At 38.6% G+C, this 288,358-nt stretch overlaps 3 protein-coding genes and 2 long non-coding RNA genes across 13 annotated transcripts; 1 reads left to right on the forward strand and 4 right to left on the reverse strand.

Annotated features, from left to right (window-relative positions):
- Positions 1-17,380: 17,380 nt before the first annotated feature.
- On the reverse strand, positions 17,381-44,444 carry VGLL3 (vestigial like family member 3). Of its 3 annotated transcripts, none has more exons than XM_065862757.2 (4): positions 44,216-44,444; positions 34,739-34,991; positions 28,789-29,289; positions 17,381-23,320 (listed from the first exon to the last, which is right to left on the reverse strand). In XM_065862757.2, exons 1-4 carry the CDS (start codon positions 44,318-44,320, stop codon positions 23,277-23,279), a joined length of 903 nt encoding a protein of 300 aa, XP_065718829.1. In that variant the 5' UTR covers positions 44,321-44,444; the 3' UTR covers positions 17,381-23,276. The 3 variants fall into 3 exon arrangements, with proteins under 3 accessions (XP_065718829.1, XP_065718828.1, XP_065718832.2); XM_065862756.2 differs by having other exon boundaries at positions 34,739-34,994; XM_065862760.2 differs by lacking the exon at positions 44,216-44,444 and adding an exon at positions 43,980-44,052 and having other exon boundaries at positions 34,739-34,994.
- Positions 44,445-44,504: 60 nt separating this feature from the next.
- LOC139828214 (uncharacterized) lies at positions 44,505-54,669 on the reverse strand. Its single transcript, XR_011739589.1, has 3 exons — positions 54,559-54,669; positions 46,068-46,237; positions 44,505-44,993 (listed from the first exon to the last, which is right to left on the reverse strand). It is a non-coding gene; the product is annotated as an uncharacterized lncRNA (long non-coding RNA).
- A 28,142-nt stretch (positions 54,670-82,811) lies between these two features.
- LOC139828228 (uncharacterized) lies at positions 82,812-115,100 on the reverse strand. Of its 4 annotated transcripts, XR_011739609.1 has the most exons (5): positions 114,667-115,100; positions 111,335-111,396; positions 101,048-101,183; positions 91,228-91,477; positions 82,812-88,108 (listed from the first exon to the last, which is right to left on the reverse strand). It is a non-coding gene; the product is annotated as an uncharacterized lncRNA (long non-coding RNA). The 4 variants fall into 4 exon arrangements; XR_011739612.1 differs by lacking the exon at positions 111,335-111,396 and having other exon boundaries at positions 114,667-115,098; XR_011739614.1 differs by lacking the exons at positions 111,335-111,396; positions 114,667-115,100 and adding an exon at positions 114,155-114,451.
- CHMP2B (charged multivesicular body protein 2B) lies at positions 113,744-126,869 on the forward strand. Its single transcript, XM_065862755.2, has 6 exons — positions 113,744-113,917; positions 117,155-117,246; positions 120,225-120,419; positions 122,956-123,058; positions 124,752-124,858; positions 125,008-126,869. Exons 1-6 carry the CDS (start codon positions 113,884-113,886, stop codon positions 125,119-125,121), a joined length of 645 nt encoding a protein of 214 aa, XP_065718827.1. The 5' UTR covers positions 113,744-113,883; the 3' UTR covers positions 125,122-126,869.
- Positions 126,870-131,159: 4,290 nt separating this feature from the next.
- POU1F1 (POU class 1 homeobox 1) lies at positions 131,160-142,956 on the reverse strand. Of its 4 annotated transcripts, none has more exons than XM_065855300.1 (7): positions 142,815-142,956; positions 139,919-139,984; positions 138,890-139,007; positions 137,638-137,879; positions 135,637-135,801; positions 134,165-134,225; positions 131,160-131,373 (listed from the first exon to the last, which is right to left on the reverse strand). In XM_065855300.1, the coding sequence occupies exons 1-7, from the start codon at positions 142,954-142,956 to the stop codon at positions 131,160-131,162; spliced, it is 1,008 nt and encodes a 335-aa protein (XP_065711372.1). The 4 variants fall into 4 exon arrangements, with proteins under 4 accessions (XP_065711372.1, XP_065711364.1, XP_065711388.1 ...); XM_065855292.1 differs by having other exon boundaries at positions 139,919-140,068; XM_065855316.1 differs by lacking the exon at positions 138,890-139,007 and adding an exon at positions 140,789-140,794 and having other exon boundaries at positions 137,638-137,883.
- Between the last annotated feature and the right edge of the window lie 145,402 nt (positions 142,957-288,358).

A 288,358-nucleotide genomic window follows, 5' to 3' on the forward strand; every position in this document is an offset into this window, starting at 1 on the left:
CACTTTATCTTTTATGAAGCTGAGTATACATTCATAATGGTCTGTGGAAAGAACTAAGACACGATAATTTTTTTTCCAAAAAATTTAATCAGAATATTTTTCTGCTATAATAAATTTCTCTTTCCTTTCATCTTTGTTACTGCTATTTATAATGCATGTGTTGATACATTCATCCTTATTAGAATTTACAGGAAGTAATCCCCGTCATACAATCTGATTTCAAGTACCTCTGAGAACAAGCTGCTACTGCTTTTTGCAGTTGCCTAAGGAAGCAGAAGTTTTTATGCTTATTTTAATTCCATATTTAAAAGGAGACTAACCACAGCCTCACAATCCTTTAAAAGACAGCAAAAACTGAAGAGCTCACTCGATGGGATTTTAATCTTCAGTTCAGGCAAGACCATGAACTGTTTCAGTGACCCCACGGGATGCCCGGCTGACAGGGAGCAGCTGCACCTGCTGCACATTCCCAGGGCAGGCAGCCCTGCCAAGCTGAGCCACCAGCAGCCCTGCGCCACCACCCAAGCCAGGGAGGGAGGCTGCTTTCCGGGCGGCCCAGCCAAACCTGCACCACAAATCCCCCGCTGACAACCCCAGGCATTTGGTTCAAGGCGCAGAGACATTTTGCTGGCTTGCAAATGTGTGTACATGAACATACACAGTATTCAAAGAGAACACATCACCAAGATTCACAGTCTACTTACACAGCAGAAAATGTTTTGCCATGGATGATGGGAATAGTAGGACTCTTACCCGACAGGCGCTAAGTTGTTACGCTACCACAAGACACCGAGATGCTCCAGTGATGGGCACAGCATAGGAACTTAATTATATACTTCAATGCCAAGTCTGCTATTATTTTTGGCTTCACTCTTCTTCAAGCCTCCTGCTGCACATTCCTCTCACCCATCATAAACACAGAAAGCAAAGCCCAGGGATTTCATTGAACAGAGCTCTGAGCGGAGGGGATAAAGCTATAGGACCTGATTCTCGTTTACATGAAAGCAAAAGATGCCAAAGTCTTAAAGTACTTTGGCAGAAAGCTAGCTCAGTATAACCAAGAATGCAAGCTCTGTGGTTAGTTTAATCCCTGGAATAGCTCTGCAGATTTCTGAGTAATATTGCACAGGGCAAGTTTGGCTGTAATATTTTGATATCCTTAAATTACTTACTGCTGTATTTTCCTTTCTTGTCTTTTCGGTCTTTTATATAAGCTTTCCTTTTTAAACATGCAGGACAAGTGAGAAAAATAAGTATCTATCTGAAAACAGACAGCAGCTCCCACTGTAGAAAATTTGAATCCTGGGAGAGAAATTAGTTCTAGTAGCCGTCCAAGCAGTGATGTACCCCATCTAGAAAGTATACATCTGCTGCTTCAAGGATTTTTTCAAGGAAAAGAGCATTCAAAAAATCTTTATTACTGTTATTACTCTTTTTATTGTCATTAATTGAGTATTGGGCTGCTAAAGCTGCACCAGCCTGTTTCTGTATTATTGTCCCTCCTCTGTGCCCAGAGAAATAATGTCAGTAAAGAGATGGAGCAGAAAGGGGAATTGGAGCTGCATGAATGAGACAGATGACTTGGAGTTTTTAAAGGCTATTTCAGAAATATTATTTCTTTTCCCCTTTTCTTCAAACACAGGCTCAGCATCTGAATACAAAAGTCTAGCTTACTGGATATAGGAGACAGAGAAAGGGCTTATGATTCCCATATGTTTCAGTACCTTTAAAATAAAGGCATGGTAATGCTTAAATAGTATTAAGCTTCAAACAGCTGGTACTGTGTTTGTTTCTATAATCATCTGTCTAATTATATTGGAATGCGACAAAAAAGTGAAAAAAAAAGGGGTTGCTTTGACAGCTCTGCACTCAGGGCTCCCAACAGGCCACCAATTAGAACCTGGAAAAAAGGAAGGAACTTGTAAAAACTAATGACTGCTCAGCAATGGGATATAGACTTATTTTTGCCATGAAAGTATCTTTTTTCTACAAGAAATCTAGCCTACTTTAGCTAAAGCAACCTTCTTTAGGTCACAGTTATGACATGTAAACAAAGTTAAGGATATTTTTGTCAGTCAGCACTTCTGGTTTTTTCTCCAATTATATCCCTTGGTTTCTATATACATGCAAAATCTGTTGTGAATCTTAACCTGAATTCCTGATGATGAATGAAAATATCTTGATTTCCAGAAGTTTGTGAACCATCTGAAGGATTTAAGTCAGTGGTTCTATGTAAATTTGCACAAAAAGATCTAACTCCCATGGCATTTAGATAACAGGTTTTCAATGCACTGATCCAAGCTCTATGCACTGGTGACAGATTTCTTCTTTCTCAGAATCTGTGCCATCTCCCATGCTTAAGACAAAATATAAAATTGACAAACTGTTGAGCACTAGCAATGTTATTTAAAGCAGCATGCAGCTGAAAAAGCTCAACAACATACAGGATGAGATGTAGAATACGATCCACTAAGGAAGTCAGTTATACCAGTCTAAGGCTTAATCCAGTTGCACAGAGGTTAATGGGGATCTTTTCTTTCACTCCAGTGCCATTGGATTTGCTCTAAACTATTTCATCTGTAGTGAAAAGAAATTATCTCTTTGCCTCTGCTACTTTTCTTTTACCACTGCACTCTAGAATCCATGTATTGTCTTTTCCACTATTCTCTTCTGCACAATTTAAAACAGAATTACATTTCCGTTGTATAAGCATAATAGTATGTGAATTCAAATTTCTTTTAGGTGGAGGTAAATAAAGCTTTTCGAACGTTTTTTGTCTTGGTTTTGATACTTGTTCGAGTCTATTCCATAATACTCAACAATTCAATTTTCTGGTTTGAAATTGCATGAAATGTTTTTCCACAGATGAGACTTGCATAGGCAGTTCAGTTCAAAGCCAATGAAAGCCAAGTTTGCACAGGTACTTTTTATTTTTAAATCCCTGCATTGAGGTTATTTGTACCCAGAAGTTCTGCTCGATGACAGTTGCACATTCAAAGCCTCAGCTGGAGAAAGGGTTTGCTTGGCATTACAAGTCTGTCATTTCAAAACGAGATGATTCAAGCAAGAACCACTTAATCTGTGTTCACACGTGGCATACAAGTAATTTTTGCTCCATATCCAAAGGACTCCTTTTAATTTAGCATTTGCAAACATGAATGTTGACAGTGGAGGTTCCTTGTTTTGGCTGGATGTTATTTGTTCAGTAGTTTAAGCCTACCTTAGTTAAGAGCAAAGATCCTGATTCAGCCAAGGGCTTGTGCCTAAATACAACTACTTATATTAGCTCTACACTTCCCCCAAGTTTAGATGATGGGCTGAAAAAAGGTGAACTGGAAAAACAGGGATATCTGTATAGTTTATACTCAAATACTTTTTGAAAAATATGGCTTATAGGAGTAGCTGGACTGATCTTTCAATGAGAATTTTTCTACTAACATTTTCTGCCCATCGATTCCTTAGTGCTCTCACTTCCCATGGAATTTCCTTCTCCATTCTGGCTAGATATGATAACAACCACAAATCTTTGAATGCCTTGTAATGAAAACTGAAAGTAATGTCCTTTTAAAGGCATACAAAGTTGTCAATACTTTCAATACATGAGTTAAAAGAGAGAACATATAAAAGAGAGGAGAATGTCATCTTAAATACCTGCTACAATTATAATATGCTATAAAAGTTACACCACTTGTATCATCAGTTAGATTGCCTCATTGGCCCATCTGTTATTAGCGTGAGATAGATGTTTGGTTTCTCCATCTCTTCATCGCATTCCTTTGGTCACCAAAGTTAGCGTATTTCTTTCCACTACTATAGTGATGGAAGATGTTTACTGAGACAAGCCAAAGAAATTTAAAACAAGTATATGATATTCATTTTTAATGATTCAAAATATTTTCTTGCCACCCTAGTAATAGGCATTTTGAGGATGCATCTTTGAAATTGCTCTAATAGATATTTCCTATTGTTTCCAATTTTGTAACAGAGATTCCAAAGTCTTTTCAAGAAGTTTATCAAGATGAGTTCCTATACTATAATATTCTTTTCAGTTTATGATGTGAAATCTCAGCCTATCTTGTTTTGCAAGCCTAGTTTGTGAAAGTAGTTAATTAGTTATTGTAGTTTTTCCATTAACTATTCCACTAGAACAGACTAAAATTGCTCTCAGAAACTAACATTGTATTCTTCTGTACTCTTCAGCTTCTTTTCTGCTCTGTGTGGCACTGCAGCAGTGATTCACATGATGTGGTTTGCAGGGCACAAGTGCAAATTCCTTTACTGAAAGATATCTTGGTTTTATTAGGGCCTTGACTGCAAAAGAAGATACACTGGGTAGGCTTCTGAAGTTGATATTCTCAATACATGTAATTTCAATTTAAAAGTGACAGAATATAAACAGAAAAAGATAAACCCACACCATGTACAATGTGAACTGATATAAAACCATTGGGAGCCTCAGGTTGGAACCCCATGGCCACCCAGATCCTCAGCTTAACAAACTGCCGCTTGCCACAGCCTGCCTGGCTGTCAGCAAAGAGGTGCTGTGCACCTCAGCTCGGAGTACCCATAGAGCCATGCACGTCAGTTTAACTGTGCTTATTTACTAACAAATATTAATCCAGAGCAATGCACCTTTCTAATCACATATAACCTTTTTTAAGCTTCAGATTCAACCTTTTTGTAAGAGGTTACTCTCTAACATGAACAAAATACAAGGGACAAAAAGAGAGAAATGTGCACAAGGTACTTTTTCGTCTTTTCATACACATATGTAGGATTGTATCTTTCCACTACACCACTGCATCAGAGATTTCCGTGCAACTGATTAAATCATATTTTCTAACTGTTTCATACAGATGGAGCAACACCAAAATAAACAAACAAACAAACAAACAAAACCCCACAAGCAAAAAAAAACCCAACAAACAGAAAAACACAACAGTGATGAACAACACTGCTCACAGAAATGACAGAATGTTTGAATGCATTCAATGAAACCATCACCAGAAAAGGCTAACACCTCAGTGAACGCTAGCAGGAGAAGATGGGGTCTGTGATCCACAGCCCCAAAAAGATGGTACTGATAGTGACAGCAGTCTGTGTTTTAGCCTTTGTCCTCAGCCCTGCCTCTGCTGGGAGCCTTTCCCCAACAGGAGGGCAGTGAGGTTTTTGTGGACAGCTGTGGATGGGCTGCTTACAGACATGAGCCTTCCTGGTGGTATGGGTCTAGCTTAGAGATGCTCTCCCATATACTAAGCTCTTTTCTCACTTCAAAAGCATACCACTTCCATTGTTTTTCCTGTTTCATTCCCCTTCCCGCACACACACTCAATTTTTAAACAATGTAAAAGCTTTACTTTTTAAGGCCACATCTAAGACTATGCTGTGTTCTTCCACTGGCATGTCAAGGTGGTTATAATAGCACAGATTTATTCTACAGTGGTAAAATGATCATGTTAAAAAATAAAAATAAAAAGCAAACCAAACAGTACTGTAAAAGCAGGTACAGGTGAAGTACACAGCTTTCTTGAATGACTAATTTCATAATAGGTTATATCATTACCCATTTCACTTCCTGCTCAACAGCTTTTTCCCCCCCTTGTTTCCCAGCTTGACTTATTTAGATGAGGTCAGCTGTTCACATCCAGTCCATAAACAGCTGGAGAAACTTATCCTGCTGTGAATGAGACTTCGTTTGTATAGTGAGGAAAATTAGCTCAATCTTAATTTCGCTGTTAAGGACAGAAAGGCAGCCTGCTGTAATAGCACACCATGAAAGCTAAATACATAAACAGGTGTCTTCAAAGTAGTGAATAAATATGAGAGCCTGGACATAATCTTTAAAGGTAGATTTATGTTTGAATCTCTGTCTCTTAAAAAAATGAAGACAAAGGCTCTATAGGTATATATACAACTTATAATACCTCTATAAGTATATAGATGATACATAGGTATATATATATTAATGCAAAACCATTTGCTTTCAATGTGGTTCATACAGCTACTTTTTATGTTAACAGTTCAGTGCCACTGAAATTGCTGCTTCCAGTAATGATTTTCTAATTAAAGCTGATTTAACTTTTATATGTTAATTAGTCTCAGTTAATATCAATTAAATAAAAGAATAATGGGGTAATTTCACACTTAAAATCACAGAAGCTTCAAGCGTAAGAAGCCTTAGAGGAAATTAGCTTGCAATTAAACAGTGTTATTAATAATTGCTTGTGAATGGTAACAGCCAAGCTGTTGCGCCTAGTGGTTACAGTTATAAGCGTCCACACAAAAACTGACAGAGTTAAAATCTGAATGATCCTTTCTCAGAATTTCAATCTGTTTGTATTGTTTAAATCTCCTGCCTTTATAATGGGTGTTATCAATCATTGTCTTTCTATAAGACATTTGTTTTACAGGGTACTATAATGTGTTATTCCACAATACCATCTTTGTCTGCATTGACCTGCCTCCTGACAGCAGGGGAATCTCCTGTTCTCTGAGGTCCTCTCAGCTACACTTACAGGCAGAAGGCAATTTTTCCAACATAAAGAACTATATTTACATACAGCAGTTAACAAAGAATGGGCCTCTGGTTGGACTAGAGCCCTTAATGTAAAACTACGATGTGAGAACTAATATTAATAATATTGCCCACTGACATATTTAAGCCTCCTTTTGCCTGCACAATCTTTGTATTAATAGTCTAAATCTATGCCTACATGTATACACTCCTAAAATTACATTTGGCCATTTGAATATAACCGTGAGGCTGATGTGTCCCCCGGTGAAAATGAGTTTGAGACCCCTGGTCTAAATACACAACTAAGCAACCAATACATTCTGTCCTCAGAAAATAGATATTTATATTCATAACAAGATTAAAGCTTTAAGATATGTTTGGGTTTGGTTTGGGTTTTTTTGTGGGGTGTTTTTGTTTGTTTTGGTTCTTTGTATTTATGAAGGGGTGAAGAGAATGTCCATGCTTCTCTCAATTAGATATGAGCAGTTTGGGAAAATAGATAAAGGAAAAAAAGGGACCATATCAAAGTCAGCATCAAAACACCATCTACCTTCAATTTGACTCAAAGTCTCTGACAGCAGGAGATTTTGTGCTGTCACACCCATTCCCAGAAAGCACACCTATTATTCTGCATCCAGCACAATAAAAGACTGCACCCCTTAAAGAGTTCAATTCACATGCAAACTTCTCTAAAACTTCCACAGGGAAAGAAAAAAAAAAAAAAGTCAGGCAGAGAGAGAACTTCAAATCTAGAAGACTGCATGGTTTCTTCACTAGGGAAACTAAATGCATAAGTAATAACCACACCTCAAAACAGAGCATGCACCAGTAGTAGCATCATACTAAGCCTCTAAGCTTCCTTCTACTTCAGAATCTCAGCCAGCTTTTTAAAGTTTTACTAAATGAACAGTTGTAGGATAGTTACTGAGAAAACAAGTTACTTCCTGGACTCAAGGAACATAATCACAAGTAATATAAGATTCACTCAGACATTATATCACTTGCTTAGCTGATTTCAGTGCTCTAGATCAGTCCCTACAAAAAACAGAGAAGACAATTTTACTGGTGAAATATAGATGATAGCCCACCTGAGGTTCCATCTTTGTCAGCAATTGTTTGGTGGAGTACACCACCACCTCTTACCTTTTCCTTCAGCTTGGTCAGCAATGTGCTTAGCTGAGCTGCGAATTTCTATGCTATTATCCTGACCTTTGAATAGTTAATCAAGATGCTTCGCTTTATATTGGAATATACTGATCACAAAGTATAATGTTCATCACCATTCTGGAAGGGAACTCTCCTTTAATGATGTCCATTCAGCAAACAAACACCTATAAAAAGGAGCAGCATCCATCATACTGTGTTTTCTAATTATAGTTGCCCCCCTCCAGACATTATATCACTAGTGTTAAGAAGTCAGACTACACTCAGATGTGTACTGATTGAGGTAACACCTGTTAGAGGACTCTAACATGTGCATGAAACAGCCAGAATCAATGGCAATACTACTTTTGGATAACCTCTTGGTATTAAAACACTTCCATAATAGGACAGAAAGAACAATGTGGAGGACTTGTTTTGCTGAACATTTGGGAAATTATCATAGACTGCTTCCGCTTTCTAAGTCAGCTTGTAGGCAGAGGAGAAAAAACATAATCTGAAAACTGTTTTGTTATTCCCATTTGAACTTTTGAAGACCATGTCTAGGACAGTAATGTGGAGATAAACAGAGAATCACAGAATCATTTTGGATGAAAGAAACCATCAGGATTGTTGAGTCCAACCATAACCTAACTATAGCACTAACCACGTCCCTCATCTATACACCTTCTAAACACCTCCAGGGATGATGACTCCACCACTTCCCTGAGCAGCCTGCTCCAATGCCTGACATCCTTTCCCACGAATAATGTTTTCTTAATATGCAATCTAAACCTCCCCTGGTGCAACTTGAAGCCATTTCCTCTTGTCCTACCTCTTGCTACTCGGGAGAAGATACCAACACCCTCCATGCTACAACCTCCTTTCAGGTAGTTGTAGACAGCAATAAGGTCTCCCCTCAGCCTCCTTTTCTCCAGGCCGAACAGCCCCAGTTCCCTCAGCTGCTCCTCATCAGACTTGTGCTCCAGACCCCTCACCAGCCTCATCACCTTCCTCTGCACTCTCTCCAGAACCTCAGTGTCTTTCTTATGATGAGGGGCCCAAAACAGAACACAGGATTTAAGGTGCGGCCTCACCAGTACCAAATACAGTGATCACTTCTCTAGTCCTGCTGGCTACACTGTTCTTGATACAAGCCAGGATGCTGTTGGCCTTTTTGGCCACCTGTGCACACTGCTGGCTCATGTTCAACCGGCTCTCAATCAACACCCCCAGGTCCTTTTCCACCAGGCAGCTTTCCAGCCACTCTTCCCCGAGCCTGTAGTGCTGCCTGGGGTTGTTGTGACCCAAAAGCAGGACTCACCACTTGGCCTTGTTAAACATCATACAATTGCCCTCAGCCCGTCGATCCAGACGGTCCAGATCCCTCTGTATGGCCTTCTTAGCCTCCAGCAGTTCCACACTCCCACCCAATTTGGTGACATCTGCACTCAATCCTCTCATCCATATCATTGATAAAGAGATTAAACAGAACTGGCCCCAGTACTGAGCCCTGGGGAAGACCACTCGTGACCAGCTGCCAGCTGAATTTGGCTCCGTTCACCGCAACTCTTTGGGCCCAGCCATCCAGGCAGCTCTTTATCCCTTGAAGGGTACACCCATCCAGGCCATGAGCTGCCAGTTTCTCCAGAAGAATGCTGTGGGCTATGGTATCAGAGGATTTAGTGGAGTCTAGGCACACAACAACCAGTGCTGAAGGGGAACATTTCACACCTACTTTGTGCAGCTGTAAATAACATGCAAACTGCATGGTTGGGAACATGGTCCCTCACATATTTGTGCTAAGGTTGTAAATAGTACATGTTGAAGCACAGAGGTAGGAGAAAATATTTCCTTTGTGAAGGTCAGTTTTGATGCTCTTAATACTAAATTCAATTACTCTTTCCAATAGGTTTATACTCTTCCTGTCTTACCTTGATCCAAGATCGATGTGAAGTTGGGTCTTCTGACATATTTCAGAAGACCAGCTACCTGATTAATTATTTCTAAAATTGCTTTCAGTTTGAGCTGTTGTACAACACATTCAGTAACCAGAAAATAATGAGTGCAACTGAAAACGAGTGCACTGCAAAGGTTCAGATGACTTAATGATAGATAATAACTCTCAGTTCTCTTAATTTTAGCTTAGCTCAAGCACACTCTGTCTACAGATATATATGGAAAAAAAATCTTTGGGGAAAAACCACAACATGAATAAATACCAACATGACAGTGTCAGCTCTGGGAGATGGAAATGATACAGGGTTGTCACTTCAGAGCAGAAAAATACACCTCCCAGTGATTCAAAGGATTATCACTTTTAAAACTCATGATGAAAAGGACAAAAAATTTATTAACGGTCTTAGCCCACATTGTTGATGTTAATACTACATGAAGTAGTTACCGAAATAAATAAATAAATAAATAAATAAATAAATAAATAAATAAATAAATAAACAAACAAACACCAAGACACAGAAAATCACAACAGAAGTCTGCCATTAAATGGAAAAAAAATATATCAGGATGGCCTTGCAGTTATAAACCTCACATTGACAATGAAAAAACACCTACAAGGGCATTAGAAGGTTTGAATTTTAGTCCATTTTGGAAATTCATTCATGTTTCTTAAAGTTACCTAGCTTGGTGCAAGCAGAAAGAACAGTTACTTTTAGGAACCCTAACAACAAGAACATCAGCGGTAAGATATACAAACTCCCAGTGCTGGATCTGGTTTTCACACAGACTAAGCTCCTGCAGAAAACCTTTGAAAAGAAGTAGTGTTGGTATCACCAAGGAGGCACTAGCATTCAGACACGAAGTGCTGAAGCAATCTTCTAGGGTCTGAGTCATAGCTCCTGATGTCCCTCCTCAGAAGCTCTGCTTTAAGCCCTTTTTCATTGGCTGCAGTTGTTAATGATGGGGCTATAAATTAAACTGAATTATAAAAGCAATACGTCATGACAGGTACTGGAAGCTATGGCTGCAGCCTCTGCCATGTGGTAGGTCAGTCACAAAGCAGAGTTCTATACGACATATTAAGACTATCACTTAGAGAGTCACCCCCCTCATCCCAAAACCAACAGGGTCTCAGTGAGGCGCAGGAAAAGCAGTACACAATTCAGTGAAGAATTCTCTCTGATAAGCACTTGAGTATGGCAAAGTAATAATCTTGTTTACCTCATTTAGCCCCAAGTTGTCCAAGTAAAAGCTAGCCATGAAGAGTTCTTATGCACTCTGATATCCAGCCGGGACAATGTGTCCTGTCTTTGTTTTCAGCCATCAGGCTTGTGTCAAACACACCCTGACAGCTGCAAAATTTTTTGGTGAAAACAATAATTCCACTTTTCCTTTCCATCTGCCTGCAGATGGTTTAAATCTGACCCATCAAAAGGAGAAGGAAAAAAAAAAAAAAAAGGAAAAATAATATTCCAACTGAGATGAAATTATAATGATTGCTGATTTCATATACAGAAAATAACAGGTTTGAGATTTGCAGAAGAGTCCTTGCGATGACAAATTAAACTGCGTGTGGGAGAACTAGAGGTTTTACCAATTAGTGTGGTTTATCCATACTTCCTCTCAGAGCTCTTCAAATCAGCAAACAGCCACATCAATAATAATCAGCAATGTCTGTCAAGGATGACAGCTATTTTTTCTCCTTTACTAAGGAGAACCTTTGTTAAGAATCACTGAAATACAGTCCAAAATATTAGAAGGGAATAATTTCTGAAGCAGCAGATTTGAAGCTTGAAGATCCTACTTAGTTTCAGTGTTCCTCTAAACTACTCTATGTCTCAAATCCCAATTAAAAAAAAAAAGTTCTAATTCCCTGCTTGTTACCAACTGCCTGCATTGCAAGTCCTGTTTTGCATGTGCACATTGTGGATGATGAGTTTGTTCATAAAGAACATCAGCTCTTGCAGGTAAGTCACTAGCCAACTGTTTTTAGTCCTTGCTGTCCATATGTTTGATGAGACTAGCACATAGTATCACATGATGAGACTAGCAAAGTATCATAAATACAAGGCAATAAAAATATATTACTTTTTGCCTCAGGATATGGGAGTGAAAAATGAGATGGCAACTCTTGTTGTGCTGATCTCTTCAGGACAACACATAACATTGCAGTGAGGGTGAAAGGGAGAAGTTTGGTGCCCTGTTCTTAAGATCTTTCTGCTGCTGAGCCTCCACTTGGCTCACTCATGTCTAGAACTCTCTGCACAATTATGGTGTTTTGGTCTTTTGGTATGTCCTTTCATACAAAAAAACCCAAATAAAAAAACAAACAAACAAACAAAAAAAAAAAAAAAACAAAAACAAACCACCCAGAAAACTAACCAGACTACATATGACATGCAAAACATTGAATTTTTTTCAAGCCGTGGGCTTTAACAGTGGCCTCAAACACTATACTGTGTCATCCAGGCTGGTAGAAATTTCCAGTCACTGCAAGTGGTAACTGGTGGTAGGATATATGCCATGACTGGAAGACGTCATGTGGGACAAGAGCTGAGGAAACAAGAGTTAGGGAACCTGTCACTTTTTAAACCAGGATAATATAGCAGTAAGGCATTTTAAAATTCTATAGACTGTCAGAGTGTTCAGTCCATATGGTGTTGGGGTTATTTTGCATTAGGACACAGATAAGGGGCCATGAGGTTCCTAGCAGTAGTAGATCTCATAAAGATGCCCACAAGTCTATTCACATAGAAGTGTCACTGACAGCATGGCAAAAAGGCCAGCTAGGCTGAGACTGAGGAGAATAAGCAGCAGCAGGTCTCTGTAGGATGCATTCAAGCTATTTCCCTTGCCAGAGTAAATCTGACTTTTTCTGAGGGAACCAGAATGTCTCCTGGGATCCTGCTGAATGATGCTCAACTTCCTCTTTGCCCTTTACCCAGGGCTGTTCTTCCTGCCAAGCACTTGCATTTGTTGTGACTGAAACCACCAAACAAAAAAATGGAACTTCTATTTGTATTGCACCTTCTGACATCCATGAGTCCAAGCATCATGGCTTGCGGACAGGTCAAACTCGCCATGCACACAGACGCTACTTGTGTGAGAGAGTCACTGTGCCATGTCCCTGGACATCCACATTGCCAGACAGCCAGGAGTTTGGAGTGTTGCTCTTAAAGCAGTGGAATTGGAAAACAAGAACAAGGATAAAGGTTGAAAAAAAAATCATTAAAAACAACAGGTGGCTAAGTCACACAAAATATCCTATAGAATTCAGAAGTATGTGTAGAGCACGAATTACTCTCTGTGAAAGGATATCTAAAAAGCAGCATATTGTTTAATTTAAAAAAAACCAACCAAACAAAAAAAAAAAAAAAACAAACCCCAAACCATAATGTGAAGAGCCTAATAGTGCTACAGACTGAGCTTGTTCTGGGTGACTTTCTTTTCTTCTGACTGCAGGTATCCCAAAGTCTTCAGTACAATCACATGCATCCATAGGCTTTGGCTGTCCCTGGCTAAATAAAGGGTTTGAGGCTGTAAAACTGTTATTCTTTCCTAAGCAACAGATTCAATTCAGGAAATTAAGACTCATACACCAGTGACTAATGCTTTTGTCAGGCTAGTTATGAAGCATCTGAGGATGGCTGCGAATGCTGTGTGCTACATGTGGTGTTGCGCATTGCTGTTCTTGACAGGCCAAGTTCAATAGGACCCAGGTGCCATCCCACCTCTAATGAAAAGAATTGTTCTGTGCTGCTCTCTGGCCATGTGCTCCTGTGCTCTGTGGAAAGTGGGTTTCGCCGTACAGTAGAAGGTTCTTCACAGAAGTTCAGGCAGACTCTAGGGCAACACATAGGCCCATTCTGCCTCCTCCCTCTTTGTCCAGTGGGAATCACAGAGAAGTCATTATCTTGGAACAGACACAGACGCTTAAAAACAAGAGTGGTTGATGGAAAAAACCCATTACACAAAGCCTTCTCACGTGAGCAATGAGTACACCCCACAGCTGTTAGCTTTGTTTTGCATATTTTACATATTTACATACACAAAATATTTCCAAACATCCCTGTGTTTATTTAAAACTTCTTCTGTAACATGTCTGGGAGAACAGATCCAGTGCAAATATATTCACTGGATGACACTTCTCTGCATTGCTTTAAAATGCATCAGGGGTCCAAGGCTGCTCCTACTGAAGTCAACAAAAAAAATCCCAGGTTTCCAAATGAGGAAGAGCTGACTCTATAATCGTGAAGTTTTGCCTTACAGCAAAGGCCTTCAGCCAGATAGTCTGAAAATGAATAAGGCAACACTCCTGAAACAAGGACAGCTGGGATTTTTTTGCTCAGATGTCACAGATGCCAGTTGCTTATGGGTGGGTGGTGGGGGTGGGTTGGAATGGAAATAAATCCTTCAAAGGAAGGACTGAATAGCTTTCCTCGGACGATGTAGAGAAGGCAAAGAAACTGCTCAAGATCAGGAAGAAGTGGAGGGGTGGGAGGTGTTGCCTCCTCCAAGAAGGATATTCCAGCTTAAAATCAGGAGAGTGACACCCATGTACATGTTTATCTTCAAGTGGCATTAGCTCTGATTCGGAAAAGGTCAAATGATTACTTGAGGAACCATTTGGCCATGAACATTTCTGGTTTTTATTTGTAAGACATCCTTTCTATTCCAGCCCAACCAGCCAGGCAGGGAACTGGACAGCCCCATTATCCCTGGTCACCCTCTCTGGGCACCACATATCTTGAAAGTCTGGCCATGGGAAAGCACATAGTGCTGGCTTCTCACATACTCCCCCGATGCAAAAAACAAGGAGGAAGGGACTGTGGGGTGAGGCTGCTGCTCCACACTGCCTTGTCAAGCTTACTTGCTGGGCAGAGCAGGGTATGTCCCTCAGAGCCAATGAATTAACTTCTCCACAAATGCAAAACAGAAGGAAAAGGGTGAAGAAAAAGCAGGGGTAGTTGTGCAACTCGTGGAGCTCCCATTCAGCATTGGCTCTGTTGCTTAGAATACAGAAAAAGCAGGGCAGAAAAAGCATACCAGTGAGTAAAGATTTATCCAGACTGATACCTCAAAAGTGCTTTGCTGATGGGGCTCTACAGAAGTCTCCCCATTGGCTTCCACCCAGACACCAAAAAATAAGGTCATACCTTTTACATTGGGCATTCAAGAGAGACTAGGGAGTTTCCCGCAGAGAAACTGCCTTCCTTAAAGTTGAATTTTTTCTTTATCCATCTCCATCAGAAAAGAATAGAGTGTTACTCTTAAAAGGGAACAGATTTTTCGGTTTTGGCCAGCTATAGAAATCTTTGTTGCTATATTTGGCTTCCAATGTAGGACACTGCTTGCTGGTGGGAGGAGGAAATTAGAGCTGGTGTTATTCATAACTAAATGGGCATGATAAACAAACCACCTCCCTTTGAACCTTGATGCTACTATGGGCATTGATTTAACAAATAATTTTCAAAGACTGTGATGCATCTGTACATACAACAGCCAACATCAAAACTTTATTACCCACACATTTTCCCATTGCAGATGTACATTTATTGCCAAGGCAAAGACATTGGTCTAGTTCCTGGTGTTGGTTTGTTGTTTCGGTGTTGCATTTTGGTTTTGTTTGTTTGTTTTTCTAATGTAATTTCTCACTTGCCTTCAAAGAAAGAAAAAGTGATACTCTGAAGGAGCGACAATTACTGGAAGGTTGTGGCATCCAGCCTCCCCTCCTCCTCCCAACAACCCCAGAAAAGAAATCATCTAAATTAATCGGCATCCCAGCCCAACACACAGCTCAGCTGTGAGGAATTCTCACCAGATGTCTCAGTCCCCACCCAGCCTCCCACGTCATGCAGGGAGCATAACCCCTCAGAGTCTGAGATCCTGCTGGGATGACCATGGCTGGGGTCTCCATGAAGAGTTAGTAGCACCCTTGTCCCACCAGGGCCAGCCAGCCCCAGCAGCTGGCCATGGGCCACGCTTACCTCCCCCACCAGCACGGAGGATGCCAACCCCACTCCTCACTTTTTCCGTGGCATTTTCCCTGTGCTAGGCGAGCTGAGCACCACTGATGTCACTCATCTGGATCCTGGCTCTGAGGGAAGCACCTCCCCCAGGCACCAGTCTGGGATCCAGTTTCCAGCTGATAACACCCAAAACAAGATTTATCCAGATGTAACTGATGAGATTCTCAGTGGGCATTAAGGTTACTAAAGCCAAGTGGGTGACGCTGATTTGCATTAACAGAGGATGTGGATTGTCACAAACAAAATCAGTCATAAAGTAATGCTTACTCTTCAGTGTCACTTCCTCTGCTTTCATTTCTTGATGCGACGAGAGCATGTAGAAATAACCCCCATAACCATCTGGAAGCCCAAGTGTAGGGCAATACAGCTGGAGCCCCACTCTGGTGAGAGCAGTAGAAGTTACAGGAATGAGAAAAAGCATTTCAGCTAGTTCATCCCCTTGCTTAACATGCTCTTCCTTCCTAAAATGCATTTGCTTTGCTGGGGATAATTGTGATCATCTTAAAGCAACAGGGCTTTCATGTCTTTTCTCACAGACTAAAAAGCAGTGTACACAGCTCACTTCAAAGAAAGAAATATCCTGCAATGATTACCTTACGTTTTCCTTGGCACTTAGTTTATACCAAATTTCTAAGTCCTCACATTATTCTGGTATTTTTTGATGGCTGTCACATCCCCCTCTACATCTTTCATGTATTAGCCAAGCGATCGTTAGGCATTATTTTCTTTTATTTTTCAGCGGTTCACATCCCATCTTCATCCCCACTGTCCACACAGACTGCTTCTCTCCTGGTAGCTCCCAAACCCCATTCTCTCCTACAGGAAGGAAGCTTTTGAACCCAGTCTTCTCCTTTCCTGGCCTTCCTCTCCTTGAGTTTCTACCTAGCAGCTCTTTCCATCTCTTCCTCACGGCCTAAGAACGAAGGACACGGTGATTTTGCACGGAGAAAAAGCACCCTGCTTGCTCTCTTGTCCTGGAAACAAAGCCTGGAGCAAGACGTATGGGGAAAATCCTGCTCATCTCCTGATGCTCTGAAACAGAGTACATCCCATATGGTCAGGATCTTCACAGGATTTTGCAACTAAAATCGTAACAGCTCCCTGCTGATTGCGTGCAAGTGGCAATTTTTCAAAAGCTCAGTGCTTGGCCAAACTTTGGTTTTCTTTTTCCCCTCTGCTGGAACAGTAAATGATGTATCTGTGACCAAAACACCAAACCTTAAGCCCTCAAGCCAGAACACAGACATGCAAATATTTCTTAATAAAACAGTTGTAAAATAATTTTAGCAATGGCAAAGTTATCTCCTTATCCAGAATCACTGAACTTTGCCAAAACAAAATAATTTGAGATAAATTACTTGTATGGTAAATCTCTACTTGATGACTGTCAAAACTGCCAGAAAACAATAGCATTAAAAAGGGTCTTACACTAAGAAATGTCAGGTAGTGATCCTATTAGGTCTCATTGTAAAATAACCTCTAGTGTTAATGCAACTTAAATATATATGTATATGTAAAAAGACAACGTGGTAGCAGAAGCAATTGACAGTATCTGAAACAGAAAGCTAGTGCTTTCATGAGAACCCTGTTCGAAATCTCTTTGATGCTAGGCTTTCACTCCATCCAATTTTAGTAGAGAAGCAGTTTAGAACACTTGTTTTACCACATTTTCAACAGAAGACAAACCCTTGGCTCTAAAAATTAATCTCATGAAAAAAAATAGAAACTCGGGATGCTGTAATTTACAAAGAGATTTATGAGTTCTTCAGTCGCATAAGAATAAAAAGAAAGCATTAGCTAATTGTTGAGAAATACAGACCAAACTGAAAATGCTACATAAAAATATAACAATAAAATTCACATTAAATTATTTATTCAGTAATTAAAACAGTGACACTTTTCTTTATACAAAGCCTCCCTATCAGTTTTGATAAGAGGAGCAAAAAAGTTTAATGGAGTTTTGAGGGAAGCAGGGTTGGAGAACAGTAGAGGGGAGGAGGGGGACCCTGATTTGACTGATAGTTTTAAACAACATCTACAAACAGCTAGCAGGGAAAGTGCAGCATAGTTCTGCAGATACTTTAGTAGATTACTGTAAACCTCAACTGCTATAAATATCGGTTGACTATAGGTACTAGTTACCTGAAGCCAAGCTCACCAGAATCAATGCTGATTCCAATTGGTATCCACCAATGCTGGACCAGATCCCAGGTCACCATGCTATGCCAGTCAACACTGGACTGCAATTTGGGCATTTGAGGCTGGTCCAAATGATCTCAATGCCACTGAAGACTGCTAAAGACAATGAGGGAAGGAAGCAGTATTTGGGCTCCTGTATGCAAACTGCCATCATTTATGATGCAAAGTTGATCCATCTTGAAGACTTGAGCCTTTGAGCAGCTGCACAACATAGCTGTAATGTTTTAATTACCCCCATCCCTAAACTATCTTTATTGTGAGCTAAAACCATGCTGCATTTTGCAGGGGACTCCAGCCCAGCTTTCACAGGTCTCATCATGGTTGGTGTCGCAGAGCAAGAACAAGGAGAGCACTGTACAGACCAAAGGGCAGCTAAAACACAGGTTTCCAGACACGTTTCTAATTTCCCTTGGCAATCAGTTCACCCCATAAAACAGGGCAAGTATAAACCTGCCAACACAGCCTATTTTTAATATGTTGAGCAGCGATTGCCCGGCCATCTACATACAATGCTGGAGATGACCATCTCTGCTCACAGATCTACAAGCTCAGCCTTTGCAAGATAACTGCTCCTGCCTCTTCTGTCACAGGGACTGGATTGTGATCTTGCTCAGGCAAGAGGTTCTTAGCCTTTAGAGGGACAACATCCTGCATCACAACTGTCAGATTGTGCCCATAGGGCTAATATGTAAAAGCAGTATTTATTTTTAAATACCTTCCTGCTTTACATGAGATTTCAGTTCCAAATAACATGCATCAACTTGTTTAAAAAATTCACACACAAACAATATTTGTCACCCAAATACCCTTTAAAAGCTCAAAGGCTGACATATTAAAGTCAACTTTAAAAATATACATATTTCTAAATCATTTATAAGAAATATATGTTGCTGGTCCATTGATATGGAGAGAAAGCTTGTACCTGAAATTAATTAAAATAATCATTTTCAAAAAGATATGCTTGTCTGCTGAAAGGCAATATATTGCACCACTCTACATAACTCTGCTAACTCCATGGTCATCTTTATAGATACAACAAATCAGGAATTTTGAAAATATTGGTTTTTGTTGGGTTTCTGTTGTTGTTTGGTTTTGTTTTTTACAAATATGGAAAAAATCTGTTCACTCCTGAGGTTACAGAGAACGCAATAAAATGGCTACATTTTCTCACTCTTAGATGAGATTACTGATGTTATTCACTCAGTTTCCAAAGGATATGCATTTGAAGCATAAGAGTGGAATGAAGGGAACCCAGTATAGCTACACGTGTGTTTGTATATATATATATATGTATGTATAAATATACACATAAACATAAAGAATTGTGGGAGGAGAGAAAGACATACACACTAGACTAGAAGCAGAAAGGCTGAGTACAGGCCAGCTGATCCTAAGTGGAGGTGGGGGTAAACTTGACACTCCCCTCCTGCAACGCCTGCTCTCTCTGAAAGCTGTGATGAGAACTTCATCCTCAAAAGCATGTTTTAAGGCAGAAGCAGACAATTGAGAGAAAACTGCCATTCACTGAAGATCTTCACACTATGAAAGAGGTATCAGATAAATTGATCGCTGAATTTGTGTGTCTGGTGAGGAGAGGAATTGGAACATAGTTCATTATACTGTTGTCAAGTGTAGTTCATTCAGCTCTCCAAAAATCAAATCTTCCTGGTTGTCAGTAGCTGCACTATTCCATTATATTGTTGGGGTAGAAATACCAAATTGAAACAAACTGGCATCTGCTTTTCAAAAATTGGTGGACAGCTTGAACCCTCCCAGTCTTCAGATGAAGACACAAAAATTGAAAGCAGATTTCTAAACATTAATAAGAATAAAATAAAATCTTTGACAACTTTAAGGAGTTTAGTATGTAGATTTTTCTTGAAAAAATACAGTAATTTCCCTATGTTCTCCCAGAAATAGTGACAGAGTACATCATGTTTTATAAGTCCTCGCAAAATGAATCATCCACTTTCTTGGGACAGCATCAGAATTCACCACACAGAAAAAGAATGAAACAACTCCTTTAGTAATGCATTAAGACACATAATTTGACTGTGACCTGATTTTAAGGGCCTTTTTTCCTATTTGTGGAAACATGAGGAGTCTTAACATTTCTGTTTCTTTCTCACTGCCATCAGTTCTCCATGCAGTGCTGTGAGCAAGCACTCCCCTCCTTTTTCAAGAACAAAACCATCACAGCATCTGCTTCTCATAAGCACATTTGTGCGTGTGTATAAATGTGCGTGTATGAGAGAGAGAAAGAAATAAATCTATTGAATTTAACTTAAAAAATTGTCAGGGGAAGGACTTTTTCTTTCCTATCCTTCAAATTGTAGAACATAGAAGTAAGGCTGCTGCTGTGCACCACTTAAGCTTTCACTTCCAACTCGGTTGTTAGTACAGGGGATGGTTAGTGACTGAGGTGAGGAAAAAAATAAAAAAAATTATTGGACTTTCAAAGTCGATTGACTGGTACATAAATGGCTACGGAAGATAGCAGGTTTTTGTTGGCACTTGTCTCCCAGAGCCTGTAGAGCAACAGAAGTTCCTTCAACACACTCAAAGGTTCAGCAGTGGAAACTGGGCATGTAACAGTAGTCCTTGAGGTGGAAGAGGCAACAGCTTCACCACATATTCATCCCCACTAACCATTAACTTAATAAAACAATCCAGAAAGGGATTCCAGTGCAAACTATGGGCCTGATTTTTCCTGTCCCATTCTGCTTTGTCATCTATAGGGCACAGGAGGAGGTCCCTCATCATCTGAACTTGCAAAGAGGAAGGCAATAAACTGACCACTCTTGCTAGATTTTAAACTATTTCAGGAAGCCAAACACACTACACCTCAAAAAGAAATGTCAGCTTTTCTTTTGCTTCCCCAAAATTCTCCAGCCCTGAAGTTCAAAGAGGATACATTGCCTCTTTGCCTTCCAGCTTTGCCAAGTCCAGAAAAAATAAAAAGATAAAGGCTTTAAAGGTTGGATTTTTTTTTCCTTCCCAATATTTCTCACACTCTCAGAACTATTATTCTTGAGATATTTCCTGAACTGTACTGTCCTGGTAAGAAAGTGAACCATGGCTGCTCTTACTGTGTTCCCCCTGTACAGTTTTCCAATTGCATTATGAATTCATTGACAAATTGAGGAGCTAGCTCCAGCAGAGCAGCAATAACACATAGAAGTGTCATGAGAGTTAATTCTGTTAAGAAATGCTGATGGACTATAAAGATGAGCAGAAAAATCCCACCACATTTAATTCAGCATCCCAACACAGAAACTGCAACCCTACTATTTTAAAGTAATGTTTAAGCATAATTCATTCAGCACTTTTACATTGTCTCAAACTTCAAATCAGCAAGACCACTTAACAGCCTTGCCAAATTGTGACATAATTCTGATGCCTCCAGTGCCAGCATGTCAAGCCCTCTCACGTGGCAAGGAAGAACGCTCAACACCTCGTAGGATCAAGTTCAAAAAGCCTGGAGAGAAGCAGCAGGACAGGGAAGGAGGCATGAACCTCAGAATGGCATGTACATCCCAGCGCTCCCGCTTGCCTTTCACACATTGATCCATGTGGTCTCCACCTGACAAACTTACATTTACAATACTCATTGCCTTAAAATTAAACTCTTCTTATTTCAGCCATGTGTTTATGTCTTGGTTTCCATTTAGCAGATTTGTCTTTCAGACAGGGATGTCTGAAAACAGTGGTAAGAGAAATATAACAGGTTATAAGAGCCTTAGGAAATATTACGGGGGGACCCTGGGTGCACAGAGAAGAAAGGCAACATCTCCAAGCAATAGCTAGGACCTGGCAACCCAGGCTCTGATCCTGCACTCAGCCCCACCTAAGCACATGCTGGCACTCACACTGGAGTCCTAGGGTTGGGCATGGGGGCTGACCCAGCTCCAGCCCATCACAGGACTGGAGTTGTCTAGGCTAATTTTGCAGCCCTTATTCAGAATTGGATCGTGTTCACCTTGGCTTTAACTAAAGTCCTTATTACACACATCAGACCTAGGCCAGAAATGGGGTTTCCCAAACACCTTGCAGAGCACTGTGGCTAGACATGGCTGCATCATTTCCAAGTTCAGATTCTTACCCAGACAGCAGCCAGGCCGGAATTTGTGCATGCGGAGTACATGCAACTTCTCACAAAATTCAAGACCTGCAGCTGGGGTCTCATAAGACCCAGAGCAAATCTTAGGTTAGAGAAAAAGATTTTGAAGTCAACAGGAGCTGAACATTTCAGTGCTTTCCTTGAGGTGCTCAGCAGACAGATCAGTTGAAAAAATTTTGTTTCCACAAATCACGCATTTTTATAAAAGTGACATTTTTTCCTGAAAATTGATGTTATAAGTTACCATCATTGAAATGCCTTATCTGAAAGTCCTTCCTCCTTAGTTGAAATAAGAGTATACTGACATTTATGAGCACTATGACAGTCTGAAATATAACCCATAGAAACTATGTTCAACAGCTTCAACGGATCATGAATGAGGCCTAAATTCATGTCTGATTTAAATCCATATGAGTATTTGGTCCATTTTGAAAGAATGGGTGGGTTGAAAATGCAGTTTCTGCAGCCCCAGGCTTTGCTCCATGCTAAAGGTGTTTGCAGGCTTCTGACAATAAGCACAGCACAAAGCCACCTTTAGAAGCAAGAAAACAAAAACACCCTTATTACAATCTAACACCAGTAGGAAAAACATTTGGCTGAAAATTTAGGTGTGAATTACACTTGCTTAAGCTAGAACAAAAGGACAAAACCATCAAAATCTAGTAATGTGGAGACAAGAAAGGTTTAGCTCTTTAAAAAAGAAAGATAGACATTTGAGGTAACAAACAAACAAAAAAAACAATGCACAAACACATCAGACATCTAAAAATAACATTTTATACATTTTTTTTTGCCAGTGCTTCTCTGAGAGCAAGTTCTTTAAACAGAACTTAACAATTTTACAACTTTTTTTAAAAAAATATGTCATCCTAAAATAGCCCATCAATTCTTACCCAAACTTTCTGTATTTCTACAAAAATAGATGCACAAAGAGCTACAAAATACTGTATTCCTGAAAGGAGGCGCACTGTAGTCAAGGGAGAGTCTTTCTCCTGACAATTGAGACTGTTCATAAAAATATCAAGCTGAACAGAACAAAACAAAACACTGTTAAAGGAGCAGAAAGGAGTTAGGTTGCCCAGCTGCAGCAGGCTCAGATGAGGAAAGAAAGAAAAGCTAGTTTTTTGGTTTTTTTTCCAACACTATGGGACCCATAAACAGCCTTACAAACAAAAGGCTCAATAGCAAAACCAGAATGCTTGGCTCTTCATCTTCACGTGTGTCCTTTGCCCCATGCAGAAGGAGTCAATGACTGTTATATCGTGCGACCAGCTGCACCAACTCCAGCTCTAGCTGGTCTTAATTTATCCGAACTTCAGAACCAAGAAGCTTCCTTGCTCTTGTCCTGATGCTGTAGACCTGCATTTCAGAAAAGGAAAAAAAAACATAATAAAATTTGATACAGTTTTTTCCACCCCCTACCCAAGCAAGTTAAGTAAGGCTAAACAAAACAAAACAAAAACACCCACAACTTACCAGCCTAGTGGACTTGTTAGTGACATTACTATTGCTCCCAATTTTATTAGCGTAGGATAAGCTTAAACCACATGTAAGTTTTAGACTGGCTCAAGTGGTTCAGTAATGCTGATAAAATCTTGTGTGTGCTTCCTTGTTTTGGCCTCATTTGGGGCATGGCATAGTGTGATATGACCTCCAGCAAGGTCTGTACATATAATTCAGTAAGCAACAGAATAATTTTTCCTGATAGAGGCCAGCCACAGACTCTATTTCTTTTAAAAAATACCTGTGACGCTTTAGGATCTCACAGTTTCTGTGGTATTTCACCTTACAAAGGAGAGAAGGAAAATGTTCCCACAGCATGAAAAAACCCGAATAATTTCACCTACAGTGTGTCAGATTTTTAGCCAAGAATGGCTAGTGCTTGCACATGGGAAAAATTAATGATTTTCAGCTTGCCTTTGTTCTGAGTTACTCTAACATTTTCCTCCATAAAAAGTGAGGACTATCTAATAAATGTGGTGCGATGTTGTGGCTTCAGCATTATAGGCTTGGAACCTGTGTTATAATCTGAGATTTCTCTGCTCCAGAGGGATTCAATTTTTGCTAGATTTACACCCAACAGGGCATATACCTGAAGTCCAGACAATAGAGGGGGAGGTGCACATGAAACTTCCCAAGGAAGATACATTCTTGCTGATTTATAGGGAAAGTAGAAAGGAGAGAGGTGCAGGCACATATTTTAAGACATAGTAACGCATTTAGGATTCACTGATTTAAAACCTACCTCTTGACATTTTGAGCGAATGGGATCACATTTTGTAAAATAAAGATGCACTTCCCACTATAAATCATCATTGCTATATAGACAGAAAAGCTCTGCTCTCTGTCATTCTAATATTACATATTGCCCTGATACATAGTATACCAAGACCAATGCAACAGCTACCTGATCTGCTAAGAATTTAGGGCAAATTTCACCACTAATGTGAAGTATGTGCAACTCCAGACCTTGATGATTTTGCAAACATTGAAGCTCCATGTTCATTTGTTCATTAACCTGTGAAAATTGACAATTGACCTGTGGAAATTCCTCATTTCCATATCTGATCACATAGTGAGATATAAAGGAAGACCCATATGTTTTCAGAAAGCCTAAGAGACATGATAGATTCCGATTTGACCACCACCTCCTTGTTTTAGGAGCACAGTTAAATTTCTAATGATGATCAACAACACTTCAGAGTTGAGCTACAAAACGATTAACAGTCACATAAAAGGTGACAGCATATTTCTCTGTCTGTGTAAGGATCCCCAAGCAGCACCCAAACACTTGTGTGTCCAAGCAGTAACAGACAGGGAATGCAGAACACACAGGTATAGCATGCCAAACCCAGTTAATCATCTTTCTGCTCCATCTCACATGCATTTGCACCTATTTATTTAGAGTGGAAAAAATGGGATCTCTGTTGACTAAAGCATGCCTATAAAAACATGTTCAGAGGCTCTTTACTCAATAAGTATGTCTCCTTGTTGCTTCAGAGTTACTCGATTTCCTGGCAGCACTATTCACAGGCAGAGTCATAATAAAATGCTGTTAGTTTCCTTCACAGCTCCCTCAAAGTTAGCGATGATAATTTTCTGTTATTTTTCCCCTGCTGTTTACAAGGAAAAAAAAAATCTGACAGCAGAAACCTTTCAGAGTGGAAGGGAGTCATTTAAGTTCAACAGTAGAGCACTAAAGGCCACTAAAGACAATGAAAGCTGATGAGAAACTGCTTATACAGCTCCTGGAAGCTTAAAAGAAAAATAACACCACTGTTTAAGAGGATGTCCACCTGATAGTGGCAACTGGTAGAAGGGGAATAACCAGCTGAAGAGACACCTTCCTAGTTGGCTGTCTTCAGAACAAACACAAATAACCGTTACAAGGCAGTTTAAGGCATAGCTATTAAGTCTAAACAGTCATGGAAAACAAAAACAACAATAACAACAACAACAAAGTTGCCTTAGTTACAGAACTGAATGTAGAACCCTTTCCATGCCTTTCCCCCATTATGTTCCCATCTCCTTCTTGGCAAGGCTATCTGCAGTCCTAACATGTCATCCAAGTGCAGCCCTGCTACTAAGCAAGAGCTTTCACTTGCAGCCTGTTGAAAGAACATTTTCCTCTTAGTGAAGACATGCTCCCTTGCATTGCATGAGGCAGCATTGCCAGAGCAGTACAACTCCCCATCTCTGGGATACCAGCATTATAGATAGTTGCCACACAAGTAGAATGCTCGTTCTGTGGGAATATCTAAACAAATTTAATGAGTTGTGACAAACTCATGGGGTATGTGTGAACAGAGATAACTACAAAAGGCAGCAGATTGACCACTCAAATTCCATATTCAATATGACACACTGACTTCCAGGTATTTCCTAAAGTCAATTCCCTATAGTTAGTCAGGACTAGAAGATGTTAGATTAATTGACCTAAACGTAAAGTTACACACCTCAGTGTGCATAACTTTGCACAATAAAGGATGTTCACTTCAATTTTAAGATAGACTTATGGCTCTCAGATATGCCAAAATCCTGCTCTGCTTTCGCTGTGCTGGGGCTACAGGAAACCTCCTCCAGCACATCTGTCCACCAGCAGGACAGGATATCCTCCTAGGCTCCATAGTAGCAGGGCAAGTTGCTCTGCTCTCCTCCCACAGGGCTGGCAGCAGACCTGGCAGCTTCCAGCACAGTCAGATCTGATGGACCACCTGAAGTGCCCAGTGTGCAGGGTAGCCTCCCACCCTGCCCCTGAGAGAAGCACTGGTGGCTGTAACCACAGCAACTCCTGCCCCACCCTGGTTTTAAGTGTTCAACTCAGCTTGTGCACCCTTACTGTAAACACGAGGATTTAGCCCCGACACTATGGGATTGCAGCTGCAGCAATGCTCTCTGTACAAATGCCATGAACTGCAGTCTATGCTGTTAGAGGCTGACCTTGCTTTGCTTGACATCAGTGGGACAGGGAATTGAGGCCTAAAGCACAAACATGCTGTGCTCATATCTATAGGTTTATATCAATGCTTGATAGAAATCATACTTTTATATTGAGCACTATAGCTTGGGCACCTCAGCTTTAGAAAGACACTGCTTATCAGTAGCCAGAAAGATAACAATTTTTAATATATTCTCATGTAGACTAGCATATTCGTTAATCCCACTTGTAACAATAAAGAAGCTTCTAAAAGGGTTAATTTGCAGCAGACAATGTGAGGATTAAGCCACATTTAATGGGAATCAGGTAGCTAAATCCCTCTTCATCCTCTAAAACAGGACCATGTAAATTCAAACAGATGTGCAAGACAGATCAGTACTTTGTTAGCTCTACGAACAGTGATACACTGATGTCCCACACAATGTGTTCTGAAACATAAATTCCCAAACTATACTGTGCCTGCAATGGGAAAGCCCTCTTATTCTTTGAAGTGATTCAGCATCATCCATTCATGAGATCTAATATTTGGCTTAGTATGGCAGAGATGCAACAATGTAGCTGGAAGAGGGTAACATTTCATCCAGCCTGCCCTGAACCCAACACTGTCATTTCATATAATTCAGCGTGAGGAATTTTGCAAATGTTTCTATAATTGCATGTGACAGTAGCACAAGAAGGGCTCTGAAAAGCAATGTCTAGGTATGTACCAAATGAACTTTATGATATAAATCATCTGAAGCTCATGGAATCTGATATATTGACAGCTCCACAGGTTGATGTCTTTTATTCTACAGGGAGATATGAGTGAAGACTTCCAGAACCGAAATTTTCTTGCCACTATGACCTTACCCTACTCAGGACCAACCACTTCTATGCCACAGAAAGCCAGTACATTCTTCAAGCTCTTCAGTTTTTAGCCTGTCTGCTGAGATTGCTCTCTGATGTCAAAGTCAAACATAATGAAATTCTGCATGATGTGGAGACTTATCCAGTATAATCCTCCCCTGGAGTGGACAAGAAGCAAGAAAAACTTCACCTGTGCTGGTGAGTGCTGGGTGTGACTCAGAGTGGTGCTTCAGCAGCCCCCTCCTCTCCCTAGCAGAGCAACTCACCTTCCCTGGGGTGACACCGTTTGAGATGCATGTAAAACCCTGGGGCAACTAAGCTCCCTCTTTTCACCGTGATTAGGACTCAGATGCCTGTCACCAAAGCATTTGTCTCAAATCTACCAGCTGTAGGCAAGGCTGGAAAGGCAGCTTAGAGCTTTCCTGCCCTTCCCAGTAAACCTCTGCTTGGAGAGCACAGGAGAGATGACTGTACAGGGTAAAAGAGCAAGTCATTGTAATGTCACAGGCTACCACTACATGCTGCATTTTGTTGCTTGCTTCCTTGTTTCCAAAGCCTTATGTGCCAAACTGGTTCTCTCTGATAAGGTTTTGCTGTGGTGTCTTGGTGCTTGGCCATTTTGAACAGTCACAAACAAGTGAGACATTTCTTTGCTGAGTTTGTCTGTTCCTGCAAACCAGTCACACATCATTTCTCCTCTTTCTTTTCCCCCACAGGAACTCGTGGACTAAAACCCATACATCAGGCATGGGGCAGAAATTAACAGTTCAGGCCTTCTCCGCTGCCTTCCATGAGGAGTAGACAACAACAAAACATGCCACTGTTAAACACTGTCAAAACAGAATCCTGATATGATAAAATTGCATCCAAGTGTACCCCTCCATAGCAATTTTCACAAGGAGCAGGCAGCACCGTGCAAAGGTACTGTGCTCTTATAGAAAAAACCACCTGGTTTATTAGAGGAAACTGTCCTATGGCTATAGACTGTGCTGTGAAATGAATCTATTTTACAGACTTCTGCCTAGAACCTACAGAAAGAAGTTTAGTTTGATGGTGAGCACAGCTCAATCAGCATCTCTACTCTTTGTGACACCTGGGTACTACACAGGAAGGAAATACTGATCTGTTCCAAGTTAGATGAGCAAGATGCAGTCCCAACATACTGACGAGTTATTAGTTCATTCCTCATTGGAGCTATATTTTGGTGAATGCACACATGAACTAGCTGAACAAGCTGTAGGCTTCCACGTGGAAGTTTAATTAATCATTTCCCACAAGATTTAAAGCAAATAATGTGTATCATATCACAACTCATTCAGCTTGAATGGGACCAAAGCAGACAAAGGTCTCTAAGCAAAAGGTAGTGAGAGCTGGATGTTTCACAGCTCATCTGCCCTGGTTGCAATTTCAGGAGGGATTCCCACCTGGAAACGTATTTGGAGAAGGCTCTGAGAACCAGCCTTACTTCAGCTGCAGGGATTCCACTACTTTGCTCAAATTCTTCCTGTTAAAACAAGTCACAGACACAAATGAACCATCTTACCTGTGTCAAACCCAAAACTTGGCACAATGTCCACCGTTCCGTGAAAGGCTCCAGCCCATGCTGAGGTAGCGCTGGTGACAGCAGCGGGATCTGTCTTTGTCACATCGCACTGGGGAGCAGGAATCCTGGCTGCGCGAACTGAAGGCATCAGCAGGGACCCATATCGGGGGTCACGGTGCGAGCTGGGATGGTGATGGTGCATGTGTGGATGAGGGTGATGACGATGCATGTACACATCATGCATGTGTGCATACGAAGGGCTCACCTGAGATGCTAAAGGATAATGCCAGGATTCAGATGTGGCAGGGGGAGGAGGCTGGGCAGTCTGATGAAGGCCGTGTCCTGGCCAGCTGCTGGGATCTGGTGTTGGGAAGGTGCCTGGTGCAGTAACAGGGAAATCAGGGTGTACTCCGCTTAAGCATGGTGGAGGGGGAGGCTGGTAAGAGCTGGTCCAAAATGAAGTTGGGAAACTGCTCCTTTGGCTTGAAATTGATGAGCTTTCTGGCAGAAAGGAGAGAAACAAAGTATGACCAAAGCTGAACAACAAATTTAATGACAAAACCCCACAATGATTTTCTACTCTTTTAAATTTGTAACACTGAACTCAAGCTTCAGCAGCAACTACAGAATCACAGGACAGGTGAAATAGGAGGGCATCCTCTTGTGATTATCTGGTCCAACTGTTCTGCTCAAGTAGGGTCACCTAGAGAAGGCTGTGTAGTATGGTCTCCAGTGATATTTTAACTGAGATCCAAACCCCACACCACCTCTGGGCAACCTGTTCCAGTGTTTGGACACTCTCAATGTCAACAAAATTAAAAAAAAAAAAAAAAAAAAAAAAAAAACAAAACAAAAGTAGCATTGTGTTCAGATGAAGTTTCCTATTTTTAATTCATGCCTATTGCCTCTCATCTTGCAAGCAAGTATTGCTGGGGAGAGTCTGGCTCCCTCATCTCATTCTCTCCCATTAGGTATTTGCACATAAGATAACCCTTGAGAAGACTTCTCCAAGCTGAAGAGTCACAGGTCTCTCAGGATCTTGGCACAGGAATTATGAGGAGAGGTTAACTCCTGACTGAACCAGAACACATCATTTAAAAAGGCAGCTGTTGCGGCTGTAAATGCTTCTGAGGACAGAGAACCAGGTCACACTGCAGAATATGAGACATTTGGCTAAAGGAAGAATACCAGATCTTCTCAAACTAATTGCGTGTTCTAATGGGATAAATATTGTATCCAACACATGTTATGATAGTCACTTATAGAAGAGATCATGTTGCCCTGTACCCAATAGGATCAGACAAACAGAATCATCTGTATAACTGAAATAAGTTTTTGTCAGAAATAAAAGGCTCACTGTTTCTTCCAGCTAGGTTTCAACTTATATTTAAATGGATTTCAATACCTCTACATTATGAAATCACATTCTAAAAATTCCTCTTTTAAAGGAGCGGTTAGTCTTTTTGATGTGTAGGAAAGTACTGGCATCTCCATTCTCACGATCCTCTTGCCAGCTCATGTTCAAAAGTACTGCTTCATGCAATATGTCTCAGCTCAAATAGGCTTTTCTTTGGTCAAAGATGGAAACATAAAAATACGGGACTTTACCTCTGATGAAAGAATAACTCATAAAAATAGCCTACGGAGAAAAAAAGCCAGGGAAATTTTATATTTGACGAGGCAAGGAATCCTCTGTTCTTCATACAACATTTACAAAAATATTTATATTATTTTTTTAAATGACCTTTTGTTTTGCTTTGTTTAACAAACAACTGGCATGAGACTTGGGTGAAGACACGATTGAGAATGAACAGATTCTTCAGACACTCCTGCCTCTGAACTTTGCTTACACAAAAATGTTTTGGAAACAAAACCTGTAAAAGTGTTTTCTGACTGCATCACTAGGATACTCATGTATCTGGTTTAAAATCCATTAAAATCATAGAAAGTTTTTCCACACATCAGTTGGCTTTGATTTATGCAGTTTATTGAGCCTGATTAACTTCCGATATGGGAAATAAACTTTGCAAACCCACTCTGGACAAACATAGAGAGCTTCTTACAGTACTGAACTGCTTCAGAGGCTGCAAGCTTATCTATCAAACTACACTCCAACATGACATTCTTCAAAAGGTTACTTCTTTTTTTAGCGACATACTCCTATTGTAATTCATTGTAGAAGACTGGAGTGAGCTTCAAGCATATAATAGAAGCCTCAGCACCCCTCCAAAACTGGTATTGTTTCTTGTTTGTAAATTGTTCCTTCTTACAAGGGATTAGGCTAAGACAGAGAGTGCACATTGATCAAAGTGTTGGCATCAGGGTTGAAAAAAAAAGCAAAAACAAGCTTCTTCATGTCCAGTCTCTCGTTTTCCTCACTGCTTAACAGAGAAGCACAGCCTGACAATACCTTGCTAGTATTCTGGAAAACTAATCTCCATAATCAAGAGGTTTTGGAAGCTATCTGGCTGTTATCTGCACAGAAAAGCCCTAAATCCAAACCATCTCACTTCAAAAAAGCACAGAAAACCACAAAGTATCTGAAGGACAACTTTAATAACAGGAGAGAGCGCTTTAAACCACTGGATATGCCAATATGAATTCAACCCAGATTGCATACCAGCTTGGCTTTACCAATCATGCAGAAGTTCTAGGCCACAGAAAACATGTTTGGTCATCTTCATTTTTCAAACCGATGCACATTTCACAAAGCCATTACCACTGTCAGAAACTGTCATGGACCAGCTACACCAAGATACCATTGAGTGAAACAGCAGAGACCAACCCCACTGGCCAAAGTCAAGTCATGTCACTGGAAATACTGGGTCCATCCAGGTTATAAGGTCATGCAAGAAAACTTAATTGACCCTGAGGCCTCACAGAGGATGCTACTAAATATTAAGTGTGCAGCAACCCCATCAACAAGAACCATCTCTGTGTTGAACCACAAACCTCAGCTACCACACATTTCCACAGTATTTGAAGGGTCTCCTTTCCTTCTCACCTTTAAAATGGCAAGCACAACCAATTATCTTTACAGATACCATCATGTCTGATACCTTGCCTCTATGGGACATGGCAATGGAGAAATAGCCATTTCAGCTCTGTCCTTGGGGGGGGGAAAAAATCTCAGTAGCTTCCATGAGCTTTCGGAAGGTTGGAGGAGGCACTTAACAAAAATTGTCTGCCAAGAAAGATACTAGTTACCACAATTTCCTATTCAAATACAAGGAGGCAGGGACATGGCAACATCTCAGATACCACAAAGTGGTGACTAATGCTAAAGTTCATGGTGGCTGGCCAACATGTACTGAAAACATGACAAAGCACACATGCAATAAAGAAGACAATATATGGAATTTTCTGTAATATAACATAGCTTCTTAGTTACGCAGGAGGAAAAAAAAAAAAATCCAAGAAAGAAAAAACCTAACACTTTCAGCTGGGAAAAATTTGTTGATACAAATTCCGTTAAGGTAGCATCAGTTTCAAGGTATCATTAGTTTCATTACCCCTGAAAAAGGCTTCAGGTAGCTATGCCTACAATTGATCATTTAAAGTCCATGTTACTGGAGTTTGTTGTAGGGAACTACAGTTCTTAAAAAGACAGTTTTGAAGTTAATTTTAGCCTGAACCAATCAGTATTTTCAACATACAAAAGATGAAAACTTGCTCTTTTCAGGACAGCAGGTTCTATCTTCTATACACAAGCAAAATCCCTCCTCAAAACAAAAAACTCACAGTATCACCTTCATGATGAAATTACAGTTTGCTCTTCCATCAGGATACTAAAAAAACCCCACGTTCATAAGACTTTAAAAAATAAAAAAAAAAAAAAAAAAAAGCAAGGCAGAAAATGTTCTTAATCCCTCTTTTCAGCCAAAGGAGAAATAATGCAGTGAGCCAAGTAGTCAGTTTGTGCCCACACTCTTTCCATTTAAATCTGTACCTTCCAAAACAGCTATTGTAAAAGCTTTTTTTTTTTTTTCAATTATCTGTGAGTAATTTATTGACAAAAATTCTGATTACCCATGAAGGTTATTTATAAAAGATCTTCAAGCTAATGATATTTTAACTTCTTTAAGTAATGGGATACAAATTCACATCCATTTGCTGCAACTGAACATCTTTAACAACTGTACACGAACCAGAAGACCAAGGTGTTAGCATCACTCCTTCCCCACTTTTTTCAAGCCAGCATGTTTCAGAAAACTCACTTGGGCCTGAAAAAACTCTTGTCAGAGTCTCTTTTTTGGAGAAACAGATACCCTCAGCTTTCTCTGTGTTCACAGTACAGAAGCAAGCAGCCCTGCCCAACAGCCTCCCTGGGGATTTTCATACCGCTTCAGCAGGTGCAGCAACAGCAGAGGGCATATCCTCTTACTTTATTCCTGGAAGACTTTCAGGACACGAAGACCTCCATTCCCCGCCGACGGCACAGGGCACGCCGGGTCAGGAGGCTTAAGAACCCTTATGCCAGGCTACCCTCCCCCTTCAGAGCTTTGTGGGGAGGGGTTGTGCAACCTCAGGGGGAGCCACGGAATAGCAGCAGGGTATGTCTGAGGCCAAAGAGAAGACACACAACCCCACCCATAGTATGTCTCCAAGCTTGTGAAGAGGGCTTACTGTAGGCCTGAGGTGTCTGGGGACTGCCTTGATCCCATTTCTAAAACATTCATAGCCTGTCTGGGCCATGTACATATGCTTCAGTCTCCTTTTTAGTAAGAATAGGTTCAATCCTGCTCTCAGTTGAGTCGACGGAAAATTTCCCATTAACATTAATGGTCCCAGCTCAAGCCATAAATTCCTCTAGCTCCCTAGCCACTTCTGCTGACCTTTGCTTAAACTTCCTCGGATTTGTCATCATCTTTCTGGAAAGCAAGTCGTTCTGTGCTATTTTTCTAGTCACAGTGGTTTCAAAAAATCCTGTCTCTCTTTATTATCTATGACTTTCATCAACACACTCTCACCTCCAGATTGCTGATTATGAACACCACCACTCCTACAAGGATCCTGACAGTACCTCTCTCACTTAACCCAACGCAAGGCCATTACTCACTCAGTTCATGTCCCTTTGCCAGTCCACATAAGGACATGATCAGAAATAATGCAGCTGGGGATCTGAAAAACTACTCAGACTGCCACATCCAACGAAGTGGAAAAAGTGTCTTACCAGCATGCTTTCTCCAGTCACCAGTTTTGAAATCTTCTCTGTAAGGTCTACCTAGTTTATCTGGCAAGATGTGCTCTTTGTTACGTTGATCGTGCTTATATGTATAACAGTACATATGCATAAGTGTGGTATGCAAATGCCTCACAGTCCCTACCATGTTTCTACATCCTGCTCAGAAGCAGAGGAACATCATCCCCAGTTACGCACAGGAAGCCAGTAGTGATGGCCTGTGAGCCCTGTCCGTGGGCAGACTGCAAAGCATCACACCACACGGCTGCAGCCACGTGGGCCAGGGCTTGCACCCGAGCTTGTTCCAGCCCGTGCTGACTCCTCCCTACCTGGAAAGCAGCCACAGACAAATTGTAATCACCTGGCAAATTCACCCGAGAAGGCTGCATGGGTCTCCTCACGTCCAAGGCCAGCATCCCAAACAGCTTTGGCTCCTGCCTCACAGGCCAAGTTTCACACTTGGAGCTTAAAAATAAGCCTCTAACCTTGCAGCAGACGTCTGTGAAGCCACGTGAGCTGTGCTGCATTCCTTCCAGGCCTTGGTGGAGCTGCGGGTTATGTCAAGAGAGGGACATGTCTGCTTCTTTCACGCCTTTGACACCTCTTTCCCACTTTAACACTTCAGATCACTCAACCCCAAGAAGCACCTTGGTTCTTTCAAATCTGTGGGGATTTTTTCCACCTCCATAGAGGAGCAAAATTTCAGCTGCAATGCAGTATGTATTACCATGACATAGACACAGCCACACCACAGAATGCTCCTCTTACCTCTCCACAGAGGATTTAGCCCTGCCTTGCTCTTCGTAAGGGCAGTTTCTGGACTGAAGCTACTGACTTGGCTCAAAGCTCTTGAGAAGTGTTCATCCACTACTGAACCAATGTCTCCCTGGAAGTAAGTGAAAAGGACGCAGCGAGAGTTAAGATACTCCATCTCGGCAGGCTGGTCTTTCTCATCCTCCTCTTGCTTGCTGGGAAGGGTCACTTCCAGAGATTCCTGCATCTTGTTGTATACAGCTAACTTCTTCTGGGATTAAAAACAAAACAAACAAGAAACGTATCACTGATGGCATTCAGTGCATGCTCAACATCTGGTTTCCTTAAAGAAAAATAACTGAATACATTGAATCTCCATTCCATAATTACAGTCAGAATACAGGGATATTTTGCAGCGACATTGCACAAAGAAGAGATTACCAGCGCCACTTAGAGTTTTTATTATTCACACACAGATGGACCTGCTTCTCAGGCACATTTCACAACCACAATTTATCAGCAACAGCTTTCATTCAGTACCTTAAAAAACAGACTCCAACAATGCAATCCTGACTTCCACCTGGAAAGGATATTCCCATCAGTAAAGGCTACAGAGGTCGAGTCCAGCTCTGCAGAGGGGTGGCCAGATACACAGCGTCTGTATTTCACCCATCTAGCTGAAAATGCACCAGGTTTTGCCAGCCGCACTGCCCTAGTTGAGAGCACATGGCCCACTGGACTCCTCTCATCTACTCCTTGTTGAAGATGTAAAGATGGGAGAATTTGATGCTTCCTAAAAGATTTTCCACCATGTTATCAGAGTCCACAAAGAACATACGCTGTCACTCACTGCCAAGAAAATGTGTATCATAGGAAGCTATACCTTAGGGTGCTGTGTAGGGTTTGGATGGGGGTGGGGCTTGAGGGAAGTTTTTTGTTTTGTTCGTTGGGGGTGGTTTTTTGTTGTTGTTTTGGGGTGGGGGGTGGGAAGTTTTTGTGCCTACTCCTTTTTTCTTTTTATTTTTTAAGTATCATCTTCTGGAAAAAAAAGGACAAAAATTCAAGTCATAGAAAACCTAAACATGTCATCTGGGGGAAGAGGGGGATTGACAAGTCTGCAAACACATGCAAAAAAATCTACCCTAAACCAAAAACACAGAGAAGCATATAAAAAAATAAAACCCCACACATGCCATCTGTGAACGCCTATTTCAGAATCTTCTCTCTCTCTCAAACCAAACCTAAATGTCAAAATAAATGTGTGTGAAGATCCATTTTGCATGGAACATATTTTTCAGATGTTCCACTTTACAACTGTTTTCACAGGCAAAAAAAAAAAAATCTCCCCCAACAGTCAAGCTGCAGGAATCATAGCTTTTAGCTAGCTAGCCATTTCCACAGCTGACTTTACACACAAGCAGCTTCAGGAACCCAAAAACAACTACAGCACACATGTAGAAGTATTTCATAGCTCTTCTCTAGTTTGACTTTTATGGTTTGCTTGGCAACACCTTAGCACCACCAGAATCTCTTTCAAGTTTACAGCTTTCTTCCCTTTTCCCAAAGTTGTTCTATAGGAAAACGTAAGAAACTACACAGTCTGTAAAGTTCCATTTATACAATAAATACACTGGTCTGATTTAGAAGTAATCAAAAGTCATTTTCCAACCTTGTATACGGTCAATATATTTACAATTGATACTTTCCAAAATTGTCTATGTCAATACAAATTCTCACATTGTAATACAAAATAGATACTCTGAGGCTAATTCTTGGTTATGAATGGTTATTAAAAATTAACTGTAAGAACAAGAAATTAAAACCTACAATGTTAAATTCTCATAGCAATTAAGTGATGCATCTGTTATTACAGTAGGTTAACAGATAAACATAAACCAGCTCAGTAATACTTTTAATTCCAGTGCTGTTATGTAAACTGCAATGAAGGATATAAGTAATTTTATTTTACAGTTTGCGATATCTAGACAATGGTCTGGAATTCAAGTAATTCTGTGCTTCACAAAGCAAGTTATACCATGGCTCTGGTTAGCACATTATTACTTACATACAGGTTTCAGGTTTATCCCCCTGGGGAAAAAAAAAAAAAAAAAATAGAAAGAGCAAATCAAAACAGTTTTACTAAAAACTATTAATAAATGCTAAAAGGAAACACAATCTGAGGCTCTGCAACAAATTTTTCAAAACGCAGAATTTGTACCTTTTTGTTAATCCTTTGTTCCTTCTGCAAACAAAGAAAAAATATCTCTTAATATCTGTTTCTGAAATGCTCACTAAGATATCACTCACAGTAAGCTTTATGGTTTTGTGTGAGTAATCATGGAGCGATGAGACCTTAGTAAGACAGAAACGGTTATAACAATATTGCATGTACAGGAGGTCTATGTATTAGAAATCTGTAACAGATCTATGTCAGTGACTTGATCATTCTTAAAGGCGTGCCATAACCCAGATCCTCTTAAAAATGCAAGACAAGTGGTTGGGGAGAGTGCTTCTTTCATTTTTGTTTTTGGTTGGGTTTTGGCTTTTGTGTAGAGACAAAGTAAAAAAGAGATCCTTTATGGAAGTTTAAACAGTTATTGATGTATTACAACATCTCAGGCAGAGTGTATATGCCAGACCTTGAATACATGCAACACAGTTTAAAAGTTGACTTCTATCATTATAGGTGCATCATTTGTATTTATACTGTAGGTATGCAAATACATTTACAAGAATGCAATTATATAGAGAAACACATAATTTAATATAGCCCCTGGCCTGACTTGGTTATCAGGAAGGAAGTCTTTCAATGTTCCTATATAAAGACTGGAGCTCAGGAAATTAAAACTTATCTCCAGAGTCGCTTCTCTGTGCAGGAATGTTTCCCCTTCCACAGCTTAAGAATCTAATTCATTTTCCATTTCAACTCTCTTCTCTCCCCTCTAGTCCATGGGCAGTCATTACAAGATATTCCGAGCACTTGCTGTTTTTGAAAACAGCAAATCTGTTCGTGGTTGGTTTGGTTGGGGTTTTTTTTAACATCGAAAAAGATAGTAGTACTGATGGACAAGTACAAGGCTTTGTATACAGACTGAAGTTATTTACAGTGAAAAGTGTTTCATGGTGAGTTTTTTGTGAAGGATGAGAGTTCAAAAAAGATTTTTCAAAACTGTTGCGAGCCTATGATCAGATACTGATCTACTGAAATTGAACTTCAGGAAGAAATTAACAGCCTGTAATTACAACACTCTTTAAATAAGAGACTACAGTGAGATAAAGCAATTCAGGCTTTCCTTGTATGCAGCACGTATATACCCCTTCCATTGTATGCATCCTTTATTAAAGTTTTTTCTTTCCCTAACCCCCTTAAATGTTCTGCTTGTACACAAATTCTGTGTTACTTGTTCAGACCTTAACAGTAAACTTCTTATAACATTTCTAACTGCAGTTGTGTGAATAGAAAAGTATGCAAGATCATCAACTGCTAGATGAATTTGTCCCATCATCATGGCGGTTTGGGGAGGGCAGTGCAGGATACAAATCAAAAACCAGGTTAGGTTTCTGATAACTAATCTGGGCTCATCCAGTTTCACTTGTACTTTTTCATACAAACAGTTCTCACATTTAAGCTGCCAACAGGATTGGTAATATCTTTACAAAGAGTATTTTCTGAGCAAACGCAACATATTTCTTGCCTAAGTTCAGATCTCTAATACTTTCATATATTCATGAATTCCACCTCTCTTCCTTACCAACTAGAGACTGAGATTAAGCAACCTTTGAAAAACAAAACAAAACAAACACACAAAATCTCATCTTGGCCAAGACCCAGAATACAGAACTAAAAGTCAATTTACCATACTAGGAAATACGGAAATTCAGTGTCTATAGTACCTGATGCTGGCTTATATAATAGACTCGAGTTCATGGCTGAAGGATGAAGGTACAACCTCTGGGTAAATAACGCCATACAGCATAGGTTGAATTCGGCTTAAAGCTTTTTTTCTTTTTTTCTTTTTTTCTTTTTTTTGTTTTTTCTTATAATCACAGTCTCTTCTAAATATAATTTCAACTATTCAAGTCGTCTAAGAAAAGGAAACTAAAGGTCAACAGCAAATCATCATGTATACGGCAACAGTAAAGAGAACATTTATGCTGGATAAGCATCATCCTCTCTTCTGGAGTAAAACTGACCACTTTTAGATCAAGAAAGCACATGGTCCAAAATCTCACACACAACCTCTGTCTTGAAAAGTCCTGTTATTTTCCAACATACTCCACCCAGAACCAAGCAAAATGGTTCTCCTGCAGTGAAATTTTGATCACATTAAAGCCAATGGCACAAGTCCAACTGACTGCAAGGGTCCCAGATCTCACCTGGGGGGTCTGGTAAAAATGTCAGAACATTCCTCCTAACAAATTGAAAAATATTCCCTTCCAGCTGAAACCAGCTACTAGGCACCAAAACAAAAAATGAACCAAGTGCAGTTGAGAACAGAGAAAGTTTTAGTTTAGTCAGATTTGAATCAAAAATTCAGGTCAGCTCTTATTTTACATATAAGCTAGTTTTGTATTGCTACAACTTATTATCTCCATACATGCCATCATACAGCATATGGCCCTTTATGCTCCCAAGCATGAAAGTCTGGTGTGCCTGGGGCCACCTGTTACAGATTTTCCATTATGAGGGAAAGAACAGGAACCAAAAATAAAGAATAAGTACACTGAAGAAACACTATATGACCCTGTCCTGAGAAAAAGGCTGTCATTTGACATAAGCTTCTGAGAAGGAATTTCAGCAACAAACTCCAGGCAAATCACGGACAGTCCTCCACTTGTGGAGCTGTCTGCCAAGCAGGCTCCTATTGATAACACAGAAAGTATTCAAGGAAGAAGACAATTTCGAGCAATCAGGGCATGGAATGCTGCGCCTGAAAGCAGTATTTACTGCATGCCATGAAAACATGAAACGCTAACTTCTACCCTCACAAAGGAGCAAGCCAATAGCATAGCCCCACGCTTTCAGGTGAGCCACTGAATTTGCAGCAGTAGAGCCTGGAACTCCGGCTGTGCTCTGCTAAAGAACGGAATGGTGGAAAAATTACTTCATACATTTTTTGCTGTACATCTAAACAGAGATGTATCATTAAAGTCTAAAGTCATATTTCTATGTTGATATAGGAAGGTCAAATAGAGTTTGGTCCCAATCAGGACAACAAAATAAAGCAGGCAATTTTATTTATTTATTTATTTTAATCTGAAGTGTCTCATGGGATTAAACAAAACAACACAACAAAAACCCACACAGAGGATAAGTCTTAACCCAGGTTTTAAGTCCTGTAATTCTGAGAGTAGCCTTTAAAGGTGAGTTATATAGGTCTGATTCAGTTTTCAGTGAAGTCAGTAGCAGAGTGATCACCAGGCTTCAGAACAAGCCTTGAGAAAACATCCTAACTAGAAAAACGGGATGTGAGGCTACCTTCTGCTGTGTTAAATACTGCAGACTGCCACACACGCACACACCATTTGTAATGTAAGCCCATCCTCAAAATTGAGAATGTACAATACAAAGAAGTCTACTGAAAAACTAAGTTACAGTATATCAATTAGGTTTTAGCTACAGCCAGCTGACAGAACATTAAATGTAACTCATCCTTGTCTGCAATGCTGTTAGTTTGGAAGGAAGAGTTGAGTTAGTGACCTAATTTGCTAATGGAGACAAGCCCTTTTCTGGAAAAAGTCTGTCTGCAGCACTGCCAGCAGTAAGTCTGACTTGAGCATATCACAACTCTTTATGCAAGACTTGATTTACCAAGGATGGTGTTGGCTTAGCTCTCTACATCTACATACCATGGAGAAATTCCAAAACTACCATTTACTGCAACTTCCCATTTCAAAGGTCTAAAACTCAGTTGTTAGGGAGCCAGGGTGAATCCTACCTTAGGCTCAGCTCTGCAGCTTGCTATACCTAGACTGACAGAGCATGGCGAGCCACCACGGCATTTCTCATGCGCCAAGAATACAACAGGATTCTTCACGGATTATGTGTTTCCAGAGTCTCTTTGAATGAGCAGCTCTGTTACACCCATTCCTCACCCAACCCATAGAAAAGCCAAAACTCATGACTACAGCTGCACAGCCCCTCCGGAAAGTGCGCAATGAAGAGTTCACCATTCTGCAGGGTTGACCTTCATGCAGGCACAGCTTCTTGCCACACAGAGGAACACATCTGTGTTGTTACACTGGCAGATGCTCGCCCTGCCTTTTGGCAAAGGAATGTGGAAACCCCAATTTATCTATAGAATTAGGGCCACACCTCATTTTCATCAGCTCCTTCTGGTATCTTTTGAGCATGTATATATCTGTATTCTGCTTACTTCTCTCCAGCAAACACCCTAGACTTCAGCAATCTCAAAGTCCTAAGGTGCTAAGCCTCCACTCCCATTAACATTCAGTAGGAATTCAAGTTTCAGTCCACTAAGTGCTTAAAAAAAAAATCCCTTCTAAATTCATTTGCCAGCTAGTCCTTTCTTGGCTACAAATTGGTGAAAGTTAAGCTTCCAGAAATTCTGCATTTCTGCTCAAGGAAAAAATCATTTCTGCACTGATTTTAAGGGAGTGAAAACTACAAACACAGAAATACGGAAATAAATTTAAAGTGGAGGAACTTTGAAAAGGCACGATAGACCATCCCCTAAAAAAATATGTCACTTCTGCAAAACTCAGGTGCACACTAGTCCATCATTTAAAAACAATTCAATATCAGTCATTTAAAGAAAAAAAAGAAAAGAGAGAGAGAGAGAAATGGCCATTCAACTCTCACTGCAGAACAGTGACACAATACCAGCTGCTTGCTGGAGACACTTCTCCTGACCAACATATGCAGCATGCAACCTATAGAAACACAATGAAGTTACCTTTCCAGAGAGACACTATGGCCCAGAACTTGAACCTATACATCTGCAACAGCAGCTCCACAGCTAAGGAGCTTGCTTTGCTCTTAAAAGGATACAAAACTGATACTGAAAACTGGCATAACCAGTTACATGTTTGTGACAGATTTAATACCTATAAAGATGCACAAACTTTAGTTAGAATAACACTCCTACGTCTCCTTGCACTGAGAAGGAAAGGAAAGCCAACAGGAGCACAGCATGGAAGAGCTTTCTCTTTCAGAACACATAACATTTTACTGTGTACCGAAAACCAACAGAGTAGTACAATGACACTGAAAAATGCTTCAACGGAGTCCTCAGATATTTTAAGGGTGAGATCCACTTTATCAGCTTCAATGCATAGCTTTATTTTTAAGATATCCCACTAGTTCGTCTTCCCTCACTGTTATTTTTAAACCACAGTTTTAATTCCGGCAAAGAAGAACATTCTTTAAAACGGTCATCATCCTCACAAAGACCACAGAAGTGTTTTACATGTTGAACACATGTGTAAGAAGAAACAAAAACCTGGCAAGAGATTCCTCATCCTTTCTTACGCTCTTTATTGGTTGATTAAACGTCCCTGACAGGACAATTCTGAAGAAAAATAGACTTGCAAAATGTCATACATTACCCAAACAGTCAGTCTTTCCACCACAACTACAGATGCATGAGGAGTTCATTCTATGTCTATTTTTTTTTTTAAGTGTATTACATTCAGATAAGATATATGAAATGCTCTAAAGTTCACAGCTGATAGAATTAGTGCAACATTCTTAGTTTAGCGACAACAGCTTGGTTTTCCAGTCTGACATTTGATGAGTTTATGAAGACCCTCCAGATCCAAATATTTCAGGGATAATTGGTGCAAGCAGGATTAACTAAAACAAATTGTCAATAACATGCAGGACAGCAAGCTTTAGAATGTTTTTTGGCGGTAATAGGATATATTGTGCTGTACGCAACTCTTGAATTGTATTGGCTCAACAAAATTACCTATGTTTCTTGCCTTGCATATCTGCCTTCACTGTTATTAAATAGCATAAATAGCATAACCCACAAGAACTCAGTTTATTTAAAATGAAATTTCAAGAATTTTTGGTGTTCATTAAGGTGCGTCCAGGATATTTCATATATGGTGCTGCTTACAGCTGATAGAGAAACTTCATGGTTCTGTTTAAAAATAATTGCACTTCAGTGTGAAACAGCTGCTAATGATCGTTTCATAGATTTTCATGTACTATGCGTTCTACATTCCAGATCCAGAAAAGATATACAGCCAATCACCTACAGAGTTAAATGCCAAAACATCCACCAAAGTTTCAATTGCAGTTTTCTACTTCCAGATCTCTTAGTCAAAGGGTCAGTCTGTTCAAGATTCTTTATTTATTTTTCCCCCAAATTATGCAGGCTAACAACTAGAGCTCCAACTCTTTAGATAGAGAGTTTGTAAGCAAAATTACTGTGTAGATGGAAGGTTCTGCAAGCTGTGACCTAAATTAGAGAAGAAATAATAACAAAGGCACACTATGACAGACAAATCTCCCAAGTTTTCCAGAGCCCATGTTTACAGTGAACAATGTGAGCAACTTGGAAAAGTTCACTGAGGTATCACTTCTGCGAATGGGTTCTCTGTCCCAACGATGAAGAAAAAAAAAAAAAAAAAAACAATAACAGGCAATAGGAATTTTAATGGTTTAGCCCATATTCGTGTCTCCCAGGCAAGTTGATATTAGGGGTCACTTCCCATGTACGGAGAAAACAATCTTCATGGATAATAATGATAAAACCTTATGGAATGCAGCAACAACCAAAAAATGTATTCTCAGATGACTACATTAGGGCCAAGTCAATATTAGTCCCACTTCACCCACGCACTGCATAGTCTAAAAATGCTGTCAGCCTGATAAGAATTTCCTGACTTTTTTTTTTTTTTTCAATACATCTGATCACCCTATTCAGCTGGAAACTTGCCCGAGCAAGTCTTCCAAGACAGCCGGGGTGAGTGGTGCAGCGCGTCCCGTCCACGGGGAGCAGTGCGGCTCCCCTCCCGCCGGCGGGCGGAGGTTACGCCCGTGTGCGCGCCCGTGGACCGCTCCGCAGCAGCGAACAGCAAAGGCGCAGCTCTGCGCCGGCAAAGCGGACGAGCTGTGAGGCTCGTCGAGTAAAGAGCGACGGCAGAGAGGAGGCGGGTGTAGAAGGCAAGGAATAACTTTCTCTCCTTTTCCCGCTCCGGCCGAGCAAGTCAACACTTACCCTCTAAATATAAAAATTTGGGAAAAAAAATATTTTTAAAAATAAAAAAAAAAAAAAGGTCTTACCAGTCTCCGCTGCTCTGGGGCACCCTGATCAGCTCCCCGCATCTCCAAATCAAGTCGGGGGCTGCATGGCGCATCGCTGGCTGGCCAGAGTGGAGGTCTCCGCCCCGGCCAGCCAGCGATGCGCCATGCAGTCCGCTAAGGGGGGGACACCCGAAAAAGTCCTCCCACCTCTCAGTCCGCCCCACCGAGACGACTTGCGCGCTAACCCGCGCAACCCTTCCCTCCCCGCGGCTCACCTGCGGACAGCCCGCCGCGGGTGCGGCCGCGGCGCCGGCCAGATAGCGGGGCGCCCCGCACGCCGCCGGGGCGGGCTGCTGCATGGCCACGTCCGAGCAGCTCATTGCCGCGGCCGCCCCGCGCCACCGCCGCCTCCCGCTTCTTCTTCTTCCTTCTTCTTCTCTTCCTCCTCCTCCGCGCAGGGCGGCCGCGGCGGGGCGCCGCGCAGCCCCGGCTGCCAGCGCATCTTCGGCGGCCGCCGCGCCTCGCTCCCGCACTTATAGCGCGGCGGCAGCAGCGCGGGGCGCCCCGGCGGCGACAGCGGCAGCAGCAGCAGAGCGGCCGCGGGGGCGGGGACCGCGCCCCGCCCGCCCCCGTCGCAGCGGTTCCGCGGGCGCGCAGCACCTGCGCCTCCCCCGCGTCCGTCCCTCGGAGGGTCCCACGGAGGGCCCCACGGAGGGTCCCGCGGCTGCCCTTTGCTTTGAGGCAGGTTTGGCCCTCAGTAATATTTATTTATTCGCTCTTGGTGCGAATCTCCCGTCTCTCCTGGACGGGAGAGGGAAGCGCCTCCGTGCCAGGTTTCAGTCTATGAGAAGCTCAGCCAAGCTTAAGCAGCGGGGACTCTCCCTAATCAAGTGTCACTTGCACCAGCCACACTTGACCTCCTCAGGGTTTCATCCTGGAAGTTCATCTGGGAGGTAGAAGGAACCCACTTGTCCCATGGGAAGTGGGAGATTGGATACATTTTTAAGTAGCTTGTAAAGTCTGTCTTCTCTCCCTACATTTGGTCCACAATGTCTGCAGGAAAAAGAAAAAAAGAAGAAAAAAAATCAATGAAGTGTACTGGTCTAGTTCAAAAATATGCAGAAAACCAGGGTCTGGTTGTAATGGCTCCAGTCCTACTCAAATATATTAACGGTCTACCTCTGTATACACATTTTTGCCTGCAAGCTGCCCTACTGCAGTCCCGCACTTGAAGGCTTTCAATGCCATTCCTCACATGGAAAAGACTACGCAGATGGCTTGTCAGCATTATTCCAGTTTATGAGCCTGGGAATGACTGCACTTGTTTGCTCTTGATTTCTTCTCATTTTGGCCTAAGATGAATTATATCAAGTTTAAAGTTTTAAAAAACAAACAAAAAAATTGTTTTGAAGTTTACCTACATTTAATAGTGGCCAAAAATGTAAGCCTTCAATCAAAAGTTCTAAATTTATACTCTCTCTTCTCTCTGTATATGTATACACACATGCACACAAACACACACACACACACACATTTTCTTGGCCAGAACAGTTAGATGAATACACAAGGTTAAAATAGCTCTGTCTGCCCCCAGTAGGATTCCCTGTTTATAGAAAGAATTTCTCTGAAACCTTCAATGGCAATACTTTGAAAAAAGATCCAATTTCCTGCAGGCAGGTTTTGTTTCGTTTTTTTTTTTAGTTTCAGGTGTACAGATTTTAAAGTAGCTATATACTTATTTAATGTCTCTGTGGTGATTTGTTCCTGTTGCATTTTGTATATTTACCTAAATGGATTCAATCTTAAGTATTAACCTTTGCAGACACTTGGAAGATTTTGCAAGGGTACAATACACATACAGCATACACTTTGCTATACCAAATATGCAGGCTTCTGAATGATTTCTTCAGGGAAACAGAAAATCCAAATTCTGATTGCAATCTACAGATCTCTGGTCAATCTGGGCCCTATTAATTTTAGAAATCTCTTTTGCCTTGTTTCCTACTGCAACAACAAGCCTAGGGCAGAACATTATCCCGACAGCAATGTTTGCAGGAGCTGTTGATCAGCAATAGCAGGTACCACCTTCGGAAATTCTCTGTTCCTGGACATGTGCCTGATTCTGACCTGGAGGTTTTCACCGTGCGTGTACGGCCGGGCTGCCTTCAGGCATTCCTCCGGCTGCTCCGACTCCTGGCACCCGGCCTCCTCACATTTGGATAACTGGCTGCTATCCACCCTCGCAGATCCTCTCAGGGAAGCTGTGCTGCTTGCTGCAGAGGATTGTGAAACGTTTCCTGTTTTAGGGAAGATGTTGTTTAGCACTATTCTGAGGTAAAACGCTTTCAGATGCAATGGCAATAAGACCCAATGATAGTTTATAAAAAGAAAACCCAAACCAAAACAAACAACAACAACGAAAACCAGCCCCTCCTATGCTAAATAACAGTAACAAAATGAGATATAAAATCACAAACAGGAACAAGTTCTTTCAATACCAATTGATGGTTTTTAGGAGAAAATCCACTGTGAGTCCTTAAAGCAGAACCAGACCAAAATAGGAAAATACTATGCTAGTGCGATACATTGAGGTGGGAGTACATTAGTGATCATTTTACACCGAAGTACATGAAGCACTTGCGAGAAGTTTATAGATGCGCTAACATAGATATCACTGTTTTCCACAGGATGTCAAAGTACTCGGATACTCAATTAGCACACATTCCTTACTATCAGATCCTGCTGCAAATCCTATTGAATGCCTTCACGCACAATACAGTGGCATGATACATCATGTCAAAAAGCAGAACAGAACCATTATCAGGCATATGTCTGACATGATGCATCATGCCAGTCAGCCAGTCGTACTCAGCCATTTCTGAAAAGGATTTTGATATGATACAGTGTGCCAACACTGTAGCACAGAACTAGTATGTTCCAAAAATAGGGACAAATTCACCTCTGGCATAAGTAGAAGTAACTGCAGTGACTTCATTAGATTTGCATCTGCTTATGTCAACAGTGAGTTTGGCCCATAATCTGGAATTTATTTAAAAGTGGTAAGTGGCTGCATTTTCAGATATTGTATTGCTTTCTACTCCTAGCATACAAGTATCATGAGACAGTTGGGATAAAAACACCACCTTTCTCAGCTCTTTTGCTTCCACTCCACAAGAAGCAGCACCAAATTTCCATTTTTAGCAGTGTAACAATACCATGAAGTATATAGAGGGCTACTCTCTTCAGAAGCACAGGAAGTTATGAATTTGGAGATTTCACAAGAAATCGGAATTTACAAAAAAGGAGGAGAGACGATCTCTGCTTTCTGCCTCCACACTATTTTAGAGCAGTAGTTTCAAGGACTAGAAGAGAAGCAAACTGTAAATTCTCAGTGGCAATTAGAGTAATATTAGTAGTAAAAGAATGGCATGGAAGAACATTGGGATGAAATGTGAGATCTGATAACACTTGGAGATTTCTTAAAAGGTATTGTAATTTATTGTTGTCCCCTGTCACCACTCTGGAATGAAAAGCACAGCTTGCTAATGCAGATGCATCACACAAACAAAAGGAGAGGAACAGGCTAAGGTATGACTGGTTCCAGACCTTTACAGAAGAGAAACATCCCAGCTTTTTGACACAGCCTCTCTAATGAGGAAAAGAATCAACTGGTTGTACTTCATTTAAAGTTCATTCATCTCTGCTGTCTATTCTAGCTCTTAAATCGATCAGACTGTGTTGATTCTTGGACTAGCTGAACTTCAGTGATGCTAAAGGCAACCATAGGAAATAAAGACCAAAAAATCCTCACAGAGCAGGTAAGGTAAGAACGACAGCTGAATGTGACTTGGTACAGCCTTCTGAGCAATAACAAGAAGTCAGGGTCCCCCCCTCCCTTCTCCACACTATGCAATTATTCCCAAATATTTCTTTGAAGAGACAACTCTGTACAGTTAGCAGTTCCACAGAGATGAAAACAAACAAGTCTTTTCCTTTATTCTCCTCTCTCCCCCTTGTTTCATCCTCTGCTGGCATTCTATAAGTATTTAAATCATTGGAAACCACACCCTAGCTAGCTGTGCCTAGTATTTACAGGCAAAGCCCCTTGGCTTTGTTGTTATGGTCTGCTCAACAGCCAAAAATGTAACACGTTAGTTTTTCCTAAACGAGAAGAACCAAATCTGAAGAGACACACTGCATCCTAAGGAAATAAACACCAGGCATTATCTACACCTTACATATGAAGGAAAAAGAAGGGTAAAAATAACGTTTGTTTGCAACTGTCTGGGAATCCTCTGATAAGATAGACAAAAAAAAAAAAAAAAACCAAAAAAAAAAAAAAACAAAACACACTCAGTTTTGATGAAAAAGCATTTTTGTGGGGATGACTCAATTTTGACAAACACCCTCTAAAGCAAGTTAAGTTTCTGGTGGAATTTACCACAAAGATTTCTTAATGTTTCACACCAACACTTACATGATGTCCAGCTCGGGAGTTTAGCTTGACCTAGGCACTCAAGGGCTGTTAGATATGTTCCTGTAAAGCTGAGGTGCTATCACGGCTGTGATCTACACTTCCAGCTGATACAGTATAAGTCCCAAAGTGCAGGAGGCAACAGAGAGCTCCAAAACCCCCGGGTCAGGCTCAAGTTCTCTCCATTCCCCAGGGAAGATGCACAAGATAGGGGCAAGCAGGCAGGCACTCCTCATTCCTGAAGAAATGGTGTGAAAGCACACTGTCACAAACATTTGGGGAGGGAGAGAAGGGTGAGAGTCATTTCCTTTCCCGAGGATAAAGTTTCTCTCTATACATAGTCACATTGCTCCAATTTGAAACAATATGGAAATTGGAAAGGTTGGGCAGGAACAACCCCAGGTTCCAGTATAAGTTGGGGAATGACCTGTTAGAGAGCAGTGTAAGGGAAAGGGACCTGGGGGTCCTGGTGGACAGCAGGATGACCATGAGCCAGCACTGTGCCCTTGCGGCGAAGAAGACCAATGGCATCCTGGGGTGTATTAGAACGGGGGTGGTTAGTAGATCGAGAGGGGTTCTCCTTCCCCTCTACTCTGCCCTGATGAGACCACATCTGGAATATTGTGTCCAGTTCTGGGCCCCTCAGTTCAAGAAGGACAGGGAACTGCTGGAGAGAGTCCACCACAGGGCAACAAAGATGATTAAGGAAGTGGAGCATCTCCCTTATGAGGAAAGGCTGAAGGAGCTGGGTGTCTAGCCTGAAGAAGAGGAGATTGAGGGGTGACCTTATTAATGTTTATAAATATATAAAGGGTGAGTGTCACGAGGATGGAGCCAGGCTTTTCTCAATGACAACCAATGACAGGACAAGGGGTAATGGGTTCAAACTGGAACACAAGAGGTTCCACTTAAACATGAGTGGAAGCTTCTTCACAGTGAGGGTGACAGAGCACTGGAACAGGCTGCCCAGGAGGGTTGTGTAGTTTCCTTCCCTGGAGACATTCAAAACCTGCCTGGACACCTTCCTGTGTAACCTCATCTAGGTGTTCCTGCTCTGGCAGGAGGATTGGACTAGATGATCTTTCAAGGTCCCTTCCAATCCCTAACATTCTGTGATTCTGTGATTCTGTGTTCCATTCATTCAATACCATTTTCATTCATACAGCACCTTGGGAGTACAGAAAACAGGTTTAACATTTCCTTCATACATATAGTAATTACACACTCACCACCAAGGTTTTGACCCCTCTGGAATGGGAGACAGCAGTTCATGTGTGGCAAGTATGTTACCCTGAAATTTTAGGATTGTTTGATTCAAAAGGCAAAGAAATACAGTAAATCATTGGCCCAAGCTATGATCACAAGATGCATAGCAACCTCTCCATGCAATGTGAGAATCTGGACACCTCTCTAGTCATCTCCTTCATATTTTGTAATATAAGCAAAGCTGCAGTGCCAATCATAGCAAATATCTTCCTTCAAGCCACTAACAGCTTTTACATCTTATGCCTGTAATCTTCAGCAAATAGATCAAGGACTGTTACTCATTTTATTGCCTCAATGCATTATATTTATTCTCGTTATAATATTTTCTGTTACCACAGAAAATGTTTGGCTCTCAAAGAAAAAGAGAGAAATGTGACAAAGATCCAAATTCTTCCTTGAAATGCAAATATTTTTAAAGGCTTTAATGGAAGATATGCATTGGAATCCCAAGGCACAATCTGGCATTAGAATCTTCCATCTATACTGGAATTTTTTACCATGTCTTTTTCATAATACACTAGTAAACATGTTTCCAGCTCAGCAGCTGAATTTTGGGGCCCTGTCGCATCTAGGAGGGAAGTGCAAAGCAGCTGGGGAGTAACTGTAAAGGAGAAGTAGAAAACTGATCAAAACCTTCAGATGCTGGATGATGCCTTTCTTTTCCATCCTCCTCCCCATTGGAAAAAAAAACACATTGGGGTGCTCCTTCAAGCTTGCAGCTGGTGCAGTAGCTGGCCTAACTCAGAGTAGCTTTGATGCTGTTCCTAGTTATCCTTAAAGCTGCTTTGGTCCCAAACTGGCCATGGGTTGACCATAGACTGCTTCCCCTGCTGGCCAGACTCTGACGCTATAGCAAAAATGGTGAAAACAGAGCAATCAAAGATGAAGCCTAGCAGATCCTGGCAGAATATGGCTTTATTTTTCTGCAGACTGAGGACCAGTGACTGGTTCATGAACACTGACTGACATTTTGCTCTGAAATTACTCCTGTTGACGTTAGCATAGCTGCTCAAAGAATATTGGTCCTCCAGTCTGATACACCACCTGTAACTGCAGAATGGCAGACACATGGACATTTTTTTTTATGAATTAGCCAGAGTATGATATAGAGTGTCTGCCAGTTCTATGCAGCTGGGGGCAAGCTGACAATGCCTGGTCTGGCACAAAGCCCACAGCAAAATATTAGCCCAGCAGTACATTTAGAACAAAGCTGAACCAGCAAAGGAGTTTATAGCGGAGCATGTTTGCACCAGCTAACTGCAAAGGTTTTGATCCAGTCCAACAAGCCCTAAGGTAGGGCTAAGGCTTTTGATTACACTGAAGCCATAATTGCTGTTAACAAAATAATGCCATCTCCTTACCTTTACTTCCCCTCATGTCAGCACAGACACGTGTGTCTATAAGGACTAACTCAGTAAAATTATGATCAGTTTTGTCTTGGATTAATTCTTAGTTTGAAAATAGTCTAACAATCTGACTTCATCACACTGAAATGATGCCTAGATTTTCTACAATCATCCCTGCTGAAGCTAGCATTCTTTCACCCTCCACTCCACTTTGCAGATATTGCAATCTGCAGGAGAACAGGACTGATTTTACACCACTGCTTCGCCCTCAAACCTCTATTGCAGCTGTACAGTTTTGTCACCAAACATGGCAAATCCATCTTTCCCAGGTAGCCTACTTCAGATAACTCCTCATGAAACAAAATAATGACAGTACTGCATCCAGCTGAGCTGCACTCATTTTACTTCCTTCTCCTTTCCCTGTGCTTGAAAGAAGTGGTTTCTACAATAATTCAGCTACTAACACTCCTTATGTTTTATTGGGTGTGACTGCTGACTATAGGAGTGTTTGATGGACACTCTTGTTTGCAAAAATGGGGCAATGCAAATCCTTTCTTTGGCTTAAATGACACAAGAATTGCCACCATGTGTTTAATACCACACAGTATTTCCAAATTCTAGATACATATGTTAAATGCAAGTGAAACATTGTTTTGCTGCTGCAACACACAATGCCATAAATGCCTTTAGCAATTTAACAATTGCTTGGGTCTTTTTTTGTTTTTTTATTCCTTTCGCCAAGAGCCTTTATTAGAATAATAACGTAATTTGCTCCTATACTAGATTATTGTAATAATCAAGACTGCCAGCATTGCCCAGTTTCTTTTCATATTGTTCGTGATCTCATTATCATAGGCTTTTCATTAGCTTTTCTTTACTCATCCAGAGAACCTGTGTGTATGGTGAAGGAAACAGCTAAAAAAATGCTTCTAGAATATTACCAGTCTCTTGATAAATAAATTGCAGCTATCAATAATACTCAACCATCTCTTCTCAGTTGTCTATGTTATCATTCCTTACCCATCACATAACCAGAACACTCTGTATAAGTGGGAAAGCAAGTATTTAATTCTTTGTGAATTAATACGTTGTCTAGAAAAATGTGTAAAATATTTATATATAAATGCACTGATTTCCACAAAGATTGTGTGAGCTATCACCACTATTCTTTTTACAGAAGCTGTGGGATTAATCAGTTCAAGATCATGGTCAGAATTTTTGCCATCCAGGTATGGGCTGAAGTCACACAGCCTGTTTAGTCTCCTGTAGGAAGCAAGATTCATTGACATAATTATTCCCTGCTCCATGGGCATCTTTATGCTATAGGGTGGGATTGCCTTAATGAAAAAGTAGGCCTTTAGGCGGGCAAAACAAGCATGCTGAAACTGTCTGGAAAAAGCAACTGAAAGAGGAAGTATATTGCTCATAGTAATGATTCTTCACTTCCCAGAAAGCCAGAGGATGGGGGAAATACAGTAGAATGGCTTTTGCTTGCACCAAAGCTAAAACAAACTACTGAAAAGAGATAATATTCTCAAAGTCAGGGGTAAGAGAGCTGAAGATTAAGCTCCATTTTTTCCTCCATCAATGGAATTTTATCACCTGTTAAACAGTCCTTACCCATATACACACATGCATTATCCTTAGTGTCTAGAAGAAATACTGTGCTACTGTCTTAAAAACACACAACAGATAATGCCTTTCAGTTTTTTGGAAGAGGTGGGTCCAACACAACAGTATTCAGCATTTTATTTCATTAATATTAGCTTTTCTAAAAAAAAAATCATATTTCATATTTCAAAGTGAGAGAGAAAATTGTCACCTCTGGCAAGGTACTATAGCTCAGTATGAATAAACAACTTAATTCTCCAAGTGTATCAATACCACAGTTCCCATGAGCACCATCAGCTTGAGGTTTTGGGGTTGTGGTTTTTTTTAAGCTTGCAGCAATAAATCAGAGAGACGGGAAGTAGTTAACAACACTAATACTAAGCCAGGGCACTTGAATGGCACACTACAGTTTAATTCAGAGATATCTTTACAATTTCAGTAGAGCATACTGGGGAGTCTCTTTGGAGAAATGCAGTATTAAAGCCTTTAATTTTGTGAAAAAGTACTAATTGCCTTCCAAATAAGAGAAGGCTGCACCACTGGAGAATGAGCCACACTCTTTTACTGTAAGCAGCTTATTCTTTCCAGGCCTCTCTCAGAGGTATTAAACACCAAGAGTTTTGATTGCTATTGCCCTCACATCCCAACCCAAACAAGCAAGCATCAAAGAGAAGTTGTTCACCTGTTCTTGAAATCCTTACAGAGAAATCCCAAGAAGCAACATTGAGCAGGATACATGGGCAGTGACAGAGAAACATTTCCTCTCCTGGGGCAGGGAGCACAGCAACACCCCTCGCTGACAGCATTTTCCTTGCAAGGAGAATAGAAGTCTGTTTGTTTCCCTGTCCTTACACCTAACCCCTGAGGTCTGTGTCTGCTGCTATAACTCCAAGTTAGAGGTGGCAAAGGCCTTTCACTCTGACTAAAGGCAACTATTTCTTCCACCAACAGCATCTGCATATTCCCAGTCAGGGAATGCTATAATAAGCAGCAGCATCTGAGAAAGGTGGGCTGCAGAGTCCTAATTAAACAGCAACTGACATATCACTTTTCAAACTAAACATTCAACTGGGATGCTCAATCTACGTGCACGTGGTTTGTAAACAAGGAAACAGAGTGCTCTATAGAGCAGTCCCACACACTTCCACAATGAAATGCTGCAGAGGCTCCCTTTGCCCTTGTAACAAATGATCTAACAATTCTCAGGAGAAGGAAATGGGGCTGATTTGTAGCTCTCTTCAAGAGACTAACCCAGTTAAGTAAGACTTCTTAATTGCCTGCTCTTTGTCATTTAATGCATAAGAAAGTTAAAAAAAAATCCTCAGAGCCAGATCCCAAAAAGGTATTTAGGGTATCTAAGCAGGCAGCTAGGCAGAATTTAGCTGCAATTATAAACAGTGATACTAAAAACCTCTGCTCAGCTGCTGCCCAACTCTGAAGGCTCTTAAAGCTAAGTAGGCACCTATTTCAATTTTAAAGTTCTCCAGGTGCCTAGCATTCAGCTCCTGCACATGCCAAGAAACACTTCATTCCTGACAGTGCCGAGGAAGCTCGCGCCAGCCCAGTGCTAAGCCACTCAAGAGCTAGGAGAAACCTGAGAGTTTTCAGCTGTGATGAACATTTGCCTGGTGGACAGAAGCATTTGAAAGCCTACCTATATCCCTTGAATGGGTTATAAATAAAAGCAGCTTAATCATAAATTATCATGTGGCAAGCAAACAGACCTGCTCAAAGACATGTCACAGCAATTACACCATGGGAAAGTAATACAGCAGAGAGGCAGGCCTAATGTCCTCGCAAACGCTCAGAGCTGCAAATTATGAAGGACAAATGAGCCAGGTACTTCACCTATAGCAAAGCAAGAAATACACATTTTAAATCCCTGCATCTTCTACCTTCAGATAAAAGTGTGAAAATTAACCTTTTGAACTAGTTGGACCCAGGTCAGACTGGTGTTTGAAGCTCATCAGCTGCAGCATCTCAAAGCAGGGAGGCAGCCTCAGTAGCCTTGCTCCACGTAGTCCTGCCAAGAACAAGGAAAAGAGAAACAAGAATAAGAGTGGGAGCACTTTATCCATTCTGCTTGCACATCCCATCAGTGGTTTTATATATAGATCATTTAAAAAATCTTGCTCCCTCAAAGAATGGCATTTGCGCCATGCAATTAAGATATCACCATTTTGAAAAACTTAGTTGTTTTCTTCTGCTGCATATTGTCTTATTGATATCTATTTGAGAGGAATGGGGCTCTCTCAGGAGAGTATTTGGGACTGAGCTATGTTCCACACACAAAATCTAATAAGATTTACTGCTATATTTAATTAGTTTGCTGTGAATTCAGGTAGCGCACTAATGGAACAAGATAGACCCTTGACTTGGTAAATAATGGAATCAGAAGGAAAAAGCCTTATGTAAGAGCCTATATAAACAAGATAGTTCAGTAATCAGGCAACTACTCTATTCTTGATTCCCTCCATTGTGTGTCAGGATGGACAGACAACAGGCTGTCAGATCTCTTACATGCATTATTGCATTTTGTAATGTTCAGGCACAATGGAGAAAATTGGCAAAGATGAAATGACAGTGTTAACTTTTCTGTTCGTCTTCTGACACTTTCAATCACTTCATGTGACATTGTACTCCTGGGAGATTTGATTACTTCTAAAATTAATGCTGTATAAGAAAAAAATATCCCTTAGGCAATTGTTCTTTTTTCAGAATATTTAACCTTGGCAGCGATATTCCCCTTGTTCTGAATAGCATCTATATAGCAAACCAATATAAAAACAGGATTTAAGGGCCAGGAGTAGTTCTGATCTATGTATCACTTGCTGTAATGGTCAATGCCTGGAGATCACTCCAGGACATTGGAAAAACTGCTTAATGCTCTATACTGAAAACTAGTTGGAAACAAAACCTGTTTGGCATGAGGTTTCTGCCTCTCCGGAGTAAGGGTAGAGCTCTCAGAGCTCTAGACCAAAGGTGATCCAAATCTCTACAGAAGACAGAACTTTCTGCAGATGAAAAGCGAATAACCTCCCCCATAGTCTTTTCAAACTTCAGCATTGCTTCCATCAGATATAAGGAATTGCTTTCTCTAAAACATACATGATTACACATACAGCTATTTTCACACCTGCACCTCTCTGAAGAAAATGTAAACATTACTGTGCACAGCTGGGAGGTGCTTAGATATTATAGCAGTTTTTTCTATTTCTATATGCAAGTAATACAATCTGTGTTCTATGAATATTACTGTTAACAGCAATAATTAACATTTTTGATGTGCAAAAAAGAATAAAGTTGTTATATCCATTCATGGGTTTCCCTCTCAAACAAACAAAAAAAAAAAGCTGAGTGAATTTTAAGTTAGTCAAACCAGAGAGTTAAGTTGTTGCATACAGTTAAGCACCAACACACACCAATGCGTCACTTACCAATTGTCTCACTATTTATTATGGTTTTGAATTGTCCAAACAACAGCTTGAGTAGGGTTTCATTTATTTTCTCTGTTTAGAGGAGCCTTAAAAGGCAGTTAGAATTAAAACTTTTTTCAGAATGTGTGTTTTTCGTATAGAATTACTGAGTTGGTAACCCTGAAGCTTCTTGCTAGAGATATTCCATTTCAGTAGAACTTCTTTGCTGTAGCAAGTGTACAAAACACATCACAAAAAGAAAATGTCTTGTCAAATTGCAAACATTAATTTTTAAGAGAAGTGGTTGGGAATGCTGCTCTATTCATTCTGCAAAGCATCAGGGGCAACACGGCTCACTGAGTAATTAATTAGCCTGACACAGATACATGAAGGAGAAAAAGAGCATGCACAGCAGGACCTTAGGTGCTCAGAGGCCACCAAATCAAGACTTGCAACCGCTTTCCAGTCACACTGTGGTCACAGCCCTTCTGTCAAACAACTGAAGTTAATGATAACTGTGTTGGCTGGGATTCAGAGACATGGGTTTACCAGTTATGCACTTCACTCAGGCATCACGGGTTAAGAGAGGCTCCAGGGAGAGTAGATGACCGTAGCATATGGGGAGCAACAATGATACCCTTACATGTTGACATGAGGGAAGCATGTGAAATGCAGCAGAATCTCCATTTCTGGCAGTCCAACACTTTGGTTTGGTGCTGCAAAACTCTTTACTTAGAATAATTTTGATTAGATGGTCTCAAAATCACATGACACTTTCAAAAAGGTTTTGTGATTTTTTTTCTTGTTCTCTGACCTACGATTACTTCTATGGGTTGCAGTAGTCAAGAAGATGAGGGAATTGGGATACTTTCAATTATTCTTTGTAAATAAAATTGATAAGAAAACCTGTTTCTTAATCATTCTAATTCAATATTTTACCTTTCTGTTTCACAGGGTTCCTATTTTTAAACACAGTTCAGGTACATTGTGCCATTATAATACATATGACAGTTGTACATCTCCTAGGAAGCAAGATCTAGTGCACACAAGTAAGAGGATTCATTTAAGTCTCTCAGGAGTCTTTCTGGTGTAATGTCTGCTGAAGCAAATGGAGATGGATTGCAGAATTACACCTTTAATTCGTTTATATGATTTAGATCTCTCATACAGTGATCAATCATTCTTCTCCAAAATTTCCACTTGTTCTCTGGTGGTAAATTTGTCAGCAGAGAACCCATCAAACCCCAGATTTTGAACCTGAAAAAAAATGCCAGCAGCCTCATCAGGATGTAGGTAAAAATCTGAAGAAAAGGTAAGACTAGACCTCCATCAAGAACAATAGGCTTATTGAGAAAAGCAGTCCATCAAAGAAACTCTCTTGCAAATTTGCAAATAAACCTATGTCCTAAAAAACAAACAAACAAAAAAAACCCAGCCCAAACCAAACGAAATCATACAGATTTTATACACAGAAAAATGTTGACATATCATTTTAGAATCTGGTGGGTTTTGCAGCTGTAATACTGATTTGTGTCCACTAGATGGATGTCATTTTCAAGAAGTCAGAAGTCTCGGGTCTGCACCAGGCGCCTGGGCTCGATTTAACAACCCCATACAGTGCTCTTGCTTGTCTGTTTAACGCTTTACAGAGACTTGAGTAGAGATAGCTCAATATAATAACCGCCAGAGATGATCTGATATGCCCATTCCCGCATTACTGTTGTCTTGGCAAACACAAGCATTGACTGTGACCCTGTCGCTGGTTCTGGAAGGTTCCCCACAAGGTAAGTACTGTTGGTTGTTTTCTCGATATTTACTAACCCAATTATAATAAGGTACAATTTTTGGTTTATTGCAATCAAAACTCACAAGTCGGTGTGCCCCTAAAGTCATAACTTAAAGTCAACTTAAAAAAAAAATTGACTTTGAGATTTAAGAATGAGCCCACTTAGATTTCTTGTTAGACTTTGGGTTAATTTCTTTTGGGTTCATTCTCATATTACCCTGCCTTTGTTTTTATTTGGTTTGAATTGTGTGGAAAACATCATTTTGATGTTTTCTTTTTTTCTCAGTAATTGTGAGAATTTTTATTATTTTTTTCACTTTGAATCAAAGTTAAGGAATGTAAAAAATAATAATCACATTACTCGAATAACAGATATGTAAACACAGAAAATATTCCGTAGTTTACAACAAGAATAACAAGTTTTGGCAAAACTAGAAGAAACAAATTTCCTTTTCTTATTGTTTAAGGCTCGTATTTGGTATTATACATTGAGGCACTTTAGTAAACACATGGCTCTGGCCCTTTTGAACAACCTGCAAAATAAGCCTACCTCTTCTGGATCTGAATGCCACCTGGCTTCAGAAACAGAACTAACCTCATCAATGGATTTCTCCAACAAATCCTGGAACATACTGAATGTCTGAAAGAGGCATTTTGCGACAGCATGGAAATGCAGTGTAGGCTTGAAGTAAGAATAAATTAGCACAGTAAACTGTAGAAAACTGCAGAACCAGAGACATGATAAATTCAGTTCATAAAATCACCCATCAGTTTCTTACATGGCTACTACTTACTACTTCCACTTTAAGAACTAGTTTGGGGTTTATATCAACAAAGTGCTTGGTTTAGCCAGAGTCACACAAGATTTTGTCAGTCAAAGATTTCTCTCACAGTATGAGCCATTAGTGTGTATGAATTAGAAGAATACCCTGTTAATTAACGCTACAAAGAGCTAATTACTTGAGAAGTTACTGTTTCTAGCAAGGCAGTCTGGTGCTAGCCAGCTGGACAACCTGTGGGTATTTCTGCCTCTGGTTCAGCCAGCAAGCCAGAGAAAGATGATAAGGCCCATCCAGAGACCTGTTGGTTTTGAGGGATGAGAGAGAAGCAAGAGCACGGGGGGTGTGAGTGATCTGGGGGTGTTACATAGGAGGGAACGGGAAAGCTCCTGTTAGGAAAGGTAAAGGACACAGGGCACAGACCTGTATAAACAAACTCCATTATCCTAAGGATATGGAACAATTCATTGGTGGACCAATCTGCATTTAGCATACTTTTCCAAAAATAAAGTAACCAAATGAAAGAAGGTTTGATAAAAAGCCATTTGTGTAGCTTGCAGATGAAGTATAGATATAGTGCATGTAAATTAATATTTCTAGACCACTGTCATACAAAAAAATGTTTAAATCTATAAGCTTCTGAAAGATAAACATACATTAAAAAATGAATTAACCTCCAGGCTGCCAAATTTTAATAAAAATAGATCTTAAATAGATGAAGGGCAATGCTTCCAAAACCCGTGAAATTAAATTGCTTTTATATATCCTTGTTCTTCTTATAGCCTTAGCTCTGAATAATATTTTAATTTTAATTGCATCAGCAGTTTTTTATTGTTCTTCAAAGGAAATCTTTCATAACTCAGGCTAGCCATGAATAATTTTGTTTCTCAAATGAAAAATCAAAACCTGGACTATTTTAACTGGGTAATGTGACCACTATTCCCCAAGGGAAATAAAAATACTGTTCCTGACTGTAGTCCAGAGTCATATGGAATAATGCCTTTCCATACTTAGTGAGAGACAGTTACTTATCATGGGAGAAGAAATTCAGATGGTGACCCTAATCCATGGAGTTCAGTAGAGTTGTGGACTAATTGATACGGACTCCTCAGGCACGACAACAGCAGCCTCCAAAGTCAAACCTGCATTTTCTGAGAGCACAGTAACTACAAGCATCACAGAAAGGAAAGCTAGTAAAATATCCCTCTCTGAACAACTACAGAAAACACAGGAAAATTGTCTGATTTCAGTCTTGACAGGATAGTCCGAATTGCAGGAGGAGACAAACTTCAAAAATGAGGTTGTGGCTTCTTGGATGTAGGTAGGCAAAGGCACTTCAAGTGAAATAGGTTTAACTTCCTGATAAAACCCCTCAAATGTGATCATAAAACAGCTCCTTCAAGTATCAAAACTGTAAATACATTGGAAGAAAATGACCGTTTATTTATGTATGTATTTTTTAATGGGGATATCTTTATTACCACACTGGGCTTACGTCAGTGCTTAGTAACATTCATCTAAGTTTGAAGAAAGCCTACCGAGGATGAGAGCAGGTGCTGCAGAATATATTTTATCTGATTAAAAGTGAGTAATATGGATGTGCCAGATTGCTGGGGAGTAGTTGCCACAGGATAGTCAGTGATATGATATCAATCAGGGGTACAGCAGAGAAATCCACAGTGATGTCTTACTGATGGAAAGCCAGGGGAAAATACCAAGTCTCTGCTAGGCATCTATAATATGGATTTATAAGTAGAAAATTAATTGCAAACTACTCAAATTAGCTGAATTTTATTCCATCATGCCTCTGCCTATTTCTCTACTTTTCTTTTAAGCATATTAATCTATCATTTCCATATTTATTCTGTAACTTGAAGCAAGGTTTCCTTTGAATGATGATTTCATTAGGATTTGTTCTGCCAGATAGCGATGCCTCCAGAGTTATGTACTACATTAATTCTGTCACATCTCTTACCTTACTTCAATTTTTATTTCACGTGAATGGAAGAAAAACCTTCTACATGCTGATAAGTAGAGGATGCCATTTTCATGTATGTCTTATAATTTAGGTGAAAGCTCAGCCTTCAAAATAAAAAACAGCTCACAAAATAGGACTGCTTACCATGCTAACTGAATGAGACTGTATCTTCCTAGAAAATTATTACAAATGACAAGAATTACATTATTTGGAGTCAAAAGGAGACTATATTTTGAATTCAAAGTTCACTGAATAAACCCCAGATTGGAGGGATAGTTAGTGATAATAATATTTCATGTTATTTTCTTGGATGGTCAGCTACTTTGGAAAAATAGCCATACCTTATAGACCTTTCTTCCCATTGGAGTGTCAGCTTTAATCTGCCTGGGGGATGAGCTTAAACACTGAAATTAAACTGTTGCTGTTGCTGGTATTTGTGACATTGTCTTATGAAGTCTCCAAGTCTGAAAACAATTAGAATAAATCACACTAGCTACCACACTTAAGACATGCAACTGCAATCCAAAGGTGTTAATGACAGCTTGTGTGAACAAACTCGAATTGCTTTTTTATTAGTTACACCAGGCACCATCATCAGCATCACTGCAACAAGGTCATGTTCACTGGGAGCCACTAAACTCGCTTTTCCATCCCCATTTCTCTCGCAACACCTTAACCTCATGTAAATATTCAGACAGCAGATTTTGCTGAGTTCTGTGCTGTCACACTACCAGATGGTTTTAAGCTGTATGTTCAGGTACAACTGAAGACAATCTTGTCAGCTAGAGAGCAGGAAGATATATGTAAGACCAATTTCTGTGATAACTTAGACCAGACTCCCAGCCCAACTTTTAAATCATCAAGTAAGTCCCCACTAGCTTTAGGAGCTCTCGGAAAAGTCAACACTTTCAAAATACTCTTTGGAGCAAACTCTACATTCTCCTTACCACAATCCAGTCATTCTCGCAGTTATATTAAGCTGCTCTCTCCACAAGAGAAAAACTATGAGACAAAGGTCATAATAAATTACTTTATCACCAGAAAGCTAAGTAATAGTGACAAACTCAGTTTACCTGTCCCAGTGTAGGGTCCTCCCATTTGAAAGGGAGATGGAAGGGGATACACTCAGTATAAGGACTATGCATTCAAAACAATTGGAAACATTTGAATTAACCCAGCATGAAGAGGCAATTTCTGTCCAAAATAACAGTGAACTAGACCCTACAGGCATATCTACTCCAGCAAAGAAATTCTGCCAGTTCAGTTAGAGCAAGAATATCTTTTCGTATAGGGACCCTCTGGACCTTGCCAACAAAAGCTGTTGAAAAAGGTGTGATAAATTAGCTTATTCCTTCTATACTACAGCCTTTCCCCTACCAAAAGAGTATGAGAAAAAAAGGCATAATATGGGAGAGAGCAGAATGGACAATTAATCATATTTCTCAATCCTTTCAGGCTTTCACGAGCATCATCTGCTGTCATCAGTCTCCTCCAAAGAAGAAGGTCCTGGCTACCTGACTAAAGCAGCAGCCATCAGTATACTATAGTGCTAAGCTGAACCCATATGTTTATAAATAAACATTTCATGCTCCTGCATCAGGGACACTGAAGAGAACTCCACACAGAGGAATGGGGGAGGGGGAGAAGCAGGAAAAAAAAAAATATATATATATATATTGCTTTTAAATTATTAGCTCCAATTTGAAGTAGGAAACAGAGATGATAGAATGCCTAAAAGTTTGTTGAAAACAGAGTTTGTGGTTTGCCTGTTAGCCGCCAGCATAGCTTAGGTACCTCTCACCCAGGCTCAAATATTGGGCTGTGCTAAATACTGATTCACAACTTTTCATCTCCACTAATACAAACATTGATTTTGTTTGAAGCACAAAACATATTGAGACAATAGAGACATGGAAGTGCATCACCGGCCCTGCAATTCACTGTTCCCAACCTCTGCATCATCCCCAGATGACTGATAGATTCAATTCAATCCCAAACTCCATCCCCAAATGAGTGAAAAATTCAATTCAATTGATATGACTGTGTAGATGCTACTTTAAAGATGCAGTAGAAGATTTTGATGTTGTAATACATGGAAGCTCTTCCATATACTAAAAATGTGAACTTCAGTGGGCCACAGAGGCTCATTCTGATTTTTCCCTGTGAAATCTATGGAGCAGATTTCACCCTGGTACATTGATTCTTCTGATGCATGGGCATGGAGTAGGACTCAGTAATCCCTGAAGAACCACAAATGTTGTCTCACACCAACACACACCAGCAAAGTGGTTAAAGACCCTGCATGCAGAAAACCTCTGAAGGAATTACTGCAAGCACCTTTTTTGCTTGTATACTGCAGAATCTGACCCTAGCTAGTTGGTGTTCTCATGTTCTGTCATGTCAACATTTGTTGCTAGCTAGAGACAGCTGTATGATTCTTCTGCTCTTTTCCAAGTACAGGGTGTTTAAGGGACAGCAGTGTGTTGTACAGCTGAACAAACACAGAAGGTGAAAAAGTCACCCAGAAAATTGTCATTTAATTGTTTCCTCACACTTGCAGAAACATAACTTGTATTCCTCCTATATTCTCATGTTCTCTGTTAAAATAAGGTAAGACAATATGGCTAGTGATTGCAATTTATAATAAATTCAAATCAGCATCTGATGTGTCCTCTAATTTTTTTTTTTGAATTTTACACTATTCAGTGAGTACAATATGAAAAACAAACAGTCCATGGAACAATCAGATGCTTCATTAACAAAAGTATTGTGTCAAGCCTTAGTAACCAAGCATTGATAGGAAAAAAGAAAAAAAAAATTTAAATCCTCTTAGAATACTCCAGTGGAGACCAATTGACAGTTACAGACCTTCTCAGCAGAAGTTTTTTACGGGTAGATAGTTTTTTTAAAGGTTGACATTATTATCTATTTTAGGGTGGCAGCAGTAAGGAAAGGAAAAAAAATGAGGTGCAAGGAGCGCTTTCACACCCTGACTAACTTTCATCTTTTCACTACAGTTACATGAAAACACTGGGTAAAGCCATTAGCACACATGGGCACAGATCAGCATACTGATGATAAATGACAGAAAGAGTCAAAGAGGTGGAGGGCAAAGCTAGTGAGAAATACGAAACAAAAGAGGTCAGACAGTACTTGGCTAAGTCCTGACTGCCAAAACCTTGCAGGCAGTCTGAAGGTGGTCTAAGTGTACAGGAAGCATCAAAACCGAAGGGTCTTGTACATGATAATGAGAGAATTCATGATGCAGCAGAGGCAAATTGAGCCTTGCAAGGAATATCAGATGAAGATCTTTGTTCTACAGTATTCAGAACCAGAAGTACTCTACTTTTAAGTAGGCCCAGCACCATGAGATCTGAGGACATGGCAGCTTGGATTCAAAGGGATGGCAGAGCTGCAGCTTTCTTTCTGCCTTGTATGAAAAGGTTGTACTAAAGTAAAGCTAGTCAACTAAACTGGTGACAGAGACTATGTGAATCCATGTCAACAATAGTTCACTGTGATATAGATTTTTAAACAAACCAAAGCAGTAGTCTTAACCAAAATAAGAACAAACAGATCAGTGTTGCTCCTTTTAAATTATTCCTCAGGATCAAACTAACTTTCTTTTTAAAAAGACAGGAGATTTTAAATTCATTCATTGCAAGACAGTAAAACAAGTAGCAGTACTGTTATAACCTCATAACATGGTAGAAAAGAATACCCTGCCAAGTACAAGTGCCATGCAGAAGAATCCTGACCTCACAGTCCACTAGAAACACTAAATTTGCAGAACTTCACAGGAAAACTTTAGAAATGTTGAAAATGTAAAACCAGATTACCTGGCATGAGCTTCTTTAAACAGCTCCAATAGAAGAGTTGATGTTTGAACTCAGAGTCTTGACTCCCTTCAGAGGAGGGGAGAAGTGGGTGCAGGTTTCCACATACCATGATAGGTGGCTGAAACAGATCAGATGCAATTGAACACTGCTGGGATATGAAGCTACAGTTACTAATAGAAAATACTAAACTCCTGTTAGGTTCAAAATAAACCCTCTTTTCATTCAAAGTCCTCAACCTTCATCCAGGTGGAAAAAAGCCTCAAACTTTGCACTCAGTATAAAATTTCTTTAAGAGCAAAAAAAAGGCACTAAATTGATGCAGGACTAAAAATTGCTGCATTAAGTCTGCTATGCACAACCCACGCACAATAACATAAGGGTAGTGTAAAAACATGCATTAGGCATGAAGAAGAATTCTAGATCCATCTCTCCCGCTATGAAAGGATGAGCTGAGAGCTGATGGTGGGTGAGTAGTGCTAGCAAAGCAAACACTTAACTATCTGTGGGTGAACATTCTGTCCATGCTATTTATTATAAAGGCCACTGAAAACTTATATCTGCTTTTCTGAAGGAGCTGTTGTGTAATTCTGACATCTGGGGTCTTCAGTCATTGCCCTGTTTGAACTGGTTATGGAACACGTAAGACCCAGAAGGTTCCACTTCAGCTGTTTACAAACCTTCTCCACACTCCCTCACCATCCCAGTTTCATTGACAGGCCCCAGTTCAGCACTGGGGCCAAAGGCTCAAGGCTGGATTTCTGGGATAAACACTACCAGGGGCTGCAGCAGAAAAGAACCCTCGTTTAAAGTGCAGCATATTCTCCAGGGTCTGGCAGAATTAGGACTGTTGTTTTCAGAGTTTTAATGCACTAGTCTGCCTTTGCATCCAATCAAACAAGCTGCTGTGCCTATAAAAATGACCTTTAATTACACATAAATGTAAGAGTAAAGCTACGTATGCCTATAGCTATATGACTGATATAACTTGCATATATGCTTGGAACAATACATCATACTTTCTTCTGATTGTGTTTCATTATTATTATTATAGTCAGAATTCAGACAGTGAGCGCATGCATGTCATGTCAATAGTATTACTAAAAAAATCAAATTAATAAATTAAAAGAAAAATTTCCTCTTTCTGTTCACAGCTCATAAACATGCTTTGAATTTGCTATTCAAAATAATGATGGGTTTGTCTATACAATACCCCAAAAACTGGAAGGAGTTCATAACAACTCAATGCAAATATTCAAGCTTCAGAATTCCTATGGGGGGAACATGCTGCTACAAGGTATCATGGATGCCCAGACTGTAAGGATTCAGAAAGCAATTGGATAATTTCATGAAAGAAAAATCCAGAAGCTGCTACTAAACCCAAAGACAACCACTTTTGGATCAGGATGTCTTCGAGTTGCAAATCATTGAAAGCTTGCTTACAATCTACCTTGAGCATCAAGGCCAGGGGAAGGGGGAGACTGGATCAAACCCAGGATTAGTTGTACCTTTGATCTGACCCACAACTGCCTTTCTTGTTTTTCAGTGTCTTATGACAGGTGAAAGTATTACTCTGCTTTGCTAATTTCATGGTTTGTGCACCTATCTGCTACAGTAAAATGTCAAAATATTGACAGATTATATCTATGGTAGAAATTACCATTCCTAAAAATCTCAAAAGCTTCTTTATCTTTATGTGACTCTGGTATTTTAAAGTGCTTTTTCCCTTACAGACTCACCATGGTAGTTTTTGGAAGCAGAGAGTATCAATAGGTTCAAAAAGCAGCTACACAGCTGCGGATGTCAGATCCATAAATGGATACCAAGAGGAATAGACATGAGTGTTCTCTTGATATCACTAATCCAAAAATTTTGACTCTAGGGTAGTAGGAAGGGAATAGACAGCAGGATGTGGACAGTCTCGTGTTCTCCCCAAACAGCCATGCTGATTGTCCCGTACAAGGCATAACTAGTCTGAGCTAGCAGGCAATCTCTTAAATTCTTATCACCACATCAATTACAAGATGGGGACCTGGCTACCTAAGCTATTCCTGATTCCTCTAATGTGCCTTGAATGCTGAGTAAAGCAAACTCAAACCAAGAAATGAACATGAGAACAGGGGAGCAATCTCAGTCACACACCTTGTGCTGCAGGAACTGCTGTGCTGGTTCAACCAAAGGCTGTTACTGCTCGCAGGGGCAGAGAAGGGAGATTCTCCAATGCTTCACAACCCTCACAGCTGCATTATTTGTTCATTCAGTAGAGAACAGAGCCAGGAGCACTGGAGATGCAAGGAGGAGGGTAGGTTGGTTGGCCAACATAGCCAGCAGGAAGCTCATTAAATTGGCAGTGTTTTCAATTAAGGATAATCATGGAAGTCATTATCAGGCCATCCAGTGCGGAAAGTGCCATTGAAATACAGCACAGCACAAATACAGTACCACAGTCCCATGATATGGGCCTGCAAAGATTCGTAACTGTAGCGACAACAAAAAAGATCCAACACTAGGTGTACAGAGTAGTTACAGGGAAATACTTTCAGATTCATCTTCTTTATTCTAACTTTCTGAGAATTATTTATATATTGTAATTTCAAGTGGCTATAAGACTTCATAAAGCATTAAACAGGCACCCATTTGGTCTTAGCTACCACAGAGGAGTAACAGTATCTAAAAATGGATTACATCAGACTCCACAAATCTTTGCGCAATAAAAATTTGTTTAGGTAAGCAAACTTTTATATTTCTAAAAAATTAATAACTGTGAACAGTTGCCAATATATAATCATTTCATTAACTCAGACTTACACTAGTGGTAATATAGACAGGAAATGATGCAAATAATTACATAGAAATGTATGAACAGATTGATAATGTGCTTTGCATGGCAACAAAAAATCTCTTGGACCTGAGAGTTCCTCTGCCCTTAACAAAAAGTATTGACTGCAGCTTGAATAACTCATTTCAAAGTGGCTTTAATTTAAGCAGGTCAGGTGCTGACAGTTGTGTAGCTACAGCAACATGGATCTCAGCACAGACTGATGGTCTGGATAAGTACCAAGCCTCTCTGGCAGCTCTACTGTATTCTGTGAAGTTGCAGCTATTTTCTTAGGGGGATCCAAACAGCTAGTTTAAAGCTAATTTGGGAAAAGGTATGTGAGCAGCAGTAATATCATAAAAGCAGCAAAGTCCCACTGCAAGTGATGCTTCATACTGTTCTGCTCATTACTCTCCTGGTGCTGGAGAGTAGGACACTTGGAAACATACATGGAATCAAATAACACTGCCAGATAAAAGACTTGGGAGCTTCAAACATCAAAACTGCAATACATTTATTGACAGGGCCAGGAAGATAAATTAAAATTTACCTGCAGAATTAAGAATGTTTATACTTTCCAACAAAGTCCAAAAGGTTCTGCTTAGACCACCAGCTCATCTGTGCAACTCCACTGGACCCAACTCTGGATTTCACTTCTGTCTATTTGAAACAATGGAGTTATACCAGTACAAAGAGCAAAGTCAGAATCAGTTGCTTTTTACTTCAGTATCTACATGCTGAAAGAATGTTATGAAACCGCAATACCATTCCAAATGTTATACAGTACAATTCCTGGTACATAAAATACATTCTACAATAGGATAATCTTTGATAAAAGCCTCTAAGGTGTAGCTGGCTTTACCTGTACAAAAGCTACTAAGGATAAGAACCTTGACAGCTAGATTCTTGAGTGATGTGATGTACATGTTGCTATGCTTTTATTACCTAAGTACTAATGGCAATTTCAGGAGAAGAACTCAGGCAAAGTGCACATAATAAGACATCAGTTATATGAGTAGCAAGTCATGTTAAAAGTCAAGCAAGTAACTAACATTCACAGGAATATAACCAGTCAGCTGGCTGTGGTTTTAAAGAAATTAGCTAATACATTTACTGCATGAAAACAAAGATGTCAAAGGATTTGGGGGAACAAATCACATTTAAATCCTCGAGATTAAAGTCTACGACATGTTACCACTCTTAGATTTACTGAATCCAAGAAATGTGAAGAAGCTTCTCAAAAAGTCAACCAGGACAACAATTGCAGATTAAAAATTAACTCGGGAATATTGCCTCACTGTGGTGTGCGTGCGCCTTATTTACCTGATGACAATGACACATTGCGCCTGTTTGTGAGAGAGAGCAAGAATCTGTACCTTGCTGACTCATGCTAAATGGCAAGCTGTATTTGGATACAGCTAATCATAACCTAATCAATTTTAGCCTAATCGTAAGAAAACATTCCTTTAAGAAAAGGAAGGGTTCCCCACAATGTGTTGTTGAAGTCAGACAACAGACTTCCCAGTCAAAATGCAACTCTGCTGATAGTTGTTTACAGCAGAAAGTTCTTAATTCAGTCTCTCATTACTATGTAAGCATGCTTGTATTTTTCGCTTTGGAAATGACACTTAATTTTTCTTAGTCATTTCACAGCTGATTTTTCCAATCCATAAGAACTCAGCTGTCCTTTGGGAACAGAACACAGCTGCCTTTTAATGTGGGAAGAAGTATAAAGTAACCAATACCTCTCACATACAGCCATCTACGGACTGGCTTTTGCAAACACAGGGCCACTTAGGGCCTGAAGTGGCTTCTTTCATGAAAAGGTTTGCGTCTGCCATGCAGACCTAGAAAATCATGATCTACTGTGGATACACTCAGTACCTGTAATACTTCCATAGGTCTGCTCAGTTATGTCTGGCTTATGACTGAAGCAATGATTTGCTTCATAGACACAGCAGTTCTGCTGCTAGCTTGCTTCCTGTCTGTATGGAGACCACCCAAAAAGAAGCTGGGAAGGGGCGGCATTCACCAAACTTTCCTCCAGCCTGAGGTCTCCTGAAGGCTAGGTCCTGTGTACACTTGTGTGTCTAATGCTCTCCAGTAATAACATTTTTAATGCTGCCCCACCAGGCATCAGCTGTTTGGTCAACAGTACGTTTCCAGTTACTGTCCAGTTAACTGTGATTCAGGGTTCATGACCATAGATCCCATGATGTAATGATGAAATATTCATGCTCTGTCCACCATCCTCTCCTCTGTTGCATTTGCTTAGCACCAGTCTTATTTCCAAAGTGAAATTATCCAAGCATAAAACTGAGATGACCCATTTTCAACCATGTGTACCAGTTTCCTATTCACTTTCACAAATCCAAGAATATAGCAGTTGTTTATACAGTTAAAACTAAAGCAACAGATTTCAGTCATTCTAAATACATAATGTGCATCAATGAAGTTCTAATTCACAGAGATTACCTGGCAGGATATTTTTTCCTTCTCCTTACTCCTGCCTCTAATCAGGTTGGGAAGAGGGGAACTCCATTGCTGCAGGTGGCCTGGTCTCCATATTTCAAAGGGCAACCTGCAAGAAAGGGCTCTGTGAGAAAGTGGTACAGGATAAAGAAGATGCAGGAGTGTAGCAAATGCTGATTTCCAGAAACATGCGGGAAATTGAGACTTTTTCCCCAGGTTTATTTTAGGACAAACAGTGAGACCCTCTAAGCAGACAGAAACCTTCTTCACTGAAGCTGAAGATGCTGTATCACACACACATTACATACAGATTGCAAAAGAAGTTTTGAGCCATTCAGATAATTGTTTGTCACATTATTTCAAGCATTCATTTATAATACTGTTTATTTAGCAAGTCAGTCTTCATACTTTATAAATAAAAGGCTTCTATTTAGTTCAAATGAAAATAGGTGGGTAAGAATTACTTGAGAAATCTGAGAGAGCTAAAACCTGTGTGGTGACCAGTAAAAAGCAGTTTGCAGAGTATGACTGGTGATATGAGCACTCAGTCGGGGGCACAAGGAACTGTGATGAAAGAGGCAGCACTCAGAGCTCTCAGAGCTTTGTGAGAGTGTGCAGACCTGCAGGATGCCAGGCGACATTATGGAGTGCAAGATGATTTTGGCAAGTGTCATCTGGTGTGCAATATCTATTGTGATAGTTGTACTGGTATTAATGAGAAAGCCTGTAAGTACTCAAAGGAAACTACCCTTATGAATATTAACCAGCTAATAAATCATGCCAGAGACTCTGACGAGGTACTTGATCAAATCATAAAAACTTCTGAAATGGAAGTACAGCACATATTATAAGTAGATTTCATTAAAGTACCTGGTACACAAATTCATACCTTTTATATACGAAGACATATTTTTCAGTTAACAACAGAGGCTGACATGGGGAAGCTTTATGGGTACAATTATGATTGCTAGATTGATAATTTTCAACACTAAATTGATTGCCCTCAGCAGCCAGACCCTCTGGCAGAAAAAGGAAAGGCAAAATACTAAGTTAGAAGATACAGTTTCGGTAGACAGGGATATATAGCTCTAGTTTGCTTGGACAAAACTGTGAAACGTACCTCTGGACATCACCACTGATAGCTGAACTCTTTCATAACTGCTTTGATAGAAAGAGATCTTGTCCTCTTAAAAAGCACAGACTCATAAGGTGGGACAACAGTGAAACATGGTCCACCATTTTCCTCAGGTCACAATACATTAATTGAGAGATAAGTAATTCAGTTATGATGCAGAAAGAAATCAAATTGATAATCCTTTCAAGGCCAGGCCATGCAAGTAATGACTGAGAGTCATTTTAATCTGTAAGCTCTCTACACGTTTACATGAAACAAATTGTTCTCTTCCCAATTATGGGATGTTACAATTTCAGAAATCCTCACAGTTGGCAATTTCAGTAGAGTTCAAGAATTAAGTGTATACAGACCCTACCTTTATCTGCATAGAGATACTTATTTGGGGTCAGGTCCCATACACATCAGAAAAGTGGCATGTGGAAACATCTTGCAGTTGTGCATTTTGTGCTTCTACGGATACAGAGAAAGTCATGGTTCGAAGCTGGTATTTGTTAAAGCTACCATAATTAGAAAATTCAGATGTTTTCTTTATGTGCACAATGTAAACTTGATGCAGTGTAAATGCAGTAACAGTGAAGTGAAAGTTTCCATCACATAATTTTTGTATGTGAATTTTAAATGTCTGGACACCATTCTGAACATTTAACTATTGCTTTAAAAATCATCTATGAAGATGGCTTAGCAAAGTGTCTAGGAGTAAAACTGTTTCACTACATTGCAGTGTATCTCATCTTTTTCATGCTGAAAAGATTAAAACTCCATTGTTTATACAGGTTTACTGGAAAAGTAATGTATAAATGCTGAGAAACAGTCTGTATAATTTGTTTTTTGTAACACAGCATGTTGACAGGGAATTCTTGATCTCAAAGGATAAGGTTAATTGTGGGTTGTGGGAATGTTTCCTTGGTTTTATTGGTCCTGCAGAACACATTAGAGCAGCTTCACTGACTTCCCAATCAGAGGTGGCTTGCATCCAAGCTGCTCAAACTGTATGCATCCATACAGGTGGGCTATAAGGTCTCAGACATGGTACCAGAGGGAGTCAGTAGTAGAAAAGGACACTGAACCTAGCACAACTGAGTTTGAAGCTGGTGATGTAAATGTCTGAACTGTGTTGTGCTATTCCTCTCCTGACATGATTTGCCCTCCCAAAAGGAGGACCATTGCTGCCTATAGTCACTGAAGTGTAGCACAGAGATGTCCAAATAATTTTAAGCGTAGCAGCTCAGGCACTGTACTGTAGCCATTACAATGCAGAGAGCCCATCTTCTCAGCAGGGTGATTTAAACCTCAAGGGCTTGGCGCTGCTCTCACTGTCAAGCAGACACATCCTAACTATTTCTCTCAAACTTAGCCTCTTTCATATTAATGGATTTCACTGCTTGAGGTATTTTAATTGTGTTCTATTGCCAAAGGCTTTCTAACACCTTGATGATGTTTTATGTAGAACAGAAGTTTCTGGTTGCTTGAAGACTGAGATGACACTCTGAGTAATTGCATAGCTTAGGAAGACGGTGTCTGAGCATATGCCTGACAATTTCACATTCACATTTGATAACCTCATAAGTTATAGGAATAATCTAAAAACATAACAGAAATACCCCAGTGGCTCTGATGCATTTATTTTTAAAGGCAGTTAGCATACAGGATTCTCAGCATTCCCAGCTATCTAGACAGCTTTTAATACAAATGAACTAGATGCCAATAAATAAAAGCTTGATGTGGCTGGTCTGACCTGAATTGTCCTTAGTTGGACTATTTTGTTTCCTGTACCTGTCGAAGCATGGCCCAGCTGTGGCACTGGTAGTATTTGGTGAGGTGACAATCTCAAATAATATCTTCTGCATTTTTTTTAATGCAGACAGCCCCCTGATCTCATTCACAGGATTGTCCCGCAAACAGTTGTGCCAGCACAGCTTGGAAGACAGGGACAAGGTCTGCACCACAGAAGTGGAAACAAGCCAGGGAAGCCAGCTGCCTAACATTGCCTAATGCCACTTAACATTTTGTACTGAAAAATTATGGCTATGTTAGCACATAATTAACACAATTCCTAAGGAAGGAACACATTCAAAAGAAAGATTTTTGGAAGTATATATTTTACTGCTTTTTTTTTTTTTTCCCAGATTTAGGAGAAAGCTCAGTCTGCAACATTACCATCTGAAAGTCTGAAATAGAACATAAACTATGAATAAAGTTATGTGGAAAATATTACTCATAGATGAATGAAGATGTTTTAATTCTCCCTTCCAGCCTTATTAGCACCATTGAGTAGAGTATACCTTCCCCTCACATATGATGTGGTCACAACTGTGCAGCTGAGCAGCATTCCCATTTAGATCAAGACTTCATCCAGCCCTGATACAACTACTGTTAATTCATGCAATACAGATATTGCTCTCATTGAAACCCATCTCATACACTCATTATATTTATATTATATGCACAAAGTCAGCCACAAAAGCCAAAGGAATGCTGTATGGCAAGCTTGAAATTTTATTATTTACAGAGATTCTACCACTATGTAATTTCAGTTTTCACGTATCTTAATGGTTATTGAAGACATTTACATAAGGAAAACTGGAAGTCTAGCTCAAGACAGAACTACCCCAGTTTACACAACCTTAAGATCTGATCCAGGTTTTGTGTTTCTCAAAAGCTTGCTTGTTTCTCACTTCAAGTCAGTGTTCACTGTTTGCAACATTACCATGTGCTGTTTGAAAGATAATCTGGTTGCCAGAAACAGTGAAGTATGTCTGCTTGAAAGAAAGCAGCATTGGGAGCAGAAGAACCCTTAACCCACAGAAGATTGTGTTTTTCAGGGAAATGTACTTAGTAATTAAAAACAAATGGAACGATATGGTGAAAACAATGTATTAACAGAACTGGCTGTTAAGAAATTAAATGTTTTCCTCTTGGTTTGGGGTCTTTTTGGGGGGTGGGGTTTGTTTTGCTTTGTTGTTTGGTGGTGGCAGTGGTTTTGTTTGTTTGTTTGTTTTGTTATTGTTGTTAGTTGTTTGGTCAGTTGGTTTGGGGGCTGAGAGGGGAGAGTGTTTGTTTGTTTATTTCCACTATTTATTAGCAACTTAAACCAAAACAATTTAATTTTAAAATCAGTTAGATGACTAAGTCAATTAATGCAAACAAAAAAAGATAAAGTAGCTAAGGTAAAAACATAAGAACTATTTAGAGAAGAGTAAGTGTCAAAAAAATTGAACAAGCCACAATATAGAAATTGACAAAATATTGCCAATTAACATGTGTAGAGTGTATTATTCTATATTGTGCTAAATACTACTTCATTTTTCTATTTCTTACAACATTCAAACACCACATTACTCCTTTTATTCTCCTTTTTTTTGGCACAAATAAAACCAAACACCATTAAAATGCACACACAGATGAGTTGAATCTCTCATTGAGATTTACTCCATCAATATATTTAAATAATTCTCTTTAGTCTTGCGTTTTAAATAAAGTTGCTGTTTTGCTCTTCTTAGAGATTAGGATGAATTTTCACATTACAAAACGTCTTACATCTGTTTGAACTCTTCCAACAGTATTAATCTATTTCAGTATCTCATTAGCACATTAAAAATTCTGATGATTTTTAAGCAGTTGTGAAAACTATGACATACGTTTTCCTCCATCTTTTAAAATTTGATATAGAAGTTGTTATTTAAAAAAAAAATGCTGTGAAATCAATAAATTATCTTGTACTCAATCACATGGCCGTCTTGGCAAAGAGGGATTACTTACAAAATTCCGAGGAAGAAAAAAGCAAGTCACAAATATTTCTCACATGATTTCACACTACCAAATTATTTTTACAACTAAATTTACGAATGGGATTACTGACGCTTACAAAAATTAGAATTTCTGTAAATCATAGGCTAAATTCCCTGCTGATCTAAAGGATAAAACCTCACTGAAGCTTCTATGTTTTCAGCTCTACCCAAAAACATTTACTCTTGTCACAGCCTGTCAATTTTTTGTCAACTGATGGACTATATTCTGTTTTAAACTCAGAGTGTGATCAAGTGTAAAGCAGCAGAGGACTTCCCTGTCTTGTCTTCTATGAAGTGGTCACCAAAGTCAACTGGTAACAAAACCCTTGTGTGCTGGTTTCACTGAAAATGGCTTAATTTTCTTCATGCAGTTAGAAACCTTTCTTTTTCATAGCTAGCATGGTCATAATTTGGACTCAGTTTGAGAACAAGAAGATAACATCCCAGGACAGAATTAATATTTTTAGTTGCTCTGGTCTGAGAGGCAAGGACATTCTGAGCTCTCTGCCCACAGTTGTGAGGCATGAAGAAAGGGGAGCATGGATGGGGCAGAGCTTGACTGACATCCAGACTGATCAACAAGAGCATTCCATCCCATTGGCATCATGCTACATATTTAAGGAGAGTCAGGATCTTCTGGTCTCTCTCACATTCACTTTTCTTCGCTCTTTTTGTTGGAGCTGGGGGAGTTCTGTTTGGGATGTTTAGGTTGGCCTTTTTGTCATCCTCCCATTTTGCAGAGGCCTCTGGCCTTTTCTGCCTTTTTCCTTTTTGTCTCTCTGGGACTGGTTGTTGAGTCCAGGTGCTGCTTCCTGGGACTGGCTGCTTGGTGTGGACAGAGCTCATGAGGAATTGTATTGAGTATATTTTATTTTATATTCTATTTTTATTATATATATATATACATACATATGTATATATATGTTTACTAGTACTGTCTTAGTATTTTGGTTTTTTATTAAACTGTGTTTATCTCAATCCAAGTTTCTCCCTTCCCTTTTGATTCCCTCCCCTATTTTGGAGGGTGGGAAGGGGGGGTGAGTGAGCGGCTATACTGCTAGCTCGGGGTAAACCATGACACCTTGTTATTTCAGAAGAGGTCTGGAGGGTGTGATCCAACATTGACAGCTCTGTCCATTACATCTGAAACAAAGTCAACTTAGAAATGATTTTTCCAGTCACTTAATAAACAAATTTATTTTTCTAATGGAAAGCAGCTGGGAAAAAAAAAAAAAAAGGTAATCAGTAACTTAAAAAAAAAAAATTCGAATTATTTCTCCTTGATCAAAGTGGTCATTGTCCAGTGCAGACAGCAATAATCTTCAGAGATTATAAAAGCAAGTATATTATCTGGTCAGTACTTAATTGTCAATGTCTGTCTCTAGCAAGGAAGTGCACTGTATTATAAAAGGTATATGTAACAGACGTATGTATCCTCATGGCAAATGTTTTACTGTATTATAGAACTAGAAAAGGGAAAGAAAGAAAAAAAAACGTTCATTTGAAAAGGAAGAGTTAATGCTGAATATATGACACAGGCTGCAGATACTACTAGCTAGTTACAATAAAATATATAATTAAGAAGAATTTTCATTACACATTGAGACACTTACACACAAAGAATTTTCTTAACTAAAAAATACTCTTCCATATGTGACCAGCCCTTTGAATTTCAGTAGTCTACAAGCCACCCCTTACCTGGCCAAAGTGTCAAAAAAGGGAACTGTAGCCTACCTGCTGCTTTGGTTTATTACTGGTTTATTTTACATTTCTTGTCAGAGTAAATGGCCTTTATCAATATACAAAACAGTTAAATAAACTCCAAATATAATCAGATAATTTTGTTGCAGGTCTTTAGTTTTGCTTTGTGTCCTTGGCTGAAAAGCTCTTCCATGTAACTTGGAAAGCAATCATGTGGTTATATTAGCCCCGCTGAAAACTTGAAATCATTTCCTCCTATTAACAATTACTTTATTTGTATTTAAATAGACATAATTAGAACAATATTCACTGAAAAATCTGTTTCGGAGAATACACAGGGCCCAGTCCAGTACTGTTGGAAATCTGTGGATATAATGAAGTGCAAAACCAGATAAATCAGCATTCCAAAAGGTGTATAAGTACATTTTTAAAAATCCTATGATCTTTTATATGTCTCATAAACCAAGACTATTTAAAATCAAATTTAAAACAAGAAAATGTACATTAAGCTCTAAATTTACTACACCTTATTACATTTCTCAAGACTTAACATTTAATGTCTTAAGTAGTTCATGTTTGTGCTGAAGTTTTAAAGTAGGCCAAACTACAAGATCAACAGGGAGAAGTCATTGAGTAGACTGAAAGTTTATTGAAGAGGTATTTCAGATTTTGGCAGCAGTAGCTCCAGTTGTAGGTATAAAGAATATTTATGCAATGAAGTTGTTTCAATGCTCAGCTCATACAATGTTATGAACTAATTGGTAAATTATTTCAGCAGAACTTAATTTTTCTTTTTTACTCTAAAAATTGCAGTAAAGTCTTGTAACTCCAAAAAATAGATAGATGTGTGTGTTTACCAATCACATGTAATGTTTCCTTTGGTGTAGAAGAATAGCAAAAGAGTTGCAATTTCAAAACACTTTTAAAAGTTTTATTGACTTGATATTAATTTCTAATGTTCTTGTATATTTTAGTTTTGTTTTTTATAACAAGTAAAGTCAATACTCTTTCATTAATAAATGCTCTTTTAGGTGATTCTGTGATTTACCATATTGCTTAAAAAAAAAAAAAGTCAAATGCATTCACTGTATTAAATAATTTATTAAATAAATGTTCTTAATATTTTCATAGCACATTTCCATTAGGAAACATGAGCTTTGTACTCATTTGCAATTGACATTTTGAATGGCTGCCAAAGCAAGGAAATCAACTCCACTTTAGAGAAGTGACTAAATCAGTGCAAATGCAAGGCAAGTTTAGAACTATTATTTGATTTTTAGTCTCCCTGATTAAAGATTAGACTCATAAATAATATTGATGACTTAATCACTTAAGTTAAATCTTTGCTCGTTTCATTGCAATGAAAGCATTGTTGACTGAATCACAACTGAGATACTGCACTGTGAAGATGTCATATTTATAACTTATCTATCCCAAATCTCAGTACTTGAGAAACTGAAAGGGTCCTAACAAAGGTGGACATAAGGGCATTTTGGTTTTGGAGCTACACAGATGCCACAACCAATGTCTGTGGATGCTGAAGATGCTCAGCCTTTAATGTGACCTTAGTTTCATGAGAACCAAAACTATTTGCTTGTTTTTGTTTTCAGGCAGGATCCACACAATTAAATGCCCAATGGATGAAACTGCTGTCAGTTTTAAGAAGATATATCCCCAAGGTCACAAATTTTAATATACCAATGTATCAGGGGAAAACATTTCAGCCAGGAGCTTTGTGAGGATGATCCTGGCAGGTGCAGAGCTGCACACTTTAAAGTGAGGTCACCACTAGTCCTCTCCAAGTTAGAGTCTCCATCAGTGACATTTCCATGCCACAAACAATTTGAAAAATAAGTACAGCTACATAATAACATGTGCCCCCTCCCCAGCTCACCAGATCTGCTCACTTCCCCATGGGTGGTCTGGTTCCCATGGCAATGAAACCACCTTCATCTGCTGTTTTGTAGCCACCCCCCTCCTTGTGCCACCCCCGCCCTGGCACATACCAAGCATGTTGAATGTGGAAACTCTGGGAAGTTTACTCATATTGTTAAAATTAGCAATCTGGGGGCTAGTGGGATGTAAACTCAAACCTCTCTCAGATGTATATCACTGATAGCCCTCCTGGAGCTTGAACAAACAAACGTAAGAAATGCCAACCATGTGTCATGAAGTTACTTCTTCATGTAACCATGGCAAACTGTAGGCAGATAAGCAAAACTGTGATAATTTTGAATGGTTTAAAATATTCTTATTGTCATGAGAGAGGCCAGCTGATGGCCAAATGAGGTTTAGATCAACTATATGACTAAGGATTAGAGACCAAACTGAGGCTGGTATTTTTGTTTGCACTGGGCCTTGTTAGAAAATGTCAATCTAATGAGGAAATTCAAAATGATACTTTATTTTTAGACCTTACTTCTTTCCCTTTTTCCCCAGGGTCTAAAACTCCAGACAGCTAGGACCATGAAACCAAAGTAAAAGGGACACAGCACAGGTTAATTTGCCCCTCTTCAAAAACAGTGCAATAGATGGATGTCGCCGGGAGCCTGTTGCTTTCCTGGGAATTACTACATAACTAACCTAATGATATGATACATCTGTGTGAGAACAGCGCAAGAATGGCAAGGAGGAGAAATGTAAATTAGCTCAAGCAACTGCAACTAGGGTGTAGAAAAACACATAAATCATAAGTAGAACCTCTGTGTTTAGATAACAGGCGTGTAAAAAAAGTCATAAAGGTACTTTATCATACATCCTTGAGATTTCTGCAGGCAAAGATCAAAGCAGTGTGGCAAACACCTGCATGAATCCCTACATACAGGCCAAAATGAACAGGTTTGTTGATCTTCAACCAGGGCTAAGTTCTGCGGTGCTTGCATCTCCACTTGTGTCACCTCTGCCTGGGAGCTTAAGTGCTATTTCAGAAATTCCCTGGTGAGAGAGGTAACAAAATTTAATTTACTCTTTGTGTTACACCTGTGTCTTCTGGTTGTTCCTGTGACCCACCTGCATTGGCTCACAGAGCAACTATTACTGTTATGAAATGCAACAGCAAACTAATGGTGTAATATAAGTGTAAGTTTTTATGGCTGCTTGGAAAACTCTTATTAGCTTGTCTGAGACATTATTTTTCTATAGTACCACCATTTTAATAACATCTCTATACTAGTAGGAAACTCTCACATGAGAAATGCCATCCTTTCTTCCCCCTTGGTAAACTGCTATACTCACTTATTTAAAAAAAAAAAAATAAATTTTTAAAAATCCAAATCCATCTTATCTAACACTGCTCACATGTTACAGCTGCAAAACAACATCAGTAAAGCAGATCGCTATGCAACTTTGCAGCCCAGGAAATAGAACTTAAATTGGTGTGCATAAAGGTGGTTTGCTTTTTTGACAGGAAGATGACTAAAGCAGAGACACAGGTGCCTGATGCCACTTGAGAAAATTGTGGTCTTTCGTCTTTAGTGAGTCACGTTGAATTGCAGAACGCATGGACATTTGGCTGTGTGGGCTCCATTCAACGGTATTCTGAGAAGAAAAAATGGCTGAATGGCATCCATATGGTTGACAGCTTGATATGCCGAGTAACAAGGTTAATGTTTTGGTAGCAGCAGAGGGCAAAAAACATATCTTGAATATAATTCTTTAAACTTACTCATTTAGCAGGAGTAGGTGTCTATCAGCTTGCTGTCTGTTCAGCTGGAAGAGAATAACTACCGACACAGTCCATTTTTTTTTTAGTATGTGCAATACCTGCATAGTTTGAGACCATTGTCATCATGATAAAAGCTACAACTGGAAACTGGAAATAGTGATGTGACTTACAGTGTGTTAAGATGTTAGCAAAAAAATCATTAGATTGTACTTAGTAAATGATGTCACTGGATTGAAAATTCTAAATACAAACAATGATCCTAAAATTTTTCACCTTTTATTTCCATCGAGAGAGTTTCTGTAAAATATAGTGAAGTCCTTTTATACATAGAATGTTTATATAACTCAATATCAGTCTTGATGCCTCAAATTTCTTCTTTCACAAAAAATCTTTAAGATCATCTCTGACCTGCTTTCTCACTTATATATATACACATTCCAGATGAAAAATTTTTCTGTCTTTATTTTTTCTCTCTCAATCATGCCCTCACTTCTTTTCTTCTCAATTATATCTGAGCAAGCTGGATGTATACAAAATGCTTAAACAGAATTAAGGCAACATTTCAGTCCCAAGAGGATATAAAGCACGAAGCAATGGAGTACCATACCATATTATAGTACGGTTATGTAGAAAAAATAAAAGCCAATGAAACCTGACCAGAGGATCCTCGCTTACCTTAGATCAAAACCAGTTTTGGCTGACTATATTCCTTTGTACACAATGCCAAAATAGCACAAGTGCAAGTATAAAGACATTTGCAGAAAATGTATTCTTTACTCTCATTACCTGGAGGATTTACAAACTGCATATACTACTCAATAGATGCAGCGAATCTTATTACAGAGTCAAATAAGTGTGACTGGGAAATGAACCCTCAACCCAGAACTGAAGCCAGAATCTAATACTCTTCACAAGTGCCCATATTTCCTCCAATAATATCTAAAACTTATGAACAGGGAAGTATTTCACAGATATACTAAATGGATACATTTTTAACTAATCCACCACCCTCTCACATCTCTTTTCTCCTTCCCCTCCAAAAACTGAGACTTAACCATGATTTATGAAATAAAAGATGAAATACTTTGGTGGTATCTGCGCTATAGACAAAGTAATTTCACCCATGAGAACAATACTATCTTTATTATTTTATCAACTCTGGACTAGGGGGTGACCAACACTAACAATTACTCAAAAAATGATGACATGGAAATAAATCGAGGAGAAGTTATAGTAAAAGTAAATGTGATATATTCATTCTTCCAGCTTATTTGCTTCATGGAATACCATCTTTCCATTTATTACTCCTATCCCTAAATTATATCATAATAAAACAGGAACTTGCAAATTAGAATACTTAATGGAGTGAGTTATGCTATCTCTTCTCCATATAACACTCTGTATTAAGGATCTCTCATTTCTAGTATAACAGTCTTCCAATTCACAGTATTTTTTAAAGGTCTGACTTTCGGCATAAATATTTTCTGGTACACATGGACAAGTAATTGCAGGCATAGTTTTGCTCTACTCAGCAATCATTTTGAGACCCATTTTAGAGTAGGCATTTGTCCAATTCTCTGTTGCATTTGCAATCAAATACTTAAACCGAAGTGAACCAAGTTTCTGAGATCTGTTTCCAAAACTGTTATTACTCAGCTTATTAGTATCTTCCAGGGTATGCCACATATGCCCAAGAGATGCCACAAGGAAAATTAAAAGTTTTTCCTATCAACATGCTTGTCACTGTGCATGAAGTCAAGGGAATTTCATAATTGATACTGCTTAAATATGAATTTTTAATTCAAAACATAACTAAGGCATGAAAATACAGGTACAGAAGAGGTATCATAGAATGGTTTAGGTTGGAAGTGACCTCCAGAGGTAGTCTGGGCCAAGCCTCCTAATCAAGCAGGGCCAGCTATAGATGGTTGCCCAGGACCATGTCCAGATAGCTTTTGAATATCACCAAGAATGGAGACTCTGCAACCTCTCTGGGCAGCCTGTGCCTCTGCTTGGTCACCCTCATAGTAAATAAATGTCTCCTGACATACATAAATATGGAACATGATGCAAAAAGTAATTTTGATTTCAAAAAAATACCAAAACAATTTTTAATGCTAATTTTGGGTTAATAGTTTTAAAGGAAGAATTAGGTTTTTTCAAACAGTCTCTAAATAACAAATTCTGAAATCAAGAGAGTGACCCATTTACTTTCATTATCATATTTGCTTCCCTTTGCTTTGGTTCATAGCTTACAACCTCCAGTGGACCAAAATCTAAGTCCAGTAAAATACATAAGCACATGTCTATGTGTTTATAATAAAGGCACTCTGTAACACCACACATGCACATTTTCATGTTTTACATAAGTACCCATCTCAGTCTGTTGTTTTCATGCATTAGGTAAGCAAGAAAATTCTCAACAAATTACTTGATACAGCACTGGAAGGTTACTAAACGTCCAAGTCTTATAAAGACATCTGTATTTCACCTCCTTTAATGTTCTCTCAGCACTTGGGTTTTCACTGGTTTGTGCTGTATATTCTGCTTATTCATTAAATCAAAGTATGTGACTTGTAGAAGACAGGAATCTCTTATTTTTCTGAAGTGCTTGGCGTTTGAAAACATGTGTTACTCATATGCAGTAGTAGGAAAGAATTTCTGACTTTTTTTTTCTTAATTTATCTTTAGGACAGCACATGTAAACTGCCTAATTTGCTTTGCTTATCAGACACATGCAACACTTTATGTACAACAGTAAAAATGTTTTTGAAGTTGGTCACTATTTAAGAAACAACAGATAATAATTCCAAATACTTTAATAGCAGCACAGAGCCATAAATAGACTTAAAAGTTATGCAGAAATATCCATGAGCACAATAAGTGAAACAGTGTTAAGAACCATGGGAACAAGAGAGTACAGGTGATTCCGACCAAGCTTACAAGAAACAAAAGGAGCTGTATGTGGCACTTGTAAACAGCAATCTATGTCCAAATGTATAGAAATATTGATCTCCAATGGAGCAGTTTAATGTGGATAGTTATCAGCAGTGCATATCAAAGCTCATCTTCGACTAGGACAAATCAAGAGAATTGAAATAATCTTGACCTCTGCAGGAGATGTCCTGTATCTTTAGGAAGCCATTCTCAGCAGGCTCAGATGTAGTTAGAGAAGAAAAAAAAAAAAAAAAGAGGTATCACAGAATTGTTGGGTTGAAAAGGGCCTCTGGAGATCATCCAGTCCAACTCACCTGCTGTAGCAGGTTCACCCTGAGCAGATCACACAGGAATGTCTCCAGAGAAGGAGGCTCCACAAGCTCTCTGGGCAGCCTGTTCCAGTGCTCTGGCACCCTCAAAGTAAAGAAGTTTCTCCTCGTGTTTAGGTGGAACCTCCTGTGCTTCAGCCTGTGCCCGTTGCCCCTCCTCCTATCATTGAGCATCACTAAAAAGAGTCTGGTCCCATCCTCTTGACATTCACACTTCAGATATTTGTAAGCATTGATAGAATTCCCTCTCAGCCTTCTCCAAAGAAAGATGCTCTAGAGCCCTAATCATCTATGTAGCTCTCCGCTGGACTCCCTCCAGTAATTACTTGTCCTCCTTAAACTGGGGAGCCCAGAACTGGATGCAGTACTCCAGATGTGGCCTCATCAGGACAGAGTAGAGGGGCAGGATAACCTAGCTGGAACTGATAGTCACACTTTTCTTAATGCATCCCAAGATACCATTTGCCTTCTTGGCCACAAGGGCACATTGTTGACTCATGGTCAACCTGATCAAACAGAACTACCAGGTCCTTTCCCATAATGCTACTTTCTAGTAGGTCCACCTCTAACCTGTGCTGGTGCCTGGAGTTATTCCTCTCCAGGTGCAGGATCCTACATTTGTCCTTGTTGAATTTCATCCGGTCCTTCCTGCCGAGTCCTCCAGCCTGTCCAGATCTCGCTATTCAGCACATCCTTCTGGTTTGTCAACCCTTCCTCCCAGTTTGGTATCATCAGCAAACATGCTGAGGATGTCCTTAGTCTTTTCAGCCAGGTCATTGATGAACAGGTTGAACAGGACCGGACCTAATACTGACCCCTCAAGAACCCCACTAACTACAGGCCTCCAACCAGACTCGGCACCACTGATCACAACCCTCTGAGCTCTGCCATCCAGCCAGTTCATGATCCATCTCATCTCTCCCATCTAGCTTGCACTTCCTGAGTTTGCCTATGAGGATCTTGTGAGAGACGGTGTCAAAAGTGCGTCGTGGTGTCACGGGCAAGGCTAGTAGATACCTGCTAAGGGGCCTTAAGGAAAATTCATATACATTTCCCACAATAAGTATAAATCCATTGAATCCAAAATGCCACAAATACCAGTGACTTAGCAGGGTTCCTCCAGTGATTTACATGAGTGCTAACCCTTCAACTATTGGCTTTGTTTTGTTTTGTGTTTTACATGGAAAAAAATGGAGGAATATAAAGCTTTTTAAAAAAAGCCAACCTGCCCCTGAAGAGACATGTTCTTCTACCCTGGAATTTTCCACAGTGTATCAGTTATGACTTGTTTTTATCCTGAAAAGCATCTGGTAATGCTCTGAGAGGGATCCTGGGTGCCAAACACAAGGAACAATTGTGTAACTGGAAATTATTTTTTTTAACCCCCTTAAGACTTCTTTCACTCAGTCAATGGAAGTACACATTCATTCCTGTGTAGGCTACAGATCTGAAACTCTTTATAGGACAAGGAAATTTAAATAACTGAAAATGCCTCTGTGGAAGGCAAGTCACAACTACTTATGCTTTGTTATCAGTGAAGGGCATCTTTTAAGTCTGTCCTTCTATTACTGTACTGATTTTGTTTTGCTGGAAGATGTATTAAAGCAGAATTGAACCTGAAGTATCTCTAAAATCTGTGAGACTACATAGACTACTCCATTACCACAAGTGCTCTGACAACCTTCTAGAAAAGTGAGCTAAAAGTTTAAATCTCCAAGTCCTAGTCTGAATAAATTTGTTAATCTGCTTAATTAAATCAGGCTACTTTTGTGCCCCTACTTAAATACTGAACCACAGGGAAATGTTTCTCTTTTATTCTACCTACAGCATGCTTAAAGAAAATTTCAGACATGGCAGAAGCATGAGTTTCTTTATAGCTTTCCCCTCCTCATCCCTTTTCCATCCTGTCCTTCTTTCTTGAAGCATAAGTGGCCACCAGTTCAGAGCTATTTATTCTTCTGCTACAGGAGTCTCACTGAACTGGTCCCATGTGAGAATGTGAAGATAATAGAAAAAAGAACAATCAAAATAAATCTCATCATTATAGACCACTAGGGGGAAGTTTGTGCTTGGAGATGCTTCCCCAGACTTTCTCTTAATCTTTGCTCCTACTATGATGCATAAATCTCTGAAAAACAAGCAGATCTGTGTGTAAATCACCAAAGAGGCCTGACTCTCTAAAGATTTGTGGCTCAATCTGACAACCGGCTGCTAACAAACTAGGTAATCCAAAACTCTCTGTCCTTCTCTCTACCACTTTCCCCAACATCCCCCTCTAGCTTGCTTGCTATCTCCATTCAGTCAGCAACAGCAACCTCGTGGCCATGTGGTCAGCTTGACTACCCACCCATGAGTTGGCCTGACCTAGAAATGATTAATTTTCACCCAAATCAGCAAGTGGCTCTGGTGAGCACACAGTGACAGGACTGCTCAAGCAATGTGAGGGAGGAAGCAGCAATGCATGGGCTGTTCTTCCCAGGGATGGCCCACCATTTTCTTGAGGTTAAGCTAAATTTGAAACTGTAAATATATCTGAAACATTTGACCTTTTGTCAAAATTTGTTAACATCAGGCAATAGAGTGAAAACATGATGTGGAAGCCTCAAACCTGACAGTGCATATAAACATTTAGAGATTGTAGAGGCTGCTTCAGGCTAACAATGTTATGGGCAAAAAAAGATGCAAAAGTTTGTTGTGCTGTCACACAGCAATGAAGAAACCTGTCTACGGACTGAAACTGCACATCACTGCTAGCTGGCATGACTTTTAAATAAATCTAACAAGATTGGGATTACTTCTTTAAACTTAACTGTTTGAATCAGAAACCAGCATAAGAACCTCGGATTTCTTGCTGCCTGAAAGGGAAGATTCTATCACTGAAAAAAATACAAAAAAAAAAAAAAACACAAACAAAAAACAACAACAACAACAAAAAAAAACACAAAACAAAACAAACAAACAAAAAAAACACACTATACTTTAAAGAGTAATAGATTTCTTCAGTTTCTCAAATCATGATACTATGACCAAGCAACCAGTTTCCCTCAGGAAAAAGGGCAGGAGCAAGATCTAATTTTTTGAATGGCTGTAGTTTGCCATACTGAGCACATGAAAAGCCTAAATTTGAAATACTATCAATTGGTTGACAGACAAAAGAAAAAGATACATTTATTCAGACTGAAAGCAAAGGCATGAAATTGCATAGAAAACAGGAAAGAAATTAATTCTTTGGTCAACAAATGTTTCTTAACTAGCTGGAGCAACTTCTGGAGCAGTTCTTTTTTTGTTCACTATAATTATAATACATTTTTATTTTCTGCAGATGTTGTTTAGTTGTTCCAAGTCCCACTAGTTTGAAATTCAAGGAAAAACAGCAACCTGGCTTCCAAAACTCTTAGACAAGTTTGAATGTTATGAAATTTGTGTTTAGCTTTGGCTTTTCACTTTTGAATCAACAGCGTACAATCACTTCAATATTTAAAGAATTCCTCTGCAAAGGCAGACTGTAGACTTTCTAACGGTATTTAATTTTAATGAAACCCAATGTTCTCACTGCAATTTATTGATTCCAGTAGTTGAGTCTTTCGGGAAAACATCCAAATCACAAAACTTATGCAAGTTGTCATCAAAGCCAAAAAGAATGTTTATAGTTGTCATTCTTTTCTTTTTTTTAAATACTTGGTCTAACAAATCCTTCCACAAAGAAAAAGCAAGTACAAGGTAGCACCACTGAAGTTTTAAGAGCATCACGATCAAATCACAAGTGGCAGACTGAACTGATAGCAAAGGCTACCTCAAAAGCTGGACAGCATTGGATATTGTGTTTATATCAATTATCAGAGAAAACTGATCCTTGAAACTGCTTGCAAAATGCCTGCCTTGGCATATAGAACTAAGGCTTCTTTCAAAGTAACTTGAACATCGTCCTTGAAAATACCCTTCCTATATGAGTTCTCTCAGCTGTTACACTTTTTTAAAGTTATATGTCATAAAATTAGTATATTAATTACCTTGAATCCAACTGTTTGGAATGAGGAAAGGAAAATGCTGTTGCCACTTTGAAAGAATGAAAGTCTCCTTGCAAGCCCTCTATATTGCTAAATGACCAGGCACTGTTGTAGGCAGCCAGTTGGTAAAACTCACTTGCCTGGAGCTCTGCAATCCAGAGATAATGTTCAGAGTCCTTATTGTTGAAACCTAGGTACCTTTTTTTTTTTTCTTCTAAAACTATTTTTTTTCCAACAGATATCATAATTAAAAAGATATGCAGCCTCTTCTCCCTCTCTTTCACAGCATAACATAAACGTAGTGCTTTTTGTCCAAAACACCATAACATTTACATAAATATACAATAGTTAGGCTGGGCAAGTTGGTCTTAGAATTTAGCATAGCCTACAGCTTTCTTAAACTTCAGTAATGCTAGCAACTTCTGTCAAGAGATGGCCAAACTATTTTTTCAGGGCTCAAAGGTCATGTTTGAGATGTGCAGGTAAGTTAACAATAAAGTTTGTGCATGCTCAAACCATTCCTATTAATACCCACTAATCACACTTTGTTGAATGTAAATTGAAAAACGTTACTCTGTCTCCAGCAGCGTTTGAACCAACACTTTGTGCTTGCCAGTATTTTATCTACCACGCTACAGAGAGACCAGCTTTTAAAAATGTAAAAGATGTTAAGTGATAAATTAGCCACCAGAGGGAGCTTCATAAAGAGAATCCAACCCAACAAAAACCAGGAGAAATAGACTTGATCATTAACATACTTCAATGCGGACAGCTGCAGAGTTCAAGGTGCAATCCAGGTTTTGCTTTGACCTTTGTATGCATAATCTAAGGTTGCAAGAAAAAAAAAAAAAAAAAAAAGAAAATAGTCAGATTTAATTTCCTTTTTCTTTCATGTAAAAGCAGAAATACAGAACATTGCATCATGTGTTTGTTACTAACACGTCTTAAACAGACTTTTTAGAAGCAGTACTACAATGAATGGTGTGTATATATCAAAAAGCTATAAAGTAAACGACTGAGATTGCCATGGTAGCATCTTGGCTCCCCAATTAACATAAATCCTCATAACATTCTGACAAATCCCAAAAGGGGAAAAGAGACATGCAAAGGTAGCAAAGAGCATCCCCTTTGCCAAGAGACATTTTGGGACAGCTGTGCAAGGAGCAACTGGAAAGATTACTGCACATGCCCATCCCACTGCTGAAGTGAGGCAGTTTAATCTCTGCTGAAGGCATTATTGGCTGATGTTCATGACATTACAGCATAAATGTTAAATGCTGCAATCACATTTACGCTATTTCTAGTTGTCGTGTATTGCTTTAGTTTTCTGTTTTAATTATTGTACCTAGAGCTTCATTTTATTTTTACAGACAAGGTTATCAGTTGCATTTTCACAAATGTATCAGCTATTTAAGCTCTTCTCTAGAAAAGCACTATACCGAATATTACAAATTTGTTATTGTTCTCTCTATCTTCAAGAAAACCCCAAATGTATGAGACAGTAATTCTACAAGGGGGTTTCTGCGTTTGCTGCTATAACTGAACACAATCTTGATCTTCTGCTTTCCAGATTTTTTTTGTTTTGTTACTATCTATAAGAGGTTTCTTTAACAGTACTTGCAGTTCTGCATGCTGCCTGAGGACAGCATGATAGATGTGCTAAAGAAGAGAAACAAATTAGGTTAAAAATTCTATAGGAAATTAGAAGGTACCTGCACATATGTTGGAGAGATCATAACAGCATGGGGCAATATGTAAAAAGCTTATTAATATGAGGTTTCTTCAGTCAACGAATAAATTAGAGGGCACACACCAATATAAGTTAAGTTTCTGTCAAGACCGCCAGGAAGACAGTAAAAAATAATCCCTTACCTGTAATAAAAAGGTGAGCAATAGAGATATAGAGCATGAAAGCTCTCAGATCAAAGATTTATCCCTGGGAACAGCAATAAAACTAGCTACTGCAATTTAATTATGAAGGGGAAATGTCTTGGACAACAAATTTACGGTGAGGTTCCAGCACACAAATTAAGATACAGTACTTTGTATCTTATAGAATTATCCCTACTCACTATAAATCAACAGAAGGTGAAGCTCATGCAAGGCCCAGCAAAGCTGAACAGAAACCTACTGCTGTCTTCATCAGGCTACAGAGCAAGTCCTTAACTTGGAAATTTTAGAGTTAGTGGAAAAGAAGCAGCTGTACTTTTTTTTTCTTCTCCTACTGTATTCTCAAATAATAAATTAGCGCATATAAAAGAACTGCTAGATTCTCTTTTCAAAAATTCAGGTTAAACAAAATAACTATGACATAAAAAGCAAGTTCACCTCAAAAACCTACAAACTATGCTGGAAGCTGCATAAGGTGGGGTGTTTTTTAGAATTTAGAAGTGGTGTTACTTTTTCTGAGGCTTTCACCCTAACCTTTAGGTTTTTGTTCTATGAATAGCATAATTAAGAAGTGCTGGATTTCAGAACTCTGCATAAAAATTTGGGTTCACATTCGCGCCTTTTGGACTACTTCATAGGTGTTCTCAGAGACTGCAAAGTATAAAGATGTGTGTGCTCTAAGGCCTTCTGGAAAACTTTTAGGAATGCAAAGGCCTGATGCTATTCACTGTAAGGCAATTAACACTCATTGTGTCTTTGAAATCAGACTTAAAATGGAGAGTAATTTGTTGACTTTCATCAGCTTAAAGCCAATCGGAGAAAAAAAAATAACTACACTTATAAATTAAACTCTACCTAACCAAACCATTGATGGAAGACAGTTATCAAATCCTAGCTTAGTAAAGCAGGTGTCTATTAACAGGTTCTGATTTTACAACCTTTCCTTGCACATAACCCAGACCAACTAGAGTCTAAGTACTTCATGAAATCTGACTGGATTTGAGCATGTGCTTAAGTAGTGTGCTAACACAGGCCTTGGGGATGTCTAAACAGGATTTATTGTGGAAAAATAAATTTATTTATCAGCTGCTGAAGAAGGATTTCTGTCTGCTGTGGAAGACGTTGGATTATGATAGAGGAGAGGCTATGAATGGTGTGTTGGTTGCTTTCCCTCTGTTTGCATCCCTGCTGGATTTCCATCTTATTAAATTTGCACATTAAACAGTTCCCTAATCCAGTTTAAAGTGATGCAGTGCAGGTGGACAGCAAGCCAGTGATTTAAGTACCCAGTGAGGTGGGACAAGGAAAGCAGAATGGCTGTGCAGGATTTGACTGCACTGCAACAGACTCATTTGTAGCTACTTTTTATGTTCTATAATTGTACCTTATACTATAATTCTAATTACCCAGATAGATGTCCTATGTTGACAAGCTTCTATAATCACACAGCTTAATTAAAACATAACTGAAATACCTGTGGTGATAAAAATACGTCTAGGAAATTAAAAAAAAAAAAAAAAAAAGCCTTGAGTATAAAGGAAGCTCATTTTACATCTGCTACTAGACTCTACATCTGCCTTCTTGCACCCTCACAGCAGAATTTGTCTTGGTGCTCTTCAAGTTAAGCATATATTTGTACTCAGTCACCACAAGGAATTTGGAATTAACACTGTTATTCTCTCATTAGAAAATAAAACCCAGTTCCAAACCTTACTAACATTTTATTTAGTCACATACATTTGTGCAAAATCAGTCAACAACTAGTGAAACCAAGCAATCCAGAGCAGTAATACTTTAGAGATGCTACGGACAAGGTACATACTGATCATCCAGGGAGGACACCTGTGGAGAAGCTGTCCAAAGTATTCAAACTGATAAATACCTTTACACCATGGCTGGCCTTTCAGAAAACAGGCTATATACTAAGAGCAGTTAGCACCTTTCAGGGTAGAATAATAAATACTAAACCTCAAAAGCAGCCTTCATATCTTCTTAAAGTGACATCACCTTGTCAATGTAGCTGGGACTACTGTGAAAGAAAAGTCTTGTGCTACCTGTGAACATAGGGAGGTGATGCTTCCTCTCATCCCTGGCAAGAGAACATCAGGGACACCGTGTCCAGCTCTGTGCTCCCCATGTGCTGGAGCAAGTTCAGAAAAGGGCCACAAAGATGATTAAGGGAACATCAAGCAGAGGCAGAGAGAGTTGGGACTGTTCAGCCTGGAGAAGGCTCAAGGAGGATCGTATCACTATGTACAAATGGGGGTCTTCGAGATGATGGAGGCAGGTACTTCTCAGTGGTGCCTGGTGAAAAAACAAGGAACAATAGGCACACATTGAAATACAGAAAGCTCCATTTAAATATAAGGAAAAATACCTTTATTGCAAGGGAGGTAGCACACACAGTATAGCCTCAGCAGTCTCTTTCATGATAGCTCATCAAAGCTAGATGTCTGCACTGCACAGTATTTATCCCTTCAAAACATAATTCCTTCAAAACCAATAATTCCTTTAAACTCTGTGTTACTCTCTCTTGTCTTGTGTCTGTATCTTTCTTCTCCCTCTGTCCACACAGGTCTTATTCCTGACACTTTCTCAGTGATACCCCATTCTAAAAATCTCATTAGCAATTCAGATAATACAGGAGAACGTAGCTGCTATCAGTAATCATTTTTATCAGTTGATGGTATTTTCCATAGAACCTGGAGAGGCATCTTAAAGTTACAGAATACTATCAAAACTTATTATAAATTTGAGAAAAGCGAAAGATAAGGTTTTCAGAAATTAGTGCTGTATACTTTTAATGTAATTTAGCTTGTTCCATCAATTTTCAAACTGCTTTTTAGCTCTCCACAATTGTATGCATCTGTTAAACTGTGAGGATCACAAGCAGTGCCTTTTCTACTTCAATTATTCAAATTCAGACTTGAATTATAAGCCTCTAGAAAATCAAGAGCCATTTAATACACTAGCAGGAACATTATAGGCTAAATTTATGAATATGTATCTTTATAATTTGTTTCATCGCACATGTAGGCATGCACAAGTGCTATTATAAGACATTAGGAATTTAAATGAAATATTAATTGGAAAGCAATTACTGAATTTAGCAGCGGAGAGATCCGGACAATGGTTTGCTTAAGATTTGTTGCAAAGCCACAAGAGAAAAGGAGGCTGATAGTGCCATCTGTTGGTAAATTTAAAACTGACATAATTTAATAGCGGTTTGTGATCTAAACCATTAGCTGCTATGCTTAATGTAACACCAGCAAGGTTAACCACCTGAATAGCCTTTATAGTGAACCACACTGCACTCAGTTCTCAGTTGTGCGTGCAGAGCACAGTGGGGCCACAACACCCCAACACAAAGCCAGGATTGAAGTTGTTCTCAAACATGCACAGTTGACCTTAAGAGACTTTTAACAGCGGAAGTTTTTTGATTGATACAGCATATATAGTACATTCTGGAAGACAGTCTTTCAGAGTGGGGCTTTGTTACTGTTTTAGTGCGGAGCAGAAGGGCACTTAAAGCAAATCCTCTGATCTTCCCTGCTAACTGCACACAAGTTTAGATGGTTGAACAGTGCACAAGAACTAGATTGCTATTGGCGATGTGCTCCAGGTGCACACGTAGCACACTCCAGCGGCTAATAGGGCGAAAAATGTTTGAACTAATGAGCTGCCCATACATCCATGAATTCCTCCAGCATATTCCCAGCTTACATGATGCAACAGACTGCTCTCAAACTACTGAGAGCTCACATGACATCCAAAAGTACTTCTTATGATGTGTGAAAAGTCAGATGCTACGTAAAAAGTTGGTTTGGCTATTTGCCTCTCACACCATTTGCCCGTCTCTCTCTTCACACATCCCATTACATCTTTCCACACGTTATGAATCATGTTGGCTCTTGCGGGAAATAAAGTTTTCTTTTCTTTTGAACAGTTTTCCTGACCAGTTTCTCCTGATTACTTTTTTGGCCTTTGCTCCCTATCAAGCAGGTGTTTTCTTTGTAACGAAGTAGTGGGAATTTTGGGTAATGGAATGGGCTGTCATGAGGTTGGCAGGACCATACACTTCAAATAGGTGTTTTTAATCTTTGCATGGGAGAAAGATGTGAAGAGTATGGCCAGGGAAGGAACATTCACATCCAGCAATCCACACAGGCTGTCAACACGTTGTCATAGACATCATGTCTCACAGGCAGGCAACCACAATCTGATTGTATTTCAGAATTACATACAAGAAAGCCCATTTAATTTGCCATAAAAGAATTAAATCACCACCTATCCACAGACTCAAAAACACAGTGGGCCAGGAGGTATGTAGCATTTCCAAAAACTTTCCAAGCAATGCAAGCGACCCTGTCTCTGCTTGAAATGAAGATGCAGGAGACCCCTCTCAGTCCAAAGACTAAAACATAGTCATTAGAAAATTTTCATATCTTCCTGAGATATCAATGACTGTGGCCTGCAGGACAATCTCACATTGTAGTCCTTGATGCTTGCATCATCATAGGTGCCCTGAGCATAAAACAGAACTGTGAGCAATTGCAGAAAATCCTGCACAACCCAGGAAACTGTGGTGAGTAAAGGTCTAGTCAGCACTTCCTCCACACACTGAACAGAGTGGACTTTTGAATGTCTTCAGATATTTTGATCAGAACTTCTCCCACAACACACTTGCCCACCACAAACTGGGTAGCTATTAACCATTTGGAGTGATGGCTCACAATACTCCATAGGACCAGTCTTTCAAACACAGAAACAGATTCTTCAAATTACATCTGATGGTGCTCCAGCTCTGGTGCCACCTCACAGGAGACAGCATTGACTGTGCCCTTCTGCCTTAAAGTTCTGCACTCACTGCTGTTATCCCCACATCCCCAGGACTGAGTACATTGCCCAGGTCCACAGCACCCTACCACCTGGTGACATGGAAGTCTCTTGACAAGGACTTCCAGACAGTTACAGTGTCCATCACAAAACAAGGCATCTGGGATGGAAAGAAATATTTACTGGGGAAGGAAGCCTTCCTAGAATAGCTGCCAAAGCCTCAAAAAGCAGAAACTTTTCTCCAGACAGCACATCTGTTTGCCCAGTGACAAGACTCAGCATCAGAAGGTGGCTGAGTAGTAGGCAACATGGTGCAGGGATAGAAGTAGAGCAAGAACACAAGGAGAAACAGAAATAAAACTTGTTTTGCATGGGTATACAACCCACATGCACATATATACTTACAGACAAACATCCTTTCTCTACGAATCCTCACATAAGAATTAAAAGGTTGAAAAGCTAATGAATATGCTGACAGCAAGTAGAAGCAGTAATAGGCTTAGACAGGATACTGGGCAATAGCATATGAAGACCAAAGGAGGTTCTTTTAAAAGACTTAATATCAAGGACATCACTATTGAAAAACATTTACATATTTAGATTTACCTTTGGTCTCCGCTTTCTTTGTCCATTCACATCTATTTTTTACAGCTAGGCCATTGCACAAAGTGGTGGGTAGCAATGGAACAAAAGAGCTGTTAATAGATAATGAATTTCATGTCCACTCACAAAAAAAGCAGTTTTCTGCTTAAGAACAATAATGTTTCAGTGATATATTAGCAGGCTTGTCCATATATTTCATTATGATATAATGAAATCCTTGCAGGGAGAGCAGGAGGAAAACACTCCACAAAGCTTTCTCTTCACTGCATGTATTCTGGGTTGAGAATTAAACACACTGTTGTATCTCAGCATTATTTACTCCATATACATATGATCACATATACACATGAAACTGCCAGTGGTCTCTATTGTGACAAATAAACATAGCAAATACATGCTCTGTTACTAAACTTTTTTTCTTTTATTAACTTATTTAAATAAGAAGTAGCATAACTGGGGCTGGGGGTGGGGTGCGTGGTGTGGAAGAGCTTTAGGCAATTGACTTTTCCAAAGTGTTTGCAGAGATAATTGGAAAATGTATTGAGAATGCTGTCAATCACCTTAATAGATGCAAAATTCTCATATACTTCCAGAGAGACAAAGGTGCTCCTGAGAGACACCAGGAGAGGGTTTCATAGTATTGGATAAGAAGTTTCCATTGCAAAGAAATTTCAGGCTACACCATAATTTCATTAAACTCCATTAGAGTCCATGTTTGCTTCTAATCATTCTATCCTATCTGCTAATTATTACAGAACAAACTTTTTTTCTTCTACCACACAGGAAAATATTTAAACACAAACCCTCTCTGAATGAAAGCACTTCAAGAATTTTATAGTGTGAAAACTTCCCTGAGGTGGAGAGAAACAAGCGCAACAGTCCAAAAAATCAGTAGTAGAAGAGATACCTGTGGTATTTCTCTATTTCTTTACAGATTTTCTCTCAGATCTGTGGTGTAAGACTGGTTTAAATCTTTGCTCAGTATTAACTTTTCCAGTGTCTACAGGACACTTTGTCACCGACTAGAGAAACAGTATATTTTCTTACATCTCTGCATATATTGAGACCAGAGATATGAGAGTCAAATATGTTACAGATATTATTGCAGTATTTTGTTCTGAGTAAGAATCCTGGAAATTTTAAAAGGCAGTTTTTTCCTTTTTTAAAAAAAAAAAAAAAAGTGTGCATGAAGTTTAAAGTCTGTTATGCAGTTACGTAAAACGATCAAACAATAGTTTTGCCACACAGTCTTCACTTACCACTTGGAATTCACCAGCTGATACATTTGCATTAGTCTTCTCTGGCTAAGTACCAAAGAGAAGGAATAAACATCAGAAAAAAAGCAGACCTTCCACCATTACTGGTAAGTTTTCCAAAACACATTATAGAAGAACAGGGAAGGAAATGGATAATTTGCTGCATCAAGTTCAAACAGCAGGAGTTGAATCCAGTAAAATGGCAATGTAGAAAACTCCACAGAATAACTTGTTAATTTTCAGAGGAGCAAGTAGCTCACTAGATATGTACCACAGTCCTCACTTAAAAGATAGTATTCTCTAAGCCCTACTGACAGTTACCCCAAGTTGCATTCATCAGTATAAGCAAGCCATAGCACATACTGCTCTTTATTCAGCTTCTGTAATCCCGTCTCAAGCCCTTGGTACGCATCAAGAAGAGAAGCGCATTTATATGCCAGACTGACGTGTTGTACAGTAAAACATTGTACTGACCTGTCATTCTTGATACAAAAAAAAAAAGCACAAGATTTACTGCTGCCATCCTCAGTGAACTGGAAGAGCAATCACAACAGCATGTGGCTGTTTTGACTTAGCCATTATCTAACAAACTCACAGGAAGCCCAGTTTGCATTTCTAAGTCTTCATTACAATGGCAATGGGTAAAATTGCAAACCATAACTGGGCTCCAGTGTTTGATAGCTGAAAATGCCTGGCCAGCAAAGTTATCAAGGATCACACAAAACTGTGACAAATAACAGGCTATTTGCTTTCTGACAACAGCATACAAAACAGTTGTAGACTAACACAGTTTTTAGTGCAGACAGAAGCTGCTTGGCTACAAATGAAGAAAACGACAAATACACACACACATATGAAAAAAAAAAAGGCCCACAGAATGCAATCCTCCGTCTCCAATGACAGTTTGAATGCCATCAGTTTAATTTAAATTTTAATTAGATTTTACTGTAACAAATACTAGAGATTGTCCTACAGCATGCATACATGAGTATTTCTTCCAAGACTGCTAATAAAATACTATGCCTCTTTCACAATTTAGATCATCACAATTCTGCCCTTTTCTTTCAGCCAAAAACCATTCTTAAAATTCAGAATGGTAAGTAGGTTTAGGTTCATTAAATAGTCAAGATAATTGCAGAAACAGCTCATTTCTCTCACAGATTTAATTAAAATAAAATACAATGACCATCCCTCAACCAAAAAAAAAAAAATCCTATTTATTATTTTGTAGGTAATTTGCACAAATCCTGTAGTGCAGCTTTATTAGGCTATTTTTTTTGACCATGCCATCATATCCTCTTTCATGCAATGTTTTGAAACATGTTCACATTAGGCACTTTTGTGCAATTTATAAATTAATTAATAAACTATAATTAGTAGACTAGAACACAAAGACCCACAAAATAATGCTTTCTCAAAGGCATTAGTGACACTCCTTTGTACAGGATACCAGCCTATAAGACATGATATTTTTATTCTAAAAAAGATTGCTTAGAATACCTATGGGGTTTTTTAATACATTCAGCTTCCTTAATGTGACAATACATGCTGTACAGGATATCTGAATTAAAAAAAAGAATTAATTTGGATGTGTTACCCAGCCATATAACTGGACCATCTGCTTCTTTCTGGTAAGGAGAAACTTTGTTTCAGATTCATATATCTGCATTGAAATAGTTTTATTTTGCAAATTTTCTGAAGTTCTAACTCTTCAAATACCATACTGATCCTTCATATTTTCCAGGTAATATCATCTACATTTGTGACTACCTCAAAGTACACATTTTTATTGTCCACTAAATGCTAAAGTGACATATTCTTCTTTTATATAAGTGCTTAAGAAAACTTACATCTACTTGTAAGCTGTCACATAATAACTGCTTGATGCAACTTATATCAACATCAAGGGTATTTTGTATGCTAATGAGAAGGGGCTTTTGGTAATATCATCAGTTGTAAATGGAAGATGACATCACAGTACAAAGATTGATAAAACAGTGGAATTTAGAACTGTTTAAGTTTAACGATTAGTATTTGTTCAAATACAAAATGTTTGCTTTATATTATTGAATGAATATAGCAAAATAGGAGAGTTATTTGTTCTGGTTTTTGTTTTGCTTTTTTTTTATTCATCATGTTAAAACTTTTCTGGAGTCGAGTTAATGTCTCAGGTGAGGTAAAACTCTAAAGGTGTTCTTGCATCTTCCTGACCAAAAGATGAAAGTAAAGGAACTAGAAAGTTGAAGAGTTGTGATGCGTTCTCGAGCTGGAACCACCAGTAAAACCATCCTATGACACCTCTGAGCCCAAGAAAAGATGACAGCGGTACTTGAAATGAATCAGTATTGAAAGAAATGGTCTGTCACCTCCTAAAAGATTATGAATCAGAAGAACATACATTCATTTAAACATGGACATTTCTGCAATATGACTAATAATTCAGGGACAATTGTGAGACGGAGTTTCTAAAAGCACAAGAGATTTATTTATTTATCAGAATTTTTTAGTTTATTTTAAGCAAATGGAAGTTCTGTTAAAACTTCAAATACTAGCACAGTGCGCTGGCCCAGACCAGATTGTTCAGGCTGTTTCCTGAAAGAGAGATGTAAATTGACCTTGTTAAAAGGTAAAAAATAGTAGAATTTAATTTGAATGCAAGTGCTTTATTAATGGTTGATTATTTCAGTATGAGACTCTGAGGAGCTGTTTTTATTCAGCAGACTTGAAATACTTTTGTTAGGTTTGCAGTCCATAATTAAGATCACTACCTTTTCCCCTTTTATGCACTCTATTACTGATAGAAGTGGATTCACTAACACTTAAATAGAAATTTCTTGACCACGCCATAAGCTGATTTAGTTACCCTTAATATGCTTCTACAGAGTAGAGTACAGCTTGGTCTTATTTTACTTTAATGAGATTATTCCTTCAGATGCACAATTTTTGGACTGATATGAACAGGAACATTTTAGCATTTGTCAGCTATGCTTTGCTGAGATGATTAATAACTTTTAGAACCACACTTGGGGCTGATAGTGTCTACACAGATCTGCTATTCTTTAGTGGGATGGAAAACACTGAGAATTACAGAGTAAAAAGTTCTGAAGCATTGACTGGATAAAAATAGATGACCACAATGAAGTAGGAATAAGCAGACAAGAATACAATAAAACTGGAATGTCATACACATAGTTTTTGTGACTGCATTTAGCAAAAAAAGAATGCCAAGAGTCCTCCATTTTTTCCTGCAAGATTTCCCATTATTCCTGTCTGAATGTTAATGCCCTTTTAGAGGTCCTGGTAACTTTGATATCAAAACCTAGATCCACAAAGCCAAGTTAAAAAAAAAAAAAAAAAAAAAAAAAAAAAAAAAAAAAAAGTAAGATTCACTGTTTTTCAATTAGATGTGGAACTTTAAGACAAATGAAATTTAGGATTTTTTTTTTCATTTACAGAAGAATTGTTTTTTAATAGATTATTCACAAAACAAACCTTCACCACTTTCCAGATCTACTCATTTGGAGAGGGTTCACTAAGTAACCAGAAGACAAAATTATCTTCCAACTTCTATCAATCTAAATTAGGATGGCTGAAATTCAACAGAATGACAGCATTGTAACAATGGTGCAAATTAAAAAAGGGTGTTAATTTTATTGTGTACAGCTTTCAGAAAACTGTAGAGGATACAAGAAAAAAAAATGTGTGAAAAACCTTGTGTAATCCTTCATCTTCCCACCAGCCAAGGGTGCAATCTTGGCAGTGTTCTGAGGGATGAGCTGCATATCATGTATTACTCCAGCACTTTAGAAAAACCCTACATCTTGAAACATGCAACATCTCAGATGCTAGTGATTAAAACTGTTTTGTGCAGATCTCTGTAGGCATTAAAATGTGCATTTGTCTAAGAAGGCTAACTCTAGGCAAATAACTCTCAAACTGGGTGAAGGTAGCACAAGGGTTAAGAAAAAGTTTAACAACCGTGTTATATTGGAGCAATCATTATAATGCCAGTGCTCTGGGCAATGACAATCTGTTAGCTCTTTTCTAAACCCAGTACAAGCATTTGTAATGCAAATGTTAGCGCACTGAATATATGGCACTGTTTCTGCACTCATTCATACCAGGGAGGGAAAGAATCATGTGGCCCCATCCTCCTCTGACAGCAGATTGCTCCCTTTAGCTCTTGTTCACTTCCCTATGTTTTTTTCTAATCTAGTTTTAAATGTCATTAACCACAGAGATTGTTGTTCAGGACTGGGCATAGCATTTGTTAGCCTTGTCTTTCCTTCCCACCGTATAGCAGTCTGATTTATACAGTGAATAGGCTAAATTCCCCTTTCACATGGTTTTTAATGTGGTTTTACTGAGCTGCATTGGTGGCACCCTGAGTGTAGAACTCCATAAGCAATCTACCTATCTAGAAATCAGAAACAGGAACATTGGTCCAGTGTTTTGAGACATTTATGGTTCAGTTTCATTGAAATCTGCATGCTTGGTAAAGTACTTAGAAAACCTGAGAAACTGAGTCACAAACTAGGAAAAGCTAAAGATTGAAGAGGAGTGGTATGAAGGAAAATTATTCCTGTTTGACATTGTCATTCAGTTAGCTGCAGAAAATATGCAGATAAATAATATGTCTACAGTCTTTTGTGTGCATCACAGTCCTACAGGACTAATTTATAACCATTTTTTTGTTCAGAAGCCACCTTAAGAATTTTGCCATGGAGGCGTTGAATACCTGCAAAACCAATTTAAGCCGGACTTAAGCAGGACTTATTTTTCTGGCTGTTTTTTCATGGACCTGTTAGAAAAAAGTCTTAAGTTTATTGAGAGCTCTGTAGAACAAATTGGAAAGTGTTACTTAAGAATATCCAAGGTTTTTTTCTGACAAAATTACTTGAATGACAGCTCACCATGAAAGTGAAACAGAAACACATTTTTTCCAGCTTCCCATTGCCCTTGATTGAAATAAACAAACAAACCTGCCAGGATTAAAAGTAGTGAATCTGGTTACTTACCTTGGAAGAAATCAGCAGAAAGAAATATGTGACAAACAAAGTACATTAGCCACATTCAACAGTTTAAGCAAGATCTGATGGACAAAAACATGAACAGAAAACTGAATTTTCAACCTATTTTTCCTTCCCTTCAAAAGCATATGTGAAAACTGGGAACTTACCAAATGTTCAAGGAGACAGATAAGTTCTGCCAAGGTAGACACTTCTGTCTGAGCAGTAGGTAGGAAATGGAATTTGAGGGATTGTTTGGCACAAGTGCTGAAACGTAATAGTGTTCATGGCTTCTCACTTCCAGATCTACAGAAAAAAAAAAGCAGGTAGTCATAACTGATGTGACTTAAAAATTATAGTGGAACAGCTGTTATGGCACACATGATAGCTGAAGGAGACATGAGAAGAAGGTGCTAAATGGTGTGCACAGAGGGTGAACTTTGGTGTAGTTCAAGATGCCTACAAAAAGCCATGCAGGGAGGTGTAGGGAATACAGTATAGGCAAGAAAAGTAGAAATCCCAGTGTTTGGTAGGAGAAGAAATTCCCATGCCAATTTGTGTATTTCTTTATTTATAAAGAAGCAGGACCTGACAATCCCATTTAATTAGTATGGACTTGTTGGACTGAGCACTACATAAATAAAACACAGAACAGTGATGAAAATTATAGAGTTTTACCAAATGCACTAATTTGTGCCACTACTGAATTCTGTTTTATCCCCATTTCTTTATTTATTCAAGTGATCACTGTTTCTAAACATGGAGGAAGAAAGTATGAAGACATATAAACACATTTTTAACAGTATCTACTACCAGAGCTAGTAACAAAATCCAAAGTATTTAACAGTTAAACTCATAATCTTCCACTACGGACATGAGTAAAGCAACCCAAAGCATCCATTTTCTCTTCCAAACAGGAATTAGCAAATATCTACCATCACACCATAGGAGTGAACAGCTATCTGTGTTGATACAGTAAATGAAAACCTTGAACACAGACATGTCTTATGTGACTGAACATCACCTGTCCCAATAGACTCATGCCCCTAAATCAAATGGTTTATTTTGAAAATGCAACACTTTATGTAAAGGGCTTCAATGATTAAGTGATGCAGCATTTCTCAAATTCTCTCATTTAAAGTCAGCAACCCACAGAAACCATGTTAGTTTTGTTCGAACTGACCCTCAAGCATGCAAATAATTAAGAACAAAATCGAAATGTGACATGCCATTCTAGAACATGTGACAGAGCATGACATTTAACTTTGAACTTTATAGAGTAAAAAATTTGAACAGTCAAAAATACCTCAGAGGAAAAGACATTTTAGGATTGATGCCATGTAGCAACTTCCCTTATTATGTTCCTAAACATATAAAACAATTCAATTTTTAAAGGAAACAAACACAATTATTAATAGTTAAAACCAATAAGATTCATATTTGCTTTCCATAGTTAATTTAAAGGCATTATCATGATTTCTTAGAAGAAAAAAAAAAAACAAAAACAAAACAACGCATTTAGCATATCAATGAAATCAGAAGGGAAGTTCTATTGAAGGACTAACTCTCCTTAATGCCCTTATTCTCCCTTCATTATGCCATTGATGTCCCATGACAACAACATTAATTTGACATGGATGAGTTATGACCCACTGTTTCTTGCACAACTCTCAAGAAGCCCAAGGCAGGGTTTTCTGCTTTGAGTATTGGGGCCAGAAAGACCATGCATAAAACCAGTGCAGTAAAAGGAGTAATTAAGCGACAGGTTGTTTTGCTGTAAGCAGTTAACCAGCTGTGCCTAATAAATTATTTGATTATACAACATCCTATAGTTTGACATCGATTGTAACCATGCATAAAACTAACATTCAGTGATTTTGTATATTTGCTTGTGTGATTATATCATTAATTCCTCCTGGCACTCATTAACACACCCTGGCAATTCAGCACTATTGGGTTTTCCATAGAAATGGTCAGCATGCTCACAGCACTGCAAAACCATGGACTAATAAAAGATAACAATTCTGAGAAGGACATGGGAAAAGATTGCCATTCCTGTTTGCTGATGAGAAACAGATCTGTGCAAGGCCACTCACACACATAGAAGAAATGAATAAAAGAGTGAAACTGAGCCACGTATACACCATATGTGTGAATATGTACAGTGGACATACACACGTGTAAGCACACATATTCGCACAAAGCACAATTCAGTAGAGACATCCAAGAAATTGCTAAATGGGAAGATATATATATATGTATAAATCATAGACTACTTTGGGTTGGAAGGGACCTTCTAAGGTCATCTAGTCCAACGCCCTCACCATGAACAGGGACATCTTCAACTAGATCAGATACCCATTTTCATAGGTAGAATACCACACTAAAGTACACACTGTGTTTCTGGCACATGCACTACTTTGCTCTGCAGCTCTCCATCACCGCCATATACGTCGCTCGATGCTTGGGAGCTGTAGCTATGGATATCACATTTCCTAGCCCCACATTGATTCTGTATTACCCTGCCTTCTCACAAAAGAAAGGGGAATCTGCTCTGATAAGAAAGCCGTATTATGAGATCTTGCATAAACCTGAACTTAAAAACCTCTGTGAAACAGACTTCACAACTACTGCAAGTCCCCCTTGACCACATCCATTTCCTAAACAATGCTGGCATGAGTCCTCTTCATAGAGGAGAGTCATCTTCTCATGTGACCACAAAGAACCACAGACGGCTGTAACTGTTCTCTAGTTACAAGTTTCAGTCCTCCAGTAAGGACCCAGAAACCATCAGTATGACTCAGAGGGCCATCACATGTCACATGTAAGACAACAGTGAAGTCAGCATTTCTCAAAAAAAAAAAAAAAAAAAAAAAATCAGACAGCAATTCATAAACTATTAAATGGAAGGTTATGAATAACAAATAAATGAATGCAAATTCAGTTCTCCATGGATAATACAGGTACAAAAATGCAAATTTTTCAGGCTAAATTATTCACAATGAATGAGTCAATCAGCCCTATTCCCTCACAGACACCTATTTCCAGAAGCTATTTATAAGTGAGATAAAATTGGTGCGTGTGTATCATCTATTTCTGTGCAACAGGAAAGCACATGATAATCCTTTCTATTTCCTTTATTAAGGCATTCCATGAACATGAATGACAACAACAAACACAAGAACCTGCTGTAAGTGATATCACAGTGAGAGCTAAATTGTGAATTGGTGGATTTGGCTAACATCACAAATTTCAGTAGTTTTGATCAAGCACTTAATAAATGAAGTGTTTTGTTATCAAGTGATGTAGTCAGTAGAACTCTGAATGAAACAGCCAATTTCATAATTCTGTCACCATCATGTCACCTAAAACCAAAATATCTGTGATTCCCAGGAGCAGTTACAAACAGAAACAGCTATTGCAAACTAAAAAAAAATGAGATCACACAGGGCTGCTCTTCCCTGACTTCCCAGCCAGTTGTATTTCCCACAACCACAGGATCCTCTCCTACTTGGAGGGACTTGGCTTTCTTGGGAAGGCAGGCAGAAGGAAGGCAAAAAAAAAGTGCACTTGAGTTTCTTACCCCTTTGCTCCAGAGAGCACAGTTTCATCCTACTGTAGTTTGCTATGCACTACACAAAAGAGCAAAAATGGAGGCAGTCACCAAGTCTTTGCTCTCAGCAAAACAGGTGTATCTCCGATTCATTTCCAAAACTGGAGCAAGTCCTGATAAAAGGGCTTTTCCAGCCGAGAGAAGGATTGTGCACTTGCATTCCAGCAAGCACTTCAGAAGAACTTTGCTGAACTGGGATATCAAAACCACCTGTCATTCATGCTTTCCCCCTAACATTGAACCAAGACCTGTAATTGTCTCATACACACTTTTGGCAACTGTAGCCATAGCAGAATCAACTAGTAAGTTAACTTAGTGATGCCGTTTTACTAAAAAACAGTTGCTAAGTTAGTCACTTCAAAAACTTGATACAAGTTGAGGAAAAAAAAAAAAAGAAAAAAAAAAGAGCAATCATAGGGACACATTTTTTTTCAGATATCATTTAAAGGTTAAGCCAGACAAGACCCCTTAATAGGGATCTAATTCGATCCAAAGGCTCACCTTAGGAGACTGGGTGTTGTATGAGCAAAGGTTGAGGCTGCTCAACATCACTTCTGTCAGTGACAGCTGAGTCTCCCTGAAGGCTACACACACTTGCACATGGATCCTGGCTACCTCGTTTACCAATGAAACATCCCAATTAACTTACAAAGGGATTATCCATATGAATTCTCACTGAAATTAATGTGGCCAAATGTCTTTCCTGGCTTTGTAGAACTGAACCCTCATTTACATGTGGCTGAGCAATCCCTCCTTACCTCATCCCTGGAAATTGGACATGTTTCACCCTAGCTGTATAAAGTGATGATAGCATTAAAGGGTAAAAAAATTAATTATTAAGCATGATGTAAAACTAGAGTTTGAACTAATCTAAAATAAATGTAATGCCTTTTTTCAACAGTGAAAACAACATTGGTCTAATTTTTCCAATACTGATTCACACACAGACAACAAAGAGAACACAGATTCACCCAAAATCAAATGAGATTCAAAATTGCTTCCAGAGTTGGTGCTGAAAACAAAGCATGCACAAGGGTCTACTATACTGCACTCTTGCAAGGCATAAACAGGGTCTGCAATAAACTGTTCGATGCTGTCTTGCTGGTCATAAAGCTGTGGAAAAAAGCTATATGCCATTTTTTATAACACTTTAGGGCCCAATGCAATATAAAATATATCTGGCTTTCTGACAGTATATGCTTTGGGAGCAGATTCTAGTGACTTTGAGTTTTATATACACTTTTGCAATACAGGAACTGGATATATTTTTTGTTGGATTGGACCATTAGGTAGCTATAGCTATTCTCAAATGACAGTGTAATCAACAAGCATTCTGAACCCCAGTGAAAATATAAATTATTAACAAAAAGGATCAAGATGAGAAATCCTTGATTTTACATTCTCTGTGTTAAGAGATATTTTTGTATCCTTTTTGTACTTAAAAGAAACTTTAACATTCCTAAAAATGTTAAAATTACTTTGTCCTCATGTGGATATAGGAGTATAATCACAACTCCACTAAAACATTCACTTCTCCTCACAACTATCAAAAGACTGGATAATAAATATTTTACAGTATTTCAAAATCAGCATAAGTTTAAAAAAAAATCCTACTTAAAGGATGAATAATACAATGCACTTTATTTAGAATAAAATTAATATTAAGTGCTTCCACTTTATCAAACTTAAAAATAACCCCTCCATAATATAATTACAAGAATGCTTAAAAAAAAAAAAAAAAATGCATATATTAAGGATGCTCCCTTTCATTTTTATAAGGTTCTCTCCTTGATTTTCTTTCTCTCTATTCTGCTTCTGAAGAGTCTTATTCATTACTAGAAAACCTCCACTATTGAAAACTTCATTCTACTTGAACTGAAATGGCAGTCTCTTTTTCCACCATTAGCTTATAGATATTTGCCTCCATAGGGCAGTGTATCCAGTCTTTCACCTATTCAGTGCTTCCAGCTTTCTCCCTTTCCTCATCAATGCAAGAACCTTCACCTCTGTTATTGCAGGCAGAAAGCTGTCATATCCAGATGCTCATGATTTTTAGCTGTATAAAAATCTTACCACTCCCTCTTGCAGAGCACCTCTGCTAGACCTGCCTTTCCTATCAAGGCACAAAGCTGAAGCTTTAAACCAGACGCTTGTTACTGTGGTACAACATCTTTCTTCACATCTGTGGTGAATCCAACCTGGCCCCTTCAAAATGTTTTGCAAAAGGCCATCTTCTTAGTTCATTACTCCCATCACATTGCCATTTTCATTGTCTCATTCTAAGCGGTTCCTTCTGTTACCCACCACAAAGAGTGGGTCTCTATTCAAGGCCTTCCCTGGCCTTTTCCATTCTCCATACCAGCTCCACAACACCTCACTTTCGCAGTCCACGTCAACTCCTTCTTTCAGTTCCCATTAACTCTAGCTTTTAGCAACCACTTATTAATTTTGCTTTGAACAACCATCTTTTGCCTTCTCCTTAGCTACACATCACTGTTGGAAAGACTTCTTCACAAGTTCTCTTTTCAAATGCTTAACATGTTTTTACCTGGACACCTATACACCAACAGTATGTCAGGGTACATAAGGAAACTTCTGGTTTCTTTGCATCATCCCGTCTGCTGACATACGCTTATTATTTCTTACTATATTGAGACAATACGTTCTCTGGGACACGGATTGCTTCCCCCCCTCCCCCTACATTTATAGCATTGCTAACCCAAAGCAGTCATGTTTCTAGATAATAGCATAACAAAAATAATGAACACTAATAACCTCAAACTGAATTTCCTAGGTTTGTAATGCAATATTTTAGAACTACTTGTAGGGTCTTACTTTAAAAAATATGTACACACGTTCTCAAATCTGAACCTATTTAGCACAGGTCTTGATGTATTAAATCTTGCTCTGTAGTGAATTCCAGGTAAGTGAAATGTAACAACTTTACCATTAATGTAGCATTTTGTCTGGGCAACACATACTAAATTTTATTTAAGGTACACATAGGAAGAACAAACAAAAAGGACATTATGAAAAGGGTCTTGTCTTTAGGATTAACCGATTTGGGCTAAAAGCAAATTATTTGAAAACAAGTTACTGAGGCAATATTCAATCAAAATGACTACTATCGGCCATAAACATACGGGACCCTCTAACTATCCAGGGTAATAAGTCTTGTATATTATTGCTGGGAATTCCTTTAAAGCCCAAATCATTTTTAGTTTGCAAAGCTCTCCAATTTATTTTCCATGGTTGAGAGGAGTCTGCTGCTAAACTAAAAATACAGTTTTACCCCCCATTATCTCTGCACATAAAGAGTCACAGAGCTTCAGGCTAGAATTAACATGAGATAGGCTATTACGACTGTAAGAACATTTAGCAGTCCCTGTTGACTTTGCAGTTTGTAATAATAAATATCCTCCCCATAATCTCTCACTTTTTTTTCTCTAAACTTGATGCCTTGAGGAGTTCTTGAAGCTTGTGATAAAATGCTAACAGTGTTTACCTATTTTGTTGCTAGCCTGGATTTCCTTTTCTCCTTCGGCAAAGTCATTTAAAGATAGGATATATGCAAGCAAATGCTTTTAGAAATATAACTCTTGATTTCATGAATGCCCTGCAGAAATATGATGTCCAACTGTACTTGATTACTGGAGCAAAACTAAGTCTGCTTGTACAAAGCAATAGCACTATTTTATAATGAAGCGTTCACGCTTTCACCAAGGGAGAACCTTGCAATCAGATGTGAAGGTTTTAAAAGATGTAGTCTGCAACTTGAAAGTATCTTATGAACATCAATCAAGGTAATAATTAAAAACAGATTTCCGTAAGGAGGGGTTAGGCAGTTAAAGGGTTTTACAAATTACTGAACTTCATGCACATACTAAATGGTGTGAAGTATTCACACTGTATCAGGAAGATGCTGAAAGTGACTGAAACCAAGGTGTGATCTTGCATACATAAGTATCTTACTTTGATATGCTGTTTCCATGCAACAGAAAAAACTTACTTGCCCAGTTACTCACATGTATTAAGGATGGTTCGTTTCCCTCCTCCCCCCCACCCCCAGCTGTTCACAAGTACATCCAGGAGGAAAAAATTAGTCTAAATTGGGGAATGACCTATTAGAGTGCAGCATAGGGGAAAGGGACCTGGGGGTCCTGGTGGACAGCAGGATGACCATGAGCCAGCACTGTGCCCTTGTGGCCAAGAAGACCAATGGCATCCTGGGGTATATTAGAAGGGGGATGGTTAGTAGGTCAAGAGAGGTTCTCCTTCCCCTCTACTCTGCCCTGGTGAGACCACATCTGGAATATTGTGTCCAGTTCTGGGCCCCTCAGTTCAAGAAGGACAGAGGACTGCTGGAGAGAGTCCAGTGCAGGGCAACAAAGATGATTAAGGGAGTGGAGCATCTCCCTTATGAGGAAAGGCTGAGAGGGAGCTGGGTCTCTTTAGCTTGGAGAAGAGGAGACTGAGGGGTGACCTCGTTAATGTTTACAATTATATAAAGGGTGAGTGTCACGAGGATGGGACCAGGCTCTTCTCAGTGACAACCAATGGTAGGACAAGGGGTAATGGGTGCAAACTGGAACACAAGAGGTTCCACTTAAATTTGAGAAGAAACTTCTTCTCAGTGAGGGTGACAGAACACTGGAGCAGGCTGCCCAGGGGGGTTGTGGAGTCTCCTACTCTGGAGACATTCAGAACCCACCTGGACACCTTCCTGTGTAACCTCATCTAGATGTTCCTGCTCCAGCAGGGGGATTGGACTAGATGATCTTTCGAGGTCCTTTCCAATCCCTAACATTCTGTGATTCTGTGAAAAAATTAAGATGAAGACAACATCCTTTAAATGTCCAGAATTACAGTTCAACAACACCTCTTTAGCAAATTCTACAGTAACATTTCACATTTAAGATATTGTATTTTTTCTTTAACTCATTCTTGCCATTTTTTATTTACTCAGAAGTCTGTCAAGTGAATTCAGTGGACTATCAGGCAAAACATGCACATCACATAGTCCCTCTCACATAAAAAGGCAATTTCTTTCTCCACAGATGTTACACAGTCCTTACAAAAACAAAACATATCAAACCATTCTTCCACAACTAAATGTGTGTTTCCCTCTGTCCTGTATACCTGGTATGCTTTAAGGCATAGATGAGTAGCCATCTATTGGCAATCGACCCTTTTTAGACAGAGAACGAAAAAAAAAAAAATTATTAATAAGATCAGCAATACACTCTGTTTTACATGCACATTTAGTTCAACTTGAATTGTGAAGAGATGGGAAGCAAGAAATTCACTCATATTTCAGATTCATCACATTTCTCTATTTTCTTAAATTAAAGAAAAATACTTTTTTTTTTGTCTTTTTTTTTAATTTTTTAAGAAAATGTTTAGAATTATGAACTGCTTCCAAACAGATAGTCCCACTGATTGATCTGGAGTTCTTTGACTTGATTCCTAGTGCAACCTCATTTATTTCAGCATTATTCTTACCTGACAGCAACTCACTACTTCATTACTGGCAGACAGTTAAATAGCTTTCTCTTACGAAACCCATCTCACAACTTTGCTTTCAGTGTTCCTAAGGATTATTTTGTACCTGTGTATTTGCTAGATGCAACCCTCCCTTTCCTCCTATGAATGAGGTATTTTTCAGTTCTTGTGAGCTTTCCACAAAAGTTGCCAGAAAGTTGTCTAATCTGCAAGGCGAGCGTGAAATGTGCTGTGTAAAACACTTTTTTATACTTGCACACATAAATAAGTGATTTCATTTTGAATAAAACAGACAAAATAGATTTGAAAACCATGGTATCGGAGGGAACCTCCAGCATCTTACAGCTGCACTATTTCCACTGCTCTTCTTCAACCTCTTTACCCTCCTACCTCTAGGGTCATCTTCATCTTTTTCTTACTGCTTCTAACTCCTTTTTCACATGCACACCTTTTATGATGACCACTGATTCTCCCCTGCCCCTTTCCGCTTCACTATCTTCCCAGCATCTCACATTCTGGGTCCACAGAGTACATTGTCATCACATCTCCACCCTGGAGAGCCCACCCCAGTTTCCAGGTACCCTTACTAATCAATGAAATTAGAGAGAACATCATGACAAACACACTGGCTTCAGCGGAGCCATACACTCAAACACGGCAATAGCATTTAGCCTATACCACAGCAGATTTTTACTCAGGAAGGAAATTCAGGTGCTGAGCTAAACTGCAGTCTGAACTTCTACAGGATCTGCAAATCTCTCTGCCTTTTCTGTCTCCTTCTAACTCATCCTTCCTTCACATGACAACGTATAAGGTCATGTAACCTGTTCAGCATGATCTCACAAACTCTTACACGTGTAAGTTCTGTGCCATTTCATTTCAGCAGAGCTCCTCCAGGACCAAGTAAAGCACTAATGAGTCCTTGCAGGACTTGGAAAGTAGCCAGTTGCTGAGGCCCCAAAGATAGTTCTTCTCATAACCTTATTTTACATATTAAGCACTGTGCATTTCACGTAACACTGCATTTATATCAGTCTTTGATCATTTATCGTGTCCAGGTTCCTTTAATTTTCAGGTTACCCACTTCATTCTTTACTACACATGGCCTCATCTAATTCCCTTATATCTGCAGATGAGAAATCAGACAGGGCCAGAATATACCAAAAAAAGTACTGAATTTGGGTCATTATCCACAAAGCATCTCAAGGCAGTCTGCTTTAGCTTGTCAGCAAAAGTTCCCTTGCAATGTTTCCCTCACCCTAGAAGGGGAGGTATGGAAGACTAATAACTTTAATTAGATCAGCTGATATAGCCAGAAAGCTTGAAAAGATTTAAAGCATACCTTGAGAGTTCCTTCAAGGCTCCTATGCCTGAAAGCTCACCTCTTCTTTTTCTCCGAGGACCCTGTTCAAAAATTATTTTTCTAAATCAGTCACTTTATCTACTATTCTAAGGAACAGTACCTGAAAGCACCAATATGCAATGGTCTCTTCACAGCAGCGCTTCCATTTGAGCACCTGAATGTGTTTAGCTTTCAGCACACTGAATCCAGTCACCTGGTTTAAATTAACAATTTGCTTAAACACTCCAGTGGACCAATGCTAGAGTAGCTTACAGATGTATTTAAAAACAACCACCACCTTTTTCTAAGGACAACTTTGGAACATAGATCAGCTTTCCTGCAATTAATCTACTTTTCCTCTCCAAATTCATTTTTTTTTCATACTTTGATTTGAAAGTGCTTGATTTCAAATTAATACAGGATATCACATCATCCTTCTGAGTCAGTTGAGTTCTGTATTACATACAGAAACTAAGGAAAGGTTATTTATTCCATCTGGTTGATTTTTAAAGTGTGTATATAGCATTAACTATTAAAAAATTATTTTTACATTTTGATTTGCAAATAGACCCTGAAACAGGACAGTGATAATCTAAAAGAAAGCATTATTATTTTACAAGATAAATTCAAGGGTTTCTCTTACCCTGTCACTAATACCAAAAAGATTCAAATCAAATACACAATAGCATCCCAGCATCCAGTCTTAGAGCACAAAAAAGTAAGTGTTGGCAAGTAATAGCTCAGACATCCTTTTTTATTTGCAATAAAGAAGTCTATTGTGGACATATTTGTTTACCTCATCACAAGTAAACATTCATAAAGAAATATTGTGGAAAAATGGTTTTCTGGTCTCACAGCTAATTAGGGCAATTTAAGAGTACCCCATAGTCAAGCTGCCCAGTCTCTCTCTCTCACTAAAAGTGGGGAACTGAATCTAAATTACATGCACTCTCCTCCCCTTCATCTGTGCATTTTCAAAGCCAGGATTTCACTTTTGTTTACTAACTCATCTGTGACTGACCTGACCTAACAGACAGTACAGACATACAAGAATAAACTTGTAAAGGGTATTTTATTTACCTTACCTCATAGTGATTGCTAAATTTTCATAGTCATCACACATGATCCGGATTTTAGTCTAGCACAAATGGTGAAGAATAACTAATACTAAAAGGCCCATGTGAAGAACAATGAAAATTTGGTATTTGCAATAAAATTAGTATTTCCAGAAAATCAAGAAATACTGACATAAAATACATAGTTTATACCTACCTATATCCACATATATCTTTACATAGCTATTGTAATACTCTAATAGATTGTTTTTCCACGCAAGGTGATAAAAGTGTGGTTTATTAGGGCACTGCCACCATAAACTTACAATTCTTCCCCAGGTTAAATTTATATCTAGCTATCAAAATGCATTACTACATTCCAATCACTTGTTTTTCCTTACAAATTAAAAATCTGACACTTTAAAGTAAAGGTATATCTAGCCAGTATTCACATTTATAGCTTTGTATTTTCTACTATAGTGCCTTTTTTATTTTCTGAGGTCATGATATGTAAGTAGGTAATTGCCCATGATGAAACCACAGATACATTATAAACTATCTTATTAAAAATTAAGGGTTGTAATTAGACCCTGAAAACCAATAAAATTATGACACACTTTTCTATGCTCTTACATTTTGAGCGCCACAGTAGCCATGATCCTCAGACAAAGGCTCATCTTGTAATAGAAAATTAACGTGTTGTCACTTCCCGAGGCATGGCAATGGCTCAGGACGAGGGTCCAGAGCTGGGATGCTTCCTAACAAAAAAAACCCAGAATGAACAAAAGAACAGAAAAAAAACCAAAACACTCTGTACTTGCAAAGAGCACTGGTGTGCTGCGCTCAACACACCTCATGCAGCGTCACGCGTGTGCTGCAGCCCGGCGCTCCACGTATCACAGATAGAAACTAAACCCACTCGTGTCTAATTGTGATCTGAGCCCAGACCCCAACAGCTGCCCACGCGATGTTGCACAGCGAGAGGCGACGCGGGAACCGAGCCCGAAGAGCACTATATCGCTGAATTTCATCTGTTTTTAATAATTAGGTGTACGTGAAGAAAGCCTCAGCCGTTCAGCCCGAATCCAAGCACGGGGAGAAACCCATCAGGGGTTTCCGTCCCGCCCCGGGCTGTGACTCTCGCGGGGACAGAAGCGGTCCCGTGTCCCTCCTTCCCGCGGCGGCCGCAGCGGGGAGCGCGGCCCAGGCGCCCAGCTGCCAGCGGCCGCCCCGAACCGCCGCCGCTGTGGGGTAGGCGGGGGCAGCGCGGCCGCCCGTCCCGTCCCAGCCCCATCCCCAGCCCCGGCCCCGGCCCCGGCCCCGGCCCCGGCCCCGGCCCCGGCCCCGGCCCCGGCCCCGGCCCGCCCCTCGCCGGCGGGAGGCGGAGCTGGGGGAGTCAGCGCGGCCCGGCCGCTTCCTGGTCACCTGAGGAGGTGGCAGGAGCCCGCTGAGGCGGCCGTGGGGGCTTCGGCGGCTCCGAGTCTGACTGCCGCCATGGCCTCGCTCTTCAAGAAGAAGACTGTGGATGGTGAGTGAGGTCCGGGGCCGCCGGCGCCCGGGGCAGGGCCCCGCCGCCCCTCTCGCGGCCTGGGGGCGGCTGTCCGCAGCTCTCCTACGGTCCTGGGCGCGGAGCTGGCCCCGGTCGGGGGCTGCGGGAGGCCGGGGGTGACGGAGGTGCCTGTGGGGCGGCTTCGGGCCCTGTGTCCCGGCGGAGCGGGAACTCGGGGGGAGAGCGGGAGGCCACAGCCCGTGGGGGGTGACTCACCGGCGGTGTTTGGGCCAGCCGGGGCGGCGGGGAGAGTCCCCGGGTGGGGCCGGCCCCGTGGGACAGCGAGGCGGGGAATTCCCGGGGGCTTCGGGCCCTGTGGGGCGGCCGAGCTGAGTCGAGGTGATCCCGGGCCCTGCGGATCCCGGTGTGTGGGTGAGGAAGGAGGAGGAACGCCTTTCCTTGGCAGCGAGGGGACAAAACTTGCCCGCAGAGAGTTATTGGAGCCGAGGGCGAGGCGGGACCTGAGGGGTGCAGGTCCCCAGCAGCGCCCCGGACACAGCCGCTGGTTCGGGAGCCGCTGCGCAGAGAGCAGCTGCCCAGCCGCCGGTTGCCAACCTTGGCGCTTTGTACGTGGGGCTGGAAACAAGTTGGTCTCGACGTTTATGTAGTCAGTCTACCCGCAAAACGCTTAAACTTATGCAGAAAGAATGATCTCCGAAGTAAAAAGACACAAACAAACAAAAAAACACAAACAAACAAACAAAAAACCAACCAAAAACATTGCTTACCTGTCAGCAATCCTATGGGCAATGGGCAGCCCTCCAAACCGGTGTGCCCAGGCGAGGCTGTGGGGCAGAGGCTGGCTGGGGGTTGGCGAGAGCCCCAGAGCTGGCTGGCATATTGGTTGCCCTGTCTCAAATCAAGTGGGTCCTCGTTCAAAAGCGGCACACCAAAAATGACGCTGTGTGTCAACCAATTGTGTTGCACTGAGGGAGAATACGTATGTTTCCCACTTTTCTCTTCCCCTTTTTGGTCCAGCACGTGAGAAGGGAGGAAGGAGGAAATGGCATTAAGCTTCCATGACCAAGGTGGACTCTAGGAGCCAGGTCAAGCCTTGCTGAGTGTCTCTTGTCCAACCTGTTTTCAGGAATGGAGGTGCTTCCTCCTTACCCTGGCATGTGAGGCAGCAGTGTGACACACAGGAGTGACTATCAGCAAAAAGCTGTCTCAGGAATACCCCGTCTTCCTCTGTCTGCTGGAGTAAAGCTAGGAATTTGTATCAGTTATCACAGAGAAACAAGAACCAAGTTCTTGTCTTGGCCTTCACTTGCAAAAAACAAATGAAAGGGCCTGTAACTGCAGATAGTTGTTGTTTTCTGTTTATTGCTGTCCTTCATGTGAGGCACTATATGAGATCAGGAACAACAGAAATAAGCATTGTACTGACCCTTATTGTCTCCCAACTTCAGTACAGATCTTGTTTTTTATTGCCAAGCTTTCTACACTCAGAGATTTTTTTTTAATAGTTATTGTCGTTTGAAAAGACAGATGTGTATGTTGCTATTAAGCTTTTTTTTCTTTTCATTTTCGCGAGTGCAGCTGTGCAAGTAATATACTTTTGTCTACCTTCAAAATTACTTGCCTGTAGCATTGTTTCCAGAATAACCCTCCCTGGTGCTTTGCCACTGTGAAGAATGCAGGGTTATGTCCTCTGTCATCTTTCAGCTCTTCATTATTGTCCATTGAAATGTCTACATCTCCTGAAGATGCTTTTTGGGTAGTTCTCAGAGCAGCAGTAGCACTGTAAAAACAGGTCTCTTTTTCACAGAGTTTGTTTGGAATATTTATTTGGCTAAAAACAATTGGTGGGAGGAGGTAATGTATATGTCTTCTTTAAAATGCCACTGGAGGTTTGGGGCTTTTTAGTTCAAATCTATTAAGGTTGAAATAATTTGAGCAATGGATGTTTTGCAGTATTTCTGATTGTGGGAATGAAGAACATGAATGCTTCTTTCTCTTTACAGAAAAATTGTCACAAGCCTTAAAAAATGGGAAAGGTGTCTGTTGTTTCTGCAATTTATCCTTCATGACTATTTTTGTTAGTAACTCTGCCACTTTGCATTGATTTTTTTGTGCTTCAAACTTTTAACTACAATAGCAGTGCCCTACCATGATGTTACTTCTGTGGATTATAAGAGCAAGCACTAAACAAAATTTATGTGACAGTCTGCTCCTTTTAAAGTCCCACCCAAAGTTTATCTAATGTCATGTCGACACATACATTAGGAGCAGATGAATCTCTTCCTAAAAGTATTAACTTCTTTCCTTTATAAAGGTCAGAGGATGCTGAGTCAGATGCAGACCTCTCTACCTTTGCCCAGGTGAATCACACCTAAGCACATGCTGTAAATTCTAACAAAAGTTAATTGTAACTAGCATGATTGATGCCTGTATTGTAAGTGATACTTGCTTTAATAAGTGGATGTTACCTCTAGATAATTTTTAAATAGTACAGTGGACAAAACTCCTATGAAGGATGACATGCTTCACCTGACAGACGGTGTTCAAGCTTTTGCTAGCTATGTCTGTTGTCAAGGAACTTAAATTTATTCTAAAGGCCTCCACTTTCATACTTATATATCTTGAAGCATCTGCCAATGGCAAAAGTTCAAACGCTGTTGCTTTGTAGCCTGACTTGAAGTTGGACTGCACAGATGCGATATGTTTGTGGAGGAGAATAATGTCAGTTGAACCAGAAAAAGGACAGAGAAGAGCAGGGTCCAGTATCTAGGAACATCTTCACTGTTTTAATGGACTTGGGAACTCCTTCACTGCTCCGAGATCTCCTATACAAGATTTTTTTCAGCTGATCTGCCTGTTGCTGTTAGTCCAGACTGACTGAAGAGCAAAGGGCTCACAGTGAGTATGTTATTGCCGAGTTAGGGTTGAACTTGCAGGAAAGTGTGTGTACCCAGCTCTTACTGTGTGGTTAAAGCTCTTGCTATGGTTATGGTGCAAAGAAACGTGCTAGGTGAAATCACCTTTCTGTAACAGGATATGGCCTGTGCCACTGAAACATAATCATGTTGTATACATAACATTGTATTTTGCTAGTATTTCATTTTTTTTTGAAATGCTGACAGTTCTTTGATAGCTGACAGTTCATTCTGAACAGAGGGAGGCTGTTAAACATAATGCACGTCTGCAGAGCACTCAGCAGACAAAATGTTCATTAGTATTGAAAACTTTTCCCAACTGTAACTATTTTCCTTCCAGATATAATAAAGGAACAAAATCGAGAGTTAAGAGGTACACAGAGGGTTATAACCAGAGATAGAGCGGCACTTGAAAAACAGGAAAAACAACTGGTAAGTAGAGCAGAAAACTTTATTTTACTCTTTTAAAACAAACACACACTACCAATATAACAGAAAATTTGCAAAGTGCTAAAGGTACAACTCAATGTATAATAAGTTGTCTAACACTAAAAAAGTTGTCTTCCTCTTTTTGACTTTTCAGGTATTAAAAATAATATCAGAAAAAAAAAAAAATCACTGCCTGAAAATGATTCTCAGTCTTTAACTTAGCAAAAGCCTGAAACAATGTGTTTAGATTAGATGGCCACATTCATTTTTCCCTTCTGTTGTTAGCATTCTCTGTCCTTCAGAAGGTTTTTTCTAGCAGGCTTGTAAATCAGTGGTTTTCTAGTAGAGAAACAAAGTGTCACTGTTGTCATGTGTTACTATGACTCTCCAGGGGGAAGCAGTACTTGAAAACCATAGGGCATTGTGAATACCCCATAGGGTTGTTATTTTCATTCATATAAGAACTTCCATAAAGCTAGCTAATAATACTGAAACTATCTGCCTAAATTAAGATCTATTTAAAACTTACTGTGTGTGAGCTATCAAGTATTCAGTGAATGGATGCTGCATCTGTGTGGCAGCATAATTGGATAAATGGATGTGACAGATGGTGGGGTTTGATGCATGAAGACATGCTCAGACTGTGGGAAAAGCTATGCAAATCAAGCCACTGTTTCAAGTAGCTACTGAGGTGTTGTTTCATGGCAGCAGGTTGCATGAATACCAAGAGCTGGGAGTAAAAGATCTAGAAGAGGTCAGATAAATGGTTTCTGGAAGCCTTGAACATGTAAGATGTGATAGGATACTTACAGATAAGGCATTTTTCAGTATGAAATATTATGACTCTGGAAATAACCTAAATTTTCATGAATACTCAGGTTGAAGTTTTGATTACTTACTACAGTAAATTATTTCAGAAATGGTAAATTTATGAGAAGAAAAAGGAAGGAGAAGTGAAATATGTCTTTGAAAAAGTTAAAATTTGCTGTTGGGATGAGAGAATCAATGGGCAATAAATATTAATTTTCAGAGTCAGATAAGGTGAAAAAGGACCGAGGGCTTTCAGTCAGTCTCAGAACATTTTGTTATGTACTTCAGAAAGACATTTTTTTCCTTAACTATGAGGTATTACTGTGAGAAAACATAGTTATATTAATTCTATGTATAAAAAATACCTTGAAGTATGTAGACAGTTCCGTTTCAGTTCAGTAACCTCATATGACTGTATAAGTTTTGATTTTTTTTTTTTTTTTCACAGAAGAACGTAACTGGCTTTAATAAGCTTGCCCCAGACCTCTCAAAAGCAAATAATGTATTGCAGCTCTTTTCCCTGATTCTTCTTAATTCAGTATAAAATAATCTATATATAGGGTTTAATTTCTGCAACTGGAGTATCTGCAGTGATTTAGCAATGGTTGGTGTAGGTTTGTATTTCACTTTGAAAATCAGGTTATAAATGCTACCTAAGTATTTAATCTCAGTGAGAAACCCCCTATTTTTAAATGCTTGCTGTTAAAACCAGGATGCTAACTAGAGTTTGCTAGTGTGGAAACTAATGCGTTCTATCCAGAACTATGCTTGAAGTATGAAAAAAGGAGATAAAGTCTGGACACGCTGTAGAAACTTGTTTTTGCAGTCCCTATGAGCTACTTACAAAGAGGACAGCTGTGCATATGTTTCAACCCTGTAATGTTTGACCAGTCTTACACTCCTTATTTGCTGATCCGTACTGCCTTGGATCGAAAATAGTATGTATGACACAGCCTTTCAGAAATTTTGGATTTACAGAGAAGATCTTGTGCCAGTGCAACTTCTGTAGTAAATGTAATCTTTGCTATTAGCAGAGCTAATGCAGTGGGTCAGTTTACATTTGCTTTTACCAGTATTTACCTTTCAGAGTAACATAACCTCTTATAAGTGCAGTTTTCTGAACTACCAGTGCACATAAAGTGAAGCTACTGTATTCCTGTAGCACATATATTTTCCTGAAGAATCACAAGAGAAATCTGGTCTTTGAAGGCTGCTTTTACTTAACGGTAAAATTAAAATGTACAATTGGACATATGGAAGGAACTGAGATATTCTGGCAAGGCCTCCTTAAAAAGGCTGAAAAGGAAAGAATAGTCAAAAAGTTTACATTGTCAAGTCACAAATCAGAAGGCATATTTTGAGGAATCCCATCTGACAAGATTATTTGTGCCAAGATTTTTCCTGGTACCTCTGGGCTAAACAGTTTGCAGTTCCTTCTTGAATTGATAGATGGGGTTTGAAGTATTTTTGTAAGCCAGAAGTGTCTGTCTTAAGGTTTAAGCACATGTGGTTGTGGACAAATTAATTTTACCATTTTCATTATGTGTTAAGTCCAGTTAAATTATATGGACAAGTAGCCTATAATTAGTACTCAGGTAACTCTATCTACTTCTTCCTCAAAAAGGTTATGAGATTCTCTTGAGGCTGAAAAGGTGTTAAAAAGAACCATTGAACTCCTCATTTCTTCCATGGGCAATGTGGCTTGATTGCAAGAAATCGAAACAGATTAGAGTCATGGCACTAATAGTTGGCTGGCCATAATAATTTCTTCACTTTTGGGTTTTTGTGGTTTCTTTGGAAGTGTTACTCCTTATCCAGATAATAAGTGAATGTGCTGTGATGTTATGTAGAAGCCTTTTGCAGAACGGTGTACTGCCATACTATAATTCAGTTTTGTTGTGGTGTTGTTTTGTTGTTGTTTGTTTTTGTGGGTTTTTTTGTTTTGTTGTTGGTTGGTTGGTTTTGTTTTTCTTCTGGTCAAATTGTAGCAGTATTGCATTTATTCTACTAAGTAGCCTTCGTAGAAAACAAGGAAGACTTTATATAACTTTAAATGTCTTAAAAATATTCAGATAGCTAACTTCTGGAATTTAATTATGAGTGTTAAGACTTAATCATAGTCTTTGTTTGAATGAAAATTCCATAGAATTAATCTTATACCTTTTTAACAGGAACTGGAAATAAAGAAAATGGCTAAGACTGGTAACAAAGAAGCTTGTAAAGTGCTAGCAAAACAGCTTGTACAGCTACGGAAACAGAAAAATCGAACATACGCTGTTAGCTCTAAAGTTACTTCTATGTCGACTCAAACAAAAGTCATGAACTCTCAGATGAAGATGGCAGGAGCTATGTCAACCACAGCAAAAGTAAGGTGTTACAAAGCATTCTCTTACACTGTTTTACATTAAAACGTGGCACGTGGTTGCAATAGTTAAGCTGTGTTCTTTTGTATAAGGTAATGAAAGGGATAACACTTATTGCTTAATACCCCAAATGGTGTGGAGGATGCAGTAGGGAAATGTAATTTGATTCGTAGTATGAAATTTTTGTCTAGTCAATCCAGCCAGTTAGCACCTAACAAAGTGTATTTTCTTGGGCTAGACATCTGTCAAATGTTTGCATGATAAAAATAAAACTCTAATGCCAGGGGAATAACTCCTTCAGTACACCAAAAAAAACCCAAACCATGCCGCTACAGTGTCTTGCCTGTATATCTTGTCAAAGACAGGGGTTTTTTTTAGAAAAAGTAGGGCATGCTTCATCTGGAAATCAAGGCAGTGTCACAGTAGCTTTATGGCTTGTGCAAAAAGTAGGTTATTGCATTGGATCTTAAGTTCCTAAGGAAATGTAATCTGGACTTCCCTGTCATTCTCATTCTCTGTGCTCTACGAAAATGGTGTTGCATTATATTTTCCCACAAATCTCATCTCTTTTTTTAAAGGAGTCTGAAAAGTCTCAGTTATCTGAGTTAGTTGTGAACTTTCCACTATTTCCCTAAACTGATAAACAGAGAGTTTGCTTTTGGCAAGTGGGACTGTTCAGCTTGAGGTGTAGGAAACAGAATTAGTGAGCATCATTGTAGACAAATTGTGCTTTCGCAGTCCAAGTTAAATACAATTATGTCCCAGTTAAACACAGTCATACAGTGCAACTTGGTGAGGAAAGTAATTACTGCTAAGGCTTTGCTGTCAGATACCTATTAGCAGCAGTATGTTGGCAGATACCAGTGGTTTGTGATACAAAGTTGTGGCTCTGTTGCAAACTTTCCATCCTCCATGTCTAATGTGCAAAGCAGGGGCTTGTCTGACTATACAATAAACCGATGCAGTTGAACAGCTTACTCAGTGTTCCTACAGCAGTGCTGCATATGAACAAATCAGTCTTGCTTTGTGATTATTACCTGGTTGACTTGTTTTTTATCCATGAGATATCTTAGATTGAATTTCTCAAAACCAAAGTGCCACTAAATTAACTATGAAGATTAAGTCAGCAGGAAAAACAAAACAAAATAAAAAAGACACACCAAAAAATTAACCAACATCTGAAAAGTGATGTTTTTTGAAACACAGTAGGTACTTCTATTGACTAGTTTGTTTAACATTATTGGACAGGAAGGTTTTGTCACTTTTAAAGTGAATACTTTGCCTTATCAACACAGGAAGCTTAAACAAGAAAAGTCTTCAATTCTTCATTTTGAAGATTATAAACAATTCTTAATCTCATACAGCCATCAGTGAAAAATATATGGAACCAGTTATCTCAACAAGCAAGACAAATACATGAATGAGAAGCATCCAAACTATTTTGTATATACTTTTTAGCACGTACAGCACTAATTTTGGACACAGTAATGTCAGGTTAATAGTTACATGTTTCTTTTAATCATGCATCTGACCCATATTTTCTGAAGATATACAAACTCTATATGAGTTTAGTGCAAATATTTCTGATGTCCATCTATAAGTCTTGTGAAAGAATTCTAAAGAACTGAACACCCTCTAAGTCCAGAACCACTTTTTAAAATCAGATAATATGACTATGAACAGTCTTTGAAATTCAAGTAACATTAGAAGCATAATACATTATCACTTTAAACAGAGACATGAAGGCAGAAGAGCTGCTACAAAGCCAGTAGCAGCTGTAGTAGCTTGATAGCGTCCCTTTTAATTAACCAACTCTTTTATCTTCTCAAAGACCATTAGACTTTCCATTTGAATTGCTCATGTCTATATTTAGGGTTTGATGTCCCATGAGAGGTACAGTAGCTTGCTTCTCAGAAAAGAAATATTAAATACCAGTGCCTGCAATGGTAGTGCTGCATACCTGTAGTAAACCAGGTGAGGTTTATTACACTGTCCCAGAAAGATCTCTACCCATTACAAAGGTTTACCTTAGGCTAATATGTACTTCTTGAACACTTTGACATTTGCTTTTCAGAAAAAAGTAATTTTTCTATTAAATTATAACATAAACAATTGCAATTTAATGCCTGTCCTCTAGTGGCGGTTCAAATAAATGTTTCTTACTGAACAAAACACCTGCAGCCATTTAGCTCTTTAAAGTGTATAGCTTGCAAGTTAGGAAATATTGTCCCATTCTTTTCACTCGGATCAGGCAGGTTTTTCCTAGTGTATGGCCAGGAGAAGGATCATGGTGTAAGAAAGATGCATACATTTGAAAGTGTATCTGTTAGGGTAGTAGGTAGCAGTATTTCTTACTAGATGCAGACTGTACTATTGATCTGTTGTGTATCTACAGTTCTCATGGGATGTAAAGAGACAAGGAAAGTGAAAGTTGGACTAAAGGTTTTTTTATTAGAAAAGTCTTATTCCTTCTTAATGTACATATTGGCCTTTACTAATGTCTCATTGCATAATTAAGGGTTTTTTTCAATATTAATAGACAATGCAAGCAGTTAATAAGAAAATGGACCCACAAAAGACCCTACAAACTATGCAGAATTTCCAGAAGGAGAACATGAAGATGGAAATGACTGAAGAAATGAGTAAGTTCTGCATTGCAGGGAGCAGCTTGCTGCAGCCTGCAGTGCTCTTGGAGGGGTAGAACCACTCTAGAAATACTGATGCTTGAGACTTTATTTCAACAATTTGTGAGGTTGACAGTGAAAAAGAAGAGCAAACAAAACCATGCCTATCTGAGCAGGGAGGCTGCCTTAGGCTTTTTAGCAGCTCTAGATACATAAATCTATTTCCTTTCATCTTCATCCAAAAATCCCGTTATACTTCTAGAAAGAACATACTGCAAGGGAAGAGGATTTGAGACTAGCTCAAAACCTTGTTGGCATAACTGGTAGGGGGACTTGAAAATTGCTTTTTCTGTAGCTGATAGTTCTACCTGTACCTTTTTCTTCTGGGACTGGACATTCAAAAATCTGAGGTTAATTTAGAGATTACTGATCATCTCAGCTTTATGTACACCTTGGTATGGGATGTGTTTGCCTCCTTTTTTTGTTTTAAGCCACAGACTTCTTGGGGGAGGTGGAAAATTTCTTTTTCTTGAGTGCATCCGTCCACTGTCAACTAAATAATATCAACCTTCCTGCTGTTGCTATCACAGTCTCCTTTCTGTCCTAATCCCTGGTACTGTCTTGGCCGTAGTAAGTAGCATGGAGTCAAAACAATATTGTTGAGCAAGAGGTGAACACCTCAACTGCGCCCAATCGTATTGTTGCAATTCATTGCAATATAGTTCTAATGCTAAATCTATTTATACGTGATCTGAATCTGTCCTCCTTATTCAAAGTTTTCTTTTATCTCAATTCCTAACCTATCTTTAGAATTGGCTATTCTGTGGCTGATGGTGCTTCCTCCTAGGACAGCACCTGAGTAATTAACAATTTTGCAATTTATTTGGAGGAGAAAGAAGAAAGGGATTTTTCTGGAACTGTAGAAGATTTTTTTTTTTGGTAAGAAATGTCCTAATAGAGAGAGAAAGAGAGCAACTGAACCATAGTTCTGGGTCCCTCAGTTCAAGAAGGACAGGGAACTGCTGGAGAGAGTCCAGTGCAGGGCAACAAAGATGATTAAGGGAGTGGAGCATCTCCCTTATGAGGAAAGGCTGAGAGGGAGCTGGGTCTCTTTAGCTTGGAGAAGAGGAGACTGAAGGGTGACCTCGTTAATGTTTACAAATATACAAAGGGTGAGTGTCATGAGGATGGGACCAGGCTCTTCTCAGTGACAACCAATGGTAGGACAAGGGGTAATGGGTGCAAACTGGAACACAAGAGGTTCCACTTCAATTTGAGAAGAAACTTCTTCTCAGTGAGGGTGACAGAACACTGGAGCAGGCTGCCCAGGGGGGTTGTGGAGTCTCCTACTCTGGAGACATTCAGAAACCACCTGGACACCTTCCTGTGTAACCTCATCTAGATGTTCCTGCTCCAGCAGGGGGATTGGACTAGATGATCTTTTGAGGTCCTTTCCAATCCCTAGCATTCTGTGATTCTGTGAAACCAAACATTTTTATAAAAGCAGCCATGCCTTACCCGGTGGCTGCTCTAGCTGTGCTGACAGGCTTTGCAAGGCAGAGAAAGCCTCCCCAATCCACAGCTGCTTTCTGTTGGTATCTTATATATTGGTATTACTGCTACATTCTGGGAGGGCAGAAAGATGGTCCTAGGTTATTTTAGTAATCTTTTTGCTTAATATAACATGGATTCTTTTTTTCTTTCTTCTAAGTTAATGATACTCTGGATGATATTTTTGATGCTTCTGATGAAGAGGAAGAAAGCCAGGATATTGTTAACCAAGTGCTTGATGAGATAGGAATTGAAATCTCTGGAAAGGTATGGCTATTTTTACCTGGTTATTGTGCTTCTGCCACTGCATTCCCTTTTAAAATATATTTTATTCCAGCAGCCTTTATTTTACAGTCCTGTAAATCAGCTTGTCTTAACATGTATTATTTTGACTAAAGAAAACTTCTGTCTTCTAGATGGCCAAAGCTCCATCAGCTGCCAGAGGCTTACCATCTGCATCAACATCAAAAGCTGCTACCATATCAGATGAAGAGATTGAACGACAGCTCAAAGCTTTGGGAGTTGATTAGCTTGATGGCAGTATACAGTCTGCCTTCTAATCATTGAGCTGCAAACAGATGCAAAAAGTGCAAATGCTCTTTCAATGCAACTGATGTCTAGGAAAACTCTGAAGCTTCAGAAAAGACAATGTGATATTGGTACTGGGGAAGGGGAGAATATTTTGAATCAATTTACAGGGGGAAGTACATTTGGTATGTCCATTGCATGGACTCTTTTTGGGCACTGGGCCAACCACAGATATAGTTCTAATGCTAAATCCATTTATACATGATCTGAATCTGTCCTCTTTATTCAAAGTTTTCTTTTATCTCAATTCCTAACCTATCTTTAGAATTGGCTATTCTGTGGCTGATGGTGATTCCTCCTAGGACAGCACCTATATAACATATATTACTTTTATAAAACTCTTGCTATAGAAAAGTTCTTAGCCTCTCGTAGCACAAATGAAACTTCATCTTTGGTCTTAGTTAGAAACTATTTTCTTTTTATGAGAAATAGCCTTGAAAGTCTAGCAAATTTATGCAGAAAGAAAAACCATTTTGTGTATTTCTTTCAAGTTCCTGTAGTAACTTTGAGTTGATTAAATAATAGCTGGTTATTCTTTCTACTGAAAGGGAAAGATAGAGTCCTTGTGCAGTTAATTTTACTGGAAAAGGATTTAAATTTGTAAGTGAACATTGTTGCATGAAAGGCACTGATTGAACTCTCTTGTACTGTAACATAGCTGGTTTCAACAGAATTGCTGTGCCTTTATGTATATAAATCTTGTAGCTTTGTGATTTTATTCTGAAAGAGTCTTTAGAAGGTAAGTAAACTGTAATTAAGATAAGTTTCACAGAACACTATGGCAAGACCTCTTTGTACACTTGATGGGACTCAGTGCTGATGTTCAGAAATGCAACTTGTGCACCTGTAAAAAGGTCATTTGCCTGAAATATATGTATATATTTTACAGTATTTCTTCATGGAAGATAACTGTGCATAATTGTATTGTTTACTAAGATGCAATTGATCACATTGATAAGCTAAATCTAAATTTTAGTTTTGAGAACAATTTTGAATGATACATGGCAATTACTTGTCTAAACGCTATAATAAAAAAATGTTCTGGTTCTGTGAAGGTTTTTCCATGGCCTCTGAACTTCAGCAGCATGACTCTAGCTTTAAGTGGAATATATTGGACTAACAAAATAAGAACTGTTGATGTTTTACATGGATGACAGTCTGAGAATGCAGTTCGCAGTTATGAATTCCAGGTGGTGTGAATTTTCTCAGCCCTTGATCTGCTGGAGATTATTTGCCCCTCAGTTGTGCTGGTTTAGTGGGGCTGTTCGTTGAACAGAAACAACAAAGTCAGCTTGACTCTAAAATGAGAAAAACAAAATACCTCCCAGGAGTGAAACCAGGATAACCGTGGAGGAACAAACTTCATAAAGAGACACTGCTGCTAGAGGAAGTGTAGCAGGAAATGATAATCTCCATGGATCTACTGTTGTCACACCATCTGCTTTTTAGGATTGAAGTCAGAAGAGAAAGAAAAAACATAGGTGAGCTTTCGTCTGTTTTTTTGGCATAGAAATGGAGGTATTCTTTCTCTTTGAAGGAAATAATGTACAAATTATGACTCTGTGAGGTAGTGGGTAGGAATGTGTAAGTTTATATATTGCATATATCTGATATGAAGTGAATATTCTTTTCCTTTTTTTTTTTTTTACAGGTTTTGTAAAAATCTAATAAAATGCTTTTTAATTCGCAATGACTTTTTCCTTTGTAGGGTTAGTCTTACACATCTGTCCCTCAGTGGGTTTTCTTCGGACTCCTGTTAGCTCTAATAAAGTTTTCTTTGCCCTGAGCTATAAAGCAGCATACCTGTTGTAGTTACTTGGGGGCCTTTGACTTAAACTCAATATTCCATAAGGTCTTGATTAAGTTTGCATTCCCTTTTGTCTGTGACTGGGTGTCCAACTGCTGCTTTTAGGTGTTGAAGTAGAAACTATAAAATGAAATTGGTTAGGGATAAAATATTACTGATTGATTATGTTTTTGTTGAACACCAAGGCTTGTCCTTTCTGAATGAAGTATGCACTCTCCTTTTAACGACTGTCAAAGTTGGGCATAATTCTGAGTTCTTTCATGAACAGTTCCAAGGATATTGTTGGTGTCAGTAAGGCTGCTAAAATAGGGCTAATGTCAATATCTATCCTGTATTTCTGTTAATAGTTGTCTTCTAAGTTCTGCAGCTTTAATTTGTATAAAAATCTTTCAGTAGAAGTGTTGTAGGTTTGCAGGCTTGCTTATATTTATTTCAATTATAGTTAGTATGTTATAGCTATATATAATAAAATTGCATCCCTTACTTAGAAACAAATTCCTCTTGAATCACTCTTATCAGACTAAAAAAAAAATCCCACTCAATCCTTAGACTCCTTTATCCTTGCTGACACCTTAACAGCAACTGAATCTAAAAGTTTTCCATGCAAGAACAACAATGCAATTGTTTATGCACCTAAGAGTGGCTCTATTGGGGCAGACTGATGTCTATCTCATGCAGAGTCCTACTTCACAAATGCCTGTAAACAATACCCAGGAAAATATGAGAAAATGATAAATGTAGATGGCGCTTCCTCCTCTAATACTCTTCCAGCCTCTGTTTTCAACTTAGGCCACTTCCGGAGCCATGTGTATGTTCCTCTATATACAACAGCTTTAAGTGGCTTTCGCATCTGTGAGCTTGTCCATATAAATAGACTTCTGGCACCCACATTTTTGAGGATTTCCACAGATCTTAAACCCCACTGCATTAAAAACCACTGCTTTTGTTTTTTCTTATGCTTCTTGCCACCTTTGCATGTTTGTTTACTTACAGTTCTCACATTAGGCGAGAGGGTGAACAACCTGCATCCATCCAGCCTTTCCATATAGCCCTTAATTCAGGAGACCTCTACAGCGTTCAATGCACACACATTAAATCTAGGTGAGAGACAGTAGGTTGAAGAGTTATTTGTCTTATCTTTGATCATCAGCTTTGCCTGTAGAGGGGCCTTTTCTAGGTTTGTTGCATCCTTCCAGGTGAGGGGGACAGAATGCTACATGGTACTTCAGAGACAGGTGAACCACAGATTTACACACCATCATAATATCTTGTTTTGTCCTATATTCTAGTTTAGCACCCTACCTAAAGATACCATGGGAAAAGTAAGACCAAGGAAAGAACTCCACAAACATCTCAAAGAAAAATAGTGCAGCCTGTGTTAATCAAATAATAGCTAACTAACTAAGCTCTTGGAGGTTTATAAAGCTACACCCCTCAGATGTCTTACTTCAGGGTTTTTCCCCAATCAAGAGTGATTGATGGCAACTACCCAGTCAGTAAATTGTACAGAAAAAAAAATAAATCAATTGCCACTTTCTCTAAATCTAATGGCTGCAGATGCAGCACATTAAATTGGTTCCATCCAGCTTTTTTAATTTAAACAATTCTGCTCTAATTTGTTACTAATTTCCGTGACAACGGCTAGATGTGTTTACATAATGGCTGTTTCTTTCACTTTGCCTTTTGTCATTCTTTTGCAAGACAGTGGTATTTTGTGTCATTTGTAATTTTGTTTTGCTATGCTTCTGCACTTAGCCTGCACTTGTGAGACTTCTGCAAAACTAGTGATGACAATGTTATGGTAAGTCTGTTCCTGAATGAACTATTACAGCATGCTGAAGTGAATAAGCACATCAACATGATACACAACTATAAAAGTGAAGTATTACCAAAACAGAACTACAGACCATTACGTGAAAATACAAAATGTGCAAGAATACTTTATTGTAAAGGGGGAGGTACAGGCTTATAGAATTTCTAGGAAGCCTTTCATAATTAAGAAAATAGCTAAAATTATAAATAAGATTTATATATTTCTTGGAGTTTCAACACACATAACATCAGATCACGTTAATATCAAAGGTACACAAATGCATGCCACCACCTTTACTGAATGCTGATCTTCTCAACTGCATTTATTTTCCATCCTTTTAGAAAGTTTGTGATCTGTGGATAAAGGCTACAGCTTGGTCTTTCTCTGCTGTAGTGGGTGAGCTATGCTAGTGATGAGAACAACCTGAAAAGAGTACAAAACACAATTTCTTGTCTTTGAGTTATTAAACTGAAGTTTTATTCTAAATTTATGGGGGTTATAGCAATGCATTCGTTCATAAAAGTGTGGTGTTGTTTTTTTTAATCCAGGAGCCTAATTTCCATAGATAAATGTGCCTATGGTCACTGTAATAAATATCAGAGATAATTTAATGTACACTAGAGAGAGAACACTTAACTTGTACACACAGCTTCTAAGGGATCTTGAACATTAAACTCCTTTCGCTTTCTGTGGGCCTATTATCGAGACATTTTCTAAATCATCAGGTCTGTTTTATGGAAAAATAAAATGTATCTGGCCATTACAACTTGCATGCACTCACTTAATTTCAGCCCTGGGAAAACAGTCAAAAACACATATATGGTAATGGGCTATTCTAATAATAATGAGCAGGGCTAAAGAGATGGCTGGAGAATCTATCCCCGGTGAGTACTACAGTCATTAATTCAGTTTCTCAGAGCCTGGTTTTCTGATAGGTGGAGTTCTGGCACTGTTTTTTGTTTGTTGGGTGGCTGGTTTGTTTTCCCCAATTATCTCTCTAGGCTAGAGAATGACAAGGGATTATTTTCAATTAGTGAGGTGTAAGAGAGTGGGAATATGCAGTGCAACAAATGCTTTCTATGGATACTTATTTCAGAGCACAAGACACAACTTAACATGCTATCTCTGATGTAAATATGTCCACACATGGATTTAATTAGAAAAAAAATACAATGCAGAGAAGGCCCAAAGAATAAAAATCCTGATAATTCTCTAGTTTTCTCCCTTCAAGTCACAAAGTCTTAAGGTGAGGTAAATTGTATCCCAATTTTTATAGCTAAAAATATCCAAACCAAACTTTAAGGTATATAATACATATGTAAGAATTATCTTTGATAACAAGCATAAAAAAAGGTTGCTTCTACTTGGCACCCCTTTAAGGCAGTCAAGTGGTACATGGAGACAGAGCACACAGTAGGAACAGCGTTGACACCTCAGTACTGGTAAGCTTTCACTACCTTAAATAATGACAGCAATTCTGGCACATTTCTGATGGCTTTGTCCTGAGCTTACAGAGGGAATTTACCTGGAACAATCCACTCGGAGTTGTGCAGCTGTTGTGAGTGGGTTGCTGAGTTTGAGCTGGCATTCCCCTGCCTGTCTTCTCTCCCACGAGATCCCATGGGTAGATCCCATTTTGCCTATAACTAGATGTTCAGCAATGTCACCACTGCTTCTTTGAGGACACTTACTCGCTTTCTCTTCTCTGAAGTTCTAATTTCTTACTCAGAAATTTGTGAGCTCTGTTTGCTGAGCTCAGCGTTCACCCCTGGAGATGGGACCCTGCCATGTGCCCCATGGCTTAAAAATCTCACACAGGTTAGTGGAGTTAAGCTAGTTAGCACATGCAGAGGCAACATATTTTCAATACTGTAGCTGCTGGTATCAAGCTTTGAAACCTTTCTTCACACACAACACTAAGGCTTTGTTTCCTGATTCATAGTGTACCTGTTATACATGGTGTTCTCCATTAATCAGTAAATGTAACACAGATGCAAGAAAGGCACAGCATAGGGAAACTGCAACTACTTGTGCAACTTGGAAAACATCTCTAGTTGAATAACACATAATAGGTTCAATGCGGTTATGCAGAGACCTCCAATTCTTTAAATATATGCAGTAGCATTTGATTTGTTTCCAGCCTTTTACATTGAAATCATGTCTTTCACAACACACAACATCTGAAGCTGGCTCGCTTGTAAGAGAAACACTTTTTTTTTTTTTTTTTAAACAATATATATACAATATTTACCACAAGCAAACAAACCAAGAAAAAAAAAAAAAAGGGCAAAAGAAAAAGAAAACAAAACCCAACAACACAAAGCAAAACCCAGAAAGCCACTTCTTTATATGGAAAAGCTTTACCGGCATTCATGATGCTCCTTGATAATAGAACTAAAGGCATTCTGATGTAAACTTGTCTTCACTCTCTTTTCCCTTTGTCTTCTGTTGCAAAACCAAACTCTCACAACTTCTTTCTCAAGATTGAGCCCCTCAGCCATCCTCATAATTTCCTGAGAAGAAGGCTTACTTTGTTCTCCAAAGTGTCTCTCTAGGGCTTCTTTGGCAGCAATACTGGATAAAAGGATAAAATTTCACCTTTAAAAACTTTTCTGATGCATTCAAGCTTTCGCCACTAGTTCAGGAGAAGGGACAAGTAAGAGCACTAAAGGTAGTGACTTGGTGTGTTTCCTCTTTTTCTACATAAAGGAAACCTACACTGTAGTAATTTGCTGACATGAACAGCACCACATCATGCAGAATTTCAGCACAGGCTAATATAAAGGCAAAACTAACATCGAGTTCGATGCAATTTCAGTGGTAAGCATGAAATAATATTTATGCTTCTTGATGTTCTCTAGGAGATACTAGCTAGACATGAATGGGATCACAGGAACTGGAACAAGCTTGCCCACTCTTTCTGCCCCAGTCACACCATTGTAGGGGTTCAGCAAATGCACATTAGTGTGGTTACCTGGTTGTATCAAATAATTTGGGTTTACAAAGAGCAAGAGCTCCATCACTTACAACTTGGGAAACATATCAAGTTCTGCATCTCATTTTGTTATAGAGAGGGCACCACAGTAGTTCTAGAAATCATGGAGTTTACAGCAAGCTGGTTTAGCAATTATCACATTTTCGCAAAGTCTGCCTTAATCTATTCCTCAGAGTCAGCAGTGACCAAGGTTGAGTGGTTCAATAAACAAAATAAATTAAGACTATTATACTTTCTTACTGTCAGATAGAATTTAATTTCCGTTTGTGTTACTTATTTTCAGAAAACAGAGTATCTGTGGCATACTTATGTGCCACCAGGACACATCTGAAACTGGCTTCAGCAGTAGCTGTAATTTCTTTGGACACAAGAGGGCACTTCATGCATTATTCTGGAAATGAGGTGCAGGTATTTCTGTTACAAAAATATACAAAGGATCTGCTGGAGTTCCAGTTATTTCATTACTTCATCTGCAATATGTGGTTGGTTTCTCATTTACAGGTCTATTTCACAATATTTATTAACATTACCAAAACTAACTAATTAATAACATGATGTTCTACACACACAGAAGTCTAGAAGTATCACTGGTTTTGACTAACAGTTTCATAGGCTTTCTGATCAAAGTAGAAAATAAAATAGCTTACACAAATTCAAATTAAGTATTTTTTCTTAAGGGTATGACTACCCTAACTTACTTAGTGGGACTTTTGTTTCACATCTAGTTTACCTTCAAACATCCATTAAGAATTGATAAGAATAAGGCTGAGGTTCAGATAAAGTCTGTCTCCCTGATTAATTTGAGGTCTTCAAACTGAGGTCCTATATACTTTCAAAGGAACAACTAATATTTTCTTATTATATGTGATTTATATATTATGTATATTCTTCTTATATGTGATTTGGTCCTGAACTTCCTTTCAATTATCTGTGCCCTTGACAACCTGCCATATTTGATACTCCCAGTGCAGCGAATTTGGGTGTAAAAGCGGGAAGAATTAAAAATGCTTATTATGAGGAGTGATTTATCCAATAGCTGTTAAAAACAACACCAAAACCCACCATGTTAGATGAGCAGCCTTGAGCGGGCTCCTCTAGCCAGGGGAAACACCTAGGACAGAAATGCTCTCAACTGGCAGCTTTCACACAGGCCATACTACATAAACTGGGCAAGGTCTTGGCACTGCTGCTCAAGTCTTTACTAACTTAGAGAGAAACTGAGAGGAGAAACTGGCCTCCCAAGAGTAAAGTTTCATCCTTCGTGAGGTGCTCTGATGAGCAAATGAGCTATGAAGCATTGCCCATCCCCAGCTCACTCCTGATTGGGGAATAATTTTAACTTGAAAAGTCAGAGAGAAGTAACACATCCATTTTATTCTTTATATCAAAGGCAATATGACTAAGAAAAGAAGTCCCAAGTTGAATATGAAAGAAGGAGGTGCATGTTGTGGTTATAGGATTCTAGGGTTGTAGGACAACAGGGCAGCTTACATCTCTGGGAGGTGGCACTGCACATCGGGAAGGATCCCTCTGCAAACATCAGGCAATTCACTGTAATGGGTAGGGCCTGGCAGCACCAGGTCTGTGCCCAGAGGCAGCCAAATTCCCTTCCTGTGAAAAAATGCTACAGCTCCTTGAAGGTCCCCTGAGTGAATTCTTCTTCATAAATTATAACAGCCTGGAATATCTAAAGGAAAAGGAATTACCCCATGTTCTCACTTTGCCTGTTCGGTAATTGTTTTTGTAATATGATTTATCAGCCTACTCGGTTTTCATATGGAGTTGAGGCTAGATAGATGGTAGCTGTTGGCCATCAGAGATATGAGAAGCAGAAGGAGCTTCCAAGAACAGCTCCCTTTTTTCCATTTCGCTCACTGAAGTGCTTCTTTGTGAACTTCGAAGAATGCAATGACAGAAGATAGAGATGAGGATACAATATTATGTGTAAAAGCTTGCTCTCAAACTCCCAGACCTCAATTCTCTGGAAAAATAATGCAGTTTATTTTGGTATAATATATAACCTCCCAAAATGCAAATGAGGATGCTCTGATATCTCATTCACTATGTTGATATAATAAAATTTGGGCAGAATTGGATTTTCTTTTTCTTTTTTTTCTTTTTTTATATTGAAGGATGTTGTCACATGTTGAAAAAAAAAAAAAGTCTTTCATTGGGAAATGTAGTATATTTGGAGTAAACTGGGGGTTTGGAGGGTTATGCTGTCATTTTTCAGTAGAATGTTTCAAAACAGTGAAACACTTTGAAACACTAGCTATAGAGATTCATTAATAGGAACACTTTTATTTCAAGACCAAGAAAAAGGAGGATCTTAGCCGAAGGGGAACATGTAACCCTCTAAATATTTATTACCTTATGGTGGTTCTGCGCTTCCTCTTCCGCTCATTCACTCCAACTTTTTCACTGTATAAAGCTACATTAAAAACAGAACAAAACCAAATCAAGCAGTTGCTTTCCACAGGGAATAGAAAACAAGCACAATTATCGCCAGAAGAAAAGTCCCTTTATGTCAATGAATTAGAGCAGCATCACACATTGAAAAACTTTTTTCTTTCAGATGGTTGGTCATTTTTTTACCTCCAGCTATAAATGTCTATAAGCAAAAATGGTGTGCCATGGCTAAAGTGCTGACTCTGCGCCTATGTAAGGAGCTGCACTTCAGCCTCTTCCTTTCACCTACCGTCTTTCTTGTGATGGGTACCATCTAGGGAGACGGATTGCATTTCCATACCCCTCAGCTACCTCACCCTCTTTTGGTAGAAACATGGCCTTGGCTCCCAACTCCATTTATTCATCTGCATCTTCCATAACAATTCCTGATGGACAAGTGCTCCATCACTTCTCAGAGGCCACTGCCTGCCCACATGATCTTACCCTGCAGCTCAAGCCTGCAACGCTGCTCATGCAGTCAGCAGCTGCTGCCCACCTTATGTGTGCTTTTTGCAATATGCCAACTGTGTTAGGCCGTTCTCTGGTTTCTAGTGTAGTTACAGGGGAAGGAAGCTTTCTACCTTTGGTTCAAAGTAAACTGAAGTGCATGGCACAAGCAGCCTTTTGACCTTTTCTACTGTTCAATACAATGGCAAATCCAAAAAGTAGCATTAAGATAATTTTCTCTTTCTTCCTATGCTAGGTGAGTGCCACATGGTGGTAGTTCTGGCTTTTGCTGTCACCTCCACGCACATTGCTTCCCAGAATCCCAATTCATCCAGCTGAAAAGGCTGTTCTTTAAAACAGTCCGTTTCCTTTAAATGAACCAACCTGTTCTTAACATATTCTTTCCCCAGTGAACCCCATGCCTCTTCCTGCAACTAGAAATTACTGGACAAAAGGGAAGGAATCCCCTAGCAGCAAAAATGTTGCATCAAAAACCTCTATGCCACGCTATTCTTGTTCAGGGTTTAAAGTCCACTGCCGCAGCTGAACTCAAATCCTTTTCCCCAAGGCTACATCTCATATACCAGAGGCTGGAAGGAAGAGTTCTTTGTTAGTGAAGAATCCCTGTATGCTGCTAAACGTCCCATCTTAATAACAGCTCTGACCTATGTCACAGGACTGGAGCTTGTTTGCTGGGATGGGACTGAAATAAATTACTTCCAGTAGGTCAAGTGATGTTTCTGCTGCTCTGTACCCTCTGTACATTTCAATTTGAGCTCTTTGCTCACCCATAAAAGACAACCAAAATCTAATATAAGCACACCTTAGTAATCAAAGCTGATAAAACAAACACATTAGTCTATGGAATACATATACTAGTCCTGGAACATACATACAGGATCCTGGTTTAAATGCAAATCAATATTTAGAGGGTTTAATTTTTCTACCTCCTACTTGTTCTGCTTCCTCCAGCCACTTGGACAGTATTGATTTCAGTTTGCATGCATTCTTGAAGCTCAGCTGCAAGTTTTCAAACCGGCAAATAGTAGTTTGGCTGAATTCAGAGCCATGCACTGCAGCCAGTGCTTCTCCAACATTAGTTTGTGTGTAACCTGTGAAAAACGAAGGAAAACAAGGCACCTTGGAGCTTTATAGAAAGAGTTACTTTCCATGAGATGCTTGGCCCTTCACTGCTGACTTTTATGAGCTGTGTGTGCCTGCAGTGTCTTCAGGATGGACTTTGTCTTCAGGATGGACTTTCTGCAGAGGTCTTTGTGACCAAGTCTGAGCCCACCTCAAAGACATCTTCAGCCTCCTGTTGGTTTCAGTGGAGGTTTTCACTGATTTAATGGTTTTATACTACAATATCAGAGATTTGAGAACACCCTATATCTTTCTTTCTATAGGTGCTGCAATGGCAACAGGCTAATCCCCAGTGGCACTGCTGGTCTCTTGTTATTTGTTGCAATGACTAAGCTGCAGAGATCAAAAAAATGCTGTGGTTTCCATGGAGACACTGATTTTGTAACAGCAGCTCCCTGTTCCAGGCTGTGAACATGTATCTGCTACATTCAGGAGTCTGGCTTATCCTTCTCCCTTTCTGCTTCTGCACCAGAACAGCCGGGATCTCTTTAGATGCTGAATGTCTCACGAGGCAGCCTTTTACCTCCATTTTGGTTGCGCTTGCTCTGTGTTTCTCAGCCTCAGACCCACAGCCCATATTAACTCTTTCTTCCCTTGTAAAGCTCAATATCAGATTAGTCTTCCTGTACAAATTGCATTTTTCCCAGGAGAGCATTAAGCTCAGTCTTACAGGTTCTGTGCCACTTGCTAGCATCAGAGGAAGTTTTGCTCCCTTACAAATTCAGGGTGAAGATGCAGTAATAATAACAGTGATTAACAGCGTGGGACCTCACAAGTCTTTCTGTTGCTGTGGCTGACATCAAACACATGGCATAGAACAAAACTGACCAAGTTGCAAATACTTTTAAATGCTAGTTTTTTGTTTCAGTGCTTATTTTTACTCTGGAAATGGAACACACTAGCTTTTTAGCTGTTAAGTAGTGCATAGATGCCTGTGATAACCTTATAAGTTTTTTACATTTATAAAGCTAGAAGGACACCCTATTTTGTAATGATACAATGTCATGTTATAAGTAATAATGTCAAAAATTGCAAGTCTTCATTCAGAGTACCCAATATTTATAAGAGGCCTCAATCTGCAGTGCTGGATGTGATTTTTTTTTTTTCTGTACAGTTCAAACAAGGACGAGAGAGGCTTTTACTTTGGCATGTACCTCCATCCCCTACAGGTGAGAAAGACAGGGCCCAGTCCACCTTTGTCCTCAGCTAAGATTATCCAGTGAAAGACAAGCATCTCACTGAAGACCCTTTAATGAAATCCATCTTGCATCAGCCCCAGTAGTTCTCAGACAGCAACAAAGATATCAGTTGCTGCAGTACCTGTGTCTTGGCACACGAAAATAAACCAGGAAGAGAAGCTTCCTAATAGTATGAAAGATTCACCATGGATGTCACACATCTTACATATTGAAATGACATTGCACCATCAAGTGAAGAACTTCATAGGGAAGAAGGTGAGTATGAGATGCCATAGCATGTGTTGCCCTAAGTTGCAGAAAATTTGGGGCTGTGAAAAATAATGCACCTGCTAGTGGATGTAATTTAATGAACAGCAATAGTTTTCTCTGGACTTAAGTAATATAGGGACAGGAAAGTTTAAAGTCACTTTCTGTGTACTAAGTTGCAAAAAGCTGAAGTTCATTAATTCTGTGTAAGTCTTCTAGAAACAGAGACAGTTTGGCAGTGCAAGGCAGGATTAGAGTTACGATTAGATAAGTGCAGAGACTAGACTGTAAAACATTTGGAAATAATTTTTCTTTCACTAGAATTTCTCAGCCTTTTGTTCATGGACATAAAACACGTACCCAGCTTAATTCTCCGCAGCTTAAATTCGTTAGCAAATTTCTCCAGTTCCCTGATTTCGGGGGAGTCCATGTCAATGGGCTCTTCGACAGACTTGTTTTTTCTGCGGAACTCCTGCTTGAAGTCTGCGGCGGTGGGATCATCTGTGAGGAGGGACTGGTGCATGGGCGCGAAGCTGTGGCCCAAGGCACATGAGCTGGCACTCAGGGCATGCTCCGGGAATTTATAAAGGCAAGGGGTCAGGCTACCTGAGCAACACCAAAAAGAAAACTCGATATAGTTACTCTCTACCTCTACACAATGAAAACACACCTTCATCATCTCATAATCCAAGTCTGTAATATTTATTGTATAACGTATGCAAACGTATCAAAGAGTGAGGATCTCCTAAGAGGAACAGTCTCACGTCTCAGTATTTGAAAACTGAGCAACAGCCACTTTCACAGGCCATAGCTACCCTACCTCCTAGCAAACTGAGATGCACTTACATAAAGGGTAAATGGTCCAAACTTAAATAACAATCCAAGGCCTCACCTAGAATTAAATGGCATAATAAGATTGATGGATCTATGCCATTTTGAGCCACATAAAATGTGCCAATCTCTATTTTCTAAGACAAAGAATATTTCCATGTAAATACCATTTGATGTACAGACAAGATATTATCTTGGTTTATCTTCAGCATAAAACTTGTTTGAGGAAAGTACACAGGTAAGAGCTCAAAGAAAAAAGAAAAGAGGAAAAAAAGAAAAAAAAGCAAAAGCCCAGAAGACATTTAGCGTGATTGTTCTGGCTTAAAAAGAAATTCCTCTAGGACAAAGCAAAACTACCTTGTGCTACCGTTTTTTCACAAATATCAGAGTTAACAAGGAGGTTCAATTAAGAGTGAAGGCTGGTTTTTTTGCTAGATATTGTACACAGAGCTAAAGAGTCCCTGACTTGAGGGGGGAAAAATAAAATGGTTGGAGAAATATTAACACTCTTCCGTGTGTCTGAAGCAGCTCGTAAATTCCAGGATCTCAGGACATCCTTCCCAATTTTCTAAATTACACAAAACTTCATAGCAGAACTCTGAACTTCATTAACCTCCTACCCCTTCCTCCATTTACTTTTCCTGTCTTCACTGCCCTGATTGCTCTCACCAGCATTGGAGGTTCTAACCCCGTAGGAATACTTTATGCTTTTCACACAAGATAGCCATAAAAGAAGATTTTCTCAAAAAATAAAGGGGAAAAAAAAATGAAAGAGCAGGACTTGCTTTGCAAGGTGCTGACACTGTTTACCACATTGGGATGTGGCATGCTGCATGTCTGTAAGATGCGACTCTGGGAGAGACTTGCGGATAGCATCTCTGGAGTTGCAGGCTTGATGCCTAATAACAAAAGGTAAGAGTAAAAAGAGAAAGAAGGAAAATGTAGCTGTATTTATTTTGGACTGAAATAAAAGAAACTTCTTAGCAATACCTTTTGTTTAACACCTATGGACTTATCCTGGGGATTTGAGCAATGCTAGGAATGTTTGCAACATATATATTAATGGACAATGAAATAGGAGCATTTGGACATTTACACACAGTGAAGGAAGTCTACTGACTGTCCGTGAAGAGTCCCTATGCAGATGCATTCATCTGTACTGACTTAATGTAGTATTTCCTTCATTTTAAGGGAAATAAAATGCTGGGTTTCATTTTGGCCTAGCTCTGAGTCATGATTATTTCTTGGGGTTGTGTTAATTTGATTTGTCACATTATTTCATTGATGGCTGCTTGAACTTGCATAGAATAGCGGTTCCTCTTCCTAACTCAGTCTGCGACATGGAAAACTGAGCAGGATGCTAGCATACACTCCTAGTAAACATTCATGAGTGTATGATCTGTATGATCTTCCTGCTGAATTCAGCTAGCTTTTCATTGTGCCACCATTTTATTTTGTAGCTCCAGTGAGGGCTCCATCACCTCATCTACCGGTAGTGCACATATATATCAAGTACATCAGTCCTGATCCCTCAAAAAGTGTTGATCACCAGGGAAGTAGACAGAGGCAAGCCTAAAGAGCAGCACTGTCCCAGTCTTATAGAGAGAAATAGGATACAGAGCAATTTGCCAAGAGACACAGAAGCTTGAGGAAACTCTGGGCACTGATCCTTAATTTCCTAACCCCCTTTTGAGTGCCTTAACCCCAGTCCTGTCTTCTTTAAGCAACTGCCTTGAATCAGTCTCCTTAAAGAAAAACTGGCCAAAATCAACATGCTAATAGCTCACTCAGTTGAGGGGATGTCTCTTACCTGCCATCACCCCATAGGTAGATGATTGATTTCCATAATGACAGGAAGGCACAGAGTAATGAAGGCCTGACAGAGTGTTTCCCAAAGTCGTCATGGCAAAGCGGATACAGGAGCATATAAGTGTTTGGATCAAAGACAAAACAGATTGGACTGGTAAGAAAATGTGCGAGGATTCAAGACACAGCTTTTAAGTTCAGAGGCAGGCAGTATTCTTGCATGCAGTTTTTGTGTGCATTCAGTAAGCATTTAGCTCTGAGCCATAGCCATCACGTTAACACTGCTGGAAGTCCAGATACTTGTCCAGGTCACATCAGATGCGACTGCCAGTATAAATAGTGAGATACCTTCTAAGCCAAAACCAGAAATCATCTCATTATGGTCTCAAAGTATTTTTTTTTTTAGTATTATCTATGAGCATAACCCAGTTTACATATACAACTGAGCAAGGGAAGCATTGAACTCTCCAAGAGGAGATCAGTTCCTTTCCTCACCCAGCTTCCACACATGATTTCATTTAATCTTGCATAAAACCTTGCTCCATGTTCCCACAAAATTGATTTGCTTCACTGTTGTGCAAACCCCACAGTGAACACAGGCATCAAGGCAGGCAGTATTTCACACATTCCTAAGACTTGGGTTTCCAAAAGCAGCACTTCGGGATATGTGCTTTGAGGCATCCAGGGGCTGCATTTTCTCAAGTGCCAATCTACCAAAAACATTTCAGAGTGCTTTGGCAGGATGGTAGTGAAGCAGGATGACAGACTCTGGGCTCTTCTAAAAAGCTAGGCCTAAATCATCATTTTCCATCATCAGCACCAAGAAATACAATTATTTTCTCTCTAGTGTTTTCACAGGGTTGTTTTGGATCACCAGTGCCTGAAGAATCAGACAATTTTTTACTGAATGCAAAATGAGAGATATGGTAGTTTCTCATGCATAAGTAGGCACAGAAATTGCATATACTGTCCCCTCTAACAACTGCTATAAGTTATAATATTAAAAATTCATGTTTGTGAACATTCAGATATGTAAAACTGCACTTTAGAGCACACATTCCAGTTGTTCGAAACAATATAAGTAATTAGGAATTAGAATCTCTGTTTTTTATAACAGTAACAATAACAGCAAAACGTCCTGTTTAGATACATTTATACAGATATAAAATCTACTAAACCAGACATGCTTATACTAGTATAAGTGCATCCAAAACAAAGATTTTATTAATAATACTAAAGCATTTAGAGCAAGGCAACTTTTCTGTTGAGAAAAGATCTAAGTGTTTACTGGTGGTTTTTTTCTTCTATTATTTCATAATCCCTAAACTATAGTTTTCTATTAATAAACCCAGTATTTCCAAATTTCTAATGTGATTTAAAATTAAATATTGGGGATGATACTGTTTAAATTAAATAATGACTATTAAAACGTTGAGGATACTGCAGAACATCAGCTGTATGACATGGTACAGTATTTGAACAGCAGTATATTCACTTCTACTTCGTGATGCAGAATTGTCACATGCATTTTAAACAATTTTGACATTTAACATAAGTCATTATACAAAATGCTTTCATGTCTACTTTGTGCACAAATTCTCCTTAGATATTTTCACCATCATACCATTGTTTATTGCAATTTCTGAATCTATGTAAGAAGTTTATAAACCTTTAATTGTTATAGTAAACATTCTCTGTCACTGCTTCCATTCTCACAGCCTCGTCTGCTATATGTGGTCCTGCAAACAAAATTCCCACTGATTACAACCGTATTTGTTCTTGAGTGGTAACTAAAAAATATCAAAACCTGAATTTGAAGCAGATGAGCAAATGCTTTTGGCTGGCTGTCGCTATATACTTTTTACTATGAATCAGATGAATCTAGATAATAAAGTATGATACAGATACATAAATTTGGCCTCATACAAAATTTAAATTCTCCTATTCCCTACTACTGCTGCTAATCAACAGCCATGTTAGGATATTTTGAATCTCCTGCTTAATGTATAACATCCTGTTATCTAACACCAATTCTCAGATTTCATTACTTACATGCTTTTTCTTGGTATTAAGATGTTTTATTACCGATGTATTTCAGCATAAAACTAGTTCCTTGTTAAGGCTCCAAGTAAAATTCTTACCTTAATGCAATTTCAAATAAATCAAAACTATTTATTTTTCTGTTCCTGAAAATTTTCCATCAACAATTCCTCTATTCCAGAATCCCACTTCTGCAGTTTTAAGGTTGCAAGAAAACCCTCTTTCTTTCTCTGACTCTCTCAGATAGTTCAGTGATTACATAGTCCTTGTATTTAAATGCAATTAATTGGATTATATACACACACAAAATTCAAAACTATTAATGAGACTTCAAACATCAAATTTGAACATCCCACTTAAATTTTTAGTCTTGATTCAGTTGGCAATATACGTTATAAAGTAATATTTTTCCTTCTTTAAACCTTCCCCAAATTATATTTATACCTGACCACTTTTAAATACATTCCTATTTAAGGTAATTTATATAATTTTAAATTATAGTTCCATAGTAACCAAACTTTAAATTAGTTTACATAACATCTGTCATTCAAGACTATATAGCCATAACAACAGTAACTGTTTGAACCTGTTCTAAGTTAATGCATCAGTAGCATACTTGAGCCCAAATTTGTAACAAATTAAGAGAAAGCTACAAATTTCAGTAAAACACAAACATGTGGTGTGTCCCTGATTCACTCATCATGCAGTTTTGTGAAAATGCTTCTACTTCAATGTAGTCCCAATCTGACATACGGCATTGATACCAAACACTGTAAATATTGCAGAACTTGGTGAACACATAGCATTCAGAAGCATTACAAATGACGGTTACTGAGAGCGAGATTATTTTTAAAAAGTACCTGTAGACATAACATTGGTGGCATGGTTAGAAACTGGCAGGCACTCTGCGGCGCTGTGATGCATTATCAGAGGCAGAGAGGTAGAAGAGTCAGAATTCAAGGGTACAAAGGTGTCAGATGAAGCAAACGCTTGGCAAGTCATACCCTCCAACAAGCAAAAGAGCCACTTGCCCCTGTTTTCTAACAGAACAGATCCAGCGCGATTAACAGCAGCTCAAACTGTATTCTAGGCTTTTTTACCTGCGTATACATATACAGGAGGGCTCCAGAGCACAGGGAGGTCGTGTGCAGGTATTTATACCACTAGGAAATCCCTTTATCCATTTTAATGTTCTTCTTTCCCAGCAATATTGCTATACTGCTACAGAGCCTCCTTCCTTCCCACACAAATACAATACCTGTCCAATTAATGGTGGGGGAAGAAGAGGGAAACCAGAGACATGTTTTGACAGATATTTTCAATTAGGTCTTTTGTGAAGAACAACGGCCAGAAAAAAAAATATAAAGTATCGTCTCCACAGTCAGTAGCAACGAGACAGGTATGTTTAATGCTAAATAGGTTTCCACAGTTAACACCTGCCCCCAAAATCTCATCGGGGCAATTTTCTGGAAGGCAACCCCACTGAGAGCTCAATCAGAAGTCTTCAAAAGTCAAGAACCTATAGCAAAATAATCTAAATTAACTTAATTCCCAACAGTTGCGTAGTGATCATTTGTCTTAACATGCTCTAGTATAAACCAGAGACATGTAATTTGGAGCAGCTGTATTCAGGAAGAAGCTTCTAAGCAGATAGCTTTACATAAGCATAAAGTGCTAAATGTTCATCTAACATAAACACTTGAAAGAGCCCACAGTGTCACATAAAACTCATTCACAGTTCCCACTATCAATTTATACTACAACATCTACAGTCTCATCCAGAAGGTCCTAGTCGTTATCGTGCTACATGCTAAGTAGAAGCAGGGTCTTTTCTCAAAGAATTTACTAAGTGATTTGTTGGCATGAGATTAATGAAGATTACTTCAGTGTATCATAGTCACATATTCAATTTATATATTTTACAATTTAAAGGAAAAAATGGCACAGGGGGTCCTATTTCCTTTATTTTTACTTTTCAGGAGGTAAAAGGTATGGATGTGGAGGGTCTTTTGTTGTCTGTTTCTAGAGTTTTGAGGGATTCTGGTATGGGGGGTGTTTTGAGGGTTTTGTGACTGAAGACAATTGGGTCTCATCTTTTATTTATTTTATGTAAAGACAATGACGCTTTCTGTGTGTTTGGTATTCAAAGCTGGTTCAAATGTCTGAATTATGATTTTGATGACATAGACCTCAGAAGCATGACATGGGAACCATCATACATGTTATTGTGTCATTTTTCATGGATTAGTGAAGAAAAGCAGTATTACATCAAGCCATTCTGTAGAATCCTTTGTATTACCTGTAAATGCGTTAGGGGGAAGGCTGTGTCTGAGGTTATTGAGAAATTTTAAACAAATTACTGCATATGGCAAAGTGCACATATGCTTTTACAGTAGCGAGGCTCTACACTCATAACTACTATCTATACATGTACTTTCATATTGCAAAATATACAAAAGCTTTTAAATAATTGCAATGTTATGGAAGTTATTGTCAACGAATGAACTGCCATCTATATCACTTTGGGTTTGGCCTGATATATATTAACATCTGTGGATTCATGAGTATGCTGACTGATGAGTGAGAACAAAGTTTTGAACTCTAGCGTTTCATTCAACTAAGGGTGTATTTGGAACCCATACAATTCTCAGACCAGAGCATGGCACTGAGGGAAACTAGAACAGAAATCAACAGAGATGACACTGCCTTATATTAATAACACCCTACAGACTATAAGTTCTCAAATGGTACAACCTTCTTATGACACACAAAAATTGTTAGCTCCAATGGCAGATGTGTAACACTTGGCCAGAGTGCTACACATAAACTGCTACTCAAGTGGGTGGACATTCAACAATTATTTTAAGCATTTTCATCTCTGGTAACCTTTTCTCCCTCAGCAAAGAGCATGGTACATCCACAACGAGCTTGATTCCACCTACCTACTAGGATTTTGAAGCCACGGGAGAAAAATAAACAGAATAACTTTACAGCACTGTCCTTGAGAATTCTTTTTTCTTAAATCCCAACAGGTAATATTTCTACTGCAAATTCATAACTAGAAACAAAGAAGTTGTAATCTGTCCTGAAGTACAGGGTGGAGCATCCTTCCAGATTTCTATTTCTTCCTGAGGTCAGGAGACTTACCTAACTTTGTCCGGGTGCTCAAGCCTTCCAGACCTATACAGTTCATTAGAGGAGGTGGTAGTAGGCTTATGAAGGGTGCTCACACGCAGAAGCTGGGACTGAGAGACACTGGGAAAGTACATGCAGCCTGGGATCATGAGGTACTGAACCTTTCCTCAGAGTTCAGTAAAAAGCTGTTTTGTGATGTCACCCCAGACACCACCTTGAATGAGTTTTTTATGCCACTATTTAGTGTTGTACTTCATACTGCTGAATGACTTGGATTTTTATTTTTATCTGGTTGTGCTCCATTACCTACTTCTTGCTACAGGTAACAACTTCACTACTTTCGTTTCCATTATGGCTGATTTTTTCTTTGTATTCAGTTTAAAATAGTTATTTGGCAGCATTTTTGAGGACCCTACATGTCTAGACAGTTACCAATATGAAGTATTTGACAAATTTCACATTTGTCCTCATAGCATAATAGAGTTCATTTCTAATGAGAGTAGCACCTCTCCTAAAGGTTTGTTACAACCCTCTGTGGATACTGTGCTAAGTTTTCTATTACTTCTGTTCCACCAAGAAGGAGCTGTTGGTGGAAAAGCCCTGTCACACCAGCCACACTTAGATGTCTGACGGGGCTTCTGATTATTTGCCTTACCCAAAGCTACCCTGTGGGTTTGTGTATTATAATTTCATGGTCAGTTTGAAAATTGTTTCACAGCAGAAGGGTTTTGTTGATATTTGCTCTTCTTATGCCAGGTTGTATCTAGATCTGCAGTAACAGATAAATAGATACTCTTCTGCTTGTTTAGGGAGGTTTTGGGGCTATGTGGACCTGATAAGTGCCTCCTTACTGCCACACTGACTTCTCAGGAACCTATGCCAGATCTTTGTTCAAGGACATTTCATTCTGGCCATGAGAACATGTTAATAATTAGCAAAAAGGATGATACAATGTTCCTCTCCTGTGTCAAGAAAGAATCAGACTTTGGGACTGGTTAAGTTGGGTTGAATTAACAGCAGTTTCTCTCATCTGACCACAGTCACAGAAGACCCAAGTTGTTACAGGCTGACAAAACCACCAATGAGAGACATGGAGTGATGGGGTTTTGTTGGTTGGTTGGTTTTGTTTGGTTTGGTGGGGGTTTTGTGTGTGTTGTTTTTTCTTCTTGTTGTTTGGTTCGGGTTTTTTGTGTGTGTGTTTTTGTGTGTGTTTGTGTTTTTTGTGGGATTTGTTGTTGTTTTTTTGTTTGTTTGCTTGTTTGTTTTTAAATCTTAATCTTGCAGAACCATAAAAGCTACCCAAGGTCCTTTTTTCCTCCTCAAAAATCAAAAGGATGTGCCAGTCTTCGAACAGAACTACTTCCCCTTACTTTGTTAGGTGACCTATGCCTGTCTGCCCTACAAACTGCAATATTTAGCCAGATCTTAAAAAGAAAGACAGTACTGTACTAATTAGGCACTAATAATTCCCAATCTGAATCTCAATGCTCAACATCCCAAGTTTTGAAAACTTATGGAAACCAAATAGATGCGCCCTTTACCAGTGAGAAAGTGCTTTATGATTAAGAAAGGCTTCACTGGACATAATCAAGAGGACCAGGTGATGCACATGAAAGTCATTAACCCAGAAAGCCGCCTCTTCCTTTGTTTCTGAATTGTCTTATAACAGTTAAAAATGGAAGTGTAACAGTTCCTCTGAGGAATTCTGCCAGCAATTGCAGACCTGCCTCCATCTATCCCTACACTTAGAACCACTGTCAAAAATACAGTCGTTTTTTGGGATGGTGATATCTTGTTGGTACATGTTACAGTAAAGTCCATATGCCCTCTTCTGAATCCTGAGATGAAACTGGATTTTCAAGTGGCTATCAATTCTATAAGGTGCCTAGGGAAAATTAAGATTTTAATGACTGACCGTCTTTTTACAATCTCGTGGTTGGTATTTACTGAGTTGGGTAAAAACCATAAAATAAACACAAAGGAAACACAAAACTACTTTCTGTTTTGTTTCTGTTTTTCCAGTAACAGTCTTTTGCAGATATATGATAAAACAATGGATTGAGCATTCTCCAACTTCAGTCCAAATTTCTGTAGTGCCAGCTCTACTGGGGCTTTCGGTTGTATCATTCCTCTGTGTAAGGTATTGTCTTATTTTATTTTACTCCTGGCACACTCGGCACTGTTCATCAACCATGCGAAGCTAAGGAGCCTGTCTTACCTGTTCTGCATGAAGCAATCAAGCTTTGCCCTCCCAATGCTGTGTAACAAGAGCATCTACAGAGCACAGTGGAGGCCATTTCATGTGCACACAGACTCTAAGAGACCCTTATTGGAACAGAAAGTGCTCCGATCCTCCTCTCCCAATTTCAGCACAGTAGCACACTTGGGCCTCAGCCTCAGGCAGAAATGCTCTATCATTGCTGCACAGACTACATCAGAAAGTTGCTCTTTGAAGCCCACAGTAACAACAAGAGCAGCCACAGCTTTCCTTAAATACAGATATCTGGGCTCCTCCTCAGTGTCACAAGTGTACTCCATTTTTCAATGATTTATCTTCACAAAATGAGAGGTCTCAACAGTAGGTGATATCAATAGAAGCTGGAAGTACTCAATGTAGTGAAAAGGCAAAGCTGAGAGATATTTCAGCACCTCTCAGAAATTAACATTAAATACACCAGAATTATTACAAAAAACCAGTGAACTGGATACAAATAAGCACCAACATTATAACTGAAGATTCCGTGTCTTTTTTTTTTTGCAAGATTTTAATATTTTCAGTACTTTACAACTGCGGTAAAGATCTGCATGTTTACACAATTCTTCACCTTATTTTTACTATCTGGGAAGATCCTTAACTGAAATTACTATGCTCATGTTCTTATTGAAATACTAAAAAGACAGAGGAATATCATAAATTTATGGTTTACTTCCCACGCTGTAAATGAAAAAGACATGTCTAAGTACACTACACTGTGTATAGGAAAAAAAAAAAGTCTTCTTTCTTAGGTAAGACATAAATTGACTAACTGTCAGTATATGCCATGGATAGTTTCATCCACAAATGATGGGAAGGGAGGGAGGATTAAACATATTCAAGGAAGACACTTTCCCAGGGACTGGCATATTGCAGTTCACTTTTAAAGCCTATAGAAGGCTTATCCGGTCTTGCTGCCAAAGTCTGGTTCATTGCAGTCTGAGAAAAAAACATGTGTAATTGCATTAGAGCAAACAATAGCCTTAAAGCCCGATTTAGACCAAGTAGGACTACTTGATAAAGACCAAAAAGAACGTAAGATTATTTGTTTCGCTGAACCACCTGTCTTTAACGTTAGATCATCTCTGCAGAAAAGAGCCCCTGAGCGTACAGTACAGACATGATCTGCTATCTGCAGGGAAAGGTGCTGTTCCCACGGCTCTCAAAAAACAATCTGAGCCTTGTCAGGAGCTCCTTGTACAGGGAGCATCATAAAATATATTTAAAGTTATAGGTAAGATTTGCTAACTTCAATAACACAGATATACCTGTTCCACTGGTTTGTTTTGTGCTCCCAGTCAGACTGATGCTTCTCAAAATGTTATGTATTGCACATACACTGCTGGAAAGAGACCCTGACAACTTGATGGCAGTGGTCCAAACTCGTTCCAGTGTAAATCTAATGAAAAGCAGTGCAGGACCAGGCTGCAAACAGTTGTGACTGGGCCCAGCCAATGGACCTATACCAACCATGATGCTAGTCAAGTATGTGGAAAAAAATATATATAGTTATTATCCTCAAAACATTTACGAAGTACTGCCACTACAAATGATTTTGTAGTTGTTAAAGGCCAGGTTTAAAACTTAGATGTGATACGGTTGACTCATTTTCAGTTTGTTCAGGACCACATAACTTATTTTTCCATGTATTTTTTTCAAAAATTGGAAATTCTCCATTTTGTATGCCTGGTTAGGAAATTAATTTCATTCAATGCTATTTCTAACAACCTACCTTTTCAGCAAGTGCTCTTATTCCTGTCCAAGTGAATTCTTTCAGTTTTTCTTGCGTCTTTTCAGAAAGGGTGTCTGTAGCACCAGGAAGCTGTTATCATGCAAACAGGGCTCTTCCTGAAGTAGCCAGACCATTAATTCTTTCCTAGGTTTCACTTTATATTACAGTGCTTTTACAGTTTCTGTAAATATTAATGTAAACTGAATATTATGTAAATGGTAAATCCTTGCGAATTTTACATTGTCTTACACCTTAGAAGTACTAACTTATTTTTTATATTTTTAAAAGAAGTTAATAAACTCTGTTCACATCAGATGGAGTTGTGAAAACAGTTACTAGTATTTGACTTTATTATCTACCTGGATCTAAGCTGAGTTTTCAATTATGAGTCAAACTTCGGCAGTCAGAAGTAATATTTCTTGTTATTTTCAGATTCAATAATGTGCTCAATTACAAAAAACTACTTTCAAAAGATCATATGATTCATCCATATGATATAGGATATGTTTACCAAAACTTAGTTAAAACAACAAGAAAATCAGAGTAGTTTTGTAAGGAACAAACATTGTAAAAATCGTATCTTCTGCTAAGAGTACAAAGATAGAAGGAAACAAAATGTAAAAGACTGAGTGTAAGCTCACCAGGACAAAGTACAGTAAATTAATCAGACATATGACAGCTTTCCAAGGTAAAGCTGCTAAGCCAGATCCCTGAATTAATAAAACTCTCCCCAGAAAATCATCCAGACCACCCATTCAAATACCTACCAACCTAACACTAAATAGTAATACTAATTTATGAACATTACATACAGCCTAAGGTCTAATCTCTGCAATTTTGCTACGAATTAGTCCTTTTACTATTAAGGATGACAAGATATGTCATAAAAACTAGAATCTAACTGGCAGCACACGCTTTCCCATAGTCACAGTGCAAAAATCTACCAAACATAACTTATTCTCAGACACTGGGCTTATAAAACTAAACAATTGTATTAAATGATGAAAATAAGCAAACCCTCAAATGTTTTTCTTGAAAACATCTTAGACTTCATGTACCTCCAAAAGCAAAAAATCTTTTCAGTTCCCAGAGAGGGCATCAAAGGCTAACCTTTTGAAAGGATATCAGAAATTCCATTCTGGAGGTCAAAAATCCTGAAAGGATCAGGGTACATTTAAAGGCTCAAAACGTTATTCCATGGTTGTTTATCACAGTGAGATGCCTTTAGCATTACAGCCTGTTCCTTCTTTGAGCAACATACATACACATTCTGTTATTTTCCTGGGAAAATGTACTTCACGATCTGGTTTTACACCTATTTCCAGCCCTTGGTGAATCACAGCAAAGTCTCAGCAAGACAACCCTCATGGGCACCTTCACCCCCTTCTCGCCTCATAGTGTTTTACCATATGTTCTTAATGTGACCTTGTCTCTGACTCTTTATGGTTAACTTAATTAGAAGAATACCAACAAAACTTTGGTGGTCTAGACACTTATTATGAACTGCCATCAATTTCACATGATTCACACCCAGAGGCAAGTGTGTGCCTCATCTGCCAACACCTCTCCAGGGAAGGTAACAATTGAAATGAAATTCTGGGAGACTGATTAATACTTTTGCCCATTGCTCAAATTTATTGGGAACTTGGGACAAGGATTAGTTAAAACTCACAGGAAATGTACTAAATAATGAGGATTCTCTTGTTTTGTTTTGTTTTGTTTTTTCCCCCCCTTCTACTGCCTCTGGAATAACAGTCACCCCCTGATGCTCACATCTGCTCCCCTCCTCTGCTTTGCGTCTCCCTGTCTGTACTCCCCACTCCTCCCTCATTACGTGTCACAGGAAAAAGGAACAGGTTGATATGGATATATTCCCAATTATATCTGGATTTGTGACCAGCAGAACTGATGAACAATTTTCAGCCATATAGTTGTTCCAAACCTGAAAGCAAAATCTTCAGTTTCAACAATTTTGGCATAGAGTAAATGAAATCTAGGTATTTAAATTGGAAGTTTCAGCTTTAATGAAGAGGCCTCACCTAATGTTCTGGGCATCTTAGATAAGCTTTCATAAATCAAATTTTTTTTTTTTTTTTTTTAATTTGAGCTTGCATTAGATAAAACATGCAAAGATTTTTGATCTGCAGTGTTACCAGTGTTGTTTAATGCAAATGATACATATAGCTTATATAGAATAAACTGTTGGAGAAAAGCTTTCTAGACAAACTGCAACCTAAGACATTCACTCTTCTGGGATTAATCCAAATCTGTGATAATTAATCGAACTACAATATTACTTCTAAGATTTGCAGTAGTGAAGGCACAAGATAAAGGTGAAGTCTATGGATTTTTCCAAATTTAATTTGAATGTTCTGAGGCTACTGCCTTTTATTTTTCAAACAACCCTAACACTTTAGATCACAACTTATAAAGACATATTTTGCTCCTTCTTATCAAGACAACTGTAATGTTCATACTTCATCCTGAAAAATATATTCATCTGGGTTCAGTCTAATTAAAATGACAGCAATGATCAAGTGAAAAAAAAACAAACCAAAACACCCCAAAACCAGACTCTCAAGTATGTTTAAAATTTTAGGGTAGCGCTTTGATATCCTCACTGATCAGCATGTTAAGCAGTAAGCAGTCTCAAAATACTCCAGAAACACTACTCATTACACATACAGCTGGCAAGACATGGGCTAAATGGGACTTTCTGATTTGTTAAAAGGATTACTGATGAGAGCTCAATTATTTCTGTGCTCATGGAGTTAAGTGATAAAATAATACTGCTTTCTTTCATTATCTGTGTAAAATAAAGGTCAACAGCTGGCTAGAACGATCAATACCTAGAAGAGACTATTATGTGAGCTCCTAGAAAATCCTAGTGATCTATATTCATACCTGAACTTTGAGTGCACACACTGAATTGATGAATATTAGTGTATTAAACAGAAAAACATTGTCAGCTCAACATGGTCAGTGGTTTAGAGTTTCATTACCAAACAAAACATCTTGCAAATAAAGTGATTTCATTAGAATATTCAAACCACTGACTGGCTCAGTCTGAAGGTTATTTAAAGTTCTTGGAAATATGAGACAATGTTTTAGTTCTTCAATCTCATGTGACATTTAAAATGCGTTATTCTTTAGGAAAACATTTAATAATTCTCACTAAAAATGTAATCCCAACAAGTCAATTAATCATTACCAAGCAGTGCTGAGCCTGAAAAGTGCACCTTCTCCGTAAAAGAATAATCATCATGGTATAGCACAGCTGCGCCCTTTGATATCTCCTTCGATATCATCTGAAGACCTCATCATTGTCTCCGAAGGTATTGCTTCCATTTTACAGGTGAGGAAACTGATGTGTTAGGCAACTCGCCCACAATAATGCATAATCAATGGCCAACCTAGAGACAGCAGCCAGATCTGTCGGTGACATTTTAATCATTGCTTCACTTAGAAAACTAAACAGCTTTTAAATGTATTCCTGTGCCATGGGGGAAAACCTGAAATGTTTTACTAGGTAGACACAAGGACTCAAAAATTCCATTTGCACTTTCCAGGGTGGGTCCAAGGGCAAAGGACCATACTCATCCAGTCTGCAAATTCAGAAGCTGCCATCCAAGTTCTGAGCTGATTCTGTCTCAATACAAGTTGGCAGGGGAGAGACCATCATCTCATTTCAAATATGTTAGAATGAGAGTCAGGGAAAAGGTGATTTATTGTTTTTTTAAAAGTAAGTAGTAAAATTATCTTCTTCATGTATTCACTCCTCTTACATTATTGCTCAGGTAGAAGTCAGAAAGCAGGATTCTTACCAAAGCAAAACACAACTAAAACAATAACGATGGAGAGGTTGTCATGAATAACTGGCATGGGACTATGAGAATTACTTATTGCTTGAAAGTGTTCAAATGTGTTCCTTTCTCCCCAAGGCAAGTATTTTAATGCCTCTCATTGGAACTGCACCTACAGCCCTTCCACAATATCACTGCTCTCTGAACTAGAATCTCACTCTCTTCTTAAAATGCCCAACCACACAGGTACTGTGCTTACAGAAACTAAGCTGGAAGGCAGGCACAAGAGGGTTTTGAAATTTCCTTTTAAATCACAGCACAGCATTTTAATCTGACAGCATACACATGTAATACATGGTGAAAAGCTTCTCACCATACTGGCAGGTGTGCTGGCCTGAGGGAGTAGACATTTAAATAAAACACTGTACCATTTTGCAGGCGTTAAAAAAACCAAGTGTGACTAAAACATGTCAGTGAGAGGAGGGTAGCAGGAGAGGGGACTTCTTTACAGAGAATTACCCTGGGCAAATGAAACCCCAAGTTCGGCTCGATGATGTTTAGACTCTTGAAATCTCCTCTTTCTTCCCATGCAAGGAAACCCTGCATTTGGGTCAAGGGCAGAGAGAGCAGCAACAGGCTGCAGGTAGGGAGCACGATCCAGCATAGCTCCACTATGGGTGACCTCCTGTGCCACATATGATACCTGACACTGTTGTGCAATGCCTTCCTCCTGCTCCACCACCACCAGAAAGAGGCAGTTGTCCAACCTTCACCTTCCCCCAGGGCTGCTGGCTGGCCTGTGGGGCCAGCAGGTGACTGAGGAACATCAGCACAAGACACAGCCTCCCATGAACTTTTGCATTTCACTTGTGAGGTGCAGCAATTGGATAACTTTGTAGAAATTGCCTTTGGGAGGAGGATTTCTTCTCTTCCAGAGTTGACAAACACTCTCCAGCTTGTTATTCCCCAGTGCCTACAAGAACCCCATAGGAACTTAGAGGATCCTCCAGGTGATGCCTTTTTTCTTCAACTGCCAGGCCATGCCTATCTTGGCACAGTGGCTGCTGGAGCTTGACTTTTCAGGAACTCTCCATTAAGACACTCTTGCAAAAGATGCATTAAGTCATGGGGCCCCCATAGTACAGAGCACAGTATACACAACCTAGGAACTTTAAACATGATTTTTCTCCACCCACTCTTTCTTATGAGAGGTAGTCACTGTTACAGCCTCCCGTGCATAGCAAAGATAGGGTAGGGAAGGAACACAGAGCAAAAGCTGACCACCATTCTCTACACTTTTATACCACTTACCATGATATTGCAACGGCTGAAGGGAAATAAGGAAGGTATTTCCAGGATGACATAAGCCAGTACTTGTATTAACATAACACCAAGAAACACGATAAGTATTCTTCATAAATCACTGTCAAACTATCAGGTTTCTTTACAAGAATAAGTATCCACATACAATGTTAAATAACAAGTCGGTAATACACAAAATTCTGTGCAGACTACATACTCCAAGAGGACTATACCCAAGGAAACACTAACCTTTCCTATGCACATTACCCAGACAAAGGGTGTGAAAATACAGAAATGAAATTAACTCCTTGTCCATGTAACATAGCCTAGGAAGGGGTGATGGAAAGAATGCTAACAGAATCCCCCCCCACATTCACCCTCTCCAGTTCAGAAGCTTCTCAGAAGCAAAGTGGAAGCAAGCACAAAGGCGTGATTTGAAAACTTCTTTGAGTTCAGCATCATCTCAATGGATGATGGTGCCATATACCTACCACCACACTATGAAGTATATTTACAGACATAATTGTTGGCATCAATAGTTCAAGTGAAAAAATAAATAAAATAAATAAAATAAAATAAAGTAAAATAAAATAAAGTAAAATAAAATAAAATAAAATAAAGTAAAATAAAATAAAATAAAGTAAAATAAAATAAAATAAAATAAAATAAAATAAAATAAAATAAAATAAAATAAAATAAAATAAAATAAAATAAAATAAAATAAAATAAAATAAAATAAAATAAAATAAAATAAAATAAAATAGGAAAAGACCATGCTTACTGAACTTTCCATAACACAGTCCATTATAAATCACAAGAAAAACCACAAGCCAATCATCTATGTGCAACATGTTACCCTGCAAAATGTAATCTGGTTGAGTGCATCTTCTCTACATCCTTGGGTTGACCAAACAGATGAGAAAATTTTTCTCTTTTCTGTCACCTTGTTCCTTCTCTTTGTGATTTACTCCTCTTTTTAGACCGTACTTCCCCTTCAGCTTAGAATTTGCTACAATTCCATTTTCTGAGCTTCCTTCAGCTACTCAGTTGATTCAATCACATAGTGCAAAATCACTCATATTAGAGAATACCACCTTTTTCTTGTTGTCCATAAAACTTAAAAGTACAAGTTGAAGAAAAATTAAAAAAGGAGCTGTCATGTCTGAAAGTCAGTTTTCACACATTTTTTTCCCCGAGATTAGGTACAGTCTAACCTTTAACTGGACTAACTTTAACTGTAAGTTAATTTGGGGTGTATATTACTGTTGCTTCAATAAAATTAAGTAATAAAAACAGCAGCACATCCCTGTCACAAAACGATAAGTAGAGGTGAAAAGCACCACTGTTTTCTCTGCCAGTCGGCATTTACTAGAAGCAGATCATAGTAACACCACCATATTCCAATTATTTTGATTTAACAAGTTGATTTCTTCCAGAACTTCCCTTTGGATTGTCTCAGACTGGCTAAATAGCTACCTTCCCAGAGAAGGGAGGCTTCATTAGATCTGAATAATCACCAGCTTTTGTTTTTCAGTCTTGTTGAAGTTAAGAAAGTTGTTGAACTATCAGACTGTTCTTTGCCAGAGAGCACAGAGACATCTGCTCCCCTGTTTGTCTTTTGTTGCAACACAGAGTGAAAGGAACGCGAAATCAGATCACTCCTCTCTATTCCAGGGCACTGAGAGCACGATGACTTTTCCAAATGCCTGGGAAAAAAACACATTTGCCTTTTTTAACATCCCCACGCTGATGTGATTCACAGCTATTGTTATTTATTCTGCTATACAGTTTTCATACAGATGATCAGCCAAGCAATCCAAATCGTGAATTAAGTCCTTACAATGAAATTCTCCCACTCTCAGTGACTGTTTTATACTAGCCTGAAACAAATCACATTTGACTTCACAAAAACTTTATCAGAGAAATCTAACGGAGAAATACAGCATTATAGAAAAAAACATATGTCTTTAGTAATGCCTATGATAACCTATCGTCTCCCCCCAGTAAACGCGGTACCTGAGCGGAAGATTTCCACAAAGCCATCTCTTAATCTTTTTCTTAATCCAACACTCAGACTCATCTTCATGTTTGCAAAACATAACCATTTGTTCTTTTTTCCCCAAACTGTTGAAAGCACGTCCATGTCATCTATGAAATATTCTTCTAAATGAATAGCATGATGTATTCCCAATAACAGGCTATTTTTCAAGAGTCAGCAAACTTTATATAGAGAATAAATAAATTTATAAAATGAATACTTCATATCTAAAGAAAGAACTAATTGATATTACTAAGTGCCTCCACCTGTCAGAGGATTTTATTAATAGCTTAGCTTTAAATAATCATTCTTAGGTAAAGATCGCTTATTTAATTTTCACTGTTTGCTCAATACTTAAAAATTATATTAAAGCAGTAAAATACCACATTATGTGATATCTGTTTTGAAAGCATCACCTGTAATGAAAGATACCAGAGAGATATTAGGAAGGATGTATATGCTGACACAAAATTATTTGCCATAAAATAGGTAGGCAAGATATCATTTCAGTGTGTGTTTCAATTTAAACACAAAGAATCCATGTTCTTACATTAAAATACATGCTAAAAATAAGTCTACTATTCTGACAGTAGTTTTGGCAGCATACTTGGCTCCCACTGTGTGCCTGGTGACACTCAGAAGGCAACTTCTGCAAGATCACAATTTTTCTATGATCAAGAATCAACTTGTAAACATAGAAAATCCGTGGTCAAAAATGGTAAAAGTTTACAAAACTTATTTGTTTATATACAAATACATACACATGCTTCACACCTTTGCTTTGGACAGACAGATAGAGCTGATTTTGTGCTTATGTTATAGACTGAAATAAAGAGGCCATTTGATATTCATGAGACCTCTTCCAAATTAAGATCCTTGTTAATTCCATGGAACAACACTCTGAAGTAATAATGCCATATTTTTCATTACTATTAACAATTTCCAGAAAAGCTGAAGAAACCAAAGTATTAGCAAAATGACATAGCAGGAACAATGAAATAAAACACTTGTGATATGTTTTGGTCATATCATTAAACAGAGGACTGAAGAGTATTGAGAGTACTAAAATACCAAGGTATGTGAGCGTAGTATGATAATTGGTATAAAATAGAAATACCCATTTGTACTTAACTGTTATCTAAGTTGTGGTTTTGTTTTATTGGTTTTTTTTTTTTTTTTCTTTTCTTACACAGATGTAAATTAATTCTGGAATACCATTGATAACAATGATTTTCACTATTGTTTTCAGATTAAATATTTAAAAATTCCATTTTGAAAGGCAAGTTGTTTTGGATATTTTAGATCTACTGCAATCCCATTCCTAACTTCATTGTATGCCCAAACGCAATCCTGCGTACATGTCGCTTTTGGAAAGTTAACACAGAAACATATATTTAAGCAAGGAAAGAATCATCCTCTTTTCCTTAATTGGAAGAATGTGAAGTATGAGAAAATTGGACTATAGATCTGTTCAAATGTATCATCTAGTTCCGCTTTCCTCAGCTGCCAACCAGGATTCCTACAGAAAGGAAATGTTTAATAAAGGTTAGAGTTAAAAAAAAAAAAAAAAAACAAACAACATTATGCCCATTTTTGAGCATTTGTCTGTTTTTGTTGAGATTGTCTAAATACTTCTACAACAATCTTAACTGAAATTTGGAAAACAGAACGTGATATAAAAGTATATACATGAACATGGATTTAAGCCATGTTCTGTGTTCTCTGATAGTGAGAGCTGTTGCATTCTTCAAATACAATACCTCAAAATATACTTTAAAATGTCATCAAGAGTTGAGGTTCAATGTGGTCTCCAAATGTAATCTTTGAATGAAATTTCCTGGCGAATAAAGGTTATTTGTGTACTGTACAGAATTTCCTTAGCAACTGGTTCAACACAGAATGATCGCAAGTGTCATGATATTTACTCAGTATCCTTCTACTTTCCATTTTCTAATTTAAACCACACACACATAAACTTGCTCTTACACACTTTATATTGTTGCAAGATTTTTATGTTTTTTTTTTTTAAATAGCTGTAAATATGATTGCCGTTAATGACATCAGTCTACCACAGTGATTAATAAAATACAGAGAGATGCTCAGATACTGCAGTAGCGAGATCACCTTTATAGTGAGAACAGACATGAGGACACAGGTAACAGAAAAGCTTTCATATCAAATAACTAGGAAAAAATATTGGGAATTAGGTTTAAATGAAGTAAACCAAAACATTAAAAAGAAAAAAAGGATTTGCCTAGATTTTTTTTCTTCATAATTTAGAAATAATGGAGCAATAAAACTGATTTGAGACTTTTCTTTAAAAAAAAAAAAAAGTAGCTGGCAGCATTCAATGTCTTGGATGCCAGATTTTATAACACACTGAATCTTTTGTATGGAAAAATTAGCATAAAAATGAATCAGATGTTACAAATACACCAATTATGAAAAGTTGTGTACTCACGCATGCACACACACACTAATCTCTACATTGTACACTTTCCATAGCATTGGCTTGGATTTTTGGCACATCAAAAATCAAAAGTAAGGTTTTTTTGTTTCAGCGGACATTTTATATCTACATTCAAACTAAAGCACAGTGTATAAATTAACTCCTCATAGTCGAGCCAATATTCCTGTCTATGTAGGCTCCATCTAGTTTTTCTGCAGAGGGCCAGAAACATTGCCCCACAGAGATTTTAGGTGCACATTTGTACCATTACGCCTTGTTTTTCAGAAAAAAACAGAAGATAAAATAATTTGGCAAGGTTTCAGTGCTCAAATTCAATCACATACCATAAAACTTATTACTGGTTGGTCTCATTGTCTTCTCTTTTGATTTTATGTTCGTGTAATACTTCAGGCTGAAGCAATGAATTCTTTGTGCTGTGCCAGGACCTATTGACCCCACAGTTTGAGGAACTGGTACCTGAGAGCTGTTGCAAGCTTCTTTACAGAAATTAGGTCAGGATTCACAACTGTTGACCTCTTGCTTTAACAAGTGTCTCACAAATTTTCTTTCCCAACATCACACATACTTAAGCTACTCTATCCCTCCCTCATAATATGTGAATCCACTTCTTAGAAAGTAGAACTAGAAACTATGAGCACAAGTGAGGAGGTTTGGTTTTGTAGCTCAGGTTTATTTGCTTCACCAGGAGCAGCTCCTGATTTGGACTTTTTACCACTTACAGCAGAGATGCATTAAGTCACATATCACCTGTGAGTAAGACCGTGCCATCACTGCTTCGGTGTGGTGCTGCTCACCGCAGTGAGCTTTGCCATCCTAAATCTATAAGGTACTATCTCTGTTCCTTTTTTTGATCTTGGGGTGAAAAGCTTTGATTTTTGAGTGAGTTGTCATTTAAGAAAGAAAAAACACATATACCTTTTATTCTACCTATCAAGCTGGGAGCACACATAATATGCATGCCTTGATCAGCTGATTTGTTCTAAAAGCTGAGAAATTGGTAGCTGTTCCAATATGTTCCAAGGGAAGCCCAAGAGCCACGAGTGAGCTGCTGAAAGCATCACCTTTCTGGTCTCAGCAATCTTATTCATTGCACTGTAGCCTTTAAAATTAGGCCATTTACATTCAGAGCTTAGAGGCCTGGGACTGAAGTCTGAAAATGTCTGTATTTCACTCATGAGTAACAGTTCTTAGGGGGACACCAAGGTACAATCTTTGAAAGCTTTAGATTTTCCGTGGTAGCTGTTTGGACAGTGTTCAAAAGTATCTCATCTGCATTCAGTGAAGGAGAGAGAGATTTACCTCCCCATGGATCCTTAAAACAGAGGTGAGGGTGCATAACATCATTTTCTGGTGAGAAACAAGGTCCTCCTTACCCCTTTATTTCAACTTACCTCCTCCTTGATCAAATAGCATATTCAGCATCCACCCAAAGCCAATACCATATGCCAGACCTGAAACCTTTTCTAGTTGTACATGTTGCTTAGTAGCAAAGCAGTGAGGAGAGTAAGGTGTCTATGGACTCTGGTAAAGCACCAGCCACTGTGATAGATGCTACTATAGGACAATGTAGTCATATTTAACATACAGCCTCTGACCTTCAGTTCTCCTGCAACTGTGCCCAGTTCTGTGCAGTTTCTCACATGCACCTGCATTTTCTTCTGGGCAGAATGGTAATCTTTGTGGTACTGGTTGCATTGTAAAAGAGAAAAAATATTTAAGAAAAAATTGTAAGCCCTATCTTCAGAATAACTTTTTGAACATATTAATAGGTCAGCTTCTATTGTTTACCATAGACCTACTAGTTATAACACAAGCAAATCAAGACAATTATCCCCTTTAGCCTAGACACACACTGTATCTGTGAAGTCAAATACTCAAAATACAGATATCTCAAAATTAAGGATACTTTCATCTAACATTTAAAAATTAACTTATCCTGAATAAGGCTTTAGTAATGTTAATATATGTAGTCTTTACTACTGTTTCATTAATGAAGCACAAGGCAGTTTTCAAAGGTATGATAAAACATATCTCTCTGATAAAAGAAAATCCAAATTCCAAGTTTTAATCATGGGGACAAAATAGAAGCAATTCGAGAGAGACTTTTTTTCTTTTTTACCATAATAAAAGTATTTTCCCTTGCTTTTCTCTTATAAAAAGTAGAACTGGCGAAACTGTCCATAAAAATTCATCTGAGACTCCCACTAAGCATGAAAAATTTCATTCTGAATTGTCAAAGCCTGACAGCTATAAATAACTGCAAGCAACATGCTATCAGACAAAGAGTTGGGCAGCCTGACAACAGGCAGCCCTGACCACAACTCAGCTGATTTTTCATCAGGGAAGGGAATAGATATTTACGATAATGCCCTGAAAGAAACAAAGCTGAAGGCCAAGGAGTCAGCTGCCCTGCCTCCGGTCCCCACACACCTCAACAGCGGAGGAGGGGAGAGAAGTGGAAAACAACCCTTTCAGGGACTGGATGGAGGGTTTAAAAAAAAAAAAAAAGAAAAAAAGTAGAGGGAACTCCAGGAAAAACAAAACCAAAACAACCAAACACAAAGACCCACAACCAAACAACAACAACATCAAAAAAACACAGCCACACACAGCAGAGGGAACCCCATGTCCTCCTTCTCCCTATAGCCACACAGAGAGGAGGAAAAGCAGGTTCCCTTGCAGAACCACCCTCATAAGCCCATACACACAGATCCATCTGAAAATTAATTTTGTGCCTGATAGGGGCAAGAACAATGGTATGGAACAGGATCAGGCAGCTCAGACTTCATATTCTTTAACACAACCACTGAGCTACTACAAGTCCTCTTCAAGCATCTGAACCGCATGACCTTACACAAGTTGTTTGAATTGTCTCTTTTTCCTTGCATTTGCCATAGGAGGTCTCAGACCTCATCCATACCCAGCTCCCACTTCTCAAGTCATCAAGTCTCTGCTCAAGCAGCAAATGACACACGCTCTACAGGGTTTTAAATTATTAATTGACAGGAGATAGCTGATAATTATTGTACTGAGCAAAAGTACGTGTTATGCAGAAAACAAGGAGATTAGTTCCTGAAACAGGCTGGCAACACTAAGCCAGGACTTAGAAGTAATCACTTAAAAAGCAACAGGATCCTCAAGGCCCAACCCCCTCCCATGCACAATTCTCTCACTGTGGGGCTAGCAAAAGGTTATCAAACTCCATTGCCATCACTACCCCCTTCCCCAAGGCTCCCAGTCAACTGTCTTTCAAAACTGATTTGCTTCAGCTAGCACAGAGCTGTAGCATTCACAAAAGCAACATTGCCCATGGGGTTCATGCACCTTTCTGAGCAAAGAACACCTCCTTGTCCCCTTGGTACATTTAGTACACATCTCTGAATTGAAACAACCGAGGTGCAAGGTTTTAATGCCATATGGTGCACCAGATCTTCAAGCTAGAAGTCATGCATGTAAAGGGAGCCAACAGGGCAGGAACATGTGCCTGGGCAGTTAGAGCAGTAGTAGTATTAATATGACAATTCGCAAGTCACCACAGGTTGTGTGCTTAAGCTTGAGACAGAAACAACAGTGGTCACACTTAATTTCAGAAGGAAATCCAGAGCACCTACCATCTACTGGTCACCTCAGTAACACCCTGTACGATGTTATATTGAAAAATGAAGAAGAAAGGTATCTTCATTGGGCAAAATAAAGGCTGTGCAATATACGGTATCTTCGTATGCTGAATTCGACTTTGGGCACAAAAACTTTTGTTGTGTTTTTTTGTCTTAGGCAGTTTTTGAAACGCATTTCAGGATAAGCTCTTCAAAGCTGTTGTAGGCAATTTAAAACCCTTGTGTTTTAACATGATTGCAAAATTCGGGTCCTTTAGGCCCCTTTGCAAAACTGATTGTTACAGTGGTTAAAAAAAAAATGAAATGAAAGAGAACTGGGCCTTGGCAATTTATACAATACTTTAAACATTACTCTTTGAATATTTGGAGATTTGCATAATCTGCAAAAGCTGAAGAGTGCTAAAACCACATAAATTATATTTGAGAAACACAGTAACTATAGCCACACTCAAAACAAGTTTTCAAAAAGGAAAAAATAAATTACCAAAAAAAAAAAAAAAACCAACACTCATATACTTTTGCAGCTCATTTGTACTTTTGTCTCTTCCCAGGAAGATTAAAAAAACAAGCTATACAATATTTTTACCGGCAGGTGGCAACCCCAAACAGCCAGCAAAACACTGCAAAATGCTCCAGGGACACAAGCCATTTCTTCACGTTCAGAAAACAGTCACAGTATTATGTCATTGCAACTCCTCCCTCCCCCTCGTAATCACTTTTACTGCACTCCCACTTCTGCTTTTTCCCCTCTCAGTTTTCCTCCCCTCTCTCCCTCCCCGTCCCACCAAAAAACCAACCAAACAAACAAACACCAAACGCCACACTCCACAAAAAGCACCCCAACAAACACACACAAAAATCCAAACAAAACCCAAAAAGCTAGGAAACAACTAGCGTGGTTTCTCAGTGAAACAAGGCTTCTGAAGTCACATTTTGTGTGTGTGCACGTGTGTACACATTTGTTTGCACATCAAAAGTTCTCTCTCAGTGAAATATGTATTTTTTCCACATTTAATCACAAAATAAAGCAGCTGAACACATTGCTCAGCAGGGGACAAGGTGCAGCACAAGCTCAGTCCGTTAGAGATCTGACAACCCACAGAGCTGCGACTGGTTCCTACAGGAATCGGATTCTCCATTGCCAGGCACAGGTCCGTACATCAGCAAACACTGTTTTGGCTGTCCCCAGGACCATTTGATGCTTCCTGGTCCCCAGACTCCAGGACAGACAAGGGTGACGCTAACACCCACTGACCACAGAGGTAAAACCCTCACCTCCAAATCCATTAAATTCTAAAATGTTTTCAGGACTCAAGAGAATTCTTTTGTTAAAACAAATAAACCAACCAACCTTCAGAAAAAAAACCTCTACAATACAAAAAACTAACAGACTATAAGAAAGATACAAAGCCAGACTCATTGTTATTGAGGCTTGCTTGGTTTTAATCATGTGGCTAGTGTCAAGTGGATAATTTGGGGTGGTAGCAAGTTTGTAAAACAGCCTAGTTGTTAAAGTTCAAAGAGTCAAGAATAAGAATAAAATTATATTTGTGACCAAAGTGGGATTCATTTTTTACGTATTTCCAAAGCTGATTTATTTCACTTAGCTTTAAAAATTTACAGTGAAGATGTCAGCAGTTGAGCCTGTCACCTTACACTCTCTTCATAATCAACAGTGAGGAATAAGTACTTCAGGGCCCAATTAGACTATTTTTTTTTTCTTTTTCCCAGACGAGATAAATTGCAACAAGAAGTGCCTGTTTCTCTCCTTTGGCCATAAAACAGATCCAGGACAACCAGGTCAGGCATAATAGACTTATACACACTTTAGCTTGGTGAAACCTTCCCTCCTCTGGAGCTCTGAAGAGCCATTAACACTTCTCTTGCACCATTAACATCATCAGTTCAGAAACAACCCAGCTGTACACTGTGGGTTTTAAAAGGTGCAGTGTTAAAAAGAAAGGCATAGGAAAACACCTTCTATATTTTAATGCAAGAAAGCATGAACCTAGCGTTATTTTTTGTGACATGAATGCAGCATTTCAGGAAGCTACTCAAGGTATACCAGTGTACAGTTGACCAACTGTCTCAGACTACAATATGCCCAGGCCTGTTTTCCGTAATTTCATTCAGACAGAGGCATTTCTCGCAGGTGGTGATTTCTCTCCTTTCCCCAGTTTACCTGAATTTTCTGTGAAATCTTCATAGTGCACTAAGAGGTTATTTATACAAATACACAGTGAGTAGTACAACAGGTAGTGATCCTTTCTTTACCACCTTCCCTCAAGTGTACTATAAGTCCAAATAATCATTCATTGTCATAACTTTTGAAGGAGTAATAATGCAGGGGAACATGTAGTGCAACATGGTTTTATCTGTGCAACAGAGGAGCCATCCCAGCAGAGGGAAAATGAGGGTGAGATGTCAAGGGAACCAATGTTCAGACTTCAGTGTGACAGACTGTCAAAGAACCAGCACTGTCCACATGCAGAGGTCAGATGCTTCAAGAAGTATAACTTCTTTCCACCACTCTTAAGCTGTTTCCCCCCACAAATACCTTTACTGCTCCTCATACACTGGTGTAAAATATGAATGATTCCTGGCAAACAGGAAAAGCCTGATGTTTTATATGGAGTACCTAATTGCAATGAAAAATCCAGTTTAATTATGTGACCACCTGTTGAGAGAATAAGTCTGATGAGAATTGCTGTCTGTATAATCCAAGAACAATAAATCAAGTTGACTAACTCAGTTAACTAAGACAATTAGCATTTAAGTATTTAATTTAATCCTTTGATAGAAGTGTCTCATGTACAGATCTATAGTAAAAGCAGTGAAAGGACAACAGGTCAAACTGATTTTTCTCATGAGCTAAATGCTAAGCCTTTGAGGATGTTCTGAATACAAAGGGGTCCATCCTCCACAGTCTTAAACATCATCAGTGGTCTCAAAGTTGTATTTATTTGGTGTCTTGCAGAACTAAATCATAATTGCTCTCAGAAGAGCATATTGCTCACTGAGAAAAAGAGTATCTTCATTCATGACGTTTAGCTAATTACATTCATTTCTATCTCATTGAGCATAAGCCGATAAACCTGTGGGAATAGTTTAATCCATCTCAATTAATCACACCACAGTTGCAACTCTTTGTCCATCCAATTTTCAATACAGTATTTATTCTACTCACAGTAGCTCCTAGCAACATCATTTTAAGATGAGCTAAGTGCTTTGTAAACACTTGATACAAATCAGTTCCAGCTCTAATGCAGCCAGAGGCATTCAGTGATTGTTAGGGAAAATCTTGTCCCTTGTGCTAGCATCACCACTTCAAGGCAGAAATTCCTGAGTCCAATCTGCACATGTAGCTTGCACCTTCCTCCTAAGCAGTGCATGTCTCAAAGTCCATCCCCAGTTCAGGTAACTTAGCCAAATTTTTGCTAGCTCTAACTTCTCTTTTGGATCCGGTTGGTGAATGGAAGCTGTTAGACGGCAGTTTCTTCCATATTTTCTGCCTAGAAAGGTATGGCAGAGGGGGCAATAAAATATACTTCTGCTAAGGAGTTGTACATTTTTAATTTCTTTAGAGAATAGCTTCAGCAAGACTTTCAGACATAACCAGTGAGACTTTCCAAAAACCTGGTAGATAGGGTCTGGCTGCCCATCATACTTCTACACACACTGTCATTTCACGTGCTGCTGTTGTGAATACTCATTTTGCAAGGAGAGCACTTAAGGAAACAAATGCTTTAGAACTAGCCAAGTCATGGAAGTATCAGTGAATCATTCAGAAGACTTCTTATATTGAAGAGTCAAGGGCAAGTACAGAGTGGTATTTTGCATGAAGTACAATTCTTCACTTTCTAAAAGCAGCAGAACAGCTGTTATGAACATGAACAAGCACTGGTCGGCACTGATTGTTTATTCTGCAGACCCATAGCAGAGACAGAACTTTAAATACTGAATAAAACTTAACTATCACCAAAAAGGGGTCACTATACCACTGTAGTGATTCCTAGATTGCTGTAGCAGTGCTTCCAAACTTAGAGACTGCACAAGCAACTTGTTGGAAAAAAACAACCCAACCTGGTGTCACATAAGAGAGCATATGTATGTGTTCAACTCAAACTTCAACAGTTGCAGTGCCACATTACTGAATTAATGCTGAACAAATGCCTTGATTTAAGGGTCAGCACTAGTGCTCAAGACAGCTGGATACTGACCTTGATTTTGTTACCAGGCAAAGCTCTCCGCATCTCCATTTCTGCCCCTGTAAACCTCCCGCACTGAAAGGAAGCAAAGGTTAGTGTGTGATAATTTGAGGGGAAATAGTTTGAGAATTTCCTCTCTAACCCTCTCTTTGAAGGAATTGTTACTCTCTCACAACAATTTTGAACCATCCTCTGATCACACAAACCTTCTTGTAATTGCTTCCACCAGACCCACAGTTGTTTACCAGGTTAAATTGCAGACATCCTGTTATCTTTCATGCGGGGGAAAAAGAGGGGTGGTTTTGGTCAATCGTAGTAAAAAATGAAGAAGGACTTGACAAATAAATGGAAACCTCTGTACCATTGACAGATCCCATTTTTACCTCTTGATACATCTGTGTTTGGCTGCCTGTGGAGGAGAAGTGAATATAGCAACAGAGTATCTGAGCATAGATCTGACAGGGGTATAGTAGAATAAAGAAAACATAGTTTCCAAACAATGGACAGCAATTTTACTGCTTGATTCTTATCAGAGTGGCTGGAACCCAGAAGTCTAAATCCCCACTGTTATGTGTTAGAAACACAGTGTCAGGACAAAAATGATATTTCATATCAAATAAGAAGGAAGGCTAATCATTTGTGGAGAATCACAAAGTTATTTTAAGGGAATGCCATTAAACCATGAAACCTATGGTGATGGTTGGCTCTTTCCGATTTTGGGGATTCTAGAAATACAATTCTGAGTTCTCTGACACCCCTAATTTTTCCCTCCTTAAAAAGACAACTTTGAAAATCTAAGTTAAAATGTAACAGTCACTCAGATTTTGTCACCAATACTTCTCAAAGTCCTTTTTCCTAACACTAAGTGCTGCCTATTGGGGTTTAGAAAACACGTTACCCTAGAAGTTTCTTTAAAACAGGATCCTTGAGGCACGAGTTACACTGAATGACACATTGAATACTGAAACTCCTTGCCTGGGGCTGAGCAAGGTCCTCCTCTCTATTGTCCCTTCACTCTTCCAGGGTGAGGGCAAGGATCTTCTCAACTGTAGTAGCCTCAACACAGTCTAATGAAGAAATACGGGGGAGCAGAGCATGGGGTTCAACATTGTGTCTGACCTGAGTTTCCCTCATTCACCACGATCAAGCAGTGCACCCTCGAGTTTTTTTTCAAATACACGTTTAATAAAGTAAGAAGACTCATTCAAACAGAACCAAACTACTACAGACTTTTCAGAAAAACAAGTAGTTTCCTGTACATGACAAATGAAGTCTGTCTTACCATGGATTGCCTGCTCACATGTGAAGCTATTCCTGTAATAGTAGTATTATTTACTTTCCTCCCTTGATTCTCCAATATCATAACAACAAATGAGCTCATTCTGCAGCTTCGTTTTACTCAACTGAATGACTATTGTAACGAAATCTTACGCTTGCTAAAACTGACAGCCTGCTGTCAAACTGGACGGAAATCGGCCAATGGGTTCAAATACTACTAAAACAGCTGAAGTGCAAATTCTCGTTTCTTTAGGAAACCCAGCTACCTAGCCAGCCTTTGAAGAACATTTTGCCATTCTTTTCTGCCAGAATATCAGATATTAAAGCACCTTAGACTATTCAAACTTGCACTAGCCTGACAGATTGCAATTCAGTCCATAGTTTCTTATACAACCTACAAATAGTCCTTTAATTTTGCTTACTTCAGAAAAATTAATGTTTCATTTCTTTCTTACCCATTAGATTTACAGCCTTTACAAGGCAGTAACTTTACTACCTTCATAAATAATGCCTGCATCAATAAAAATCCAGGTTAATTTGCAAGATTTTTGTCACACCTGTAATACAAGTAATAAGCCATAGCAAACATCACTTGTCTGAGATAATATTTCACAGGTATCACAACATTCATTAACTGCTACAGCTGGACTCTCCTTTTCTGATGTGACTTTTTTTAACCACAATAAGTTATTCTTGAGTGAATCTCTTATGCACAAAATTCTGTGGGCTTTGCTACTGGAGAAATGACAACCTAAAATTCATGGTGTTCACTAGACTTCAATGGCAATAAAAAAAAATAACGTCAAAACCTAGAATTTTAGGAAGAACATGGCTCTCAAACTCAAAAGCCTCAAATGGTTTTGGAAAAAGGTTATAATTTTATGAATTAAACAAGTAGAGGGAATTTTCAGATGAAGCAGAAAAAAATTCTCCTTCCAAAATGATGCTCTAACCAGAGATGGACCAGGGGTGGAGGGAAGAACAAAAAAAAAACCAAAATTAAACCAAAAAAAAAAAAAAAAAACAAAACGAAACAACAAAACAAAACAAACAAACAGCAGTTACCAGTTATTAAAATTAACTATTTTCTCATGGTCAACCCTAGTTTGTAATGAGAGCTGAAAAAAAAAGAGAGAAAAACAAACAAAAAAAACCCAAAACAAAACAAAAAAACCCCCCACAAACAAACAAAAAAAACAAACCACACACAAAAAAACCCTCAACACAACAAAGAAAAACACCAGACACAGAACAAGTAAAACTTTAGTTTCATGTATGTTGTGGGGAAATAGGGAGTGCAGCACAACTCTTCCTACATCTGCCGTGATATTCAAGAAACAACCTCTTTGGATTTCCCAGAATGTCAGCTGAAAGAAGCAGCTGGAATAGGAGTGAAATCAGGAAGATAAAATTGAGAAGAACCATCCTTTAACTAGAGACTTCTAGCAGCCCAACAGAAAGAGTGTCCAAAGGCACTACATTGACAGGCAAGGGCCAACCCTGGTGCAGGATGATTTGATGATGCTGACTCCTGGCCCTTCTCCTCCTCTGCAGATTTTCAAGAGAGATGTCTGGGGGGAGGGAGTTCAGCAACTGAATCCCTTCTCTGTGTAATAATAATCAGAACCTTTAAGGATGCTCTTTATTCTAGGCATAGATGAAGAAAAGATCGACACCGAATCCTAACAATACACGGAAGATTTCAATTTTCAGCTGAGTTCTTCAGAACCAGGCAAAGCTACTCAGGGTCTGACTCGATGAGACCCAGACTTGTAAGCCAGAGATATAAAAATTGAGTGTTGGAGGATAGGGAATCTTTCCAAAGACAATTATAAGCAGAGAATCAGGTCTGCAATAAGTATCTGAACAGAGAGTTGACAGAGTGAGGGTAGTCAGAAATATTACACTTAATAATGAAGGAGTTTCCTCCAGAAAATGGGCAGATATACATTGAACTTCACATTGAACTTTTCCTGTGCCAATTCTTACATACACTCTTTCATTTAAAGTATTTTTTAAGCCACTAGATCAAATCAATTTGTGGGTAACGTTGATTGTTAATATGTGTAAAACCCATCAAGGTATGTTTAACTTATAGATATTTGCTACTTTTCTTGTATGGTATATTCCCAGGAGGAATTAAAACGAGCACATATGTACTGGAGAAAAAAAAAAAAGAAGAAGAAAAGAAGAAGAAGAAAAAAGTACAACCTCTGATCACCTCAGTTGTTTTTGCAGTTACCTTCATTATTCCACGTTTTTCTTAAACATGACCACATCATATTAATACAATTTGTTTTCCTGCTACTGATATTTTATCTAATATTCAGTTATTGATTTCGTTATTTGCCCATCTATAAAGACATCAAAAAAGAGAAACCACTATACTTCTAGCAGCTATTCTTAGTGACCTAATCAGTCTAAGGTTCAATATGCCAGGATCTGTAGTCTGAATGTATTTTAGTTGATTCCACCTCAACTAGGTGATGACACTGAAGGAAATTACACATAGATTTAAAATAACCCATAACTTCCTGATTCATTTCCAGGGTGTAAAACATAGAAGCAGAAAGGGTTGACTCTATATAGTCAGAAGAGAAGACACAGTATGTGAGTACACATGACAGCTTTCTAAGCTTCTACTCTATTCATCCAGCTCAGCTGGCTATCTTTACGATTTTGAAGGGCATGACTAGCCAGAAAAGCTGTTTTTTCCAGGCTAGGCTGCTTGTTTTTCTTTCCACTAGAGGGCTACTACCTCTAAAATGAATGGTGATTTCCAGTTATGAAGCAGGGAAGCATTACACACTGCTAGGCACAGAAGAGAGGCATCACTAGTGCACAGATGCAAAGAAATTCACAGCTTCTCAGGGTTTTAGCAAGGAAGACTATCTATCCTACTATTACCAATTGATCATCAGTTTTCCCCTGCTGATGATTTCCCTTGACTTGGAATCTCCTGAACCCTGGGTATTTCTTTTGACCCTTCCCTAAGGGAACTGTTTTGCTTTTGCTTTCATTAACACTCTGATCTCATTCCTGCCTGATCTCCCAACTCCACTGTGAGAAATCATCATCTCTTTTGAGTACTGAAAATAGATCTTCAACAGAAATTACTCTCCTGGAAAATCATTTGTGTGCTTCTGGTTTGAAAAATAGTACCATAAGGGTGAATATTTAGGTAGCAATACCAGGGACTCTAAGTATCTGAAGCACTAAGAATGTTTTCTAAATCTTGATGATTTAGCAAAGTGACCTGCTAATGAAGAAGAAAATAATTAAAATTCCAGTGAGTTGCACCATTATCCAGAACGCTTTAAAGAAACAGAGAGAAGGAAAACGAATACTCCAATGAACAAATAACCAGGTTTGTGAACCAGGCACTTAATTATTAAACAATGCTTACTACTTATGGATCAAAGGCTGCCTATGACATAGGGAAATGTCCATGAGGGCATACATTAACAGTGAATGTATCTTCCAGTAAACACGTCAGTCTATGCAGCAAATCCTCTAGCTCTGTGGGGAATGAACTGGTCGCTATGCACTAGCCAAGAAATCAGAGCTCATGTCCCACTAACAGATATGGTCAGCCAAATCTCTCTGTTTGTCTCCAGTTTTGAACATTGCCAAAATTTTGTCCTGCTGCTCTGCATGGTAAAACAGGCAGAGGGCTCCAGCCCAGCGTAATAAATTGTTTTTCAGTTCATGGACTGTTAGTAGCTCAGAAAACAACAGAAGGTGATCTGTGAAATGCCTGCTAAATCAACCCCTGCTCCAAAGGCACACTCTCATACATAGAAGAAAAGTAAAACCAGGGACAAACAAAAATAATAGAACATTCTAACTTCTGATTAACGTTTTATTAGTTAAAAGCAAATATTGTGGCAAAACTGCAAAAACCTGGTGTTTTCCAAAAGATAAGCTAATCTCTAGATTAAAAAACCAACCAAACAAAAAATAACAACACACTAGAAAACAAAGTCAAGCATAAAATACAAGACACAACATTGTCCTTAAAGAAAGTCTTGTAGATCCCTGGACTTCAGGTCTGCCAAGTCTTGGACAAACTCTTTTCTCTCCAGGAAAACAGTAAGGGAAACCTCCTTGAAGTCATGATGTCACAAATTTTGCATTACCCTGCACTGCTGTACTCATGTTTCCCTGTTTGTGCAGAAACACAGCATTTTCTCTTGCAAAAGTCCTATTGATATCCACACGTTATTATCAGTGATTTCAGAATCTGGACTTCAGGAAATTAATTCTTGTACAATGCAAAAATAAGAATTAACCATTGATTGAAACTGATAGATTGTTTGTCTTCCTCAATACCTAAAAGACCAAGTTATTCCAAATTATTTCCTAATGGGCAGGTATCCGGATCACAAACAAAAAATCCATCACAGTTGTTGCTGGCATCCTGATTTATAATCTCAGCAGAGATCCAGAAGAACAAAATAATTTTGCTGGTCATTTCAGAGATCTTTTCTAGAACATGGAGGGAGTATTTCCAAGGGAAAAAGGAGAAGAGTTACTAACTATACTTGTGTGTTCCATACCCCTTCAAAATGTCCAGGTTCCTATACACTATCTAGTGCCTTTAGTAAGGGGAAACATATATTAGTGACCACAGAGGTGGTTTGTAGATCTTTCTGTGTATTCTGTGGAAGGGAATTTGGCCGTTTGTCTGTCCTTCAGTTGCTTCACCTCTGAAAGGAGACACTTGTATTTGATGAGCATTACGACACCCAGATGAAGAGCCACTTGAAGGCAAGGTGTTCCTGTTTTCACAAAAGAAAAAACGAAAAAGGTCTAATTTCTTCATTGTTTTCTGGTAGGACATTTGCTTATTCCTAGCTTATTTTCACCTTTTATATTTAATTACTGATAATAAACAAGGAACATATGGCAAACACAGGGAAAAAAAAAACAAGATAACTATGAATGGGACCCTTCAGGGGTACTGAAACCTGAAGGATCAGGAAAAACTGACACAAAATGAATGCTGAAAGCATTCGTAGGGTAACGTCCAACTACCCCTCCTCCTCCTCTCCCTCAACACACAGAACTCAAAGCACAATTCAACAGGAGCATCTGTTCTTTACAGTCTGAAAACTTAAATCTGTTCCAGAAAAAGCTACGGGTACCTCAACTGTCAAAATTTTTTTTTTTTTTTTTTTTTCAGTTACTTATAAACTAGAAGAGAAGATGCTGAAAACAGAGGGTGAGCTATATCCTGAGCTGTACAATTACATCATATGAGACATAAATATCAGATCATATATTTAAAAAGATCAGAACGGTTGAAACAGTAGTTTCAAAAAACCACTGTGCTCATGGAAGAAAAATTTTAATGGGGCAGCATAAGAAAAGATTTTTAAATGCTGCAAATCCTCTAGGTCTATATGAGAAGATTAAGCTACAAGCCCAGCAGTCAATCCCCTGTAAGAAGAAGAGGCCTTCAAAGTGCTTCTCCATGTGCCTCTTAGGAACTTAGCTGCTACTGTTTTTCTAGGACTCTGTTTATCACCAGAGCAAGGTGGTAGCACATGGGATAGGTGAATGCAGCCTGCACTTCACATTGTGTTTCAAAGTTGTTATAATTTCACAGTGCTGGAAGTCAACAAAGTTTTTTTTTTTTCACTTGTACTCTGTCCATGCCCTTCCTCCATGGCAACACAGTAGAACAACTGACTTTCTGACATGGCAGGCCATCTTTGAAAACTCGATTACATCATGCTCAGAGGATCAGTGCTACTTTAATATTATTTACCTTGACTTCTTTGTTCATTATTTTCATGAAAGTGCTGTTCTAGTATTTGACTTGTTATTAAGCTCCTTTCAAGGGAGCTCTACTAACTTCAGTATAGCAAATTTCTCTTTCTACAAGCCTACAGGTCTACAAGTCCATCTATATGTTCTGCAGATAAAATGCTCTTTCTTGTTCCTCAGAACATGGGCAGTAATGGGGAAACAAAGCAAAGCATTAAACAGATTTTCTACCTTCACTGTTACACATATTAACTTTCCCAAATATCCAACTTCAATACTGCAATAATTTCCTTTTGAATTAATGTTGTTAAACTATATATATGTATATTTGGAGCAGATGCATAGAAAACATTAGGTGAATAATTCTTCTACTTTTTTTTTTCTTCAGGGGCCACGTACATCTGATGTATATTCTTCATTTTCCAAAATTCATCACATCTGAAAAAGAAAGAAAAAACATTGTTTTCTCCTTTATCTTTTAAAAAATGAGTGTATCAAGATAGAGGACACTGTAATATTGAGCATGCTTGCAGCTTTCAAATTGCCAGGCTCTGGCTATGCTGACTGATGAGTTTGTTTAGTACTATATTGTCATCTTTTGCCAGGTCATGTCCTAGCAGGACATCCTCTATAAGCAGAAGTAATCCTGCAGAGAAGTTTGCAGCAGTTGATACCAGAAAATAAGCATGCAAAATAGCTTGTCATTCTTTTCAAATAAAGAAAAATATACTCTACAACCTTAGAATTTATCCTGATTTAATGCCAGCAACTGAAATTACGACCAACTTCAGCAACAGGTATCGGCTTGCAATCTTCTTCTGTGTGGGATGTAATAATACTACTACTATGACGATGACAGCAATGACGTAGTAGTGGATACAATGACCTTCTCCACTCTAGTGTTTTGGAACTACAGATTTGAAAAATAAAGTCTATTGTTCTCTTGGATGAAAAATGTAAGACTTAGTGTTTGAAGAGCAGATTACCCTTGCTCCATTGAGAGATTCTGCCCAGTGGGTTAACTAAACCCCATTTAGGCAGGGAAGCTCTTAACACTTGGTCCTCTCTTCTTAGTCCTCCTCCAGTTTCCAAGATAACAGGTCATCCTAGGTCTTCCCATCAGAGGGGTGACTCCAGCAGCCCAGATGGTTCTCTAGCTATTTTAAAGCAACACTTCAGGAAGAGACCACACTTACCTAGACCATTTTTGTCACATTAACAAAAGTTGCTTTTTTTTTTTTTTTTCTCCATACTGTTACCCAGCCTTTAAAGAGGTTTATTTGTCAAAGCCTTTTTCTGGCAAAGATTTCACCCTGTAATGATGAAGAAGGTACCTACTAGCATCCAACTCCCATTGCACTAGTTATTTGGTTTGGTATACCACACTCACACAAGGAACTGGAACTACAACTACAACCTACATGCTACAGCCTACAGCTACCTGAAAGGAGGTTGTAGCATGGAGGGTGTGGGTCTCTTCTCCCAAGTAGCAAGTGATAGGACAAGAGGAAATGGCCTCAAGTTGTGCCAGGGGAGGTTTAGATTGGGTATTAAGAAATAATTATTCACGGAAAGGTTTGTCAGGCATTGGAACAGGCTGCTCAGGGAAGTGGTTGAGTCACAATCCCTGGAGATGTTTAAAAGGCATTTAGATGAGGTTCTTAGGATCACAGTTTAGTGCTGAGGTTAGGTTAGTTTATGGTTGGACTTGACCCTGAGGGTCTCTTCCAACTGAAATGATTATATGATCCTAACTTAATTCCAAGCCTAAGCGGTATGGTCAAAGATGAAAAACTGTAGATTCTTCTGTGGAGCAGAAGTTCCTTTCTGAGAAGAGCATTTTTTTTATATTGGGTAGCATACAATTCAGTTACTGATATTGCTGATGCATGCTGTCTTGTGATGGTACCTTACTACCAGTAAGGAAAAGTATGCAAGTGTTCACATAAAGAAAGAAAAAAAAAAAAAAGCACAAACCCAAACATAACACCCACATCAAAATCATATTTCAGTTTTTCTTGTAGCATCGAATAGAAGGAGATGATTACATGCTTTGTCAAATAGTACTTTTGTACTGAAGAGTACTACTTTTCAAATACCATGAAGTTTTATCTCCACACTGAGCAGCAGGAAAAAAAAAAAAAAATCAAAAACCAAAACCAAACAAAACAACATGAAAAACCAGGACTTGAATAACCCTCTCATAAATTTCAATGGCTTCAATCAAGGTACCACTTTCCTTTTCCAGTCCAAAAATGCTATAATCTGTCTTTTGCAAATGCACTTGCCAGAGCCTTTGTTTCTAATTTTTATGCAACAGATAACATTTATCAAAAAAAGTATCAACGTGCCCTACTGAAACCTGGAAGCCAAATCGCAGCAAATATAGTGAAGTGATTGCATTAGTCAATATACAATGAGTGATACCTGCTTTCTGGGCGGTTAATATTCAGATGCTTGGATAGAAAAAAAAAATTGTCCAGATTGTGGAAACACATAAAACCAGAGAATCTTCCTTTACCTGCCTTTAATTGCCTGTGGTCTCAGAAACTGCACTCTAGGAGCTTTGCTACCCACCTTGAAATGGCAGCAGATGTTCTCCTTAACCCAGTCATCATCAGAAAGAACCGATACACACACCTTCATAGCCCTCACAAGACATTTTTAATGAGGCTAGACAAAGCATTTCACTTGCCAGCTGTTTGTGACTAAGTTGCAGCAGCAACAAGATAGAATTGTTGTGGGGTTTATATATCAGAGCATTTAAGATAAAGAGCTTCTAATCTCTACCTTTTTGGTTATGCGGGAAACAGTCAAAAACACCTGTGAAGTGTTGTTTTTAAATTCAAACTGGGATAAATAGATCAAAAAAAGATTGATAGGTAAAGCAGCATAGATAACATTGTCTCAACTCTTTCTGTGGTGATTAGGAAACCTACCAACTCTGTGGACAAAATGGAGACTAGGAGAAGGTGAGAGTAGAAATTTATTGCTGTAGGAAGCAGGAGACTACAACATTCATTAGCGCACTGAGATTTCACCAAGTAAAGGTCAGATGTAGTGACCAGGGCCAGAACAGGAAATCATCTACACAGTCCCATTTGACTGGTAAAATGGCAACCTTGTCCTTAAGCGAGCAGGTTATTTCTTTAGAGGAGATGAATTAAACTAAATGCATTTTGGATGTGGAAATGAGAAACCAAGCTGGCTGAAGACTTCAAAATCAGTTCTGCTTAGATGGCAGTGGTTTTAGAGAAGTAGAAAACTGAACATGCTGGATTTGTGCCTGCTAACATTTTCCTTAACTACATACTTCGATTATAGGTCTGTGAAATGCTCCATAAAAGAAATCATAAATCACAACTTCTATTTCTCTGGATGTTACTGTAAATAATATCAACATCAGACAGGGGCTGTCTCAGAGTCATTCTGTTCATTGCATTAACAAGGTCGTTCATGTTATTGCTTCTTGCTTTGCTTTCATGGTGAAATTGTATTCAGCTATTCACTATTTAGCTATTTCAAAGGTGATAATTTTAGATATAATCCTAGAGGAAGATACTAATATAATCCTCCACAAAGGATTAACACACTGCTTTAAATTACCCAAATTCTTAGCAGTTATTAGCCAGTTAATCACTGCTTAGCTCTGTATGCAGACTACGAGTAACACATATCTCTGGATCTGCTTTCCACACTTCTGAAATAGTTACTAGAAACACAATGATTTTGTAATGTGACAAAATGCATTGTAACACAACACATAAGGTTGCCCGATTGCTTGTTACTGGTGCAAAATTACGAGCAGTTACTTATCTGTTCTCTGGGAAACCCAAATTAACATTAGCAAATATATTTTTTTGTTGGATTTTTTTGGTAGAGCTAAGAGTCAGAGTTTTATCCCACTGAGTTTGTCAGAGGAAGTTTGGCTAAAGAGCTTGTTTCACTAGGCCAAATGGATGTCCAGTCCCTCCATGCTACAGCTTCCACACAGAATAGGAGAATGGATCAGATCTTCCCATCTGGCAATAGGCAGATATTGCTTAAAGTTAAACTGTCTCTCATGAAATATAGCTTCAGATTCTGTATAAAAAAATATATATGAATAGTTGATTGGTGTGGGTCATTTCATAGCATGATACAGTAAGTCAAAGCTCTTACCAAATTTCTACCTAAAATTGTCAGAAAAACCTTCCCAATCTCTTAACCTTGATCTACAAAATAATAGAATGCCTCAGACAGCACTGCAGACCATTTATTGTAGAATATTTTTTGTTTACTTCTGTTCATTTACTAGGGAAATATAAACCTTTCACAATGCCTGTTTCTACAAATATTTGAAAATCCTATTTTGTAACAGAAAAACTAACTTTACATGGGGGCTCTTTAATAAGTTGCACAACATTCTGGTTACTCTTATTTTGATTTAATTACTCCTATTTATGCTGCAAACCACCAACAGTGAAAATTATGAATTACATATTTGATTATCAAATTCAGAATGGACATCTGCTCAGGCTAAAATTTTCTGGCTCAAATTCAATCATACAAGCTAATCATTTATTTGTGTACTTAGACTAGTAAAAAAAAAAAAGTACAAAAAATAATTAAAAACCCCAACACCCCCTCCACTTTGAATTCTGAAATCACTGCCAAACAATCAACCCAGATTGTAGCAATAAATGCTTCATGTGTGCCATGTTCCTGTCACCAGACAGGCAACAGTTGAAACAGGCACCATGCAAAGAATTTTCTCAGATTTAAAGTACTTTTTTTTAGCCTGGGTTTCCTCAAGAATCAAAGGCAATAACATACTGAAAGTTTACCTTGTAATATTATAATACACAAAGCCTTGCGCATTAACCTTGGAACTCTGGATTTCTCATGTGATTTATATCATTGCACATACAATCCAAACTACAGAAAACAAAACCAAAATCTCCACATGTTTCCAGGACAACTCAGATTCTTGAAAAAGACACAGTTGGCCTCTCTAGAACATGGCCTTGCTAGCAACAATTTCTGCTAAACTAGTTATTTCACAGACATCCAGTTTTTTTTCCATGATTTCTAATGCATATCTGCCTTTTAATGCACTCCTATTGGTGAATTCATTAAATGCAAACATCAATTAATGATCTCACTAATAACACCCTGCTGCTGAAATAGGCTTCTACCGTCACCACCAGAACAGCAGTGTAAGTGGTGTACTAATATTTCGCCAATACCTTAACTGGATATATCATTGAAACAAAATCCACCAAATTAGGATCAATTTGAATCAACTCTCTCATTTTTAGTGTCATGTCACACATTTTTGCAGAGAAAGAGATCAAAAAAGCGTAACATTACTTAAGCGCGAGCAAGTGAAAAAGCTAAACTGCTGCTCTGTCATACTGATTTGTGTTCCTTGGCATCTGATTTAGTTCTGTCAGAGGCTGGGCACAGAACAAAGGAACCAAGGAGCATCCAGAGCCAGGCCTTACACAGTTACCTGCTTGGCTGGAACACCAATGGTTACATGACTGGTCAAGTCAAGACTCATGTTCTGTTTATCCTTAAGTAAAATATAGAGTTGGTGCTTTCTAGAGCACTCCACATCCATTTTAGGGGAGGAAAAATAAATCCAATAAGATTGAAGATCGTTATGGTCACAAAGTCAGACACACAAGTAGTGAAATGCTGGAATGTAAGAAAATGCCATGCAAGCTTAACTCTGGATACTACTGTATCACCTTTGATTAAACATTTATGCACTGTTATTCTACAAGGTCTCACCTCTTGACAGTGCACAGGATACAAATCAGTTGTGCACAAAGCAGCTACTGAAAATTTTGCTCTTCTCACTTTTTTCCCTTTCCTTATCTATCACAAAGTCTTCTGAATGAGAAAAACTGTTCTAGTATTATACCCTTAGTTTCTTAAGTGCTTTGTGATTAGAATTTCTGTATCTGGAAAAAAAAAAAAAAAAAAAAAAAAAAGTCTCAGTCCAGTCTGACATTAATAACAGGTTTTTTAGAACCCACATTGTGAAACTATTATTTGTTTGACTAGGAATATTTTTTGCTTCAAATAACTTGTAAAATATCATAAATAGGCTGAATGGCATCTAAACATTATTCTCTTGTGAACATGCAGTAAGAATTATTCTTACTCCTTTGTACTGTAGATTATAACATCTCTGTAGCCTTCTTGGTTTCACTCACTTTTTTTCCTAAGCAGAGGCTTTAAAACATACATTCTGACTGAAGTGCTTATGTTGCATACTTCTCTGCACTTAACATTCTCTTTTATTAAGAATATTCTAAAGAACATTACTCAAGATTTAAATACCTGAATAGAAAAAAACATGAGATTTTGCCGAGTATCTTCTCCCTCATAAGTGTCAAATAAAATATATCTTGCTCTGGTGGGGGAGGGGAAGACTGAAAAGGAGGAAAATAATGCTATTGGAAGGCTGCTATTTACTATATCTGAGGATTTTTTGATCTTATGAGAAAAGTTGCTGAGCCTTGCACTCACAGATAGTTTTGTGAGACATGCTGTATTCCTGGTGCCTCTTATTGCTGCATAGTGTTCTACTATGTGTAAGGTTGAGGCATCACCCTTCTACCTCCATGTGGAACATGCTCATAAGCAAGGAGAGAGTTGCCTGCGCTGGAAAGCATATTTCCTTGCTAATTCAGTAGCACCATATGACATTCCAGGAAGCTAGGGAAGAGAAAGGACTGAAAACATGTAATGTGCCTGGGGGATCACTAGAAAAGATAAGGAATGGAAAGCAGAAGAAAGAAGGATGAAGTGGCTAATAATGTTTGCATCCCTGAAAGACCAAGAGGTTGTAGCCTATTTCAATGGTGACATGAGGAAAGCTCCTTTCACTCACACACATACACAGGTGACTCTCCATTTGAAGCTCTAGTTTTGCTAGGAAAACAACAACAAACCAAAACCAAACACAACCAGCAATATTCTGTCTCTTCCTATCAATATCTTAAAAAACAAATCTATGAGTTGAGTATTTTGAGTATTTCCTTCACATGCTAGAAATGTGACCACATCAGTCTGTACAGGCTTTATGTAGAACACGTAAATGCTACCTTAGCAAGCTCTTTTTTTTTTTTCTATCACATGTAAGGAATACAACTTAAACCTGCAGCAGGAGGTACACGAATGTCCCAGGGTTGGAAACAGATAAACTTAGTTATATAAAAAAGTTTACAAGCCAATTTCTAAAATATGTTTAAAGGCTAGAAGATACACAGAGAGTTTTAAAAAATTATTGGGAAGAAAAGCAACTTTTCCCACTGATGTTAGTGTACAGAAAAATACCTCTATCTATAATACGTGAACATATCTCCTTCTTGTCATTCAAAGGCTTTGGAGAGCACCAGGACTGTGAAAAATGTTCTCACTGCACAAATGATTTTATTTTGCAAGAAACAGATAAATAGAACCTGTAACCTTTAGTCACATAGGGCCTACTTAAATATTTCTAACATTCTGAGTGAAAAAATTCTCTCTCAAGGATCTCCAAAAGATCAAAAATTTGCAAACATTATGAGTTATCTTCTGTCACAGACTAGAGATTGCATATTATGTATCCACATTTGCTCGAAAGAAGAGTATCATTTTATGTAATTTTGTTACTATTAGGAGGAAAAACACCAGCAACAGTCCTGATGCTTCTGCATGGTCTAAATCTTGATCATCTCCATTGACATCCAAAGTCCCAATGACTTAGCTCACAAATCTGAGGGACAATAACCCATTCTCAGACAAAAGAAGACATTAAAAAATAAGAGTAATTCTGAAGAGAAGTGGTCTTCAAACTACCAAATTAACACCTTCAGAAACTGAAAGACAAACAGGACAATATCACTGAATCTCCAGGCTCATACACTTCCACTGGACACAAACCTTGGTATAAATGGCACTCTATCTCCAAATATCTAAGAAACAGCTGTAAAGGGGATGATGAGTCTGGAAAAGATGCGTAGGTTACAAGTTACCTGACCATGGTAGAATGTGAAGGCAGACTCTGCTTTCCCTCAGTCTGAGGAAAGGTGACAAGGATGACTTTGTAACCCATCCTGAAGATTTCCTCTCTTTCGCATCCTGAACTGGGCTATCACAGTCTCAGATGTGCTGTAACCACTGTGAAGCTAGCATAGGGAAGGAGGACAAGAAACACTCAGGCAACACTCCTTAGGAGTTCAAGAATTTGTGCACATGAATTCTTTATAGCCAAGCAGATGCTGCCTATTGAAACAAGGCAGTTACATATTTTCTCACCTCTCTCTTCAGGATCAGTTAGGAGTTAGGCAAGCAGATCTGGCATACACTGGGCATGAAAGCTAATTAAATTCAATTTCTGCATAACAAAGTTAACAGATGAGAAAGTTCCAGTATTGAGCATTGTTGAGGCAGTCACCTCAGAAGCTTCTTAAAGCTGACCTTCTGGAGAAAGTCACCTATAGTGCACTTGTTCACTGCTACTTTGAGCTACTCGTGATATTCTGTCCTTGGTGGTCAGATAAAGTCTTTTTTTCAGACGCGTCCTTTTAACAAATGCTTCTGCGTTCACTCCATGCTGCCTTCCTCTTGTTGGCTGACAAAATCACCTGCAGATGATGCATCTTTGTATTATGCTTTTATGCCAGATGTCCCAATTATTCTTCTACCCTGCTATATGCCAGTTTTTTATGCTTAATGTATAGTTTTAAATTGTTCCTTTTATTCGCAAATCCATGGATACCTATGGTTGTCACTTTCCTGTCAAATTATCAGGGTATTTTGTTTGAAAACCAAAAGAAACTTGAGCTTGACTAAGATGGTTGGTGGGGTAAGATTAATAAAATACAAAACAAAACCAAAAACCAAAAAACCCACATCCAACAATGCCAGTGGAGTGTCCTGCTCTCCCTTCCTCCAAAAAAAAAAAAAAAAAAAAAGAGGAAGGGGAAGGACGAAAAGGAAATGAATGGTCAACTTAGGTAGTTTTATGATTAAATTTGCCATTAGCTTGTTTCATAAATGTATGCTGTTCTTCACACAAGTCCATACAACTCACAGCCTGCCATTCCCAGATTGCTTGCCTCCCCACCTATAATTCTGCTTCATATTTTCTTACTGAAAAATGCTCCAACAAAAATCATTCAGCAACAAAAGCAAGTTTTACTTAGCAACAGTTTCCAGGCAAGACTTTCCATCTAAACCCACTGCAGAGGCATTTCTTTGACTTAAACAAAGGAACACCAAACCTATCAAGACACTTAACACAAAACCTTCTCAAAATACTGCAATCTCTCTCTACCCTAACAGCTGTATCTCTCTTGGAGGAAATCTTTACTAGGAAAACAAGCAGGAAAGTAAATTTGCATCACAGCAGGCAAGATATCATAAAATTACTGGCCAGGATCTGCCAGACAACCTGAGAAAAAATACAGCTCTATGAGGAAGCTGCAACTCAGAAAGGAAGATTTCAGCTGAGTCTTGGAAGAGGAGAACTCTTGATGTTGAAAAGATCCCAGAGGATGTTAAACTACTTGAGTGTTTTCAGCAACCCCAGAGAAACACAAGGAGAAATGTTCAAAAAAGCAATATTAAAGGAAGAGGGGGAAACAAAACCCAAGAACACTGATAAAGAAATCTAGAGAAGAAAATTATGAATTCAAGACCAAAGAGCTAGCAAGAAATCAAAGTTTTTCACACAGTAATAAAGGTCGGGGGTGGAGAAAGAAGGGCTTTTTTTCCCCCCTATCAGTCAGGCTTTGAAGAGAAGTGAAAAAAATACAAACAAATTTCAATATCCTGAGCTGCAGCAATTTTATATTAAAGCATATATGATGAAAGAGGGAGATATAATCATCATGTAGAAACATAGTTGGGTGAAACTGACTGAATAACAAACAAAAGATTTTGTGATTTTTTTTTTTTTTGTTTTAAACAGTAGTGACAATGGAAAAATGTAACTGCAATGACTACAGTACAGCTCATACAAGCGTGAGTATCTCCTTACACCACTGTTTGTGGTCAGAGTAGCATTGAAATACAAGGTATCAGGTACGAGGAGGCCACTAATGTAGTTCATCCAGGGTGAGACAGCCAGCTACAGAACCTCACTTGTTTACACCAGTAACTTTGGCACAGGCATTAAAACTAATAAATAAATAAACAAACATAAAAAATTGTTAAGATTATACATAGATTTAGGCAGCAGTGTTAACACTAGAGACACATTGTCATATACCAAAGTCTTGATTAGAGGTTCATCATTCTAATGAGCAGACAAACCATTAAGAATTCACCATAGAAATACAAGCCACATTTAATATCCACCTTAGCCCCAGGAACCTCCACTCCTGCCTCTTCCACACGGATTTTCCATCTTTCCTTTTGCCCAGTTCCACTATCACACTCAAACTTTGTTGTTGTCCAAGAAACAGAAACTTCCTGATTTTTCTATGGGAAGAATTCTGTGTCAGAAGGAACTCCACTATAAGGTTGGATTAGAGGAAATAAAACATGATGAAATTGAGTGCTACAGATTCTAAGATACATACACCCAGGGACTAATGAAAATGTCTAACCTAAAATGGGACTTTACTGTCTGAAAACAATTGAGGAAATGACCCAAGTCTACTAACTGATCTGAGTCTTCCCAGTGAAGAAGCTCTGAAAGATGATATTTACAACCTGAGTGGTCATGACCCTCAGTAACTTGTGCTAGTTGATCCTGCTTTGAGCAGAAACTTGGGTCAGATGATCTCCAGAGGTGCCTTTCCACTGCAATGATTCTCTGATTAGGCAATGTAAATCAGAGTGGATAGGCTCACCACCAGTAAATACAACAGAGAAAAAGCAGCACTGTACATGGTAGAGGACTAGGACAAGATGGAGAGGTATAGATTTTGTGGAATCAAGTTTTGATTAGAAATTAAAATTTATTTCCTGTTGATCTAAATAATGAGACTCTGAAACAATCTTTTGTATAGGAAAAAAAGGAGTAAAACAATAGATATATGTATTTGCGCATATATATTAAGATGGAGCTTAATATATATGGAGTCAAACACCCAACCAGACACACATATCTAGGTCAATTAATAACCATATAATTATTGTAGACTAGGAAAATGCAAAATGTCAAGGAGTAGACAGGGTTGGACAAGAAAACATTATTTTACATCTACATCTCTTGCATTGTGGAAAATATCACATAATAAATAACAAGTAATTGATTCTGTTCTAAAGGCAAATCTTTAGAGTGAGACTGTGCCTCGACACCCTCATGTGAGGACACCAGTAAACACCTTACAGTCCAAACTGCTAACCGCCTACCTCAGAGAACATGTATACTTCGAAGGTGTGCAGCTTTAGACTTAAGACAAAAATCAGTGTGGGGAAAAAAACGTCAAAAGCCAAACACAAATGGGTGAAAATAACGTACTGCATTCCTGAGGAAGTTAAAATGACCCATAACTTGTGCGGAAGCCAGCAGAAAACTGAGAGGCAAGTAGAAGACAACAAAGCACAAATCCTACCTGACTCTTTATATGGCACAAAAAATGAGTTGGCATTGCACAAGTCCTTGATATTTCCAGGGGTTTTCTATCAGTTCCCACCATCTCAATATATTCTGGGGGTTGGGGTAGCGGTGAGGCTCACTGTCTTAATTAGATATTTCACAGATATTTCTGTATATGTTAGTGCCTGCAATGCATTAGATGCAGTTCAGGAGGAGAACTTCCAATTTGATTTCATCCAAAAGGAATGCAGTTTGATGCAAACAAAAGTGCAGTAGGGTAGGGAAGATCAGAAGATCTGCATCAAAAGTGCACTATTGCTTCATAGTGAGATGTTGGGAGGGATGCACACAGTGGTCATGCGGGTGCATCTAAGGCTTACATTCCTTATAGAAATAATCTGATTTTGAAGTACAACATACCTCTAACTTCTAAAGACCTTTTGTTGTACTAGTGCTGAATGTCTGTAAAACATTAAACCTTTTCTATCCAACAATGGACTTTTAACAACAGAAGCCATCATAGAACAGGATGTTGGACCATACAAAAGCATCAGAATTTGATGTTTCCCTTTCATTTTTGGTTAAGCATTGTATCAGCATGCTGTATGTACTGTTACAGTTCCCCACCAGACACACTGCCCACACAAGAGAAAGGAACCCAGAACCACACACAGGCAATGCCACAGTGAATTTACTATCTCATTTCCACATATGCACATTAAACCATTGCCTTCCTGCTGTTGGAGTTATTTTTTCTTTAGCACATACAATTACAAAATCAATTATATTGCTAAAACATTTAAATAAAATCATATTAATATCTAGGTTCTCATTGTTTCCAGACTTGGAGCCCTTATTTGAGTTCAGACTCTTCAAGTTATTAAAAATGACAGGAGGACTCAAGTTGTCAAATTATTAATGTAACTTTTTGTTAATCTTTTACTATTCCTTCTGTTCTGATTCCAGACTACCTTAAAACACCTCTTTATAAGTAGCTAACATTTTTTAGTTCAGTTGAATACACAAGGAAAGTACTTAACATGTTTAGTTGGAGAAAGGGCAGAATTTTAGAGTCTCTGAATACTTGAACATGGTTACTACAGCATAAGCTAAGAGAGACTTCAACTGAAATTGTGACAGAGGGCTAGAGACTGAATACAACAAGTAGATTACACCTGTCCCTACAAGATTCTATAGGTTTTATTTTAAATCTTTTCAGAATTTTGCTGTCCATAAAGAACAGAAAATAAAGCTTTCTTTTAATTTCATATCCTGGGGTTTTGTTGGTTGGTTTTGTCTTGTTTGTTTGGGTTTTTTTTTTGTTTGTTTGTTTTTTACAACAGCATAAGGACAGAAGCTTTCTTGGGCAATCTTCAACTATATCCTTTACAGGAATTCTTCACTGTAGGATTTGAAATTCACTGTCATTCAAGAAAAAAATATCAGATTAATTTAATCACTGACACACTCAAACAGGGAGATCTTCTGTCTCCAGTTATTCTTTAAGGAGAAACTCCTATACCATGAGTACTTATCACAGAGAATGAAAAAATTAGGAAAAGATATTTTTGTATAACACAGATGTAAATTATAAACCAATATTAGTTTATATCTTCTACCTGTAACAGTATCTGCAGTCAACCTAGGGGAAAAAAAATACTTATTTCAATTTGGCTGCCATGGCAACACAAAATGGTCCAATTTGTTGCAGTTAGCACAAACGCTATTAATCCTAGGGATAACGATGGGAGACAGTGAGACATACTGAGCAGGATTATTTTCTCTGAGATTTTACCAAGGGATCTGGGAAAAAATAACATAACTAGTACTAAAGATGGTGGATGAATAGGGACATTGAAGAATGAGTTGAAATTGAAGAGCTAGTCAAGTTCTTTGTTCATATTGGAATACTGAATGATATTGATCACTGAAAAGGTGAGGCAGAAGTCTGTCTGATTTTGCTAGATGATAGCAAGTGAAGATTACAGTACTTGCTGGTAAAGTACAGTAGGAAACATTTTCTGAATGTATAAGTCTGGTTTCAACCATGCTTTTATCTCCTATCAAGACAAAATAAAACCTTTCTTTACACTTCTGTCTTTTCTTTTTCCCCATTTAAATAAATAACACACTGATTTATATACCTTCTGCCCCATACAAGAGAACCCAACCATGTGTCCAGATATTTGAGGTGAGAATTATTCTTTTTGAGAACCAGAGATCATTAAGATGGGAAGATTTTTGGAGACCATCCAGTCCAACCTTCTTATCAAATCAGAGCTAGCTTCTAAGTCATACAAAGTTGCTCAGTTTCATCCAGTCAAGTTTACAATACCTCCAGAAATGGACATTCAACAGCCTCCTTGGGCATCTGCTGAAGCATTAGACCCCTATCTCAGTGAATTTCTCCCTCATTTTCCTCTTATTTTCCATTGAAATTTCCCTTTTCACAATTTATTACTGTTGCCGCACATCGTTTCACTGGTTGAGGGGAGCCTGATGCTACCTTATGGTCCTCAGGTACTTGAAGACAGCAACTACAAGCTCTCTGAATCCTTTCTTCTCCAAGGTGAAAAAAAATCCAGCATCAGGCCCCTGAGGACACTGATGGTCCCTACTGGCTCTGGCTCAGCTTCCCCTGCCCATGGGCTCAAAGACCCTACTTCAGCTCTGCCAGGGGCCACTGGTTCCCACCTCAACAATATCATAGAGGGTCTCCAGGCTCTCCTCCTGGCCAAGCCTCATATGCACACTGCAGCTTTGTCTCCAGCCTCGTTCTTGGATCTGGCTCCACTTGCTTCTGCTGACTTCTCTGAGTGGCCACTGTCCCTGGTTCACCTCCTTGCCACACCTGAGCTGCCAGTGGATCCCATTACTAGCTCTGCGTGTGTCTCTAAAACACTGTAGTGCCCATCAGCGAGTCATCACAACTAGCATTGGGATTACCTCCGCTCCATGCATGGCCCCTCTCAGAGCAGCCCCATTCTTGCTGCTTCCTAGACCCCTTAGAAAAATCCTCAGTACATACTGTGATATGTGTGGATGTAATCTTTAAATCAGGTAAAGTGTGGGCTCTGCTCTATGGTCTTTCTTCACTTCTAGAGATAGGTACAATATCTGTCAACTAGAATGAGCTGACAGATATTATAGGAAATGTGTGTCTCTCACATACAGGCATGCTCGCAAGGCTTTTCCAAAGAGTTTTAATTAAAACACTGAATTTACATATTTCCTTCCACCATACTGACATTCTCAAATTTGAATAAACAAATGAACAAAGAGGTCTCCTTCCCCTCTACTTCAAGGGAAGAAGCTGAATTTATTTTCTGTTACTCCATTGCTAAAATGTGGGAATTTACACCAGGTTCACACAAGCAACCTCTGATCGGTAACAACCTAAGATATTTTATCGACCTAAGCAAAAAATTAAGAAACACTTCAAGTTAACTATCCTTATTGTAGACTGTTTTCATACTACATAAAAAAGAGGTGTCATCATAAGTAAATTACTGCAAGATACATATTATACTGCATAAAGTGAAAGTACAGTCATTATTGGAAGTCAAGACTTGTAAGTAGCATGCTGTGCTCTTCAAGCCAGAAATATTATATGCTGCAGGAAACAAAATGTGTACCTTTTGTTCAAATTGCTTTACAGAGGAACAGGATCATATATCTCAAAATTTGTAGAATAAGCTGAGGCACTTGCTAGTGGGCCCTAGAAATCGCTTCCTGATGCCCAGGGACAGAGCTCAAGTCTCTGAGTAAGCATTTCAGGTCTGCAGAATTGACCAAGAGTGCTACTATAATCCAGGTACATGACTGTGGTGGAAGGCTCTCCAGTCAGGCCGTGAGGACCATTGCCTCACTCCATACTTCTACACATTCATTTCCTGCTAAATGAGCAGTTAGCTATAAACTGTTCAACCTACTATTCCACAACACGCTGTACCTTTGATGTGCAACTTACAGAGAACCTCCACATCTTGAAGTCCCTGGTTGATGAAACATATTTCTTTTTTTTTTTTCTTTTCTTGTCTACAAATAAAGTTTGTCTTTTGTCCCAGAGGTATGACAGCTGAACAAGATAAATATTTGCAGCAATACGATGTTCAAAAAACATTTCCCAGGAGAATAATAATAATAATAATTACAAATTAGTTCTTTATTCTTGTCCTATAGATGAGTGATGTATGAGGTAGGTATAAGATGCTTCAGAAGTCTAATATGCCTGGATTACTATAGAATTATGCAGAGTTTGCATACAGTATTGAGTAAACAATATATACAAATACATTGATATGAATGATAAGACTAATGATGCACCAGTAACTGATTGTGTAAGGCCTTGGAATGCCTAGCCTTTAAAGAGGGAATGAATGTTAAAAAAATGCCGTTCCAAACAGATACATTTGGACAGGAGTCCTATTAAAACAATTAACAACATTGTGCTGTTTGGAAAAAGATATTGTGTTAATGCTCTGTAATGGCGAACAACTATAAGCATGAAAAAAAAAGCAAACAACCTAATCCTGGCAAATAAACCACAGATGTGAAACCTCAAAAATTTCACATGAGAAATACAAACAATTCCTCAGGGCTATATTTTAACTTCTTATTAAACAGCAGAGTTGATTAACTTTCCTTGAACAAATTATGTTGTACAATTTCAGTGTAAATAGAAATTTGTAAGGGACAATTGGAATTAAAAGATTTAACAAAAGTTTTTAATACAGATAACTATTTTGCAAATGCATTGTTTTAACAGAAGGCTCCACAAAGGTTGTTACAATCAAAAGGTGATAACTAGTCATTTATCACACTTCAATTTACTTATAGAAATATATCTATATTCAGGATTATTTAAATATATATATTTTTAACATAAAATAGGACTCCCGAGTATGCAAGTTTGCAGAAGATCGATCATCCAAACCTTCTAAAGGAAGTTGGAAGATGCATTTTCACTATCTTCACATTACTTAATACTAGAGATAACTTCAAATGGCAGTACTTTTTAAAAGTATATATTTTTGCCTGACTTAAATCAATATCACCTGAAACAAAATGAATCAAAAAATAAAATAGTATGCAGTAGCAGCTTTGTCTTAATCCTCACTACCCATGCTGAATAGAAAAAAGTGCTAAATTAGGAGAAAGTGAAGTAGTTTGAATCAGAAATGTCAGAACAACCAATACCATATTATCTCATATAAAAGGGCTTCGGGAATTTTCTTTGGAGATAGAAAACAGTAGTTATAATCTGCTTATAGAAGAGGGCACTAAACTTCAGTATTCCTCATATCCTTTATTGAGTTTGTCATAAAACTTGATCTTCCAGTGAAGCCTTCTTTCTTAATTGAAACTATTTGATAAACACAATCTAAATTGGCAGCTAGTTTTGTGATATCTAAAGCCTATGCCTTTCTACTGATAATACAATTAGCTGAAAGAAGTTCCATGCTTGAACTACAACACTAATACATAAGCATACACACACACACACACACACAAGTAAAAAAATGAAAACTGTAGAGAGATCTTCCTGTTTTTCATAAGAAGATTTTGTAAGGCTGTTTCTTGTCTTTTACAAACAACAGCTCAAATCATTGGGGCTGGTGTTATCTTTATCATAATGCTGCCTGAAGTTGAATTTTTGATGTAAGGTTTTTTTTGGGGGTGGGTTTTGATTTTTTTTTTTTTTTTTTTTTCCAAAATTGGAAGGGACATGGTTTATTTTTTAAAGGAGATAATCATTTCAGGAAGAGAATCAGAAGAAAACAGTTCCAAGTTTTAGGAAGGATAAAATATTCTTCAATTTAAAAACTCTCATGTCTTCTCTAAAGCCAGCTGAAGGATGGAGAGGAAAGGATGTGCCCCTGATGTTGGAAACACGCAATTTTATCTGCTCAAATTTGACAAGTTATATGGCTTTCAAAACTCTGAGGTCATATATAATCAACAGACAAGATAAAGAAAGCAAGTCATTTTCAGAAGCCATCAACAGCATTAGACAAGCTCCAGCTCTCCACAGAAGCCACAGGCCAACCTTACACCCCTCACTATCCCGCAGTGCAGTGAGCAGAATGCAAGGAACAAGCAGGACTTTCTCTATAACCTTCATAGATTTGGAAAGACGTGCAGGAACACAAATACTATCTTATCTTCTTGACTAGCTTGTGACTTCTGAACCCACACAAGGTGTGGAAAGAGAATACCTTATTTTAATAAAGGGTGGGAGGTATGGCAAAGCAGACAGAGAAAAAGAACTGAAGACATGTTGGTGTCAAAGCCAGCTCTGGCTATCCAAGAAAAAAAAAACATGTGGCTCAGGTGGCTCAGTAAGGAGCCAGGTGCATGAGACACAGAAGGTGGAAATAATTTCACCTAGCTTTAGGTTTCCATCTGTGGATTATTCACCTCTCTTTCAGAGGCAGGTGCTAGAATGCAATTCTATTGCTATATTTTAAGTGCCGTCTTTAGGAGATCAGTTGCATCCTAGTTGTTTGTTTCTTTCTTTCGACTATGCAAAGGAGCTCATTGTTACTAGTTCAGACATAAATGTCCACATGGCAAAAGCCTACATTTGGTTATATAGTTCTTCTGAAGCCTTTCGAGTAGACTAGGCAGAGTTAAAATTAGGATTCTTATTCAGCAGGAGACCAGCAGGAGACCAGCAGGACTGGGAATTTAGGGTAATAAGAAGAGGCTTGTTTGAGAGGAGTCTTTTTGTCTTTTTTTTTTCTTCCACATTGCTCTGCCTGAAATCAAATTCTCATTTCAGGGTACTGAAAGTCAATAAGAGCTACGTTGTGAACATGAAATGTGTTGTTTAGTGGTAATATCACTCAAAAAGTCATCCTCAAACAGGCACTCAAATTTAGCAGCACTTTTGATGTTATCTTCCTCTCTTTCAGGTCCTTATCTGTAAGATGAGAGAACAGTACTACTTCATCTCACCCTGCAAGGAGATGGAGCCACTTTGATCATGTTTGTGGCCAGCAAATTTCAGAGGAAGTTTCTAAAACAGAATTTGAACAGGCTGTGATAAATAAGTCATCGAGCTATTTTTCAGATAGCAGTAGTCATAACTGGATAAATGTTCTCCAGTGTGAAATGTGAATAAGACAAGATACCAGTGAGGAAAAATGTAGTAAATGATCATATTAATAAGGCATGTCATAATATGTGGGAAAATACTGTCTTTTCTTCTTAATAATTTTTTAGCACCTCTCGCTCCCTTTTTGGGCCTAAACTATTCATTTAAAATCTGAACAAGCTCAGTGCCTACAGAACTCTTCTCCAATAAATTTACTACCAAATAGAAAAAGTATATGAGCAAGTAATATACCACAAAGGTTCTGTCTGATGACAGCTACCTTATTGCTACCAAAGCTGTCACTTGCTCAAGACAAATTCTTCCAAACAAAAGATGAATGGGATTTGGCATAATATTAAATGATCATGTTTCATTTTATTCCTTCTGAAAACAAAAGATTTCTGAAAACAAGAATATTCAAGAACATCGGCTATGCAGATAAGTTTTTGTTTTATCTGCAATCTCATCTTTCTCTTCATGCTGTTTCTGGCAAAGCTATTAGCACGTTATCTCAGCTACATTACTTTTTCTTTTTAGTTCTTCAGACAGCAAAGCTATATATGGCCAGTAATCCAGTCCAAGTTGCTATCCTTTATTTAGTTTCATAAAATACATCTTGTGCATAATTTATTTTATAATAGTGTGTTTTATTTATGTGAGAATGCTTCACTGAAATTCAAAAAAAGTGGATTAACAAAGCTTCAAGCACACATTGGCACTCAAAAGGCTATAATTTTATTTCAGTCTTACTTTCAGTTAAATAATATTGGCAAAAACCCAAGGTACAGATCCACAGATTTTTAACAGCTAGATCCTGCTAGCTTCACTCTCCAGCGGGTACTACCTAATGGAATTCATGGAATTACTTAACCAAGAACAGTGGATATTAATCACCTAAAAACATCTGAATGACAATGCAGTTGTTTGTCCCAGCCAGTTCGATGTCTACTTCAAGAGGATTTGATTTTAGGTAAGAATATTCAATGTTGAACTGTGTGATGTTAATTGCTACCTGATGCTATATGCCATACTAACAGTGTTCAATAAGTGTCTTTCAGATCAATGCAATAGTGATGAAATCAGACCTGGCTTCAACAAATGGCACCTGACAACTTCTTAGAAGTTGATGTCTTTGACCCACAAACCATGGGCATGAAACACACTATATACATCATCTTTCCCACCCTGGGAGACTGTTGTGATAAGTGAAGCTTAAAGTTATTAACTAAATGAACATAACTTTTCAAAAGGATGACCCATGGACTAAGAGAATGATGAATTACATCTCTGTATATATATGTATATATTTAGTAATAGTAATTAGCTAGAATATATTGATAAGGCTGAAACATTATGTAAATGGTATGGAATAAGGGATGGAATGTGCTGGTTTGACTGAAAATGAGTTAATTTTCTTCATGCAGTTAGAAACCTTTCTTTTCCATAGGTAGCGTGGTCATTATTTGGACTTTGAGAACAAGCAGATAACTCAGCACAGATTTGATGTTTTTAACTGCTCTGGTCTGAGAGCCAAGGACACTCTGAGTGCTCTGCCCACAGGTGTGAGGCATCGAGGAAGTGGGGCATGGATGAGGCAGAGCTTGACTGACATCCAGACTGATCAATAAGAGTATTCCATCCCATTACTGTCATGCTTCATATTTAAGGAGAGCGGGGATCTTCCACTATCTCTCTCAGGCATTCTCGCTCTTGGGTGTATTTTTTTTTCTCTCTTGTGCAGAACTGTGTGAGTTTGGTTCAGGACATTTAGTTTAGCCTTTTTGCCCCTATGCCCAGGCCTCTGAGTTTTTCTGCCTTTTTCCTTTTTTCCCCTTTTCAGGACCGGGGTGCTGCTTCATGGGACTGGTGTGGGGGACTACAGTGGGTCCATGGATTCCCTGACGGAGAGCATGGGAACTTGGTCTATGTTGTTTGTCTGTCTCAACCACGACAGACTGGATACTTAGTGTGGACAGAGTTCGTGAGGAATTGCCTTGAGTATCTTTTATTTCTGTTATCTATCTACCTACCTATCTATACATATATATTTACTAGAAGTGTATTAATGTTTTGTTATTTTATTAAACTGTGTTAATCCAAGTTTCTCCTTTCCCTTTTGATTCTCTCTCTTATTGGGGGTGGGTGAGGAGAGGGGGAAGGGGGAAGTGAGCGGCTGTCATGGTTGCATTGCTAGCTCAGGTTAAACCACAACACATTTCAAAATGTTGAATTTAAGCTTGAAATATTATTTTCTAAGATAAAGGGACCTGTAATTGCCTGAGCCAAGGACTCTTGATGGAGTATAAGGAAGGAACACACTGATCACATGCAAGGGAAATCAATATGAAGAATATCAGGTCCTGAAGTATTTTTGGAAATGTCAGCCATGATGTGTAAGCCATAGCACAAAAGAAGATCATAAAAAGTAAGAGGAAGATTAAGAGGAATTTGCTTGAAGAACCTGGTATGAGGAAACCCTACCAAAAGAGAAAATCACCATGTAACTCTTAAAATTTGGTTAAAAAAAAAAAAATTACTCCACTTAAGATGCAAAGACAGCCAGAATTTTGACACACATATACACAAGATGTCTGGGAACTCCTTGTCAGTACACCCCACTGAGACCGCACAGTGAAAGGGAGTGAACCATCAGCATTAAGACAGATGAAACCACATCTGAAACCAAGATGTTTCTATGAACAGCCTTTCGCCCATCAAAAACTCAGTACAGCAACTGGTAGCCACTAAAGATTTTGTATTTGCTCAAGTCCTGTATGAGTCAACAAAACAAACTGAGTACATTCTAGTGAAGTATAGGGTGCATCTATATCTGAAGACAGGGTGCATTAATATCAGAAACAGTTTCATTGTTTTCTCTTGTATAAGAAGTCACCTTCCTAATCACTCTTTCCTTCACTGAAGAAAGCTGATTTTCCAGAGATACTTCATTATTCAGCTAATAACAAGAAAATACTTAACAGACACTGCTAATCTCAATACAAGGAGCCTTGCACTACTAGACCACCCATCTTTAATTTTTGAAATTTTCTGCAGCCATGCTGCTTGTTTGCCATTGCTATAGCCATTTATATAAAGAATCTGCCATCAGGAAAAACAGGTGAATTCTTTGATTAATAGTGTATTGGCTCACACATTCAAGAAGTCTCTTCTTCAGTAATGAAAGTTATTCATAGGCTTCTGTCTCTTCAGCTGTTACAGTAACTACTTTCCTCAGCCACCAAGAAATGTTAAAATAATAAAGCTTTGACAATTAATTTAAGATTTATATTAAATGGCTTGCCAGAACTATATTGTCAATGCCTAAGTGAACAGCGGGGTCTTCAGAAGTTAATTTAATCTTAGACTACCAACGCTTGTTCTTTGAACAGTTTTTCTCAGCCTTCTTTCTCTTCTTTTCTATAGACAGAAAATTAGCTTCTGGTTCCCTGACCACATTTTGGACAGTAATCAATATGCTGCTATATAAATATTTTTGTGGTATTTATCTCTACAAATCAGTGTTTTCAAAAAATACTCAAGTTTTCTAAAGGCTCTTAGGTCACAGCAAAATGCCATTAGCCTTCTGACTTTAAATAGAGGCTCAGCTGAATGCAGAAGGAAAAATATCTAGAGAATCCAAACTGCTCTTGGAGGTCTCCTCCCTTTGGGGGCAGGGGAGCGTGGATGACATGAGGGGGCGGGGATAGATTTAAAAAAAAAAAATTGTATTTGAACACTACATAAGTAGGCTAAGAAAATTAAACACTGACTTTGTTCCATTTCTTTCCGCAGCCATCTACCATCACCAAACTGTTGATTCTTGAGAGTAACAAATTCTTTTCCCCTGTTTCATACAGAACAGACAGTGACCTCTGGAGCTTATAAGTAAATGCTTTCTTTACGAGTGGAACCTTGAGCAACTATCAACACCTAAAAAGCCAAGCAATCTGTTGGGTTTCATTTGTGTGGTCCTTTTCACTACAAAGTACATATGAGATTAGTTCTGAGAGGTTTAACTTTCTAACAAGGTAAGATGTAGTATCAGCCCTTCTGATTGTAATTGCTTAAAAGCTATTTCCTCCTCTCCTCCCCTTTTATATACTTGACAACTCCCTTGATTATTTGTAGCCATTTTAAATTTCATTTTACCGTGGAAATACAATTGCTTCAAATTTCATTGTCAACATTTCAGATATTCTTCCTTTGCATCATCCTAGCATATATATTCAGATATGTTTGTGCAGATCTAGGATCCTCTCAAGAGGAAGCACTTATATTTATACTATAGAAGAGACAAGTCTAATTTACAATTTAGAGCATTTGTGGTATGCAAAAGGCTTAAAATCAGCCCAAGAAAGAATAAAACTCACAACCAGAGAATAAGATATTCTGAGGACTACACTAAAAAGCATAGAAATAAATTCATAAGTAGAGTTTTTTTCAGTATTCATACTGAAACTTCTTCCTAATTTCCTTGTCTCAAATCAGTTGCAATCTCAAGCCCTACTCTTCCTGTTTTAAGTACACACCTACAGACATAAGAGTCTGTACAGATATTTTTATCCCAGTTTCTAATCCAACATTCACTCGATGACAAAACAAAGTTTTTCCACTTCAGCTTCTAGCTTGGTGCTCTTGACAGAACGACCTGTACTGCCTAGCTGTCCTTATGAGCTTACTTACTGAGGTCCCAGTGACTCCAGACTCTCTGGGAAAACAGGCAAAATCAGGTAGCAGAATCGGGGAGCAAAGTTAGATGATCCTTGCCTTCAAAAACATAAAGCATGCAGTCTACTCTTCAGGCTGCTGCCGACTCAGGCCAGTCTTAGTCAAATTCTTTTCCAATAAACCCTGGAAATCAATTATCTGCCAAAATTGTCACATAAATGATAATATTTGCAGTAGAATATCACAGCTTAAACTTAGAGAAAATCCTGCCCCAGAATTAAAAGCTTTTAATCTAATTTTCCTTATTGATTTTTTCAAAGAACTTAAGAGCAAAAGAAAAGCTTCCCCATACATGAAAAACCACATTATTCTTCAAAACTCTGTCCTTCGTATGCTGTTTTTTTTCTCCTATCAGAAGATGGAAGGATAATAGGAAATACCAAGAGGAATATCAATCCCTTTGCATAACTGATTTGATTTTTAAAAATAAATGGAAGCAACAAGTTAATACACTTTTTTAGGATGTCAGGAATACATGGAGAACTTCAATTTAACCACAAATACAAGAGCTTTTTCAGAGACTCAAAGCTCACCCTGTTTCTTACCTTTTGAATTAACAGATACATCAGACTGCACAGTACTGAGTAACAAAACTGGATTGTCAGCATAAAAGAAAAAAGCTTTTAAAGACTTATTTTTTAACGAATAAAAAGATGTTTAAAATTTGAACATATGGTTCCATTTTATTTAATAACCAAGTTAAAAACTTGTGTTTTTCAAACAACATTTTGGCAAAGGTCAAAGAAAACAAATTCAGCTCCTGTGCTTCTATGATCCAAGTTAAGCTAGACCAGCCCCTCAGCAGAGGTGGTTTTGCCCTCACCAGGCAGAACACTGGCTGCAGTTCTTTCACCTTTAGTGCAGAACCCACTTAGCAGCACTACAATCTGCTGTACAGTAGTAGTTCTGCTGTTGTAGTTAATCTAAGGCAAATGAATTTCTGATCACAACTGCAAGTTTTCTTTTTCTTTGCTCTGCATTTTCTTATTGAGGATATTTATTGAATATGATGCAACTTATGTCAGGACTAAACTGAAGAGAAACCCAACAGATCTCTGCTTACAGAGTCTCTGCACATGGAAGGCAAATTTTAAAAGAAAATTCCTGTCCTACATGCATCAGTGTGCAACTCTTTTCTCCCATTCACTGTTGTTAACCACTAGGTGGTAATGTTCACTCTGCTGACCTTACAACAGACAGCTAACAAAAGCCAGCATAAACTCTAGCTAACATTTAAATAAAGTCTCTCCTCACACTGGTGCAACCACGTAGTAACTCAGAACTGAATCTGACTTTTTTTCCTTTCAGATCAACAATTTTATTTATTTTTAGCTGTGTTCAATTTTCTGGTAAGTACAGAGAAGCATGTCACAGCATCCCGTGTGCCTTTACTACTGTTTGTTTCTCAGACTTGTAAACTATTCCAAAGCAACTTGACCTATCAGAGACCAAATTTGTACAGTGGAAGTTCAACGGGAGATGCAGGCTGTGTTAGTACCACCAAAGCTGATATAGCAGTATTTTCCTCTGTTTCTATGATATTGGAGCTAAGAGACAATCTAGCAAAGAATGCAGTTTTTATACTCCCAGTAAGTTCAGGGTTTATGATTTGCTCATAAATCTTTATGTTTAAGTTACAATGCCAAGCATATGGAAGAGGTCATACCAGTTACTAACTGAATTTAATGAAGACAGCATATTCCTCTATGCATCCAAATTCTTCCGTCCACTGAAGAATTTGTCAGCAAGCATGACAGAAAGAAGAGGAAGAAAAATGTATTTCAGCACAAAACGCATATGCTTCAAAAATCATGAAGAATAAAAATGAACATGAAAATATTCTGAGCACAAGGCTGAAAAATTAAAGCTCAGTTCCTACTCCTAGCTATTTAATCATAGTATTTTTCTGATATTACCACTTCCCTAGTTCCTTGTTGTTTTATGAAGTAGAAGAAAGGAGGTAACTGCCACAGTTGTTTGCAATATTGTCACTTTTTTTTTTTTTTTTTTTATAGGGGAGGCAAGGAACAAGGAACAAAAGAAGATAAAACCATGTTTCCAGTCTGCAACAGAAGCAATTTAAGTGAAGACGTTTGTTACATACATTGAGAGACAAAAAAGACAGGTAAAGAACCTGGTGTTATGCTATTTTAGAGAGCTCTCCCCAAAAGCCCAGCTGCCCAGTGGTTAGATTTGTGTCCACCTGAGAACGAGATGGAAAGCTGAATCTCCCATCAAATTTAGAATGTCCTTCCTACAGTCAGCAAGACAGTTTCCCTTACTCTCTGTGTTTGAATAACTGAATAGGGGTCCAAATGAGAAAAACTTCAAATAGCACAGGTGGAAAACAGGCAGAACCTAGCCCAGTCACACTTTCTCAAGAGATGAAAACTTCAAATTACTACTGTGAATGAACAGAAAGCCTTTCTTTTGTTACATCTGGTCTCTTATTGGCAACTAGTTAGACTCTTATGCAAACATTTACTGCATCATGCACAGATGTTGCTTTCATTGGGTTCTGGCTTGTGGGAGACCCCTGTGTACAAATGCTTGCCCCTGTAAAAAACAAACCACTGGCTAAAATAATTCTCTCTTGTAGAACAAAAACAAGCCCTAATCATAGTCAAGAAGGCAGGAGGAAAGCAGCTGCTCGAACTACAAACTTCACTCTGTCCTGATTTTGTTAAAAAACAAGACCACTTCCTCTTTTAGTGAATTTTCATTTCAGCTAAGTTTTCCTAAGTAACTGCACTTTTCTAAATTCGGCTGCAAGTTTTTCAGACACTCTTTGCTCTGGAAATAACAGTAGCAATGGTATGCAGAAGAGGCCCAGGTTTAGATTTATTGCTACGGCAGCCAGGATTGCTGATAAATTTTGCACGTCCCATAAGTGAGAGGGGTGTACTTGCAAGGAGAAGCAGACAGAACAGGTGATTAAAACAGACCGAGTACTCCATCCCACCCATGTCATGCACCCTATATAAGTCGGAGATCATGAGGGTCTCGCTCTGACCATGGCCTGCATCTGAAGAGGACCCTGCCTGTTGTGCCTGTGATCCGAGACCTGATTCCAGACTCTGCATCCCTGAATCCAGTTCCAGCTTACTGTGTAGTCCAGCCCAGGACTTCCAGGTGCCTGCCCTGCAGCTGCTGGAGCGACACCAGCTCTGCCACAGGCAACACTGCGCTACCCTGGGAATTTCAAGATTTGTTTTGTATATTTTGTATTATTTTCTCTATTTATTAGTAGCCTTAGCATTTTCAACTTTTCCAACTTGCAAGTCTCTCTTTTCCTCCTATTAGGTTTCCTTAGCGGGGAGGGCAGGGGTTAACAGAGAGCATTTACCATGGTTTATTGTCGCCCTGGAGTAAATGGTGACACACTCTTGGTTGCAAGTCTCTTGGATAGATTTGTATATATTACTGCAATTACTTAGAAAAAATGAGGGAGCATTAAGAAAACAGAATGAAAGGAGAGCAATTTATCTTATTTAGATAACTCATCAGAAAAGACAGCCACTGAATGCAGGGGAAAATTGCAAAGCACAATATAATATTGATGCTTTATTTCACTACTGAAGCAACCTTTTTTAAGATTTGATAACAAGATAATTTGAATAGCAGATAAATAGAACTTCAGTTCTTGGATTGTTTCATCTTTGGATAAGTCCTAACTTTAAAGGTCAAACTGAAGAATCGCATGAAGAAATGAAAGAAAATGGACCTGTACCTACTTATACCAGGTCATAATTCAACTTATTTGTATTTTTTTTCCTTACATTTTCTCTTTCCCATTTCACAAAAACACAACAGTCACCTCAAAATAATTACATTTGTGCATTCTTCCACTGTATCAAAGCCTACCCTTGAACGATTCCTAGCTCCACCTAAAAAGAGTCTCATGAGTTGATCTTGACTGTACTTCTCACTGGAAACCCCACACTAATATTTTCATGAAAAATTGGATCAGACCTTATGAAAAGGAAAAAACTTATTTCTTTTCTTCCCTAAATTTTCATTCCATTTTCCTTAAATAGACAAAGGATGGTAGAAAGAGCTGGAAAATGTCCAGTGAAACAGGTTGCCAGCTGAGGCCATGGCCTGAAACCATGCTTCACTATCAAACAGGAATTATTAATATAAGTGCTTGTCATGTATTCATAGGTTGTGTTGTACATACTCCAGGAGTGCCTTCATAGAAACGGCCTGCTAGCTAACATCAAATCTGAAGGTTCTTAAAATTTATCTCAGCCATCTCAATCTAGTAGAGTTGTAGCTGTATCTTCACAGTGCGTCTGCATTCAGTAGGAAAGCTTTCATTGCTCAAGAATTCTCAGGAGAGAGAAAAACAAAGGTTTAACTCCCCTGTCTTTACATATCTAAAGTATAAGAGTTCCCATGAGTAGGTCACTTTAGACTTTCTTACAGTCAATAGAAACATACAGGTGCTTTCAAGACATGTTTCACCTTGCCCTTTTTTGCTGTTTATTTTGGGAAGAAATTAGCTTCTTATTACCCACCTCCCTTCTCCAGCAATAAAGGGAACCCACACTGTGAATGTCCACATATTGTCAGAGGAATACCATGCCAAATAATTACACTTGATGTTTGGCTATATCATTATACCAGCTATAATCAAATGGAAAATATGGGTTAAAAACATGAAGTGCTCCAGGCTTCAACATGACAGAGAAGTTATATACAAGTAACACATCCTGGCAAAAGCTAAAGTAAATCAAGAAGTATTAATACAGTGGCTACAGAATTATCTATTCTGTGCCACAAAACATGTGACAGGTAGGACCATACAATAGAAGCACAGACTTAACGCAGGAACCAGATGTCAGTTCTTCCGCAGCAGGCATTGACAACATCTGAACACTTTTTGTTCCTGTAACACATCCTCACATCACAGATTTATTAAGGTTTTCTGAGATGGATCATCTTTCTTGCTCTCTCTTTAAACACACCATGTCATACTCACAAAGCAAACTAAAGTATTCAGTAAGAAACATCAAAACCTGAATTTATATCTTAAGCCATATTCATCTGGAACAAAACGACAACTTTTTATTTGAAAGCCATTTTTTCTGAGTTATGTTTTGTTGGAAGTTTTCCACACTGTCTGCCACAATATTCTTGTATGCAAGATAGAATGTTATTGTCTGGATGGGTGGACAAGTAGAAGGATGAAAAGTATTGATTAATGACCAGGCCCAAACGGTAGTGGTTATTGGATCGTAGTCTACCTAGATTCCTGTGACAAGTGAAGTATTACAGGAGTCTGTAGTGTGCCCTGTCCAGTGTAATATTTTCATCAGTTCCCTGGAAGATGCAAGAGAGTGCACTCTCATCAAATCTGCAGATGACACCAGCTAGAGGAACTAGTCAATACACTTGGGGGCAGGGTTACAGTGCAGAGAGAACTAGACAGGGTGGAAGAATGGACCAACATAAACCTTATGAAACTAAGCAAGAACAAATACAGAACCCTGGAAAAAAAGAATAACTTTCTGGCCATTGACAGACTGGAAGCAGCTCTAAGAAAAGCACCTGACCATGAGTCAACAGCATGCTCTGGCAGCAAAGATATTCAACAGCATCCTCAGCTGTATTAACAACAGTATAGCTGGCAGACCAAGCAAAAGTATGATCCCTTCTCTACTCAGGACTTGATAGAGCACAGCCGGACACTGTGTCTATTTTCAGACCCTGTAGTAAAAGACAGACACAGACAAATTTGTGCAAACATCAACAAAGTTCATCAGGGTTCAGTGGTGATTCATCAGGCACTAGAGCACTTAACCCTGTGAAGAGCAGCAGAGTGACTGGGCTTTGTTCAGCTTAGAGAAGAGCTGGTTTCAGGGGAATCTAACAGCACTTTATCAGTACCCAGGTAGAGCCAAACTCTTCACAGCAGTGCATGGTGGGAGGACAACAGATGACAGGAGTGAGATGAAACAAGGGAAGTTCAGACTAGACGAAGAGAGAAACATTTTCAGGGTAAGGATGTCAGCCAGTGCCGCAGTTTTCCCCAAAATATTATGGAGGTTTTTGAGATCTATATCTATAAAGCCCAGCGCAACTTTATCAGACCTCATAACTGACTGTAGTTTGAGCAGGATGTTGAACTAGAGATCTCCACAGTTCCCTTCCAGCTTGAACTATCCTGTCATCATATGAACTCACTACTTTGACATTAATATTAAATGAAATTCTAGCATTAAGTTACTGAGAAACAAGTAGTTTTTTTACACTGGCTATGATGAAAACTCTGATAATTCAATGAGAATTTTTTCTCTCTACCTCTGACTGGAGAGCTTGAAATAGTTCTCCATCCAGAAGACAAGTGCAGGAGAGTAATTTCCACACATTGGAGTCACTTTAACCTTTTGCTCTGTGCTCTGTCTCTACAAACACAGTCCTGGAAACTGCAGATCAATGACTTGTAGAAGAATCAGTCAGATTTGCTTCTGCTTCAGCCTCTGAATGACTAAAAATCCATGCAGCCTTTGGAGAGCTTTGGGGTGTAAATAATCCCAGTGGAGACACAAAACCAAATAAAACTAGAGAATACTACTCCTTCCCTGGATATCCTGCTGTATTCTCGTTAGTATTAGAAGAGTTGTGCACTTACCCCAGAAGGCAACATTGTAAAAAATTGTAAATTTTAATACTGTATGTCTGCTAAGCAATTGCTACTCACTTCTGATTCTTCTTCCTGAAATCAGCAGGAGTTTTCCTATGAGCAAAAACAGTCCAAAGTTAGACCAAAACAGATGCCCATATTTCTGCTCAAAGGAAGCAAGGGAGGAAAAGTGGGAGGTAGGGGAACAAACAGACAACATACCAACACAGTTCCTATAAATGTTTATAATTTTTTTTTTCCCACTTGAGCATTTGAACTTAATAGAGCAGTTTTGCCTCTAAAAGAACAATTTATTTAAAAAAAAAAAAACAACAAAAATAAAACCAAAACAATCTCAAGGCTTATTTTATTTTATTATCTCAATTTTTTAAGTAAGTAAGTCTGAATAACCATTAACTTGATTTAGAAGCCACATGAGTCTTGCAGGTAACAATTCTACTACATACAGGCTTTTTTTCCAGCTGTCACATCTGTGAAATACAATCACAACAGTTACCATAGGAAGAGTGATTTTTTTTTTTCTGCTGAATTCCAACATCTAAGCATCTTAAGAAGAGCCAAAGCTTTGAGCAATCTGTAATTCTTTCAGATGGTGTTATTTTTACATGGTATTTCTGTTTACTTCAGACCAAAACAGCATAAAACTTCAGTTAAGCCTCAATACTACACTCACTTTTTTACTGTACAGAGATCCACATAGTACTACCTTTAACTAGATCTACAAGAGGAATCATCTCATAACACTAAAGGTACAAAAGAATAGTCTACAAGGTTGTCGAGGGTTTTGATTGCAGGGTGACAATAAAACCCTGGCAGATTTATTGTTAACCTCCTCCCTCCCCACTTCCCCTTTGCCCCTCCCTCTCCTCCCTTCCCATTAAGGACAGGTGATCAGGAGGGAAAGAAGGATGGAGAGAAGAGAGTTGGAAATATTAAAAACGTTTTACTAATGCTACTAATAAGAATAGAGAAAATAATACAAAATACACAAAACCAATCTTGAAAATCTCAGCAACTGCAGAGCCGGCACCCAAAGTCCTGGATTAGCCTCTGTAGCCAACCGGAGCTGGATTCAGTCTCTCACTAGGTCTCAGTTCACAGGGACAACTAGCAAGGTCCTCTCCTATTGTCGACCATAAGCAAAAGGGAAAAAAAGGGCGAGATCCTCATGATCTCCCACTTTTATATGAAGTATTCACGTGAATGGAATGTTATACACAGTTGGTCAGTTTCTTGGTCACCTGTTTCTCGTTGTCCCTCTCGCGAGATATAAATATGTCCTTATCAATAAGTTAGCATTCCATTGCTAGGTTTACCAAAACATGTATCTGGTTCTCCAGGAAAACGCAGCTAATATGAAGGCTTTAGCTGACAGGCAAATTCACTAAAAGAGAAAGTTGTTTTTTATCAAAACCAGTACAGGTGTTTTGATAGCTTTTTCTTTTGGAAGTTCCAGTATAAAAGTGCTACCAATGTTCTGTTGATACCACATTCATAATGAAGTTCCATTTACATGCTTACATTCATTAGGGATATTAAAAATAGCAAGAAGCATCAAAACTAAAGAGAGATCAGCAATAAAACTGTTTTGTCAAGGGAGCCTTTTCTTAAAAAAAAATTCTAACCATACTTTAAGATGCTGGCATTCCTTCTTCGAAGACACTTGACAAATAATGAAAATAATAAGGCGAAAATAATACATTTGAACACTAAGCAGTATCTCCATAAGGCAACTATTTGAATAGTTTAATCAAACTGGTAATGTGTCAAGAAAGATCCAAAGAGTTAAAGAAACACCAAAAATTTGGTAAATACTTCAGTGATTATTTGCTAGACAAAGATTAAAGAAAAATCAATAATTTTAGAAGTTCTTTATAAATTTAAGAAAAAAGATTTGAAGACATGTTGTTAAATACCTATTTAAAATGATACCTTATCTATAAGGTAATCGCAACAATGATTTAAGCAGGAAGGAACTCTGTTCTTGCAAAGCCTATCTGGTTAAAATTTCATAGTTTTACATGATGATTTCTTTCTGATGCAAACAAATATGAGGTTTTACTTATTAAACACAGAAACAAAGTCTTGTAACTGGAATGTGGATCATATCGTTATGCAGTTTTGACATCATGGACTTTTGTGAAACATGAAGAGTAGCTACAACTGTTAGGGTTTTTGGTAGAAGATTTGTGAGGGGCTTGTGATCCTAGAAATGCTGCCAATAATACAGGTGAAATGTTATTTTAATAATAGAAAGATACCCCAAATAAATCATAACATACATACAGAAAAACTGGATTTTCTGTAGTAACATTATCTTATTCTACCAAGTGAAGTAACGCACACTAGCAGTCTTTTGATCAGCTCTAGCAAGGCAATTTGCTCTGAGATGCCCAGTCTGTCTGATGCCAAGAACTACATAGCTTCAGTGCTGGGAATTTTTCTGTTTGAAAGTGTAGTAGTGGTTTTTATGCTCAGGATAGTTCACCCAGCTGTTCTCTGTCTGAAGAGTATAATAGCCTCTACATCTGACTGAATCAGTGTAAATTCTGAAGTAATGGAATATGTCCAGAATGGAAGAAGCTACAGTCTCAAGATTTGATCTAGTATCTAAATTCTACTTACAAAATCATTAGCCACCCAGACTTTCAGAGTTTATCCAGTACTGTAGCTTTCCAGAGAGAGATCAAATATTCCTCTCGTCTTGCTGGTTTTATTTTCTTTTTTCCCTTCCTCTTCTTTCTTTTTTTCTTTTTTTTTTTTTCCCCTCCTTCTTACAGTTATTAATTGCTCATAAATGATTACTGCATTCAGATCTCATTTGATCAGTACCTTTATTGTTTATTATCCCAGAGTAGTTCAACTCCCTAGATGGGAGATCATGAGGCACTATTAACCATTTTCTCCTCTACCCATTATCCTGAATCTATCTCTATTTACAAGATTCAGCTGTGAACATTAAACCTGACCTACAAACAAAAGTTTAGGTTTTATTAAGTCAAATCCCTACCATAACCATGCATAAGTGTTGAAGCATAACATACTCTCCAAAGGCAGAGATACAAAATAAAAGTAATGCAATGACACAAGTTTTCAGCTTCTGGGTAGTAGGTCTAGGTGCCTGCACAGCTTCAGAAGCCTCAGTGGGGGGCACTGTCAAATGTCTGCATGGAGCCTCACACCTGTTCAAACCCTTTCAGCAGCCTATGTCATTGTTTTTTGGTTGGTTAGATTTTTATTTATTTTCTATAATTTAAATCAAGTGGTGCTTAAAAGAGATTAAATCTCTTGTGGGGTAACTGTGATATCTAAAAGCCTTTTTTTTTTCTTCCCCCAGAAATAATTTTAGCAAAATGTCCAACATTCTAAAAAATGAAATCTTCAAGCTAAAGATATTACCACAATAAACACTAGCAGTGTATAGAGTGAGATTTGACATTTCTCCACTCCGTGTTACCTTCACCACTATTCATCTCCTCTCTTCTTTTCCCCACAAGATGTGTGCAGTAAGAATTTTCTATATTTCACTATATTTTGTTAGGATTTAAATTCATTTTCTGTCACTCTTCCTTCTTTTAATTTTTTTTGGCAGGCACAGCAGAGACAAACCGAAGGGTGGCATTCCAACATTTGAGGGCTGGGGTGTTAGCGAGGCCCTTCAGTCTGCTATCTCAGCAGAGGTAGGGGATGGAGAGCCATGCGATAGCAAAGACACAAGGTTTATAGATGTATTAGAAACCACGGAAGTGCCTGAGAACGGTCACATAGGAATTAGGGATTATCAATGCGAAAAGGTGGCAGGATCAATAGCCCAGCTGAAATGCATCTATATGAATACACGCAGTCTGGACAACAAACAGGAGAAGCTGGAAGCTGTTGTGCAGCAGAAAAACTACGATGTAGCTGCCCTCAGGGAAACATGGTGGAATGACTCCCACAACTGGAATGTTGCATTGGATAGCTATCAACTCTTCAGAAGGGACAGGCAAGGAAGGAGAGGAGGTGGGGTAACCGTGTATGTTGGGGAGTGTTTTCATTATCTAGAGCTTGATGAGGGTGATGATAAGGTTGAGTGTTTATGGATAAGAATCAAGGGGAAGGCCAATAGGCAGATATCCTGGTAGGGGTCTGTTACAGACCATCTGACCAGGATGAAGAGACAGATGAAGTATTCTGCAGGCAGCTGGGAGAAATATCACGATCACTAGCTCTTGTTTTCATGGGGGACTTCAGCCTACCAGATGTCTGCTGGAAAAACCACACAGCAGAGAGGAAACTGTCTAGGAGGCTCCTAGAGTGTATGGAAGACAATTTCCTGACAAGCTGGTTAGTGAGCCAATTAGAGAAGGGACCCCACTAGACCTGTTGTTTGTGAACAGAGAAGGACTCATGGATGATGTGTTGATTGAAGGTCACCTTGGGCACAGCAATCATTAAATGATCAAGTTTTCTGTTCTTGGAGAAGGAGGGCAGTCAGCAGAACTGCTGCCTTGGACTTCTGAAGGGCAGAGTTTAACCCATTTAGGAAGCTGGTTAGCAGAGTCCCTTGGAAGGCAGTCCTGAAGGGCAAAGGAGTCTAGGAAGGCTAGTCACTATTTAAGAAGGAAATCTTAGAGGCACAGGAGCAGGCTGTCCCCGTGTGCTGAAAGATGAGCTGGCAGGGAAGAAGACCAGTGTGGCTGAATAGAGAGCTGCAGTTGGAACTCAGGAATAAAAGGAGAATTTATAGCCTTTGGAAGAAGGGGCAAGCTACTCAGAAAGACTACAAGGATGCCATGAAGTTATGCAGGGGAAAAATTAGAAGGGCCAAAGCCCAACTAGAGCTAAGTCTGGCTTCTGTTGTAAAAAGGAACACAAAATGTTCCTACAAGCACATTAGCAACAAAAGGAGGGCTAAGGAGAATCTTCACCCTCTGGTGGATGCGGGGGGAACACAGCAACAGAGAACGAGGGGAAGGCTGAGGTACTAAATGTCTTCTTTGCCTCAAGCTTCAATAGCAAGACCAGTCATGCCTCAGGTACACAGTCCCCTGAGCTGGAAGACAGGGATGGGAAGCAGAATGGAGCCCAAATAATCCAAGGGAAAATTTTTGGTGATCTGCTAAACCACTTAGCAACACACAAATCAATGTGGACAGATAGGATTCACCCAAGTAGCAAGTGATAGGATGAGAGAAAGTGGTCTGGAGTTGTGCCATGGGAGGTTTGGGTTGGGTATTAGGAAATAATTCATGAAAAGGGTTGTGAAGCACTGGAACAGGCTACTGCGGGAAGTGGTTGAGTCACCATCCCTGGAGGTGTTTAAAAGACATATAGATGAGGTTCTTAGGGACACAACTTAGTGCTAGAGTTAGGTATGGTTGGCCTTAATGATATTGAGAGTCTCTTCCAACCAAAATGATTCTGTGATGCCCTCTAGAAAATGTACTGTATCTGATTCCAATCTGTGATTTTTCCATTTCGAAAAGGTGACATTTGCTTCCATAGCTTTTCATCACCTTATCTCCCACCTTCCTATCGCTTTCCCAGTATTTAATTCCCAACATTTCCACCTTAGCCAAGGACTTTTTTCAGCATTTCTTGTTTTCCTACATCAGTTAAACACATCTCACCTGGAAATATTTTCTTCTAGTCTGTACCCTGCAGTGACCCTCAAACCTCAGGGCCAAGCTGTGGGGCCACTGTAGTGATGCTGTGCCCTCATTTTTCAACCAGCCCCATCCCATGGACTCCAGCAAGGAGAGACAGGCTGGGGACAGTGATCAGTGCTGGCCACAGCCCAGTCACCTGCAGGCCCCAGAATGACACTCAAAGTAAGGCAGAAGGCCCCTGACAAAGCTTTTCACAGGTGCCACACACAGCTCTTCTTCACATTTAAAAATTTATGAAAAAAATAATCACAGAGTCATAGAAATCACAGTTGGAGAACACGCACCAACTGTCCATGTACTATATTTTCACCTATGGTACTTGTAAAAAGTTTGTTTGATGAAACAAGACTTTTTTGCTTGAGTTTGCCTGAGGGCACTAATGTGTTATGTACAGAGTCTTGCCTCCAATAAAGCCTAGAGATGACCCTAAATTAAAATTCAAAGTCAGTATTGTCATGGGATATGTGCAGAATGAGCTGAATAAACGCTCTCAAATTATAAGACAAAAAAAAAAAAAAAAGAATAAAATACCATTTGTCACTGCCAGCCCTGCTGTCACTGATGCTGTTTTCAGAACAAACCCAATTGAAACATCAGGCTAATTAAATGACCTAGATAGTTACACAGTTAAGAAATATTTGTAATTTTTAATTGAACAAAGTAAGAAGCAGGATTGCTGCAATTTGCCTCTAAGAGGACTACACAAAAAATGCTTTAAAAATACAAGATGAGCATAAAGCCATCAACACTACAACATGTCAAGCTGTAACATGTTCTGCTCTTCATTCATGCTACCACATGTAGAGTGGGACTACCCCTTTTTCAAAGTTACAGAACGTTAAAAAATTTCCAACTTCTCTAAAAAAACAAAATTTTCACTCAGATTTATTATCACCCACCCCCTTTTTTTTCTCTCTAGTTCTTAAATTCCCACTTTGTGTATTGATCTAAGTTCAAATACATCCAATTTCTGGTTCTCCATTTTTCATTATAAACAACATTATCTTCCATTTCACTCTGCCTGTTTCCCCACCACAAAAACGTTTCCTTATTTCTGCTGTCATCTTCAGAGCTCAGAATCTCCCCAGTCTCAAGCTCACAACTCACAGATATAAACCACTGGACTATATTTTGCCATAAAGAGAAACTTGTTCAAATGATTGGGTAGGTTTTTTAAGATGTGTGCTTCTATACATGTAATAAATCAAATTTTAAAAAATCAAGTGGAAATCATTGAAGTTATCTCTAACACTAAATAAGAGTCCCTGACACTTCTGGTCAATGACCCTAAAGCAGCAAGAGCACTACTGCCTGAGCTAAAGATGTACATTGTTTGATGTGGGGTTAACTTCATTTATGAAGGAACAAACACAGATTTACTGTTATTACACCCTTCTATGTGTTCAACTTCATTCTTCACAAATAGTGTGAAATTCTGCTGTTTAAGTGACGACTACCAAGACAAGTACCCCCAAGGGACAAGAAATGTAGTATCAGTTTGAAAAGGTATTTCTTTTCACAAGGGCCATGCTGTCTGTATCAGCTGTGCGAGTAAAGTAGCAGCATATAGCTGACAGGGCGATATTTTTAAATCTTGGCTTCAAACACCAGATCAGGTTTATAGCCCTTTTTTTTTTCTTAAAGCAACCAGGTGACATAAGCAGAGTCTAATGGTATAGTGATCTCACAGACCTTTAGTATTAAAACAAATTCCATTAGTCCAGTAAAACCCCAAGACAGTAATGCTGCATAACGTCATATCACAGTGTGACAGGGTGTAAAGTCACAGAAATCATGATTAAGGAAGTGCTTGCTCCCAATCATCCAGTTAAGTCAATAGCAGTGTTTCCTTCACAGGTGTATAAGGGCCCTAAGAGTGTTTCCTCTCATGGAGATTTGGCTCTGGGGACTCAGGGTCTGCTCAGAGCCAGCACAGACTATGGCAGCCCCATCCCACTAGAACCACAGGGACAAGCTCCCCAACAGGGCTGTGTGGTGGGGAGCCTACAGCAAGGGCAGACCCCTGCCTCTGGGAGCTGCTTTCAGATGAGGGTCCCCTGCCATGTTTAGTCCTGAGCTACCGCCCTGTCACATCACAACCCTGCCATGCCCAGCCATGGACCTCACTGAGCTGGGCCCACCCACAGGTCCACTTCCCAGCCTAACCTCAGGGAGGTGTCCAAGACCCAGGGCTGGCTGGCTACAGGGCCCCCCAGCCCACCCTGCTCCCTGACTGGGTCAGCAGGACAAGCCCAGGCTGCCAGACTCTGCCCTAACACCCCTGCCATGGGGGGGGGGCCTGCTGCCCCTGCCCATCCTTCCACCACAACACCCAGAGCCCCAGTGTTCACAGACAGGCAACAGTCTTGGTTCAGTTTTAGTTTGGTTTTAGACTGATATGCTCAAGAAAATTAAAATCCACAACCTTTATCTTATACTAAGTTACCATACAAAATATTTAAACTGTCATTTCCCTATATTGCAAATTGAGTGACTGGTAGAAACAGTCAGTTTTTAATTAGCAAACAAAATAATATGAGTGGATGAAAACTTTGTGGGATAAGACTTATTCCAGCCCCATCAATAAATATGTTAGCTTCCTTCCATTCCCAACAATTTCTCTAACACTTCTCAGAAAACTAGTCAAAGGGTTGGGGGGGAGGGGGGTGGAGAAGAACATTCTTTTAAAAAAAAAAAAAATTGAATAGAAGATATGTATTTTGATAACAGCCACCTATGAAAGTAACTCAAGAGCAGCCAATGAATCTATAGCTTAGTACTGGGCTGAAGAGTCATCATCTTGTGTTCTGTCCCAGTGAACAAATGGTGACAATAACTTAGGCAAACCCTCTCCAGCTGATGCCAAACACAGAGGTAAGGTAAAAGCCCTTGCTGTCAGAGACATGCAGCTGTCAAACAGTTGAAGCATAGTGCATTTAAATGGCTGGATGTTTTCTGGTCTCCATGTATTGCAGTATTGCTCTCTTTAATGGGGAAGAAATTTCTTTGAGGCAGTAATCTGTATGAAGAGACCTCGTACAGTAGTAACAGACATTCCTTTAGGTAGAAGCAAGTTAACTCTGAGACCTTCTCTGAAGCAGCTTTCTACAGCACTTTTCCTACTGTATAAGTCACAGAAACTGGCTCAGAAATTCAGCATATGGAGGACTTTATGCTGGAGCACGTGGGACCAGATCAGGTTTGGAAAATGTGTACGGACTTGAGGAGACAGAACCTTGCAGAGAATTAGGCACCAAAAGTAGGGATCCTACTCTGGGAAAAGGAAGGGAATGCAACTCAAGCGAAGTCTTAGGGTGTGATCTCTCAGAGACTAGGGAGGTCTGGCCAGCAGCAGTGTACCTGCTGGTGTGGTGTGCTGCTTCTCTAACGTGTCTGATCACTCAAGCTGCTCTTTCTCATGCAGTTGTCACTGAAGAGGCTGTGTGAGCACCTGGAACAGAACTGAGCCCTCTGCTCATAAAAGCTGCTGCATCTATGATCCTACTGCGTTGTAAATTATTTTGACCTCCAAACAGAATGCGTCATAGACTAGCAGATCTCCTGTAAACTATTTCCTTCATTTTTCCATCCTGTTTATGTCCAGACACATACATCAAGTCTTTAGATTAAGCATTGTATAGACGTTGCTGAATTCCACAATGCTTCAGAAATAAAGGCAGCCTTTATTTACATGCTGCCAGTCTCCTTCTGTACTTACATGGGGCCTCTCTCCACATCACTGTATCTCCAAAGACAAATGCCAATGAGGGGAAATGTCAAATACACTTTTCCACTGAGTCAGTACAGTACATTTTTCTTGTGGTTTTAATCTGCAAATTATACTTCACTGTTAAGTGTTTAAAACACACTCAGATCTGGTTGTATGTGCTTGTGAATGTTCTTTATTTCCCCCTTCCTCCTTCTCCCAAGATATAACTGCATATGAGGTAAATGGCAGCAGTATCATTTATTTCTTTCAGTGACAGATATGCAGATCAATCCTACCCTATGCTATAAACAATGGAAATTAGAAGCTCATCTGTTTCACGTTGTAATAATGCACAGAGACCTTTTGTCCTCACAGGACATTCTGAAATGGATTTTAAGTGCAAAGTCTCAATTCATTAAACCTAAGACACTGCATTCCTTAAAAAAAAAAAAAAATAGTTTATCTGATTATAATTCAGTCTTCTTGTTTGCTTGTTATTATTACACTGAAAAAGGAATTGTGTTTTTACTGATCTGTATGGATGCCATGAGTAAAATAATTTTACACATCTTATTAGGCTGACAAAGAGCTCCATTAATATCATGCTAAGGATCCTACTTCAGATTATTCAGGGTGGATTAATTGGTCTGACAGCTACCTCTACAGAAGCAAGCCACAATCAGCTGCAGATACATGTACTTGGCAGCTGTGACCACACCTGCCTCAGATAGTCAGTCCTTCACCAAGTACCACTGGCCTAGGAAAGCAAATAGAAAAGATTCACTGCTATTTTTGTAGTAAACTCATAATGATCATACATACATACTACTTGAAAGGAACTTAAGAAATTTAATACAAAGCAGTCTTCCACTATGAAAAGTTGGTTGGAAGAGTGTGTTGAATTTCAGTAACAGGAAGAAATAAAGGAAACGCAGGACTTATCAACTGTTCCCATAAGGTTCTAGTTGTAGTCTCAAACACTAACAGATGAGTTATGCACTACAAAGAAAATTTGAAGTAGAGGACTAAGCTGAAAGCTGACTGACTCTGTGCTTTCAAGTATCACACTCTCTCACCTGCCATCTTCCACTCTCTTTTCTATTACACATCTTGCTTTGGCATAGACCCTTTTCTGTAATCACAAATTACGTCCTGAAATAACCAACACTTGTACCACATGCAACACCCTAACTCTGAAACTTCATCTGTGGTTTCCACTCCATAGAAGTATGAAAAAAAAAAAAAGAGGCAACTTGTTGGGAGTTCTCCTTCTCTGAACATACTGCATGTTTTTTCTGTTTATGTTCCATCTTTCTATTTTGATCCAGTTTAGAATAGCTTAGACACCCCTTCATTTCGAAACAGTAAATCCTCCTTGTAGGAGCTCTAGGTAGAGAGAAGAGCTTGAACAATTTTTACTGTTAAAGGGGTTATTTTCTAGGAAAGCATAAAAATATTTTGTGTGCAGATATCTTTATAGAATGCACACAGCTTTTATAGTGAAAGCTCAAGGGTTTTTTTGAGCAATTCTGGCATGATTACCAATTACTGAAATGTAAAAAACGCAGGAAAACACCTTTTTTGTTAAAAACTGGAAACCATTAAATTCCATTTTTCCATGCATTCAGTGTAAGCAACTTGTGCCACAGGGAACCAAACGTGTTTGGCTTGGCACTATAGTACCAGAAGCTGCAGAACAGATAAGAAAGAGAAGCAGAGGGAAAGCTGAAAAAACAAAGTAAATCTGTTTGTCGGATACATATAAAACACTGATTGTTTTCAAGAACAGGCACAAATCTTTGTTATTAAATACATATTTCATCCTACTTTACCATATGAATTAATCACAAGTGAAGAGATGCTTTTGAGGCACAGTCCGAGCTGTCTAGTAATAGAAAAGTTTACAACATCCAGGAATAAACAGCTGATGGATCACTCAAAAAGCTTCTACCCCTAGTAAGACTATCCTGGATCTTAATGCTCACACACACTTCTATTTACATGACTTGCATGTACTCAAATAAAACCTTGTGTTTTGTTGATCATCTGTCACTTCCAAACAGAAAAGAAGCTCCATGGTCACCAGCAGTATAAAACAGCTAATAATTTGTTGTAAAACATATTTGCGTAATTGATAAAACTATGTATTTGTAATAAAACTACTTTAATAACCAAGTAAATTTAACAGAAAAGACAAACATAGAAATGACATGAATCTTTCTTCTTCCCCTTCTCTTCATGCATTTATTTGGACATGAGCCAGCAATGTGCACTTGCAGCCCAGAAGGCAAATCCATATCTTGGGGCTGCATCAAAATGAGCACATGCAGCAAGTCAAGGGGGGCAATTCTTCCCCTCTACTCTGGTGAGACCTCACCTGCAGTTCTGGAGTTGTCAGTAAAAACATGCTCCCGTCGGAGAGGGTTCAGAGAGGGCCATCAAGATGATCAGATGTCTGGAACACCCCAGAGAGTTGGGGTTGTTCAGCCTGGAGAAGAGAAGGCTCCCAGGGAGACCTTACTTCAGCCTTTCACTTCTTAAAAGGAACCTATAAGAAAGATGGGGACAGACTTTTTAGCAAAGCCTGTTGCAATAGGACAAGGAATAATGGTTTTAAACTAAAAGAGGGGAGATTCAGACTAAATACTAGAAAGAATTTTTTTTTCTAATGAGGGTGGTGAAACATTGGCACAGGTTGCCCAGAGATCATGTCTCCATTCCTGGAGACATCCAAGGCCAGGCTGGACGGGGCTCTGAGCAACCTGATCTAGTTGAAAATGTCCCTGCTGACTGCAGAGGGGCTGGACTATATGACCTTTGAAGGTCCCTTCCAACCCAAACTATTCTATGAGTCTATATTTTTTAGACAGCACCTTTTACGCAGTAAAACTACAAGAGAAAGTTCAGTATTCTCAGCCTAAGAAAAATAAGCTGCTTTAACAGGAAAAGCCTGTGACTCCAACAGAGCAATCTGTATTCACTACTTCTCCAAATCTAAGTCCTGACACTCAACAAGGTAGTTCGACATTGCATAAGTGATTAAGAATGGGATCCAGGTAATGTAATACAAATATAATTCACAAGATAATGAACTTCAAATGCCAGGATAGCAAGTATAAATTGGGGAAGACAAAGAAAGCTAAGCTCAGCCCTGGTTTATCTTCACTGACTTAAAATACAATTCTGAGGAACAGGACATATGCAGGCACAGCATTAGTTTGAAAGGTGCCTGTATTTTGACTTATTTTTCTTTCTGTCTTACACCTTTAAGCTTTCTGATGCTATTATTTAAGAAAATTAAACAACTAGCTTATTTAATATGAGGCAACATAAAGAAACATTCCAACATAAAGTTGGAACAAAAAAAAATATAGATCTTAATACAGTCTATAGTCTCCATTTCACCTTATCATATCATTTTTCTTATAAGAAAGATTTTCAAAACTTAAAGAAAACACATAGTTGTTAGGTCAGTGAATACTGTGTTTTAAAAGCACATATATGTTTCCGACAGTTCCTACCAAAATACAAGCTCAAATACAAATGAATCTTTATTCAAGTACCTGAATGTGGACATTATACACACAAATATAAATATGTATTGCAGGCTACTGGTGGATGAGAGTACTGAATTTTAACTACTTGATTTGTCTTGTGTGGGAGTGTAATAGGTGTCCTGTAGCATTAGGAGATTTTGATAATCTCATGCTCAAACCTTCCATCTCAATGATCTGAGTACAATAATGAACTACTCAAGACATATGTTCCAAAGTGTCCATTTGCCAAATAACAAGCAGTCTGTCAGTGTATTTATGCTCCCCTCATGACATGCCTGTAGGTAATTTTATAGAGGGAAATGTGAGTAGAAAGAAGACATCCAATTAGGACAAAACTTTAAGGCAGAGCAGAGACTAACAAACAAGGGAAGGACATAGGATCACAGAGGTCACACAGTAAGACATCAACAGAAGTTACAAAACCCAAGAAGTCTATATCTTCTTACTAGTCAAAACTTCCATGAATAAGTGGGATATCACTATCTTCTGGGAGGGGAGGGAGGAGGAATAATTTTCCAGAGCTTTCATAAGATACTACACCATTCAGTAAGAATTAGTGATGCTACTTAAAATGTTTTTTTCAGAAACTTGAAGAAATGTAGCAGGGCATTTCTTTGAAGGCACTAAAATGCATGCCACAATTAAGATTACTCTCCAGTAAGTAGCATGCATTCATTCATGAAACAATTTGGTTGAAGCTTTGTTGTATATACAACAAATGCCATTTTTCATTTTTGTATCATGTCACTTTCCACAAATAGAGATTACATGCAGCACTCAAAATGCTCAAAAACTGAACAAAACTTACCTTATTTCTACTAGCAGGCAAGCTTGCTCCCTCTTCCACATGAAGTCACCTCAAATGTAATTCTAATGTTTCCAGTCTCTTATATACAATAGAAGGCACTCATTTGAACTCTGCTATATTTCACAGTACAAAGCCAGAAAAAAAAGAAAAAAAAAAAAAAAAGGCTGTAATAGAGCACAATATCTTTAAATCACATCCAATAAAGAAAAATATTTTCCTATAGATCTGGAGTGTTTTCTTGTTAATTTATAGAAATCACCATCACTCAATTGTTTTTCAAAAGAGTTAAGAGTTGGTAAAGCCAACTTAGTTTCCAAATATGTCTCTGTAACCCAGGATGGAGATGGCAAGATGAGCATCAGGGAGCAGAGGATCACACAGAAGCTTTCTAGATATATCAGCTTCTGGTACATATGAAAGCTTTCCAACTCCCCACTGAACATGGGTCATGGTGTGAATTTTGGGGTTATCCCACGCAGTGACAGGAGTTGGACTCCATGGTCCTTGTGGGTCCCTTCCAACTCAGGATGTTCTATGATTCTGCTAAGGAAAAGTAGTACAAAGACATTGGGACAACTGAAGCACTTACTATTAACTTGGCCAAAATCCCTGTGTGAAACACATTTGCTTTTATTAAATATACACTTCCGTGATAACTGGTCATCATTAAAGACTGCCAGTTGTGGTAATCTAACAAACTCATTTTAGACACAGGTCACAGAAACAAACATACCACCCAACACATACGTATTAATGCAAATGATAATTAGTAAAAAGACAAAAATATCCTCATAAACATATCTTATGTTTAAGTAGTGAAAGTTTTCAAAGGAAGTATCTTGAGGAACATCTGGTTTTAATAGTTAATTTGAAATATCTGTAAAATCATGTGAAAGTATCAAGATTATGCTTTTCATTTATCAGGATAACCAGTCAAGGACTAAAATAAATTCAACCAAGTAACAATTCTGTACAACAGCTTCATTTTTCCATTTATGAGGTCTGTCCCTCTATTTATAGCAATAAACAAGGTCTAGTAACCCAATCCTTTCTACCTGAAATCAGACATCTCATAAGACACTTTCATTCAGCCTTCTTGTGAAGACCAGCTCCTGTAATTCCAGTCATAAACAACTTTTTTTTTTTTTTTTTTAAACTGAAAAGAAAGGTTGCAAATTTAGGATAGTAATATTTCCTACCCTCAGCTTCTGAAATTCAGTAGCTTTCCCAATATAAAATACGTTGTTCCAAATGTCATAAAGATTTAGCTAACAATTGTCTGGGATCTCCTTTGAGAGAATAAGATATATATGCATGTGTATATTACAAGAAATAGGATAACGGCCTGAAATTTTTCCTGTTTATGAACTTAATCTTGAGTTATTCATGTTAATGGCATTACAGTAGAATGACATTGCTCTCAAATGCCAAAGTTCTCAGTGGATAAAACAGCAGAGATGAATGCACGTAGTGATATTTTAAGACATCACAAAGATACTGTAAATTAACTATTGTCCACAGAGGCAGAGTAAATAACTCCAGAATATGAAGTGCCTCTGCATACACTTACACATGCCAATACCTCTCGAAAAAAAAAAAAAAAAGGATTATTTCTGGATTTAAATAATGCTTATGAAGTGCTTACATAGTAATTCTTACACCAAGACAGCAGACAATATTTCCTTTATATGGATATCTACTACTTATTCTTGTATTTAACTCCCCCCAAATTGGTATTTTCACTAGTGAACAATCAAGGAACAAGTGTAGTGCAAGAAAACGTCATTAAACTCTTCCTCTTTGTAGGCTGATATAAAGTGTCCAGTTACATCCACAAAGCAAGTCCTGGCTTTTAATGTCAGTTCTGGATTAACTGTTGCATAATTTCTACAGTGTTGTATAGGGGCTTTGTGCAGTCTATAAGACAAATGCCTAGGTAACAGATTTCTATATATTAAAAGAAAAGAAAAAAGAGAGTGGGGGTTGGGATTTCTCTTAAGCCCCCAAAGTTAATTAGATATGAGTGGAATTATTACCTTCTTTCAGGCAGCTGATATGATTAGCCATAGATATTTTTTGAGCTACTGTTAATTATTGTCAATTTTGGTTCATATTGTATTCTCAGCTGGGTTTTAGTTTGCTAGCAATCTTTTATCTTTTTCAATATACAGAGTCTGCAGTTAAAACAGTGGTGGTTTTTTGTTTGTTTGTTTGTTTTTTGTTTGTTTTGGTTTTGTTTTCTTTGGGGTTTTTTGTTTGTTTTTGTTGGTGTGGTTTTTTTTTTTTTTTTTGTTAAAAAAATTAAGGCCTTAAAACAGCTGGTGCCAAATCTATATTTCAGAGATAAATTAACTATTCATGCTAGCTTAGAAAGTGGGTTTTAGTTTATTTTTGTCCCACAAATTGACATGAATACTTGAAGATTTAAAAAGCATTAAAGCCATTAAACTCCACAACAATCTGGTCAAGATCTATATCACATTAGAATGTAAGGACGATACTGGTTAAAAGGCATAGGGGATATATTGCAAGAACAGCCAGACTTGAGAAAAATAGCTAAAACATAAATCCACTTAAATTTTCCAGGTCCCAGAAGGTATTTGGGTGATGTAGCAAAGAAATAATCACCTTGCCCAGCAAGGCTTTCTGAACAACAGTTTTTAATGTCTTCAAAAACAAGTGCTGTATAACAAAATTACCCCCTCCAGGTATGTGGAGAATCAAGTTGTTTGAGCCATGAGAAAAAAGCAAGCCTCAACATCATTACCTATAGGGTGACAGTGGCAAAGCAGAAGAAAATTACTGAGAACAGCAGGCAAGTGCAAAGAATAGCAAGTGTGCAAAAGTATTTTTAGAAGTATCATCTTTCCATTTTTATAATTCAACAGTATTTGTAATAAGAACTTGACAAGTTGTCTTTCCATTCAAAAGCTTAATTAATCTTTCAGATTTTTTGCATTAGCAGGGTAATGAACACAGCTTTCTACAGATTTTGTTATGAATTAAAATATACATAACATGGGGAAAAGAAATAGTGAAACTTTCAAAAAGACTACTGTTTCCACCATAATTTAATTAAGTACTAATTTTAAGATGTCATCAAGGCACTTCAATAAAAGTAATACAAATATTCACAGTAGAGTTAACAGTGTGACCCTGATTTTAAAATAGAGTAAAGTCAGAGACTAATTCATATTGATCAGAATGAAATATATCCCCGAGTTCTATGTATCTTGCACTAAGTGGATTTTCAGCATTTCTCATACACTTCCTGCCAAGACACAAAGATTTCCTCTAGGACTAGTGTGGATAACTCTGTCAACGCAAATCCAGCCTGCTAGGCAGTGAAGGATTTTATTGGCTTGTTGCCTCAGAGAGAAGCCAAACTGAGCCCTGCATTTCCATTATCCTTTAAGATGCAGCTATGGAGGTGCAGTCTGCCCAGAAGCAAGAGCACAAAGGAACAGGCATGCACCACTGAGATGCATTAACATATTCTGCTCATGTTCTGCTGTGTTGGCTTGCTGCTTACCTGGCAACAGCAGGAACAGAGATGGCTTGTTCCAATGGATATTTACCTGAACTTCCAAAACACAGCCCTTCTCTATCCCAGCAGAAAATAAAGCAGCATGACACAGAGAAGAAATAAATGCAATAATAATTGAAGGGAATTAGTGTTGATAATGTCTTATGTTAAATGCTGTGATTGCTGGCAGTTTTCTTAAGGGTTATGTACGATCAATACTTCCTTTAAACATTTATGTCTCTTCACCTTTATCAGCCGTTTTTATTCTTTCTAGGTTTATCTCCACTAGTCCCAAAAGAAATGCAGAGGTGGCAAGCATAATTCAAGTTTTGTGAAAGTGATCAGTCAAACAGTGTCTGCAGACTCTATAACAGGTTCCTCCCTATGAAGACAAAAAGCTTTCATATGAGCTAGTATGTTAAAATAATCACCAGAGAATTCTAGTGAAAGAAATATCTCTCTCAAGCTTATAATGTGGAATCTGCAATTACCTAATTCCTCATTTTTGGAGCTCAGACTTGAGACTGATAACAGAGAGTTCCAACAGTGCATACTGACACACTGCCTGAACACTGACAATTGGTATTTCCAAGTGCACACCTCTGTCCCCTGCTTTACTGCAACAGTATAGTAACACCATAAACCATCTTCCATCCCCTTCTTTTATGAAGACATTAACTCCAATTACATTATTAATTCAATAGGAAGCAGGTGCTAGCTTCAAAGTTAATGAGAATGGAACACAAGCAGTGTTTTGTTTTCAGATTAAGAATTCCCTAGAGAAATGACAACTTCATAAAATCACTTGCAGAAACAGACTCTGTCACTCTGCAGGAATAGTCCAAAACCTGAGCACAATTATATTACTGTGCTCAGATTATTCCCATGGAACATTGGTTCAAAGGGCAATTGAATAATCAGAAGCTATATGCAAAAGGATTCTTCTTCATATATCAAAAGAAAATAGGGTTCTAGGAAGTGGTGTTTAATAAAGAAAGTTTTAGAAGAAAATCTGAATGAACCTTAGTCCTACAGCAACTATTCATATTTCCGAGGTTTCCTCACTAAATCTGTTTCCTTGTGCTTTTATCAAAATTATCTTCTTGGTGCTTATTTCCTTTTTGCTTGCTTAGAAAGTACATTGTTGCAGAGCTGTTGTATCCATTTGGTTACATAGAAAGGTATTGAGCCTAAATCACAAGTTATTTCCTGAGATGATATCAAATCACACTGGCAAATTAAGTACCAAAATTTGTTTTAAGAGACAGAAGTTTCTCTGGACCTTTCCACAGTTGGACCTATAACAGGATGTTACGCTAAGTACATAATTCTTTTTACACTTGCATGACCCAAGAAAGTCCTGAGTTAATACTAAGCCCCATTTATTTCTATTGATTTAAGAGTAATCGTAGCACTATTCTGTTACAGTATGGCCTAAAAACTCATAAAAGTTTAGTTTCTTTATTTTTTTTAAAGGAGCAAGCCTTTCTGTCACTAAAAAATCCAGTACTGAAAAACTGATAAAAATCAGAGAGAGTAAGAAAAACAAGCCTCAATTTAATAGATATGGCAACTATTAGAAAAAAATACATTATATATCAAATGAATCCTGGAGTTTCTAACTTCAGTTATTTCAAAACTATTTACCTTCATTGCAGTTTCTTTTCATCATCTTTATCTTATGGGCTATTTGTTATTTACAGTGGGGGGAAGGAAGAAAAAAAGAGAAAACTGAAATTCTGAGAAGTGCTTTGATTGCAATTAAGTACTAATAATTAAGGACATAATGAGCTTATTGCAAGTCATATGATATAGCAACATTATTACAACCAACTTCTAGCCCAAAAAACTAAAAATATGCAAAACATTTCCAGACAGGAAACACAGGTAGGCAGAAAGCAGCTGTTCAACCACAAAGACGTTATATTAATGTCAACTCTTACTTCTGTTGACAGTGTTAAGATACGTGCGATAAATCACAAGTAGTAAAGACCTCAGTTTGAAAGCCCCTTTGAAAAATGGCTTCTATGTAAGCATAAGACACCCTAAAATGACCCCAGAACAAAACATGTCTGTTGACTTGCCAACAGCATTTTGTGAAGCTTTCCCAGGACCTCGGTGACATGCTCCTTGCTTGTGCTGAGCCAAACTGGTCTTTGGTAAAAACAATTCCAGTTTGCCAATACGGATGCAAATTGCCCACATGTTTGTGCTCTGACTTGAAACCATACATAAATAGAAATTTTGTACTAATATGTTTTCAAGGATGAAGAAGCCAAAGCAACATGGGCAATACAGAATTTTGCCTTTAGAGGCTGAAGTAAGCACTTGCTAGCTGCAAGGACAATCCTATCCTTGGGCCTGCAGCAGAGTGTTTCATATAATATAGGAAGCTAAGCTAAGGAGTAATGCCGTGTATGAAATCCCACCCTTCTGACGTCCCAAAAAAGTTTCTGCGACTGCACTGTAATTTTGGTTTGCTTTAAACTACGGCAAAATTATTATTGTCCAGTTAAATGTAACCAGTGCTTTGTTCTCAGTGCAAACAGACCATATATTTAGAACAGTCAGTTCTTGTGTGCTGCTGTCAGCTGACATGATCAAACATGGTATTAAATATCCTCTGTATAAACTGAAAGGGGAATAACAGAAATTTTATATTCTAAGGCTTCAGATACTATGAAGCAGGGCAGAAATGGCTGCAGTGAACAGCTGCAATAAACAGTAGCCTGTATCAGTAGAAACAGCCATCTCTAAGGAGCTCTATCCCTTTCCCAAGGTGTGTTTAGGATTGTCAAAAGGTTCCACCATTTCCTCTAGATTAGATCCAGAAAATGTCTTACACACATGGAAGTTCCTTAAAACCCTCCTGGCTGCTTACTGTTCCTGATCTTATTTCAAAAACCAATTAGTGTCTTTAGGACAGCTCCCTTATTCACATCTTTGTGACAGTTCAGAAACATAACATCCACTGCTCTGGGGCTTTTTACTTTTATCTACCCACACACTCAGAATGACATAAGATGACTATAGTACACAATACCAGAAAAAGCTGCTATTTCTGAATTACAAAATTCCAGAACAAACTAGTACAACTTAAGTTGCTTTCAGTGATTTACGCAGATCTACAGTCTACATACTAGGTAACAGAACCTCTTCACAACTATTAATCATGAAGGTGAGAAAGCTATCATCAAGGTAAACTTGTTCCTGAAGCCTGGTGATCACACTGGCAATGGAGCACAGGGCTACTTAGTCCTATATCCCAGCACTTGAGTTACTGGACTCTTCTTGCTTCCTTATCTCAACTTGTTTGCTGTGCAACAGCCCTGCAACATCACATTATGCCAACAGGGGGTACATAGTGCCACAGAAAGCTTCCAGAGTCTTTTCTTGCCTTTTTCTTTTTTTGTAGTCAATCTCTCTCACTGATTATTTATTCCATGAGTCATGTTATCTTCAGATTTAAATAGTTATAGAGAATATAAGGCCTTTATCTCACACTTTTTCAAGGAGCACAAACATATGCACCTGCCTCCAACACAAAAAAAAGAATGCTGCTCTCTAGTCTTACTATCTAATCATGCCTAAGCAGCAAAACCACAACTTCTCATAAAACATAGCAGCACACTCTCTCCAACACATCGTTACACAGTAAAATGTCACTGAATTCCAAGACTGTACTCTATGCTTTAGATTTCGAAGATCAAAACCCAAAATAACTTTGCTCCAAAAACTTTGTGAAAAAAGCCTTTCTGTTCTGCCAGTGAAAACAGGCTCTCAGAGAAGATCCAGCAGGCTTCATTTCATTATGTTAAGCCTTTCAGAAGAAGAGATTTAGATAGGTTACCTTCTTCCAACAGCTTCAGTTAAGAGGCTGTTCTGTAGAGAGTAGATACAGGGTTATGATGTATACAGCTTGGCTCATCACAAAACTCTTCTGTTGTGCCATCGTGACACAGACTGCTCTGTTACACCCAACATGGACAAGGCAAGACAAAACAGAGAAAGAATAGAAGTCAAAACACCTTGAGAAATTTAAGAATCAGCATTATTGCTTTCAGCCTGGCTCTTTTTAAGTGATCCATGGGCTTTTAAGTGAACCTCAGCAGGATCTGATATTCAGGCATAATCTTTCTTTCCCTCCTACTCATCTGAAGAATACTATCCTAGTTTCAAAACAGGAAATAACAGTAGGGTAATCAAAACAGGCATTTAATGATAAGAAACCACCTGCACAACATGTACTCTATTAGTTTTATAATACAGGGCCTTCTAATTGTTCACACCATTATTCCACCCCCTCAGAATCCCACTCTTGGACCTGCTGTGAGTTAAGTATGACTTGAGAAGGCATGGTTCTATTGTAGCACTCATTTACACCAATTTTTTGTACAGAACTTCAAGAACCAATGAAGGGTCACTTCAAAGAACTGAAAGCAAACAACAGGAATTAGAGTCAGCATGTTAACTGTCATGAAACAGTGGGAAACAGAGTCCTGACAATCATTTGTCACAGCACTTTTGGAGACGTTCAAAGACAGACTAAAGTCAGTGCTAGTCATGGAGGAACTGCCGTCCTCAGGCTGAATGTACCCCTGCATGAACTGGGTTTAACCCGGTTCCTAGCTCAAGTTACAAAACCTTTCCAATACCTTAGTAAGTCAGGTCAACCTTATTCTGGAAAAACACATAAACAAAACCAAAACAACAATACACTCCATTTTTGCTGTACTTTATTTCACATTTCAAATATTATAGTGCCAGTTCCCAATGGCTGGAGTAATAGTTTCAGGAATTTTATCAGTAAGGAAGTGACTTCATGTTTAAGACAACTAGTTCTTTATTCCATCCCTTTTTATAATACACACTTTTAGAATATATTGCAAAAATGTGATGATTCACTGCTGTAATTTGAAAGCAGTTAACTGATCATCACGTGAAGCAGGACACAGAGGGTCTTGAAAATAATGCAGTTGGAGTCCCACACCATCCAAAGAATATCACCTATCCCACGAAAGTTTATTTTGACGTGTTCCATAGAAGGAAGGCATGAGATAATACAAGTCAAATGACATCCTTCACAGATTTAGCTATTATTATTAAAAATAATTAAGATTTTTTTTCTTTTTATAAAACCACCATCATGCAAAAAAAAAAAAAAAGCTGCCACACTCTCATATTCTTGCATTCACTTGAACAAACCTTGTCAGGCATATCATTATTTTTTCAATCACAGTTTGAAGAATTTCTCACTTTATGAACTTGTACCTTCCCAGTTAATCAGTAACACCAGAGTTCCGAGAACTTGGTCAAGTGAAGTTTAGTATGACTCTTACAATAACAAGATTATCCATTAATCAGTTCAGTTTACAAACAAGGTATAAGACCTAATGTTTATCACTTTTGTCACTTGAAACTGGCCAAGAAGCAATAAATTTCCATGTTATTTCCTGTTTCTTCAGCAAACAAGGATAACTCAATTCTGTTGATCCTATGAGACTGGTATCCACACACATCATTCATGTGAACTTTTAGGAGTGTCATTAATTAACACTGTTGCTGGCAGAGACAGGGTAGTACTCTGGGACTGAAGACACCTTGCTGAACTTCAATTAACCCTCCATATTTAGGAGCAATTACTTAGGCCTTTAATGACACAGTTAAAATTACAGGAGTCAGTTAGAAAATTCAATTGTGATAATAAAAGTACCAGGGAGACTTTACAGTTCAGCACTATCCTATTCAAAATTGTTCACAGACAATAACAACCATTCATCTTGTGAAGGAAATACTTAAAAGTACAATTCACTGACATGTTATCTGCTACAAGGGATGCCACAAAAGGAAGTCCCTTAAAAAGAAAACACATCTTAAGCAAAATAACTGTAGCTTGTGCCTAACAAATGAGAAACTTTATCTTTTTAAGTTTATGCTGTGCTGCCATTGACTTTTCTGCAACAGCGCATATGGTGACAGGTATGTTGTCAAGATTTCCCCTGTCATAACTCAAGATGACAGAAGAAAAAACCCATTTCAACCAAAAATTTGTGTGTGTAATCTAGGGTCTCTGGTTCACAGGGCAAGGATTTCTAAGGCAAACTAATAACACTAATAGCCACTGTTAATGATTATTCACATGCTAAAAATATTTTTTCCAGAAAGCTTTTGTCAGATTCAAACAAAACCTACAGTGGAATTAAGATGGTAAAATTTGTCATGAGAACATGCGACAATGACTAAAACTCATGCCTGATAATGATAGAAATGGTGAACTCAACAGTTTACACACATCACCCTTCTGCATGAGCTGCAGTGAAAATAATTTTAGAAACTACTTCTGAGCTCATGTAAGTGTATACAGCACAAAAAACTTTACTCTGAGAACATATTTAGAGCACAGCTCATCAAAACCTCAGCATACACTACTCTTTGCTGTCATTAAAACAAGACAAGCCAAACAGCAAACCATCTTGCATAACCAGTTGCTTAAATAAGATACAACAGAGCATATGCTGTTTTTCAAACAACTACCCAGCATTTCGATACAGTTGCTCTTTCATCTTACATTGAAACAGCAATTATTTCCAGTGGAGTGGGCCCACCATCTGAAGCTATTTGATACATTTCAGCTCCCATCTCTCTAAAAACATATTAGAATTGTATAAACATTAGTTTCATAATTTTATCATCAGGTAAAATTGATTCAGTGCTTCCAAAGAAATATCCCTTCTCTTTCCCCATATCATCAAAATAAAATACTTACAACATCATAAGCCCAGCCTGAAGCACTTACACCTTAGAATCAGAGCCCGTATAAGTGCCATCTAGCAAGAAACAGCAGTCATGACCATCAGGGAAGCCCATTTTTACACAAGGTCCTCACCAGCAATACCCAGGAAAGAAGGGAATCTATTCCTCAGCCTTCCCATGGCCATCATAAACCCAAGTGTATATGTTATCCCACAGAGCGACACAGTCTATTGGCAAAACTTATTCTCATGACTTTCAATGGCATTTGTGTGAGAGCCTGAAGCCTTCATTCCAAAGGTGAGCATTGCCACTTACACCATGGCCTCGTGTCTATTTCCATGCAACAGTTAAATCGAACCTCTCCGATGAAATTTACTGTTCATTTGAAGTGTGACACAGCCTTAGAAGAGCCAGCATTTCATATATTCTAAATGGTGTTTAATCTTACATACAAATTGGTAAAAAACTGACTAAACATTCTTATAACAACTTTTATAATGATGTCATTAAAAACGTCAAAGAAAAAAAAAAGAAAAATATATTAGATTCCTCTGCTGCTTCAGTTTTGTATTTTGTAAACACCCCGGTCTAAGTAGAAGTAGATGATAGTATTCTAATTTCATAGAAGTGTAAACCCTTGTTTCACTCTGGCCAGAGATTATTTAATTTAGACTTAACTCTCATGTAAATCTAGATCAGTTCATTAGGTATCAATTTTTACATTACATTTCAGAAACAAATATTCCAGCATTTATGTCAAACTGCATGTCATTCCTACTCAAAGCTAACCTACACCATCAATTTATGTAAGCCATATTAACATCTGACCTCACAATTTATGATAACCATCTGTGAGATTTTTTAGTCTCTCTTCGTCTCTCCCCATAGTGCTTCTCTATTTGTACCAGAAAGAAGTCCTGTCTAGAAGAATGTAACAAGTGGAAAATATATGTCTGATTCTTCCTTAGGGTTGGGCTGGTCCAGCCTTTGGCTCCAGACACTGTAAGACCTCTAAAAATGATGGCAGCAGGCAGGCTACACTTTGCTTGTCTGTCCATCTCCTGATTCTAGGATACCTGCTAAATAGTCACAGAGCAACATATTATACAAATTAAAACCTTTACTGAATAATTGCAATAGCATCATCCCTCTGATCAGTTACATGTATATTATAATGAGCTGTGTGCCCACAGCAAAAATTGAACATTCAAGCTAATTGTCTTTGTTACAAAATGCAAGTTCTAAACCACAAACCCTTCCCATACTTGCAACATGCTGTGACTGAACCAATATACCTGCCAAAAGTCAAGAGATTTTAAAGAGCTTCAAACAATTTTTTCCAACACCTCTCCACCCCAAGTCATCATATTTAAATATTGTTAATCTATTTATTGTCTATGCATCTGATAAATTAGCTCAATAGTGCATTATTTTAGTGGTTTAGCGTAATTCAATTAACATCACAGTATAGCTTACTAGTTGCAATGGTGTTTGCTATAGATAAGGTGCAAATATTCTTCAATAAAACACTAATAATAATAATGTGGCATCCACTTAAATTTCCCAGGCACAATCCTCTGTAATTTTAAAATGAAAAGAATCAGAAGACTCCAGGCAGCTCAAGAATCATAGTTCAGAGAATCCATACTTAACGTGTCACATAGAGCAAACTCTCTCCATCATGAAACTTCCAGCCAAAACAAAAACTAAACCTTTTAATTCACTGTACTCTACATAAATAGACACACCACACATTGAATAAATAGGTTGCTGAAGAACTGGTTCGGTGCTTATAAAATATTGTGATGGGTGCTTTTTAGGTGTGGTGGTGGTATTTTTTGGTTTTTTTTTTTCTTATTTATTTAGGTTTTCCCTAGATTGAGGTACATAACAGCACCAAAATGTCTGCCCTGTGCAAACAAAAAAAAAAAAAAGCAGCATGTAACAGGATCAGAAGGCAGGAGAAGAATATAAACATGAAGTGGGCTTGTGACTGATTATGGAAAACTAAACCATGGCATTCAGGCAAGATTTGTCATAACTATTGACCAGGAATAAATGGAAACAAACTGGGAGGAGATACACATACAGATTCAAAGATCCAAGTCCAAGGCTGCCATGACCCATAATGTTTTGTTATTTGCTAATTTAACAAATTTACTAATTTCCTCACACATTTGTAGCAACAATTATATTAGACATTCATTAACTAGAGCTATTACCAGTTGGCACAACAAGGAAAAACCGATGGGCTTTGAGCTGAAAGTCTGAGTACATGGGAAAGTTTCAACAAGGAAGTAACCTTGTTATTTCTACAAATAGCAAATGAAGCTGGTTTATATCTGATTTCAAGATCATGCTTTCAAAGCCAAAGCCCAAAAAGCAGTCACCAATTTCATGAACTAGATCTATTGTAAACCATGTTCACATTTGTTGTTCATGTCATAATACACTTTCTAATAGAACACATTCCCTCACATTTTGGACATAAGCATCACAACAAGAAAGGGATAGTACCATTCTGTGGCACTGAAAGGACTACAGATATAGAAAATTTCCCAAAAGAAAAGCAAATTAGAAAAATATAAGAGTACAGACTAATACTATTTCCCACACATTGATGCCACTGAAATTGCAAATGGACCATCAGATAGATAATTGCATACACCGGTGATTTCTTCTAAGGCTTTTGCATTCTTCATGGGTAACACTCCTTCACAATTATTTTCTTGGTAATAACAAGTGATGTAATGACAGACATGAGGAAACTTCTTTTCAGTCCAACAAATCTCCATACAAACCAACTTATTCCATTGCAGAAAAATCCTCCAAATTTTAATATTAAGAGCTAGAGTAATATGACAACAACCTAATTCTAACGAACACATATCTGACTCTTGGTTTTGATTGAATCTTCCCTAAAGATGACAATTTTCCCTTGTTAAGCTATTCACTTGATGAGGAGGAAAGAGGAGATGTATCTGAGATAATAACCCAGCTATAGAAAACTCTTAGAATACTGGCAAGGGATCATAATGTGCCTGTGTTAGGGGGACAAGAAAGAAGTTGTACACTGTTCACTTTAAACTTAGATTGACAGTGATTAAAATAGGTGGTTCTTTCTATTGTTATCCAGACACTATTATTTCTTAAGAAAAAATCCACTTTGGTAAATTAAAAACAAAACAACAAAAAGAAATTCTGGCAGCTATGCTGCATTTTAGCTGTTTGGTTTTGGGTTGCAATATTTTTAGTAGGTTGCAGCTGAGATGAAAGGTAGGAACAAGTCACATAGCTACGTGTCTTGGCTTCTGAAAGATTAAAAACTAACTTTTTCCTAGATAAAGACAATAACTAGGAAAACAATCCAAATGTTTTAAAAAGTCATATGATCTTTGAGTCAATGTCATGTTGTATTAGACTCCAGGCTTTATAACAAACTGATATGAATTAGCAGTTTAAGGGACTATTTGTAATTAATCAGTAAGTTATTCATACAGTCATGAACAGCTGCTCTGTAGGATTCTAGACGTGATCCATGATATTTATAGAACATAATGCTCAGTCCTGCTTAAACGACTGTTAAACATTGCAAATGAAAAGACTATTAGAATGCCACAAAAAAGTCTGCATGTAGGAACCTTAACCTAAGCTGCTAAAATTATGAATACATCAATCACATATGTTCCTGTAAGTATTACCAAGAGCCAGCTTTTTTAGTTTTGGGTAACAGCTATAATATTACTAAATTAGAATGGTTTTTAAATTTTAGTTCAGAACAAAGACAAATGATACAGCAGAAGTAAATAATCTCATAAGAAATATTAAAATTAGGACACAAAAAAACTTTTGATGAATGAAATTTGTAATACCATTTGCAGCTGTGTTTTGCCTTCATTCTATTAAGATGACTATTTCTCAGAGACTAATTTAATAAAACATATGGTATCTGTTTATCCTTCAGTTTCAAGACTATAAAGCTTCTAAGCTGTCACTCATATTTTCTTCATTTTGAGTAAATGTTAATAAATAAAATATAGTTTCACGTGTTTAGAGATATTTTATAAATGTTATACTTTGTAATATTGTCCAAGTTGATTTCTAGTTTTTATCTTGTACGTAAGCTATATAATGCCTTTGTATCACAAAAATATAATCTCATTTTGAATGACATGCAGTTTTTAAGGTAGTAAATGCAGATAGCTATGATTCTGAAATACCAGATAATCAGTTGACTTTTCATAGGGAAAAAGTACTTGATTATTTAAAATTAAAAATATTCCAAAGATACCTCTAGAAAAAGGTACTGTTTCCTTTTTTCCCCCTTTCATTCTAAATTTAAAATTAAATTTTAAAAATTTCATTTTAAAATTTTTTAATCAATGAAGATATGTAAGAAATTAATTAAAACAAATATTCAGTCTTAGAGTGTGCTCTGCCAATGTTATAGTGCACATAGGAAAAAAAATGAAGAGAGTCATAACAATTCTTTTAAAAATGATTTAAAATAACTTCCTCAGCAATTTCTGTGACATTTTGGAACAGTGTAAAACAATAGGAACATAGAACGATTTGGGTTAGAAGGAACCTTAAAGATCATCTAGTTCCAAACCCCCTGCCACTAGACCAGGTTGCTCAAAGCCCCATCCAACCTGGCCTTAATCACTTTCAGGGATGGGGCATCCACAACTTCTCTGGGCAACATGCTCCAGTGCCTCACCACCCTGATGATGAAGAATTTGAAAAATACATCGTTAGAATTCTGAAATTTTCATATATATACATATATATATCTTCGTACGTTTACAATAATCTCTTTAAAAATGCCTATCACATCAGTTTATAAAAGTGTTAATTTTTGAAGAACTGTCCCAAATATCACTATGAAAATGTTCATGGTAAGTAAACTAGAACAATTTTGATATATAAGAGCTAACTGCTGTACCACTTCAAAGTTCACCGATCAGATGCCATAAGTAGAAACAGAACCCTTGGTAATCCTTTAGATAAGAGCATACCTGTTTTTTTCCCCTAAGCCATAGCTTATTTTTCGTTCTGCCATGTCTTACATCAAATCCATAATTTTTTCTTCTACTACCATGGGGATAGTAACATTGGCATTGAAAAATTAAGAGAAAAAAAAAATAAAACAAAACAAACACCAAAAAAACCAAAACAAACAAAAAAACACCACACACAAAATAATCTGCTCACTACTGTTTCTTGTTTCTTTCTCCTAAAGTAAATTCCTATGTGTTTTTACTTTCATGACTACTGTCATTTATTTTCATCTAATAAACTAATTCAAAGCTCATTCACCTGCAAAGCTAAATCAGACAATGTTCAATGAGTTCTGGTTTATGTCCATATTTTGTCATCTTTGGTAATGCTGAGCAATATGTATCTGAAAGTATTTCCACTGGTATCAATATCAGTCAAGAGGGAGAAAATGGTAATGATTATTAATACGCAATTTCTGTAATAGATATCAAGCATGTTGACTTTTTTGTCATGTTTTGAACATTTAGAGCCAGATGTACACTAAATGCCTATAAACATGTACTCAGGCTAGAGTAAATTTAATACAAAATCATTTTCAGAACTTTGTTTTCCAGCCAAATAACATAGCCTTCAAAGTAGTAGAGAACCATTTCAATAAAAGAACACACATACTTACCAGCTGCAAGTATTTAATCTCAAAATAGATGAAGAGAATTTGCTTATTTGATAACACAAACACCCAGCATGTAATGCAAACAGTGCGACTGAAAAGATTATCTCCCAAGTCCAACTGGAATACATAGCAAGAACTACCGAAATGACATCTGTATCCACAACCATATTAACAGAAATAGACATTGGAACAACTCCCTATCAGCTTTTAGGAGCAAATAGCCCTTCCCATTTTTACGTTTTAATATCTTGTTGTCCTTAGTAGAAGGAAGCTACAAGTGGGTTAAGAAAGAATGAGATGAGCCACTGTATGCTGTACAACCCAATTTATCCTTGCGTTCTCATGTCTTTCATCACTAGACATGAAAGGGGAGATTGCCCTATTTAACAGGGTCTCAAGTACTACTGGTGTTATATATCTCTACTCTAAATTCAGCAGAGCAACAGATATTTGCTATACTGACCAAAAATAAAACTGTCAGATCACTTTCTGATTCCATTCATTCTCCCTTTTCCTCCCTTCCCTGGCTTTTGTGATTTAAGCATCAGAAAGTGTGGGGTTTAAGCCCAAAGTTTCTCTTCTGATAGTGGACAGAGACCAGCCACTGACAAAGTTACAAAACCCAAAGCAACTTGCAATGTAGCTACCAATTCCCTCTTCTCCAAAGCTACAGAACACGTTCGGTTCATCTGAATGCCTCCTGCCATCTGTGCCTCTCCAGCGGCATGTCATCTCTAATAAATATGGCCATGTTAGTGTCTCAGCTGGAATCAAGATAGATAAAGCAATACAAAATTGAAAGAGATCCTTTAGGTAGGATAGAGAAAGGGAGAGTGAGGTTTGATTTTACTTGTAATTCCATCTTTCTCCTTATGCAAGACATCCCTAAAGACTAGAGATTATCTAAGCTAAGTCTCCTGGTAGAATATCAGCAAAGCCTCAAAGCTATCCCGAACTATACTAATACTGAAACAAACAAAACCAAACACATTTCAAAAGACAGGAACAGCTAACAGAGGAGTGTTTTCATGTCATGATTTGTAACAACATTAGGCTTCTCAAAAGCTTGACAACTAAATGTTTATCTTGATCCATCTATGATTTTTTTGTTGTTGTTTTCTCAAATTTTAGAAGCAGAACTAAAAAAAATACTGAAGCAGTCCTAACTACTTATCTTCTTATATATTTCTTTTCCTCATTAGGTCTAGTTAGCAACGACTCACAAGCCCTCACCCTCTCCATGTATATTTAGGCAGCAGAGGGTCAGCACTATCTTTCTACATGAGACTCTTGGTAAGACCTGAGTTCAACCTAGCATCTCACATGTCACATAAGCGAGAAGGTTTATGGGACTGCAAACCAAAGTAAAAAGCAGCTTGCTAACTGTGATGCAGGTTTGGAAGAAGTTACCTGGTCTGGAATTATCTAAATAATTGTAATGCATCTATAAATGTAACTTTTGGGTCCTGCCATCCAACTAAGAACTATGTTGCACAGTACAAAGCAAAAAGCCGAATTTCCCGCAGGAATGAGATAACATCATGTGACATGATGGACAAAAAGTGAAATGCTAATTGCTTCAATAGCCTCTAAATGCTTCTCCTCTCATTAAAGATACATCTAGAACATGGACTGGCCTGAATGATCTCCAATTGCGAATCAAAAGACAAAATGTAACAGATACTAAGATTATGGAAGACATAATAATGTTATCTTTGGATAACTACTAAAATTTATTCACCATCTGTGCTAAGTCTGTTGTTTTTCTCTTCCTATATTAAGCTTTATGTAGCTCCTAATCGGCTTGGAATGTTGAGTAATATAGCCAGCTATTTAGGTGTTCTGTCTGGACACTAGGAAGTGAAAACATCTAAAAATTATTTATAACGGCATGATTTTTCTCCTGAATACTTTTTTTCCTTGTGAGTCCAAGTTTTATAAAATTTGATATGTATAATATTATATGTACTCTTCCTTGTTTCAAAATATTTCAGTGACAGTGCAAGACTAAAGGCAGCACTGAGAGGTGAAAAAAGGAGGGACAGAATTGTTTGAAGATAGAGAAATTCTTTCACTATAGCAAGACTAGACAGTTCAAAGTGTGTTTGTAAGACTCTGCAGAGCCTGGCTTTCTCAAGCACGACAGTGACTGCTTCAACAAACTTTTATTCACATGCTTCTTTTTCATCATGATAGTCTAACCAGATTTGCTGGTTAGATTTCCTTCAAAACCACCAGCGTATGAAGCTATGAATTATCATAGACATTTTAACAAAATTTTCAAGAACCCCTCGTCATTAAAAAGTTGGACTTCAGGACAGACATTGGCATGGTAATGTAAACTTCTCCACTGGTTGTAGAAGATTCAATAACTGATTTTTTTTTTATACTTTGCCCTGTTTAGACATGACACAGAGACCATGAAAACAGTCTGCACAAGGTTCATCTGTTTAAATAAAAACAAATAATGTTAAAGCTTAAACATGAAGAAAAAAATGGAAATTACAGAAGTATTCACTGGATGTAAAATGAGTTTCCATTCATGGTCTCATCATAATCATGGAAGCAATTTCTACATGGAAACAAGAAGTTAGTAGCCAATTGCACAAAGATACAGAAAAGCATCCTGACCCTCATTTATTAACATACAAGAAAATAAAAGGTTAAGCCAGCAATGTGTTTTGAAATATGTGGAAGTTTTGTCCTTCACACTTTTCCCTCCTTTGTCATCTTTGACCTGTCACTCACATTGCACGTTAATGGACACAATACCACTGCAAAGTAGTTCTGGCAATCTGGATGTTAGTGCTGCAGTGCCACTTCAGACTGTGAGAATAATGGTTCCAGGCAAGTCATCAGTCAGTACAAGTGTTAACCCTAAAGTATCCAAAACATCAGGTCCCACAGAGTGACTAAAACCTTTGTCTGAATTTACAAGTGTACTACAGCTCTTAGCTTCTCCTAGCATCTGTCTGGATGTGAAGGCCAACAGCCCTAGCACTTTGACTTCTACAACAAAGAGTCCTGCAGCAGTGTCACAGAGAAAGGAGCAAGAGGCAGATAGTACACTTGAGGTCCCAGTGCTGCAATCTGGCACAATAAAACATGCAATCATTGAGCACATCTGCAAGAGAACATCAAAAGGAAAGTTTTCTTCCCCATTTTATGAGGTCCTGATCTTACCAAAGACCATGAGCAGCGCAGAAATAGGCTGCCCTACTTCCAAAGTCACTCTCACCACATGTGCTGTGAATTGAAACTCCAAATGAAACGAGTTTTATCAGGAATTAACTTAAACAACAAAATATACCTGAAGAAAAACAGATATTCTCTCATCCTAAAGAGAGATAAAGACATAGAAAAGATGAAACAATTTCCCCAAAAGCTTGAACTTTTTCTCTACAGGTCTTCAGTTAATTCAGGTGAAATTGAACTCCTGTTGAGACATCTTTGCTGGTTGCGTGACTCCCTGAGGAGTTACCAAGCAGCAATGTGACGAAGTGCTTCCCAAACAAGCCAGGATTTCTTGATCAACATCTTTTATTAACAAATGTCTTCTATTAATCAACAGTGTATAAATTAAAGGGAATATAGCAATTAAGGATCTTTGTGTAAATATGGATAAGTGAAACTTAAATCATGCATACCGACATACAGGTTGGCAGCAGTATCAGACCTGCCTTTCCAAAGTCTTCTGGATCCAGGAATTAGCCACATGCTGTGTATATGGGTCTGTAAGCCTCACAGTATATACAGCCTCTGTGATAACTGAAGGCTAACGTGAACACCTTGGATTTTCTGACTCAACCTTTGTAGAACATCAGATAGCTTTTTGCAAATAAAGCAGTTTCTTTAGCAATGGACCGCATATAAAGACATTACCAACAGAACAGCTTCAGCTAATCGTGCCTGCTTGTGGTACAGGCAAAACAAATCACAGGACAAGTCCACAGCCAGTTCCACATGTCCAGGTTTTATTAGTCAGCAATTTAAGAAAAGGAATGAGTACTGTTAAGCCCTAAACATTTCTATTCCCCAAACCATCACAGCTAGTAACTGAAAATAATTTTTGCTTGATAAAACAACTGCACTTTTATCACTGCACTTTTGGATTCCACCACACTCGAAGCACAACCTAACTTGAGAATTCATTTGAGAGAGGTCTTCTGAGCAACAGTGACACTGATTTACCTTATATATGAAAAATAAATTGCTATAGGATTATAGTAATTCATAATTCAGTGTTCACAATACTCTGGTCAGAGTGTACTTGCAATAGCTAACCAGCCAATGCTCCACAGGCAGAATCAGCCCTCCTGGTGCTATTAATTGCATAGTTTCAAAACCAACAGGTAAAATACCTTAAAACCATTAAGAACATCATTCACATTCATAAAGATGTATACTTGACAGGACTTAAACGTCTTTATGTCACTGCCTACTATTATTCTGACCTCATTGCTCCTGCAATATTAAGACCTGTAAAATCTCTTCTAAGGATTAAAGGATCACAGCACACTAAAACAGCTTTTATTCAAAGGGTTTGTTTCAAGAAGAGCACGAATAAAATGACAGGTGAATTATGGTATAAAATCAGCCTGGAATGTTAAGTCAAGTGAATTTCTCAGTAATGAAATGAATCAGCCATGTTGACAAATAAAAGCAAGAAAGATATGCATCAGTTTGTTAATTGTGCAAGTCTACCCACTACTCCATCAAGTTTAAATCTGTTCATTTGCCACTATCCATAGCTTTTGTGGCAGGACCGCTTCATCTGTCTGGAATTAGACACATTCTCTCTTCTCTTAGTGGGTGAAGCTTGATCAGACCAGTAGCAACTACCGCCACCACACCACAGATAATTTTCAAGGAGACAGAAACAGTGTTAGAGTTCTTAATGTCTTAATGCCACAGATATGCAGAAAAGCCAGATTACCAGGTACAGCCATAATTAACAGATAAGAAAATAAATACACAAACCATTGAATGGTCCTGGATTTGGCTGGGATGAACCTAACTTACTTCACAGCAGCCTGTATAATGCTGTGCTTTGGATTTATGACTAAAACAGTGTTAATGACACATCAGGTATTTTAGATATTGCTGAGTGGTACTTGCACAGCATGCAGAGTTTTTGGGATGGGCGGGTTTGGTTAGTTTGATTTTTATTTTCTCTTCACTCTGCTCCCCCAGTGAATAGGTGGGGGTACACAAGAAGTTGGAAGGGAAGATAACCATGGAAGTTGACCTGAATTGACCAAAAGGATATTCCATAACATGATATTGCGGTCAGCCATAAACCCCGGGGAACAGAGGAGGAATTGAGGGGGCCATTCATCATTATGGCCTTTGTCTTCCCAAGCAACCATAATATGTGTTGATGCTCCACGTGCCAGGAACCATCTGGATGTCTGCTTGCTAATGGGAAACCATGAACAAATCATTAATTTTTATTTGCTTGCATGTGTATTTTTGCTTCACTTAAGCTGTCCTTATCTTGACCAGCAAGTTTTTTTTTTTCTCTTTTGCTCTTCCATTTCTCTTCCCTAGCCTGCTGTGGGGAGTGAGCAAGCTACTGGGTGGGAGCTACTAGCTGGGGTCGACGCACCACACTAATTTTAGTGCAAAAATAGAAATAGCTATTTTGAGTTCCACTATCAGTAGATGGACATTTTCTGGCTGTGATGCCCACTGAATTCCTACTTCTTTTCCATCTAAATTCTCATTTAAATAAGCAAAAAGCACAACAGCAGCAATGCTAATGCAAATGTGTATAGTCTGTAATTATTAAGATTCTAAGAGAATACACTGTCTTCACAAACAATACGAAGTATTGTTTTAAAAGCATTTGGATTGGAAAGTATGCAGATTCACATTGTCACAACATTTGTAAGGTATATTAAAAAAGGGATCATTTTTCCACTAAAAAAAAAAAAAAAAAAAATCAACAGGAACCAACTGCTCTACTTGCAGTTTTTTCAAGATCAAAACTGAGATTACAAATCAGAGAATGATTTGGGTTGGAAATGACCTTTAAGTTAGTCAAGACCAACTCTAAACCTAGCACTGCCAAGTCCATCACTAAACCATGTCCCTAGGCACCATGCCTAACACATCTTTTAAACACATGCAGGGATGGCAACCCAAATCACTTCTCTGTGCAGCCTGTTCCAGTGCTTGACAGCCTTTTCAGGGAAAAAGGTTTCTTAATATTCAACCTAAACCTCCTCTATTGCTTGTTACTTGGGAAAAGAGGCCAACACTCTCCACGCTACAACCTCCTTTCAGGTAGTTGTAGACAGCAGTAAGGTCTCCCCTCAGCCTCCTCTTCTCCAGGCTGAATAGCCCCATTTCCCTCAGCTGCTCCTCATCAGACTTGTGCTCCAGGCCCCTCACCAGCTTTGCCACCCTCCTCCGAACTCTCTCCAGCACCTCAATCTCTTTCTTACAGTGAGGGGCCCAAAACTGAACACAGAATTCAAATGGGGCCTTATCAGTGCTGAGAATAGGGGGATGATCACTGCCCTAGTCCTACTGACCACAGCATTCCTGATACAAGCCAGGATGCCGTTGGCCTTTTTAGCCACCTGGGCACACTGCTGGCTCATATTCAGCTGGCTGTCAATCAACACCCCCAGACCCTTCTCTGCCAGGCAGCTTTCCAGCCACTCTTCCCTGAGCCTGTAGCACTGCCTGGGGTTGTTGTGACCCAATTGCAGAACCCAGCACTTGACCTTGTTAAACCTAATCCAACTGGCCTCAGCCCATCGATCCAGCCAGTCCAGCTCCCATTGTAGAGCTTTCTCACCTTCAAGCAGAACAAGTCATTCCCCAGTGGCAGGGCAGCTGTCCTACTGTCCTTTCAAGCAGGTGGCTTTTATGTGTAGAAAGACTGTACAGCCTGGCACACATACGGATCTATCTGTCAAAATTGTTGACAGAAGTAAATAAGAACAAAGTTTAGTTATCCAGAACAATCCTCAGACGGTAAACAGAAAGAAGGACATTTTAACAAATACTCATAGGTACTGCTGTGATGCATGCTCTTCTCCTAACCTATACAACCAAAAAATAATTAAACTTCCTTGCCCCAAGATTTTTTTTATTATTCCCCAGATCTTTCTGTATTTCCACTGTTCCAAACACCATATCTCAACCATATCTACATGCTGCTATTTAGTGAAACAACTGGTAGGCCTGAAACTCCCATGTCCTGCATGCCCACCCTGTCCTACATGGGCAGCAGCAAAATCCTGGAAGGGGAACAGAAAAGATTTGCAGGTAGGAGAGCTTTCTCTTCTGATGCTGCTAGGAGAAAAGATCAAAGTGGTAGGGAAGGACAAAGCCCATCCTGCTCCAAGAGGAGCAGAGTGTTGATTTTCACATCTTTCTCCTTCACCCAGCCAGCAGTAGCCATCCATGCCATATAAGAACAAAGCCATGTGGTTGGACATCATTCTGTACTTGGGTTTTCTTAGCTAGAGGGAAAACCACATTCCAGCGCGAGCCAGCAACTAAAATTACCTTTTTGTTATCTCGCTACCCAATTACTAGCATTCCATAGGCTGCTGCAGATTTAGTGGTGTTAGATGTAGTTGGAAGGGACTGTACATATACAAAACCATTTCTTAATAAAATTCAAACTCTTTATAGAGCACTTCTTTGTATTAATCCCTTCAGTTTTAAATTCTCTGGGAAAAAAAATGATACTCATAAATGCAAAATAAATGCAACTGCATAGTCAGTTTAGAATTTGAAAAAGTTCCTTAAGAGTGTCTAATGCAGCCAACATTTTGGTAAACTTAAGATATCTGAATAGGAAAGGTTACCTCAGCACTAGTAAAACTAAAGGCACATTAATCACAAGCGATACAAAGTTGGCTGTTCCGAAACAGTGGCATAAAACCAGTAGCACCTTTCACCTCTCCATGTTACTGTCACAGTCATTTGGAAAAACCCTAATTAATCTATTTCACAGGTATTTTAGAAGAAAATAGCCAGGATGTTCACCTAATTTAACTTCATTCACAATAGGCAAGAGGATTTACAGTCTTACAAGAAATGACAACACCATTTCAGTCAGATGCCCATCACATCTTTCAGGAGATTAATCAAAGCAACAATTATTAATGTTAACATCTTATTAATGATCTGTAATCAAGAAATCATATTTAGTATACATATGTTCAGATTCTGCAATTTTCTCTGTGTTGTATGATACGTTTCAGAACATAACTATTTTCTAGTATGCCACCTTTTATAATGCCTGCACTGAACTAACAAACAAGAATCAATAGTGTGAAGAGCTTAGTACCAAGTAAATTTGCACTTATTTTCCTTCTTTTACTGTTCCTTAGATTATGTTAGTTCAGTTCTGACACTCTTCTCTCTGTGTCACATCACAGTATACTGGTGCTATTAGCAACACTTGCATTTGTGTATATAATATAGTATACATATTTACACACAGACAAAAAAACATGTCAAGAGGAAATGTTAGTCAGACTTTTCATAGCAGTATGATAAACTTGAGCAACCATTTTAAGTACTCTCTCCCTACTGTCAGTGGGACTCAACCCAACATCACCCTCTGGATTACTACTACACATTAAAGAAATTGTCAGGACTGATCAGCAACCTTGGCAAGGGACTGTGAGTTTCACAGATACAAAAAGGAATCATGGTTTTCAGCACAAAGAATCCGAGAAGCAGAAATTTCCTATTTCTTATCTCTTCAGAGAGGAATCTCAGAGGAATACCTAGAAACCACAGCTGAAGCTATATTAAGCAATTAACTTTAAAACCTGTGCTCAACTTGATGCCTGAAGTGAAACAGCTGCCTTACGAATGAGTGATTAAAAACTAATGTTATTAGAGCAACTAAGCAGCAGGTCAGGATTTTTTGTATGAAACATTTGCTACTACCTTGACAAATATCTTCACAACAAATTATTCCCTTCCACACAGAATTAATTTTGTTTCAGGTTCATCAACAATTTTTGCTTCTGTAAAGTGCCATCTCTTGCGTTAAAACCATTAAGAAAAAACTGCTTTGCCTTCATGAGTTGTCTTTAAACACACATTTTACTTTGACATTGTTAAAAAACCTTCCCTCCTCTGATATTGTCCTATCACTCCTGGAGGAAAATATCCCCTATTCAGACACACATTCATCACATACCACTTACAGAAACAGATTTCTCACTAGGTTCAAAGTATTTTCCTCAGTACCCATTAAACAGACAGGAAAATAAGATAAAAGATACATTTGTACAATAACTTGTAACATCCCTCCTCCCTCCCACAACTACCCATTTTACTTGATCCACTGAATTCAATTGCTAAGAGAGGTGTGAAAGAACTTACTGAATTTTTCAAATTACTTTTGGCTACAGCAAACGCATTCCATCGCATGCAGTAAAAAAATACAAAGAAGTCCTATTTCTAGTATGAGCAGATATGACACACTACAAGGTTCTTTCAAGTGAAGCAGAAAACAAAAAGCTGAAAATTGTTCCATTTTTGCTTATTTCTTCACATCATTTTTTTCTCCCTTTTCACATTTTTACTATGGCCACCACAAATATCAGCAAAGTTTTAGCCCATGGTTTTATGAAGACATAAAAATAAAACTTAAGGCATTCTTTGATAAATGATTTTTTATTTTTGAAGAATAAAGCTGTTAAATTCACAAGCACTAGCCTAAACACGCTGGGTAGATTCAGAACAAAAACTGATGTCTCCATATGTGAGAGTCACCTCAGGTTCCCTTTCCAGTCAGTGGAGAATATGGGCATTCACAGGGCATGATTCATCTTGTCCTAGCATCTACTACATCTAAAACAGGTCAGATCAATCATGACCTAAAAGTACCTATGCCTCTTCCCTGACTATTAAGTGTCTCAACTGGCTAGAGCTCAAATAAAGACATCAATGTTGTGGGAAATATACCGGTCAATGATATGAATCCTGCCCTTTGTGACTGGAGCACAGTACAAGGTATGATTATTACCCCAGTGTTCTTCACACCAAGCTCTTCTTGCATTGTGCACCATTTATTCCTGATATCCCAGTCCAGAGGATTAACATCACGTGAATAATGGATGTGTCTGTTTGGAAGCCAGACTGAGAAGCTGAAAAAGTATGTTTAGGCTGTTCCAACAAATGTTAGACACCTACTGGGAAAAGACTTCACTTACTAGTCGAGTAGTCAAATCTCGTATTAGATCCTAGACTTCTCTTCAGAAGCATGTGTGTACAGATGGGTGGCATAAAATAAATTTAGGATAGGAGGAAAGAGCATATTCCAAACACTACAGGAGCCGGGGGAAGATAAGAAATACTCTGGGTGCATTACTTCGACATATGATTACTGAAATGGTTCACACTTTGTATAAACCTTTTGGGGGAAGGCCCTGGGGGATAGAGAAGATTCAGTGTTTGTTTATATTTATAAACTGTAAAGAAATGCACTTTCCACTTTTAATTGCACAATTCAGTAGTACCTACAGACTCTCTCAAGAATGTTTCCTGTTGAAATTAAACATTTTAACCCCATGAGTTCTTCCCTGTATGCCATATGCATGAGCACATTTCACAGATTGACCACCTTCCTCTGGAGCTGCAGGAACTACTTTTCTTCATGTTGGACTTCACTGACAGATTGACTCAAAAATCACCCATGGTAGTCAAGACTTCATCTGAGAGCATCAAGGGAAGTTCAGATTAGATATTAGGAAAAGGTTTTTTTTGCTGAGAGGCTGGTTGGTCACTGGAACAGGCTCCCCAGTGGTCATGGCCACCAAGTCTGTCAGAGTTCAAGAAGAATCTGAATGATGTCATATGGTGTAGTTCTAGGCAGTCCTGCAAGGATCAGGGAACCAGACTTGATGATCCTTATGGGTCCCTTTCGTTTCAAGAGTGCTCAGTATTACAGCTTTCCTATTTAAAGATAACGTACTTACACTCTTCCACAGCAGCCAAATGTATCTTCAAAAAAAAAAAAAGCAAAACAAAACAAGACAAAACAAACAAAACAACCCCATGCCACACCCAATGAGAGGAAAAACACAAAAGCTCTTGCAAAGATGTTTCTGAAGCATGAATGTCAGCACTGGGTGCTGCAGTCTTATTTTCCAAGTTTCTGAGATCCAAAGAGTCAACAGCACCTATTTGTACAAGACCATTTTTAAAACTCTGAAGAAGAATGCCTTTTTCTTGCTAATCACATATATACTTCACTACAAGTATAATGCTACACTACAAGTCCTGCTCTGCAGAGTAAATCATACTGAAATCAAAGCACTTAAAGTTTCCTTTCCCCTCCATCAACTCCTCCTGACTAGATTCAGCAAAGAGTGTTTCCTCAGCTCTAGCTTGAATCAAGAAATCACAAAAGCTATAATTTCAGACATTAGGCAGTTGAAATCGTTAGTCCTGTTTGATGTTCAACTATAAGCTTTTGCAGTGTTGGAATACTGTGCCAGCCTAAGTGATCAAATACCTGGTTTTAACACACCTCAGAGTGGACAAATGGGATGATAACAGCAATTATTTTGTTAAAGGCTCACAGGCAGGAGAACAAGCCTCTGTCAGAGGATGCGACACTGCACGTCGTGTAGGAAGTTTCTGGTATTCCCTTAATGAGGCACGATTTGCTCTTACACCAGAAATGACCTGTGAAGTCACACAGCTTCTAAGCTTCCAAAACTGCAGCTTGATTTTGGGGATGGGAGAGGACAGGGGATATGTGGTCTTCGCCAAAAAAAAAAAAAAAAAGCAGCCTCAAAAAAAAAAAAAAAAGTATGTTTGATTTAGTAGTCACAAAAACAGAAGCACTAGAAAAATTGGAAGTAATTTGAAAGCTCTGGCTACAAAGCTGAGCAAACACAGCACAGATGTGAGAAAAGTGGTAGGGATGTTCTGACACTACAAAAAGAAGCAGGAGGTCATGTATCCATCTCTGTCTGCCTACTTCTAGGTCAGCAACTCAAATTGAGATGATGATGGGGATAGAGCAATTGGACAGAACATTTTGCCTTTGATTCAATGCTGTCTGCCTTCTAGCTTCTGAGAAAACTTTTGAAGCAGGTTTCAAAGCCTTTTTTGGAACATGCCACCTTCTGGTTTGTGCAGGAGTTTTGAAAGTCATTTGAGACAGAAAGCAATTACAAACATGCATATATTTTGTCTGGGACAGGCTTTTCACATCTGAGTGGGAAGTCTCAAATGCTGAGATATTATCTTATAAATTTCCTAATATAAAAAACTAGAGAAACTGTGGAATATTTCAGTGTCTTTACCCACATATTACAGCAACTACGCAAAGTCTATAAAAAAAAGGGGGGATTTGTATCTAACACTATCCACAAAGAAGAATGAAAGTGACAGGAAAATGCATACAGAATACCCATTTAAAGAGTTTTTAAAAGCTTGTCTTTCATCCTATTTAACACAGCAGTTGCAGAGGTATTATCCCTCTTCATTTCCCTACAATATTACCTTATTACAGATTCTGATGAATAGTCATGTTTTAAAACTTCACTCAGCCAAAGGACAGAGAGGAAAAATAGTCATAGGCATTAAGACTTTCATACCTGGAAGACAAATTTTAATCCTTTTGACTTAAAAAATTATAGTGTAAAACTTGTCATTTCAATAAGTACATGTCTTGGCTGTGCTGGTAAGTACTGTGCATAAGATATGGCAGAAAGAGAGCTTCTCTCTATGGCCCTGTTCCTGCCTATAAAATTACAATAATACAAAGGGCAGAATGATAGCAAGCAGGAGACCAAGTTCCCCTTGCAATAGTGCTGCTTCTTCAGGAAACAAAGTATTAAGGTAAAAAACTTTGTAAGGGTGAGTGAGAGTGCTCCTGTGCATCAGAAACATGCCAAAGAACAGAAAGCACTGGAATGATGGTGTACACCACAATAAGGAGTTAAAGGCAAAGAACTGCAGCTCCTGGACACGGTTGAGCACAGTGCAATGTGACACAGGAAGGAGGAGGGGCAAAGCACATCAGGAGCCAGTGGGGTGGGGAGAAAGACCAGGACAGAAGCAAGAAGAACGATGAGGCTTCAAGGAACGAGGAAAGGAGAAGGGAAACCATGGCTACCAGAAACAAAGGGACACAACCACTTAATTTCTGTCTCACATCCCTAACTGCACAACTGAAATAATCCTGTATTTGTTTTACCTGGGTATTGCATGGCTATGTTGACCCTCAGTGGTTTGGATTATATCACCAAGAAGGCAGCTGTGCTGTAGCAAGCCTGTGCTTCTCCCCACAGCATTAACTGCAGCCCATAGTTTCTAGATTGTGCCAGTCCTCCCTTACCAGCAAATGCTGGTGAACCTCTCTGACAAGGCATAATACACATCCTCTCCAATGAATGGAGGATCTGCTCACACAGTAAAAGCCTTTGGTTGCTAACAGTTAGGTTTATTCATTTACACTTAAAATGACTTGACATTGGGATCAGCAGAGTTTCTGATAATCTTTTGCACTTTTTTGATGGATGGGCCAATGTACAGGATGGGGCTGCTCAGCTATGAAGCAGAGTAATATAACAAAACGAATCTTTCATGCAGGAGCTCTGGAGCAGCTGCAGCTAAAGGCAACTAAGCTTTGAAATTGATGTCGGCTTTAAATTTACATAGTGCTCTGTGTTGCAGACACAGAAAGATCAAGTCTTTTGTATCTTCATTTAGGCATTTCAAATGAGTATTTTTTTCAACCCTGATGTGTTTTGTCTCTCCATGACACTACATGGGTTACACACAGGATCACTTTAAATCATAAAATATTAAACTAATATCAACTTGGTTTTACTTCCATCCATGTCACAACTCTGCATGAGGCAACTATCCATGGGAAAAAAAATGCGTGCCCTCATAATTAAGAGTAATTGTAACGTACACACATGAGGGAGCTTATTTGAAGTGATGTTTAAAGAGCAAGATCAAACACCAATTGATAGCATTAAACAAGTGAGAAAAGTTTGGGAAGAATTATCCAAAATAAATAAGAATTAAGACATCACTACAGTAACAGAAGACAGAAGTATTCTCTAGAAGTAGGTTTTTTTCTAGATAGTGTTGAAACTCAGGGGAAAGCATTTCCCCTTCCTTAGTCCTAGTCTAAATATACTACTACTCTAAACCAGCATAGCAGCTCCTATGTTCTGTAGTTAATCATTTCTTTCAGCAGTGTGTTTTCACTGAAGTTTCCTCTTTCAGAGTATCTATTTTCCAAGAAGCATTAGAAGCCATATGGCCACTTCAGAGGTGAGAAAGAAAACATGTAAAAATTTTGACCTTTTTAACAGAAAAGACATTTTGTTGAAACACCAGCAAGACCTCTAATTCCTATTCAAAGAAACACTTGTACTTCTAAATGTGGAAAAGCTATCACCAAAAAGTCGATCCCCAGGTAGCTTTCACTATGTTTCTTGGCCATCTTATTTGTCACTTGGGAAATCTCATATACCAGTTTCTAACTCTTGTTAAATTTCTAGAGGAAGCAGAATTCCTACACAGCTGCCTTCCATGTTCCGCCTGTAGTATGGCTAAATGGAAATTTTATTTCAAAGGTTTCCCCATAAGCTTCCACTTTCACAACGGCGAGAGAGAATAGGGAAAAATACTTCAACTCATAGCATTTTGTACATGAAAAATGTTAAGAAAACATCACAATAAAGGGATTGCTGAAGGTATTTCAGTGACTAAATTTACACAAGTACTACAGAGCAGGGATGTAGTCCCTTTGAAATCTTTTAATGAATGACTTGTAATCAATCTCACCATAATCCAGTTTAGCAGACTGTTGACCCACCATCCAGGTTAGAAAACTCAGGTTCAAACCAGGGCAGCCAAGTAAAATAACAACAAAATAAAATAAACAGGAAACCAAATACCTTCTGAGTAAAATGTTGGTGACATTCAAAGACAAGAATTTGCCAAACAAAACTTCCAGAAGCAGTGATCCCTAGTCCCAAGGTCAAACGGTTGAGAGTAGTCACATCCACATTGCCAATTGCAACTAAAAATTTAGATTTGAAATGCAGGGACAGAAATACTCATCTTATTAAAACTACATGCAATGCTAAAGCAGATAAGCAATTGTGATGTGAACTTCTATTTCTGTTTAAAATATGGATGACACTTGTTCTTCCACAGTATTTGCTTTTCATTGGCCATGGCTTAGAATTACGTTCACTAAAAGTATAAGCCACCCTCCTCTATGAGCAGAATGATGCAGAGTTGCTAGGAAACAGAAAGTTAGGATCATAGTGTAAACTTCCTTGACAGCTGGAGGAAATACTTCATTAGCAGTCCACTGGGGCATTCAAGGAACAGAACAGAAGAGACAATGGAAGTGGGAGTCTTTTCCATATTTAGTTCCTCTACACTAATAGGACATATTGTGTAGGCAAATTCCTGCACGTTATACTAAAAACTTATCTTTGAGGCAACAAGCTAATGAGAAATATTAAACAGAAGAAAAGCTTCTCCCCCCTCTCACCCCACCAATAAAACAAATAGCACATGCACCCCACACAAAGTCATAACTGCAACATTTACAGACTAACAGCAAGTCTCCAGGTTGCAATTTTGGAGCTAATGAGCTGAAGTGACTAAAGAGGATCAGAATAGGGGTGATGTATGTAAGTATATAGATATGTATGTATGTTTCTGAATCAATAATACTGAGTAAGGAGAGTTTTCTAAATGAGACTTCATGTCTGATCTACGAAAATGACTTTTTTTTTTTTTTCCCTGTCTGTAATTGTGCTGCCTCTAAAGGGTTCGGGTGGTTCATTTTACACTGGAAGACTAAGACTTTTTCTCATTGAACTACACAAATTAAACATGGAAAGCAGGCCACATGCTGGGAGCAAACCATATGGGACACAGGGACAGACTATACACTCTCAAATCCAACATAGGATACACCCAGTTATATCATAACTCAGTCCTTGTCAGACCTCTATAACAATTGAGCTAACTTACCTCAGGAGTAGGTGGTCACCTTAGGTTTGCTGGCATGCTAAAGAAAAGAACCATCTTCACTTCTTCCTGTTTTGCTGTGGCTGCATATTTGAGGTTTTTCCTCCTCACCTACAGAGAAAGGAAGTCCTCCTAGAGACAAGAACAACCATTCTCACATCACCATCAGACCATCAGTGGAAGAGCTGACTTCAGATGTCAAACCAACTGCTGCTGGAGGAGATCACAAGGTGCTGAAGGCACCTGGAAGATTTTATTTCTCTATTCTTATCCCGTGATAGGAGACACAGCTGCCTTGACCTGTTCCTTTGGTATCCTCCAGCATGGAGTTTCAACTAAAGCCATATAGGGAGGCAAAGAAACTGAAGCACAATATAGGCTAGGTACTTTCCCAAGGATGTCCAAGGACAGCTCAGCACTAAAGCCCAGCTCAGCCCAGTGCACTCCTGCCTAATGACAGTTCCAGGAGGATGCAGCTGAGTTGTGTCAAAGCTGGATGTTACAGGCAGTGGTGAGGGAGATACTGTTCTCCTTTCTACTTCTTTCCAGTAACAGCCTTAGTAGCACTTCTGTTTTCATCAACACTACATTATGACTGTTAAATATCATACCAAATTAAAATTCTTTCCGCTCTTTGAACAGTGATAAATAACTGAAAGGCAATGCACAGGTGAAATATGCCTCCTTCATAATCCATTTCAACCATAAGCACCAACATTACTACCCACTAAGGGTGGACAGTGTTTCACCAGTCTCTCTCTCAATATTAGCAATAAGGACAGAAAGCATCAGCATCACAGCTTGATAAGAGGTCATCATCATCTCTAGTAGGCTGTACAAATACTCAGCATTCACTACAGAACACTAATAGAAACAGAACACTCATATCTAAGGAAAACATTCAGTTCAGTGTTTTCCTCTGTGCCTCTCTCCCCAAAACGTGTTCTTTAACCCAGTGCAACATTATGAAGAGTGTGAAGCGTCCAGCGTTTACTTCCTACAGGTAAATAGACTCAGTTAAAACCATGTTTGACAAAGTGGAGTAGGTTCAGAACAGGGACTGAAACACAAAAGTCACATCTAGATTCTTTCCAAAGGGTGCCCAAAAGCTACTTTCTTATTTACAGATGTTTATGGAAAAAAAAAAAAAAAAAAAATCTCGTCTGGCCTCCAAATATTTTAAATGACAAATTCCTTACCCTAAAAATTTCCGAGGGTATAGCAAGATACCAGCAAGTCTAAGAATACTGCTTCTGCATATGACCTTTATCTCACTTTTATTCTTGCATCACCACTGCTACAATAATCCTATTAGTATTCTTTCCAAACCCTGCTAGCAGTTCAGTTAGTGTCCACGTACAATTTGCAGTATTGGTCTGACCAAAAAAAGCTGAAATCTCCTCAGGCACCACTAGAACACACATCTATCTTAGAGAACAGGGTGTTTTGTCAATACCTCTATGGCATGTTCTTGACTGCACTGAAATCCAACACTGCCAAGTAAAATCTGTCATTTGAAAGGCTACATGATGCTTTGCAGCGGGGCTTGGAAAAGCTCCCATTCTGTTACACAAGTAAATTCCAAGTCTCCTGAAGTCTGAAGATTCACAATAAATACACTGACCCCTCACAGCCAATGCATCAGATGAGGTACAGAGATCAGGTTTAAAACCAATTTAAATGAAGCCTGTTGATGCCAGACTAGGGATTTGGATTTTGAGCAAGATATTCAGAACACATTCAAAGTTGTTCTGCAAAGCCTCAGCTCAAAAAACATTAAGTGCCTGAAGATCATCACTGAAATAAGTCAAAAGCCGAAAAGATTATCCTAGCATATACATAATAAAAAATAAACATTTTTTGGTTTATATCTATGATGATTTTCAAAGATAGTATCAGCAATCAGATGAACCAAGGAGAAAAAGTTGAATATAGACTCCCTCTGCACTTTAACACTTGCTCCCTCATTTATCAAGATCACCTGTAAGATGTCCAGATTTTTAACAAGAAAGCAGTGAGTGTCTCTGCAGGGATTTATATGACAGATACCTCTGCAAAAGATCACAGGCCCAACATGCAGGTTGAAGCCTCCTCCTCCCGTTTCCCATCCCTTTCACTGTTAGACCTGCAATGTCTCAAGTCTGCTTTCCAGCAGGGAGAAGTATGGTAAATCCTGTGCCCTTTAAGACACCAGCTGCTAAAATCAGAGGCAAGACAGCGACTCAAAGGGTGTGGAACCAAAATCCAGACACCACTGCCAGTCCTGGTGATTCAGGACACATTGCTACTTTTCCATTTAGCATGTTTAACCCTCTGCTCTTCTAAAAAAAAAAAAAAAAAAAAAAAAAAAATGCAAAAACACTAAAAAAAAATCCTTATAGCTGCTACTTGCACACTTATATGAAAACATATGTATACTCAGGGAAGTGACTGAGTCACCATCCCTGGAGGGGTTTAAAAGACATGTAAATGAAGTTCTGAGGGACATAGTTTAGTGCCAGAGTTAAGTTACAGCTGGACTTGATGATCTTCAGGGTCTCTTCCAAACAACATGATTCTATGATTCTAAAGCCATTTAATATTTTTAAATTAAGAAAAAAAAAGCTAAAAAAAACCTCTTACAGGAAATCAAAAAAAAAAAAAAGAAATCAAACAACAGGATTCCCACTGCACTAAGTCCTTTGTTAACCCAGGGTTTCTGAAAACAAATGGTGAAAGCAAGGTTTCCACTGATTATCCCTTGTGCAAGGAACTAAATTAATGGCATCTTCCTCAAACATCACTGTTTTGGATCTGAATACTAAGCCATTCCTCTGAGCAATAGAAAAATCCCGGCTGAGAGGTAAAGTTTTTGGAAGAAATTATCTCATTTAGTTCTAAATTACTGTCTGCAGCCAAGTAAAATCAGGGTAGAGATATTCGCAGGTGTTAAGTCAGACACTGTAACTGAGTACACACTTTGAATAAAATCCCAGTAAGCTATTCTGGGGCATTCACACAGCAGCAACTAAAAGCCATGCCTTTTTTTCTTTTTTTCTTTTCTTTTCTTTTTTTTTTTTTTTTTTTTCAGATGAACCCTATCTAACTTACTGGTCTGCGAATGGCACAGCTGTTTTGCTTGCAATCTAACAGATCCTTCAGTGCAATCACTTGCAGGATGTCAACTAACAGAGTTTGATTCTAGAATTATAAATGTTTTGCAGATGGCTGCAGAGAGCGTGAATCAGGGCCACGCTACTGACCAAAACCTCCAGGCCAGATCAATTAGTTTGCCGTTTATACTTGCTTAATGCATAAAGTACAAAGCCTAGATTGGCCCTTCTCTACATGTATGCTCTGCCCCTTCGAGATGAAATAATGCATTCATGAAAATCGCTGAGTCAACTGCTGATTAGCTGGGTGCTAAGGCAATTAAGCATGCCTCATTTTCATTATCAGATATGGCCGAATACTCCATTTATTCATTAAGCAGAATTCCAAGGTCATCAGAAGTATCCTGAATGCAGTCTTCCATTGAGGGACATAAACAATCTTGTATCTTTGTTTAATGTTTATGTATTCTGTATACTTATTTAAAAAAAAAAATAAAAAACTCACAAAAACTACAGAACAAAAGCAACTGGTGTTCTCTGTTGGCTTACATATCAGACAATATTCCTCAAATGGAAGGTTCTCTTGCATTATCTTTTAGAACTCTTCACATACTCTGTAATACTGCAAATATTATGAATATTACTGGATTATGGCTTATAGTAACACTTTTGTCCAACTTTTCCAAAGGTAAAAACTGAACTGGTTTCCATGTTGATCAATTCAATCTCTGCAAAACACAGCAAAGATAACAGACATCAGGGGTATTGATCCCATCATCTCTTTGCAGTGAGAATCCTTAATTCTTTTGTGATCATTCTCAAGCACTTCCATGGTTTCCAATGCATCTATAACCCTTGTGTCATTGTTACTGCACAGTTCTCCATTCCCTACCTCCACTGAGGTGGCATAATGAAGGGCCTCACTAGTACCCCATCCCTCAAACACTGGCATGCTGCTATTGGTTTTCTCCCCTTCCCCCTTCAAATCTACATTGAAAGCTCTTTCAATGAACCCTGCTAACTCCTGTTCAAGGATTCTTTTCCCCCTTTGAGACAGGTGCATCCCATTTGTCTCCACCAAGCTAATTGTCATGTAAACCAACCCAAGATCAAGAAACAGCAAATTCTGCCTGTGACATCAGTGACACAACCAAGCATGGATCTGCTGAATCTTCCTGTATTTAGCAGGCAGGTTGGACTAAATGATCTCCTTCCAACATCAATCATTCTGTGATTCTACATCCTGCAATTGTGGGGACAGAGAGGAACACTACTTGTACTACGATCCTTTAAGCAGTCATCCCAAGGCCCTTAAGTCCCTCTCAATTGTCTTTGGATTTCCCTTTCAGTCTCATTGCTCCCTACCTGAAAAATTAGTAGAGGATAATAATCTGAGGGTCTTACATTTATGTGAAATTAAGTTTGCCATAATGCTAATAATGCTAATAATAACAAATGTAACCCTTGGGCAAAAGAAAGACAAATCAAGATCTGAAAACAAGATCCTCATAATTAAGATACAGACAGGAGTCAATCTGTATAGTAATTAAATAATGGAAGTTCATAGACTTCTGAATCTGTGGCTATCGGTAATTTCATATATCAGCATGGGTCCCTTCAGCTAAGGTTTTTGATATTTGATGAGGTTGATATTGAAGGAAACCTTGTAATGACTTCTTCACCTATTCAATTGCACAGTAAATAAACAGAATAAAGCACATGTAACTATGACTGAGGGTTGAAAATAATTCAGAAAAAAGTGTGATAACAAATCAAATATATTTGTGCAGTGACAGCATTCCCATAGTTAAGAGAGACTTATCTGTATATTATTTCCTTGTCATATTTAAATATTTTGCACCTATAATTGTTTTATGTGAAGAAAACTAAAAAAAAAAAAAAAAAAAAAAACCTCTCTTCCACATCTGTAGAAGCTAGATCAGAGAAAGATGACTTAAAATTCAGTAATTGCCTACTCTTTAGCAATACTTTGATACACTTGATATTTCAGTTAGTGACATTACCTGGACAGAAGCAGACTGAGAATTGATTCAGGACCTTGTCTGCATTTGCATTAATTATTTGTTATTGTCTGCTAGTCTATTCATTTAATGGTGTATAAGCATAGTATTTAACCAGAATTTTGGACCACCACAGGTTTTAGGTTACAAGCTGACACAATACAGGGGAGGCAGAAAAACAAAACAAAACACACCACATACACACAAAACAACAACAAAACACCACATCACAAACAAAACGAACCAAACACACACAAATGACAAACACACACACACAAAACCACCACACACTACAGACCAGGAGCAAAAACAGCAGAACAACTAATGAATTATGTCAGCCCCTAGACTTTTGCAAGAAAGGAATGGTGATAGAGCTCGTACTGTTTTATCAACCCACTTTGTTTGTTCATTCTCAAGTCAAGTAGATTGACAGCTTGACACAAGATATTCTCCAGAAGAGTGAAACCAGTTGACAAAAAGTCAATCTCTTCTGTCTTTCACTGTTTCTCAGCTGCCCTTGTGCCAGTGTTTTATCTGGTTGCAGTTGCAGTTGTTCGATTTTTGTGACTTATAGGAACAGCATCTCCTCCTGAATTAGAGACAGTGACATCCAGTTTGTGATTTCTGTAATTTCTGGTGTTATCTCACAGCAACACAGATTTCTCTTTTGTAAGAGAACAGCAGAATTTTTTTTTTTTTTACTTAAAACAAGAAAAAAGGCAAATGCAGAGTTTGGCATACTAAGATCAAATGCATGTGGATATAAAGAGCAAATTCACATTAACACTGAGCTGAGCTATGACTATGTTCCTATGTGATCAGTGAAGTGCATAGAGGGCAATTCAGGACACCCCAGGAGTATAACTCTCTCCATGGACCACACAGAGAGCTATAGCTCTTCATTCCAGTCTTCTAATTTAGTTAAAGTTGGGCTCTGAGGTATTCATGCCATCAAAGTGATAAAATGAGGTCATTTACATTTGCCTCCTATTCACCCAGCATGCACTTAACAGGTTCAAAGAAAAGAAAATTCAGTCTTGAAACAAACAGAACAAATGTTAATTGAGGTCAGTAAGACATTCACTTGCTTACCACAAGGCTGCCTTCCATTCCATGAGTGTGAGGACATCATGTTGCTGACCTCAGAAAAATCTTTATCTCCTTCGTTCTAGTTAAATGCTTTTACCACATACCTCTTCTCACATTTAAGCAGGACATCTCCTTTGCTTTTTCTAAGCTTGTGGAAAGGGGACTGCTGAAGGTCTAAGACTATTCTAACTTATAACTTTATGCTTGGGAAAGTTTTTGCACAAGCTATACTCCCTGAATACAGACTTATCTGACTTCGTTGACATAACTTTTACCCAAGGCCTTGGTTATATCTCACCTATCAGCTTCTATGACACTAACATTTACTTCTTACAGGCATCAAGGTACATCCTGATATCACACGATAGAGAGAAAAAAATGAATAACAGTATTTGGGTTATATTACACTTCTTGAAATCTCACAGCAGGTGCAGAATTTCATGTTGGTGCTTTACCCTCATTGAAATGTGCACCAGAAAACGCAAGAGAAAATGAACGGAAACCCCCTATAATTAAACAGAAAACTGAACTCTTACGCTTATGCCTTAGGATTCAAAATAGAAAGGAGACATGTCATTCCACCATACATTGAATTAGCAAGATAACAATACGTACAGACTAAAGCTCAATAAATACTATATGTAGTATAACCAAAACATGGATGAAGGCAATAGATTTGATTGCATTGCCTGTCTACCTGAGGGAAAGAATTCTGGCAGTAAAGGGCTTTTTAATCTATTTTCCAAAGGCAACAAGATCATGTTAGAATAGAGGTGCTTACTTTAAAAACTGAACATATTTAATTAGCAAGACATCTGGTTTAGGGACATAGGTTTCATCCCGTAACAATTTTAAGCCAACATGAGACACTCTGTAGATGCTGAACCTATTGCAGGAATTACCTGACAAGTCTCTACAGCTTATACAAGTCAGGAAGGCAATCATATTATTTGGTTTAAATATCTACATTTAATAAAGAGAGAAAAAAGCTATGAAGACTTGAACAAGAAACAAAAAGCCAGATGTTTCTATCATCAATATTCACCTTTAATTAAAAAAAAAAAAATAAAGGTGCAACCCATAACACAGACTTTGCCTCCATAGCATGTTATTACCTAATTCTTGGGACTGCTCTCCAAAGCACCTACAATGCAGCAATATTAGTTCTGTTCTCCAAAGATGATGATACTTCAATTTTTTTACTCTTACCCTAAAGACCACTCTCTTAAGGCATGGTAGCCAAAGAGGACACTGATGAAACTTCCCCCAAAACATTTCTGTGAAAGGTTATGGCTACTACTTTTTTCCTCTCTTTTTTAAATTATTTTAATTAAAGACACCACTACTATAAGATTATCATGGAATAAAGCTACGGTTTTAGTTTAGAGTACAACACAATCTCAGGTAATGCCTGGATTGTCACACCTAAGGTCCCACTGGAAGCACAGGCCTCGTTCACTAAGGACTAGGCTATCCCAATTTATCCCTCTACAGGAACACGCAGACTTCACCCCACAGGAACATTCTGTGATTGTCTTTAATCTCAGATGACTCCGCACCAAGATTTTTTTGTTCCAATGAAAATCACTATGCAATTTGTCAATGCCAATCAGAGCATCTGTGTCCATGTCTACTGGACTTCCATAATCAGACTGTCAAAAGCAGCTGGCATTTTTGATTCTGTGAAATGTGAGATTTATTTTCTTAATTAACTGTTTTTCCCCTCCCAGTGAGTTCTTTGCAAAAATACCAGATGATTCCCTTAATATCTGTAGTGAAGTAGCAAAAAGGCAAAGTCTCTGGTGAAAAACAACTTGTATTATATTAAAAAAAAAAAAAGCAAAGAGAGAAGAAACCACTTGACTTTACCCAGCAATTGCTGTATAAAGAACCAGCATTAGGAACAGACTACAAGGTTTATAATGTCCAATCCTGAGAGGAAAAAAAAAAAAAGTGAAGAATTAGAACGTGGCTGTTTTTAGCAGCATAGTAGCATTGCCAAAGCTGTGGATCTGAACGGATCACAAGGTGCCAGAGCACTAATATGTTCCTATTATGCACTGCTAGCAAGATTTAGAAGCAGCTTAGTTATGCAGGAGGAAAGGGGAAAAAAAAAGTGAAATATGACAGCAAAATACAGTGTTCCATAAGGATAAAGCATTATTAAATCAGATACAGGTGGAAATACAGCTTCAGAGCTGCTGGCTTCCTGCCCAGCCCACCAAAGTATGTGGTTTCTAGAGTACAGGCACCTGGCAGATTCAAAGTCCACAAGTACATGATGTTAAGCAAAAGTGGCTTGATTTAGCATCTGCCTCTAGCACAAGCATTCCCCAAGACTCACAGGGCATGATACAGCCACACAGATTTTTTGAAATAATCTCCACCCTGTACAAATTCTTTCTGAATTGAACTAAATGCATGAAGCAAACCCACTACATTTTCCCTAAAAGGTACAGGAAGGCAATTCAACAATTTACGTAACACATCAAGGGAAGGAGAAATGAAAACAAAACAAAAAACAACACACACACATCAAACCAACAAACCACCACCACACACAAAAACCACAAATGCCACCCCAAAAAACAACCCACCCTCTCCTTCTCAGCAGAAGAAGCAGTACATTGGGCATTCAAGTACCAGGGATTATAAACAACCCTCAGACTTCAAAGACAGAGGTAATTTTAGGGATATACAAGATCAGCAATTCTAAGCCACAAAGCTAAAACAAGACAAAGCCACACACAATCAATAACTTCAGCACTCTTAAGAATAAAACACACATTGTCTTCACATAGCAGTACTATCCAAGCTAAAACAGACACAACAAGTTGCAGAGTTGCATCAGTAGGATTATCTGAGGCTAATTGAGTTTTGTTAGAAGAGGTAGCTGTACTGAGCATGCTGTACATCCCGTATCACCACAATCATAAAAACTTACATTTGAAAAAAAAAATTCTCAAGTCCAGGACATGCTTTGGTTGTACATGTGAGAGTCTGCACATCACAATTTGAAGCAACTTTACCCAAGAAATATATATCTGTACCTCATTCTTCCTATTTGTGCTGAAAATACATCTTGCCATCAAGTGTACTTAACAAGTCTACATATCAATTAACTGGGAGGAATCTTGCAAAATCTTCAGTAACCTAACCTTTATTCATGTTGTGCTGCTTATATAGGATAAGTGAATATTGCTTTACTAAGCAAGCCCAAGAAAAATATTTTCTAACAGATTACAAAGCTGTCTCTATACACTTCAAAAACCTATTGTTGTATAAAAACTGAATTTTTAAAGCTGAAGGCAAATGTTGAAGGTTTAGCAGGCTCTATGCTGCAGTAAGATGATAAGGATCTTAAACTCACTGGGTTTGAAATGCAATTCTTAGCATGATGGATAGATTTTGAAGGGACCTAGGGAAGGAGATTATAGTTTGTTTAAGTAAATAAAATGACAATATCTAGCTACTCAAAAGATTAGAGATAAAAAAGGGTTCTGTTTTAAAAAGAAGCAATTACATTTTCTCTTCAAGAAAATGTATTTTAAGAGTGAGCTGACATTCAAAGACTGTTGATACTTTTTCTGCATAAAGGTGAATATTCAGGAGATCAGTAGGAAGAAACAGATCTGTGAATACAAAGAAGGAAATTCTTGTCTGAAAGGAAAGGCTGAATCCAAAAACATTAGCTGAGCAAGGACCTAATTCTACCCCCAAAAAGCTTCAAACTCCCTCCTCCTCCAGGAAGGATAACACTGAGCCCAAAGCATTACAGTGCTTTACCACACTCAGCTAAACAAAAGTATTCAGAGTCTTCTTATCCTCAGCACAAAACCCTTCAACAGCAAAACCCAGTTCCAACCATTAAGAAATACATTACCAAAGCCATTTAACCACGTTCAGTTCTACTATGTACTAGTTTACATTATTTTTTTAATCACTAAGTTGATAAAGTGATTTTCTACTACCCCTCCCCATGGAGTCCTGGTCCCAGGATCCAGGTCACCAAAGTGCCACATTCTTAGATTAGGTACTCCAAATTAGAAACAGTGTTTGCTGCTTTCAGGACCTGTGGTCAGGGATCACAGAATGAATAGCATCACTTTCTTCCTTTTCTCTCCTCAGAAACAAGGAAATAACACGAAATAGTTTACTACTGGCAGTTGTTTGAGTGCTAATGCTTGGTGTGTACATAGGTGTGCACAGGTTTACTAGATTGTATTTGTTTATTAAGCTTCAATAAACTAAGTTTAACTGTCTGTGAAAACTACTGATGTTTCTGTGGGTAACTGCACTATAGTTAAAGCACGCACTTTCCTGGAAGCAGTTTGCTAACTCAATTTCGTTCACAGAATCCCTTTTTTAAACTTTTTTTTTTAATTGCTGCCCTTATAACTTTATTATATTTTTACATTGATTTTGCTCTTCGTTCTTCAGGCCTTTTACTAATACATCTACTCTCCTGTAAAATGCCAGGACACACACTGGGGTGTTATGATGACCCCAGAGCCATCCCCACCTCCTCCTTACATGAAGACCTCCAAATAGAAAGATTTTTAAACACAAAAGGAGTTAGTTTATTGTGAGAAAATAAGAAAAACTACATTTCTTTTTAGCAAGGGAGCAGAGAAACTGTGTGAGACAGAGATTCTGCATACTGCTCTCCCTGGTCACTGTGCCTTCGCAAGCTGACCCATGTTTCAGCCTCAGATTTTGTCCCTTCAGATAATTTTTCAAGCCCTGCGTAGTCTCCTTTTCTCCCTCAGGTCTTAGTCACTGAGAAGTTTCATCAGCTCATTGATCCCCACAACCGCCACAACCATGCCTGGTCAAGGTGACTCCACCAGCCTGCCCTCACTTGCCCTGGGGTCCTACTTTGGCACCAGCAACCATGATCTTAACTAGAAACCATCAAGCATTTACAAGAAGTTACACATTCGTCCTGAATTTTCTGTGCCAAGACAAAGGCTTGCTGGAAGAAGCTCTACCCCATATATAGCCTGGAAAGACCAAGAAAGTAGCAAGTCCTGAAAAATGAAGCATCATCAACATTTTGACACAGAATGTAAATATAATCTCGTTGCTGAAGCTATTACTAAAAATGGTTTGGGGAAGAAGGGAGAGGGGAGAAAAAAGTGCTGTTTTCTTAGTGTTATGTTAAAAACTCAGTAACAAAAAAAAAGCAATGCAGTGTTAGAAGCACAAATAAGCTGTCTCATCTATTCCCACACCTCCTTGACTAGCTCTTCCAGAGTCAGCTACAGGCCTGAGCATGCATTTTTATCTCCAATGAGTGGCAAAGCACCTATTGGAGATATTGCAGAAAAGTACAGAGCTATAACGTTATTTCTCCTGAGAAAACTAGCGCTCGCCCCAGATGTCAAGAACCATATGAACTTCCTCCTAGTCCAGTTACACTTCAGAGTTGCAGATTTAGGGGTTTTTTTTCCAGCATGTATCCTGAAGATTATACAGTCACATTCACAGTAATGACTGAGTGTGGTGGGAAGGAGAAAGCAACATCAGACATCGACATTTCTTAACCTCCTGATTCAAAGTCACAGGAACACAGACAGCAAAACTGAAATAGATTTTAACTAAACTTGTATTTGTGCCTCAGCCTAAGAATAAGCAATAATTTAAAAAAAAAAAATAGCTGTTTGGGGACTGCAAATATTTTTGAATTAAATTTTTGTCTCAGACATGATACCAGAGGTTGTCACTCTCCGGTTTTACCATTTGGGAGAAGTTTCCCTCCTTCACCACACTGTTTTACACAAAAAATAAAATCGGAACAGGTGATATCACTGTGTCAAGGGAAGGAAGATGGGCAATGCCCTTTCCCCAGTGCGTTCAGCTGGAAAATCCAGCAGCAAAGCTTGCAAGTCCAGGGGTTTCCAACCCAACCACCACACCTACAGAAAAGGGACAAAACCACCTACTGCATCAAAGGCCAACTTCCTCTGCTGTTGAGTGTGGTGATCAGAAACAACACACACCAAGACACAGACAGAGAGGCATGCAGAGACAGAGATCTTGTTCAGGAAGGAGTGCTGAGCCAAGCAGAGCAGACAGCTAAGCTAGGCTGAGGCCTTTACTAGCCATTGAAGTTTTATAGGATTTACAGATATGGGTCTGGACTAAGATGTTACATAAGATGTTTTTCAAATAATTGTTATTAAAAATACACCACACTCATGTTTGTTTCAGTTACATTCCCTCTCATTCACGGACCAGGTCCAAGGACATTCACACATCATACATATGGAGGCAGTTTTCTGACCGGAGATATCATTCTCACTGGCCTGGGCTATCATTTCTTGTACTCATAAAAATATACTTCTATATAATCTGTGCAAGACCTTTTAGCTGGAATTGCACATCTTGCTGTTCCCACAGTTGAGCATGGTTCAGAAAAGGAGTGAGTTTAGTTCAGTCCATTAACAAGTCACACAGGAAGATATCCTGCCATCTTTGTATTTTATAGTCAGGCTGGTGTATAAAAATCTTCCTCTACTCCCGGTTCACAGTCTCAGGATGTACTGGCAATGAAACACACAGGTGTTTGACTAACCTGATAGCCTTCAATGGTGGTATGACTGGTTAGATAGATGAGGGGAGAGCGGTGGATGTTGTCTACATTGACTTGAACAAGGCTTTTGACACCATCTCTCACAACATCCTCATAGGCAAGCTCAGGAAGTGCAGACTGGATGAATGCACAGTGAGATGAATTATGAAATCATTGGATGGCAGAGCTCAGATTGTTGTGATCAACAATGCAGAGTCTGGTTGAAGGCCTGTAGTTAGTGGGGTTCCCTAGGCATCAGTATTAGATCCAGTCCTGTTCAACCTCTTCAGCAGTGACCCGGATGAGAAGACTGAGTGCACCCTTAGCAAGTTTGCTGATGATACCAAACTGGGAGGAAGGGTTGATGCACCAGAGGGCTGTACTGCCATTCAGCAAGGCCTGGATAGGCTGGAGGACTGGGTAGAGAAGAACCTAACAAAGATCAACTTGGGCATGTATGGGGTCCTTTAACTGGGGAGGAATAACCCCAGGCACCAGTACAGGTTAGGGGCGGATCTGTTGGAAAGTAGCACTGCAGAGAAGGACCTAAGAGTTCTGATCAACAACAGTATGCCCTTGTGGCCATGAAGGCTGAGGGTATCCTGGAGTGCATCAGGAAAAGTGAGACCAGCAGGTCAAGGGAGGTTGTCCTCCTCCTCTACTCTCCCCTCATGAGGCCACATCTGGAGTACTTCATCCAGTCCTGGGCTCCTCAGTTTAGGAAGGACAAGGAATAACTGGATGGAGTCCAGCAGAGAGCTATGAGGATGATCAGAAGTCTGGAGCGTCTTTCTTATGAGGAGAAACTGAGAGAACAGGATCTGTTCAGCCTGGAGAAGAGAAGGCTGAGAGAGGGTCAATGTTTATAGATATCTCAAGGGTGGATATCAAGAGGATAGGACCAGGCTCCTTTCAGTAGTGCCCAATGATAGGATGAGGGGCAATGGGCACAGACTGAAGCACAGGAGGCTCCATCTAAATATGAGGAAAAACTTCTTTACTTTGAGGGTACCAGGACACTAGAACAGGCTGCCCAGAAAGGCTGTGGAGTCTCCTCCTCTGGAGACATTCAAAACCCTCCTGGACACATTCCTGTGCAAACTACTCTGGGTGAGCCTGCTTTAGCAGATAGGTTGGACTAGATGATCTCCAGGAGATCCCTTCCAACTCCAACTATTCTGTGATTCTGTGATGTTGCACTTTGAGATAATTTCAACAAAAGAGAACTACAATGACTTGCAAGGGAAATGGAAAGAGGATTTTTCAGAATGTGTTTAGTTTAAACAGGCCTATGGAGAAAGAATCCCTCTGAGCTGGGATAACCTCATCCTTAGAGTAGTCCTCTATGAATCTAAAGCTAATATATTTCGGAGCAACCCTCACAACAGTAGTCAGTTGGCAATTTTAATCTAAAGAGAACAATTGCTCTACCAAATATCTCGTTTCAAATACAGTCACAAAAGCAGCTGACGAGTGACATTTCCAGCAGATATATGCCTCTTCTGTATGATGCAGTGACACCATGCATACAGCAGTCAACACACCCCTGGAAGAACGGAAGATGAAAAAATTACCATATGAAAACCTTTGCAAAATTGAAGGTGCTGTGCACAAGTCTAAATGAGAATGGAATCAGTGATTTCACAGAACTAAAGCATTTCCCTCCAATCCTCCCATGCCAGCCAGCAGATTGCCACTGAAGTTCAGAAAGCCCCAAATGCTCTCAATCTATCTTTTTCATAGAGCCAAAACAGTCTTGATAGAGTCCACAACTTTAATCTGATTTGGAGGAAAAACAAAGAAACCGACAAAAAATAAACAAACACACACAAACAAACAAGGAAAAAAACCAAACACACAACACAAGAAAATGCAAAGACCTCCTGCTAAAGGAATGGAAATACTGTTCATAACCATTGCTTTGTACTGACATACCATGAAACCTGACTTCTGATATTTCTATTTTCCATGAACCAAAAGAGCATTTCCCTGGCATTAGAAGTGTAAAATGGTATCTTAAGAGAAAATACGGCTTTTACCAAATCAGTGACATTTCCCTCTCTTCCCAATGTATCAACCTAAACTGAATTGATGTTTTATAAAATATCAACTATATGCTTTCTTAATAGCTGAATGTCTTGGTTTTTAACCTGAGCTAGTGAAATAGAATTTACTCAAGTAAGGATACTAAGGTACACTCAGCATACAATATTTGCATATGAAATTAATCTGTGTACAGTGACATATTCTTTAAATAATATCCAGTGATTAGATTAATGCAGACCTTCCTGTTTTCTCGTAGTGAAGCCATACCCTATATTTCTAGAAAACATGACAGCCAGGGCAATTTAAGTTGAGAATTTATATTTATATCTATTTCTTTATTTATTTATTTTTACTCTTGTCATATATACTCAGGAGGCTCTTCCTTTAGCATCTGACATGACAGCTAATATGGCAGCCTGTATATGATGCATTTTTGATGCATTTTTTAAACAATGTTACCTTAAGGATATTTTTTTGGCTGAACATAGGAGATATAAATTTTTATCACATTCGCTGACAAAAATATATATCTATTGGATAAAAGCTCAGTAGAGAGGCAGGGAGATGTGACACAATGTAAAAGGGAAACTTAAAAGAGTGAAAGGTAATTTTATACTCAAGGACAAACGTTGCCCCAGTGAGTCATATCTTGCCTACATATTCTCTCAAGCTGCAATATGACAGAGTTCAGCAGACTTTTGATGCCACAGAATACAAGTCGAGCATCTAGGTCATTTCACCCCAGCACTCCAGCTCCAGTTTTAGTAGTTAAAGTTCGGGATGTCAGGTAAATACTTAGAAGGCAATCATTCTTAAAAATAAATAAATAAATAAAGTGGTTTGCAGATAACCAGAAAAACCCTTAACATAAAAACCTGCTTTCTGTACATCACCTACAAGAATTTTAGGTAATTAAATGTTTTGGTTTGGGCAATTTTGTTGTTGTTTTTTGTTTTGGTTTGTGGTTGGTTGGTTGTGATTTGGTTTGGTTTGGTTTTGGTTTTTTTTTTTTTGGGGGGGGAGGATAGTTCTGGGTTTTTGGTTTGCTTGTTTGGGGTTTTTTTTTGTTGTGCTTCGTTGTTGTTTCATTTTCCCTGTTCACTTGTTTGTTTTAAATGAAGACTGCAATACAAGGGACCAATCAAGGAAGTTCTTTGAATCAGAAAATGTATATCTGTTTTTAAGGGGATGACAAAAAACCCCACAACACTAAAAGCCTTGTACTGTTGAAATCATTAATATGTTAAACCTTAATTTTCATAGTGGTAAAAAAGATTCTTTACATTTCATTGATTTTTGATGCCTTAGAAAAATGTTAATGATGCTACAATGATAAATTTACTTTGTGACCATGGCAAATAGAATTCACTAAGGAGAAAAATTAAAAGTTACTTTATTATCAGATTTTTAACTTCATAGTCATAATTTACACAAAAGAATGCTAAACACACCTTCTTAAAAGGACATACTTAATATAAAGGATAATTTACGATCAATTCAAGTTTGTGAACAAGGTTTGGGTATGTTCTAAGGATCTAGTGTGAAAGGGAGTTTGAATCCTGATTTACCACTTAAATTGAGAGCTCATTTTAAGAACTAGAGAAATATTAGAGTTAATTTAGAAGAGTGCTTTGAGTAACATTTCAGCTGCTCTGAAATTATTCAGATGAGTAAGATGAGGGGTTCATCATGTACTGACTGAGATGATCCAGGGCACTTGCATTAGAATTGCAGTAAGATTGTTCATAATAGCAACTTAATCTTCACATCAGCTCAAACCACTATCTTTGAAGGTTATTAGGGATATTAAAGTAACATTGAAATTCATGTTATGGTTAAATATAATCTGTATTTCTTCAGTTTCCACACATTTCCCTCAGCTTTGCAATTGCAACTAAAAGTACTGCACATTCTTACAAAAAGTTAGGTCCACGACTCTATGGAGTTACCTATTGAAGATATTTCCTTCTTGTCTTCAGTATCAACAGATTGTACTCAGACATCATGGGATATTGCTTTCACCTATTAAGAATTAGTCTCGTTCTACCTCACATTTTTGTTTGTGTGTTTTTCCACCCCTACCAAGACCAAACAATGATTACAGATCCCTTGATGACGATAGCTTAAGAATTCAAAATTACCCTAACAATCCCAGTCAAACTCAGACTTCAGCCCTTGCATTTCCAAACCCTTTCATTGCTTGAACCAAATGACATAAACACATAAGACCCCATAGGTTCAATATTTGCTCATCAATGCTGTGAATAGCCATGCTGTGGGATATCACTGCAAGGGCTATGGTCTCTTGCAGGTGAGGAGCACATACCACAGTGCTAGGAAGAGGAGTTGAAGATATGTCGGCTACCTCCATGTGGTCACAGTGACTTGAAGAAACATTTTGGGCTGATAACTTGCAGAGCTTGGTGCTGCAGAGACCGATGCCCCCTTCGTCAAAGCCCCACAAGTTACACAGAAATCAGGCGCATGGAGCATTTTCAATTTTCCTGTGTTCCAGGGCCTTTTGCAATGGGGTTGCCTTCTCTTGGGACAGCCTCTTTTCCCACTAGCAGAATTCGTATCAATAACCCGAAGTGTCTGCTGCCCATGCCAGGCTCATTTCAAAGCAGCTGAAAAGCACTTATTGTTGGTTCCTCCTGCTGTTTCCTGACATAAGGATATTGCAGTATGACTAGCAAAACCCTTTGCCAGAACAATGCACTTTCAATATAGAAACCCTTCTACTTCTGTATTTTGTGCACTGTATGAAGTCTTATTATAGATTCCATCTGTGCTACATGATTTTGTAGAATAGTCAATACTTTGAAGGTACAACTGTTTCCACTAATGTATTAGAGTTCTAACTTCAGCCAAGGGACCTACAATAGTGCAAAAATCAGCCCCCTGTGAAATAAGGTTATAGATTTTTGTAAGGAAAAAAAAACCAACAAAAACAAATAAATAAAAACTAACAGCATGGAACCCTGATATAAGGCATTTTGTACAAAAAGGAATTAAGCTTCTCTGGAACTTAAAAAAAAAAAGTGAAATCTTGAAGGTTCTCCCACACCTCTCTCAACATCCTTTCATAAAAGTTATGACCTGTAAAGGCCTTCCAAAAAGAGAAGGACCATAAACACAATTTTTGTCTGGGTCTCCAGCCAAGGGACTATTGGGGTAAGCTAATCTCATGTGTTATATTTATCTGCTCAGTAGCAAACAATGATTTCATTTTAAAAGCATAAAAACAGGGAGAATTCCCTGTGTGCTATGGCAGCTTGACAGCAAGTGACAAAGAATGTAGCACAGCATCTTGCAGAAATCCAGCAGGAGCACAGATCTCCAAAACCTGGACCCTATCCTGTGACCCCATCTTCCATTTTGTTTTGCCTCCCCTTGGGGTAAAAACCTGTGAAATCATCAGAAGTGAGATGGTGACCACAGTTCTCAGGAGGTAAGTTTCCTTCTTCAATGCCTATATATATTCTAGGCTGAAGCAGTGTCTTCTAAAAGAGATATAGAGACCCAACTGCTGTTGAAGTTGTACCAGAGGGTCCTGGAACAGGTTTCTTTAGGAGACAAGGGTGAGACCATCAATAGTTAGTTACCTCAAAGATAATAACGAAAGAATTGCACTGTGAATTTTGACAGGTTTTTTTTGCCTCTCCTGAATTGCCCTGTCTTGTGGATTATCTGGTAAAGAAGTCTCAGATCTAAAAACTTCTAATATTGCACCAGGACACCATAGACTGAGGTAACTGGATTCCAGTGTGGGTGCACAAAGACAATAGAAAACTGCACAATGTTTCAGGTAAATTAAGACAACAGGATGCTGAAAAGAGTTACGACAAACAGCTTCTTCTTTTCAAATGTTATAGCACAAATCAAGAAAATCAAAGCATACTAAGCAGCAGAAAGGAAAAACAGCACTTTGTTCCTTTCCCTTGACCAACTGGATGAAATTCAACTTGGTGCTCCATCTTGCTCTGACAGACTGATGTAGTTTCTAGACCAGATACTGAAACTGATGTTTCCAAAGTAGCTCCCAGTATCCTCAAATTCCCAGCACATCTCTTCCTTTGGGAACACATAAAAAGGGAATTCCATCTCCTGCAGACAAACAGTAGCACTGAAGAAGATCAGACAAAGCCACTTGGAGAAAAGAAGGAGAAAACAGAGCTGGAAGAAGATGAAGAAAGAAGGATAGGAAGGATCTCTACAGGAGAAAGCAATGCTGTAACACAGTAAATGCCTGGGGATCGGGCAGTAAGGAAAGAGGATCAAAGCTCAGCTGGCAGGCAAAGACTGAAGGATCCTAGTTTGGCAGGAAACAGGACAGTATGGATGAGAAACAGAATGTGCATGAGTTGGAAGTGATAATGGAGAAAGAAGGTACTACCATAGGGTGAGAGTTGAGCAGGATGCTCAGGGTCCAATGCATGAGTGGTAGCAGTGGGGTATGGCCCCATCCCCCAGAAAGGACCCTGCCATTTGGGGACAAGGGGAAAGGGCATAGAGGGATCCCTGGGGGAAAACGGATGCACACAGGCACTGCCAGGAATCTGCCAGTGTGACCCCAGGACAAACACTAAGCAGTTGCAGGAGGTACTGCAGGGGTGTCACAAGCATAATACTTTATCTTATGTTAAAATGGTCACGCACATATGGATGGTCTGCTGAGATGCAGATGCTGGTCATGGCACCCATAGACAATGCAGATCTCAAGTCTTGTGCTTGTCCACAGGACAAGAAAATTTTGTTCAAATAGTCATTTACAAGCACATTAAATCTTCTGTTCCTCAGGCTGAATACATCAACATGCAGCCATCTTTCTGACTCTCTCCCATTTTTCATACTTCCCTCCTTTTCCTACCACTCATCTCTTTCTCCTGGGCTCACTAAATCCATCAGTTATACGTGTTCAGTCTGACCTCCCCTAATTGAGCCTTGCTCAGTTTTGGTTGACACAAAAGAATGAACAACATCCCTAATGTTTGAAAAGGAGAGATTCAAGCTTAGCAATGTGCAAAATACAGCAATATAGCACAGTCTGACCCAGAAAGCAAGAAATGAGAAAAAAAAAACCATCTCACATTGTTCTTATTGTATCAAGATATATCCCAGTCTCTTGGCAACATAGTGCTGAATCATTTCAATATGCAGCACAGTTACTGGAGACAACCCTGATCATATACATTGACACATTACACAGCATTCATAATCTCCAAACAACTGTTCTAATGCAAACTCATTTGTCAGTCAGGCCTGAAACTTTTCAAGTTCTTAGGAGAGCCTGGAGGAAAGTATTCAGAGTGCCTCTTAATGGGCCACAAAGCAGATTACAAAAAAAAATACTGATGGCCACAGTGATTTGTTAAACATTTTGGTTTTGTTAAATTAAGAGATGCTTTTATTGCTGCTGTTAAAAAAAAAAAAAAAAAAAAAAAAAAAAAATTAAAAAAAAAAAAACAACACAAAACAAACAAACAAAAAAAAACCACACACAAAGCAAACCACAGCACTACAGCCACTGGAGTCTGACAAAACCGAAGCAGGGCCTTGTGAACATGCAGTTCTGCCAATGCATGTCAAGTAACTGAGGAAGCAACAGGAGTTATTTACAATCTTAGTACTCTCGGCTCAGGAAATTCAATCCTTGTGATGCAAAAAATTCAGCAATCTAGACATTTGGTAGAGGTTAAGTAGCTAACAGGACTTATCTCTCAATTGAATACTGCAATAATGGGATCTCAATATCAGTTTTTTAATTATGAAAAGGGTCACTCAAAGATGTGTAGAACTAACTGCTATCAGTCTGTCAGCTAACATAAAATAGATTATTTTTTTTTTTTTTTTTTTAAATACTTACATGGGGAGATATACAAACACAATCAGATGAAGTGTAAGGGGTCCCTGGCTTCCCAGTCACCATTACTGGCAATGAGCAATTGCTTACAGAAAAGCACCAAGACAGGGCATACTTGTGCCCATGCTGCTGTAGAACAGATGCTGCAGATGTTTGGTGCAGAGACCTTCTGAACAAGTAATGTTGGGGTTTTTTTTTTTTTTTGCATCATATAATTCTTCGCAGTCTCTCTTCCTCATCACCATTAATTCATTCAACTTTTAGTTTCTATAGTTTCTCATAGTAAGGAGACATGCAACTTAATGGACAACCATCCACAGTGCCACTCAAGTACCTCCTCTGCCTGCATTAACATGAGAAGGACTTGAGGGTTTTCAATGCTTCTCAAAAGTGAAAGGCTCTTTCTACAATTCTTTTTTGCAGATAATTCCACTCTGAATTTACACATTAACAAAAATATCCATTTCAGGGTTCTTTAAGGCACATGCACTCTGCTGCTACGGCAACTCTAGGCCTTGCAAAAATGTTCACAGCACAAACTCCACATATGTCCCTTCTGACTTTCAATCTTGGTCTTCTGGACTTAACCTCCTCAACAACCTCATCCCAAATATCATTCTTAGGCAAATCAAGATTTATATAGCACAGCTGGTAACACATGTAAAGGTCACATCATACACTGCAGCAACACCAACCACAAACAATGCCAGAGTAAAAGATATCTCTAGTGCTCTTCTTTAGTAGATCCAAAGGAAACATCATGTCAGATGTGATTTCATTTCCTCGGTTCTGTGATTGCTGTTTTCTTCTCAAGGCATTAGGTAATTCACAGAATCACAGAATGTTAGGGATTGGAAGGGACCTCAAAAGATCATCCAGTCCAATTTCCCTGCTGGAGCAGGAACACCTAGATGAAGTTACACAGGAAGGCATCCAGGCACGTTTTGAATGTCTCCAGAGTAGGAGACTCCACAACCCCCCTGGGCAGCCTGGTCCAGTGTTCTGTCACTCTCACTGAGAAGCTTATTCTCAAATTTAAGTGGAACCTCTTGTGTTCCAGTTTGAACCCATTACCCCTTGTCCTATCATTGGTTGTCACCGAGAAGAGTCTGGCTCCATCCTCGTGACACTCACCCTTTACATATTTGTAAACATTAATAAGGTCACTACTCAGCCTCCTCTTCTCCAAGCTAGAGACCCAGCTTCCTCAGCCTTTCCTCATAAGGGAGATGCTCCACTTCCTAATCATCTTTGTGGCTCTGTGAGAGAGAGCTAGTGAGAACTCTTATGCTTTAGGCTAAAACTAGGAAAAGTTCTTTTTTGTGGTTATTGAGGGAAAGGTAGGGTGTGCTAAAATAAGGAAAAAGAATTTTGGTGAAGTTTGCATTCCTGTGAAGAGTCTTGGCATCTTAGTCAATCACCTGGGCATTTTACAGTCCAAGTATGACCTGTTCATATATTAAAAAAAGAGTCTGTGAACCATCTACTACAAGCAAGATAAGTGAACTATTCCAGCTCAGTAGAGCCACAACATCCATAGTGTTCTCATCATCTCAAAGAATTATATTGCACTTTACCCATTTTATGGTATAAATTATATAACTAAATAGTTTCTGTGCTCCTCTGAGACAGCTCTATTATGGCTCAGAAAACTCAGCAGTAGTAACCTAGCAAAAGCCTGCTTTCTAACAGGTTAAAAAGGTTTCTATATCTAATTGCTTCATAGCTTAAATTTTAAAACGTAAAAACACATACTTCCCCACATTTTATAGCGATCTTGCTTCTACTAGAGGAGAGTATGACTTCAAAACACCACTCTCACTAGCAGGAGCTCCACAAACAACTGGAGAAGTGTGCTTGCCCCAGACCAGCTGGCTCAGTCCCCAGCATTGACTTCTGCCATGCTGAGCCAATTACCATTCCTAGGAAGAGCAAATACCAGTGCCCCATGGCTCTCATTCTATCCATGTTTGCCCACCGTTGCTCCTTCACTGCAACTGGAGACCTCCTAGCATGAGGGATGATGGCTCTTGACAACTTCTGCCCCTTCCCAAGGGGTAACACAGCTCCAAGTCCCTGCACATCTCCACAGGTGACAGGATCAAAGATCACTCCAGCTCCCCAGCACAAGTGCTGCACAGGATCCAGCAGTAAGATGCTTACGGAGGGCGATGCTGCCACTCAAAAACTAGTATTTATTGGTCACCCAGCCTCTCCTGAAGTAAGCAAGAGAACTGACAGGTAAATTTAGCTCTGCAGCAAAAGCCAGTCCCTGTTGGCCAGCTCTTGTTGTCAGAGGGTTAAGCTATACTCACAGCCTCCAAAAACAAACCACCAAGCCAGACACATGCTGAGGTGTCTTTCACAATGCTGTAGCTGTCCACTGAACTAAAATGAAGCGTAAGTGGTTCTAAATAGTTGTTTGTTCTTAGGCAGCTTTCAGCTGCAGTACATAAAGACAGTTTATGCTAAAGAAATGTCTTCAGTAAATTTTGTTAGCCACAGTTCATCATGAGAAGCCAGTGTGTTTATGTAGCAGCGTTACAGATTGTTATTGTGGTTTTATAGTTAAAAGCAGGTCAAGTGGATTAATACAGCAGTCCTGACAATATTATAGCTATTAATGTAGAGGTAGTTACCTTTATCACTAAATGATGTGCCCTTAAGTCATACTTTTACTACTCTGGAGGAACCTTCACAATATCCTGCATATATTATGTACACACCAGAACAGCAGACAGCTGTGTGATTAAAGACACTACGTTGTGAAGAATACCAATTTCTAAGCAGTTATGAATCATGAAATAAAAAATTAACAAGGACAAATGCAGCTAGGATCTTGTTAATCAGTACCTGAAACAAGGAAAACTGTTGTGGTTATGTAACAAAATTTTGTAAATTAACATCATTCTTCCATATGTAGAAAACAAAAGCAAGACAAAAATCCTGTAACTGCAGTTGCAACATTCGGAGTTTTAAGAGGCTTTACATTATCTAGCATAAAATAGCAACTTAAAAAAAAAAAAAAAAAAAACACACACCAACAAAACTAATACAATTACACCTGCTTAAAATCACTCATATCACTCAACAAAAAAAAAATCACAACATCATTCACAAAATAAGAAGTTTTTTGTGGCTTTAAACCCTTTAAACCAAGCTAAAAGTCAGCAAGTATAAATATTTTGGGGCTAACCTTTCCCATAACTTCTCACATGTCTGTAGGAACATCCTTAATCTTGTAATGACAGTGACCATTCTGAACAGCAATTCCTGGAGATATCTTTTTTTTGATGCCACCTACCCTCACATCTCTAAATTGAAAATTGTTTTATTAAAAAGGACTTACTATTTTTTTCTGTAAAAATGTCTCAGCTGTATATAGCATTATTAGCCAAATAAGGAACTTGGTTTGATTTATATGCTAAAAAGGGAAAAAGCAAGTTACAAAATGCCTGCAGCTTTGAACCTGGTTTAAGCAGCTCACGGAGTCCCCACCAGGCCAGCAGACCCACAGAGCAGCAGGAGGCAGCATTCAGCCAGTTGGCACCTGGAGGTACTTGCAGAGAAGGTGCAGAGCATAGCTGTTGTAGAATTTAAACAACAAAACTACAGACACCAGGTACACATCTCAGGGGCTTCACAGAGTAGAGTTATGCCAGCCCACAGCCCCTCACCACACAACACTGCTACTTCTCAGCTGCAGCTCTTGTCTGCATTAGCATAACCAGATATATTCTTATGCTGCTGGTTCAAATTCTACATTGCTCTCCATGAGCATCCTCTCCCACCAGCCGCGCTCATCTGCCCATGATTCTCATGTCTGCTTGCAGCACTTCTTGAATAAACACATGATGGCTGTCCACATAACTTAAAGGGTTACTCTGCAGTCACGAGAAAGTAGAGAAGAGCATTAATACTTCTCATACCCAGTAATTCTACTCAATATACAACTTAAACCATTTTGAAGCTTTCTTCACTGGTTCTTTCTATTCATTTTGTCTCCAGGAGAATGTTCCCACAGTCTTTGCACGCCTCCTCTTAGCAGGAATTTTCCAGACCACTAATTATTTTTGCTTCTTCCACCTCCATCTCTACTGTCTTGTCAGAAGGAGCCTAAGAGGATACATTGCTTTCCAGGTGGTTGCACACCACAGTGAGGGTGACTGACATTATGTATTATTTCTTCTGTTCTTTCCACAACCTGCTTGTAATTTTGTTTTTAGTGATACCAAGCCATTTTTTATTTGTAGACTGTAGTTATTTCTGAAGCTGGCAAAGAAGAATGTAAATAGAATACATTATTCCTTCTGTTGTACATTAATGGGCATACATCAACAACCAATTTGACCTACCAAGTGTTCCACAGTTGCCTTATTTTGCCAGATCCCTGCAAAGCTCCTAAGTATAGCACATCTATATTATTAGGTAGCAAACAGGATGCTCCAAGGTTCAAGAAATCTGACTTACACATGCATTTAAAATCAGACCCAGTATTTTCTTTGATGTAGCTGAAACAGTCATCTTGCTCTCATGGTTTACTACACTCCTTCAGCATCTGTTCTCTATCAGTTTTGCTGCCGTATTTCTTTGACACTCCTCAGAGGAAGGTGACCAGAAGGCAGACACAAAGTAAAATTGAACAACAAGTCTGTTAATACCACCACATTTGTGTGTGCAACCCCTCCAGAAACACGTAGAGGCACCCGTTAGCCTAAAGTATTTCAAAGTTCCTCAGCTTAGTTTGCAAGCAGAAAGTATATATCGTTTATGCAGATCCAAGGATATCTATACGTCTTTCACAAAGTTCAGAGTCCCTTTCCTTTTATTTACTATTGTAAACTCAGTCTCTGAACATAGTTCCCTTTGAGGAGCACTCCTTATTATAAGTCAAATAACTTTCAATGTACCTGTTAACTCATCTCCAAATGGCATCCAATTGCAGAAATAGGCAGCCAGCAGGTGACTATACCACTGAAACCAATGAAGCTCTCTGTAAAATAGGTTGCTATTCAACATGAGTCAAAGTGACTCCCAATTGGACACTAGGTGCTCTTCATAGTTACCTCAATGTTTTACTACTTGGCAGAGTAACCAGAAACAGCAGTAAAAAGTCTGCCTGGCCAGCTTCAGGGTAGAACTCCGCAAGAAAATGCATTTCTCAGACTAGCATGTTCCACCCATGTAGCAATAACGATGTGGGAGCACATACTGCATGAACTTACGTAAAAGAGCAGCACATTTGAGTGTGTTACAGGAAGGAAAATAGGAACTGGTGCAAGAAATCACTTCCAAAAGATTACTCAGGAATTTCAACATTTGCAAGAAAATGCTTGAAAAAGGGACACAAAAAAGGTAAAGGTGGGGGAGCTGTAAAATATTGTAGTTACCAAAAACAAACAAACAAAAAAAACCCCAAAAACAAACAAACAAAAAAACCACACACACCCCCCACACCAAACCAGACCAAAAAACCCCACCACACAAACAAGCAACTGGCTATTACTGTAGGATACAGAGAGAGAGAAAAATGAGTTTCAGTTTAGAGGACTCTTGTGTATGTCTTGGTTGCACAACTAGCAGATTACAGAGGCCAAATATATTTTCAACTTTACTGAAGGTCATTTGAAAACAGCAGGGGTGGGGGGAAATCATCTTCTGACAAGTAAAAAACATCCAAAGACAATGAAAAAAAATACAGGACAATTGCTTAAAACAGTTGAGGTTTAAAATGCCTCAGAAATCAAAAGGTTCATAAAAAGCTTGAAAAGCTTTTTCAGCACCTTAACATCAAAAAAGACAACACAGCCTTTGAACATGACTGTCAAGAGATAGGGAAGACTAGGATTCAGAAATATACAAGTAATTTGGAACTAGAAGTTACAGGAAGAACAGGAAAGAATTGTCGTAATTGTAAGACCTTATCAAAGTAAAGCCTTACTTGAACCCCACATGTGCCACGGAGATAGTGGGCTTCTGCAGTTGGGCTATTGAAAGTGCTGAGGATGCAAGGCTAGAGTTACCTTGCAAGAAGATTGACATCTTTTTGACTATTGTAATTAAGTTCAACAAATCCTTTGACAATTCCATAAAAAAGAGTGTATGCAAACAGCACCATCTTGAATATTCTTCCCCACACTGCAAACAGCAGACTACTACTAGCGTGATTTCCCCACCCCTCCTCCGCCCTGGGTTTCCCTTTATGGTAAAGATACAAAAAGATACAATAGAAATAAACTCTACTGGTTACTTCGTTTCTGTGGACTACATAATGAAAAGTATTTTTGTAAAATGTTTCCCCATGGCAAAAACTATCACTCAGAGAACAGAATTTAATGTATTTTCAATCATCACTTAATCCAGTTTAGCATCGGTCCTGACACTTCCTCCTAGTTTTCTGCATCCACAATATCTCAAATCACTGTTTGTAACCAGTACTGGAGGACATTTTCTCTCAGTTCAAGGAAGGATCAAGTCCTCTTTTCCCCTAAAGCAGAAGCAGTAAGCAGACACCTCAGGACAAGCAACCAGATCAAATGTCTAAGGAATATATCAAATCCCAGATTATGAACCCACAGAGCATCTATTCTACAGCAGTGGAATCTCTCCCTGAGGCTTCATTGAAATTCAGTTGCTTGGTAAAAGCAAGGAGACAGGATAGATCAGATGTTCTTCCTACAGCTACTGTCGTTCTAGAGGAGAAGCCGAAAAACAGAGGAGAGAGATTGTGGGTGTGGAAATCCCAGATGATGATAAAGCTGGAACCTTGGACACCTTAGACAACATATACACTTGATCCATGAGCACTTCAGACAAATTTATAAAGGAATTGGCCCAGGAGATATTTATTTGTATGAAGCAGGACAGAAAGAACAGTGACTGAGAGATGCCTATTACACAAGTTGGTAGTATGATGCACCAAGATATACTGGCTATTAATTTTTAGTATTTACCTGTGCTATTATTTCCTTTTTTCAAAGGCAGTAACAAGGACCTTAGTAACTTGGCCATAAGGAGGGAAATCTGAGGTGTGCACTTTTGAAAGAAAGATGTTTCACTGCAAAACCATTCACTTTTCTTTCCACATGACAGAAACTTTACAAGAGCATTACTAGAAGTCAACCAGGGACACATAAAACACTAGGCTAGTCTCTCCAAATAGCTTCAGTTTGGAGTTCAACTCAGAGCACAAAGAAAAACAAACCATAAAACCATGTAATTAGCTGAAATATTACACAGCTGCAAAGAAACATCAGAATTGATGCCATGACAAACATCATATACAGAGAAATAAGCAACACTCAAAGTTGCTGAAGTGAATCAGCACACATAGGTTCAGGCTCTTGAGTGAGCTTCGGTGAGCACCCTGGTCACACATTAAAAATACTAACTCCAGCAGAAGGTGAGGGAAGGGCAGAAAAGTAAGCTTCTATGAATAAAACAAAATTTAAACTGCTTGGAGACATTAAAAAAGATTTCCTCATTTACCAGCATTAGCTGGTAAAATACTGGAAACTTGCTTCTCAAAATAGATTTCCACATCAGAGCTGCTAGTGTCTACCTACAGAAGCACAAATCTCTTATGTTTTAGCTGACAATGTATTAGACTCTACAGCTATGATGAATAAGATTTTCTGAAATAGTAATACAGAAATTTTAGTGATGTTTTAAAGCCCAAGTCATTACTATTTGCTTATCTCTACAATGACGACACTTCAGGATCTTGAGAAATCCCAATCTTGCAGCTAGTTCCCCATGTCTAATTGCGCGGTTGCCAGAATAGTTTGGGAAATAACTGAGGAAACACCTTTGTTTGACATTTAGATGCCAGCACTGTTTTTTCTTTAGAGTTGGTAGAACATGCACAGTCCATCTGATTTTACAAAAAATAGTTGTGTTTGATTCTTCAGTCATCTTCACATAATAATCCTTTGAATTTATACTCTCCTGTGGCTGAGCAGACTGAAGTCTTCTACTGCTTGCATTTCCAGCTTCTTCAGCAACCGAGCTTGCATAAGATTCCAGATATTGTAAATTAAGCTATTGCCATTCTCCATGCACAAATCCAAAGCATCCAGTCTGACTTCTAAAAGTTTGCAATCTAAACCACTAATGACCGAATCAATTGCTCCCTTTATTCTCTTTGATGGCAAGGTATTCCAAATATACCTCATGTGGTCTGGTTGAGACTTTTCTATCAACTCCTAAGAAAAAGCATGGCTAGCATCTAAAATTATTACTACGATAAAGAAAACAAAAAGGCTTAAAACAGAAAATTATCTCACATGACATATGAAGGGCATTTGGGAAGGAGGCACAATTACATCACCTGCTCAAATTTGAACAAAATCAGGTGTTAATTGCTTGTTTTCTTGTTGGAGGTAGGATTCCATTGTAAAGAAAGGCAAGAGCCAGATTCTGAAAATAGCAAAACCAAATTAACCCAGGGCTGTCACTGCTGGGCTCCACCAACATAAATAGCAAACTGTCAGACAGCAAGAAAGAAATGTATCAAGTTATTCAATAGTTCAATAGCTCAACAAAAAATCCAGGTTAAGTGAATCTGGTTAACAGGAAAGACCTTTACCAGGGAAAACATTACAGGAACTTGGCCACAACAGAAAGAATGGTGCAAAACCCTGCATTATGCCAAGAAAAATGAGTGCTTCTCCCAAAATAACAAGGGTCAGAAGCTGTGAAGGGGGATAATATTACACAGAGAATCCAGATAGTGACTTTTGTGTTGTTCCTGTGAAAAGAATAGCTAGAAGACAAATTCCTGGTAAAGAAACAAAAGAAAAGAATGCACATTGTCAAAGCCCACCCATAGAGCAGTTATGTTGAGCTGTTCTGTATCACATAAGACTGACTGGCAGACATTGAACTATATAGGGAAAAAAAAGAAAAATCATTCTACCTCTGATAGATAATGCATAAAAGCATAAAACTTACAGTAGTTCATAGAATCTTTGTTTTTCCTCCATGCTGAAATCCCAAATTAGAAACAAAAAGACATCACTAGACATTCCTGATGTCCAGATGCAGAGAAAAGGGTTTGGATGTCCTGAAACCGGATTGTTTTTCTACAACCACTATACCCATTCAGGCTGATAACAAATGGAATAAAAAGCAGAAAGCTTCAGTCTAAGCGATGTTTATCTGGGAATAAGAAAAATCAAGCATCCCCCCTTCCCTCCCCCCACAAACACAAATGAGTCTCAGTACTGTCTTCTAAACTATAGAAATTTATCAGGATAACAGATATAAATATTCAACAATTAATCCAGAATGTAGCAGACACGTTAGAATAAAGGTGTTCAGTTTTCCAAAGCCTGCAATAATTAGTTCTGCTTTTGCCATGTCAAAATAATAGACCTCATTGCCTAAATTTCAGCTGAAATACACCAAGAATACCTTTCAGAATGAGAGTCCTGAGTAGTGTTAGGAAAGCATGAAAAACAACAGAATGAGCACATCTGTTGGAATAAATTGAGTAAACTGTCTAGCTCAAAAAGACCTGATTTATTGACCTGTAAACAGATTTCAGTCAAATATCATCTTGCTATGGTGTGTGGAAACTAAACCACAGTTCAACCACACAAGATAATGAACAGCGCAATTCATTAACAACAGCATTTTTTTTTCTTTTGTGTTTGATCAATAAAAAACCACCTTGGAAACAATTTATTAGCTCACTTCCTGTCTGAATTATTCTAGAAACGTGTCAAATTAGAAGGAAAACAATAAAATTAACTTCATTGTAATGTTTTATTCTGTCTTGTACTGTTCAAGAATTGCTTCCAACTAAGACTATCATGTTCTAAGGCTATAACTAAGACTGCATCTCTCAAACATGAACAATACCTCAACAGCATCTTTTGCTAAAAAAACCTCAAACACTGCTGTGTAAGACTATACACTTAGTTAAAAAGCAGATATAAAAGAGTCAGAAGAAATTCTCACTGAGGACATGTTACAGGTACACTAAATGAACAGAGAAGAACCTGTAGAACAGGATTGCAATTCTTCAAACAGTTGTCTTAATATGGACCCCACTCATTGTTGTAAAAGTTTCCTTAGACCAAATCACCTCTACAAGCGTCCAAAGAAAAATGGCTAAGAACTATACAGTGCTAAATCTACCTAATTTCCACCAAAAAAAAAAAATAAAAAAACACACAAAAAATAATTTAAAAAAAATAAATAAAAAATTAAAAATTAAAAAAAAACCCCACAACAAAAAGACAAACAAAAACCACTCAGCTCCATGCCCTTCCTAAATTGCTGGGATTCAAAATTAATTTGTCTAGCATATCGCATCTTATTTGTCTTTTTTTCTTCCTATACCTACAGCAGAATACCTTTTTTACTTTGTCAAGCCAGAAAAATAGTGCAGTTAAAATTGGAAAAGATCCAAAAAACAAATTAATAATAACAGAATTAGTAGCATGCCTGTTTGGAAGATAAATTAGACCATTACCAGTTAATAATTGCCATTATGAGAAAATAATATCAACTTTCAGCCGCATTGTTTGTCAACCTGCTCTAAACTTTTGATAAAGAAAAAAAATAAAAATCACACACCACCACAACCACACACACACTCCAAAACTTTCCCAGATGACATTTGGGCTACTTTGCATTTCTACAATGACTTGTGGGTTTTATCTATAGACCTTTCTACCATTTTCAAAGATAATACTTATTTATGCACAACAGCTGAAAGTCAAGATCCCAAAAAATTTACACGTTTGCAGTCAAAGGTAAAAGGGAAAGCAATAATAGGTAGTGATTGCCTTGTCTGCATATGAGTATCACAACTGAGAGCCTGAAGTTCTTCAACCATTTTGGGTTACCAGCAGAAAATTTATAGTCTCTCAGCCAGCAAGAACTCAAGTCATAGCCATTTTAAAGATAACTATCTAACAGTTACCTGAAAATAAATTATTTACAGCATGGTAGTCTGGTGTGTTCATATACTGGAAACCTTAGCCCTCTCCTGCTTTATATCAGTGTTTTTAATGGCCCCATTAATGGTAAGCTGCAAGATACTTATCTGAACTTCATACTGGATGTACAACTCCTAGATGGCCAGGCTAGACTCTTTCTGTAGTCAGCCAAAGGAGAAAAATACATGTCTCTATAGGGGGCAATACATCCTCTAAGATTAATCTCCAAGTCTCTAGAAGTATCAGTCTGACTCTCAAATGACTTTTGACATCTAACAGACTGGACACCTAACTTCTAGATGACCTAGGTAGGCGAGACTGATCACACACTAGTGACTGCAGAGGCTTCGTAAACTGCAAGTACAGCACACTGTGTTCCATAGGAAGTCCCCACTGTAGTTTCTTTCATGACTGCACACAAATTAGACTTAGTGCTAACTCGTCTTCCCCAGGCCTTATCATGCTACTTCATCCTATCATAAAAACGCAGCTGTGACATAATAGTAAGAATGATCATGTCTCAGTTCAAAATTCTCACCAGTAATAGAAAGGAGAAAAATGATACTGGAGCATCAGTGAGACACCTCATTTCTGACAAAGCCTGGGACACTAAGCAAAATGGGAAAGTTTTGTTTATGTTTCCCTTTCAAACATGATGCTGTGCTAATTACTACAAGCAGGGTCGCTCTCCAAGGAGCAGCAGTAATTAAGAGATCTCCTGCATTACCACTGACTGACTGCAAACTACACACAACTTGAGCTTTCTTCCGAAGATAGGAGTAACTTAAGGCAGTGATCACAATGTCAGCTTCAACACATTTAAAAAAAAAAAAAAAAAAAAAAAAAAAAAACACAACACACAACACACAAAACCGCAACACTTTGGTGGAGATTTACATGGGCAAATAACGTCTGTTGGGCTCATTCTGCAGTCACTTACATTTGGAAAGACTTTTTGCCTTTCATGGCACCCATTTCAGGGACAGAGACACTGCAGCATAGTGTAAGCATAGTGGCTCCACATCCATCTGTATGGTTTTCAGGAATCTACATCATAGGTGTCAGGAAGATACAGTAAGATACACTGGAAGTGTTGAAATATTCGTCTTGGTACTTCAAACAGCAAAATGATTATCCACTTCACCCTGAAGTGCTTCACCTGTTCCCCTCAGCTCCCTTTTATTAAAGTAAAGACTCATTTTCCAGAAGGACCTTTTCAAGAACAGGCAGTTTTAACTCATAAGCAGGGTATCCATTACAGTGTGTTCTGGATGTATTTATTGACTGAATTGGAAATACCGAAAACACCCCTGTAGGGTTCCAGATCTTGTTCTTGTAAACAAGTCCTATTATAGTCCAAATCACTAGCCTCTCCTATGGCATGATGGTTCAGATATTTTGCTGGGTGATAACAATATTCACTGTATCAGAGTAAAAATTACAGCAAGTGTGCTATGGTAGCTAAAGGATCACCAATTTCAGTAGTAACAGGTTTTCATCTTATAGAATAACTACAACTTCCATTGCTTCATGTTCACCGTCCCTTTCATGCCTATCTTTTTTTTTTTATGTTGCACCCATCTTATTACTCTGCCGTATCATTAATTTGCTGTTTTCAGTTCAAAAGCAGAGCAAGCTTAAATGGTTATCTAAAAGCTTCAGTCACCGAAAAGATTTAGATACTTATATTGCATAACTCAGTGCTAATACTTGAAGCAGGATTTAATTTATTCATTTTTATCTTGAAAGATCATTTCTCTGACCAGCACCACTCAGATTAGAACTCTGTATTTTTTTTACGGTACAAGAAAAAAAAAATGAAAAAATATTTCTTCTTTCAGAGTCTGCCTAACATGAGCAGATTTAACCCTTCTCCTTCTTGCTTCACTTCATATAACACAGCTGCGAACACCCTATAGGAAAGTGATCAAAGTCATGCCTGTTAACAGGTGGGTATTGTTACATTTTCCCATATTTTTTTTAATAATGAAAATCACTTTTAAAACCCAAAGAAGAAAATATTGTACACCATGAGTTTCAGTGTATCAAAGATAAAAACAGTAATGATACAGAATTTTTAAAAAAATGAACAAGAAGTTTACTTAAGCTCTCTCCAGAGGCTGATCCAGAAATCCAGGACAGTAGACAGTAAGGGACCCACTCTAGGACAGGCAATGAAGCAGGTGTGATATTTTACTGTGATGACATCAGATCTTGAAGTATGTACTCAATTTCTTCATGCCCAAGAATTTCAGCATTGCCTGCCATTGCTGGAATGCATTTTCTTGATCCTCTCTACAAGTTTTCTACCACCTGCAACAGGTAGATGACATGAGGGCCCTTGCTGTCACCCTTGGATAGCAGTGCAGAGTAACAGTTTGCTGAGATACTGTCTTAGGGTCACAGGTTAGAAAATGCCATGATTTTGGCTAAGGAATGCCTTGATATTTTCCTGCTAACTTAACTCATACTCAAATAATCTTAAATATTAAAAAGGAGCATTTTTTCATAATATTAAAAATAAATTCACAAGTATATAAAAGACAGCAGTTTTCTTTCATTTCCTCACCTACTTCTATTTATGCTAACATTATCTCAAAAAGACTCTTTTAGCTGGCCCGTTCTTATCCCAAGAAGACAGTTTTGTGTATATTTTCTTTCTTCTTAATTCAGTATATTAGGTGTTACAGTCAAGCTCCCTTTTTCCTTTAATTATTATTAGTGGTGGGAGACAAGGGAAGCAAGAAGACAGAAGCAGCTTACCCCTTATCCCCTCCTTAAAGAGAAGACAGTCTAACCAATCTTCCAAGCAGAATAATTTGTAGATACAAAGATGCTAAAACTGAACCTGACTCAGTGATACCACAATAAAATGAAGATGCAGAGAGTGTTGCTAGGATTAAGTACTTTTATAATAGCCCTACTCTATATAATGAACAAAAAATTATCTAAATTTCATGAATGCATGCCTTTAGGAAATTCAAGAATAGTAACATTACAAGCTACTAGAAGTACTGCAAAAGCACAAATCAAACCACCTGCAATTCTGAGTCCCTTATGCATCCATCAAACAGAGACTGAAAGAAGACTGGCTTTAAATTAACTATCTGACAAGAACAGTGATAAATGAGAGACTGGTATTTAGTCTGTTATGCTGATAATAGTTAAATGAACCTACAGGTCTTACAATGACAAAATCAGACTTTTAAAGTATCTTATCCCAACATCATTGATATGTCATTTTTTTCAAGTTCAGCTATATTAATCCTTACAACCTTTTCAAATTCACAGTTTAAAAGCATTTCTGCCAAGCAGTTTACAGTATCTCTGATGACTACAGAGGTTCATTTCAGGAGAAATCATTATATAATGGCTTTGTCACCAGTTACACTGGTGGGGAGAGGGGAAGATACCAGAAAGTTTTATTGGTAGTTGTGTTCTTCTATGATGGTTATAGCATAAGATTATGCATAGACCTAGCAATACAGTGCTACACTAAGAAGCTCAAAAAAGACCACATAAGTGACAGTACAATATTTGTCCATGGCAACAGATACAAGAACAACAGTTACTAAAACTGATGAATGCTAAAAACAGAACATGAACTCATAGAGGAGATTTTCCTTATGCAGATATACTAAAACATGGAAGTCATGTTTCATCTTCAAAGAACACAGCTTTCTGTTTTCTTAAGAAGTGCAATATTTGGGGATCACAAAGCTATCATAAATATTGCTGTATTTCAGCAGTTACTCTACCTCTCAAAGCCTTCTGACTCTACTGTTTCCTCAAGAACTTTGTAATGCCAAGGATTTTGGGAACCGGGGGAGAAAAAAATAAAATAAAAAGGAATGCAGAAAAAAATAGACCACGAATGAGAAACATAATTCATAAAGTCAAAGCATTTCTAGACTGACTCATAAGTATTTCCTTCCATATGAATCACTGACCATAGTGCCTAAGGGCACTATAGTTGAGGACAGAATCTTTCATCCTCCTCCTTGCACAGGCTTTTCATGCAATGCATCTTTTCTGTCACCTTATAGCACTGAGGTTGCTAGAACCACACAGTAACTCTCAAGTTGTGCATCGCAGGAGGTGCAATTACACCACAGATCAGTCTTCAGAGAAGAATGACAACACAAGGTGTACACAGTTCCCCTGAGGTATCAAAGTGTTGAATTTTAGTCAAAATACTGCATGCTGGTCTTAAGTGAAAGTGTTTGGAACTTGGTTTTCCAGTTAAGAGCTGACTATACCAAAATATTCAGTGTCAAAAAAAAAAAAAAAAAAAAAAAAAAAAAAAAAATCACAAAGATCTTAGAAGAGTGACATAGGAGCTCACTTTTGGTTGTAGGCAATATGTGTACAAAGTTTAGGAATGTAGACTCACTGCACATAGAAGAAGAAAAAAAAAAACCACACACAGACACACCAGCACATAACCTCCAACAGCCACACAGACTACTTGCTAAACTCCTGCTACTGCATATACAACTTTTCTGTGGTATACAGCACGGACTCCTCTTGGCAATTTCAGGCCTTTCTTCCTGTATCAGCCTGTACTCTGTCCTTATGACCTGGATCAATAAACTCAATTTCTGCCCTGCTCTGTGAAGGTATATTCTCTACAAGCCTCGCTGAAACTGTTTCCCTCAGTGAATAATTCTTCAGAGCACATCAGCTTGCTGCAAAGTAGTCCCTGCAGCAAAGGGCTGTTTTTGGCTTTTGGCACAAGATGGAAGGCTTTCTTTACAGCTTAGATATATTAATCATAGATTTATTTACAGGATTAGTAATCCTCTGGGTTGCTGGGGCATTGCAGGGGAATGGGATGGTGGTGTTAATATATGAAAACTAGCATCTCCTCCTTGCTAACCAAAATGCTGTTAGCTATCTTTTCTCTTATAATATTTCTAACTACCAATGAAGAAGCAAGGTGTACTTTGTAATGTTTTCAAGTCCTCTAATCTGATAATAAAATCCCTCCAACATACTGGATATTTTACACACAGTATCCAGTATGCCCTGTGCCAAAAGGAAGAGCCCAAGCTGTGTTGTGTAAGCCTCAGGCTCAAGAGATGTAAAACCAACCTAGGTATCACTAAATCAACAGCAAAGTCATATGTAAACCAACTGCCAGGCAAGGCAAGGCAGGAGCCAGGCAGAGTCCCAAAGCAATTCCTAAGCCAGCTCTGTAGGACAGGATCTGGCCAGAAAGTGCTCTGCACTTCACTGGGTGAAGACAGATCTTTCTCCCTCAGGCATTTCCCATCTCACTTCTCAGGACAGCGTTAATGATCTTTTAGAAGATGGTCAGTCGTCTGTTCATTAAGCTTCACTCAGAACACTTTAAACTAATATAGAGGCAAACCACTGCTTTAGAAAGGTGCGTAAAGTGTAACAATAGTGATCCTAGCAGAAACAACCTAAAGATAACCAGCTCTGGATGCTGTGCCAAAGGACAGGCTTGCTGACAGAGCACACAGACCTCAGGAACAGTTTCTTCGCCCTCTGAAGGAAGAGAAAATGGACTAACACATACAGTATTTTTCTCTGCACATCACACTGGCTAAACTAGAGACCAAGAGCTCTGTGTCTTCAGTGAGAGCTCGCTTGACAGTATCACAAGGAAGCCACTGGAGACAGAGCTTTTGGCCACACCATTACTAACAAGAGAGCAGAAAAGAGAAACAGCACTATACTCAGTGATGCCTCTCACAGAGGTCTCCAGCCAAGTCTTCCAGCAGCTGGTGAGTGGTTAGGGCACAAACCACTCTGAGACTGTTTTGTCCATACCGACAGCATCACCACTACTGGACTATTCTGTCCATGCTGGCAGACATACTTAGGAGCAGTAGGATGTCATGGTATATTGTGCCTAGAAATATGCTATCACATGTCAGAATTGCACGTTGTAGTTTCCTGGGACAGCCTCCGATCCAATCTCCTCCATAAGCATGGCTGAGTCAGCCACCAAAGACCTGGCTTCAGCCACCAGAACCAGTTTACATGAAAAGTGCCCATTTACACTGCATATAGACCTACCTCACAGATATAGTGCATATGATAAATATCTTGCTCCATTAAAGAGATTACACATTACTCCATAGTGCATCTTTAGGGGCTGATATTAGCCAGGTCAGGGCAAATGCTGCAGAATTGTGGCAGTTTACCCCTCCACCAAAAAAGTTTTCACTGCTTCAGCTATTAAGGTGAACGACCCACCACACTTTTCCTACATTCAGTGTCAGACTGACACACGGTAGATTTACAGTATTGACAAAATCCTGGCTTCAGTAACGTACATGGAAGAGAAGTGCAGACTTGCATGAGAAGGACACCAGTAAAACTGATGGGATTCCTACAGTGCTCTGTGAGATCATTCACACATATTGCAGCTCACTTCACTTGGTCTTTTAGCACAAATGTACCGCAGACATGTAACCCAAAATACTAATACTAGGGGCATTTTCGGATGGGTATGGGGAAGAAATTCGCACATCAGCTCCTCTGCTTTTTTCTCCAGAAAGATCAACTGCATTTGGTATAGCAGAAACCAAAGTACCTCTCCAATTAAAGCCAAGTTACTATCAGAGACCTGTTATATCACCACTTTAATCAGCAAACATAGGTCCCTAAATGAGCAGCTAGTTTCTTACTAGTTTCTTAGATAGCAAGTGAAAGGCAAGATAATTATTATCACAAAAATCCATTCTAATTGCTCATGCTTTGAAGAGCCTTGTTGGTGGCGATTCGAAAGTGATTAAAAAAAATAGAGAAATCAGCCTTCTCTTCTGCAAAACAGTTCCTGTGGTTGCTGAAGGAAAGGGAAGATGATACCATCTCCTCTAACACCATTTCTGTCAGAGCAACAGCTTGCAACAGCTAACACCACATTTCTGTGATCACACAGAATTTCCGGCCAGTACCATTTTCAGGTTGGGTTCTTTTGTTTGGTTGTTTTTTGTTGTTTTTTGTTTTGTTTTTTATTTCCCTTCCCTAAAAGCACGACAAGTCCATGCAGAGAGCACATCATTAGCAATAGGAGCAAGGGAGCATGGAAATTTTTTTTCCATTCCACATCTCTTCTAATAAATTGATAGTTGACAAGTTATTCACATACGGATACTTACTCAATTCAAATACACATTTGCTTTGTATTCTTGCTATGAATAAGCCATATCTACCTCTTCTCATTCTTCAAGTGTCACAGCAACTTCAAATATTTGAAGTATAGAGGATGTTTTCCATCTTTAATAGCAACTCCTTTTGTATTAAGAAAGTCCATATTCTCCATTTGTGAGCTGTGCAAGTGAAACTGAACAAGTAATAGTTACTTGTATTGGTAAACGGCACCATCAGTACAATGAAAGTACTAAGGAAATCGCTCTGCTGAATGCCTTTGGATACAGTTGTACTCTCCCAGCCTGTGACATCGGTAGCAGGACATGGCAGAAAACCAC

This window comes from Patagioenas fasciata, chromosome 1 (genome assembly GCF_037038585.1).
Source record: "Patagioenas fasciata isolate bPatFas1 chromosome 1, bPatFas1.hap1, whole genome shotgun sequence".
NCBI classification, from domain to species: domain Eukaryota; kingdom Metazoa; phylum Chordata; class Aves; order Columbiformes; family Columbidae; genus Patagioenas; species Patagioenas fasciata.

Coding starts and splice junctions, on each gene's coding strand:
- POU1F1 (XM_065855292.1), bottom strand. CDS start 142,956: ATGACTTGCCAAGCGTTTGCTTCATCTGACACCTTTGTACCCTTGAAT. Junction 139,008..139,918: donor TACCTATGGGGTGATGGCAG/GTAAGAGACATC, acceptor TTTTGTTATTAG/GCATCAAGCCTGCAACTCCA. Junction 135,802..137,637: donor GCTGCGGAGAATTAAGCTGG/GTACGTGTTTTA, acceptor CGTTTTTCACAG/GTTACACACAAACTAATGTT.
- VGLL3 (XM_065862756.2), bottom strand. CDS start 44,320: ATGAGCTGCTCGGACGTGGCCATGCAGCAGCCCGCCCCGGCGGCGTGC. Junction 29,290..34,738: donor GCTAAATCCTCTGTGGAGAG/GTAAGAGGAGCA, acceptor CCTTTCTGCCAG/AAAGCTCATCAATTTCAAGC. Junction 23,321..28,788: donor AAGTTTTGGGTTTGACACAG/GTAAGATGGTTC, acceptor TCTGAAATGCAG/GTCTACAGCATCAGGACAAG.
- CHMP2B (XM_065862755.2), top strand. CDS start 113,884: ATGGCCTCGCTCTTCAAGAAGAAGACTGTGGATG. Junction 123,059..124,751: donor GGAAATGACTGAAGAAATGA/GTAAGTTCTGCA, acceptor CTTTCTTCTAAG/TTAATGATACTCTGGATGAT. Junction 124,859..125,007: donor GAATTGAAATCTCTGGAAAG/GTATGGCTATTT, acceptor TCTGTCTTCTAG/ATGGCCAAAGCTCCATCAGC.